The sequence below is a fragment of the Bos indicus x Bos taurus genome, chromosome 14, assembly GCF_003369695.1.
Source record: "Bos indicus x Bos taurus breed Angus x Brahman F1 hybrid chromosome 14, Bos_hybrid_MaternalHap_v2.0, whole genome shotgun sequence".
NCBI lineage: Eukaryota > Metazoa > Chordata > Mammalia > Artiodactyla > Bovidae > Bos > Bos indicus x Bos taurus.
Window position 1 is genome coordinate 56,601,546 of NC_040089.1, and position 288,358 is coordinate 56,889,903.

The 288,358-nt window shown below is 39.3% G+C and overlaps 1 protein-coding gene across 2 annotated transcripts; it reads left to right on the plus strand.

Annotated features, from left to right (window-relative positions):
- Positions 1-66,509: 66,509 nt before the first annotated feature.
- Positions 66,510-238,902, plus strand: RSPO2 (R-spondin 2). Of its 2 annotated transcripts, XM_027561316.1 has the most exons (6): positions 66,510-67,192; positions 67,404-67,659; positions 152,662-152,850; positions 180,591-180,734; positions 182,742-182,930; positions 236,993-238,902. In XM_027561316.1, exons 2-6 carry the CDS (start codon positions 67,566-67,568, stop codon positions 237,106-237,108), a joined length of 732 nt encoding a protein of 243 aa, XP_027417117.1. In that variant the 5' UTR covers positions 66,510-67,192; positions 67,404-67,565; the 3' UTR covers positions 237,109-238,902. The 2 variants fall into 2 exon arrangements, with proteins under 2 accessions (XP_027417117.1, XP_027417116.1); XM_027561315.1 differs by having other exon boundaries at positions 66,510-67,659.
- Positions 238,903-288,358: the final 49,456 nt, after the last annotated feature.

Sequence of the window (288,358 nt, forward strand, 5' to 3'; positions counted from 1 at the left end):
CATTTTAAAAATAAATTTATTCTTTTCATCAGTGACTGAGATGGAATCCAAACAAATATGCTACAGCTTATATATCCCAAGGTATCATCCTCCTTAAAGTGGACATTCTGCACAGATAACACGCTGCAAATACTAAAACTCCCCTTTATGAGTTGCTCTCAGAGCCTAACACACAACTTTTTAGTGATTTTCATGTGGTAATCTTAATTTTTGAGAATACATTTGATTTTTAGAAATGGAAGTCTTTCAAATTCATATCTTATGACTCAGAAGGAAGAACAAACCCTCCAATGGAAGTTTTAGTATATAGATATCTGAATAAAACAGAATTTTGACCCAAGTATTTCTGACTTCCAAGCCCATGTACTTAACTAAACTTACCTCCAGCAGACAAGTATTTATTAAGTTTTATTGTTGAGTTTTTTTATTCTAAGCATTTGCTAGGTGTCAAGATAGAGTAGGGACCATAACGGATATTTTTTTTGTTCTTATGCTGCCAAGACTTTATTTTATACTCAATGTTCTTCTTTCAGTTATACTCTTTTAAGCACTTAAGTAATGGTACTTTAAAAAACTCTATCTTGTTAATTGATAAGTAGTGCTTATATACACCTCCTTATGATAATATCATTTCTTTAAAAGCAGAAGACATTAAGTCCTTTTATTGCTTGACTGCTATGAAGTTAATGTTGGTCGGTTAGTATTTGCTCTAATGAATGTCTGATTGTATACTGAGTTTGACTCAAACTCATTTTATGTAGGGTGACATTATAATTTATCATCTAAGCTGACAAATATGATTGCCCTAACTTTATGTAGTGTGTTAGAGAAAGGGTTTTACAAGGCAGCAGACAGGTGCTTTGGAGATTTTTAAAATGTGCTAAGAGGATAGGAAAATGAATCTGATTTTGGAGGATTTCAAGGTAAATTTCTGTTGTGAAAAATATTTTCATCAAAATGAAAAGTGGAAGTTTGATAAATATTTCTTAGGATGTCTTTTATTCCAACATCTTTATTTTATCAAGTCAGATTTTAAAATCAGCCATAGCTTAAAATATAGATTACTCTTTTTTTAATCCAGTACAATGGTATAATTGCTTTAAGCATTATGGGAACAGAAGCAATTGGTCCTAGACTTACAGAAAATAACTTAGTCATAAATTTTGGAACCTCCAAAAAGAAGATAAGCATTGGGTATTTTCCAGCTCATTTATCTTGGCATTTAGCATGTAGGTTCAAAAGCATCTGAATTTTAATAGCTTAGATACTTAGATCATTTCTTGAGCCCTATTTTGTTTTCTTCAAGTCAGCAAGAGTATATGAAGAAATAATCAATTTTAAATGACATCTGAAAAACATTTGATATCATCTCCTGCAATTCCCATAGTTTTATTTTTTAACTCAGGGTAACGTGAACCATAGTAATTCTTCGACTAAGAAAAATTAGTAATTAAGATATTTAATATTTTACTCTGAAAAATGTCCATAGCTGTTTAAAGTATAAATAGAGATTAAGTAATGTGTATTTTGGAAAGATGAAAACCCATCCCATTTACTCATGTGAAGTGTTTGGTGAGTTTCCTAGATAAAGTTGGTCCTAACAATTAACTGACTTTTAAATTAGCATAGCAAAATGATGCCATAGGTGATGAGACAGGTTAGAGTTAAGTAAATCATATGAACTCTAATTTAAACATAAATCTTATTTTGGATTTACTTCTTATTAATAGTGAGTACTTTGTATGCCATAGATTGGAGTCTCCTAAAGACACATTAGAGTGAATAGTATCAGAATCTTTGGAGATTCTTGTTTAAAATGCATCCAGTTTGAAACCATCATTCTAGTTGATCAAGTTTCAGCAAGCCTGACCAAGAGAAAGAGAGAAAACCCAATTTACCAATATCAGCAATGAGAAAGGGGATATTTCTACAGACCCTGAAGAAATTAAAAGGATAAAAATACTATTATCTTCTCTATGCTCATAAATCCTGTAACAGATTGAATTGACAAAATCTTCAAAAGACACAAATCATCAAAACTCACTCAGAAATAGATAACCTGAATTGTTCTATAACTATTAAAAGAAATTTAATTTATATGTTAAATGCCTTCCCGCAAAGAAAACTGGCTCCACTGACAAATTATACAAAACATTTAAGAAAGAAGTAAATGAATTCTATACAAACTGTTTTAGAAGATAGAAGAGGCAGAAACACTTCCCAACTCTTTTTAAGAAGTCAGCCTGATGGCTCAGAAGGTAAAGAATCTGTGATGCAGGAGACCCAGTTTCTATCCCTGGGTCAGGAAGATCCCCTGGAGCAGGGACTGACAATTCACTCCAGTATTCTTTCCTGGAGAATTCCATCGACAGAGAAGCCTAGCAGGCTACCGTCCATGGGGTCTCAAAGAATCCGACACGACTGAGCAACTTAACGCTTTCACTTTTCATTATTCTGATACCAACTCTAGACAAAGACATTACAAGAAAAGAACACAACAGACTGAAAAACCTCATGAACACAATGACAAAAATCCTCAACACTATATTATCAAATGTAGCAACATATAAAAGAGTAATAAGTTACAACAAAGTGAAGTTTATCCCAGAAATGGAAGACCAGTTCAACATAGAATAATCAATCAATATATTTCACAATATTAACAGGTTAAAGAAAACCACATGATACTTTAAATAGATTTAGAAAAAGTGCTTGAAAAAATTCAACAACCGTTCATGATAAAAGTTCATAATAAACTAGGAATGAAAGGAAATTTCCTTAATCTGACATAAGGCATAAAAAAAAAAAAAAAACTACAGCTTGCATCACCACTGAACATCTATATGTAGAAACAAAGCACCTTGATCTATACCCCATATCTTATACCAAATTTACCTTTAACTGTACCATAGATATAAATATAAGTGGTAAAACTATAAAAATTTTGGAAGAAAACGTAAGGGAAAATCTTTGAGATCTTAAGTTAGGGAAAGAGTTCTTAGATACATCAAAACCATAATCTATAAAAGAAAAATATTGACTAACTGAAATTCATAAAAACATTTTTATTCTCAAAATGGCACTGTTAATAAAGTGAAAATGCATATCATAGACTTGGAGAAAATATTTGAAAAGGACTTGGATCCAGATATAAAATGAAAACTCAAAAATAAGAAAACAACCTAATTTTGAAATGGACAAAAGATTTGAAGAGACAGTTCACCAAAGAAGGTGTACTAATGGCAAATATGCACAACATCATTGGCCTTAGGGATATGCAAATTGAAACTGCAATGTGCTACCACGACTCACAGACCAAAATGGTTGAAATCAAAGACTGACCATTCCGCATGCACAGGAAGCTGTGTAGCAACTGGAACTCTTATCCTTTGCTGTGAGAATACAATGTGGCATCTTGGAAAACAGTTTTACTGTTATTTGTAAATTTAAGCATACAATTAAAATGCAATTCTGCATTTCCACTCACAGGCATTTACTAAGTGGAAATCAGCACAGAATTAGGCAAAATGAGGAGACAGAGGAATATCTTCCTAACAAAGGAACAAGACAAAACCCTAGAAAAACTTAGTGAAATGGAGATAGGCAATCTAACTGATAAAGAGTTCAAGATAATATCATAAAGATGCTTAATGAACTTGGAAGAAGAATCCATGAACACAGTGATAAGTTTAAACAAAGAGAAGATATAAAGGAATCCCCCCCCCCCCAAAAAAAGATTGTTGAAATTATATCAAACATCTCTTGACCACAGTGCTATGAGACTGGAAATCAACTATGAGGGAAAAAACTGCCAAAACACAAATATATGGAGACTAAACAATATGTGCTAAACAATCAATGGGTCACTGAAGAAAATAAAGAGAAAAAAAAATTATCTGGAGACAAATGAAAACACAATGGTCCAAAATATATGGCACTTAGCAAAAGCAGTTCTAAGAGAGAGGTTTATGCTGATACAAGCTTACCTCAGAAAATAAGAAAAATCTCAAATACCACATTAGCAAACTAAAGAATAAAAATCATATTATCATCTCAATAGATGCAAAAAAGTTTTTGACAAAACTCAACATTCATTTATGATAAAATCTCTTAATAAGAGCAGAAACATACCTCACATATTAAAGACCTTATATGAGAGACTGACAACCAATATAATATTGAGTGGTGAAAAGCTGAAAGCATTTCATCTGAGATCAGGGACAAGACAAGGATGCCCACTGTCACTCATTTTTATTCAATACAGTATTGGAAGCCCTAACCATAGCAATCAAACAAGAAAATGAAATAAAAGGAATCCAAGTTAGAAAGAAAGAGTAAAACTCACTGTTTGCAGATGAAATGATGCTCTATATAAAAAATCTTAAAGATGACACCAAAAACCCATCAGACTAGTATATAAATTTAGTAAAGTTGTAAGATACAAATTAATATACTGAAATCTGTTGCATTTCTATACACTAACAATGAGCTATCAGTAAAAGAAATTAAGAATACAATCATATTTACAGTTGCATCAAAAAGAATAAAATACCTATGAATAAACCTAACAAAGGCGGTAAAAGACTTATACTAAAAAAACTGTAAGCCACTAATTAAAGAAATTGCAGGTAAAGAGATGTACTGTGTTAATGGATTGCAAGAATTAATATTGTTAAAATGACCATACTACTCAAAGCAATCTACAAATTCAATGCAATCCTTATCGAAATACCCATAATATTTTTCACAGCTACAGAACAAATATTTCTAATTCTTTTATGGAAAAGCAAAACACTGACCCCAAATAGTCAAAACAATCTTTAGAAAGGAGAACAAGGCTGGAGATATCACACACCTTGATTTCAAACCATACTACAAAGCTATGTAATTAAAATAGTATGATACTGGCACAAAAACAGGCATGCATAGATCAATGGAACAGAGTGGATTGCTCGGAAATAAACCCACACTTACATGGTCAATTAATCTATGACAAATAAGACAAGAATATACAATGGGGAAAACTGGACTACTCTGCCAGAACATATACAAAAATAAACTCAGAATGGATTAAAGACAAATGTTAAGATTTGAAACTATAAAACTCCTAGAAAAAATGTAGTCAGTACAATAGTTGACATGAGTTTTAGCAGTATTTTGGGGGCTATGTCTCCTCAAATGATAGAAACAAAAGCAAAAATAAACAAATTGGACTACGTCAAACTACAAAGTTGTACACATTGAAAGTAATTGTCAACAAAATGAAATGCACTTAGTGAGAGAAGATATTGGCAAACATTATATCCAATAAGGGGTTAATATCCAGAATATACAAAAATTCATAAAACTTAAAATCCACCAAACAACTGAATTAAAAATTGGGCAGAGGATCTGAATAGACATTTTCCCAAAGACATACTGATGGCCAACAGACCCATGAAAAGATGTTCAACATCACTAACCATCAGGGAAATGCAAATCAAAGCCGCAGTGAGATACCATCTCACACATGACAGAATGGCTTTCACTGAAAGGACAAGAAATAGCAGGTGTTAGCAGGATATGACAGAGAAGGCAATGGCACCCCACTCCAGTACTTTTGCCTAGAAAATCCCATGGACGGAGGAGCCTGGTAGGCTGCAGTCCATGGGGTCGCTAGAGTCGGACACGACTTGAGCGACTTCACTTTCACTTTTCACTTTCATGCATTGGAGAAGGAAATGGCAACCCACTCCAGTGTTCTTGCCTGCAGAATCCCAGGGACGGGAAGCCTGGTGGGCTGCAGTATATGGGTCGCACAGAGTCCAACACGACTGAAGCGACTTAGCAGCAGTAGCAGCAGGATATGAGGAAAAGGGAAACTTGTACACTGTTCATGGGAATGTAAACTAGTGCAACTACTATGGAAAACAACATGGAGGTTCCTCAAAGAATTAGAACTGCCATATGATCCAACAGTTTCACTTCTGGGTATCTACTTAAAGAAAAAAATAGCACCAATTCAATAAGATATATGGAGTCCAAAGTTCATGCAGCATTATTTACAATAGTCAAGATGTGGATGCAATCTAAATGTCTCAGTTCAGTTCAGTCGCTCAGTCATGTCTGACTCCTTGCAACCCCATGGACTGTGGCATGCCAGGCTTCCCCGTCCATCACCAACTCCTGGAGCTTACTCAAACTCATGTCCATTGAGTCGGTGATGCCATCCAGCCATCTCATCCTCTGTCGTCTCCTTCTCCTCCCGCCTTCAATGTTTCCCAGCATTAGGGTCTTTTCAAATGAGTCAGTTCTTTGTATCAGGTGACCAAAGTATTGGAGTGTCAGCTTCAGCGTCAGTCCTATTCAGGACTGATTTCCTTTAGGGTTGACTAGTTGGATCTCCTTGCAGCCAAAGGACTCTCAAGAGTCTTCTCCAACACCACAGTTCAAAAGCATCTAATTGTCTATTGATATACAAATGGATAAAGAATATGTGGTGTATATATACTACATATGTATATGTACATACACACAGGGGAATGTTACTCAGCCATTTTTAAAAATGAAATTTTTTCCACTTGCAACAACATGGGTGGATCTAGAGGGTATGATATTAAGTGAAATAAATCAGATAAAGACAAATATCACATGATCTCACTTATATGTGGAATGTAGAAAACAAAACAAAAACAGACTCATAGATATACAGAAAAAACTCGTGGTTGCCAGAAGGAAGGGAGGTTGGGGGTCAAAAATAGGTGAAGAGGAGTAAGGGGTACAAACCTGCAGTTATATAGTGAGTCAGAAGGATATTAAGGAGTATGACCAATAATATTGTAATAACTTTGGATGAGGACAGATGGTTACTAGGCTTATCGTGGTGATCATTTCATAATTATGCAAATGTCAATGCATTATGTAGTACACCTGAAACTAGCAATATTTTATATCAATAATATTTCAATTAATAAAAACTTTTGAAGTTTTAAATTAGGTGTTAAAAATTATTCTCTTAATTTACTGAGTGCTACAATACAAGATGCTGTTTGACATAAGTCCAAGTAGTCATCTGTTTTCTTTTTCTATTATAAAACTGAGTATCTTAAAATCAGAAAATTTTAAGAAGTCACGATTTGCATATAAAAAAGGACTTAAGTTTCAGAGTTGGACCATATTCAGCTGAAAATCTGTGATGGTGACTTATGTATAAAAAAGAAAAAAATAGACTATTTCCAATGTGATTTCATTTATATGATGCTCTCAGAAAGGTAAAACTATAGAGATAGAATACGTATCAATGGTAGCCAGGCACTGAGGGTAGGGGGAAAGACTAATTCCCAAAGTGCAAACCAGGAGATCTGGGGGAGGCTGATGGAACTGTTATATATTTTGTTTGTGGTAATGGTTGTACAACTATGTACATTTGTCAAAACTCATAGAACTGTATACCAAAAAGTTTTACCATTTGTAAACTGATATAAAAACCCATCTACAGCTCTGATTTTTTTCACTTTATCATCTCTCAGTCATTTCTCTACATACTAGTTTTTTAAATTCCTCCTCCTCAGTTAATTAAAACAGGAGTTTTGCAAGGCGCATCTCTACACTTAATCAGTTTAAAAATTACTTTGCAGTTATATAAACAAAAAGATAAGCAAATGTCATGTCGGGGCCCAAGATTTAACTACATGTGGTTATTCATATGAAAAGTATAAAGTTTTAGCTATTATTTAAATGACATGATTAACTATAAAGTAATACTTATCTATTGTCATACTGTACTTTTTCCATGATGGTTCTAAAAGCACTGTGTGGTGTTTTCACTGGTTAGAGCAATAGATGCAGCAGAGAATTCAGAGAGGGATCCAACTGGTAACTTCTACTCTGAGGAAACAAGGAAGTGAATAATCTTAGGGACTGATGGGAGAAAAGAAAATGTCTTGATATTCCCCAAAGTCCTACTGAGCAGGGTTGATGGTCACACTCACTTTTTCTTCCCGTGCAACACCCATTCACTTATGGTGATGTACATAGAGAGCAGTACGATAAGAAATTTCTTTGGAGCATATGCAATACTGTCAGTCCAACCAGTGATGACCTCTGTTAATTCGGTATCATTGCACATTGGAAGGATGAAGTTGATAGATTTTATTTCTCATTGCATTCTGTTGAAAGGCAGTGAAAAGAAGGAGGAGAAGGAAGACAGGGAGCGGAGTGAGAGAAAAAAAAGTAGAATAAGGAAAAGCATCAATCCCAAAGGGCTGGTGAAATCTACAGGGAGGTAGCAGAGTGTTATGGCAGAACATAAATGTTGGGGTCAGACATATTTAGGTTCAAACCTCAGCCTGTCACTTACAGCTTACTTAGGAAAGTTACTTAATCTCTATGAGCCTCAGTTTCCCCGATTTTAAAGCGGAAATTTAACAAAATATTAAAAATTATTGTGAGAATTAACAAGATCTTGTAAGGGGGCTGCATTTAACGTTTGGTCCAATGAGGATACGTAAGTAATAATTGTTACTATTAATGTTATAATTTACCTTTGTAAATCAGCATGGAATAACTAAATTGACTGTATGCAAGTTGCTATTATTCCTTCTATTCTAACATTCACTTTGGGCACAGTGATATAATTTCTCTGATTTTAGTTTTCCCATCTATAAGATGAGTCTAAGAATAATAGTAATGATTTCATAGTATCATTGTGAGGACCAAATAAGTTATACTTTTAATGCTCTTAGAACAGTGGTTTGCACATAGTAACTACACAATAAGGGTTAGCTATCACAATAAACTGTGGAAAATTCTTCAAGAGATGGGAATACCAGACCACCTGATCTGCCTCTTGAGAAATCTGTATGCAGGTCAGGAAGCAACAGTTAGAACTGGACATGGAACAACAGACTGGTTCCAAATAGGAAAAGGAGTGCGTCAAGGCTGTATATTGTCACCCTGCTTATTTAACTTATATGCAGAGTACATCATGAGAAACGCTGGGCTGGAAGAAGCACAAGCTGGAATCAAGATTGCCAGGAGAAATATCAATAACCTCAGATATGCAGATGACATCACCCTAATGGCAGAAAGTGAAGAGGAACTAAAAAGCCTCTTGATGAAGGTGAAAGTGGAGAGTGAAAAAGTTGGCCTAAAGCTCAACATTCAGAAAATGAAGATCACGGCATCCGGTCCCACCACTTCATGGGAAATAGATGGAGAAACAGTGGAAACAGTGTCAGACTTTATTTTTCTGGGCCCTAAAATCACTGCAGATGGTGACTGCAGCCATGAAATTAAAAGACGCTTACTCCTTGGAAGGAAAGTTATGACCAACCTAGATAGCATATTCAAAAGCAGAGACATTACTTTGCCAACAAAGGTCCATCTAGTCAAGGCTATGGTTTTTCCTGTGGTCATGTATGGATGTGAGAGTTGGACTGTGAAGAAGGCTGAGTGCCGAAGAATTGATGCTTTTGAACTGTGGTGTGGGAGAAGCCTCTTGAGAGTCCCTTGGACTGCAAGGAGATCCAACCAGTCCATTCTAAGGGAGATCAGCCCTGGGATTTCTTTGGAAGGAATGATGCTAAAGCTGAAGCTCCAGTACTTTGGCCACCTCATGTGAAGAATTGACTCATTGGAAAAGACTCTGATGCTGGGAGGGATTGGGGGCAGGAGGAGAAGGGGACGACAGAGGATGAGATGGCTGGATGGCATCACTGACTCGATGGACATGAGTCTGAGTGGGCTCCGGATGTTGGTGATGGACAGGGAGGCCTGACGTGCTGCGATTCATGGAGTCGCAAAGAGTCGGACACAACTGAGCGACTGATCTGATCTGATCACTACTACTATGATTACTATTGTTATTGCTGTTATTATTCTCAACCAAGAATTAACATGTACTAATTGAGCACTGTTATGAGTCCAACTGTGTTGATAAAAGATTTGTGAGATATGCTGAGTATTAAACCATGAAGTATTGAGTCTAAGTTCTTACCACTAAGAACTAATTAGTATTTGATTAATTAATTAGTATTTGATTAATTAATGAAGGTATGCATTAGTAACCCAGAGAATAGTCAGTGAATTGGTGAGGAAGAATGAGGAAAAACAATATTCATATTCTGAGAGAACTGAATACATGAGAAGGAAAAAAGGAGACTCTATTAGGCTGGGATAAAGGCATTAAAGCATAAGCAGAGCAAAGTATAGATGGAGAAGCAAATGTCAACTGGCATGGATACAGGAAACTGCAATATAGTAAAGTAATGCAATGAATTGCTATACAGCAGGGAAAATTAACTAATTATACCTATATACCAGTGTGGACAAATATTACAAACAGAATATGGAGTAAAACAAGCAGTCACAAAATAAAAGCTATTATTATCTATTTATATAAAATTCTAAGATAGGCAAAACTAAATCACATTGTTACAGGATAACAAACATAAATGATAAACTTATAACAGTGATTATTTCAAAAGTTAAAATAGTGATTACATCTGGGGAAAGGAAGAGAAGGTCTCATGAAAAATTAATGTTCTATCATTTCATAATGAAGGTATGTATGAGAACGTGGGTATTTTGTTTACAATTTTTTAAAAAATATACGTGTATGCTTTATATATTCTTTTTTATGGATGACGTATTTCATAATAAAAAGTAAAATAGATTAAAAGTAAGAGTGAGTGGAATCCAGGAAGTTAGCATGCTCAACTAGAGGATATTGTATGCTGTGGACATTGTATGCAGGAATTAAAACAAATAAGGTGATATTCAATCCATTTCTAAGTGCTAAATGGAGTCCAACTGGTTGCTTTCCTCCCCCTGTAAGCTTAAAAATCTCACCTTCCTCAATATATAAAAACAAATAATGGAAGTCATCAAGCAGAGTCAAGGGGTCATGATGGAGGGTATTGAAACCTCAGAGAGGAATGTTACCTCTGACACCTAGCTAGCTGGGCTAGGGTATCAGACGCAAGGCAAGAGTTAGGCATTGATAGCCAGCAGTTGTCTGTCAATATTCAGGGCTTCCTCATTACAATTGAGGCCCTTATTCCAGTTGACAAATGACACCCCACTGTAAGAGACGATGAAATTCATTCTGCTATCGAGGGTATGGTTAAAGCAGAATCTGGTCAGTCCTCAGTGGGAAAATGGAAGAGATCAAGCAGGGATAAACCAAAGGAATGTACTTCTACCAGGAAGATCAGAAAGAGATATAGGCTGATACATGTGCAAGTTTAGACACTTGGAGTTTATCTCTTGTGTCCAAAATCTGCCCCAGACATTCCATTACTCATTGCTCTTTTTCTTTTAATTCTGCTGTCGAGGAAATAAGATGCACGCTGAGCAGGTGGGAACTAAATTCAGTAAGTTTCACATTCTATTTGAATGCTTCTAGAATTTAGCCAGCAATGAAAAGGTTTAGTCTGAGCTCCTTATTATTATTATTTTTTAATATCCAGCCAGCTAAGAGATAGATAGCTGGATATTTGAAAGTATTATTTGGGTTGTTTTTTATTATTTGTTATTATTATCTGTGTTATTTGGGTTCAATTAAAATTGCTCTGTCTCTATCCCTCACTCTCAGAAAGTCTTCTGGGAACAAGGTAAATGTCCAGGGGTAAACAGAACACTAGAGTACAGAAGAAGCTTGCCTTTTTATGACCTTTATTTTATTGTTGTTATTGTATGTAAAGTAGTAGACAATTTACATAATCCCTCAACAACCTTGCAAAATTGCTCTTTTTCTCAATAAGAAAACGGAGATGCTGAGAGGTTAAATAATTTGACCAGAAACGTATAGTGCAGCTCGGGTGCCAACTTGGTTCTGTCTGAAAACAACTCAAAGGCAGTAGTCAGGTAATCTCTAGTCTCTTAAAAAGCAGGCTGCTGCTGCTGCTAAGTCACTTCAGTCGTGTCCGACTCTGTGCGACCCCATAGACGGCAGCCCACCAGGCTCCTATGTCCCTGGGATTCTCCAGGCAAGAGTACTGGAGTGTGTTGCCATTTCATTCTCCAATGCACGCATACATGCTAAATCGCTTCCGTTGTGTCCGACTCCTTGTGACCTCATAAACGGCAGCCCATCAGGCTCCTCTGTCCACAGGATTCTCTAGGCAAGAATACTGGAGTGGGTTGCCATTTCCTCCTCCAAAAAGCAAGAATACTGGAGCGGGTTGCCATTTCCTTCTCCAAAAAGCAAAAAGAAGGAGAAGACTTGAAAAGGAATCTTATCAGAGCTGGTCACAGACGTGGGAAGATCGTTCCCTGAAAGACTGGTGTATCTAGGGGAAGTCTTTCTGAGCTAATCAAAGACTGGAAGGTAAGGGGACCATGTGAACTGGAAAAGGTGTAAGTCATCTAAAGTGGGCAGTGGCTCCTCATGCACCATTGTTGTAATGTGGGATTTAGGCCTAATTTTCTTACTTTTCAAGAGGCCAGAAATCCACACATTAGGTTAAAAAAAAAAAATCTCCTGAGTTTTTACAAAAGACACTATAATGACCAAACAAAGTCTGCCATCAGTCTGAATTTGCCCTGTAGGCAACTAGTTGGCAACCGTGAACTTATTCCAATGCTGCCAACTTGGGCTTGCAGATGGTTTTCTTCTTAGCCTTCAGAGAATTAACTAGCTGTCCCTTCTTCAGGGAAGGCCAGATTTGTTCTTCCAGTTGGACTTTCTCTAGTTCTCTATGGATCCCTATCCTGTCTCTCCCTCCACAGACCTATTTTTTTTGTTTAATTAACATGTTTAATGTTTTTCTTTCCTGCTAGGCTGTAAGTTCATGAAGGAAGGAGACATTTCTGTGTTGGTCATTGTCACTGGGCTCCCCAGAATCAGATTGGCTGATGGAGAGTTATGTGAAGAACATTTACTGAAGAGCGTGCTCAGGAGCACCAGGTGGGTGAGGGAACAGGACTGGTCTGGGAGATATTAGGGTGAATGACTTAGTAGAGCTCCTACCTGGGAGACAGCCATCTATAGTATATAATTTGTGTGTTATTACTTTAAAATAAAGATATGAAAAAATGGGTTTTATTTGAAATTATATTAAATTCTATATTATTTACTTTTCTGTTATGTAAATGCTATTTTTTTTCCAACCAAAGCAATGAAACTAGTTAACAGTGGCAATTAGTAGTAATTAATAGTAGGACTAATGAATTATATGTGTGAGGAAGATTTAATAATATTTTGATAATATTTCTTTCCTCTGATGTAATGATTTATTTTAACTCTTTTTCTTAATGGGGTACTAAATAATTGCAGGCTATACTTGTATGTATTTTTAAGATTCATATTATTTAAACAGATACTGCCCATATCTGTTTAATCAAAAAAGTAACAATGAGATGTTTCTTATTGTCTTATGATAGCAGTAGAATATTTGTACTCTTTCAGTTTGCTTTTTCTTTTTGTTGAAGATTTATTTATTTCTTTATATTTGGCTGTGCCGAGTCTTCGTTCCTGCACGTGGGCTTTCTCTAGTTGCGGCAAGTGGGGGCCACTCTGTGCAGCGTGCGGGTTTCTCATTGTGGCAGCTTCTCTTGTTGTGGAGCGAGGGCTCAGAATGTGGGCTCAGTGGTTGTGGTGCAGGGGCTTCGTTGCCACATGGCATGTGGAGTCTTATTGGCAGGCAGATTCTTTACCACTGGACCGTGAAGGAAGCCCCTCAGTTTCCTTTTTCAGTGACACCTCTCTGAATGCCGGAAGCCTTTGCCTTAGGACATATTTTTTCCTTTTATGTAGTGGTGGAAGTAAACGTAGTTGAATGTAAAATTCATTTTGACTTGCAGGTCTGCTCTTTTTTCTTCCAATTTTATTGAGATATAATTGATATACAGCACTGTATAAATTTAAGGTGTACAGCATAGTGGTTCAGCTTACATATGTTGTCAAATGATTACCATGTTTAGTGAGCATCCGTTTTATCATGCAAATACAAAATTAAGGAAATAGAAATTTTTTTTCTTGTGGTGAGAACTCATGAGGATTTACTGTCTTAAAAACTTTCACTTATACAGAAGTGGTAATTATGTTTATCATGTTGTACATTATGTCTTTTGTAAGTAAGTTATAAGTGCTTACTTACAACTGGAAGTTTGACCTTTTGACTGCCTTCATTGAATCTCCCCTTTCACAATCTCAATAAGTACAAATCTGACCTCTTTTTCTATGAGTTTATTTGTTGGTTTGTCTGTTTCTGAAGTATAATTAATCTACAACACTGTGTTAGAGCCTGTTACACACCACAGTGATTTGATATTTCTATATATTTCAAAATGATCCCCATGATAAGTCTAGTTACCAAAGATAGTACATAGGTATAAGCCCTCTTATTTCTGATGTCAATCCAATCTGATATTGATCCAGATATCATCCCAACAATTTGGGCATTGAATATTTGGGATTTTACTTGGTAATAACAGCATGTTTTTAGATGTATAAGAATTAATTTCAAGGTCTTCCAAAAGTCCATTCATTTTATATCTACACACCAGCTGTTATCAATCAGATCCTGTGCATGTAGAAGTTAATCAGGTATGTTGCTGCTGCTGCTAAGTCGCTCAGTCGTGTCCGACTCTGTGCAACCCCATAGACGGCAGCCCACCAGGCTCCCCCGTCCCTGGGATTCTCCAGGCAAGAACACTAGAGTGGGTTGCCATTTCCTTCTCCAATGCAGGAAAGTGAAAAGTGAAAGTGAAGTCGCTCAGTCATGTCCGACTTTTAGCGACCCCATGGACTTCAGCCTACCAGGCTCCTCCATCCATGGGATTTTCCAGGCAAGAGTACTGGAGTGGGGTGCCATTGCCTTCTCTGTCAAGTAGGTTATCCGTATCTAAATCATTCATCATTTTTAAACATTCTTAAGCACATAGGACATCACCATATTAAATACTCTTTCTCAGCGTCGAAGGCAGAGGTAATCTGAACTTGTGAAATTGAAAAGTTGGATTTCAAATAGGGTAATTTAGTAAAGGAATGAGAAAGTCCTGTTTAACTTGGCTGCCATTTTCTGAGTTTTAAATCAGTCTTATTTCTCAAAAAAAAGAGTCATTTTTTTTCACTGTATGAATTTTGCTGAAATCTACACATAACATCAAACAATTCACGTGCAGTCAATCCACCCTTTTCCAGGTTCCTTATGGCCTCTTTAAAGATCATTGAAGTTTCAGAGAAACAGCATATACACTTCTGTTTTACTGTAATCTTTTTTCCATTCTCCTTCTGGATGCATTTTCATATTAGAGAAGGACATTATTCTTGTCTCACACTTTAAAAATATGATTTTACAGTAAGCTAATGTTTTAACATCTTTTCTGTGCCAGTAACACTGGCCAGACCAATCCTGTGGTCACACATCTAAGGACACAATCTCCTTCCATTTCTATAAAGCCAATAATCTTATGAAGTGCTTCTGTACATTTTATGGAAACTGAAAAGTGACCAATATTTTTATTATAAAAACCTCAATATTATGGGCAAGCAATTAAGTCTTTTTCCCCAAAAATAACTGTTGTGCACAGGTGTGTAGAACATAGCAGGTAAGACCTTTTTATTTTCTTTAGTAAGAAGTTTCTAGATAAGAATTTTACAAAATTTAACTTTGAATAGTACATCTGTTGAATATAGAGATAGATGAGCAAAATCTACTTCTGTTTGAACAAGATAGTAACCATATTTTGTATTTTCTGTAGTTTGATTAAAATCTTTATAGAAATCAACAAGATGATTTAAAACTCCATTTGTTTTTCAAATCAAAATACCTACGAACCAAGGGGAGCCTTTTTTCTTGCCATGATTAAATTTATCACTTATACTATAGAAAGTATGGTCATTGGTAATATCTGACTTAATTCTAAGGGATCAATACATCTGTTATCAAAATTCTCCATTTTTGGGGGGGGCACAAATAATTTTTATTGGACCACAGTATTTTAGTTGGGACCTCTGAATCAGAAGATACAGGTTTACCCAGCATCATGGAGCAATGAAGGGACTGATAATGTGCTGTATATGGTATACCTAGATTAATTTGTGGCCAGTATTTTCAACTGGTATCTTTTGGATAAGATGGGATAAAAAAACGTTGATTGCTTTAAAGTACTTGTGTGTTTCATTCCTAACTTGAGAGATTTAATCTTCTTAGGTGATTTTACCTCTCTTTCTCCACCATGCCCGACCAGTTCTTTTTTATATATCACACCCATATGGTACCAACAGTAGTTCCTCTTTTAGTTTGGTCATGTGTTCAGAATTTAATCAAGTGCTTCTAACAGTATGAAAGACCAAGCCTTGAGCTGTATATTTTACGGGGGTACTCTGACTCAACACTTCATCTTCAACTCTTTACTGGAGTTAATCCTAATTTTTAGAAAATTGTTTAATTTTCCTACATGCTACAGGCATAGGAAGCTGTACTAAAAGGAAGAGGCTTTGATAGGAAACTGCAGTGAGTCCTGATGTCACTTAGTTCAGCACAATGGAAATAGAAGCCACCTCCCTTCTGTTGTTCCATTTCCCCTTTTGGATGAGCAAGAGAGAATCATCTTTAGGGCATTATGTATTCATCGAGGGGCAGTGACCTTAATCCATAAAGCCCTATAGAGTTTATGCTTTGATTACCTTAAAGCCCGCCTCCCCTTATACAGTGTCCCAGACAATCAAAATTGCCCCACAACGTGCCTGCTAATGTTCCCAATTTCAGTAGACCCAAGACTGAGCCATCTGGTAAATAAGGCTTGGCACAGAGATTCCCCTTAAAGTGATCTGACCATGCCACATAGTTTGCCTAGAAATCTCTTCCTGAATTGCCATGAGGCTAGGCCAGTTTTAGAACTCTCTTTGGATCATTGGAGAATAGAGTAACTAAAATAAACTATAATTGTAGATTTACTACAACAATGCTTCTTTTTTCTAAATAATGGTATTTAGAGATTTCTTGTGATTAAAAGGGGATGAATGAAGGTTAAATTCAATATGGGGAAAAATATTTTTTGGAGGACCTACAGTTTGGCAGGAAATTGGTATGTTTTCTCATTTGACTCTCACAACTCTATGACATAGATGTTATTATTCTTATTTTACAAATGAGGAAACTGGCTTAGAAATGTTAAGTAACATTTCCAAAAGTGATGGACTTGTCATTCAAATTCAAGTGCATGGGCTCCAGATTCCGGGTCTTTACACTCTGTTACCCAAACAATAACTCTTTCTGAACTCCTTATTTCTCACTCTGGCTCTAATTAATTTTTTCTTTATCCTCTTTACTTTTATTATATTGTCCACCAGCCTGTATATATTTTCCTCATTTCTCCTTTTGGTAGTCTCTTAATATCTTCTTTTAATGACTATATTTTTAGTTTCATTTCTCATCTCCTACAGCTTTAGCCATTGTTATCTTTCCTGGACCAATGTATTAATTTACTAACCGATCTCATATTTATTCTCTCTCCTCTGGATCTATTCTTCATACGTGATTATCTTAAAAGAAATAACTAAATTATGCTACTGCTTTGTTCAAAATCCTGAGATGGGCTCACATCACAGTTTAGACTAAAATCCTCTCTACTGATGGCCGAGACAGCTCTGTGGAATCTGGCCTCCACCTTTCTCTCTCATTGTGTCTCCTGCTACTGCTCCCCAGGCTCCCCTAACTCCAGCCACACTGGTTTACCCACAGGAGCTTGCATCCAAGTTCATTCCTGCTTTTGTCCCTGGTGCTCCTTTGCCTTCCTCTGACTTTTCTTGGCTCATTCTCTTCATTTAGGTCTCTGATCAAACTTATATCCTTGAAAACTTGAGAGAGGTCTTCCTTGACAATTCTAAAATAACTACCAACTAGTCCTACTTTGGGGTTTCCCTGGTGGCCCAGATGGTAAAGAATCTGCCTGCAATGCAGGAGACTCAGGTTCAATCCCTGGGTCTGGAAGATTCTCTGGAGAAGGGAAAGGCAACCCACTTCAATATTCTTGCCTGAAGAGTTCCATGGACAGAGGAGCCTGGTGGGTACAGTCCATAGGGTCACAGAGTTGGACACAACCGAGTGACTAATGCACACAGTCGTACGTTAATGCATTACCCTAGAATTTACCACTCACTACCTGGAATTATATTAGTCATGAACACAAAGTTATTCTCTTTGTCTTTCTCCTGCTGTGAGAATATAGGCTCCATGGTAACAGGAACCTTTTCCGTCTTGTTTATCACTGCATCCCAGAGCCTAGTAGAGTCCCTGCTTATACTCAGGGACTCAAGAAATATTTGTTGAGTGAATAAAGATATACTTATATAAGTGCCTCAGGAATTTTCAGGGTGATCTTAGCAAACTGCTTTTCTGAACTCTAAATTATTTTTTCATTTCCCTTATTTATTTATTTTTAAATCAAGCTCTTACTTTAGCACTTGATCTCATACTGCCTTATGACATATATTATATTATTACTTAAATAATGTCCATACAATATTATTATAGTTTGTTTTTCAATAGTAGCTTAAGGTACTACTCTTAGTATTATCCAGATGCTTTGTTATTTATTGACTGAATTAATGACATGTTATTAAATCCCAAAACAATATTCTAATGCTTTTAAAATATTATTTCTTTTATCCTTATAAAGATTTATAGAAATATATTTCTTTTCTCCTTTATCTCCTTTATTACTAAAAGGAGAAAATTCTTATTCTCTTGCAAATAAAACCATGGTTCAGAAAGGAGAAATGAAATGCTTCATTAAGGTTGTACATCTAAGAAAAGATGAAGTGGGTCTTAAACATAGATACTGACTTGAAAACAAATGATCCTTCCACTAGAGGCTATAGCTTTGCAGTAAATCTCTATGAATGTAATTTCATTCATATGGCATAATGACTCCCAAATCCTACTGAGCTGACTTGTCTATTGTGGGTGAAGAGGAAGAGGAGAATGTGTTGCTCTTGATTACCAACTTTATGCCATGTACTTATGGTGTTGTGTGAAGAAAGACTAGAAAGGCAACTGAGTCTACTCAAAAGAAAGGCGTTTAAAAACATAAAACACATGGGCACAGAGGGTAAAGCACAGTCTTGACCCAGTCTTCCATATTATAATACTGAGCCCCAAGACACACTGTGTTGCTTCCCCTTTTCCCTCCCATGACCATTATTCCTAACCAGGCCTGAGACACGCAAGATAGTGTAGCTCTACTTAAAACTGGGACACTTAAAGTATCAGTTCAGTTCAGTTCAGTCGCTCAGTCATGTCCAACTCTTTGCGACCCCATGAATCACAGCACGCCAGGCCTCCCTGTCCATCACCATCTCCCGGAGTTCACTCAGACTCACATCCATCGAGTCAGTGATGCCATCCAGCCATGTATAGCCTAAGGGAAAAAGTTTCAGTCACTAGCTGACCATATTTCAGTTCTCCATAGCTGTCCAAAGCTATATCCTTGGCATTTTTGCAAGCATGACATGGTGCAAGATGCCTGGCAAAACCCAAAATTCCTGCCTGAAGAGCACACGAGAGGGAAGCAGCACACCTTAGGGGTTTGGTGATTTGAGAAGTTTGACATTTCATGTCGTGATCTTTACATTTACTGCACTTTCTCATTCAAGCTGAATTTCATGAATATTATCATGAATCAGTGGCAAGGTTTCAAACACAAGAACCACCACGGCATCCTATATGACAAAGCAGATTCCAGGGTCCTTGTTGCTAGAGATTCTCATTTAGTTGACCTTGAGTGAACCTGAGAACCCATCTAAACAAGTAGTTCCAGGTGATTCTGATAACACATTATCTGCAGAGATATATCCGTGTAGGAAAACCTTTCTCCCCACTCAGATATTTTAACTCTGCAATTGTATTTTATGTCTCTGAATAATTTATTATTCTCCATATGAACATGAAGGACAAGTGAATATTGTTAAGTATATTAATATTAGAGACTGAAATCCAAAATGATAATCAGCCAAGAGATTGTTCTTATAATGATTTATTCAAGTCTTTTTTTTTTTTTTTGGTCTTGTAGGGCTTTTAATGCACAGTCAATCTTTTAAATTAGACATTGGCCAAGTGTTAGCTCACAATCTATATTACTAAGTACTAAAAGCTGGCCCAGAATTCTGGCAAGAAGGATGAACTGTGAACAGTGAGGCCTGACAACCAAAATGGTATGAAGTGCTTAGATCACCTTGTGGGGAAATCTTGGCACTAATACTAATCCGTATTTCCCAGAAGATTCCTCTAAGTGTCACACAGTGAGGAAACCATTAGCAGACACACTGTGAGAGGATTTTGATTGCTTTGATACGTACGTGCTGCATCTTCTGGGTATTTTTTTACTGCTTTCATTACATTAACTTCTCTAAATAGTTATTGAAAACTTAGACTCTATAAAGTTATATAGTCACATTCCTTGCTCTATTTACCCCATAAGATATGGATAGAAGCAGCCCTGGACGTTATTAATTGCGAGAGACTATGAAAAGCACTACACAAAGGGTATGAACAGTGCTCAGAGTTTGGAGGCTGTGAAGAAGGTGGAGAGATGATATTTGAGCTAGACCATCAAGTGTAAGTAGCCTTTCAGTTGGAAGAGAAGGGAACAAAAGCCTTTCCAAAGAGAAGGGCTGCTTTAGGATAGAATAATAGCAACTAATATTTATGGAGAACTTATTATTTGCTAGACACTGTTATGAGCACTTTGTGTTTTATCTCATTTAATTCTCAAAAAACTATGCAATGGGTGCTGTTAGTATCTTCCATGTGTAAATAAGGAGACCCATCTGTGTGCATAGGTTTGCAATGTTCTTGGGTAGCATGATTGGTTAGGCAGTGGCAAATGGCATGGTGTGACCTGAGCCAACAGAGGACTCAAGGTAGGCCGGGGCCAGGCGATGAAGTGCGTCTGTTAGATTCTTTCATTACACAGAGGATTTGGTTTTACTTTTTTAAATTAGTGTTTCTAATTACAAAGGTGATGTCTACATATGATTTTAAAATGTACAAAGAGCACATAATAAAAAGAATCTTTGGCACCCTTGATCTTCAGTTCCACTGCCTTCCTCCTGGGAAGCAACCATGATCACCAACGACTTGTGTATCTTTGTGGACACAGTGTGTGTAACGTCTCTTGTCTTTGCCCTTTGTTGCACACTCTAGTACACACTATACAGACCTTGCTTTGTATCTTGAGATTGTTCTGTATCAGCACATTTGGCACATTTGGCTCTATCTCATTCTTTTCCACAGCTTCGTGTTTCCCAATTATGTGGTTGAACCATGGTTTATTTAACCAGTCCACTAATGATAGACATTAAATATGTTGCTAGTCAATACACAACGCTGATTTGAATATTTTTGTCTTTGAAAACATTCACGTTTTACTTACAGGAGATGCTCCTCAAGGTGAAATTTCTGTGCCCCAGGAATAACTGTAAACAGGGGAGTGGCATGAACAAGTTGGCCTTTTAGAGCAGTCCATCTGGCCCTTGTGTGGTGGATACAGTGGTGGGAGGAGCAACTAGAAGCAAGGAGGTTGCGAGGCTTGCGTTTCTTCAAGAGTGAGACAGTGAGAGCTGTGGAAAGCCCTGGCAAGGAGTCCTGGGAGTGAAGGACAGATTGGAGGAACAGTTTCTGGATACAGTCATTGAGAGAGTTTGCACCGACCATCTGACTTTTCCTCTCCTTTACTCCTTTCTGTTTTCCACTGAGTTCTTTTCAGCAGGTATCCAGAGCCCGTGATCAGAAAGTATTTGTGCCAACATCACCACCTCTGTCTTTGGGGGTAAAGTATTTTGAATTTAGTAACCACAGATAATTTAAGGAGCCAACAAGCAGTGGGAGGAAACTGTTCTTAAAAATGAATTCCCAAAGGGACCGTCCAGTTACCTTCCTGGGCAGTGCATGCTCCCAACTCTGCCAAAGGATTGCAGATGGAGCTGTGTATCTGTGTATCTTTTCTTGCCATCTTTCCTTTCAGTGCAGTTCAGTTCAGTCGCTCAGTTATGTCTGACTCTTTGTGACCCCATGGATTGCAGCATGCCAGGTTTCTCTGTTCATCTTTCCTTTAAAAAAATTTTTTTTTCCTACACATAAAAGCAAACTTGTTATCTTTTTCATTTGAGGGTAACTACCATACCCTCATTAAGCCCCATGATTTCTTCATTTGTTGTCTAGTCATAATCTTAATTACCCCCGCTTAAATAAGCTTAACCTACTTAAAAGAGAAATAACAAACTAATCCTAGTTTGACAACACATGTACCTTGCATCTGGCATTGGAAGCAACAAGGTTTACCCAGCATCTATCACTGTGCAGCTTCCAAGGGGAAAATGCAAAGAAGCGAAGGCTCGCGGTTATCATCATCTTTTCTCTCTGTCTCTTGCATGGAGTCAGCTTTGGAAATGGACTCACTCACTCCAAGCCTGAGCACCAGAGACCTCCACAGCCCTTGCGCCCTAGGGCTATCCAGCTTTATGTAACAGAGAAATGGAGCAGAACTCCTCCTGGTGTGGTTGCAAATCAATTAGAATTTGAGAAACATGACACTGAAAGCCAGAGAGGACTGGCTGCCAGTCACACAGCATGCCTTTCTGCCAGGGCATTCCTGCGCCCGGTGACTTGGTGTGGCTCACCGTTTTGGCTAGGAAGGAACCCAGCACCCTCACAGGCCCATGCTGCTCATCTGTCAGGCAGGTTTTGATGATGGACATCGTAGGACAGTAGTTGTTGTTCGTGGGGTGGGGGGAAGTGGAATCTGCAGCTTTGTCTTCCAGGCAAAGGGCATTCACAGTGAGCTCGGGGCTTCCTAATGCTTCCGTTTTAATTACTATTGTTCAGTTTCCCTGGAGGAAGAAGAAAGGAAAAGGAAAGTTGTAACTGGGATTTTTCAGGTGGTGGGGCCTATTTATTTGTTATTAGTGGTGAACCTGACTTTATTCAGCACATTTCTCTCCCTATATATATATTTTTGGCTGTTTGTTGCTGTGTGTGGGCTTTCTCTAGCTGCGGTGCGTGGGCTTCTCATTGCAGTGGCCTCTCGTTGCAGAGCAGGGCTCTAGGGCAGGAGGGCTCGGTAGTTGTGGTGCATGGGCTTAGTTGCTCTGAGGCGTGTGGAATCTTCGAGGACCAGAGATCGAACCTGTGTTCCCTATACTGGCAGGTGGATTCTTAACCACTGTACCACCAGGGAAGTCTAGCACATTTCTTTTTATTCCTGAAGACACTGAAGTTCAGAGTAGGTGGAGAAACAGAAACAGTAGAGATGAGAAGGAGGAAACATGGGGTAAGTTTTCAATTCACTTCCTGCTTACGTGCCTGGAACATTTCTCTAAGGCAGAACTTCTCAAATAGAACTTCTCAAACTTCTCACAATTTCAGGATTCCAAAATATTGATCATTTCAGCTCACAAGTGGCAGAACAAGGCCTTAAAAGGGACTTCAGCAGCCTTCTCTATATATCTCAAGTCATTTTCAAATATGGTCCTTTTGTGCACATGTGACATATTTAGAGGCACTAAGAAAAGCTGTCTTGGAACCTAACAGTCCTAAATTCTTGGAGAGAAACACAGATGGCTATTTGACCCCATCAAAGCTCTGGTTTGCTAGGCTGTGTGGGTGTGGATGTGTGTTTACATATATATGCATTATGTACATATGTGTGTCTGTACACATATCTATTTCAATAGAGAGAATTAGAGAGTTAATCAATCAAGTTAATCAAGAATTAGAGAGTTAATCAAGCATATGTTCCAAAAGCATATGCTTTGGAGTCCAGAAGATTTGGTTTAAAATTTCACTTCACCATTTTCTCATTGTGTGTGAACTTGAGCAGGTTACTAAACTCTTTTGAACCTTGGTTTCCTGGGAAGTAAATACCTACCTCTCAGGGTCATGATCTTGAGCAAGTCAAATTCTTTGTTCTTCAGTTTCCTCATGTGTAAAATGGGATAATAATAGTATCTATCTCAAACTTCTGTAAGGATTAATATGTTAACTCATGTCTTAGTATATGAGTTAATATGTATATAAATTGGTTAGAACATTGCCTGGTATGTGATTCACTGTGAAGTTGTGAGTCTTCATTATCACCAACCACCATCATCAAGTAAAATGATGGGTCTCATAGACAGGATAGCTATCATCGTCATTACTGTAGTTAGCTTTGGGGAAGAAAATGGTTTTTGTTCCCACCATAGAAAATAAAAATGTGTGGAGCTCTGACAATGTGGAAAAAACTGCTGAGAATATAGGAGATAAGGCTGTTTTCTGAGTGAGTGTAACGTAGACATCATCTTCGCAGCCTAGAAGATGAGCTCAACGCTGGCCTCTTATCTTGTCAAAGGTCTCTTTATTCATTCCTTCCCAGCTTCCCTCTGTCCTATTCCCATCTTTGTTAAAGCACTTATCCATTAATCCTGCCAAAAAGAAGAATGGGAATATTTGTGTTCTTTGGAATCCCTGCCTGTTCTTGCCAAATCAAAAACCCGGCTGCCAAGGAAGCCTTGCCCGGGGGCTCCCTGGCTTCCCTTTGGCGTTCCCATTCTGCTGATCTCCACATTGGCAGCTGAAGGGAACAATGCTCATGGGAAAGAGTGTGAAGAGTCAGCAAAAGCTGAGCTGAGCTAAAGTATTATTAGAAACAGAAGAATAATCAACAAACTGAGCTTTCAGACAGGAAAATGGAGACAATGGAGAACAAGTCCAGTGGGTACCTCACAGGGCCAGGAGTCGTGGGTCACATATATTGTGGAGGCGTGTGGCATGGCAAAGTGAGCCCCGTGTGTGCACTTCTTGTTGCTCCCTGTCATTCCATCTTAATCCACCCCATCTCTAAGAATCTGAGCAGAGAGCAGCCCCTGGGAGAGGGAGAAAGCAGTAGTCGCCTCCCTGATTTATTCTGCCCACCCCCGCCTTTTCCCTGTGCCTGCTGGATTGTCAGGGAGCTGGAAGAAGGAGGGCATGAGTCAGAACTGGAATAGTCCAACTAGAGTTCAGTCCAAAGCTCCCAGGATGGCAGTCCGGCCCAGGGGTTAGGACAGCCACATGGGAGTCACAGGGACCTGAGTTCAAATCATAGCTCTTCTCTGCAACTGAATGAGCATGCTCAGGTTATTCATTTCTCTAAGCCTTGGGACCCGCATCTGAGAGACAGAATTAAAGGCAGTTGCACATATTACATTGTGACTGAACAAGCTAAAGTATGGAGAGAATTGCCACAGTGGGCATCACAGGTGCTTAAGAAATGCTGCTGCTGCCGCTAAGTCACATCAGTCGTGTCCGACTCTGTGCGACCCCATAGACGGCAGCCCACCAGGCTCCCCCATAAGAAATGCTAGCTATCATTATTATCATTAACATTAAAGTCGCATATTAACTGCTCTTCAATGAGTCTGTCCACTGCCACCCCTGAGACAAAATCTTTTTCCTTTTTTTGCTCACATCTGCTGACAGCTTCCTGTTTCCCTTCTTGACTCCATTTCCTCTTTGAATACTGCCACTGATGTTGCTTTAATCTGGTTTTACTTGCATGTATGCATTCACTCTTTGAGATAGTCCCAGGACTCTGAGCTCTCCTTGAGCCACCCTGATGGGGAGTTAAGGTTGGAGAGGGCTCAAGTCTCAGATCTCATCTCCTGCTCTGATCCCACCGAAATCTTTCCCTGCCACATCCAATCTGACTGAGGAGTCTTACAAACTGCAGATGCATTCATGCGGCACTTGCTAGGAGCAGGAGAAGGGAAACGATCCCTCCCAGTGGAATGATCTTTGGGAGGGAAGGTGGAACGGAGACTGGGTTACACAAAAGGGAAATATCTTGCTGTCAGTAGGTTCTTACTGGCAGTTATTTTGGTTTCTGGGTTTCAAACTGCTGTGCAAAGTCAGCTACTGACAGTTTGGGTCGCTGCTTGTTGATGCAAGAAGATCATAAGCCAATCCAAGGTTCCCCCAAGCCTCCTCCATGGGATTGTTTCAAGGAAAAATAAAGAGAAAAAGTGCCATTGGTATCTTGTCTCTCTGAAGCTTTGATAGTCTCTCCAGTTATCATTCTGAAAAGCACTCTGATCCAGTATTTCACAAGAAAACCTAAAGAAGCATGTAAAAATAATCTTCTCCGGACTCCCAGGGGGGATGGCATTAGATGCTACAGATGGAAATGTTGGCTCAAAGGAACTGAGCTTCAGAACGAACAGGGCCTGTTGGATGGTTGTAGACATGGGGTGTCCCCACATGTCGGAATGGGGGGAAGGTGGTTCATCCCCTTAATTGGCATGCAAAGAGGGCATCAAGATACTTACTTACTTACAAGATACTTACAAGAGTGACTCTTCAGTCCCAGGGTTCTAAGCCTTACAAATCTAACTGATGTCTTTGGTAGAGAATTTGGTCGGCTTTGAAAAGCAGCAGAGGAAGAGTTTTCACTCAGTGTGAGGACTCAGTATTTGAAGGCTTATGAAACGAATACCGGGGTGATACTGGGTGTTTGAGACACTTTCTTTGTTTCTGAATCCATTTTCAAGCAATGCTATCTGAGAACTTATTGAAATGGCTCAGGATATAATTATTTCTGTCTTCTTGGCCTGACCTGAGGGATTTGTTCTTTTCCATCTCCTATGTCTAACGAATTCTTGTCACTAAGTTCAATTTCTGGAATAATCTAGTTGACAATCATCTATAAAGTCTAGTGTGTCCTGGACATATCTAGTTAAAGAATCATACCTGAATTCTTATTTGCTGTGTTGCACAGCAGAGCTGAGATCTGTATGCCCACACTAGAGGGGGTAAAGCAATGCAGTGCAATGAAATAAGGTATTCTATCCTTTTAAAGACAATTTCTTGTCCAACTTAGGCACCTTAACTTTGGTGAGCTAAGGACCATCTACTTTTTTCTTGTCCCTCCCCTAACAAGGAGGACCAATTCATCCATCCAGTCACTCAACAAATATTTATTGAACATCTGCTGTGTGATAGGAACTCTTCCGGATACTGGGGATGGAGTAGAGAATAAAACCAAGTTAATGCTCTCATGGAATTATACTTTACTAGAAGATGAAAGACCAATAACCCAATGACTATGTTATTAATGCTGGTGGAGACAAGTGCTATGATGAAAAACAGATCAGGCTATCTAGCAGAAGACGTGTTTGGCAAGCAAACTACTTGACTAGAGAGAAAGTAAAGCTTTAACACTTTAGATATCATTCATTCTGTACAGTTTACCCACTTGAAAGCCTCAGGACTCTCAAATGATGTCCGTGACACTCAGCAAAAAATACATATCTTTGTGCAGACATAGAGATATATGTACTTGCCATAAAGAGGGAACCATGTATCAAGGTCAGGTTTCACTGCCCCATGGACACCCCATGGACACCTCAGAGATGAACTGGGCATAAATAGGCCTGTGGTGCTGAACTTGACACATTCACTTTATTTCCTCTTCTTTTTTTTGGCTTTAATTCTGCATTTTAAAAATCATTAACTATGCATATTATCTACAGCAGTTCTCTAGAATTATTTCATCTTGCATCACTAAAACTCTATATCCATCAACAGCAGTTCCCTGTTTCCCCCTCCCAACAGTACCTGACAACCAACCACCATTCTACTTTCTGTTCCTATGAGTTTATGTTGGATACTTCATAGAAGTAGAATTATACAACATTTGTCCTTTTGTGACTGGCTTATTTCACTTAGCATAACGTTCTCAAATTTCACCCATGTTGTAGCATGTGGCAGGATTTCCTTTTCTAAGGCTGAATAACATTCAGCAAATTCACATACACATACAAATATATTTTATTTTCACTGTTCATATAATATACATATTTTTACTGTATATATGTCTATATAATATATATACACCACATTTTCTTCATCCATTCATTCGTCAGTGGACATTTAGGTTATTTCTATATTCTCATGGTGGATCCAAATTTGGATTTGTGGATTGTGCTGCAGTGAGCACGAGTAACCAAATATCTCTTTGGCATCTTTTTGCAACTTTTGGGGGGACCAATTTAGCCATTCTTGAGCCTCTATATGATGTGTTGTCCCTGAATAAAATGCATGGATCACTTTCCTTCAGCCCGCATGCATCAAGCACCAGCTATCTCCCAGGCTCTGGAGTCACAGAGGAGAACAGTAATACAAGATGGCACTTCTGTGATGCTGTGCGCCCTTTTAAGAACCTTGGGAGGCAGGTAATATTATTGTCACTCAGAGAGAATACAGAGGCACACAGTTAACTAGCAGAAAGAGAAATGGATTTAGTCTCAGGCAGTTTGGCCCCAGAGACTGTGCTTGTAACCCTCACACTGAAAAATCTCCTCTTTGCCTTTCAAGTGTTCAGAGTATGGCAGGACTGGGCTGACAGACAAGGAAATGACTATATTCAACCATGCAGGAACTGCAGTTGTGTAGATGCTCAAACAATTTGCTTTGCAAATAAGGAGCAAAAAGCACTGAACTCTTTGAAGTTGGGCAGGATTTTCTCGGGGCAGAGAGGTTTAGGTTAAATCCTGACAGGTGAGCAGGAGGAACAAATCAACACAGGCACCGTTAAGGCCCCTTCCAGGTAAAATAAAATCTAGGTGTGTTTTTTCACATCTGTTTTGTGCATACACCTGTATTCAATCCCTGCTGTTCAAGTTGTGTGTTAGACTTAACTGTAAGTATTCTATGTATTATCTTATTAATCCCAAACCCTTGTCACTGAAGGGCAAGTATAATAATCATCTTACAGGTGAGGAAACAAGTTCAGAGAGGTGACGTGTGGTGCCCAAGAATATCCAGCCAAAGTCAAGTTCCGTGTGTTGGACTCAAGCTGGTTCTCCTGACACTGCAAAATAAAAAGGACAGATGAGGTGGAAGTCAAGCTCTTCACCCTGGGAGACCCCTGAGGGTGCAATTGACCAAGCAAAGGTATGGTGTGAGCTGATCCAACTTGGTCCACTGACTGATACACCTGCCTGGAGTACACAGCAGAAAAGGAGAGGCTAAGAACAAGGGCGATATAGCGAGCTCTTTCTTTAAAGAGAAGAAAGGCCGGCCGGCCCCTCCCCCAGCCTGGCACTTGGGCCGGTGGTTGCAGCGGGTGTTTGGTTGCCTCGCAGCCTCTGTTCTCCCGGGTCTAAGGTTGCAGCGCAAGGCTCCGTTCACCCGACACTATTGAAAAGTGGGGCGAGAGAAACAGTGGCTTATCACGAGGAGCGGAGGCCTCTGTCCTGCTGCGTTCTGCCGTGCACTTGGCATTCTGAAAGCACTTGTAGACGGACTGCCAAAATGCCAGCTTTTTTTTTTTTTTTTTTAATCCAAGGTAGGGTCAGATTTTCTCTCCATCCACCCTCCTCCCCTTCTTCCAAGGTGGTAATCGCATCACAGGGAAACCTGAGCTCGCGGTTTTTTTTTTTTTTTTTTTTTTTGCCGCTTGTTTCTATTTGCCTGGAAAATACATTTGCTGGAGAAGAGTACAGGAGGAACTGCCTCCTGATTTATTGCTCTTTCCCTGTGAAGTTTTCTCTTCTGAGAATCCTATTGTGTCAGAACTGGGGTGGGATTGAGTCTTGGTAATGAGATTAATAAAGGGTATATTCTGGTCTTTCAAGCTCTGTGATGTGGCAACTTACTAAGGAGAACAGAGAAGGGATGGTTTGTTAAATTGCTTTGCTGTTCCTGCAGAACTTTAAATACTACCCCGATGGGCAGACCCAGGTTGGAGGCTGTCTCACAGGTCCTCCTTGGAACTCTGTAGCACAGTCTCTTAATTTCCTCATTTCCTCCCACACATCAAGGCAAAATGCCTTTGACAAGGGGATGGGAAGAGGAATGAGTGTGGTTTGCCTTCAGTTCAAAGCATCCTTAGTGATACAGGTTCTCCGTGAATGTGTGTTAAATGAGTGAGTTAGGTTTTAGAAAAGAGTGGGTCATGGTGGAAATGGGGGCAATGGTTGCAGAGAGTGAGGAAGAGAATGGTGGGCCACAGTGGGGAGACAGAGCTGCTGTTCTAACCTCCTGTGCTTTTTCTACCATCAGAATGCTTCACAGTCCTGGCATGAGAAATCCAAATATGCTCAATGTGTTCACATAGAAGAGAACTTATCTCTGTGAAAACAATAGTTGGGGAGTATTTTTAATAGAACTTATATCTGTTTTTACTTTGGGTTCGAAGAGCGACTCACACCCAATGACATTTTCTCTTTTGTGAAACAATCATGTAGTTAAGCACTAGTCACCAATGGCCCCGGGATGGGTTTCTTTTTTGTAGTTACCCCAAAGGGTTTGAAGGGAAAAGGTTTTCTTGTTTCTTTTTAAAAATCATTTATCAAGTCCAGAAACCATATTTTGGTAGACATGGAAGAAAGGATATTTTTGATAAATATACAGGAAGATGAAGCAAAGATTACCTTGATTTTAATTCTTAAAATAATGCAATTGCTTTGTGTGTGATTTTTAAAACCACTTTACTGATACATAATTTACAGTCCATAAACTTCAGTATGTAAACAATTCAGCGGACTTCAGTTTACTGACAGAGTGGCTACTATCACCATACTCGAAGTTTTTAGCATCTTCGTCCCCTAAATAGAAACTCTGTACCCAGAAGCACTCTTCACTCCTTTCAGCCCCCAGCCCTAGGCAAGCGCTGTCCTATCGATCTGTCTCTCTGGTTTTATCACCTTTGGACTTTTCATAAAAGCGGAATTATCTAATATGTGGTCTTTCATGTGACTTCCTCCACTTTGCATAAGGTTTTCAAGGTTCATCTGAACCATGTTGTGGCTGGTGTCAGTACTTCATTCCTTTCTATGGCTGAATAATGTTATGTTGTGTGGCTATACCACATTAATTAATGTGTTTTTACTTTTAAAAATGATTTATTAAAAATTTTTATTTATATTGGAATGTAGTTGATTTACAATATTATATGAGTTTCAAGTGTATAGTAAAGTGATTTAGTTATACATATACAGGTATCTGGGCTTCCCAGGTAGCTCAGTGGTAAAAGAATCTGCCTGCCAATGCAGGAGACACAGGAGACATGGGTTCGATCCCTGGGTCAGAAAGATCCATTGGAGGAGGAAATGGTAACCGAGTCTAGTATTCTTGCCTGGGAAATCTGATAGACAGAGGAGCTTGGCTGGCTACAGTCTATGGGGTAGCAAAAAGTCAGACACGACTAAGCATGCTTGCACATACAGGTATCTCTTCTTTTTCAGATTCTTTCCCCATGTAGGTTATTACAGAGTACTGAGTACAGTTCCCTGTGCTATACGTAGTCCTGTTGATTGTCTGAAAATAATCCAATTTCTTTTAAATGACAAAATACAAAGTTATAAGCAGTTGGGATCATAATTTCTGAATGTGTGAGGTAATTATGTACATTTTAAGTGGAGTTAGACTTAACTCCTGAATTCTAATTTACTTGTGGTAGAGTATTATTTTGCAACCTTTTACTAAGCTGGGGATGAGAATAAGTTGAAACACAGTTGTACCTAAATAGTTCCATGGGGGTGGGGGGGAGAGATTAAAATGCTGCCAATTCACTGTGTGACATCACTTATATATGGAATCTACAAAATACAACAAACTAGTGAATATAACAAAAAGAAACAGATTCACAGGTACAGAGAACAATCTAGTGGTTGCCAGCGGGGAGGCACTATAAGGGCAGGGGATTAAGAGGTACAAACTATTATGCATAAATAAGCTACAAGCATATATTGTACAGCACAGGGAATGTAACCAGTATTTTATAATAACTATAAGAGGAGTATGACCTTTTAAAATTGTGAATCACTATATTCTACACTTGTAACTTCTATAATATTGTATATCAACAATAATATCAAAAAAAACAGAGAGAAGAATCTGAAAAAGACAAAATCAATGGTGAGACCTTGCTCCACATTGCTTGTAATGACTCTTGAGGCTAAAGAAGATGGGTTCTACTTGAATAGGTTGAGGCCTAGAGGAGCAAAAATTGGATTCAGAATCCTAGTGACTTCACTGGATAGCAATGCATGCTTAGATTTCTTGGTGAGACCCTGGGACCCTAAAAGAGCTCCATTGGTCAAGGGCAATGTCTCTCCTGTTCATAGGTCTATTCAGAACTTCTAATAAAGACTTGTTCTCCAAGCCAGGCTTCAGCAATACATGAACTGTGAAATTCCAGATGTTCAAGCTGGTTTTAGAAAAGGCAGAGGAACCAGAAATCAAATTGCCAACATCCTCTGGATCATCAAAAAAGCGACAGTTCCAGAAAAACAGCTATTTTTGCTTTATTGACTATGCCAAAGCCTTTGACTGTGTGGATCACAATAAACTGTGGAAAATTCTGAAAGAGGTGGGCATACCAGACCACCTGACCTGCCTCTTGAGAAACCTGTATGCAGGTCTGGAAGCAATGGTTAGAGCTGGACATGGAACAACAGACTGATTCCAAATAGGAAAAGGAGTATGTTAAGGCTCTATATTGTCACCCTGATTATTTAACTTATATGCAGAGTACATCATGAGAAATGCTGGGCTGGAGGAAGCACAAGCTGAAATCAAGATTGCCAGGAGAAATATCAATAACCTCAGATATGCAGATGACACCACCCTTATGGCAGAAAGTAAAGAACTAAAGAGAAGAAGAACTCTTGATGAAAGTGAAAGAGGAGAGTGAAAAAGTTGGCTTAAAGCTCAACATTCATTTTGATATTTGGCAAAACTAATACAATTATGTAAAGTTTAAAAAAAAAAAAAAAAGCTCAACATTCAAAAAACTAAGATCATGGCATCCGGTCCCATCACTTCATTGCAAATAGACGGGGAAACAGTGGAAACAGTGGCTGACTTTATTTTTCTGGGCTCCAAAATCACTGCAGATGGTGACTTCAGCCATGAAATTAAAAGACACTTACTCCTTGGAAGGAAAGTTATGACCAACCTAGACAGCATATTAAAAAGCAGAGACATTACTTTGCCAACAAAGGTCCTTTTAGTCAAGGCTATGGTTTTTCCAGTGGTCATGTATGGATGTAAGAGTTGGACTATAAATAAAGCTGAGTGCCAGAGAATTGATGCTTTCGAACTGTGGTGTTGGAGAAGACTCTTTGAGAGTCCCTTGGACTGCAAGGAGATCCAACCAGTCCATCCTAAAGGAGATCAGTCCTGGGTGTTCGTTGGAAGGACTGATGCTGAAGCTGAAACTCCAATACTTTGGCCACCTGATATGAAGAGCTGACTCATTTGAAAAAGACCCTGATGCTGGGAAAGATTAAGGGCAGGAGGAGAGGGGGACAACGGAAGATGAGATGGTTGGATGGCATCACCGAGTCGATGGACATGGGTTTGGGTGGACTCCGGGAGTTGGTGATGGACAGGGAGGCCTGGCGTGCTGTGGTTCATGGTGTTGCAAAGAGTCAGACATGACTGAGTGACCGAACTGAACTGAACTGAAATAATTACCAAGTTGGCTGAATGAAATTAAATGGAAATGAAAATCTGAGACTTTATTGGGTTAAGTGCTGATGATTCAGCAGTGGATAAGACAAAGTTCCTACCCCTATGGTGCTTCTGTTCTCACACAACAGTAATCATTCCACAGGAAATATATATTTTTATTGAGAAACTATTTTTCCAGAGTAACTTGTACCAAGTCAGTTTCATTCCTTGTTGATTCCTATAGCATACAGTTAAACATTTCTAATATTTCCACTTTCATTCTTATTTAATTAACTTGTTTTATTATTTTTACAGAGACTTTTTTTTTCCTGTGAGAACTTTGCAGTGAAATTTGATTCCTTGGATAGTTTTTTTGCCCATATAGAGTATACCAATTATGACTTAGTCTATTTGTAATTTTTGGACTTCCTTTTGATTCCTGTTTTTTAGTAAGTCTAACTGTCCCAGGTCAAATTGAAGTCCTCACAATGTGGCTGTTGCCAATCTTACTTTATGTTGATTGGTTCTACCATTTGTTATAAATGAGATAAGAGATCACTAGTTTGTATTTATGTCCCTACTAACTCTTGACATACTGCAGGATGACTCTACTGTCTGGAATTAGTCTCCCACATTGTAAACACATTTCCTCTGATCACTTTGCATATTCTGTTCTCTCTGTCAGCAGAACAGAGTGTCACCATGTCCTGTTTCATCTCTAACTTTATCTCCTCCAGTGACACTTGAGGCATTGTGAGTTTCAGCCAAATGGACTTCCCACTGAATGTTGCTTTAACTTCTTTGTTCTTTCCAACTTGAGAGGTTTTGCTTATGTCAATTTTACCAAACTCTTTAGGTCTGTGAAGGATGTTTCCGAATCTTCCAATCAAAGGTAAAATTTTTTACTTCTTTGATGGCACAGATATTATGTTCTTAGGCTATGTTACATTATATATTAAGATATGTATAGTACATATACACCATGACATATAACGACCTTGTCTTATTTTCCATAGTTATCTTGAAATTCCTTGAAGGCAGTGTTTGTGCCTTATTTATAGCTATGTTATCTAGGATTACTTAGAATACCAAACTGAATCCCTCTTTGAACCCCTATCACAGTAGGCTGGAGGGATAATCAGTCTCATTCTTGTTGCTTCCCCTCCCGTTGTAGGTCCACACTGCTACTATTGAGACAGCTTCATCCAAGCTGGAAGGGTCCTTCCATTTTTTGTAGCTGTGTACCTTCTGTACTGTATGTGGGGGTGGGAAACAGGCATGGAGGTTCCTGGGCCTAGGTTCCTTGGTAACTCATACAGACAAATCTCTGAGGCCTTGTCAGCCCCAGGAGTACTCCCCTGAGATGGTCCTGTGTCCTCATCCTTTTTTTTCTGTAGAATACACATTTAGAGAAATGTGTATTCTACCCATTTAATATAAGCTCTTCAGTAAGTTTTTCCCAAAGGGCTTCCCCGGTGGCTCAGTGGTAAAGAATCCACTTGCCAATTCAGGAGATGCAGGTGCGCTCCCTGGCTGGTAAGATCCCCTGGAGAAGGAAATGCAACCCACTCCAGTATTCTTGCCTGGGAAATCCCATGGACAGAGGAGCCTAGAGGGCTACAGTCCATGGGGTTGCACGAATCAGACATGACCTAGCTAGCAATTAAACAACAACAAGTTTTTTCTAATAGCCAAAAAAAAAAAAAAAAAAAAGCAAAAAGCCATCTTCTTTAAGTGGCTTCTGCCTTCTTAGCAAAATTCTCTGCATCACAGAATTACTAAGGGCCTGGTTACTTGCTTGGAATGGAAGGGGAAGGGAAAAGCATAAAGAATAAAAATGTATTAATATTTTAGGGAAAAATCCTTCCACATTAAAAAGCTGAAAGACTGGCTCAGAGATGTGAACCTGAATAAAAATAAAGGACTAATCTGAATCAGGGTCTTAGTCAGTTGTTCAACAAACTTGACTCAGGAGACCAGTCAAATCTCAGCCATAGGAAACAGGAGAAAATAAGTATTGGCAGGTGAGCTGCTAGGGATTTGGTTATGAGAAAGAGTTAGAAATGTCAACAGGAAGAGAAGAAGCATCAGAAAGGTTTAGCAAAGAGAGAGGAGGGCATTGAGACTCAGGGTTAGGACACTGGCCTTAAGGAGGACCCACGGGAACCAGGCAGAACCCTAGCTCTGGAGAGGTGGGCATTGGGTCAGGCAGTCACAACAGGGTGTTCAATAAGGAAAAACAAAACTAGAACCCAATCACCAGAAAGGGATTCAAAGGTTAATCAGAAACAAGGCTGACTTCATGCTGGGTTGCTGCATCATTGAGCTAGGTGATTATGGTTCCAGAATTTACCCTCTAAAAGGAGAGAGGAAGATAGAGGGTGGGCTAAGTTTCAGCCTGCTGTAGAAATATGAGTTGCCCAAGGGATGGAGAATGAGGGATGGGAAAGGAATGGAGAGTGAGTCAGGCAGGCCATTAAACCAGGGTTTCATGCACAGAGTTTGAAAAAGACACTGGCATAAAAATTAGTCTTCACACACTTCTCTACACATGGATGCTGTCAACACGTCTAAACATGTTGACCAAAATAAAAATGGCCTTCTTTTAAAAGATTACCACTTGCATTTCCTTCTCAAAAATTTCCCATTGCCACAATTCCAAGGTAGAGAATGTCTCATATGTTGAAAAATATAGTGACAATATTGTTCTGATAGTGACTGGTTAGTGAAGACTCCAGTACGAATAGCACATTTTCTGGGAGGATCAGAGAACATGTCATGGTTGATTGCCAGTTTGTGAACCATTAGTCAGGAAACACTTGTGTCAAGGTAACTCCAAGACCTTCAGTTGGGCAACCACTATAATTGACGCAGTGAAGGCAGTTGAATGTTATTCAGTGACTTCATAAGCAAATATGTCCAATCTCTTTCCACTTTAATCTGTACCACATTCTGCAACCACAAAAAGTTTTCTCAAACTATTAGTTAAACACATTCTTTCTCTTGCTTCAAAACTTTCCATAGATCCTTAATACATGTGCATACTAAGTTACTTCAGTCATGTCCAACTCTTTGCCACCCCATGGCCTGTAGCCCACCAGGCTCCTCTGTCCATGGGATTCTCCAGACAAGAAAACTGGAGTGGGTTGCTGTGCCCCACTCCAGGGGATCTTCCTAAACCAGAGATCAAACCCATGTCTCCTGTGGCTCCTGCATTGCAGGTAGATTCTTTACCACTGAGTCACCAGGGGATGCCCAGTCCTTAATCTGTTCCATGTCAATTCCAAAGCCTTCACAAAGATCTCCACAACTTGAATGCACTCCATCTATTCAGTGTTCTCTCATTGTTCCCAGGCATAGTCTTTCCTTAGTCTCTTCTCTGAATATGTCAGGCTAATCAGGCAAATCTGCCCTCCACTTCTGGTCATGCTGCTCCTGCCACTGGAGTAAATTTCTGTTTTCTTTGGGATGACCAGATCCTGACATCTTTCAAGATCAAGGAGTTGTTTCACTTCCTCCATGAAGCCATTTCCAAGAATTTTCTCTGTTCTTTCAATTCTCAATATTGCAGAAACAAATAGTCATCTACTTACATCAACCCTACTTTTCCTTTTCTTTTATAGAATCCCAGTTTTGTTCTGTGGAGAAGGGAGTGGCAGCCCACTCCAGTACTCTTGCCTGGAAAATCCCATGGCCAGATAAGCATGGGGGGGCTACAGTCTATAGCGTCACAGTCAGACATGACTGAATGACAGCATGCAAGCAATTTTGTTCTGGACAGCTCTTTTGTGGCAAGGAGTGATAATATTCTGGCTAGTGAGACAGAAATGAATTTCCAGGAATTGCTTTCCCAATTTAGACATGGTATCGCCTTTTCCTCCTGGTGCTTCTTTCATGTTTTTTCCAGCTTTATTGGGAAAAAATTGACATATAACATTTTGTAAGTAAGATATACATATACATATAAGTGATTCTACTATTGAAAGTGAAAGTGAAGTCACTCAGTCATGTCCGACTGTTTGTGACCCCATGGACTATAGCCTACCAGGCTCCTCCCTCTATGGGATTCTCCAAGCAAGAGTACTGGAGTGGGTTGCCATTTCCTTCTCCAGGGGATCTTCCTAACCCAGGGATTGAACCCAGGTCTCCCACATTCCAGGCAAACGCTTTAACCTCTGAGCCACTAGGGAAGCCCTTAATGTTACTTATATCTTTTACCTCATACAGTTACCTTTTGTGTGTCTTTTTGTGTGGTAAGAACAATTAAGATTTACTCTCTTAGCAATTTTCAAGTATACAGTTATATAACATAGTCAACTATAATCATCATGCTGAATATAATTTCCATAACCAATTCATTTTATATTTGGAAATTTATTCCTTTGACCAGCATCTCTTTTCCTCAACCTTCCAGGCCCTGGAACCACCAATCAACTCTCAGTTACTCTAAGTTCAGCATCTTTAGATTCCATACATGTGATACCGGTATATGTCCTTCTCTGACTTATCTGACTTAGCATAATGCCCTCAAGTTTTATATATGTTGTTGCAAATGGCAAGACTTCCTTCTTTCTCATGGCTGAATAATATTCCATTGTTTGTTTATATACATCACATTTTCTTTATGCATTCACATGAAGGTTGTTTTTATCTCTTGGATATTGTGAATAAGACTGCAATGTGCATGGGAGTGCAGTATCTCTTCCAGATGGTGATTTCATCTCCTTTAACTTATACTTATAGCCAATCTTACTTTTATACTTAGGAATAGGATTGCTGTATCAAATGGTAGTTCTAGTTTTAATTGTTTTCCCTAGTGGCCATACCAATTTACGGTTCTATCAATAATGCACCAGACTCCTCTTTTTTCCACACCCTTGCCAGCACTTGTCATTTCTTGTCTTTTGATACTAACCATTCTGAGGTATGAGGTATGAGGTTTATCATTTATCACAAATATCATCATGATTTGCATTATCCTGATGATTAGTGATGTTGAACACCTTTCTATGGCCATTTTTATGTCTTTCTTGGGAAAATGTCTATTCAGGTTCTTTGCCCACTTTTTAATCAAATTATGTTTTTGTCTTTGAGTTGTATGTGTTTCCCTCTCTGTTTTAAATATTAACCACTTAGCTATTTGGTTTGCAATATTTTCTCTCATTCTCTAGGTTGCCTTTTCATTTTGTTGACTGTTTCTTTTGCTGTGCAGAAATGTTTTAGTTTAGTATAGTCCTACTTGTTTATTTTTGCTTTTGTTGCTTGTGTTTTTGGTGTCATATAAAAAGAATCACTACCAAGACTGATGTCAAAGAGGTTTTCCCTATGTTTTATTCTAGGAGTTTTGTGGCTTCACATCTTCCATTTAGGCCTTTAATCTATTTTGAGTTAATTTATGTGATTGGTGTTAGATAGGGGTCTATTTTCATTATTTTGTATGGTGACTATCCAGTTTTCCTAGCACCATTTATTGAAGAGACTATTCTTCTCTGAAAATATTCTTGGCTCCTTGGTCAAATACTAGTTCCCTGTATATGCATAGGTTTATTTGGGGCTCTTCATTCTGTTTCATTGATCTATATTTGTTTTTATGCCAATACCATACTGTTTTGGTTACTATAGCTTTGTAGCGCAGTATAGTTTGAAATCAGGAAGTACAATGCTCACAGCTTTGCTCTTTTTTCTCAAGATTGTTTAGACTATTGAGTGTCTTGTGGTTACACACAAATTATAGGAAAATGACATTGAATTTTGATAGAGGATACATTGAATCTACAGATGGTTTGGGCTGGCATGGACATTTTAACAATATTAATGCTTTTAATCCATAAGCAAAAAATCTTTGTGTCTTTTTCAACTTCTTTCATCAGTGTTTTATAGTTTTCAGTATATAAATCTTTCACCTCCTTGGTTAAATTTATTCTTAAGTATTTTATTGATTTTGATGCTATTGTAAATGGGGTTTTTAAAAAAGTTTTTTTCAGATAGTTCAATGTCAGTGTATAGAAACATGATTGATTTTTGTATCCAGCAGGTTTACTGAATTTATTTATTAGTTCTAACAGTTTTTCAGCTTTATTGAAATATAATTGACAAATAATAAGATATTTAAAGTGTACCTTGTGGTGATTCGATATGTGTATATATTGTGAAAAGATTCCTCCAATCTAGTTAAACACATCATCACCTCACATATTATTAAGGAGACCATTTAAATTCTACTCTCTTAGCAAATTTCAATTGTATAATACAGTTTTATCAACTAGAGTTGTCATGTTATACAGTATACGTGTGTGTATACTTGGTCATTCAGTTGTATCTTACTCTTTGCTACCCCATGGACTGTCGCCTGCCAGGCTCCTCTGTTCATGGGATTCTCCAGCCAAGAACACTGGAATGAGTAGCCATTCCCTATTCCAGGGGATCTTCCTGACCCAGGAATTGAATCTCTTGCATTGCAGGTGGACTCTTTACTGTCTGAACCTTATAAGGGGAAACCCTTATTCTTCTTATAATTGAAACTTTGTAGTCTTTTGCCAATCCCTCCCTATTTTCCTTATGTCCAAGCCCCTGGGACCATTTTTCTACTCTCTCCAACAGTTTTGTTTTTTTTTTTGGAGAGGGATAAAGTCTTCAGGATTTTCCCTATCATCTGCAAACAGAGGTGATATGATCTTATCATCTCATCTTTCTCGCTGGTTTGGATGTTTTCTATTTATTTTTCTTACCTACTTGCTCTGGCTGAAACTTCCAGTACCATGTTGAATAGCAATGATGAGAGGGGGCACCCTTGTCTTATTTCTGATTTTAGGGAAAAAGCCTTCAGCCTTTCAACTGTTGAGTATGGTGTTAGCTGTGCTTGTCATAAATGACCTTTATTACATTCCTTTTATACCTAAATGTTGAGAATTCTTATCATGAAAGAATGTTGAATTTTGTCAAATGCTTTTTCTGTATCTACTGATAAATTGTATGATTTTTTTTTTCTCTTTCATCTTCTCTCTAGAACTTGAACTATAAGTTGCAAGTGTAGCAGTCATCTCCCGGTTACAAAATAACCAAATTAATAAAAAAAAAAGCTAAAGATGGCACAGCATAAAGAGGGAAGTAGACTGGGATGTTGGTAATATCATGGAACTATTGCAGTAGCAGCTCTACACTGCCTATCTATAGCCATATTTTTTTCTTGCGTGACAATGTAATCCCCCATTTGGATAATTCAGAATAGGTTAGTGGATGATATGTATAACTTACTAGAACACCTATCTAATATCCTCATGTACTTAGAGTCATTGTCATAACATAAATCAATTATTTATTCCCTTTATCTCTTTATCTTTTCTAATTTTCTCTCTTCAATAATTTTATCTCTTCAATAATTAGAAGAGATAATTATCTCTTAATAATAATTAGAAGAGATAATTTATCTCTTCAATAATTAGATAATTATTTCCTTGTGGATGGGTATGGTTTTATATTATTTATCAGTAGTTTATCACTATTCTTAGATACTATTAGTGGCATCTAGTAAATAAGTGCAAATAACATTCAATGTTGACTGTATAAATCAGCCAATAACTATATAATAATATAAACTATGCATCCAGCATAATAGAGATCATGCAAGCTGGGGGAGTTTGCATTTTGAAGTAGTTTTATTGTGATACTAGAAGTCAGATTTTTGCATATGGGTTTTTAATGTGCCTGCTTAAAAATGGTCATTAAGAGTCTTTCACATCTTAGATTATTACATTTAAGTATTTAATTTCATTATATTTCATTATTAAAGGAATGCTTATAATTTCAATAAGCAGTGTTAAAAACAGAATAATTAGATGACAGAGTCAGGCAACCTTATATAACCTAAACTATATCTTAATATAGTACTTATTATGCGATGAATGATATAATACTATGAGAATATTTTTTTGCATTTCCATGCAAATTAGAAATTCTTACATTTCCAATGCTAATAGGATAGAAATATTCTTTCATTAGCTGTGTAAGAAGCCATCCCTGCAATTCAAGAAGTCAAGAAACTGAAAGACCTAGGTGTTGATGAATTATCTATTTAAAGTTAAGTTCACCAAGATGATTAGAAGAAAAGAGTGGGATGGGAGATGGGAGGGAGGTCTAAGAGAGAGGGGATATATGTATCCATATAGCTGACTTACGTTATTGTACAGCAGAAACCAACACAATATTATAAAGCAATTGTGAAAGTTTTGGTCACTCAGTCATGTACGACTCTGTGACCCAAAGGACTGTAGTCCAACAAGCTCCTCTGTCCATGGAATTCTCCAGGCAAGAATATTGGAGTGGGTTGGCATTTCCTTCTCCAGATGATCTTCCCAACCCAGGGATTGAACCTGGCTCTCCCTTATTGCAGGCAGACTCTTTATCAACTGAGACTCCAAAAATAAAATTTTAAAAAAGATGATAGGAATAAGTCATGGAGAGAGAAACAGTGAGCCAGGTACTAAAGTGATGATGAATAAAGAAGACTGATCAAGAAGTAAATGACAGCACAAAGGAAAGTCAGTAAGGGATAGTCTCAAATGATTATGTGTTGGTATCAAGTATTATTAAAATAATTGGCCCTGGAATGGTTCAGGGGACTCTTTCATTTAGAGTCTCTGTTACCACACAGATGAACAGAGTTTGGGAGCAGAATGGGTACACTAGGCAGAAAGCTGATTCTCTGTCCCTGTGAGCTCTTACAGGAAGGAGACCAGACAAGGGTTCATCACATGGCTGAACTTGCTTCCAAGTAGTGAAAACCAGTGGACAATATTAGAGGGACAGAGTGATGTAAAACCTCGAATGGAAGGGTTTTGGATCTGAAAAAAGAGCGTGAGTTGAGGATTGGCTCAGAATCATAGGGAAAGAGCCAAGCTCTGCTCTTGCTCTGACTTTTTTTCCTGTTGATTGTATCCACACTAAATATCAAGGCCTAATATTTACTCCTCAACCTCCTCCTGTGCTTGCATTAGAGATGTCCAGCTCCTATCTATTCGATAATTAGAGTTCTAGAATATGAACTTGTGGAATTGGGAAGTAGATGGGTGGGAACTTGGTCCACACCAGACCCTCTTCAACCTTCTGGTTCACTCTAGAATCTATGCTTTTCAATCTGAGAACCTGAGAAAGTGGTGTGTGATTGACTTCTTTGCATAATTTGATAGAGTAATGAACCTTACTGGGTGTAAAGCATGCAGCAGACACATAACTACTTCAGTATATGCACTAATTAATGCATATGATATCTATAGTCTGTGGGAGTAGGTAGGCAGCTGAGCCAAGGGAGATTGTGAGGAGGCTGAACAGCATTAGCTCATTGGTAATTGATGTTAATAGCAACCAGTGACAATTTGTCTCTTTGTACTATGAAAAGTATATATGTCAGTTCTTCCATCCTCAGTCTTAGTGATGCCAGTTTACTCCTGCTATAAGTTCCAAGAGAATAACCAATATCACCTTATGAATGTAATTATTACCAAATCCTACTTATTACCAGAGAAAGTGATTCATTGGCATTATACCCCATGTCTTTGCCAGGACCATGGCTGAAAGCAGACTGTAGTCTTATTATTAAGAATTGGTCATATATAACTGTATTTGAAATTTTCAATTGTCCTCTGGCTCTTTTCTTCTTTGGCTAAAAGATCAGGTGTCAGCTAAGTGATCTATATTTGTAAACTCTCACCTGACTAGGTAAGAAATGATCTACTCGGTGTCTGCTTTAAAGTAACAATGGTTTAGTAGGAGGAGCAAAGGTCCAGGGTCAGAAAAACTTGATTTACACTCTGGCTTTGCTACTAACTAGTGGGTAATTTTAGTGGCTCAGACGGTAAAGAATCTGACTGCAATTTGGGAGACCTGGGTTCAGTCCCTGGGTTGGGAAGATCCCCTGGAGGAGGGCATGGCAACCTACTCCAATATTCTTGCCTGGAGAATCACCATGGACAGAGGACCCTGGTGGGCTACAGGCCATGGGGTTGCAAAGAGTCGGACATGACTGAGCGACTAAGCACGTTAAGTTTTCCCAAATCTGTTTCCTCATCTGGAAATGTGGTAACATTAATGAGTAATAGTAAGAATTAAATTATTAAATTAGCAAAAATTCTCTAACATAGTACCTGAAACATAAAAGATGCTCAATAAACACCAGTTATTCCAGGGGATGTCAATAACTTGTCTTGACTTGTTGATTTTCATCTGTGTAGAGACCCCCAAAATCCAGCTATAAATTATACAGAAAAAAAATAATCCCCAAACATCAGAAAACCCTTCTATTCTAATGCCATTCCTCAATCCTGGGTATTTGGATGTCTATTTACATTTTAGGGTGAGATGTCTCTAAGGGCAAATGATGTACTTTTAAAAGAGAGATTAAGCTTTATTACTTTATTTTCTAGTGGCTGAAACTCTTGCCAGGCATTTTGCTATATTCTATCTTTTTTTATTATATTCTATCTTTATATGCGAAATGGATATTAGAGTAAAGGGATTGGGGGTGTAAAAATAAGAGAGAAGTCAGAAGGAGAAAAGTGAGAGCAACAAGAAATACCCTTTCTCTCTTAAGTTATATTTGTCCATTTGCATATGCAGGGTATCTAAGAGGGTGGTTGGTAACTGATTTCTTGGTATGCACAATTTGGTAGAGTTATGGAGTTTAATGAGTGTGAAGCAGCCAGCAAACACACCCAACTCCTTCAGCATATGCAGTAATTAGTATATATGAGAGAAGAGTGGATGAAGTGGGATAAGCTTGGTGTGGAAGACTGGGGGAAGACAGAGTGGCACTGTATTTTAAGAACTGATTTAAAAAAACACTGTGATAGTTTATCTCTTTGCAGTCAACAAACTCCTATTATAGGATGTTAATAGCCATATTACTTTAGTTTATATGTTAGACCCCCTAGGTAGTTTGTAAACTCCTTGAAGGCAGGTACTACGTCTTATTTCTCTATACAGCCACCCCCCTAGCATAGGTATTCCATAAATGCTTGATGGGTAAATGAATAAATAAATGAATGATCACAAAGTTAAATAGACTGAAGTTATTGAGGTGAATGTCCTAAGGAGGACACTGTCTTGCTGTCCCGAAAAGCTGAGACTGGAACTTCAGTGAATTATTTTAAGAGGCTAACTCTGTCCATTTACTTGTCTAGAGAAATACTGTCACTCACTATCACAAACTGGAGGCCCACAGACTTAATTTGATAAGTTATGCATGTATGCATATTTAAAATTGAAGTTTGTTAGCTATAGGTAGAAGTTGGGATATATATAACATAGCATAAAAATTTGGATTTGTGTGGTTTTCTTCATTGACTGTACAGAGTCCATCAAGACTTGTATATTGTCACCCTGCTTATTTAACTTATATGCAGAGTATACCATGAGAAATGCTGGGCTGGATGAAGCACTAGCTGGAATCAAGATTGCTGGGAGAATATCAATAATGTTAGATATGCAGATGACACCATCCTTATGGCAGAAAGTGAAGAGGAACTAAAGAACCTCTTAGAAATAAAGAAAGATAGCACTAAGTTGTATCTAACTCTTGTGATCCCATGAACCGTAGCCTGCCAGACTCCTCTGTCCATGGGATTCTCCAGGCAAGAATACTGGCGTGGGTAGCCATTCCTTCTCCAGGGTATCTTCCCAGCCTAGGATGTGAAACCAGGTCTCCTGCATTGCAGGCAGATTCTTTACCAATTGAGCCACAAGGGAAGCCCTTAATGGAAACAATGACAGACTTTATTTTCTTGGGCCCCCAAATCACTGCAAGTGGTGACTGCAACCACAAAATTAAATGATGGTTGCTCCTTGGAAGAAATGCTAAGACAAACCTAGACAGCATATTAAAAAGCAAAGACATTACTTCGCCCATGAAGGTCCTTACAGTCAAAGCTATGGTTTTTCCAGTAGTCATGTATGGATGTGAGAGTTGGACCATGAAGAAAGCTGAACACTGAAGAACTGATGCTTTTGAACTGTGGTGTTGGAAAAGACTCTTGAGAGTCCCTTGTGCTGAAAGGACTGGGACCTTGTCAATCCTAATTGGGAAATCAATCCTGAATATTCATTGGAAGAACTGATGCTGAAGCACCAATACTTTGTCCACCTGATTCGAAGAGCCAACTCATTAGAAAAGACCCTGATGCTGGGAAAGATTGAAGGCAGGAGGAGAAAGGGACAGCAGAAGATGAGATAGTTGGATGGCATCACCAACTCAACGGACATGAGTTTGAGCAAGCTCTGGGAGTTGATGAAGGACAGGGAAGCCTGGCGTGCTCTAGTCCATGGGGTCCCAAAGAGTTGGACATGACTGAGTGACTGAACAACAACAAAAAATTCGATTTGTGTGGTTTTCTTGATTGGCTGTAGACTGATAAACCATTTCTCTTGGAAAAAGGAAAGACTTGGCTTTGACAAGTCAAATGCTTATGTGAAAAAATTTGGCCAGAACTAAGTAGTGACTCTGGATAGGACATGGAACCTGTAATTCACCATAGTCCCTGTCCACTCACTTTATTCATTTATGTTACCTATTTGATCTAGAATAACTGCTTGAGTTTGTGATTTTGGCAACATGTGATTGCCTGGTTAAAAGGCAGGGGGCATCCAAGGAAGAAGGGGTTACCTCATTGTCTTCCAAAAATACCATGAGAAGTGTGATTGGACCTGATGAGGAGATGCCTGGTTAGGGTTGGAAGGAATGAACACCTGCAGAGCAGTTGCATGTGGGGGCAAAGCTGATACAGCTATTTGTACACTGAGAAATGGAGGGGAAAGAAAAGAAAGATTCCAAATTCCATTTCACTAGGCTGCATAAAGATCTTTCATGATCAACAAGACCAGCCTTTCAGCAGGCAGGGGATTGCAGTTAAAGAATTTGTTTCTGAAGGGGGAGGAGCAGAGGTGGGCTGAGATTGTGCTCAGTCTAAAGCACTACATACAGCTCTCTGGTTCTTAGAAGTCAGCCGATTCAATTTACTTACATTTGGCTTCCCCTTTCAAAAACCCATACGTTGGATGACACAATCTGTTATATTAGATTTACCAATATTTTACAGTGATGCAGCAAAGAGCAGGCCAAGTCCCTTAAACACATGAGATTTATGGCCAGTGATTAATCTTGTACAAATAATGAATTGCCACCAAAAAGGGGAAAAGAACAGATTCTTCCCCAAACAGGAAAGGAAATCTAACCCCTTTGTTTGATGGACGAGTATTTCTTAAAAAAAAAAAAAAAAAAAAAACTAACAAAGAGGAAACGTTAGAATCTAAAAAATCTCTTTCTGAACACCCAACCATCAGCATCTTCCAAAACCGACTTGGTGTACAGTTGGCAGACTGAATTTGCCCTCTCACCTTAAGAATATTAGCAAATTGCAATGGGTCCCCTCCAGAAGAAATATAATATTCTCGTGCTAGGACTTTCCAGCAGGAATACAGCTTCTACAGTTGGCAGGCTCTAACTGACACTCACAAATAGGTCCAGTTTGAAAGATGAGGATTCAGATGCAGTGAACAGCATATTTTTCTTATTATTTTTTATGCATATCTAGCTTTTCAGAAAAAAAAAAAAATTTTAAAAAGTCCCTGAAACTGAAACTCAAAAGGCTTATAAAAGCCATTCCTTTAGTTTTTTTCCTCTAATTGTTATTTTCTTTTTTCCTGTGACTTGGAAAGAAACTGGGTGTGTGTGGGGGGATAAAATTTATTATGTTTTATATTTAAAGGAAAAGGAATTTTGATTTTTTTGAAGAGGAGGACTGTGTAAGCAGGTTGGCTAAATCTATACATACTCACATATATACTGTATTCCTGGTAGTACTCTTGCTCTTTATTATCACATTTTTAAATGAAAAGCTCACCTTTTCTGAAGTGGTATTACACAGTTCATTACCCTTTTTTTGAGCTTTATATAAAAATTCAGGGTAGTCTTGCTTCACTGGTTTTTCACGAAAGAAAACATTTCCTTTGCAGCTTGGAATTTTAAAATGCAACTATTGGAGTTGTTTTCCTTTTCCTTCCTCTAAAACCAAGAAACATATTTTTCTTTCTGCACTGAGACGATTACTGAACTATCAGATGACCAGTGGGTCCTGAAACCAAGATATTTATAGTCTGTAAATATTTTTATGGTGGTAGTGGTGAAGAAAGAGGTGGTCTTCTCTATACACACAGACTGCCTTATAATTTTTTTTTCTAACATTTATAAGTAATCTATTTTTCCTGCAATGAGGAAAGAAACCTAGGAAAATATGTGATTATTCTCTTTTATTCCATTCTCAGACATTGTAGATCTGTGAATTTTACAGATTATGGATTGATTTTTGTGGTTCTCTTTCATGTACAATATAGATATTGAGAAATAAAAAAGGTTTATAAACATATACACATTTATATTTCAAACATTGCCTTTTTTTTCTGAATCAGTTTTGTCTCAGAGCATATGTACCTCTGGAAACAAAGTAACTCAGGCATTTGTTTTTTTTAAAAAAAAAAAAAAAAACTTTAGTTTGCACATCAAAGACAATGATGTATAAGTCAGCTCTGCTTTGGTAACAAACTGTCCCTCAATCCCAGTTAATTAGAACAACAGAGGTATCTGAAGATCAGCTATGGCTCTGCTGCCCCTATCCTCTTATTCTAGGATTCAGGATAAGGGAGCAGCTCTTATTTGAAACATAATTTTCTTTCTTTTCTTTTTAAACTTTTTGTTTTGGATTGTTGTATAGCCGATTAATGATATTGTGATAGTTTCAGGCGGACAGCAAAGGGACTCAGCCATACATTCATGTGTATTCATTCTCCCCCAGGAAATGTCTCCCAGGTAGCGCTAGTGGTTTCAGAACCCGCCTGCTAATTTGGGAGGCAAAAGAGACACAGGTCCGTTCCCTGGGTCGGGAAGATCCCCTGGAGTGGGCATGACAACCCACTCCAGTATTCATCCCTGGAGAATTCCATGGACAGGGGAGCCTGGCAGGCTATAGTCCATGGCTGAAGAGTCAGACACGACTGAAGCAACTCAGCATGCATGAAATGTCATTTTCACATCTAAAGAAAAAGAACAAGACAAACCATGGTTCTTAAAGCTTCTGCTTGGATGTGGCATGGGTCATACATCATATTGACAAAATCAAATTCTATGGCCAAGAGGAGTATCAGTGGGCCAGGGAGGAGTGTTTCTCCCACGAGAAGTCACTGCAGACTCCATGGCAATGGGTGAGATAATTATCCTAAAGGAAAGGGAAAGCGAATCATTGAAAACCACAGTCTCATCTAACAGGATAATCCAGAGGAACTTACATATACTCATCATCAGTCAGGCCAGGGTGCTTCTACTTTCCATGCTACTTCCACGATTTAAATGAGGGCTCCCCCTGCCATGAAGAATGCATCCACAGTTCCTTCCTTTTGTCATTTGATGTGCACTCGGGATATTAAGAAATAAATTTTATTATTTGTGAAAGCAGAGGAAACTCAGAAGGGTCAAGATTCTAAAAGAAGGCACAATAATGTAGCTCACAACTGGAGATGCCCATAAGTATTGCTTAATGATTCTAATTTCTTGTGTCTTCTCTTATTCTTTTTCTCTTTATTCTGTGTCTTCCAACCTATCTTCTCCTTTTTCCAAAGTACAGAGGTAGGTTTAGTTGCTAAGTCGTGTCTGACTCTTGTGACCCCATGGACTGTGTAGCCCGCCAGGCTCCTCTGTCTGTGGAATCATTCTCCAGGGGATCTTCCTGATCCAGGGATTGAACGTGGATCTTCTTCACTGCAGGCAAACTCTTTACCAACTGAGCCACCAAGGAAGACCTCCAAAGTACATAAATTTCATTCAGTATGTCTCTTTTTTCCCCTTAATTTCTCTTCTATATTATTGCGTTCCCTTTTTTCATTTCAACTCATTCTTTCAATTATTATTACTTCCTAAATCTATCTAAGATACCGAGATAAAATATAGTTCCTACCTCAAGTTTTATTTATTTTTGGCTGCATGTTACTGCCCACCAGCTTTCTCTAGTTATGGCAGCTGGGGGCTACTCTTTATTACTGTGTGTGAGCTTCTTATTGCAGTGGCTTTGCTTGTTGCTGAACACAAGCTCTAGGTGTGCAGGCTTCAGGAGTTATAGCACTGGGGCTCAGTAATTGCAGCTCACAGGCTCTAGAGCAGCTGGCTAAGAAGTCATGGCTCATGGACTTAGATGTTCTGCGGCATGTTGAATCTTCCTGGACCAGGGAGGGAACTTGTGTCCCCTGCACTGGCAGGAGGATTCTTATCCACTGCACCACCTGGGAAGTCCTCCCTACTTCAATTTATGAAACGAGAAGGTTCTTCTAAGGCTGTCCAAGGCACTTTCTTTCTCTGAAATTCTATGTGATTGTTTCCTCCACAGGTATGCAGATTTATAGAAGAGATCAGAACAGTCACTCAGTCGTGTCTGACTCTTTGCGACCCCATGAATCGCAGCATGCCAGGCCTCCCTGTCCATCACCAACTCCTGGAGTTCACTCAGACTCACGTCCAACGAGTTGGTGATGCCATCCAGCCATCTCATCCTCTGTCGTCCCCCTCTCCTCTTGCCCCCAATCCCTCCCAGCATCAGAGTCTTTTCCAATGAGTCAACTCTTCGCATGAGGTGGCCAAAGTACTGGAGTTTCAGCTTTAGCATCATTCCTTCCAAAGAAATCCCAGGGCTGATCTCCTTCAGAATGGTTGAATCTCCTTGCAGTCCAAGGGACTCTCAAGAGTCTTCTCCAACACCACAGTTCAAAAGCATCAATTCTTTGGCGCTCAGCCTTCTTCACAGTCCAACTCTCACATCCATACATGACCACAGGAAAAACCATAGCCTTGACTAGACGGACCTTTGTTGGCAAAGTAATGTCTCTGCTTTTGAATATGCTATCTAGGTTGGTCATAACTTTCCTTCCAAGGAGTAAGCGTCTTTTAATTTCATGGCTGCAGTCACCATCTGCAGTGATTTTGGAGCCCAGAAAAATAAAGTCTGAACTTTATTTTTAAATTTAAACTCTCATATAGAAGAGATAAAGATATACAAAGTTTGCTACAATACCAAGTAAAATGTTTTGAGTGCTGGGATCGGGTAATTGATAAAATGCTATGAAAATCAGTAGAAAGAGATTATTTTTAGGATGCATTGGCAATAGATAAGTCTCATTACCTGAATTTTTAAACCATATTCTCTTTTAAAAATTTCCATTCCAAGACCAACTCTCCCTCTTTCAGATATTTCATCCTTGGTGACCAGTCCAGGGCTCTGAATACTGTTCTTATATACCAGGACTCTAATTTGCAAGTTATAGAAGCACAACTCTAACTGACTTAAGCATAAAAAAGGAATGTACTACCTGGTATAAGAAATGGAGATGTTTCTGGCCTATAGGCATAGAATCCATATGTTTAAAGGCTATCATCAGGAATCTATTTCTCTTTCTTCACTTCTCTTTTCTTGGTGTTGGCTCTGTCTACAGGCACACTGTCTCCTCAAGGTCCTAAGACAGCCCTCAGACTTCCAGACTACCAGGTTAGCAACCTCAGCAGTTCCAGCTAACCCAGGAGTTCCAGCAAAAGTCCTATGTTCATTGGTCTTTCTTGGAAAACAGTCCCACTCCTGAATCAGTTACAGTCACCAGGTGAAGGGAGTGGTTCAGTTGGTCAGTCTGCGGTCTCACTGCCACTCTTGGAGCCTGAAAGAAGGCGAGTCTTTCTTGTGGTATGTGTGTTTCCTTATTAAGGAAAATAAGACTGCTACTTGAGAGGAAGGGAGTGGAAAAGACAAGCAAAAACCACAGAGATCGGCTACATCAGTTCAGTTCAGTCCCTCAGTCGTGTCCGACTCTTTCCAACCCCATGAATCACAGCACACCAGGCCTCCCTGTCCATCACCAACTCCCGGAGTTCACTCAGACTCACGTCCATCGAGTCGGTGATGCCATCCAGCCATCTCATCCTCTGTCGTCCCCTTCTCCTCCTGCCTCCAAGCCCTCCCAGCATCAGACTCTTTTCCAATGAGTCAACTCTTCGCATGAGGTGGCCAAAGTACTGGAGTTTCAGCTTCAGCATCATTCCTTCCAAAGAAATCCCAGGGCTGATCTCCCTCAGAATGGACTGGTTGGATCTCCTTGCAGTCCAAGGGACTCTCAAGAGTCTTCTCCAACACCACAGTTCAAAAGCATCAATTCTTCAGTGCTCAGCTTTCTTCACAGTCCAACTCTCACATCCATACACGACTACTGGAAAAACCATAGCCTTGACTAGACAGACCTTTGTTGGCAAAGTAATGTCTCTGCTTTTGAATATGCTATCTAGGTTGGTCATAACTTTCCTTCCAAGGAGTAAGTGTCTTTTAATTTCATGGATGCAGTCACCATCTGCAGTGATTTTGGAGCCCAGAAAAATAAAGTCTGCCACTGTTTCCACTGTTCCTCCATCTATTTCCCATGAAGTGATGGGACCAGATGTCATGATCTTCGTTTTCTGAATGTTGAGCTTTAAGCCAACTTTTTCACTCTCCTCTTTCACTTTCATCAAGAGGCTTTTGAGTTCCTCTTCACGTTCTGCCATTAGGGTGGTTCATCTGCATATCTGAGGTTATTGATATTTTTTCCAATCTTGATTCCAGCTTGTGCTTCTTCCAGCCCAGCGTTTCTCATGATGTACTTTGCATAGAAGTTAAATAAGCAGAGTGACAATATACAGCCTTGACGTACTCCTTTTCCTATTTGGAACCAGTCTGTTGTTCCATGTCCAGTTCTAACTGTTGCTTCCTGACCTGCATATAGGTTTCTCAAGAGGCAGGTCAGGTGGTCTGGTATTCCCATCTCTTTCAGAATTTTCCACAGTTTATTGTGATACACACAGTCAAAGGCTTTGGCATAGTCAATAAAGCAGAAATAGATGTTTTTCTAGAACTCTATCTGTTACATAGTGGGGGCTTAATAGCACTTTGATGAAAGTGATGGTATTGTTATTGATTTTCTTCATTAGATTAGTATGTATGCAAACATAATCTTCCAAGTTTTCTCCCCAAAGCTTTGTTGTCCTTAGCCTTGTCTCCCTACCTCATTCACAGTCGGTTCTATTCCCTGCAGATATTATCAAGCTTGTTTTTAGTATTTCTTTAAATACACTAAAGCATAATTGCTTTATAGTTTGCTTGATTGATTGTACCAATATTTATAATCTTTGTTGCTCTGTTGTCCATTGTTTCTTGTCCATAGTGACTTTTTTGTGTGTATACACTTGGTTCTCTTGTATTTTGTTTTTCTATTCGAAAAATTATTCATAGAAATAATGTGAATTCAGGATGAATGTATTTTATTTTATTCCCTGGGCAGGTTATTTACTTATTTATGTAGTTTTTCGGTTGTGCTGGGTCTTCACTGTTGTGTGCGAACTTTCTCTAGTTGCGGCAAGCAGAAGCTACTCTTTGTAGAGGATAGGTGTCTCGTTGCAGTGGCTTCTGATGTTGCAGAGCACAGGCTCTTGGTGCACAAGCTTCAGCAGTTGCAGCACGTGGGCTCAGTAGCTGTGGCTCGTAGGGCTTAGTTGCTCCGTGGCATGTGGGGCCATCCTGGACCAGGGATTGAACTCATGTTCCCTGCATGGCCAGGCAGATTCCTATCCACTACCACCAGGGAGGTCCCCTGGGTAGGTTTAGAATTTGCTTCTGCCAGCAGCCACAGACACTCTCAGTCCAGGGTCATCTTAATGCAAATTAAATTCTGAGGGTCTGTAGACTGCTCAGGTAATGTAAATCTGAGATGCAAGAAGTGGTGGGGGCTGGTTTGCTACTGAGTCACCCTGACTCCAAGGGTGTAGCTAGAGTACCAACTTATTGAGAGGAGGGTCTCCTATTTAATTTCTCAACTAATATGTACCTTGCTTTGAATTTTCTATTTCCCTTCCTACAAGACACACTCTCCATCCTGAGAAAACGAAAACTCACATTTTCATGTTGGGCAAATGTTTTCAGGTTGAAAGTGGCTTTTGTGTTCGCTTACCATCCTGGGTTCTTGTTTGGCTTGTTATTTCTTAATATCTTCTTAGTTCTTTGTACCTATTAGAAACATGTTTATTATACCTGGCATTTTTAGTTGGTTTCAGCAGGAGAGTTGTTCAAATAACCCAGCCTGCCATTCCCAGGAAATGGAAGTCTTCTCTCTGAAAACTCTGGTTAATGCTTCAATATTCCTGGTTTTTTCTTTCTGAAGTCTGCTCTCCTGGTTTTTCTGCTCCTGTTCTTTCCTTATAGATAAGCCTTACTGCAATGGGATAGAAAAACCTGTTTCTTGACATGACATCATGGATCAGCTTTTCATTATTTTTGGTTCATATACTTTCTCTGTCGTGACATTGATGTTACAAGTTGTTTCCAATTTTTCCAAAAAACTATCATCTTGGTCCATTTGGACTCTGGTGTATTTGTGGGATATCTACCTTTCTCCAATCTTATATCATTTCTAACATCTGAAAACATGATAAAAATTAGAGTGTGACACAGGCAAGGGGCACCAAATATACAAAGAATGTTGCATATTTAGAATTGTATAACATACATGTTTAGACATGTATTTCCTTTACTTCCTGTTCTGCTTGGGGATCATTTACTAGCCTTTTTAGTTGTTTTTGTTCTTTTAATCCCCTTGGTTTAGTTGCTAAGTCGTGTCTGACTTGTGCGACCCCATGGACTGTAGCCTGCCAGGTTCCTCTGTCCATGGGATTCTCCAGGCAAGAATACTGGAATGGGTTGCTATTTCCTTCTCCAGGGGATTTTCCTGACCCAGGAATCGAACCCAGGTCTCCTGCATTGCAGGCAGATTCTTTACCAACTGAGTTACAAGGAAAACTTATGTAATCCCCTTAGATTTGAGTTTTTCCCCCACAGTCTTCTTGGCTCTTTCATTGGTTCTCTTCCTCTAGACACCTTAATTTTTTAGTACATTTTTCAAGGTTCTAGCATGGATTTTTTTGCTTCTTACCTAAGTAATCTCTTGTAGTCCTAACACTTCAATTGTATTCTATGTGTAACCAATAATCAAATTTTATGTCTAGCTATGGCCTCTGTTTGGTGCTTCAGTTCCGTATCATCACAATTACTGTCTATCTCTGCCAGGATGTTATCCTTGTTCTAAAATTCTATATTTCCAAAATTTTATTATCTTTCTCCTCCAGTCTCTTTTTCAGGATTATATTTTTTGGTAATAGCATTAATATTTACCCAGTCTTTCAAAATAGAAACTTCAGCATCATCTTTGCCTTCTATCTCTCCCCATACCCACATTTAGTTGATCAAATCCTTCATTTTTGTTTCCACTAACATTGCACTGGTTTACTTTTATACATATGTAGGTATGTTGCAGAAGACTCTTGAGAGTCCCTTGGACTGCAAGGAGATCCAACCAGTGCATTCTAAAGGAGATCAGCCCTGGGTGTTCTTGAAAGGACTGATGCTAAAGCTGAAACTCCAGTACTCTGGCCACCTGATGTGAAGAGTTGACTCATTGGAAAAGACTCTGATGCTGGGAGGGATTGGAGGCAGGAGGAGAAGGGGATGTCAGAGGATGAGATGGCTGGAAAGCAACACCAATTCGATGGACGTGAGTTTGAGTGAACCCCAGGAGTTGGTGATGGACAGGGAGGCCTGGCATGCTGCGATTCATGGGGTTGCAAAGAGTCAGACACGACTGAGTGACTGAACTGAACTGAACTGAGGTATGTAGTCGATACTCATTATCCACAGATTCTGCTTTTGCAAATTTGCCTATTCATTAAAATTTATTTGTAGCCTCAAAATCAATATTCCTGGTGCTTTCATGGTCACTCATGGACATGTACAGAGTGGCAAAAATTTGAGTCACATGACATTTATATTCCCAGCTGAGGTTGAATGAGGTGGCATTCGCCTTCTTTCAGATCTCATACTGTAAACAAGTATCATTTTTGTGATCTATTTAGGGCCAGATTTTTCACATTTTGGATTGTTGTTGGTAATTTCAGTTATAAAGGTCCCCAAGTGTAGTGCTGAAATGTTGTCTAGTGTCCCCCAGCTGTGATGTGCCTTTCAGGAAAAAATGTTAAATCAACTTCATTCAGATGTGAATTTATAGTGCTGTTGCTGTGATTAGGATGTTAGTGAATTAATAATATATATTAAGTAAGGTGTCTTTAAACAGAAACATATATAAAACAAGGTTATGTATTGATGGGTTGATGGAAAGAGACCAGAGGCTTACAGGAATCTTACCCTGTATTTCTCTAAGGAGCAATGGGTCAGTATTTGCTAATTCATTGTTGACTTTGTAGAATACAACTACCATGGAAATGAGAATCAACTGTATGCATGTGTATGTGTGTATATATATATATATATATATAAAATTATATATATAATATATAATATAGTCATAGTAATTAACCTCTGAACTGGTTTCCCTTCAATGTATTTTCAGTGCTACCAAAGTAATTATCTTCCTAAGGTAGAACTGCGTGGCTTAGTGGTAAAGAATCTGCCTGCCAATGCAGGAGACACGACAGACGTGGGCTCAATTTTTTGGAGTGCAGAACCCAGCTTAATATTCTCCACAGGCCAAATCTGAGAAAACTGAGATGGAAAATAAGTGTAATAACACAGTATAACACATTGAGCAAAATAAGAATCTATGGGTCCGTATGCTTTCCATCTACTGATCAGGGAAAAGAGAAAACTTTTCCCTACAGTTTTCCCTACAAAATAACAACTAATAAATGTGGAAGAAATAATGTAGTTAGAAAAATCACCATTTCACAACCATCAGAGTTAATTATCTGATAATTAACTATATCAGAGTTATAATTAATTATCAGTTAATAAACCATTAATATATGACAAAATTAGGGTGAAAGTTTGATGAGAAAGAGGGTATTTTCATAATCTCAAAGTGTTTCCTATAAGTTCAGTTCAGTTTAGTGGCTCAGTCGTGTCCGACTCTTTGCAACCCCATGGACCGCAGCATGCCAGGCCTCCCTGTCCATCACCAACTCCTGGAGTTTACCCAAATTCATGTCCATTGAGTTGGTGATACCATCCAACCATCTCAGCCTCTGTGGTCCCCTTCTCCCATCTTCAATCTTTCCGAGCATCAGGGTCTTTTCAAATGAGTCAGTTCTTCACATCAGGTGGCCAAAGTATTGGAGTTCAGCTTCAGCATCAGTCCTTTCAATGAATATTCAGGACTGATCTCCTTTAGGATGGACTGGTTGGATCTCTTTGCAGTCCAAGGGACTCTCAAGAGTCTTCTTCAACACCACAGTTCAAAAGCATCAATTCTTTGGCGCTCAGCTTCCTCTATAGTCCAACTCTCACATCCATACATGACTACTGGAAAAACTATAGCCTTGACTAGACGGACCTTTGTTGGCAAAGTAATGTCTCTGCTTTTCAATATGCTATCTAGGTTGGTCATAACTTTTCTTCCAAGGAGTAAGCGTCTTTTAATTTCATGGCTGCAGTCACCATCTGTAGTGATTATGGAGCCCAAAAGTCTCTCACCATTTCCATTGTTTCCCTATTTTCTATGAAGTGATGGGACCAGATGCCATGACCTCAGTTTTCTGAATGTTGAGCCTCAAGCCAATTTTTTAATTCTCCTCTTTCACCTTCATCAAGAGGCTCTTTATTTCCTTTTCACTTTCTGCCATAAGGGTGATGTCATCTGCTATTGATAGTTCTCCCAGCAATCTTGATTCCAGTTTGTGCTTCATCCAGCCTGGCATTTCGCATGATGTATTCTGCATATAAGTTAAATAAGCAGGGTGACAATATACAGCCTTGACATACTCCTTTCCCGATTTGGAACCAGTATGTTGTTCCATGTCCAGTTCTAACTGTTGCTTCTTAACCTGCAAACAGATTTCTTAGGAGGCAAAATAGAATGTGTTCTTCAAAAATATCAAGGCCATCATTGAGAAAGAAAAACTGAGAAAGAGTTCCAGGCTAAAGGGGACAATGACACATGACAGGTAAATGTAATGTGTGATCCTGGATTCAAGCCCATGCTGGGGAATCAGCAGCTATAAAGGGCACATTGGATAACTGAGAAAATCTGAATACTGAGTATGAATTAAGTAACAATATATTATCAATGTTAAACTTCTTAATTTTGATAATGTTGAGGTTACATAAGTGGATGCTCTTGTTCTCAGGGAGTATACATTGAGGTATTTAGGACTAACAGACCATGTTTAAAACTTACACATCAGTGGTTCAGAAAAATATACATAGCTGTAGAGGTAAAGTGAAAAGTGAATGATAAAGTCAATGCAGCAAAATTTAAATTATTAGTTGTGTTTGGGAAAGGCTATGTGTAAGGTTTTTGAATTTGCATCAAGATAAATGTACAAAAATAAACACTTTTTATTTATTAAGACAATCCCCATGTATTTAGTTTTTATCATTTAACTCTCTTCCCACTTAAGATATAGTCTCTATAAGGATCTCATCTTTCTTTCTCATGGCTGTATTCTCAGCATCCATAACTGTGTCAATATACAGGACTTCAATTATTATTTGTTGAGTGAATAAAGGAAAAACATACAAAGGCAAGTAATAATAGAATGGATTTCCATGCCTTTCATTTTTCTCTCTTCTGAAGTCTTATGAAATCTTAAGTAAAATAACTTTTTCATAAGGGGAGAAAATCACAGAGAAAGGAAGAATTAAAGACAAGACAACAACTGCCTCCCCTCAACCTTCCATCTTTGCAGAATATTGGAAAACTTTTCTCTGAGAAATCTGACCAACCCTAGTGAAAATATTTAAATAAATTGTATTTTGATTCCTTCCAATAAATTCCTCGTTCAGGTTACTTATGTTCTGTTTTTACCACACAGGAAAGTTCAAGTTGGCAAGCATCACCAAAGTGGTAAGAATTTTTTTTAAAAAAGATTGGCTTGTTAATCTCTCACTTTTAAATATAAACAAATAGCCAAGAATTATAAAATATCAAGAAAAGTCTCTAAGATGAAAGATAAAGACCAAAACAAACCACAACTTGAAAATAATAAGACTATGCACAGTAAAGACAACCTTAAAATGAAAGAGAGCTCCTGAAATTAAAAAAAAATAATAATAAAGTGAGAAGAGCAATGAAACCTAACCAGAAGACAAGAAGGATGAAGTTGAGGGAATATTCCAGAAGGTAGAGAAAAAATGCAAAGACATGAAAAGTAGGAGAGAAAATATGGGAAAATTAGAGGGCCACTCTAGGATTCTCAAAAAAAAAAAAAAAAAGGAGGAAAGAAAAATGTGTGTATGGGCTTGAGAGGAATCATATACCAAGTAATTAAAGAACAGTTATAGAACTAAAAAACATACATTTTCAGGGTTAAAAGGGCCATCAAACTTCTAACAAAATCAATAAAAAAATATCCATGACAAAGTAGTATCAGTGAAATTTCAGCCCTTCAATCTTCTGGGAGTGGGCTACAGAGAGGAACATGAGAAAGAATCAGTGATTAGAAAGGTTTGACCTTCTCAAAGCATTACGGCAAAGTAAAAAGCAATGGAGTCCTGTTTTCAAACTACTAAAGAAAAATGATTTCAACACGAAATTTTATACCTTATCCAAATAGTTGTGAGAGTAAAATGAGGACACTCTGGACATAGAAAAGTCTCGAAAAATGTTTACCCTTATACAAAAATTTTCAGGAAACTCCTGGAGCATATACTCCACCACAGTGAAAATTAACTTGGAAAAAGGAAGACATGGGTCATAGGAAACAAAAAACCCACTAGAGGTGAGAGAAAAGAATTCCCAGGCACTTAGTGAAGGGACATAATGACAATCGTGTATCAGGCACAAAGGGGAACCAGTTGAGCAAAAGTGCTCCAGAGCCTTCAGGAGAAACTTGAAGAAGATGAAGCTGATGGTCCACGTGGGACGAAGGAACATATTAAGAAGTGATTAAGATAAATGTTTGGGTTCAGTTTCTGGTAAGCTACAGAAAACTCTGCAGAGGAGACAAGGTAATGATAGTTTTAGAGAAAACAGAGTTGCCCAGGAAAGCAACAGTAGTCCAGTTTACACATGACTGAGCTCTGGAAAACATAGTCAGACACAGCCACATAGCCATGCGATATTGATCTGGCCGTACTTGAAGGACGAGGCTGAGGCAGGCAGAGGATGGTGTTTAGGGGAGAAGCAGGAAGAAAAGGGAATAAGTTCTCATATTTAACAGTGGAAAAATCAACAGATAATACTTACGTCAGCCATGGTTCAGGCAGGAGAGTAAAGTCACTGGGTGTTACAGATGGAACTATTAGAAGAATCAGACTTTATGTCACTGGGAGAGGACCTGAAGAAGGGAAGTTCTGGAAGGGGGATTGGAGGGTTGGAGGGGCAGAGGAGTCACTAATATGTTTGGGAAGCCAAGTGTACCCCACCACCAGAGTGTGATGGCAAAGGGGGAATTTGTGGGTGGCTTCTGGAAATACACTGCCTCTGCAGCTGGTCATCTAGTAGTAGGACTAGGGGTTCTGGGTAAGCAGGGTCAGAATTCAGAAGAAAAGCAGGACGTAGAGTAGAATGAGTTTCAAGCTCGTACCCACTGCATACCTTCTGTCCATCACTGGATCTTGCTGATAAAAGACCTCTGGGAAGTCGTGACCACTGTTTAATTTCTGTCCCCCAAATCCCATGTAAATTCCTCTTTTGTTGTTGAATCGCGAAATCAATTTTTGTGACCCCGTGGACTGCAGCCTGCCAGGCTCCTCTGTCCATGGGATTTCACAGGCAAGAACACTGGAACTGGTTGTCATTTCCTTCTCCAGGGGATCTTCCTGACCCAGGAATTGAACTAGAGTCTCCTGCATTGACTGGCAGATTCTTTATGACTGAGTTACCCTAGAAGCTCAAATTCCTCTTTAAGCCAGCTGCAATTCAGTATCATTGCATAGCAGAGGATTTGAGAAATACAGTTCCCAACTTAACGCAAGTGATAGCATAAACTACAACAATCCAGCTGTTGACAATCTGGCACCCACTACACATGTCTTTTGACCACATTTAACTTACAAATAAAGATAAACACAAATTTATGTTTCCACAGTATTTGGCACAGCTATCCACACAAAAACATATAGACCTGCTTCCCAAAAGAGGATACTCAAAGTCTCATGTGTCCCTTTATTCATCTTGGGGTGACAGTCATTCTTTTAGCTGAGTCATACTCACAATTCTGTACTCTGTAGCTTAAATACTGAGATATAAGGTTGCTGCTAAGTCGCTTCAGTTGTGTCTGACTGTGTGCGACCCCATAGACAGCAGCCCACCAGGCTTCCCCGTCCCTGGGATTCTCCAGACAAGAACACTGGAGTGGGTTGCCATTTCCTTCTCCAATGCATGAAAGTGAAAAGTGAAAGTGAAGTCGCTCAGACCTCTCTGACTCTAGCAACCCCATGGACTGCAGCCTACCAGGCTGCTCTGTCCATGGGATTTTCTAGGCAAAAGTACTGGAGTGGGGTGCCATTGCCTTCTCCAGATATAAGGTTAGCTGCAATTTATACATTTTATGTTAAATAGTAGAGGAATGAAATTGAAAGTGAAAGTCACTCAGTCGTGTCTGACTCTTTGCAACCCTATGGACTGTCCATGGAATTCTCCAGGCCAGAATACTGGAGTGGGTAGCCTTTCCCTTCTCCAGGGGATCTTCTCAACCCAGGGATTGAACCCAGGTCTCCGACATTGCAGACGGATTCTTTACCAGCTGTAAATAGGAATAGGAGATGACAAAATATTGATATTTGACATTTATATCAAATCAAGAAAGAAGTACTTATTGCTGCAGTATGTTTCTGCAGCTCGTTATGTGATTGTAGTTGGTATTTATAACTTACTTTTTCCTAGGACTGAGGTAGACAGGACAGACTACTAAAGTGTTATATATGAGAAAAACCTTAGTTTTGGCTTATAGAAGTATAATCTGAGTCACCACAATAGTCACAGCCTCTTCTTTTATTTAAAATAATTTTTTTATTTTTTTTGGCTTTGCTGGGTCTTCATTGTTGCGAGGACTTCTCTAGTTGCAGTGCACACGGGCCTCTCATTGCGGTGGCTTCTCTTGTTGCAAAGTTCGGGCTCTAGGGCTTCAGTAGTTGCGGCTCTTTGGCTCTAGAGCACAGGATCAGTAGTTGTGGTCCAGGGTTTAGCTTCTCTGAGGCATGTGGATCTTCCTGGATCAGGGATAGAACCCGTGTCTTCTGCATTGGCAGGTGGATTCTTTACCACTGAGCCATCAGGGAAGCCCCAGCCTCTTATCCAACCAAGACTTGAGCAAGTTGAGAACCATAAAATGAAGAGAACTCCTTGAATGAAGAGAAGGTAAGGTCTCTTGAGGAAGGACTCTCACCATAAATCTTTTTCCCGGTCTTCCCCCACAGGACCTGGAGCCATTTACTCAGATGACTATGTTTTGGGGAAGGAGAAGTAACTAGACTTTGGTTAATTTTTTGACACCCAAAATGTCAAGAGAAGTGGCTTATGAAGACTGGGTAATTAATAGACTTTGGGTTTGGGTTCACCTCTCAATGGGCCTAGTGGATCCCATGATTCATGCCACGGTTATTTCCTCAGTTCTAGAGTGAACAATTGGAATAGACATAGTCGGCAGCTAGAACCCCTATGTTGAATTAGAACCCCTATGGTCTTCAACCTACATATATATATATTATATATATACAACATAAATATAAAATTATCTGGCGTGCTGCGATTCATGGGGTCGCAAAGAGTCAGACACGACTGAGTGACTGAACTGAACTGAATCATGTGTATAAGGTATGTATTATTAAGTTTTCTGTATTGTTCCAAAGTTAAAGCAGCTTATAAGAATGCAAATAATACTGAAAAATACAACACTAAAAATAGGTGCAAAAAACACAGCAAAGGGAAAATAAGAGTAGAAATATAAAATGGACCAAGAAATGAGACTAGTACATAAAGTGTCTGACCACAAATTTGCTCCTGAGAAGTAACAGAGCTCATTATAACCATAAGTTAAAGACAGGCCAAATGCTTAGGAGAGGCAAGTCTATTTGTGACATGGGTAGTGAAAAAAGTTCTAAGAAGCATATTTCCTGCTCTTAGGGATTACTTGTTCTATTGTTCATCTCAATTAGCATAACTAATTGCATGTCCACAAAGAGCAAAAAGAGACATTCTCTTCTATTAATGAAAACTGTCTCATTCTTAAAATAGCTGAGAATCTTTATCTCTTGTTATTAACCAAGTGTAGTAACACTTCCTTCCAGCAACCACATTCATACAAAAAAGAATGGAAATGACACTATTTTAGTTCAAAAGAGTTCAGAGTGCACAAGATTAAATAAAGGGAATAATTTTAAAACTTCAGGTCAAATCTCATGTTTTTTTCTTTATGAGCTGGTCTGAGTTAGACTTCCTTTGAAGAGAGCCTCCTGGATCTCTTCCATGAGGATGGAGAACAAAATGAGAAATGGGCCTTATCACATCAGTCTACAGAAGAGTTCTCAAGTGGCAGGACATAGTATTAATATTTGGAGGAGTCAAATATTTACACATTTTTCAAATGTTAAATAAGTGATTATGATGTGGCTTTTAAAAACAACAAATTAGCCTGGATAAGAACTGGTCAGTGACCTGGTTGAAGATCTTTTGTATTAATTAATTTAATTATCTCATACAAAATATAATAAATGAACATAGGCTATCACATGTAACTAGCAAAATGGACATTCAGCTTATATTTAACAGAAAAAAAAATACTATCAATATTAATACAATGGCAAAAATGCCATAATTTGTTCCAAAGTAAATAATGGATAAATTCTAGAGTGGAAGAGTAAGTATGACACCAACTAATTTCAACAATCAATAAGAAGATTGTGGGAAACTTTAACTCTGAGAATATGAATATCTGATAACAGAAAAGATAAGAAGACTCTAAATCAATTAGATGATGAAAATGAGAGTCAGAGCCAAAATCAACCAAATCTGTGAACATAAATACTTAGCAAAAATTTAGAAAATGTAAACTCTATTCTAATGTAGGCACATCATACAGTCATGAAACCACTAACATCGTACAGTTTTTAACATTGAAAAAAGTGTCTTAGAAAACTCCCAAATAAAAACTAAAAAGAATGGCATGAAGAAGAGCTTTTTACAAGTGTAACACAAAGAAATTATAAAGATAAGACTGACAAATTTTAAATAAAATTATTTTTAAAATTTAAGTAAAGAGACAAATGATAAACCTGGAAAAAGCATTTGCAACCCAAATAGCAGAAGATAATATATTTATATATATCTATAGTATATTGTACAAAATAAAATTAAGTGAGTAAGAGCAGAAAAAAGGTAAATGATATCTTTGAAAAGTTGATAAAAAAGGAAATATAAATTGCCTAAGCATATTAAAGGTGCATAATTTCATTTAAAAGAAATAAAAATTAAAACCATTGATATATCATATTTTGCCTAGGAGTGCTAAAGGTCAAAACACATTGGCTGGTTTATAGGGAGATGGGCACTTTCATACACTGTAATTGGATAGAATCTCTGTGGAAGGCATTCCCTCACACTCGGTTAACCTTCTCTATCACCAGTGAGTGGGATGATGTCAACCTCCTCAGTATGGTTCTCTGTAAACATACACCAGACACATGTCTGTTTATAAAGCGAGTTTAATGAAACCACCATCTAAACTCAGTTTAAAGAAAAAGTCCATTGAGTATGATGGAGAAACTCTGAGCACTGAGCCTCATCAACAACACTTTCACAGTTTAGAAATGAAAGGATGCAGAAATATGGGATTAAAGTTAATGATAGTTTAGGATCTGCTAGGGGTGTATTTTTTAGTAGCAAAAACATTCCTGGGTTCTTGAAATCAGGAAAAATATTCAGTGAATGGCAAAAAAGGAAAAAAAAAATTCTGCTTTATCAACAAACTAGTCCAAAGAGATTAAGTGTGAGATCCTAAGTACCCTAAGAACAAAGTGTGAAAGATTTTTGAAGTTCCTTGGTGTCCTTTAGAGACAGACCAGGAGAGAGCACAAGGAGAAAGGAATTAGGAATCTTCTTGGCTTCCAGGGTCCGTTCTTATCTTAACAGCATTAACCAATATTCAGCAGTGATACTATTAACATTCTTTTTTATGTGTGAAATGGATTTAGGAGTTCACTAAGCTGAAAAGTATCTCTGGTTTTAAAAATGCCAACAGTGCAATCCAAATGATTACAATTTTGGAAAGTAACCTTTGAAGACAGAAGATTGAAAGTGGTCTGTAAATTTAAGGATGACAGTGGCTAATTCTCATCTTTCTACAATGAAAACTCATCAACGATGAGTTTGTCCTCACGCTGTTGGACTCACTTCTTGACAGAAATAGAAAATTGACTGTAAATCAGAACATGGTAGGGGTAAAAGAGTTCGTGTTCTAATGTCCTTAAAGTACCGACAAGGAAAAGATCCAGAGATGTGTCTAAAACAACCCACATGGAGCTAGATCTACTTGGTCTTGTACTTACTTTTGTCTTTAAATATTTTAAAAGACACTGATGATCTCTAATCTTGAATGGATCCCAAGGCTATAAAGGCAGAGGGTTTATTTAGAGAGGAGTTTGTTGTGTCATGGATTGAATTTCTTTGCAAGTGCAATGAATTTGGTGTGTGTATTTGTGAGTCTGTGGAAGAAATGTTATTTATAATGCTTAGGGGGTAGTCACTGTAATATCATGCCAAATATCGGGCCACTCCCTAAACTGAAATGTTTCCAATTACTTCCAAATTCTGTGACAAAAATCAAAGGTTCTGAAAGCTAAGAAACAAATCTGCTCTAGCCATTATGTCCTTAACTCTGTTTGTGCCCTATGGGCCAATCTCAGGGGCTGAATTTTCTTATCTGGGAAATGGGACCAGGGACTTCAACTCAGATGACTTGGATGTTCTCAGATATACATAAAATGAATAACACTAAAATTCTTAGTCACATAAATGCTGCTATATAAATAGTAATGTCTATAAAAAGTTACGGATAGGTATTAATGGGACAATTAATAATTGTGCTATTTTAATAGCCTTATTGTTTTATATGATTGTTTCAAATCTCCAAACTTCTGAACATCTTAAACTGAAGGCATAGAGAAATTTAAATGGTACAAAATGCTAGCATAATAATATGGTACTTGTGGTCATATTTGCAAACATTCCTAAACCCCTGGTTAGCAGTATAAATTCTTATCTTTTGCCTAGGCAGTAAATTCATTCCTACAGTAATGACTTCAGAACCTAAGATTTCACCAGAATGAAATCTAATAGCATCAAGAGTATGTAGCACTTCGTTAAACAGAGTATTCCCTAAACTCAAGGCACCTAAAAGTTCAATTAAGGAGACTGCGAGGGTGGGGGAGGGAGGAGGATTATGAATAAGAAGTGTTTCAGTAAGAACTGAACTTCTCTTCGAAGAAGCAAGGCCCTAATTTCTAGAGTACTGCAAGCAAGGGATCAAAGGTTTTTGGAAGTTTTTCTGGAGGAGACACAAAGTCAAGAAAGACTTCTAAGGATAAGCAAAGGATTGGAACACCCCTTTCCCTCCCTAAACCGAGGACGCGTTTTAGATTCAGCTGTACTAAGACGTCTTCCTATAAAACAAAGCCAAGACGTAAATGTAAGAGTATCAGAGGTGTGGCATCTTTCGGGCTGAGGCTCAGGTTTAAACTCCGCTTTAGAAACAGCAGTCCCGGCTCAGAGCTCGGAAAGGAAGGTCTAGGAGAAGCCATCAGTCAGGTCTTCCCGCAGGAAGGTCGGCGCTGAGGTTGGAACCGGCCCTGGAGCACCAGAGCAGACGCCCTGGGGGTGAGGACAGCTGGGCTGTAGGGCTGGCACAGTCTAGGGGTACGCGTCCATCTCAGCCACTCTTCAGTTTAGCTCCCTACTCCAGGAAAGCGCAGAGGGGTCTCGCCTGGGGGTAGGCTCTCTGGAGGCTGTAAGCGCTCTTTAGGACCTCAGGGAAACCCGAGAGATTCTGGCTTTAGGACCCAGGAACTCCAAGGCAGCCCTGACTTAGTTGCCTTGGACCACAGCACCACCTACTTATAGAAGCATCCCAAGCCTGGGCCCTGCTGCATCTCCATCGGAAAGTGCGCTCGCCATCCCTTCGCCCTCCCAGGAGCGTTCTGTCTCCCACAGCTTGAAAGAGAGAAACCTTAGCTGAAAAGTGGCTGTGGAGAGAGCTCTGGAAACCGCACAATTGGATACGGATCCAGAGAGTGAGAGCGGGCGTGCCCCTCGCCTGAGGATCGCACTCACCGGCCGGGACGCAGCATCCCAGAGGCTGCGGTCCCGCCCGCCCAGCCGCGCTCCTGCTAGGCGCGGTCAGTCCGGAGGAACCTCCGCGCGCTTCGAACCCACCGCGGCCGCCCGTACCCCAGAGCTGCCACGCGCTCCCTGCGGGCCTCGGCAAACTTTTCCCCAGCCCACGTGCTAGCGAGGTGTCTCGCTTAGCGATCCCGGGATGGAGCGCCGCGCCTAGGCACGCCGCGCAGCCTGAGACGTGAGTGCTCACGGTAGGCGACCCGCGCCCGCCACCGTGGCCACAGCGCCTGGGTACCCCACTGCTGGGCCAGAGGACCTAAGAGCGAGCCTTTAACCTGCACCCTCGGGGACCGTGGAGGTCTTTTCTTTTCCCGAAGCGCCCGCGCAACGTCCCTTCCCCGGGGTCGGAGCCTGTAAGTCCGCAGAGGTTGCTAATTCACTGATTGTAATCACCTTGCTCTCCAAGTTGCCTGCAGCTGTGCGCTCCGGGTTAAGCCGCTCCGCGGCTCGCGCCAGGCAGTGAGTTCGCTTTCCCCCTCCCTTCCCTTCTTAAATTGGGACGCGTGAAAAGGCAGCTGCCTCCCTGGGCCTCTCTCCACCCGGCTTTTCCTCCTCGTCTCTCAGGTTCAAGGCGGAGAGATGCCGAACTGACCCGCGCGGCCCCCCTGGCTAGTGGAGGCTCCCCCCTCGGCGTCTTCCCCAGCAGCGCGGTCTGCGCCGGCTCCTCGGATGAGCCCTCCAGTTTCCCTACTTTGAGAGGCGTCTCTCCCCAGCCCGACCGCCCAGATGCAGTTTCGTCTTTTCTCCTTTGCCCTCATCATCCTGAACTGTATGGATTACAGCCACTGCCAAGGCAATCGATGGAGACGCAGTAAGAGAGGTGGGTTCTACTCTGCCGGAGCCGCGTGGGGTCGGGGGCGCCGGCGGCGGCACTCGCCCCCGGGCTCAGGTGGGCAGGGCCGTGCCCTCCACCCGGCCTTTGGGCTCCTCACTTTCCGGGCCCCGGGGCGCTGCCGAGAGCTCGGTCTTTTCTGTCTTCAGGAGGCGCGGCGAGCCGGGTGAGCCCGGCTTCCTGCGGGCGCTCCGGGCTGAGAGGTGCGGTCCGCACCCACGTTAGCTGTCGAGCTTCTACTTCTGAACTCTTCTCTATAGGTCTCTCTCTCTCTCTCTTTTTTAATCTGGCATCCTTTTTTTTCCTTATTATTTTTTGTCTTTTTCTCTTTTTAGTCCTCTCAACTATCTCCCCTGCTCTCATTTTTCTCTACCTTCGCCACCCACGTGCGCCCCAAACCCTGTCCCCAGATGGTTTTCGACCGGCCTACCTACAACTGTGTGTATGTGTATCTGTGCTGTGTCTGTGTCTGCGCGCGCGCGTGGGCCAGAAAGCACGAGCGAGAGGGCTGGGGAGGGGTACCAAGTCGTTGTGGAGGATCTGCATTTCCAGGAAAAGAGCAATACTGTCTTCCTCTGGACCTTAAGACGAGGTGGAAGGACTCACTGAACTTGGTACACTGAACAGCAGCTCGTGCGCAGGTTGTTTTGGGGGGAACGCTCGCTGGCAGAATGATACTTTGGGGACAGGCCCGAGTTTGCCCTCTGCGTTTACTTCCCTCACAAGCAGCTATTTCTGAGGTTCCTGGCCTCGGTGACACTCACGTGTGGCTTTTTAGCCGCCCCTCCCTCTCCATCACATATGTGCGCTGCCGGAAGGCCAGTGGAAACCTCCAGAACGGTTTCAGAGAGCTAGCTTCCCCGAAGATTTAGTGCGCCCGTGTTTGAGTCCTGCTGCGGCTGCAGCTAATCTAACTTCATTTTAGGGGAAGGGCCGCTAAACACAATGAAGTCTCCTGAAGGATTTAAATACAAACCACAACACTCCCACCGCCAACACACACGCTCACCTTGCACTACTGCCTCACAGCAGCTCCCCAGAATTTATCCATCTTGGTCCAGCAATTTGGACTTATGCGCAGTTAGAATTTGTCCTGAGGTTGACAGATTTGGATTTTTCTGGGATGTGAACGTCTCGCTCGACCTGTGATGTGGGTTGTTTCTGACTCGTTTTATGGACTCTCCAGTCCTGCATCCAGATTTTGGAGAGAGCTTTTTGCGCCTTTATTTTTTCAAAGCTTTTTAGGACGTCGTTAAGCTGTTCTCACCTAAACGCGGGGCTGAAGGTTGGCCGGCCTGAGGGCAGAGCCCAGGACAGCTGGTCGTGTGCGATTTCCGCCACCTCCGCTTTGCAATTGACACCATGGAGCTGTGCTTTAAAAGGACACCCCTTTCTCCAACCCCCGGTTCTCTTACTCTTGGTCTTTCATTTCTGACATGTCGAAAATGCTTATCTTCACAAGTTTTTCTGAATAAATACATTAGGGAGGAATTTCTTCCCAGAGGCTGTGAAAGTTTAATATTGTTATGTCTTGCAAAAGTCCCTTTCCATCTCCTTCACCTCCCTTTTCCTTTCTCCACCCCAGTATTTTCTTACCAGGTATCACTTGGTAGAGCTGGCAGGTTTTGATTACACTGTGGTCAAAGTGTTTGGAGAGGTTCCCCCCACCCTCCTCCTTATAAACAGAGGTTACAGTCTATTTGATTGAAAAGACTAACATTCAACATACAGAAAGAGCTAAAACCCCTTGCCAAATTCTTGTTTATTAAATGACTTGCTAATTCAGCGATGTCTTTCTGATCCACACTGCTTGTTGCATTGTGGTTGAATGGGGAGGAATCGAGCTTGTTGCTCTAGTAGAACTTAACACATAGATGCTCTTTGGTGGAGCATGGCTTTACAGCACCCCTGCGGCCAGAAGCGATACTGCATGCTTTTATTTGCAGTGCCATCTCCAAAGTTCTGCCTATGCCTCCTTAAGGGTCTGATGCAAAACCTATTTGTTTCAAAGCTGCTTTAGCAAAATCTCAAGGCAATTACTGCTACATCCCCAAGTGCTGACCTTCAGGAACCCGATTCTAAAGTGTGCAGCTTTTGCCACTGTAGAAACTTGTGCCAGACAAACCTTTCAATTTAATAAATTTCAAATGCTTTCAAACTACATATAAACTAGTAAGGTTGTAAAGGAAAAAAAAATCAAAGTGTGTGTGTTTCACTTAACAGATGTCCCTTCCCAAATCTCAAGCTGCTGGCTAAAATAACTTCGGTCCTTAAAAGTGACCACACTATCTGTGCCAACAAAAGGCATACTGTGTTTTTAATTAAAAGTGGAACTACTTAAAGGGCTGGCTAGTCAGTGTAGGGTGATAGTAGCTTTTCTGCTTTGCAAGAAAGCTTAAGGATTGCATTGTGAGAGTATTGAAATGAATAGAGATCTAACTCAGGTTGTGTGAATTGTCCCTCTTCACAGGCTTAAGCTGGTTTTAATTGATCTCATGTCCGCTGATTGATCATACACCAATTGTTGCGCATACCAAACAATTGGCTTCCCAAAGGAGATTGATTTAAATTAGTTCCTTGGTGAATGCTTGAGTACTAGCCAAATCATGTCAGTAGTGACAGTTGACATGCTAGAGCCTATTGTGGTACCAACATTTCCCCTTTTCCCTTTGTTTTGGATGGTGGCAGCTAAGTATTACTTTCTAGGAAGAAAAGTGATTAGTACCATAAAAAAAAGGTGCTCTGGCTTAGAAGACCAGTTATTTTCTTGACTTTGTGCTGTGATGTCGGCAGCAGTGATATCAGGATTGGTTAGGCTAATGCCTGGGATCTGATTCTTTTCCTTTTTTTCATATTCCATCTGCAAATAATCAAACCTTCACTGTGGAGCATTCTCAGAACTCCTTTGGCATTATGTTTAGTCTGCTCTATGATCTCAGATGCTCTATAATATCATTTTCTTAATGAAATAAAATTCTTGGCAGAGATCAGATAATTTAGTCAGTTAAAATCAGTTGCATCCAGTTTAGAATAGAGAGCAAATGTATCATTTAACTCTATGCTTTATTTCAAAATATGGCCAGAGGATTAGAGACTAGAATATCAGATAAAACTTAAGGGGAGACCATCATAAACAACACTAGCCACCTACGAGTCTTTTGTCTGCTTATTTAGAAAACAAAACCAGACAATAGAAATGCATTTGATAGTGACTGCTGGGGCCTGGCAGCAATATATTCGAAAGTAAGGCACAAACACAATAGTGTGGATGGATTTCTTATAGAGGGGAGACACATGCCAATGTTTTGAAAAGCTGATTGACAACTCGTGTTTTGTCTACGTGGTAACAGTCATAACTCATTGGCCCTCTCACTCTCCAGTCCCTTTTGAAATATAGTCATTATTAGCTACTGTTAACCCGTATAACCTGAATCTGTCTTGGGCCTCTTATGATTTATTTGCATGGTAAACTGGGTTATTCAATTTGTTTTATTTGGGGTGTTGGTTGTAAGTCACATTTCAGGCTGAATTACTGAAAGGTGGATAGATATCATGACTTTATTATGGTATTCCTAGGACTTCTTGAGTTTAGTATGTAGTGATTTCGTTTTATATATCTTTTGTCCCAGTGATTTTTACCGGTCACAGTTTTACCAGGGATTTATGAAGACTGCTTCATGAAACTCTTAAAAGCAGCAAGGCTCCCAGACATGTAATTGTGTTTCTGGTGGTCTGATGGTAGGGGGCGCGATATGACAAGTGTTTCCTGCCATAGGCTTTTCCCTACTGAAGCTTCAGCTTCTCCCTCCATAACTGCGCATTTTCCTATGATTAGACTTGGCTTCTTCCATGAAACAAATGTTTATCACAAATAGTGTGGTATGTTTCTGGCAACTTTGGTTAAAAAATAAAAAGACTCATGCTTTCTCTTAAAACTTGTAGCGCTAAATTAATTTGTATTTTTAAAAATTGAATGAAAAGATGTGGAGATATTTGCAAGTTTCACAAGTACTTTTAATGATAGCTTATTTCTCACAGTATTCTTTGAAAATAAAAATGGCACATGGAACATATTAACCTACTCTTAAAAGCTTCAAAATACATTTTGTATGCTTACTTTTCTAAGTTCCAGAGTGTTTCAGAAACGCTCGGTGTGATGTTTAACTTTGTAGCATAAATACATTCTTTCTTTTCTTCTGTTGTTAATGGGCTTTTCTTTCAACATAATTCTGAGTTTTTCTGGCTAGTATCTTACCAATGCACAGAGGTTAGAAAGTTGCCATGTCCCAACCAACATCTTACTCTGCTCCTGAAATTTGGAAGTGATTAAGAATAGGTGACATTTCGTCAGGCCTCCACTTAATTCTGGCTTTGTTAACTGTTTATAAATTCAGCCTGGGTAGAATCCAATGTTTGCAGAAATCACAAGTTGGAAATGACACTTCTAATTTCTTAATGAACAGCCGCCTCTTGATGTATTCGGAGACTAACTGGCCAGTTTATAGATTGTCCCGGCCACTTTTTATTCCTTTTCTCCCAACTGACTGCCGTTTGAACCTTTTTTTTTTTTTTTTCTGGAAATAAGCACTCTTACACCTCGCAAGTTCAGGAAATAGATGACTGACAAATCATTTGACATAATACTTCAGAACCACCCTGCTAAAAGGAGGTAGTAAGCTCAAAATATTCTTTTTTCAAAATGTTGTGATGTTCGTTCCCCTCCCCCTCCATAATCTGCCACAGTCAAGGGTTGACCATTAGATAAAGAGTGTTGCATGTCATATTGGTAAGTTTTCACATATTTGAGCTGGAATGCATATGGAAGGCACTAATTAATAAAGTACATAAATAATATATAATCATATAGGGAAGGCATATCTATTACATGCTTATATGTGTGTGTATATGTAGGTGTGTGTGGAGTGGGGACAGTATGACCATGGATGGTTGGCTTTTTGCAACTAAAAAGGGCTTTTGCTCATCTTTCCCGTTTTTCATCTTGTTCTTAGGAGCAGGACAGGGGTCCGAGGAAAGCTGTGGTGAGGGGTTAAGGACTAGGAGAGGGAATGGGTAAGGACACAGTGTTCTTACTCTTTCCAAGGCCCACCCCTCCCTTGTCTTTCTCGCCTCTAGGACCTTTCTGTATGAGTAGCCCTCTTTTCAAGCATGCTGCTATCCCTCTTGCCCTGAAATTTCCTTCTTTCTCATATTTCTTTCCAGTCTTTTGCTTCACTTCAGCCCTTCTCTTGTCTTGCCTTATGATCCTCTTTCATTCACTCACTCTGCAATCTGTCACAACCTGGCTTCTACCTCTGTTTTATGGGAAGGATTTTCTTAGTGGTCATCCATGCTCAATACTCACCTCAATGCCAACCCTGCCTATGTCGTTCCGGTCTTCCCGTCACTAGGATGATCACTCCTTTCCAAGGTTGTTTTTTTCTTAGTGACACGGCATTCAGTTTTGCCTCCCATATTCTGTGCATTTTCCTTCTTTGGTCTCCTTATTCACAGCTGGAATATGCGGGTATTTCCTTACTTTTCTTCTTTCCCTTGGAGGATTTTATCCATCCCTGTATGCTCAACTGCTTTTTCCATGTAAAGTCCTTTAGCTCTATCCCCCATTTTTTTGAGCTTCAGGTTATATTACTTTCTGATTTCCCAGCTACTGCCGCATGGATAGATACTTCACACACCCTCATATGTGGATAGATTCCATTCCATGCACACTAAACTTGACAACACATTCTATGTGCTCTCCCAAATATGTTCCTCTGCTTGTGTTCCCTTTTCCTGTTCATGGGTTTCTGTGTGTTGAGGCTGGAAGCCTCACTACAGTCTTTGGCTTGCCTGTTGTCTCTATTATTGGTTTGTTCAGTCTTGGTAGGAGGCATCAGAAATGTTGCTTGTATCTACCCCACACTTTCCATCCCCAAAGGTATTTCCTAGATCAGATTCTCACTCACTCCTCATCTCTCATCATCCACTTCCTCCTCACTCCATCCTTTACAATGCTGCCACACTGAATTCTTCTCAATGTGATCCACAGATCTGAGCATGTTACTTCTTTGCTAATAAACCTCAAACCTCCCAGGTCTCCATATTGACCTAAGAATAAGTCCCAGCTTCTTTCACTTTACATTCAAGGGCGCTCCACCATCTGATCACAGCCTTTTTCTAATCTTCCACCGCCATGAAAGTACTGTACGCTCAAGCTATACTAAATTATTTCGTTTTCAACCATACCATTGTGTGTTCATGCTTTTGTGTTGTTGAGCATGCGGTGGTGCCCAGCTAAATAAAATGTCACTGCCTCTGTGAAGCCTTCCTGGAATTTTCCCTAAAAGCTTGCCTAGCTTTTCATGCTACTCCTATAGGACTCTCATTTTACCTTTATTCTGATTATTTTGCCGTATGTGCCATCTTTTCTATATATGGAGCTCCTCTAGGGCAGAACATTCATCTTCAGTTCAGTTCAATCATTCAGTCATGTCCGACTCTTTGCGACCCCATGAATCGCAGCACGCCCAGGCCTCCCTGTCCATCACCAACTCCCGGAGTTCACTCAAACTCACATCCATCGAGTCGGTGATGCCATCCAGTCATCTCATCCTCTGTCGTCCCCTTCTCCTCCTGCCCCCAATCCCTCCCAGCATCAGAGTCTTTTCCAATGAGTCAACTCTTCACATGAGGTGATTTTGGAGCCCAAAAAAATAAAGTCTGACACTGTTCCCACTGTTTTCCCATCTATTTGCCATGAAGTGATGGGACCAGATGCCATGATCTTAGTTTTCTGAATGTTGAGCTTTAAGCCAACTTTTTCACTCTCCTCTTTCACTTTCATCAAGAGGCTCTTTAGTTCCTCTTCACTTTCTGCCATAAGGGTGGTGTCATACTTCTCAAACCAGGCCAAATAGAGTGCTTCCTCCACAAGTTGTGCCTGAACAAAAAAGTCATTGAGACTTTGTTGTTTGCTCTTAAAATAATGCTAAAGACTTAATGAGAAATGTTTTTCTTTTTTGGGGGGTCAGCTTTCACCTTTTTATTTTGTCTTGGGTATAGCTGATTAACAGTGTTGTGCTAGTTTCCGGTGAACAGTGAAGGGACTCAGCCGTACATATTCACATGTCCATTCTCCCCCAACTCCCCACCATCCAGGCTGCCACATGACATTGAGCAGAGTTCCCTGTGCTTTACAGTAGGTCCTTGTTGGTTATCCATTGAAAGTATAGCAGTGTGTACGTGTCCATCCCAGACTCCCTAACTGTCCCTTCCCCCAAGAAACTGTACCTTCGTTCTCTAAGTCTGTGAATCTTTTTGTTTTATAAGTTAATTTGTGTCATTTCTTCTTAGATTCCACATATCAGGGGTTTCATGCAATGTATCTCCTTCTCTGTCTGACTTTTTCACTCAGTATGACAATCTCTAGGTCCGTCCATGTTGCTGCAAACAGCATTAGAAATGATTTTTCTTTTAAATTCAAAGTTCTTTGCACATGGTTGAAGTTTGAATGAATAATTAGATAATAGATATAATTTCATTATTTACTGTTCTTTAGAGTTTAAAGATAAGCGATGCTGACATATGAAAGCGTCCCCAGTCTAGCCTTATTCTGAAGCCTCTGATGGTCCTCAGCATTTCACAGAATACATGAGTGCCCTTGTGTGTTCTCCTATAACTGTTTATTATGTGGATGATAGAGGATGAGTTGGGGCAGGGGAGGGGAAACTGGGAGTAACCTGTATCTAAAGGTACTTCTAGAAAAACAAACAAAAAATAAAAACAAATAAAAAAATTAGAAATAAATAAAAATACTTCTAAGGAAAGGGCCAAAAGGGATTTTCATTTCCAAACTCTTGGTCTGTATGAATAATTATTTAGACCAAAAAGAAAGTAGTTTTTATCTTCTTAAAAGGCAATCATATTAATAGCATAAATTAGTGCAGGCAGACATTCAATCTTATATTTATGACTTTAATATAGCTATGTAGACATACCTATGAGAGACAGATGTGTGTGTGTGCATGTGTGTGCGTGTGTGTATTACAATAAGTTTTGGTGTAGCTGTGAACAGACTACACAGTTTTTGTCCAGTGCCTACCAGGAGAACACAGACATTTTGCTGCCGTTTGAAGGAGGTGAGACTGGCTTGACTGATGAAGAAGCTGAGGTGCTTACTGAAATGTGTTATTTAAAAAACCAATAGTTAAGTGGAAGAGAGCTAGAACTAGAACCCAGCCCTCCTGAACTCACTGACTTTTCCTGAACAAAGTACACTTTAAACATAAGCATTCATTTTAAAAAAAGAAATCACCTTTGAAGTCATTCAGATATTCTTTGGACCCAGAGTCTCACTGAGCCTCTAAACTTGCCGCAACTCAATAATGCTAACATAACTGGCATTAAGGAACTTAAGGCTGAGGGGTGAAATAACTGAGGTTTAGGACCGTAACAGACCCTGATGCTGGGAAAGATTGAAAGCAGGAGGAGAAGGGGACAACAGAGGATGAGAGGGTTGGATGGCATCACCTATTCAATGGACATGAGTTTGAGCAAGCTCCAGGAGATAGTAAAGGTCAGGGAGGCCTGGTGTGCCGCAGTCCATGGGGTCAGAAAGAGTCGGAAATGACTGAACTGACTGACTGAAGATTATAGTGTGATCTGGTAAAAGCTTGCATGCTTGTGTTGCTAATTTTTTAAGTCCTCATTCTTGAATATTAATTATAGGAACTTTAATTTCCGGTACTCTAGTAGCCAGAACCAGAGAAGGCAATGGCACCTCACTCCAGTACTCTTGCATGGAAAATCCCGTGGGCGGAGGAGCCTGGTAGGCTGCAGTCCATGGGGTCACTAACAGTTGGACACAACTGAGCGACTTCACTTTCACTTTTCACTGTCATGCATTGGAGAAGGAAATGGCAACCCACTCTAGTGTTCTTGCCTGGAGAATCCCAGGGACGGGGGAGCCTGGTGGGCTGCTGTCTATGGGGTTGCTCAGAGTTGGACACGACTGAAGCGACTTAGCAGCAGCAGCAGTAGCCAGAACAATTATGTATGTGTCTCTGAGGGTGTGCTTGTGCATTTGTATGTAAATATGTGTGTTGTAGGTGTGTGTGTATGTGTATATATATAATATATACATATACTTTACATATACACATTTATATCATGAAACCATCATATGATCAGAATAGCCAATCAAGGTTAGAGGAAAGCTAGTAAGTATTATTTTTACTCTTAAGAAACTATAATTTAGGTAGTTCTTCACCTTATCTAGTCATTTTGGGGAAAACCTTTACAATTAAAGCCATTTGATTTTTTCATTACCTGCTGAAAGATACTAAAAGCACTTATAAAACAACTGGCTCTGCACATTTCTTTTGAGCAAAGCTTCTTGGGGTCCAGAGATGGGGCCAGGGATTTTGTGAGTCTCCAAATATTTTCTTTCTTTTTTTTTTTTTTGAGTGTAAAGAGAGATTCTAGAGCTTTCACTGCAGCCTTAAAGTGGCCATGGTTATCTTTCCTTAAAGAAGTTAAGAAGCATTGGTTAAAGAGATAGAAGTAGACTGTATTAATGAGCATGATGCCCGTTGGCTGCTTCAGATTCACATAGACATTTGTTTCCTAAAAGTTTATTTTCAGTGTGTGGGTTTCCAGCCATTTGCCATGTGTGTACTTCATAATATGAGGACACATTGGAAACACTACCTCAAGACTTATTGCAGTAAGTAATTACTTGGCTAATAATCCCTTTCTCAAAGGCAATAGTTGTTATATTGTCTCTATTCCCTAAAAAGTTTATAAAAGTACAAAATAAACAAAATAAGGGGCTCTGTTAAAACTTCTCGTATGGTCTAATTTTTATCTCGTTAACTAAACAGTAATATAAAGTTTTAGAAATCAGTGTTGCAATTTTCCAGCTGACGATGTGCAGTGCTGGCATTGATGGGATTTGTATGTATCACGCTGCCAGTTCACAGACCGGTCAGAACCAGGCAGAGCACTCTTGACTTCTGACCAAGCATGCTTTTACTAGATTTTTGCTGCTGGGTCACCCCACTTAGAATTTTCCTACTCTGATGGCCTTGGTCTCTTAACCTATCTATGGATTCAGCGATCCAACCAGCCACCAGCTTTTAAAATAGACCGATAGAGGGCGCACTTTGCATTCTTTTCCTCTTGCTTTGTTCTAGGTTTTGTGCTTGCCTTGCTCTCTCTGTCCAGTAGGTTCAGGTGGCAAACCTGTTCTACAATTTCCAGTAAGACTGATGCTGTGAAGAACTTGACTTCCTCATGGAGAGGAAGGGAAAAAGAATCATAAAGAGAGCTTTCAGTTTTACTGAAATGTCTGGTTTTGGTCCCTAGACTCCTTATGACAAGACCTTCTCACCAAAAGGCAAACTTAACCAACCTCACAATTTTAATGACTGTGAGGCAGATATTAAGCCTAGATAGAGATTGTGTTAACCTGGAAGTGCATTACAGCTTTTGTAACTACTTTGGAAAACATTAGTTTTTATTTTTTTAAAAAGAAGGTTTACCATAATCTACAAGCCTAAAAGTGTAAGCAGCTGGTAAAATTTGGAGTTGACCAAACGACTTCAAGTTAATACTTCTCAACTGTTTGTCAAATTCTGTAGTCTTTATGTAGAGACCCATTTCATTCAACAGATCTCTCACGTTGTAACCCTTTGAAAATGGTAAAAATTGTCTGACCTTCTCTTGAAAATCCAAAGTTTAATTTTTTTTCAGTTCTCTTTCTCCTTCATGTAATAAAGTCTGATAGAGAACTTAATTCTGTCCCCTTGTTGCTGATCACCTTCCATTTGTATTTTTTCTTTTTGTAATCTGTTTCATTTTGTAATGCCTTTTTCTTGTAGCCAAAAGCTAGCTTTTGAAATTCCTTGGCAGTCCAGTTGTTAGGGCTAGGAGACTAATTTGAAAAACCAAATGTTGTTTGATAGTGGACAGCGGTGGTTCCCAGAATCGTGATTAGTGGGTTGAGGTTAGTTTGGCTGCGGAGCATGGGCAGCTATTCACACCACTCCCGGTGGTCAGTAAGTCATGTAGTGACTGATGTGATTCTTGACCGAATCTGTCAATGATGAAAGATTTCTCTGTCCCCTCTTTAAATAATACTATCCTGAAAATTGATCTAGGGCTGGGCAATTGTCCCTTGAAAATTGATTGTTTAAAGTTATGAATTTTGTGCGATTTAATTGTTCTTATGTAGAAGTGAAAGTAACTAGTTCTTCGTAGCTGCTGTGGGTAATCTCAGTGTGATTTTGACTCAAAAGTGACTCAATGTAAATAACTGTTCTAAAGACTTTGGCAAGCTTGGAGTCGTCATCTTTTTTGTTGTTGTTGTTGAATTCTGAGGGAGTTCTGAAGAAATGGGAGAGCCTGGACCTAGAGAGAGGAGGAAAGAGCAGAAATAGGATCAGTTCTTTCCAGGACTTGGGGCGTGTCATGTAGAGGCTATACCAGAGCCTTCCTGCAAAGTGTGTTTCAATCCATTACCACTCTGTCAAATGTAATTTAAATAAAAGGATGCGATTCATTCTTTTGGGACTCAGGCAAAATGAAGGAGGCTCACAGGGAGGAAGAGTATGGGTTATATTTAAGAAACTATCCATTCATGTAAAAGATCCCTTCTTGATGCCCTGAATCATTGGAAATGGCCCTTCTCCAACAGTAGAGCATATCTTTTAAGGGTGTTGTCAAAACAGAGGCTGTACTGAGCATAGAGAAATGTTGGAGGGCCACTCACACTGTAAGAGCCATGATGAGCACACTTGTAATGCATGTGATGTCTAAGAGGTGTGTAAATAGAAATTTGTGCTGGCAATTATTTGGATTCAAATTATTATAAGACCTAACTCTGTCCTTCCTAAATAGAGGACACTAAACAAAATTCTTTAGATTCTGCATCTCATTCCTCTGAGTTATGATTCTAAGTTTCAATGATAAATATCATCCATGTTGAAGTTTAATCTGAATTCTCAAAAAGCAAAAGATATTTCTCAATTGGTACGTGACCATGATGTCAGTTTCGAGAACATTTCATTGTAAGACAGTCAGATTTCAATGCAGCTATAACCAGCATGGGTTTTACCATACCAATACTTTGCTTTCTTTAATGGGGTGACTAGACTGGAAGATAAAGAAGCATTTGACAAAAAATTTATTAATCATACTACTTTGCACTTATGAAAGCATACTAGGCTTAAAAATTCTTTTGGAACACAGAAATGCATGCATATTATGCAATATTAAGATTATGTTACTTGAATTACATTTGACAGAGTGGTGAGTAATGGATTGATACACACTGTTACAATAAAGGACCTCTCTTCAGTCTTGTTTGGAACAATATTTTCTTAATGATTTGGTTGAATACAGATAACATGTCAACCACAGTTTTGCATAATATGAAGTTGAAGAGGACATTAAATGTTGGTTGGTTACAAAAAGATCCTGATGGCTGGGAATAATAGCAGGAGGAACTTAGGAATAAAATCTTTTTTAAAAAGTTAGTGAATTTGACTCCATCAGGTCTCAGTTGTGGTACTCGAGATCTTCAGCTTTTAGCTGTGGCATGCAGGATCTCAACTTAGGTTCAGCAGGTGGGATCTAGTTCTCTGAGAAGGGGATCAAATCTGGGCCCCCTGCATTGGGAACACAGAGTCTTAGCCACTGGACCACCAAGGGAGTCCCTGAATGAAATCTTAACAAGAAAAATACAGTTTAGATCTTAAGTTGAAGAAATCGACTATGGAAGAAAAGGATGTGGGAGAGAAGGGGTTATCGTTCATTTTTGACTGATCCTGAGGTGACAGTGGCGTATAGTAATGATATAGTTGCAAAAACGAGTTGGTTGCATTAAGAGAAATGTTTACCTACATTAAAGAACGAGGTAGGTGAAGGTCCTCAGCGCACACCAGTGTCCTCTAGATGGCACTACTTTCAGAGTTGGCAGCACACGTTATAATACTGCATTGATTTCCTAGGGCTCCTGTAGCAAAGTACCACAAACTAGGTAACTTAAAAAGCAAAAATTAATTTTCTTACAGTTCTAGAAGCTAGAAGCACGGTATTAAGGTGTCAGCAGGTCTATGCCCACTTTGAGACAACAGAGGAGGACACTTCCTTGCCTCTTCTGGCTTCTAGGAGCCTTAGATATTCCTTAGTTTGCGGCGGCCTAACTCCAATCACTTCCTTCATCTTCACAAGGCTGTCATCCCTCTGTGTTTGGTTTCTCATCTCTTCTTACAACAATACCATTTATGTTGGAGGATACCCCATATTCTCTTAATTACAGCCGCAAAGATAATATTTCAAAATAAACTCACATTCACGGGTACTGAGGTATATGGCTTCAGCATATATTTTAGCGAGTACCACACAACCAATAGGTCCTAAACTGTGTCAGACCTTTTAGGTTCTTTAAATCCTCATTTTCAAAACTCTGAAATAAGTATTATTAATTATACCATAACAAGAGTATTAAAAGATAAAGTATTGGCAATAGAGGTATAATATTAATAACTAGAGTTGAGACCACTGTATGTAGACTGTGTACTACATGTAAAGCGTGATATTAATGACACCTCTGGACTTGTGCACACAGTGGCCCTGGGCGTGGGGATGCTTTAGACATGGTTTATAAGTGTATAGGTTTTGAAATGGGACCCGCAAATTCCTTTTTGCCGCTAAAATTCCATGAAATTGCATAAATCCATCTGAGTGTGTTGATTTACATTTTCAAATAAATACGTGAATCAAATTGACTTCTTGTTCAGCTAAAACTGAGAAAGAACGTGAAAGGTCGCTCAGTTGTGTCTGAGTCTTTGTGACCCCTTGGACTGTAGCCCACCAGGCTCCTCCATCCATGGGATTCTCCAGGCAAGAATACTGGAGTGGGTTGTCATTTCCTTCTCCAGGGGGTCTTCCTGACCGAAGGATTGAACCCAGGTCTCCTGCATTGCACAGAGATGCTTTTCCCTCTGAGCCACCAGGGAAGCCAAAAAAACCCTGAGAATTCTCTTCAACTGCCTTCTTTTTGAAATTTACAGAACTCCAGGAGCTGTTAGCCTCCTTTATGAAGTAATGTTTTCAATTACTCAAATATCAACATGGTCAACATGCTTCTGGTATTAGAGGTATCTTAAATTAGTTCCCTCTGATTTTGAGTAGTATCTAGGAGTACTTGAGTACTAGGAGTACTAGGAGTACTTTGAGTAGGAGCTTCCCAGGTGGTGCTAGTGGTAAAGAACCTGCCTGCCAGTGCAGGAGACACAAGACATGAGGGTTCAGTCCCTGGGTCGGGAAGATCCCCTGGAACAGGAAGTGGCAACCACTCCAGTATTCTTGGCTGAGAAGTCCCGTGGATCGAGGAGCCTGCTAGGTTACAGTCCATGGAGCTGCAAAGAGTGGAACATGACTAAGCAACTGAGCACACACACGGGAGCTGGATCTGTTCATACTTGTGTGCTCTAGATAAAGGGCTAGGAGGAACATACTTAAATGTTCTCACATTTTGAATGTGATAAGTTTTAAACATACACAAAAGCAGAGAGGGTGGCATAATGACTGCCTGTCACCCAGGTTGAACAAACATTGAGATTTCATCACACTGGTTTCATCTATTCTTCATATCCTTAAGTTTTTATTGCTATGTTATAAAGCAAATCTTAGATATTACACCGTTTTACCTTATTTCTGTATGCATTTCTTACAAATACAAACATTTTCTTAGCAAACCATGATGTTATTAACGTACTTGACTAAATTTCTTATTCCTTGGTAACACCTCATAATCAGAATGTCATCAAGCTTCATCAGTTGCCCTGGCAATGTCTTTATACAGCTGATATGCATGAATCGGCATTGACATAACACCCATTCACTGTACTTGGTATGTTCCTCAAGTTCCTTTGATTCTAGAGCAGTACTTTCTTCCCACTTAGTTTTCCATATCACTGACTTACCAAAAAGATCAGGTCTGTTTTCTACAGAACATCTGACATGTCAAATTTTTCCTTTCGCTCCCTTGTGGGGGTAATTTGACATCCTCTATCTGCCATGTTTTTGTAATCTAGAAGTTCTCCTTGAAGGTTTAATTACAGTCAGGCTCAACTCTTTCGACTAGAATGCTTACAGCTGCTGCTGTGGACCTCATATTATAATATGTCAGAAGCACACAACATCCCATGCTTAGTGATGCTAAGGTTAACCAGTAGCTTCATGTGGTAACAGCCCGATTCTTCCATACTGAGGTTCCTATTAACTTTTCATGTAATAGTTTCTCCCATTGATCTTTGTGTGAATTATCAATTACTTTAGGGGTTGTAAAATGGCTTTTTTGTTTGTTTTCTACTTTTATTCCTTCCACAATTATTGCGTGAAATTCAATAGAAAGAACTGTTCCTTTTCAACCATAGTTATTTTGTTAACTATGAAACAGTTCTTAGAGCAGGCAGTACTTAATTCTTCCTCTTTAATTGCAGAGTAATGTTCAGATTAAGGAGTCGATGCCTGTTTGACTGGCCAGTGGGTCAGCTTTGATTTGTGTCGAGCCATGGCCTGTCGGATGGGGGAGGTGAAGTCTTCCAGTAGTTTCTGCTTACTTGAAACATTAGGGCTGGATGACATTAAAAAAAAAAAAAGCACCTCTTTTTTGGCTTCTGCTAACAGAAATGAAATGCAAGCCTTCTGCAAACCTGAATTCTATTAGACATCTCCTGATAATGTTCTCTGTTAACAGCTTTCAGAGAAGGTAGTGAGTGAACATACAGTAGCATCAGCCTAGTGTAATCTGACACTCATTGGGTAGAAAAACAGTACTTTGTGCTACTTAAACATTCGCTGGAAGGCTTAGGGAGGGGAGGAAGGAAAGTATTTGAGGAGATCAACTGGATATTGTAGAATAGAAGTAATGTCACCTGAGAAGGATTAAAGTTTGCTCAAAGGTTGCCCTGAATGGCTGCATGCCGCTTAGAATGGGCGCCCCACGCCCATCGGCGGCTAAGTTTTAGCTGTGCAGTCTTTAACTTGAAGGTATGTGAAGGAAGGATCTAGAGATTGTCTTCAGCACTTAAGTGGCAGTAAAAGTTGTAGGAAAACAATTCCTCCTACTTATTAGCTGCAGCTATTTCTCGATAATTACAGAAGTCTTTCCTTTATCCATTTAAAAACCTACCTCGTTGCTACGAATTAAGTTACCATTGGTATCATTTTTGTATTACCTGTTGAAAAATACTATAGTATCTACATTTCCTAATTTTATTTAGTGAAATTGAAGATTTACTCCCACAAATGTCTATTGGGAAGAGTAGATACGAGCATGCTAAAAAGTTTTTTGAATATAAATATAAACACATTTAGAGCGTGGCTAGCAAGACAACTTGGTAGGTATGTGGTTTTCTTAGAAGTAAAGTGCCTTCACAGTGTTAAGAGAACAGAAAGTGTTATGAGCTGAAGAAACTGGTTATATTGACAGTCAGGGAAACAGAACTGGCAAGGTGCTTCACTTCAATCTGTGTAAAGCAGGAAAAAATGAGCTATATCCACTAATTAGGGCCAGTAGTTCATGTCCCATTTTCTTCACTTGATTTGCAATTTATTTTGGTACGAAATCCCCATCTTGTTGAGATATTTAGGTGTTTTGTCTTGGAAGCAAGTGGTAAAGACTTTATACTATGTTCATGTAAGTCATTCATTTAAAAACCACTAACTGCAGAGTTTATTATGCATATAGTTCCAACATTAATTTTTTGATGGAAATACGGAAAATAGAGAATAAAACAACAAGGAAAACAAAGCTACCAGTCATCTTTCCACTTAGCAGTAATCACTGTTTAACATTTTGATTTTTCTCCTTCAAGATATTTCCTCACCTTGTACATAAATAAAAGGTTTTCAAATTTAATACATCAAGTACACAATTGTAATTATTTTAATGATATGTTTATTTCATAAGTCATTGTTCATCATGACATTTTATTTATTTTTAAATTAATTAACTTTAATTGGAGGGTAATTGCTTTACAATATTATGGTGGTTTTGCCTTGTATTGACATGAATCAGCCACAGGTGTACATGTGTCCCCCATCCTGAACCTCCCTCCTGCCTTCCTCCCCACGCCATCCCTCTGGGTTGTCCCAGAGAACCGGCTTTGGGTGCCCTGCTTCATGCACTGAACTTGCATTGGTCATCTGTTTTACATATGGTAACATACATGTTTCAATGCTATTCCATCATGACATTTTAAAATACATTTCCTTATAATTAGACAGTTAAACAACTTAAGTTTTCTGTGTTAGTAATGCTACTGTGAACATCTTTGTTCGTCTTTTTCCGCATCTTTTTTCCTTGGGAGTCATTCACAGAATAAGATATAACAATTCTTTAACCATGGCATTTATCGAGCACGTACTATGTGCCAGTCACAGATCTTCATGCTGCATGTCATCTTATTTAATCCTCAAATGACCTTGTGAGGTAGGCTCTATTTTTCTCTCCATTTTACAAAGGAAGAGTTGGAGGAACAGGGGAGGAAATAATTTGCCCAAAGGTGCAGCACTCACTAATAGAGCTGGCATCAGTCTAGGGATTTTGACTCAGCCATGCCCTTAACCACAAGATGGAAAGGTGAAGCTTGTGATCTTATTGCCAGTTGTTCTCCAGGATATGATACTGATTCTTATTCTGTAGACGGGAGATGGTGTGCACCCTGCCTTGAGCCTTCTATACTCTATTTTTGAAAAACGTCTTGTTGGCAATACTATAAAGCAATTATCCTTCAATTAAAAAATAATTTTAAAAAATCTTGTTGGATTATTCCTACAACTGAGAATAGAAAGAAACATCTCCCTTACTCTCAAGAAGCTCACTATTTAGAATAGACAAAACATTTTCTTTCATTCCCCCTGGCTTCATATAACATTAATATCCACTTAGTTGCATACACTTGTATTTTCTTCTCAGCAATGCTTATGATTTCTTTACTCCGCTCCAGTATATTTTGAATCCTTCTTCTGTATCTTTTGCCGCTTGTTAGACTGTCAATCTTGGTATGCCACTTGCTATCACCATCTCTCTGCCGAACCACACGTGTGTCCTTCCAGTTCCTCTCCCAGTGATCCATTCGCCACAGGCAGTCGGAGCAATTGCTTGTAAAACAAAAGTCGGAGCATCTGATTCTGCCATAGAAATGCTTCAGTGCATTTCCGTTGTATTTGAAATAAAACCCAAATTCGACTCAGCCGGAAAGTCTATGTGTGAGCTGGTCACTTTTTATTTCTCCAGCTCTCTGTTTGTTATCTCAGTCTGGTCGGACTCTTCCTGTTTCTCAGACACCATCAACTGGTTCCTGACTTGGGACCTTGCATTTGCTAGGTCTGACTAACAAGTTCTTTTCTCATCCTCTTCGTGACAAATTCCTTTCTAGTAACTGTTTCTAAAACAGCGTGGTTATCTATTTTCTGCAGTTAAACCATCAGGGCCAGGATACAGTGAGGCAAGAGGGGTGCCCACACATGGATCCAAAGAGTGTACTGAGACTGAGAGAGAGCGACTTTCAGCGTCTCCTGTCAGAGCCTTGCTCACCTCACTTGAGTCCCAGCCCTCTCTGTTATATCAGCTATTTATTTCTTAAACACAGTAGAATTTTCTTTGCTCCTGTGGCAGTGAACACTCCACATTCATAATTTCTGTTTCTTTTGCCTCTTGGGCGTCCGTAGCTAGACTATATTTTCCAACTTCCTTTGGAGTTGGGTGTGGCCGTGGCCTCAGTTTGTCCTGGAAAGTGCGCAGAAGAGATGTTCTTCCTGCCTCTGGACTTGTTTCCCAAGCCTCCTGCCAGAAGGGTGCTCTTTCTCATCTTGAGTTGGCCAACTTGGTGCAGAGGACCCAGCCCCCTTCTCTGAGCCCGCAGGGGTGGCGGAACCACCAGGCGCATGGAGCTTAGGTCCTTGAGTGACCCCCTGCGAATCTCTCTACTGCACATCTGCACCCGACCCCGTGTCAGCAAGAAACAAACTCCTTTTGTGTTAAAGCCACCAAGACTCTGACACTTGACACAATGTGGATGAATCTGGAGGGTATTATGCTAAGTGAAATAATCAGCCAGAGACAAAGACTGCCTGGTAGCAGTTATATGTGGAATCAAAAGAAAAATTCAGGTTCATAGGAACAGAGTACAAAAGTGGATGCCCGGGGCTGAGGGGTGTGGGAAATAGGGAGAGGTTGGTAAAGGGTTCAAACTTTGGGCTATAAGATGAATAAGACCCAGAGGGCTGGGATAGGGGAGGGGAGGGAGGCTCACAAGGAAGGGGATATATGCCTAGTTATGGATGATTTGAGTTGTACTGCAGAAACCAACACAGCATTGTAAAAATTTTTTTTAAAGAACTAAATATGCAAAAAAAAAATTAAGATGTTCTAAGGGGATAATGTATAATGTGACTATAGTTGGTAACACTGTACTGTTACTGAGATTTCCTAGAACTTAAATAGTCTCACCAGAAAAAAAAAGTAAATGTGAGATGTGTAAATTAAATATGTTAATTAACTTGATTGGGGGAATCCTTTCACACTGTATACATATATCAAAACATCACATTGTATACTTTATATTACAAATTTGTCAATTATACTTTAAGCTGGAAAAAACCAAACCAAGAAAAAGGGAGGGGCTAGCTTCTTGCCTTAACTGATACAAGCTCCCTTACTCACACAGGAGCTTTTGAAGCATGCTCCAAATTATGGTGACCTTATTCACATTGTATCAGTAGTACCCAGTACAGTGCTTAGGCTGTGGGTATCAAAGAAATGTTTTTTGAACAAATAAATGCAGTCTATCAATAGCAGTATACAAGAAATTCAGGACAGAATGCTGAAAGGAGAATACAGATGGGAAACATCTTCTGGGTTCACAGGGGGAGGAATGGATGATGCTCTAGGAAAAGATCTCATGGAATCTTAAACATAAGAGTCACAATTTATAAAGTGGTCCTTATATTTCTTAGTCATAGGGATTTTGGAAACTTAAATGTACAGCACAGTGCGCTCACATAAAAAGTATAAAATTTAACAACAGTTTACTATATCTAATCATTTTTACATAAACAATTTAATATTACATAATTTATGTAATTTTTATATGTTTCATTTAGTATAACTGGAAAATATTGAAAATTTCTTGTCTTTGTTTCTTACTGATTATACCTGATGGCTCAGATGGTAAAGAATCTGCCTGCAATGCAGGAGACCTGGGTTTGATCCCTGGGTCAGGATGATCCCTGGAGAAGGGATTAGCTAGGCACTCCAATATTCATGCCTGGAAAATCCCATGGACAGAGAAGCCTGGTGGGATACAGTCCATGGGGTCGCAAAGAGTTAGGCATGACTGAGGAGCTAACATTTTCACTTTTCGTGCCCAATATATATTTGAACTTTTGGGAATTTAAAATGCAACCGAGAAGGAATGTCTGCTTTTATTATGGATACAGGGAAATTCCTTAATGTTAAAGGTTCAGTAGATTATTTTGCTTGCCGTGTGATAAACATCAGTTTAGGGTTAGGATCTGGTGGCATTCCTTGCAGAAATATCTATAGACTCTGGGGAAGGGCATTGTGTTGCATTGTACTGTTGATAATGGGAAGGATTTTTGGTCAAGATTAAGGGTTTCTTTAAACCCTTTTAAGAAGAGAATGTGTTTTTATTTTCTGGGAAGTCTTGAGATTGTGGATGTGAAGGAGGGCAGGTAAGAGGAGAGTGATGATTGCTGCTAATGAAGTTTCCAGGCAGGCAGTGGGGATGGAAGGAGTTTTGTACCACTTGCTGTGGACACCTTACCACCAAGAAGCCCACCCTGCGAGCCCCTGAGTACAGGATAAACTGATGGCAGTAAATGGCTTAGGATTTATGATCCATTAGAAGATTCTGGTATAAGGCTCTGTACCAGAGTTAAGACCATTGTTTCATTGCTAAGAAGTCATGTCTGACTCTTGTGACCCCATGGACTGTAGCCTGCCAGGCTTCTTTGTCCATGGGATTCTCCAGGCAAGAATACTGAAGTGGGTTACCATTTCCTTCTCCAGGGGATCTTCCCAACCTAGGGATTGAACCTGTCTGCATTGCAGGCAAATCCTTTACTGCTGAGCCACTAGGGAAGCCCCTAATTAAGACTAGGATATATAAAATCTGAGGCTTTTATTCCTACTTTTATTCTAAAGTCACTGGTAAGTCACACTCTCTGGTGGGAATGGCTGTGAAGGGCTCTCTGCCCTACCTGAATTAGCCCTGACAAGTAACTCTTCACTGCTGCTGCTGCTGCTGCTAAGTCGCTTCAGTCATGTCCGACTCTGTGCGACCCCATAGACGGCAGCCCACCAGGTTCCCCCGTCCCTGGGATTCTCCAGGCAAGAATACTGGAGTGGGTTGCCATTTCCTTCCCCAATGCATTAAAGTGAAAAGTGAAAGTGAAGTCGCTCAGTCGTGTCCAACTCTTAGGGACCTCATGGACTGCAGCCTACCAGGCTCCTCCGTCCATGGGATTTTCCAGGCAAGAGTACTGGAGTGGGGTGCCATTGCCTTCTCCTAGCTCTGCCACAAACTGTGTGTGTAAGAGACAGACCTTAAATTTACCTTTTGACCAGACATCTTGCCTATTTAAAATACAAGATTTAGACTAAATAGTCCCCAGAATCTTTTCAACAATAAAATTCATTTTTCTATTTTTCCTTTGGTCCAAATTTTTGCACTTGCAGTTCTTCCATTTCTTAATTACCTTGTAACATCAATCATATTTCATGTCTCTCTACCTCAGTGTTGCTGTTTGTAAAGAGGAGGAAATGGGAGTTACCTAGCTGATGATTTTGTTGTAAGAATTAGAGGGTCCCTGTCGACCCCTTGGAGAAGAGCCTGGCAGTAAGCAGTGACCCCTTGCTGCTGCTGGTTATGTTTCCTCCTTGCTTACTCGATGCGTCTTTGCTCATATTTGCTCCCATCCTAGGTCTCTAACAAATTCTCCATTCATGGTTTTGAAAAACTCCCTGAAATGATGTCTTTTAAAAATTCATTCTAGATACTAAGAAAGAATTAATAAAACACCTTTGGCTAGCTATGACCAAAAAATAAAATAATAAAAATTCATTCTAATGAATTTTTAAGGAATACATTCCTGTTGGAAGTTTGTTCAGAATCATAAGTTTAAATTTCTCAAAGGAAGGAGCTTTTTCTTTTAAACTGACAGATTTTGGTGACGAACAGAAAATGTACATGGCTTAGAGATACCAAATGTGAGCTAAAGTGCAAAGGTCACCTTTCAAAATGTAACGAGTTCAGAGAAACTCCTTAATCTAGAACCCTAAGTCAGCATGTGGTTTATTTGCTGGCTTTCTGTATGATCTCGATACTGCTTGATCCAGTTTATATAAATAGTTTTTTCAATTTGAAAATGAGTCACATTTGAAATACTTCCCCAGCTGAAAAAGCTAAAATTTTCCTTCTTTATATTAACAGAACTTTTACTTTTTAAAAGGTATACATAAGCATGCACATTTTAACATGTACATTTTTTTAATTTTTTAACATTTTTTTTTAATTTTATGTACATTTCTTTAGTTTGATAAAGGTTACCAAAGAACATGGAAATGCCCAGGAAAATACTTACAGAAAAAAAATTTAATCGACTGACTTAACCTTGGGTGTGTATGTAATTTTTAAAAAAGCTTTTTGTTGAGACGTAATTGACATGTGAGGAGTTGTACTTGGGGAGAAGTATGTTGTGAAACCATCAAGGCCATAAAGATACACATCATCTCCCAAAGTTCCCTCCCATCTGTATCATTATTATTATTTTGTGATAAGAGCACTTAGCATAAGATCTATCCTCTTAGTGAACTGTTAAGCATAGGATGCAGGGCTGTTAGATATAACTACTGTGCTGACGATAGGTTTCCGGAGCTTGCTGATGTGCCTGTGATTTGAATTCTTTGGAGACAGTTTAGTAGAAAACCACTGGCTTAAGAGTCAGGAGTCCTGGGTTAGAGTTCCAGTGCAGTGTCAGCTCTCACCACGACTATAGTCCTTGAATCTTTTTGGGCCTTGTGTTCAAAGACTGAATTTGAGTTCGTAAATGTTCTTCCACCTTTTGTCTCTAAAGACTTAACTCCCTATTAAGACTTAACTCCCTGTCTGTCTTCATTTACTGGGATAATATTCAAATTTACTTAGTTCATCTGTTCCACTTGTCCTTTCAAAAGTTCTAATAAGGGACTTCCCAAGCACTGGGGCGGGGGGGTTGGGGGGGAGGTTGTGCAGTGGTTAAGACGTTGCTTTTCCAATGCAAGGGGTACAGGTTTGACCCTGGTCAGGGAGCTAAGATCACACGTGCCTCATGGCCCAAAAAACAAAACATAAAACAGAAGCAATACTGTAACAAATTCAATAAAGACTTTAAACATGATCCACATAAAAAAATCTTGGAAATAAAAACAAAATTTAAAAAGATATCAGACATATTAAAAACAAGTCCTGATGAGATCAGGACTCTTCTGTACCAGTCTTGAAACATTCATGCGTTTTCTCTGTGCTTTGCTATCTAAATTGACAAGGTGTTCAGGCAACAGCTAGTAAGTATTTAAAAATTTTCTTTTAAATCATTTGACATCTCTTAGTACTCATACTTTCTGTCCAGTGAAAGAAGCCACTTCAAAAGAAAACTTGTTTCTTTGCAGGTTTTTTTTTTTTTCCTGCTGATGGAGCCCTTCAACCCAAATCTCAACTGGGCAGAATTTGGAGTCCTGATTTTTGCTCCCACACCCAAAAACTGCTTTTGCAGTGCTCACTCTCAACTTGTTGACTGCCAGTGAGACAAGTCACAGCATCTATTTTAGTATTTAGATGAGCTTAAAAAAATCAACTACCAGTTTTGATTCTCTCCTTTCACATTTCAATGAGTTTTCTTTTTCTTCACCAAGCTTATTCTTGGCGGCATAGTGGTGCAGTGGGGCTGGTGATGCTTGCTCGTTGCTGAAAGCCCCGAGGCCTTCTTCAGCTCTTGCACACATCCCTCCATGTGGTTTTGATTTTATGGTGTAAGAGGGTACTTCACTTCTGATTCATTTGTGGTATGTTGCTGTAGCTGTTACTGTAATTAATCTCCCAGCAAGAAATCTGAAGGTTCAAGTCAGTAAAAAGGAACACTGGACAAAGCAGCAGAGCATCAGTTTGTTTGTTTTTTTTTTAGGTGATTCTTCCATTCTTGGGGATGTAGATAACGTACTCTCCTCCCTGATCTCATAGACTGTATGTGCTGCTGGCCCCCTCTCCAGCCGCAGAGGGTGATGAGATGGGAACTGGTGATCAGCCCAGCCAGGTTTCAGGTCCTGTTTAACACAGACCAGGGAGTGGCAGCATTTTCCCCTGGACCTTGTTTTATTCATGCTTGCAATTTCTTTCTTTGTTTTGTTCATTCCAAATGAGATGTTATTAATTCTGCCTTATAGCTTTTGTTACTTGAAAAATATATTTTTCACTTTTAATTTTGATAAACTGGAAATAATCAGAAACATAGGAATAGTAAAATAAACATCTCCATACCCACAGACAAAAATAAAGTTACCGTTTTGTTATCTCTGCTTCATGATTTCTGTATATACATATTTTTGTTACTAATTTTTAATAGATAAATGGAGCTGTTTAGTTCCATGCTCTGAAAGAAGTGACGAATTACCCAAAAGGATGGATCTTACTCTTGCATAAACTCTTCTTAAATTTAAGCATTTTTCTGATTAACTGATCTATACCTTAAGTCCAAAATCTTAAGAAAGCAAACATTCTAGCACTTAAATATGTATAAGTAAAAGGCAATTTGTTTTCATTGGAAAGTCTTTTTTTCTGGCCTGTGGAAATTGTTTGAAAATGCAATAGATTTAAAACAAATATATCCTGGAAACACAAGTGGTTTGGAGGGTTCTGAAGGTTTCCCAATGCTGACTAACTGTAGTAGAAAAAGAGCAGTGAGTGGTCTAGTGTTTTCTTTTTTATTCTGAGATTATGGAATTATGTACCAGATAGATGTTTAAAAAAACTTGATAATTACCAGCTTGGGGTAAAAAAATGTGAATAGGATGAGTTTTATGGTTCTTTCTAAACGTTAGGATTTTAAAGGTACAGCAGAGAATAAGTCCGTCTAGAAAGCCAAGGTTCCAAGTAAATGAAAATGATTAAGTGTTGGAACTTAGAAAACTCGACGTCCTTCTTTCTGTTTTCCTGACTCTAGTAGATTTTCTGTAATTTCACGGTTTGTTTGTGGCTGTTATTTCTAAGTTTAACTATTGGGTTATCATGAAGCCTAGTGTGGGATATTAATGTGAATAAATGTTGACGAGTCAATCCCAATCCCTTTCCCAGTGGCCCTGGAATTTACTTTCTTAAAGTTCCTTAGGAATTTGCTTTTTAAAAATTTTCTTTCTCATAATTTGACATGAGGCATTTAAAGAGAGGCAGGGTACTTAATGGGTAGCACCCTAGGGTCTAAGCTGTGTGTCTTCTTCAAGTTGTTCAACCTCTTGGGCCTCAGTTTTTCTATCTGTTAAATGGACATTAAGAGTACCTGCCTCCTTAGGGTAATTGTAAAGACTGGATAGCGATACTTAAATAGTGCTTAACATAGTATCCAGCACATAGTAAGGACAAAAAAATGTTCTGGCTATCATTAATTTTAAACATAAATATTTAGCAACTACGCAGAAGCAGTTCCCTTGTATATAGAAATTTTCTTTTTACAATAAAGAAATCTTTAGGGTGTCAGTCCCTTATCTATCCCATTACTTTGGGTGAATGGTATAAACACAATGAATTACAGGCTTCCTCTCTAATTGCAGGCACTTTTTTATTTTACCAAGTTATTCACTGAGTTAGAAGAACCTACCTTTGAAGAATTTTCCTGAAGTGTTTTGAAGAGCATGTTGCAGTAAAATGTTCAGATTTTTCATTGGCATTGGAATATAACGCTTCTGCTGACAAGACATGAGGTCACGAATTCCCCAAATTTCCCCTAAATGTGCTTGGCCTGGCCTCTGTCATGCATGGTATTATAGACTACAATTCAGATACTTATAATATGGGAAAGCTTCAGATGATGTTTTCTGGTACATGATTAAATTTCACATTCATTAGTAATATTTCATGTCCTAGATAATGCCTATAGTTTATATTAAGTAGTACTGGAGAACAGGAAGGTGGTTAAAGCTATTCCCAGTTGCTTGCCCTGCTTCTACGGGTGACCACTGGAAAAGAAATGGCTTTCTGGCTGTGGGTGGAGTCCTGCTGAACACTCAGTCTCTACATCCTACTCTGTGACCCTGACTCATGCAGTTTCCAGTCTCCATCTTTGCTATTTTCCTTTTTTCCTCTCTTTTTTTTTTAACCTTTCTTGATTTTTTTTTTTTTTTGTCCCTTAGTATTTTGTCTGCACACCCAAATGGTTTATCTTATTTCTAGAAAGGTTAATGAGTATTTCCCTTGACAATTGTATTGGGAGAGGGGATTGATAGGATGAATATTAAAGTTTTTGTCCATTTCATGTATAAGTTGGCAGAATTGCATTAACACACTGGGCCAGGCTTGAATTATGGGCTGGAAGAACACAGTGTTTCAGGTCACTGACAAACCATGAAGCTAAAGAGATGTATTTTGCAAATGATGTTTTTGGTCCCTAGGTGCCAATTTTGACCTAAGAGAAAAGTTTGCATGGCTGAATATGACTGTTCCTTCCCTAAAGGTAAAAAAAATGACCAATGATCTTTTTCGCTGCTAGTCTCGGTTCTCTGTGTTTTTCTTCTGTACATCATATTGTATTGCCATCTTACTGGTTTTGACTGCCACTGAATAGACAATTTTCTTTCTAATCTTTTGAGTAGTCTAAAAGAAGTATTTGTTAAATGTTTCATGGTGAATGTGGTGTGAGAAAAATCTATAATGGTTCTTGATTTGGACTTCTCTCAAGGCAGTCAAACCCCAGATAGTTTACTCCAAGATAAATGATAGCACATTTTATCTTTGCATTTGTGAGATCTCATTATGCTGTTCTGCAAATGTATAAACGTTTTCTTTTCATAAGGCCTTAGGCCTAAATTATGGCTTCTCATTAACAAATGGTTTCCATATTCTGTGCAGTGTGTGCAGGGAAGCCTTCTTTAAGCAGCCACTGGCATCATTTACACTGTCTGGAAAAAGCAGGCATTTAGCATTTAACTCTACCTGCGTTGGCTTTTTGCTTCTCCAAGATAAGAAGCATTTCATGTTTTATTGAATATTGACTTATGTGAACCTGAGATGCAGGGATTCTTCACTTTAGTGACTAAAGATGGTGAGGTAGGAGGACAGATTAAAAACATAGCTGTGTTTTATATTACACAGCTTAATTCCAACCATATCTATGTATCCTGGAGTGCCGACTCTATGGCGGTCTGAGTGGAGTAAGCAGTTAGCAAATTGTTCACGTTTCCCCCTGAAACTTCACTTAAGTAGATGTAGTTTGAAAAGGTCTTTTACTGTTTAAGATGTATATATCAGTGTAACATACATGGACAAGATGGCTATCTTCTAATCTCTAGAAAAGACGACTGTGATTCAGCAAGTTTGTGTTGTAGCCGCATGTGAAACTGACATTGCTTGCCACTACCCAGTGCCCCCGCCCACCAAAAAATGTTAGTGCTTGGGAGTTTTGGTATTTTTGTGAATAGTGAATGAAAGTTACTTTATAATATTGAATGTGTCAGGTTATATAATAAAGGGAGAAGGGAATTAATGTTCTGAGTGTTTGGATTTTGAATCCAGGTGTCTAACATGTAGGCTTTGTGATCAAGAGAAATGTTTGTGTTTAAAATTAACTTTTATTAGCTTTTTGAGGAATTAGAGGTGTAGATACTGGTGATACTTCTTGACCTCTAAAATCAGAGTTTTTCCTTTCTTGAGCACATTGTAAATATCCAGAGTGTTTTTTTCTGGACTGCAGAATCAGTGACATTTGTGACAGTATGTAAGCCCATTTTAGAAGTGCGGTACAATCATTGGATGGATCCACTCTTCCACGGGACGTGGAATCACTGAGAAAAGGTATTTTGAGTTCCTGCTGGGTGGCAGGTGTTGTGCTAGAAATGATTTTTTGTCAGTCAGTAAAAACATGGCTTTTATATTAAAAAATTTTAGTGGAAATCTAAGCATTATTTTCCCTCTAAAAGCTCCTATTGGTAACAATTCAAATATAGTTCTATCCCTGTAACATTCCTTAAAATTCCTGGTTGTCAAAGCAATGATCTGCACACTGACTCTCATTTCACTTGTCTCTGGAGCATCCGTGCCCATCAGAGACTCCCTTCCTGTCCTTACCTCTGTTGGGATAACCCTGGCTGGCTGCAGAGCTTTCGGATGCCTGTGCTTCTTGATTGGCTTTCACAGTTATAAATTCAGCCACGATGTCATGGGTATATCTGTAATTTTCTTTTGAATTAAATGTGGGATGAGAGAATGTTGGCATGCTTTAGGGTGTGAGGTGCTGACACTATTTTTTTTTTCCAAGATGCTACTCCCCACCCCCACCAAAGTATCTTGGTAAAAAGTATAACCAGATAAAAATAGCTATTCTCCTATAGTAATTTAGCAAAAAGAGTAGCATAGTGTTTTAGACACAACTTAAATACTTTCTTTCATTCCTTAATAGGAATGAAATATTATTACTTATTTTGCACCATTAGAGACTCAGAGTGGATTAAACATAATCCTTACCTTGCTGAAACGAGAAGAGACATCAGTGGCAGTCTTACCACCCACTGCCTAGATCTCTCTAAGACTTAGACAAGAAGGATTTTAGAGTGCAAAATCTTCAAGTGATGAAGCATTAACATTACCTGTAAACAGAGCAAGGGTTTTCATCAAAACGAACTCCCCGTTGCAAATTGAGTGCACTCACCATTAAGGTTTAAAAGCTCTCCTTATCAAGGCACTTGCTGTCATGCATTCACTCTCATCTTCTTCTGTCCTTCATCCACAGTCTGCCCGAGGCTGTTTTCACTTTTCACAGCCTCTGTATGAGACTCTTCAGTGCCTCTTTCCTTCTCATAACGATAGTTGTCATTTATTTTTACTGCTTTTGTGTACAGAGTTTGTTTCAGCTGTGTACTTAACAAGTTCTCATTATTTCATTTATGGCTTGCAACTGCCACATGAGGTTGGAATGGATTTTGGAAACTCAGAGACTAGGAGTTTAAGGGAGCAAAGAGGTAAGAGAAGTTCTTAAAGCTTACATGTCATGGAACCAGGGTCTGAGGCTGGGCCTGACTCCAAAGTGTTTGACCCCCCACCCCATTTCCAAGTTTGTGCTGCCCCGTGGTCTGCTGCGTTCATACTTCCTTCATCTGTTATCCATCACTGTTGCCCTGGACACGAAGTTTATCTTGCATCCACCACTGTGCTAGTCATCATCTTCAAGAACCCAGAATCTTCTTCTTCCATGCTCCCCATTTTGTCACTGTGGTTCTCCAGGTGTCAGGAGAAAGCTATGTTAATAGGGAAGTTGCTTCTGTTTCTTTACAATGACTCCTTCCATCTTCTTGCCATTCATGAGCTCAACATTTAATGAGCTGTAAGGAAATCTGGGTAAAGCATACTGCCTCTTTTCTGGAGTCTGCCTCCTGTGGAGGACCCACCCTCCTCCCCCTTTCTAGATTTCCTTGGAAAAGGAAGGCCTGTTTCTCATTTCTGTGCTTCATCTTCACCACTGTTTCTGACCATGGTTGTTTAACAGTCTCCTTCCTTGTAGTCTACTACATTCATTGCTTTCTGCACATTGTCACCATGCCTGTAGCTTCGGGATCTTCCTTCACCATCTTTCATTAGCTGTTTCAAACTGGGATCATATGCTGCTAAGCTGCTAAGTTGCTTCAGTTGTGTCCGACTCTGTGTGACCCCATAGATGGCAGCCCACCAGGCTCCCCCGTCCCTGGGATTCTCCAGGCAAGAATACTGGAGTGGGTTGCCATTTCCTTCTCCAATGCAGGAAAGTGAAAAGTGAAACGGAAATCGCTCAGTCGTGTCCGACTCTTCGCGACCCCATGGACTACAGCCCACCAGGCTCCTCCGTCCATGGGATTTTCCAGGCAAGAGTGCTGGAGTGAGGTGCCATTGCCTTCTCCAGGGATCACATGAGGTTCCTCTAAATTCAGCACCAGTAGGTATCATGTTGGTAACCCATGAGAGCTTGTCCTTGATCTCATTTTCTCCTCAATTACCTGTTGAAGTGACTGCATCTCAAAACCCTTCTAACTCCTAGTTCTCAAATTTGTGTCTTCTCTTGCTTACAACTTATATAGCTTAACCTTTCCTTACCATAAAGTAATTGAGCCTGTTCTTTGACCTTTGGTAACCACAGGTCTAAAAACTGCTAATAGTCCAAAATTTCATTTTTCTTGGACTGTCAACGTATTGGTAAACTCAGAATTCTGACTGGATTTATGGTCATTGTGTTAGTCCATTTGGGCTGCCGTAACAGAATACCATAGAGAAGCTGGCTTATAAGCAACTGAAATTTATTTCTCACAGTTCTGGAGGCTGGAGGTCTGAGGTCAGGGTGACAGCATGATTGGGTTTGGCAAGGATCTTCTTCCAGTGTTTCTTGTTGTATCCTCACATGATGGAGAGAAGGCTAGCCAAGTCTATGCTTCTTTTAAGGGCACCAGTCCTATTCCTGAGGGCTGCACTCTTATGATCTTATATCCACCACTCCCCACCCCACCCCCGCCCCCACAAAGCTCTACCTTCAAATACTGTCACACTGGGATTACGGTTTCAACAAGAATTTTGAGAGGACATAAACATTCAATCCCTCCAAAATGCTGTCTTTATTGTCTTAATGCTTTTCCCCTTTGCCTTTTTGTGGTGTAAATCTCATGCAGCCACGGGGTATTTGGGATGCTCTTTGCCCACAGGTGGGATTTCCTACTCCATGGAAATGCTCTTCATTACTCCTTTGGGACTCTTCATCGCAGTCCTTTTAATAGTAACTCTTTCAAATGTTTTTCTGCAATCCTGGTCTTTTTGTCCATGCGTTGGAGGAAGGAGGACCTTTTTCGGGGTCTGAAACTGGGCTCTTGTCTAACACTCAGAAATGAACTGTCCAAGGAGACGCATGTGCTAACAAAGCAGGAGACTTTATTAGGAAGGGGCGCCTGGGCGGAGAGCAGTAGGGTAAGGGAACCCAGGAGAACTGCTCTGCCATGTGCTTGCAGTCTTGGATTTTATGGTGATGGGATTAGTTTCTGGGCTGTCTCTGGCCAATCGTTCTGACTCAGGGTCCTTCCTGGGGGTGCGCACATTGCTCAGCCAAGATGGATTCCAGTGAGAAGGATTCTGGGAGGTTGGTAGGATGCATGGAGTCTCTTTTTGACCTTTCTTGAACTCTTCCAGTTGGTGGCAGTTTATTAGTTCCATGTTCTTTACCAGGACGTCCTGTTGTAAAATAGTTCATGCAAATGGTTCCTATGGTGCCTGGCCAGGGTGGGGGGCTTCAGTCAGTGTTTCCCCTAACATGTGCAGTCTCTTATCAATCAGATAACAACCTCACCACTTAATTTACTGAGGAAAATCAAAGTTGTCCAATGAGAGCTCGCTAATCTTTTCTCTCATTCTCACCATATTGTACCTTTCTGTTACCATACCCTACTCTGCTTAAAACCTTCTTTTAAAAATGTCACACTTTCTTTCATATATATATATTTTCCTCCTATCTCAGATGAGTAGCTTTTGGCACTTCTACTTGTACTTTAGGGCTTCCCTTAAGCTCAGTCGGTAAAGAATCTGCCTGCAATGCAGGAGACGTGAGTTCGATTCCTGGGTCAGGAAGATCCCCTGGAGAAGGAAACGGCAACCCACTCCAGTATTCTTGCATGGAGAATCCATGGACAGAGGAGCCTGGCAGGCTACAGTCCATAGGGTCGCAAGAGCTGGACACGACTGAGTGGCTCTCACTACTTGTACTTTTGGCCCTATGTCCTCTTTTTGGAGCTTTTCTCCGATAGGATCTCTTTCATTTGACCTTCCATCTGTCTCTCACTCCTCCTTGACACTGACTCCTTTTACTTATCAAAAGTCTTTCAATATCCTCCATATTACATGTAAAATAAAAATACCTTTGATTCTACAATCCTTAAAGTGGCCCCCTTTGCCACTTCATTTTGCATTCTTTTCATTGTTCAACCTTTGGGGAAAAAAATCTTTTGCAGTCCCTGTCAGATTCTTCTTTCTTGACACACGTTCAGGGTTTATCTGTTTCTAAAATGTTGCACCTTCCCAGGTGGCTCAGATGGTAAAGAATACTCGTGCAATGTGGGAGACCCAGGTTCAGTCCCTGGGTTGGGAAGATCCCCTGGAGCAGGGAATGGCAACCAACTCCAGTATTCTTGTCTGGAGAATTCTATGGACAGAGGAGCCTGGTGGGCTATAGTTCAGGGGTCACAAAGAATAGGACACGACTGAGTGAAAAAGACCTGAATTTAGTTCATGCTTTGGGGTTCCCCTCCTAAATTGCTCCATAACTTTAAAATCTCTCTGTAGACAAGCCCCGTGTTTTCATTTGCATCCTGGGGAGCGTCATTTTCATGGTCAACTTAACTTCTCCTAAAAGGTGAAGTCTCTGTACCTCCTCCCCTGGTCACAATTAAACCAATGAAATCCACACTGCACTCACCTAGCATGTCACTGACTTTGCTGCTGTTTTTAGTGATACCTCCATTCACTTCCCCAGGTTGACAATTTTGACTACATCTTCAAACATTCTGTCTCCTTCTGTCTCCTTCCACACTCATCTGTTATCTTTGTTAGTTTTAGTTCATAACAAATCAAGTCCAAAATTCAGCTCGCCAGTGCTCTGGCCCAAATCAGTGTTTTAGTCATGATTGTTGCAAAAGTCTCTTAACTGATCTTTGTCTCCATTCATCACCCATGTCCGTCTGTTAAGGTTTAGACATCAAATTGGATTAGTCCTTCTATTACTTCCCTTTGATCATATCATTTTCCTGCTCAGATTTTTAAGGACTTATTAGTGTCTGGACACTAATTTTCTTACCCAGTGTGATATTCCATGTCTGTTTGGTCGAGACTCAACCTACCTTTTCAGCTGTCTTCTGAGACCATTTGTGCTTCCGCTGAATTACAGGATGGATTGTTTCCATGCATTTGCATACATTTTTTTTTTTCTGTTTAAAATACCTTAATTTCCCTTTACCTTCCTTCTGTTTGAAGTCTAGCCCACCAGACCCAGTTCAGATGCATTCAGTGGTCATCCCAGTTGAGGAGTTAGTGGATTAAAGCAAGAAATTTCTGTCACAACACTTACCGCCTATTAGTACGGTAGACGATCTAATGCCTGTTCATACAGCCCTTTAGACTGGATGCTTTTCAAGGATTTCAGTTATGTCTTCTATTCTCCTATTCCTCGGAGTCTTCTAGCAACAGGTGCTCAGTATTAGTTTCTTGATTAATCCCTTGTTTATACTATTTATTATTTGGCCAGCAGTGAGAAAGGGTAAATGTGCTTGGCAGCTCAGTAGTTACTGGGGCTCTTGAGATTGAGGGAGGTGAGAGGAGCTGGGCTGGCCCAGTGTGGGGCTGCATGGATGATCTCAGACCTCTTCATTACCAGCTCATTCTTTTCTTTTGGAAAGGAACCTTATGAGAAATGCTCATTTTATTCATTTGTTTTTAAATATACAAGAAAACACACTTGAAGCACTGAAGCCAGGCTGCCTGGGTTTGAATCCTGGCTTCATCTCTTAGTGACTGAATGATCTTGGGCAAGATATTGGGCTGGCCAAAAAGTTTGTTTGGATTTTTCTGTCACATCTTGCCAAAAACCTCTAACAAACTTTTTGGCTAACCCAATAGGTAACCTTTTCTGTGCTTTACTTTAACTCTGTATAATTGGAATAATAATATATTCATAATGTGCTTAAAAACAGTAATGAGTTAATACATGCAGAGCATATTAAATATGGCAAATAGAATATTCTCAAATGCTGGCAATTAATATTACTACTATTAAGCAATGAGGGAATTGGTACAAGCAATAGATATGTTAGAATTCATTTCTGTGTACTTTCTTTTTGAAAATGAGTGGAATTTTCTCTTTGCTGCCAGTGTTCAGAAAATGCAAGATAATAGACATTGCTGCTGCTAAGTTGCTTCAGTTGTGTCCGACTCTTCGCAACCCCATGGACTTCAGCCTACCAGGCTCCTCTGTCCATGGGATTTTCCAGGCAAGAGTACTGGAGTGGGTTACCTAATAAACATTAGTATGGACCTATTTTTTTCCAGTGTGCTAAGGCATTATACAGTGCTTCCCTGGTGGCTCAGATGGTAAAGAATCTGCCTGCCAATGCAGGAGACAGGGTTTCCATCCCTGGGTCAGGAAGATCCCCTGGAGAAGGAAGTGGCAACCTACTCTAGTATTCTTGCCTGGGAAATCCCATGGACAGAGGAGCCTGACAAGGCTACAGTCTATGAGGTCACAAAAGTGTCAGACATGACTTGGCGACTAAACAGCAACAAGATGATTTTAACATATGAGGATAAGAACCCTTAAGATCTAAAATCTCTTAAGATATAGAGCATAGTGAAGGAGCAGATGAATGGAAATATCAGAGAAAATTAAGGAATCCAGCCTCATATTCGTTTGTCATATATACCAAGGGACTGAGTACAGTGAAAGTTGCTCAGTTGTATTCAACTCTTTGCAACCCCATGGCCTATACAGTCCACGGACTTCTCCAGGCCACAATACTGGAGTGGATAGCCTATCCCTTCTCCAGGGGATCTTCTCAGCCCAGGGATTGAGTCTAGGTCTCCCGCATTGCAGGCGGATTCTCTACCAGCTGAGCCACCAGGGAGACTGTCATATACACCAAGGGACCAAGCAACTGAGTTAATTACTTAAATCATTCTAGAACATGGGTGATTATTTATGTACCACCTAGTAGACACTGAACAAAGCATTGACGCAGTACTTCCTAGATACTGGTAGTGTGAAGATGAGCAACACATTGCTTTTATTTTGTGGATGCTCAGCTTTTTAGGATAAACTGTTAAATAACCACAGTTCAATGTTAAGTGCTGTGGACACAGATATATAGGATGTGCCATAGGCTTCTATGGTGTTGGAGGAGGTGTTGGAGGAGGTGTCGGAGGAGCTGAGTCTTAAAAGTGGTCAGACTTTTATGGGGACAGAGTGCATCTTTTGCTATAGACCTCAGTGATGTCAGGTGGGATTTTTTTGTTTTGTTTGCTTTACCAAGATCTGTGAGGACAGCAAAATGCCAGTTGTGCTTGATTTGATATGAAGGGAATGCTAATTGTACCACATATTCTGGGATTTTGTTGTTGTTGTTACATAAAATATCTTTGGTTTTAGTACAAACTTTTAAAAAATTGCTTTTTAATACTTGGAGGACAGTATGCACATATTCACAGGATGCCCTTGTATCTCTGTCTTTTTAATATATTTAACAAAATCAAGAAAAAGTTTTCCATATTAGGCAATCCATGCAAAGATTTTTGTCTGTGGTTCCTAAACTTGATAATGGTGGGAATCATCTGGGGAACATTTAATGATGGGGGAGCCTGGGCCTCCTTCCAGATAAACTGAAGCAGACTCTCTGAGGAAAAACTCGGACTCTGCATCCAGGAATCACAGCTGCTGAAGAATTGTGGGGGAAGCCAGTGGTCGCTGTGAGCTTGTGCTGTTGACATGGAAACTACTCACTGTGTCTGTGATACTAAGGAATACTCAGAAGTGAAATGAAACACAGGAAGAAGACAGAGTTGGAACTCAGTCGGAAGTATCATGAAGTCTTTGACTTGTACTTACCTGGCGTGTGCATGCATGCTAAGTCACTTCAGCCATGTCTGACTCTTTGCAACCCTATGGACCACTCCTCTGTCCATGGGATTCTCCAGGCAAGAATACTGGAGTGGGTTGCCCTGCCCTTCTCCAGGGATCTTTCCAACCCAGGTATTGAATCCCTCATCTCTTATGTCTCCTGCATTGGCAGGTGGATTCTTTACCTCTAGTGCTACCTGGGAAACCCACTTATCTGGTGCCTTTTCCTAGGAAGCAGCTTCAAGAGGCAGTGACTTGCAGATTCATTCCGAAAAGAGACTGAGATTTCTAATGTTCTCTTGCTAATGCCAGATCCCCAGGTAATCATTTGGTCTTTTGTGTCCACCTTATTATTTTCTCGGAAAAGGATCTAATCTTGTCCCTTCCCATCACCTCCTTTTTTCCCCTCCCTACTGAGCAGTGGTCAAAACTTGGAAGGTGTGTTTACCTGGAGGCACTTTTCAGTAGGTTTCAATTATTTAATGTAAAACACATGCATGATGGTTGGGGGGAAACCAAAGCAAAGGCTTGGAGGAAAGTTAGTAATTTCATTCAAAACATGAAAATAGCTCTTCACGTCTGTGTAGGAGTCTGCTTGGTGATGTGAGGCCATCGCAAAATTGTTACGTGTTCTATGTACACGTGCGCATCTCTCCTAGACTTTCTGTTGAGGACACTTCCTGCACTGATCTTCACATGACTTTAGCCACAGCCTGGTCACCCCGAATCTTCTCTGCTTTGATGCTGCTGTGGCCTAACACCTTCTCCACTGGGTCACTGCAGTCATTCCTCTGAGTTCTACACAAAATGGAAAGATGACTTTACAAACTTTTTTATTATGTACATTACAAACATTTTTATTATGAATTTTTCCTACTGCTACTGCTAAGTCGCTTCAGTCGTGTCCGATTCTGTGCGACCCCATAGATGGTAGCCCACCAGGCTCCCCCGTCCCTGGGATTCTCCAGGCAAGAACACTGAAGTGGGTTGCCATTTCCTTCTCCGATGCATGAAAGTGAAAAGTGAAAGGGAAGTCGCTCAGTCGTGTCCGACTCTTAGCGACCCCGTGGACTACAGCCTACCAGGCTCCTCCATCCATGGGATTTTCCAGGCAAGAGTACTGGAGTGGGGTGCCATTGCCTTCTCCGATGAATTTTTCCTATCAAACCGGAAATGGCACTGTGATTATAAAATAACCTCATGCTATTAAATGATGAGGTATGTTAAGGTAACATACATGTGATCAAATTTTATTTAAAATACTTTATCAGATAAAAAAAAAAGAATATATATATTAATGTTGAGTCTGAGCAATGACTATAGGGGGTGTTCCCTATTTATGAATTTTTCCTATCAAACCATAAATAGGCAATACCCCCTATAGTCATTGCTCAGACTCAACATTAATTAATATATATATATTCTTTTTCTTTTTTATCTGATAAAGTATTTTAAATAAAATTTGACCACATGTATGTTACCTTAACATACCTCATCATTTAATAAAATGAGGTTATTTTATAATCACAGTGCCATTTCCAGAGTTAGCAAAATATAACAATTCGTCAGCATCATTTATTACTTACTGCAATCAAATTTCTCAGATTATTTCAAAAATGGCTTTTTACAGTTTGCTTATTTGAATTGGGAACCTAGTTTGGGAACAGGACACTTTTAGGAGTAGTACTAAGGACATGCATGAAGAACGTTTTACTCCTGATGTAATTAGAACAAGTGGGGGGAAAATCCAGAACCTCATGGGATTTCTTAAGTATTTTGTGGCAGGAACTAATACTTTCTTTAAATTTTCTGTCCTTAAGGAGCACTATGATCTATCCCCTGAGAATGAGCGACCCAAGGCACTTTTTAAACACTGTAAACCACAGTTTCTGGTTTAATGAGAGATTACTTTTCACATTGCATTCCATGTTGGTGCAGAAACAGTGATTTCATATTCTAAAGTTAGTTCTGCAATTACCATTTTGATTGCTCTTAGAAAAATGCACACACAAAATACTGTGACTCAGCGAAGGGTGTTGCCAGTGGGTTGTCATTTTTAGCTCTCCAATTATGATGGAATTGCATAAGGAATGTTCAACTTGGTGCTGCATTTCTCTGCTCCCATGCCTTTCTTTCCACACCAGCACCAAGCACATCCAGCCTCCTTTTCTTCATCTTGTTCATTTATTTTTGTGACTTAACAAGAGTCTGAGAAGCACGGTACACAGGTGAGTAGTAATACAGGTGAATATAGATAATCTATAGCAAGAGCTGCTTCCTAATAAGTAAATGATCTCTTCCCTTGCAATTACAAAGATTCATAAGACTCTACATAAAATAATGAGTTCAAAGAAGTTTAATTTTAAATATACATTGATGTTCATGTGGTACCTTGGTCCATGAGGCACTGGAAAGTTTTTATTGCAAACATGTGAAAGGGGCACTGAGTTGGTAAGACATGGCACCTGCCTTCCAGGCATGACTGTCTTCCAGGAGGGATGGAAGTGGGGCATGGGGAAAACTGGTGGTTTGGAGGGGAGGAAGCTGAATCAGGGAGGTTACCTGAAAGTTCTTGCTGTAAGTGCAGCACAAGTTAATTAGCAGCTGGATGAGAGTCCTAGCATTGGGCCATGAGAACAGATGCTAGAAGGATTTAGAAGTATCCTTACACCTTGGTGGGCTTCCTTGGTGGTTCCGATGGTAAAGAATCTGCCTGCTATGTGAGAGACCCAGGTTTGAACCCTGGATTGGGAAGATCCTCTGGAAAAGGGAATGGCTACCCACTCCAGTATTCTTGCCTGGCGAATCCCATGGATAGAGAAGCCTGGCGGGCTACAGTCTGTGGGGTTGCAAAGAGTGGCATACAGCTGAGAAACCAACACTTTCACTTTTGCCTTGGTAACTTACTGGATCTGAGGAATGGAAGAACAGGGTGACCAAGAATTTGTGTTGTAGTATATTTACTATATATTTTGAGAAGAAACATGAAACTTGATGCAGGAGCTTGATTTTTTTTTTTTTTTCCTTTAATGTTGATGCCCTCACTTTGAAACCAGAGTCAGCCAAGAGGAAATGTTCTGTATATATCTAGGAAGTGTGGCCAGGACACATGATAGATCAACCGATTATCTGATCAACCCTCGTGTAATACAGACTTTATTAAGGTGTCAGTGACACAAATTTAAGAGTGTCTGTCCCCAAGAAGTTCATACTTGATCAGGAATTAAGATGAATGAGTAGGTAGAGGGATAGACTACATGTGAATTATGTAATTGTTAAATGTTTATGATTATAATTAGGCCTAGATATGGTAAAACCAGTTTTGTTCTATAATATCCTGTCTACCTTTCTCTCTTATTTTTGTTTTCCTTTAGAAAACATCTTAACTTTAGAGTTAGAACAGGAGTGTGCAAGATATTCTACTGAAGTTGTTGAAGAGCCAGGATGGGGGTCCGCACTTCTATTTGTACTCTATGCCTGTGGCCTAGTCATAGTTCCTGGCTGGGGCAGCCTCCTGTACAAGCTGGGTGCTGGTGCTGGGTGACAACTTTCCCTCTGTCCCCTCCCGCTCACTGGTCTCTGCCAGTCTAAGCCACCGTCGTGGTGGCTGGGCCAACTGGGTTATGAGTGAGGTGTGGGGCACCAATCATTTTTTCATTCTATCACCTCTCTTTTCTTAGTGCCCCAAATTGGAGACACTAGTTGCTGTCTACAAAAGATTGCCAACAACCTTGGCAGCTTAATGGATCTCTTGGTTTAAGGTCAAGGTCACTTTTTTTCCCTTTTCCATTTACAGAGCAAGAGAAAAAATGCAGAAACAAAAGTCTAACCAAAGGTTCAGTCTTTAGCATTCCTAGCATCAGTAAATCTTTTTACATTTTCACTCATGGTTGATCTTGAATTTTTCTGTATAAAATTATGGTCTTTTATTCTCCAATTTTAGTTATTTCTTCTTCTCATCCAGGTGACACTTAATACTTGTATTCCATTTATTCTGAAAAGGTGCTTGCAAACATTAAAGATTAGGATTGACTGTCTACTCTCTATTTTTCGAAATGCATGGTGTTTTTAATAATCAGTAATTAACATGACAATTTATTTTTTCAACTTGGTAGCATAATAAGGCCCTTCAGTTACACCACGAGAAAGGAAAGCTTATAATGGACCCCATCTGTTGACACTTACAACTTCCTGAGTCACGTTTTCTGCACCATGTAATGGTGATCCATTAGTGATGCAAGGTCTTTCAGATCTTTTAAGTACCCTCTCTACAGCCATCATTTGAAGAAAGATGAATCTGGTGGTAGGTTTAATCCTATAATACCATGATTTATTAAGAGGCTAGTTCAAGTTATACTTGTTCCAGTTTGAAAATATAACTTAGATGCATATCCTGTGAGACACAAGAATAATTTAACAATGGAATAGGTCGTGTCTGAAAGAACTCAATAAATGGGAAACACTAAGTCTCTCTGAGAGCATTAAGAGTCATCTTGAGCCTCAAAAGTACTAACACAGGTGTATAATCATCAGTGGCGAAATGCTTGCCAATTCTTTAGGGACCTCATACAAGGATTTCAATGGAAGATACACTTGGTGAAATATATCCCATTGCCACACTGTTCTCTTTGGAAGAAAGGAAACTGAATAGCTGACAGAAGTGTGGAAAGAGAACCATTTCACAGTAAGCAATGGCTCTCCTTATTACATTTTTAAGAACACAACTGATCTTCCTCAGAGTTCTTTTTGACTTACCTCCACTGGTTGAATTTTCAGCCCCTCCTCTGGATTCCCCAGGAGCTTGTGCAGACGTCTATCATAGCACTTAGTGCAATGTGCTAATTTTATTTTCATTTGTATCCTAAATGAGTGGGTACATTTAAGCCAGCAGGGGAGTGACTAAAGGATTGTGGGTTTCACTCCCTATCAATTTGTCCAGTTATTTCTGGGCATCATTGGTCATCACCATATAGCATCCTATATTAGGGCTTTCTTCCCTTAGAGAGGATTAGTCAATGTCTGTGGTTTATGAAGTCATTTGAAGGAGCCTCACTACGGTCCCTGCTTAGGACAGTACAGGTACCAGGCAGGACCAAAGACTTGCTTCTGAAACATCTCAAGTTGCCAACCTGTGGAGTTCTGGAGCCATGCTGGTTTCCATGCATAGCCAGAGAGACTGGCACTCTTCCAAACCCTAAGTTGCACTTTGATCGTGTAAATGAATACTGTCTCTCCACAGTCTTCTCTGCCAGCCCATCTGGCTAGGATTTCTCTCTCCTACTTCAGGAACTAAAATCCAGTCCAAGGGGCTGGCCAGCATCACAAGCTTAGCTGTCTTGTCTTTTTACCTGTCCTAGGACCCTTCCTTGCAAAACTCTTCCCTTTCATCCCTGATGCCAAACAAAACCAATACAGAGTTGAGAACATGCTTTCTTAGCTTAGCACTGAACTCCAGCTTGGAGAGTTTAGATAACTTTGTTAAATGCACGTTTGTGTTCCTCACTGGACTTTGAATTCTGCAATGGCCAGGACTATCTATCCATGGCACTTCACACAAAGTTAAAGAAGTCAAAGTTAATTGGACGAAGAATTATTGCAGTGTCTTGGTCAGACTTAATAACTTTCACAACTTATTCTAAGCTGGAATAACTCTCATCAGTACTCTTTGCTTCTCATCCACTAAAGAATACTAAATATGTAAATATTCTTGTTGCTCAAATTCTATTCCAAGATTCCCTTTTAGTGGAAAAAATGTTTAGTGTATCTTTTATTTCTCTTGAGTCATCATCGTTCTTGGGAACACAGTGATAAATGTTTTGGATGCTTTGCAGTGTAAGAGTTTTGTGGTCAGTAATGCTTCCTGAGCCCCATAATTTGTAGCAAATTAAAAATGATGATTCTTATGGTCTGTTTTCCCCTCTTTTAGGTGTGGACTCTCTGAGTATAGCATGTTTGAGCTGTTAATATTGTATGTCCATAGAAATTTTCTTTTAAAAATATTACTTTAAATATTACCATGGCATTTAAATTGGTAACAGCCAAAATATGCTAGGCACTACCAGTAAATAACATCTGGTCTGTAATCCTCACATCATTTCTTAGAAGAGGATTGGCTAACTTTATCTGTACACAGCCAAAGAGTAAATATTTTAGGCTTTATGGCTCATAAGTTTCTATAACAACTCCTTAATTGGGGAGAAAATGGGACTCTGATGACGAGATTTACCCAAGACCACCTTGCTAAGAAGAACCAATCCTGTTGATTTTTGTAATTGAAGGATAGTTGCTGTAAAATATTATAAAATTTACTAGTACACAATATAGTGGTTCATAATTTTTCAAAGGTCATATTCCATTATAGTTATTTTAAATATTGACCATATTCCTCATGTTTTTACAATGTATCCTTATAGCTCATTGTGTATCTAATAGTTTGAAACTTTTAATCCTCTTTCCCTAAACTGACCCTTCCCTACTTCCCTCTTGGAACTAGTAACTACTAATTTGTTCTCCATATACGTGAGTCTGCTTTTCTGTTGTTGTTGTTTTCACTAGTCCGTTGTACTTTTTGGATTCCACATATAATGATATACAGTATTTGTCTTTCTCTATTTCACTTAGCATAAACTGACTTCACTCTGTCAGTAGTGAAGAACTTCAATAATGAGAGGTTATTATCTACCCGTTTGGTTAGGAGTGTCTACTACACGCAAGGCACTGTCCAGTATGCTATGGAGACGATACAGGCCCAGTTACAGGAACCTACAAATTAGAGGAGGTGGAAGTTGATGAATAACATTCCTTTTACCTGCCTAAGTTGTGAATGATAACAAGAGAGACTGGGGTTTTCAGTTGACAAATTAAGTATCATTTTGTTAATGGTAAAGCTTACTGGAGAGCATGGCTTTGATGTTCAGCAAAAATGAACTTCCCCATCCCATACCTTGGATTTGAATGAGTCTGTCTGGCTAGATGCAGGCAGCGTACGCAACCACAGGACTCCACAAAGAGGCCTGCTGCTGGAACACTTTGGCAACGCAAGACAATTCCAAAGAGGAAAGATGGACAGGGGTGCATGGTTTCTTGTCCCAAATTCCCCATCCAGAGGACTTCCTCTTCATTTCTTGGTAAAGAATTAGTGAAAAGGTGGAGAACGTGCACAGTATTATATATAAAGATATTCTGCCCCTACCCTGTGAAAAAGGGGACACCAGATGTAGGGAGTAAGCGACTCAACTCTTCCTCCCCCAACAGAGTACAAGCTCCACAAGGGTCTAAACAGTTGAGATACTTTGAAATTTATAGTGAAGAGAAATTACCTCCAGGATAGGAGAGAAGGAAACGTTTGACCAAGAAGGTGGCATTTAGACAGGTATGTGAATAATTTTCACTTTGATATGTGGAAATGACAGGGAAGGATGAGCCAGAGAAAGGGAATATAAGAAGCGGGGGGCATGTGGGATATATGGAGGTCAGTTGCTAGGTCACAGAGCTAGCATCACCTAACACCTTGATTTGTCTGAGACACCTTGAAGTCTAGAATCCCAGGAAACCCCTCAGTTCTATACAAACGGGATGGTTGTTCTCTTGAGTGTCTGGCTAGGCACTTAAGTTTGTCAGATGGTACGATATATAGGAAATGGCAGCAGTATTCTTGCCTAGAGAATCCCACGGACAGGGAAGCCGGGTGGGCTACAGTCCATAGGGTTCCAAAGAGTCAGACATGACTTAAGCGACTTACCATGCACACATGCACAGTATATGGAATGGCTACGTGTTTGGCAGGTTGTACAGTTGCTTCCTTAAGGGACTCGCTAGGCTGAAAATGAAAGGTGAGAGGCCAAAGGCTATCAGTAGATGTTAGGAACCACTGAAGAATTTTGGAAGGATATGGGGGTTACATTGAATCTTAGAGTATGGCAAATATGTAGAAAGGAGTTTGCAAACTATTGGATATAAACTAGATGAGAATATTTTAGAGAGTAAACTGAAACATCAAGAAGGATTCTGTTTTTGAGAAGGATGAAATTCTAAGAGCTGTATGATCCATTTGTATTGTTCATGTTCAGAGCTACTTAGAATTCACTTCCCAAAACTACATCCATCCTGATCTGTCTGTTCTAATGAATAGAGGTTTATGTGATGTCATGGTGGTGTTAGCTAACACAGTGGTGGTAATTACATTGCAATATATAAATGTATAAAATCAATGCATTGGACACCTTAAACTTGCACCATGTTTTATGTCAGTTACATCACAATTGAAAAATCGAATGAATTGTGATTAGGAATGAATTGTATATAATGAATTGTTGTATATAATTGTTGTACATAATGGATTGTTTGTTATTGTTGTTTTTAAATGCAAGCTCTCTACTGTTGTATTCTCCTGGATAAAAATGCATTGAAGGATGCATCTCTAGTAAGTTCCTTGAAATTATTATTCAAGAATAGCTTTATTATCATGACTGTATTGAATGTTCTGCTGGCATGTGGTAGTCCTACCAGATTCACCAGACTGATGATTCATTTGGCAAAGACAGCGGGGTAACACGTGTATGGTTGTTTGTTGTTGGCACAGAACTGGATGAACCAGATGTAGATGTTATCTGCTTAAGCATCTAGAAAGTGTCTCTCATTCAATAACTATTTGTTAATCAGGTACATAACTCCCGCCACTGAAAAATCTAAGATGAAACTGCAATGTTAGAGTATTCTAGTCTTTTTAAGTAATAAGCTTTATTATCTAAGAAATATCAGAGATGGTTTTTATGAGTTACTCAAGAACTCCAGGAAATATAGACATGAAATAGAGATATGGTTTCTTGGAAAACTGGAAGTAGTTTCATAAAACTTCTTTATATTAATTGCTATAGTTTTTTAATAGGTAATTATTATGTTAATTATTTTGAAATGAATTGGTAATTGCTATTTCTGCCTAACTTTGAATCTTTATATTGTTTAACTTATTTTGAAATAATTTCAGTTATAGAAAAGATTAAAAATTGTACAAAGAAATCTTATATACCTTTACCCAGCTTCCTTAAGTGCGATCTTACCACACTTTATAATTGCTATATCATATTATCTATTTTTTCTGAAACTGAGTAAACTAGAGACATGAAGCTCCTTAAAAGACATCCACAAAACCTCGAATAGCCAAAGCAATCTTGAGAAAGAAGAATGGAACTGGAGGAATCAACCTGCCTGACTTCAGGCTCTACTACAAAGCTACAGTCATCAAGAGAGTATGGTACTGGCACAAAGACAGAAATATAGATCAATGGAACAAAATAGAAAGCCCAGAGATAAATCCACGCACCTATGGACACCTTATCTTTGACAAAGGAGGCAAGAATATACAATGGATTAAAGACAATCTCTTTAACAAGTGGTTCTGGGAAAACTGGTCAACCACTTGTAAAAGAATGAAACTAGAACACTTTCTAACACCATTCACAAAAATAAACTCAAAATGGATTAAAGATCTAAACCTAAGACCAGAAACTATAAAACTCCTAGAGGAGAACATAGGCAAAACTCTCCGACATACATCACAGCAGGATCCTCTATGACCCACCTCCCAGAATATTGGAAATAAAAGCAAAAATAAACAATGGGACCTAATTAAGCTTAAAAGCTTCTGCACAACAAAGGAAACTATAAGCAAGGTGAAAAGACAGCCTTCAGAATGGGAGAAAATAATAGCAAATGAAGCAACTGACAAACAACTAATCTCAAAAATATACAAGCAACTCCTACAGCTCAACTCCAGAAAAATAAATGACCCAATCAAAAAATGGGCCAAAGAACTAAATAGACATTTCTCCAAAGAAGACATACAGATGGCTAACAAACACATGAAAAGATGCTCAACATCACTCATTATCAGAGAAATACAAATCAAAACCACTATGAGGTACCATTTCACGCCAGTCAGAATGGCTGCGATCCAAAAGTCTACAAACAATAAATGCTGGAGAGGGTGTGGAGAAAAGGGAACCCTCTTACACTGTTGTTGGGAATGCAAACTAGTACAGCCACTATGGAGAACAGTGTGGAGATTCCTTAAAAAACTGGAAATAGAACTGCCTTATGATCCAGCAATCCCACTGCTGGGCATACACACCGAGGAAACCAGAATTGAAAGAGATGTGTACCCCAATGTTCATCGCAGCACTGTTTATAATAGCCAGGACATGGAAGCAACCTAGATGTCCATCAGCAGTTGAATGGATAAGAAAGGTGTGGTACATATACACAATGGAATATTACTCAGCTATTAAAAAGAATACATTTGAATCAGTTCTAATGAGGTGGATGAAACTGGAGCCTATTATACAGAGTGAAGTAAGCCAGAAAGAAAAACACCAATACAGTATACTAATGCATATATATGGAATTTAGAAAGATGGTAGCAATAACCCTGTACACAAGACAGCAAAAGAGACACTGATGTATAGAACAGTCTTTTTTTTTTTTTTTTTAAACTTTACAAATTGTATTAGTTTTGCCAAATATCAAAATGAATCCGCCACAGGGGGAGAGGGTGGGATGATTTGGGAGAATGGCATTGAAACATGTATAATATCATGTATGAAACGAGTCGCCAGTCCAGGTTCGATGGAGTATACTGGATGCTTGGGGCTGGTGCACTGGGACAACCTAGAGGGATGGTACGAGGAGGGAGGAGGGTTCAGGATGGGGAATATGTGTATACCTGTGGCAGATTCATGTTGATATATGGCAAAACCAATACAACATTGTAAAATTAAAAAATAAAATAAATTGCATTAAAAAAAATGGGGAAGACATCATTTCATTCTTAAAAATGAAAACCCAATTTATAACAACAGTGCACTTATTAAAATAAAATAGCACTGAAATACACTGTTACCTAGTTTATAGGGCTTATTCAAACTTTCCCAATTGTCCCACTATTGTGTTACGTAGTAAAAGAAGAGAAGTCTGTTTCAGATCCAGTCTGCGATCACACATTACTTTATGTTTATTTGCTTTTTAATCTGGACCAACTCTTCAGCCTTTTCACAACATGACCTTGACATTTTTGAAGAGTATTGGTTGGTTATTCTATATAAAACTCCTAATATTGATAGTCTGATGTGGTCTCATGAATACATTGAAGTTCTGTGTTTTTGCCAGGGCTATGACAGAAATGATGTATTTTTTTTTTTCAGTGCATCATATCAAGAAGCACTCGGTACTGATTTGTCCCATTGTTGGTGATACTAGTTTTGATCACTAAGGTGTCTTGTCTGTAAAGTTACAATATCTCTCTCTGAAATAAGTGTCTTGTTGGAAATGCTTTGATGCTATAAAATCTTTTACTCATCAATTATGTACTTGATATCTTTAGTGCCTGAAAAAACGAAGATCATGGCATCCGGGTCCATCACTTCATGGGAAATAGATGGGGAAACAGTGGAAACAGTGTCAGACTTTATTTTTCTGGGCTCCAAAATCACTGCAGATGGTGACTGCAGCCATAAAATTAAAAGATTCTTACTCCTTGGAAGAAAAGTTATGACCAACCTAGGCAGCATATTAAAAAGCAGAGACATTACTTTACCAACAAAGGTAAGAGTTGACTCATTGGAAAAGACTCTGATGCTGGGAGGGATTGTGGGCAGGAGGAGAAGGGGACGACAGAGGATGAGATGGCTGGATGGCATCACTGACTCGATGGACGTGAGTCTGAGTGAACTCCGGGAGTTGGTGATGGACAAGAGGCCTGGCGTACTGTGATTCATGGGGTTGCAAAGAGTTGGACACGACTGAGCAACTGATCTGATCTAAAATGATTATTACTATGGTGATTTCCAAGTAGGGGAAATCTAATTCCTTACATGTTTTATTTTAGTTAGAATTCTACAAAGAAGAGCTTCTCTTCTCCCTCATTCATTCATTCATTCTTAGCAGTGTAGATTCATGGTTTGTTGTTTTCTTCTATGGATTATAATCTATTAATTACAATTTTGTTGCTCAAATTGTCGTAGATTGGGCCACTGGGAGCTCTTTTAATCTATATTTCTGACATGTTTCCAACATTCCTTGAAGACTTCTCTGCTTTCTGGCACAAGGTGTCTCAGGCTGGTTTTGTACTTTTTTTTTGCCTGACCTCACCTTTGAATCAACCATTTCTCCAGGAGGCTACAGCTTCTTTTAGTTGAGAATGTGCTGTGTGCTTAGTCACTCAGTTGCGTCTAACTCTTTGTGACTCCATGCACTGTAGCCTGCCAGGCTCCTCTCTCCATGGGGATTCTCCAGGCAAGAATACTAGAGTGGGTTGCCATGCCCTCCTCCAGGGGATCTTCCCAACCGAGGGATCGAACCCAGGTCTCCTGCATTGCAGGCGGATTCTTTACCAGCTGAGCTACCCGGCAAGTTTAATTGAGAATAGAATTTGGAAAACAGAATCTGGACACTTGGTATGTTCATTGCTATTGGGAATGGCATTAACCCTAGAATTTCTCAGTAAACAAAGCTATAAAACACATGCATGTATTTCTGTGCCTGTGTGTATACCTGTTTATACATATATAATCTATCTCTATGAACATATTAAAAATGACTTTGTGATGCAGTAGCCTCTAGTTCCAACCCAACATTACAGGGTTCATTTTAGTGTGATCTTTTCCCATATTTCGAACTCATTTCTAGCAATGAAAAACCTCTCATCTGCAATATATTTACTCATCTGTTCAATTTGAGAATCCGCATAGAAGGCTTTTAGAGATGCTAACCCGTATGGCTGTGAAACACAACCTGCTCAGAGTCAGTGTTTGTTTACAGTTTTCTTTGTCTTTTGCTTAACGATATGGAGTCAAAATATTATGTTCAAAAGTTACTTAGGTTAGATCTCTCATTTCAGTGTGGTTCTGTTCATCTGAAATTCAGTTAGATTGGGCTTTTTTGATGGGAGGAGTCCCTCTTCCCCCTCCTTACTGTTGGCATTTATTTTTTGAGTATGTCAAATATTAACATGATTATTAAATTCAGAACAGAATAAAAGAGGTGTCTGCCTTTCTCATACCCTACCCCTTCTAACCTACTTATATTCCCCTATCTTTTAAACTCCATTTCACCTGTCTAATTCAGTGACCTGTTCCACTAGCTTCTAGTTTATCTTATGTATATGTTGCACAAGTGAGTGGACATTTAAAAATTTTCTTATCTAGTTCCTTTTCCCTGAAATAAAAGGTAACATGCATTAGTTACCCTGTTGCACTTTGATTTCTTTCTTTCTTCTTCTTCTTTTGTGTTTTTTTTTTACTTAACAGTACATTCTGGAAATCATTCCATTTAAGTTTAGAGTTCTTCCTCCCTCTTTTTATGGATGTGCTCTATCCTGTCCTGTGGCTGTGTCCTCATTTATCCACTTACTCTTCTGTGTGTAGACAATTAAGTTGTTTCCAGTATTTTGCAGGGAAAAACAAGGCTACAGAGAATAACCTTGTGCAAATATATTTTCAGATTGATATAATTTTTATTTCATTGAAGCAATTTAATCCAAGTATTGCCAAAGTTTTCTGTGATGAAGAGAATTTTGGAGTTACGTATTTGTTTTTTTTTCCCTTTGGAAGCATCTTCAGTATATAAAATTGTTAAATTCTCCTACTTTTAAACACAGAAACACACCATATTGGGACTACTCACCATGAAATTTCAGTAATTTAATTCATGTTTAATGTGTGGTCAAAAGAGCCCTTATGCTTCCTGGCTTTTTATTATCTTAGGTAATCTGAGTACCTTCTAACGAGAGGTTCTAAAAGAATTTGGGGAGCTGGTTTTATAGCTGTAATTGAGACACAGCTCTGCATAACTCCTTCCATCCACCACTTCCTCCTCCTCGTACAGGATACAGGCCTTAAAGACCACAAGCAGGGCCATGTGCTTTTCCGAATTAATAGTTGTTCTTTTATTATCAGTAGTCTCCCAAAGAGTGTACTTTCTAAACACTTGGTTATCTAATGTCTCTTATCTGTGACCATAATACAGTGTCTTAAGTAGAACTCTCTACACTGTGGATTTACAAGTAAAGGTGTTTTTAGGGCTGCTCTGTAGCACTTTTTACTGTTACCATTTTCCTGTTCAACTGTCACCCTCTAAGAGGAAGCCAGTCTTAATTTTATTTGTGCATCCTTTCTCTTAAGGGTTCACATTCTGCTGATTTCTTAACGTCTAATCTAAAATCAAAGCATAGCATTTTAGCTCAGATGCCATGTGTTGCGTTTTATGTGATCCTCACGCACTTGAACTCGGGTTTCCTTGACAAAGATGCTGTTGTTTCTGAGTTGATTGACTTTAACCAGAAGCTGGTGCTTCCTAAGCTTTGTGTTTGAATGGGCTCTAGAGGTAATGTGGCGTACTCCTCAGGGATGTTCAAATCCTATGAAGTTTTCCTTAATTCTGAATTTGTCGTATTTGATTAAGATGATGTAATTTTATTTGTTTGCAGTAACCACAAAGAAGAATTGTTCTCACTATTTCTGAAGAGTAAATTAATAAATAGCAATGTGAACACAAAAAGAGTTTAACTCAAAAATTTGATCATTGAGTCATTTCATTATAAGGAAGCAATCAATCTATCTCCTTAATTTCCTCTCTTCCTCTTTCTCTCCTTTCATCCTCATTTAGTTACACTTGTATACAGATACATCTTTATTATTAAAGAAAAAAGAAAATGAAGAAAGAAAACAAAGTAAAAAGCTTGTCTCCAGTGTTGTTACCCTTCTGTACATGCAACTATTATTTCATGTCAATTTCTTATATTTTCTATACATTTGTACCCTCACAATATAAACTCTTAAAGTTGGCAAGCTTGAGGATGAAGATCCCGTGGAGAAGGGGATGGCAACCCACTCCAGTATCCTTGCCTGGAGAATTCCATGGACAGATAAGCCTGGTGGGCTACAGTCTATGGGGCCTTAAAGAGCTGGACATGGCTGAGTCACTAACGCAGACAACAACATATAAACTCTTAAAGTTTGGGAGCTCGAGGATGAAGGGGCAGTGACTCCCCAAAGATAAGGGTGGGGGCTTTTAGAAAATCGTTCCTAAATTTTGTTGCTACTGTCAGAAAGGGGAGAAGGACTTTTCCCTCCTTTGCTGGAAGCTGTTTAGACATTTCACTATTGCTGTCTTTCTGTCTGAAGAAGAGAAAGGAGACTGGGAGATGGGAACACTAAAGACGCAGCCTGCATGTTTGGTTACAGAGTGGATGGGACTAGGATTATGGTCTTGATGGGACCTTTGCAGCGTGCTTGGGAGGGGGCCAGGTAAAGCTTGTACTGAGGGGACACAGTGTGGACAGTGTCAGCTGGAAGGCCCAGTGAAATTTGTAAAGGAACACCTAGGGACATTGCTCTGGGCATGAGGCCCTCCCTGACAAGGTTGCTGTTGATGAAGATGGTCTCATCACTCTTCCATCCTGAGCCCATCAGCAATGAGACAACTAAGGCCAGCTGATGAGAGGGATGAAACCCTATCCTTTAAGTGAAAGACAGGTCTTTTTCCTCTGTAGCTCAATGGGGAGTTCATGAAACCAGTCCCTGTGTACCCCAAGATGCTGGGGAATTAGACTTTTCCTGCCTGTTTGTGTGGAATGGAGGAAAGGCTTTAGTTTAATACCCAATTTAAACTGATTTTTAAAATAAAAAGGGCTCGTGTCGTAACAGCCATCGCGGCGGCCGTGGCGGCATCCCTGCCCTCCTCAAGTGAGCTGGCGCCGCCCGGGCTCGGCAGAGGGGAGCGCAGAAGGTTTAAAAAAATAAAAATAAAAAAAAATAAATAAATAAAAAGGAACACGTCTTAAAAATTCAAGAACTGCCATAATAAATTTATTTTGCTTTCATTTATGGACTCTGTTCAGCATGCCTAGGGAACTGATGGGGCTTCCCTGGTGGCTCAAAGGTTAAAGCGTCTGCCTGCAATGCGTGTGACCTGGGTTCGATCCCTGGGTTGGGAAGATCCCCTGGAGAAGAAAATGGCAACCCACTCCAGTGCTCTTGCCTGGAAAATCCCATGGACGGAGGAGCCTGGTGGGCTGCAGTCCATGGGGTCACTAAGAGTCGGACACGACTGAGTGACTTCACTTTGACTTTTCACTTTCACGCATTGGAGAAGGAAATGGCAACCCACTCCAGTGTTCTTGCCTGGAGAATCCCAGGGACAGGGGAGCCTGGTGGGCTGCCATCTAAGGGGTCGCACAGAGTCGGACACAACTGAGGTGACTTAGCAGCAGCAGCAGACTGTCTTAGGAAGTGGGTTAATATTTTGTTTGGAAAAGAGATACAGCTGATGTGTTTTTCAAATCTGTGATCTATCACTGTTGTAAGATTGTTCAAAATGATTGAGACCAAACCTTAGAGATTTTTCTCTTTATTATTTCAGTTCAGTTCAGTTGCTCAGTTGTGTCTGACTCTTTGCGACTCCATGAATTGCAGCATGCCAGGCTCCCTGTCACCAACTCCCGGAGTTCACCCAAACTCATGTCCATTGAGTCAGTGATGCCATCCAGCCATCTCATCCTCTGTTGTCCCCTTCTCGTCCTGCCCCCAATCCCTCCCAGCATCAGAGTCTTTTCCAATGAGTCAACTCTTCGCATGAGGTGGCCAAAGTACTGGAGTTTCAGCTTTAGCATCATTCCTTCCAAAGAACACCCAGGACTGATCTCCTGCAGAATGGACTGGTTGGATCTCCTTGCAGTCCAAGGGACTCTCAAGAGTCTTCTCCAATACCACAGTTCAAAAGCATCAATTCTTCAGCACTCAGCCTTTTTTATTGTCCAGCTTTCACGTCTATACATGACAACTAGAAACACCATAACTTTGACTATATAGACCTTTGTCGGCAAAGTAATGTCTCTGCTTTCTAATATGCTATCTGCCTTTGTCATTGCTTTTCTTTCAAGGAACAAGTGTCTTTTAATTTCATGGCTGCAGTCACCATCTGCAGTGATTTTGGAGCCCAAGAAAATAGTCTGTCACTGTTTCCATTTTTTCCCATCTATTTCCCATGAAGTGACGGGACCATATATGCCATGATCTTAGTTTTTTGAATGTTGAGTTTTAAACCAGATTTTTGTCTCTCCTCTTTCACCTTCATCAAGAAGCTCTTTAGTTCCTCTTCACTTTCTGCCATAGCAGTGGTGTCAACTGCATATCTGAGGTTGTTGATATTTCTTCTCGCATCTTGATTCCAGCTTGTGCTTCATCCAGCCTGGCATTTCACATAGTGTACCCTGCATATAAGTTAAATAAGCAGGGTGACAATATACAGCCTTGTTGTACTCTTCCAATTTTGAACCAGTCGATTGTTCCATGTCTGGTTCTAACTGTTGCTTCTTGACCTGTATGCAGGTTTTCTCAGGAGGCAGGTAAGGTGGTCTGACATTCTCATCCCTTTAAGAATTTTCCATAGTTTGTTGTGATCTATACAGTCAAAGACTTTAGTGTAGTCAGTGAAGCAGAAGTAGATGTTTTTCTGGAATTCTCTAACTTTTTCTATTATCCAACAGATGTCAGCAATTTGATCTCTGGTTCTGCTGCCTTTTCTAAATCCAGTTTGTACATCTGGAGGTTTTTGGTTCATGTACTTTTGAGGCTAGCTTGAAGGGTTTTTTGGGTTTTACTTTGCTAGCATGTGAAATGAGTGCAATTGTGCGGTCGTTGGAACTCTTTGGCATTGCCCTTCTTTGGGAATGGCATGAAACCTGACCTTTTCCAGTCCTGTGGCTACTGCTTTGTTTTCCAAATTTGCTGACATATAGAGTACAGCACTTTAACAACATCATCTCTTAGGACTTGAAATAGCTCAGCTGGAATTCCATCACCTCCACTAGCTTTGTTTGTAGTGATGCTTCCTAAGATCCACTTGACTTATCACTCCAGCATGTCTGGCTCTAGGTGAGTGATCACATCATTGAGGTTGTCTGGGTCATTAACATCTAGTTCTTCTGTGTATTCTTGCCACCTCTTCTTAATATCTTCTGCTTCTGTTAGGTCCCTACCGTTTCTGTCCTATATTGTGCTGATCTTTGCATGAAATGTTCCCTTGGCATTTCTGATTTTCTTGAAGAAATCTCTAGTCTTTCCCATTCTATTGTTTTCCTCTCTTTCTTTGCATTGTTCACTTAAAAAGGCTTTCTTATCCCTCCTTGCTATTCTCAGGAATCTGCATTCAGATGGATATATCATTTCTTTTCTCCTTTGCCTTTCACTTCTCTTCTTTTCTTAGCTGTTTTTAAGGCATCCTCAGACAACGATTTTCCCTTTTTGCATTTACTCTTCTGGGGGATGGTTTTGATCACTGCCTCCTGTACAATGTTACCAACCTCTGTCCATAATTCAGGCACTCTATCAGATCTAAACCCTTGAATTATTTGTCACTTCCACTGTATAATTATAAGGGATTTAATTTAGGTCATACCTCAATGGCCTAGTGGTTTTCCCTACATTCTTCAATTTAAATCTGAATTTTGCAATAAGGAGTTCATGATCTGAGCCACAGTCAGCTCCCACTCTTGTTTTTGCTGACAATGTAGAGCTTCTCCATCTTCAGCTACAAAGAATATAATCAATCTGATTTCAGTATTGACCATCTGGTGATGTTCAAATGTAGAGTCATCTCTTGTGTTATTGGTAGAGGGTTTTTGCTATGACCAGCACACTCTCTTGGCAGAACTCTATTAGCCTTTGTCCTGCTTCATTTTGTACTCCAAGGCCAAACTTGCCTGTTACTCCAGGTATCTCTTCAGGCTTCCCAGGTGGCATTAGTGGTAAAGAACCTGCCTGCTAATTTAGGAGACATAAGAGACTTGGGTTTGATCCCTGGGTTGGGAAGATCCCCTGGAGGAGTTCATGGCAACCCACTCCAGTATTCTTGCCTGGAGAATCCTCATGGACAGAGGACCCTGGCAGGCTGCAGTCCATAGTGTTACAAAGAGTTGGACACGACTAAAGCAATTGAGCATGCACATGCATACCAGGTATCTCTCGACTTCCTACTTTTGCATTCTAGTCCCCTATAATGAAAAGGAATTATTTTTTGAGTGTTAGTTCTAGAAGGTCTTGTAGGTCTTCATAGAACCGTTCAACTTCAGCTTCTTCAGCGTTAGTGGTTGGCGCATAGACTTGGATTACTGTGATACTGAATGGTTTACCTTGAAAACGAACCGGGATCTTTGTTATTTTTGAGATCGCACCCAAGTACTTCATTTTGGACTCTTTCATTGACTGTGAGGACTACTCCATTTCTTCCAAGGGATTTTTGCCCGCAGTGGTAGATATAATGGTCATCGGTATTAAATTTGACCATTCCTGTCCATTTTAGTTCACTGATTCCTCAAGCTCTCAATGTTCACTCTTGCTATCTCCTGTCTGATCACTTCCAATATCTTGATTCATGGACCTAACATTCCAGGTTCCTATGCAATAATGTTCTTTACAGCATTGGACTTTACTTTCACCACCAGACACATCCACAACTAGGCATTGTTTCCACTTTGGCTCAGCCTCTTCATTCCTTCTGGAACTATTTCTCCACTGTTTTCCAGTAGTATATTAGACACCTACCAACCTAAGGGTTCATCTGTCACTGTTATATCTTTTTGCCTTTTCATACTGTTCATGATGTTCTCAAGGCAAGAATGCTGATGTGGTCCATTGGAGAAGGGAATGGCAAACCATGTTTTGTCAGAACTCTCCACCATGACTCATCTGTCCTGGGTGGCCCCACACGCCGTGGCTCATAGTTTCATTGAGTTAGGCAAGATTGTGGTCCATGTGTTCACAGCTTGGTTAGTTTTCTGTGACTGTGGTTTCATTCTGTCTGCCCTCTGATGGAAGAGGATAAGAGGCTTGTGCAAGATTCCTGATGGAAGGGACTGGCTCTGGGGAAAACTGGGTCTTGTTCTGGTGGGCAAGGGCATGCTCAGTAAGTCTTTAATCCAATTTTCTGCTGATGGGTGGGGCTGTGTTTCCTCCCTGCAGTTTGGCCTGAGGCCAAACCATGGTGGGGGTAATGGTCATCTTCTTCAGAAAAAGGACTTATGCCAGCATGCTGGGCCTCCCAGGACTGTTGTAGTCAGTGTCCCTGACCCCGTGACAGGCTGCTGTCAACCCATGCCTCCGTCAGAGACTCCCAAGCACACACAGGCAAGCCTGGCTCAGTCTCTTGTGGGGTCACAGCTCTGTTCTCCTGGGTCCTGGTGTGCACATGGTTTTGTTTGTGTCCTCCAAGAGTCTCTGTTTCCCCAGTCCTGTGGAGGTTCTGTAGTCAAATCTGCTGACCTTCCGAGTCAGGTTCCCTGGAGATTCTTGGTCCCTTTGGGAAGTCTGTTATGGGGCCTAGAATTTTCACAGCAGTGTGAGAACTTCTTTGGTGTAATTGTTTTCCAGTTTGTGACTTGCCTGCCCAGCAGCTCTATAGTGGGGCTAATGGCGACCTCCTTCAAGAGGACTCCTGTCACACACTGTGCCTCCCAGGACTGCTGTTGCCATAGCCTCTGTCCCCGCACCAGACCACCGCTCACTCATGCCTCTGCAGGAGACTCTCAGATGCTCACGGGCAGGTCTGTTCCAGTCTCTTGTGGGGGTCACTGCTCCTTTCTTTTGGTCTTGGTATACACAAGGTTTTGTTTGTGCCCTCCAAGCGTCTCTGGTATGATTGCACCCCTCCTACCATCTTGTTGTGGCTTCTCCTTTGCCCTTGATCATGGGATATCTTTTTTTGGTGGTTCCAACATTCTCCTGTCAATGGTTGTTCAGCAGTTCCTTGCAATTTTGTTGTTCTCGCAGGAGACGATGACCACATGTCCTTCTACTCCACATCTTATGGGGGGAGTTTATTGTCAATTTTGTTGAATTAATGAAAAAAATAGAACCTGATATAAGACTTGAATAACAAATATAAAGTAACTAGAAAAATAAGGGCAGATGGCGGGGTAAAGGTATTCTGGGGGTGGATGGTGAACAGTGGAAACAGAAACTCAAGAGTTTGGGACTGGAGCTTTGTGGAGGGCTGAGGCATAGCTCAGAGATGCAACTGGACTTGTTCTTTGGGTAGTAGAGACCATAGTGGATTTTTAAACAGGTGGAGTGACAGGATTTTAATTTAATTTTTAAAAGTCCCTCTGAAAGTTTCATGGAGAAGGGATTAGATGGAGGGGGGTGAGAAGTGGAAGCTTGAAAGTTTGTAGGCTGTTGGAATGGCCCAAGTGGTGCAGTTAGAAATATGGTAATAGATATGTTAAAGAGGGATTGGAGTGCAGGATGTACTGGAAAGTAAAGATTGGGCTTCCCAGGTGGTGCTAGTGGTAAAGAACCTGCTTGCCAATGCAGGAGACATAAAAGACGCACATTCAATCCCTGGGTTGGGACGATTCCCCTGGAAGAAGTCATGGCAACCCACTCCGGTATTCTTGCCTGGAGAATCCCATGGACAGAGGAGCTTGGCAGGCTACAGTCCAAAGGGTTACAAAGAGTCAGACCTGACTGAAGTGACTTAGCATGCATGTGTGGTAAGTGAAAATTAGGAATTGGTAACTGACTGTGGTGAAGGGATGGGCGTCTAGGATGGATAAAGGTTTTGGTCTCTGAGATATAAGCAGAAATCTCCTGAATAGGGCTTCTGGGAAAAGCTGTTGTTTTCCTGTTAAAAATAAGAGAGACTCGAATGGCATATACCTTTGTCCCTGCCTAGATGTGGCGCTAGTGATAAAGAACCTGCTTGCCAATGCATGAGACAAAAGAGATGTGGGTTCGATTCCTAGGTGGGGAAGATCCCCTGGAAGAGGGCATGGAAACCCACTCCAGTATTCTTGCCTGGAGAATCCCATGGACAGAGAAGCTTGGCAGGCTACAGTCCATAGGGTTGCAAAGAGTTGGACATGACTGAAGTGACTTAGCATGCACCCATGCATAATGTGCCATGTAACAAATGCCTCCTAACTACCAGAAGGTCTGGGAAGTAATTTTTTTTTACCAAGTATATTGCCTTCCTAAAGAAAACTGGGATCCTGAAACAAGGGTAGGTAGCTAATTAATAATGTCTGACAGGTGGTGAGTGACCTGTTCGTTTTCCTAATGTCAGTATTAAACAAAGAAGCACCAAGTCTATTCTCTTAAAGAACATTTTGAGAAAAACATCCTGTACCAGTGGGGGATTACTATATTAGCAAGAAAAATGTGACTGTCGTATTTTTAACATGCACTCAATCAACAGGGACTTTCACCCTTCCTAAGACAGAAAAACAAAAAAGAAAGGAGGAGATTATGGTCTTTGTCACCCAGCTTGCTTTGAATGAAAAGTAAAAAACAAAAAACCCCGAGAAAACAAAAAAACTTCCAAATGAATGTTAAAAGTAGCATGTAAATATATGATTATTATGTGGCTCAGACCAAAAGGCTGAGGGAAGCCCACCAAAAGGGAGAGGCTACCGTGGAGCTTGGGTCAGCTTTGTAGAAAATGTAATAAAGATATAAAATGGAAAGGTTTGTATGGGTTATATATATATTTTTAATAACAAGAGTCAGTGTTGGGTAGTTCACGGTAACATTTTGAATTGAATTCATTTTGTTAGGCTTGAAAATATTAGAGACTATGAGGTCCATAGACTGGGAATAAAATAATAAATCTTCCATCAAGTTTGCTTTTATATACACCTCTCTTGTATTTATAATTTATACTGTATTGGCTACACTTAACTCTACCACCATATGTCAGTTTTCAAAACTATTTCAAACGTATATGCGATAGCATATGTGCACTTCTTGGGCTGGCATAAAGTTTGTTTTCTTAAAGAATGAATTGTTAATTTGAAAACCAAATTCACTAAAAGATCATAAAGCATGAAATTCAGAGTACTGGCACTTTGAGATTCTTCATGTTTTACAGAAAAGAAACTTCACATTTGGTGATACATGCATTTACTTTTAATGCTTTATCTGGATTTTCTATCACATCTTTACCCCCTTTCCATTTCTATTTAAGACTTTGAGACATCTTGGCAAAGAGGAACAAAGACGCTTAATTCTTACTGAATATGAAACTCCTTAGGCCTGGATAATGTCTGTATTTTTGCTAAGTCTGGAAAGATGTAAGTTTTAGCCAACACTGGAACAGCTTGAGAAACTATTGAAATCATACATGTATTGTTTTGTCTCTTATGTAGGAAAGTACTCCTGTGTGGCCTGGTTTTACTTGATGTGGTCCTAGTTAATCTGGTTGGCTGTTTGAGGTCTCTTGTGTTGACCTAAGGGAATTTTGGGAAATACTGGTTAATATACCACAGTGTGAGAGGGATTTATTACAAATGCCATGTGTCATTAGTACAGGCATTCTTTCCTTGTAAACCCAGTATTTTATATAAGAACACACACAATAACTTGGATTCATTCCCTCTGAGTAAAATAGAAGACACCCCCTCTAAAATGGTTCATCACAGAATGAGATGAACTTTGTGTCCATCTTGAGATTTGCTTTCTGCCAAGATTTCTCTTTTAGTAGGGAAATATAAATGTGAATTAAGGGTATAATTTATCCATAATTAAATAAAAACATTATGGCAAATAATACTTTTCTCTACATCCAATAAATTGTTCAATTGCTGAATGAAGGAAGACACTGTACAACGAGACTTGAGATGCTGAAGTCTTTTTGTTACTTGCTAGCAGTTAGAACAAATCTGGGAATTTGAATATTGTGGCATTAACTGCTGACAACCCACAAAATATTACCATTCAGCTATATATTTATTTCTCTTTGACTTTGTAAGTGCTATGTAATTAAATCTTTAGCTTGTAATTTCTTCTAATTTAATTGCATACATTTAAAAAATTCCTAAGTAGAGATAAATTACTCATTACTAATATCACAAGGAAATACCATGTCTTTTATGTTTTACCAAAGTTAAACACACATATGGTTTAGAGTCAGATAGTTCTACCAAGGTTGTCATGAAAAACTACTGTCCTTGTCCCAGTTCCCTCCTCCTAACTCTCTCTTGACTAATTTCAGTGCCTTTAGAATCTCTGGGTGTTTATGGTCCTAACTGTCCACCACATGCTCCTATTGCTCCTGCTATACACTTTAGTTTGGGGCACTGTCTGGGGCATAATTCCACTACGGGAGATAAGGACTTACCCGCTTTCCTTACTGCCCTTCCCCACTATGAACAAGCTCGCTTCTCCTCCCTATCCTCCCATATGGTTATAGTATAATTTTAGAAGGATGAGTAACCGGTGTCTATATTATTATAACCATGCAAACACAGCTGACTCACATAATATGTGTATATATATATATATATATATATTTATTACATCTTGTTTCCTGCAGAACTTGTTTTTTTCTGGAGATGGTTTTTCCTTTATATATGCATCCCTAATTCAACTCTTCTCTTCAGCTTGCCTGAATCTCTTCCTAGGATGTTAGAATATATTAACTATTTTCTTAATTGTATCCTTTGAAGAAACTTCGGAGTCTCTGATATGGTACAGTCTAAACTGATTGCTATATATTCTGCTTCACAGGTAATTGTTCTGGCGATTCCTTCTGCCTCGCGTTAGTGTGATTCCGTCTTTTCCTTTCTTTCTCCTTTTTTAACTTACTCCCCTGTTTTTGTGGTTTCCCTGGTGGCTCAAACGGTAAAGAATCTGCCTGCAATGCAGGAGACTGGGGTTCTATCTCTGGGTCAGGAAGATCCTCTGAGGGAGGAAATGGCAACCCACTCCAGTATTCTTGCCTGGAAAATTCCATGGACAGAGGAGCCTGGCAGGCTACAGTTCATGGGGTCACAATGAGTCAGACACGACTGAGTGACTAACACTTTCACTTTTTCCCATTTTTGTAGAGCATGTCCTTCAATAACTTACTGAGAAAAGGTACACGCAATATATATTTTGGGGACCTTACATGCCAGAAAATGTTTTTATTCTTCTTCAAAGTTGATTGCTTTGGGTGATTCTGGATACTTTCTGAAGACTTTCTATAGCCATCTCCTCACTCCCATATTTGAACCTCAGGCTAGGCTCTGTGGTAGCACTCACTGATCTAACTCTCTTAATTTCCTCTCTAGTTCTTCTCTAGCACCTGGGTGGATGGTGGCAGTTAGGAGAATGTGCTTCTACCCTTGGAGAAGGGTATCTTTTCTTTATCTGCACCCTCACCTTCAAAAGTTACCATGGTTTAGTTGTTAAGTTATGTCTGACTCTTGCAACCCCATAGACTGTAGCCCTCCAGGCTCCTCTGTCCATGGGATTTTCCAGGCAAGATACTGGGATGAGTTGTCATTTCCTTCTCCGGGGGATCTTCCCAAGCCAGGGATTGAACCTGATCTCCTGCACTGCGGATAGATTATTTATGGACTGAGCCCACCAGAGAAGCCCTTAAAAGTTACCATAGCTGCCTGTTCTTGGCATCTTTTTCTTTTCTTTGTGGTTGTCAAAGAAAACTAGAACTGGACAGTAAAGTGGTAAAAGCAGATTTTATTTAGGAACTTTTGCTATGCGACAACAGAGACCTCAGTTTAGAACTAGGCTCAATTTTAAAGTCTGTGCCAAGCTGGGTATCTTAAAAATTGATGGTCAATGTAACTTACTATTTTTAAAGGGTATGTAGGTTGTACTTTTTGCTGCCAGTGCTCATCTCTGCCAGATACTATGAGGTTGAGCCATACAAGAAGAGAAATTTTTGCACATTAACTCATTTCTCAAGAGGTTACCTGAGAAACAGAAACGGGTGGATGAATTTATGTTCACAATGGTGGGCAAATATAAGAGAGAAGCTCCCCAATGCCACCGGGAAAAACCAACAAACAAAAAAATTAACAAAGAAGGAAAATTGTCAGTATGGGAAGTTAAGTTTCTAGTTTGTTTGCTTCTAATTTTCATGACAGGTTACAGCATCTCTAAGAATTTGAGTTTGGTCGTAAGTTGTCAGGAAATGAATTTTGAAATCAAGTGGAGAGTCCTCTCTTGTCTGTGAACAAATTAGCAGTATACTGGTTCCTTGTAATAGACTGATACTCTCTTCAAAAGATCTATAATGAAATTGGAGAAGATACAAGGAGTCTAAAATGGTCACAATAGAAAATGCCTGCCCATGGAGAGAAAAGAAAACAGAACAAAACAATAGGAATCAATGGACACAATTGCTGTGAGGACACGTGGCCATTTTCCATTTACATCATGGAAGATGTGAATAATATTGATAGTATGGACACTGCCTTATTCTGTTTTGTTGAGCAGTAGGACTAGAAAACACCACCTTACCCATCTAGTTACAAACTTATGGAACTGATTTCTCTAAGAGGAAGTAGGGGTAGAAAATATAAATAACCTCAAAAATGATTTAACTAACTTTGTGGATGACAGCTTCATAATGGGTTATTACAGGGAGTTAGGATGTTTTGGGTACACTCCTAACCTTTGAGGCTGACATCAAAGAACAGCCATTCTTCCCACAGCATGTCCCTTGGTGCCGTCATCAGAATCCTGGACAGGAAGAAGCGTGAGTCTGATCCAATGTGGCAAGACCCAGTAGACTCTGTGCCAGGTTTGTGTGGGTTGTAAATTTAGGGTAAATTCCAATATGAGGGTTGTAAATTTCAATGAATGAAAACTTGAAAATCTTAACTTCTATATTTCCTAATCGTTGTTACTTCTTCTTTATATAATGTACTCTTAAACCTCATCTTTCAGCTGTTTGAGAGATCTCTTATTATGTAGCTTTTATTGGACGAGGATGGTACCTGGTAACCAAGTAGTTTCCTATCCTGAGGGTTAAATAGGGTCAACAAATAACCTTGGAAAATAAATCTTACACCCATGTTTCTTTTGAACATTAACCCATTTTTAATTTGCAGTTTAAGACTGAAAAACTACAATGGAAAGATTTTACTTTAATTATGATTTTTGATTTTTCTGATAGATAAACTTCCCCTTTGAATTGATTATAATCTATGTGTAGGCAAGCACAAAAAGCAGATTTAGGGTTAGGGTTAATTAATCTCTCTGAGATTAATTTTCCTTATTATAACTTTTATTTTGGAGGGAGGTGCTACATTCAAAACTTGGATCTGAATGCATTAAAGTAATGTGTAGGAGTCAAGGGGGGATCTTGTTTTGAAATGGATTTGCATTCAGTAGGTGTAGGGGGAGGCCTGAGATTCTGCTTCCAGAGGGTGCTGCTGCCTGGAGTCTAGGGACCACATTTTGCAGAGCAGGACTTGAAAGGACTACTTGCTAATAGAGCACTGTAGTTTGAAAAACCAATCTTGGTTTCAGCTTTCCCACTAAATGTTTTTGGAAAGTTTAGGGAATAATTAAAACAAATAACTTATATGAGCATGATCCAAATACTACATTTATTTGGATGTTGAACTAATCTAGAAAGTCCTTTTCCACCTCGTCTGAATTCTTCCCATCTCTCTTCCCTTTCCTTCTTGAATATTTCAGTTCAGTATTGAAAGTGGGGGCTAAATGATACAAATGTTTCTTGATTCTATTAAATTAAACACACACAAACACACGCACACACTTCTTAGTTCTGTGTACTTTGCCTAATTACTAGCAATAAAACTCAGTAGAGAGATTTAAGGCTTATGAATGTTCTACTTGGAGGAAATTGTAATTATGGTTATTAAGGCCTTTGGGTTTCTGGGTGTATTTTAAGCAAATTAAAATTTTTATTTTTTATAAAGAGACAGTAACACTTCCCTGAAAAATTATGACCTTTGCTGGGGTATGCACATGCGTTCAGTGCCTATGATGCAAACGGCACATGGGCAACTTTGTTCTTGTAGATGAATCACAGGCATTAAGGACTGTTTTTCTCTCCACTCCACATGTGAAAGTAGGATAATGAAAAGTAGAAACTAAGAAGTGGAGAAAAGTAGTCCATTGTATTTTGCTACCAAAATTATTTTTAAAATGGAATTATTACTTTCAATTCTTTAAAACATTTTAAGGCAGAATAATTGTCACTTAGCTTTTATTTCCAAAGTAATTTTGTTTTCTCTTAAGGTAACATGGGTTTATTGTAAGACTTGATGAAATGCCAAAGAGTGTACAGAAAAATGATGGATTCATTCTCCTTCCTTGCATTAACCACTGTTAATGTTGTTGCATCTGTATTTCTAAGATATTTTTTGTGTGTATTTAGAATAAAGACACTTCCTAAGACACATGCCCAGGGGTGCAGCAAAGTTGCTTTATTTTCTACACTTGAGTTTAGTGTCTGTCTTGAAGCCTTGTTCTTCTTAGTAGTGGAAAATTAATCCTGGTAAATTCGAGTACTCTGTCAATTAAGTGTTTTTCCATTTTCATCCCCAGATGAGCTCTGCCCTTTCCTCCTCCTCACCACTGGCTCCTCAGCAAGGTTTGCATCAGGTTTGTCTGGGGAGAAGAAGCAGTGAGGGGCCTCTGTCATCCCGGCGCCACTCTGCGCTGTTGTGCATGGTCAGCGCTGGTCTTGACTCGTCCACGGCTAGCCCTGCACACTACTGCCAGGACCTCAGTTCATGCCCTCAAGGCCTCTGCCCTCTGGCCCTAACCTGTGGACTCTATCAGCCCCATCTGAGCTCTTCTTGGCATGTGAGGTAATTTCAGATGGTCTCCTAGACTGCTTTGGGCATGAGAGGCCTTCGTAGGCTCTCCATACCTCACTCCCACGTCTCCATCTCGTGGCTCTTAAGTGTCCAGCTTGGAAGCACACAGCTAGATGTGCCTGTATTCCTGGGTTTCACATATATCTTCTGGTCTGACTCTCTAGCTTATCTGGACAAGATATGAATATTAAGGTTAGGGCATACAACCCTTGGTAGAGACACACTCCGCCTAAACTGAGAGTTCTCTTCTTCCTCCCCCACCTGGCGATTCATCGGGTCTTTATCCTGTCTAAGCAGGTAATTGGCTCTGATAATCTTTCATGCTTATTTAGGAAAGAAACTTTTGTTCTCTGTGAATTTTGCCTCTGTTTTTGAAAGTCAAAACTCAGTGTCTCATAACATGGTGAAATGAAAGGAATGGGAAGGTTTTGTTTCTTTTAAGGGTTTTAAAATCTCATTTGGAAACTTAAAATTTGAGTATTTGCACTTCTTTCTTTGAGAAACTCTTCCCTGAGCCAGTGAATTCCACTTGTTTATTTGAATAAAGAAAAACCTAAGGACTAAGAATGAACTTAAAAGAAAAAAAATGAGTTATACTCCAGAATATAATGCCATTATACACATGTATGTGTTTTTAAATGAATCCTGTATCATTTTTATAATTTGCCTTCTCACATTTTTCTATATCAACAGAGCCTTGTTTGCATGGTAACATTGCTATATATAACAAATGATCTTTAAAGTCCGTATTTTAGATCTAATATAAATTATTCAGTATTCTATTGCTGGACATTGTGGCAGTTTACTACTTTTTCACTATAAAAACAAATGCTGTGATGTGAATTTTATACCTTTATGTATTTGTCCATTTCTTTCTGTAGTATTCCTGAAAGTTACATTGCTGGGTCAAAGGAAAACTACAGTATTGCTAAATTATACTCCAGAAGATCTGTACTAATTTATGTTACTACCAGGAGTATATGAGGTCATCATATTCTAAATGCTTACTGATAGTTTTTAATCAGCCAACTCCTAAACTTTAATATATGATGAAGTTGACTTCTTGTTTTAATTTGCATATTTTTTGTCACTAGTGAGGTTGAACATATTTTCATGTACATTTTTCCATTTCTTTGATCAATGTTTAGCAGTTTAAGTTCCCTGCTTCCTCTTCTAAGAAAACCATTCTCCATGTTAATCTACAAGTATTCAATACACAAAAAAAATGTACTCTTTTTGTGTGTTGCTATAATTTTTCCAATTTGTTTCTTTGTTTAATAAGAATTTCTTTGCAATTTCTGACTTTATCACACAGCCTTTCAGGAAATTCTTTTGCTCTGTGAACATAGATTTTAAAATATGTAAGCCATTTTACATTTCACTTTTCACTTTCATGCATTGGAAAAGGAAATGGCAACCCACTCCAGTGTTCTTGCCTGGAGAATCCCAGGGACAGGGGTCACACAGAGTCGGACACGACTAAAGTGACTTAGCAGCAGCAGCAGCAAGCCATTTTACAAAATGATTTTTTTTTTTTATCACATATGTGTGAAATTTAGGTACATTTAAATATTTATAGTAGTTTAATACTTGAATCTAATTGTTTTTCACCGATATTTCTTATCTAATAATACTATTTTTCTTTATGCCAACTGGTCTCTACTAGGCTACAGTGAAAAAGTTGCCATTTCATGATTATTAACTCACAGAGAGGAAGTTACAGTGGTTTGTGAGATGCTGTACATCTCCCAGGCAGTAAGTGAATTGAATGTTATGAAAATGTCGTCAATGAGAGCATGAACTTGAGTGTCTTCTCTCTTTTATGGAAGGTGATCCTTGAGGCCAGTTGGCTGCTCTGTGTGTGAAGCTGGTCACATGCTAGACCATGGAAAGTGATGAGCTGAAGTGGACAGGGCATGTCTGTTTGATGGAGGCAACTGCCATATACCTCAGTTGATGGTTATTAAGCAGGAATGATAGTATGATGCCCATACCATCTGATTATTCAAGAAAAAACAAGAAAGCTGAATTTCCAGAAAAAAAAATTTAGGGGGAAAACAAAGTACTTCTATAGTCTGCCTAGGGCTCGTGGCCATCAGGTGGGACTCTCTGCTTCATATTCTTTCGAGGCAGAACTGCTATATGTAAATAGTGTCCCCTAGAGCTTTGTAGTGTACGACTTCATGTGGTGGCCTTAGAAATGCTTCTATTCCACAATGATAGACTGATTTTCCCAAAAAGTACCTAATGTCACCCCAGCCCACTTGCTTGGGGTGTATGGGCATGTATATATGTGTCTGTGCTTGCACAAGTGCCTGTGTGTATGGGCCTGATTAATTGCTTCTTTATTTTATTTATTTTTTTACTTTACAATATTGTATTGGTTTTGCCATACATCAACATGCATCCGCCACGGGTGTACATGTGTTCCCCATCCTGAACACCCCTCCCACATCCCTCCCCATACCATCCCTCTGGGTCATCCCAGTGCACCAGCCCCAAGCTTCCTGTACAATGGAGTATTACTCAGCCATTAAAAAGAATACACTTGAATCAGTTCTAATGAGGTGGATGAAACTGGAGCCTATTATACAGAGTGAAGTAAGCCAGAAAGAAAAATACCAATACCGTATGCTATGCTATGCTATGCTAAGTCACTTCAGTCGTGTCAGACTCTGTATGACCCCATAGACTGCAGCCCACCAGGCTCCCCTGTCCCTGGGATTCTCCAGGCAAGAACACTGGAGTGGGTTGCCATTTCCTTCTCCAATGCATGAAAGTGAAAAGTGAAAATGAAGTCGCTCAGTTGTGTCCAACTCTTAGTGACCCCATGGATTGCAGCTTAACAGGCTCCTCCGTCCATGGGATTTTATACTAAGGCATATATATGGAATTTAGAAAGATGATAATGACAACCCTGTATGCGAGACAGCAAAAGAGACAGATGTATAGAACAGTCTTTGGGACTCTGTGGGAGAGGGAGAGGGGATGATTTGGGAGAATGGCATTAAAACATGTATAATATCATATAAGAAACGAATCACCAGTCCAGGTTCGATGCAGGATACAGGAAACTTGGGGCTGGTGCACTGATAATTGCTTCTTAATGAGAGCAGACAATCCTTCATCATCTGTCTACTAGCTCCTTATCTTCCTCTTTGGCTCCACTTCTTTTTGAAATATGTTGCTGTCAGAGTACTATGAGTAACAATGAAAAGAATAAAGAGGAAGAAACGTGTCTCTGCAATATTAAGTTGAGCATCCCTGAAAATGAAATGGAGACTTAGTGATTACAAAGTGATTAGAAGAAGTATCTGTTGACAAAAATTCTTGACAAATATGACTCCCCATTTCACCACATCAGGAAGCACATAAGGCAACTTGTTCTGTTTTTGGTGGTGATACTCAGTTTGATCCCTTGGTTAATGTGGATTCGACCAAATCTCCTCACTATAAAGGCAACTTCCCTCTTTGGAATTAGTAAGTAATCTCCTGGGGGATATTTTTTTCCCAATAAACTTTTACCTAATGGTATTAGTTGATGATGGTCCCTGCCTGAATTAAATGATTGTATCAATGATGGAAAAATGGCATGTCTAATTGTATAGCCTGCCAGGCTCCTCTGTCCATGGAATTTTCCAGGCAAGAATACTGGAGTGGGTTGCCTCCCGGGGATCGTCCAGGCCCAGAGATTGAACCTACATTTCCTGTGTCTCCTGCACTGCAGGCAGATTCTTTACCCTCTGAGCCATTGAGGAGGAAGCCCAAATTATATGGCCATAGTCATTCAAATGCAGATTAAAGGATATTCCATAAGAAAACTGGCTTTGATTCTAAAAATCTCGATGTCAAGAAAGACAAAAAATAGCGGGGAAGGTGTTCCAAATTAAAAGGACTAAAGAAACAACCAAATGCAGCCCACAGTTCTTAATTAGTTTCTGGATAGATGGAAAAACAAAACATTGGGGATGGCTGACATCCCCAGTGGATGGATGGATATAGACAAAGGATGGATATAGACAGCGTATTAATAATAATGTTTTGTCCATGCTAAATTTCTGAGGTCTGACAATGATACTGTGAATATGTAAGACAATGTTCTTATTCTCCGAAGGTATATGCAGGATAATTGCATGTGAGGTATTGTGGTGTCTGCAACTTACTTGTAAAATAATTTACCAAATATGATTGTATTATTTCTGTATCTTTCTATCTGTAGATCTCTGTGTATATAGAAAGAGACAATGATGCATAGGTAGGGAGAGAAAGCAAGGGATATTATGATGTTTTTAAATAATTAGGTTAATTTTAAAATAACTTGTTCTTAGTGACTTATAAATACCAAAATAGGTGTTTATATTAATTATTTTAAGAGTGCTTACAATGCTAGTGTCCTAAACCATCTTCTAGAATCTGGAGTTCTTGAAATTCAGTTTTCCCAACTTATTGAAAATGAGACATTTATTCATGTCCCATCTTTAAAGCCCTCCATTTTTTTCAGGAATCAATTTCTTAATATTAAAAGAAAGATATATTTACTAGGATCTTCTTGTCTATCCCATATTCACTATTTTTTATTAATCTGTGATATTTTCTCTTTTCATGTCTTTATTTTTAATAAATATAAAATGGAAGCAGAAAATAAGTTTTCTGTCTCTTTCATCTATTGTTACATTATATTTAAAAGTTGAGCTTAACAATGTCATCTTGTTAATTTTGCTCTTAAAAATATTTCCCATAAACCTTAGGAAACTTTAGCCTTCTTCATATTTCTTTGTGATTTTTCTGTTTTTCTCATGAATATATCCTTTTGTACATGTTGCTTAAATGTTTAAATTCATCAGAGGATTTCCTATGAAACCTTATTGAATTCTATAGAACATCATGTCATTCATTTTTTTTCCTCATTGAGATTATGTAAGTAGAGTATTATTTTGAAAATATCCTCTTAATTCCTTTTCTAACTTAGAAATGTTGGCTGCAAAGCCAATCCTGTATCCTTCTAAACTTAAAAAAGAAATACATTCTTAAAGCCTTAGATTTTACTTCTACTGTTGCAGTTTCTATATATTCTATACTTATAAACCCCTGAACTGTGAACTTCCAGATGTTCAAGCTGGTTTTAGAAAAGGCAGAGGAACCAGAGATCAAATTGCCAACATCCGCTGGATCGTGGAAAAAACAAAAGAGTTCCAGGAAAACATCTATTTCTGCTTTATTGACTATGCCAAAGCCTTTGACTGTGTGGATCACAATAAACTGTGGAAAATTCTGAAAGAGATGGGAATACCAGACCACCTGACCTGCCTCTTGAGAAATTGGTATGCAGGTCAGGAAGCAACAGTTAGAACTGGACATGGAACAACAGACTGGTTCCAAATAGGAAAAGGAGTACATCAAGGCTGTATATTGTCACCCTGTTTATTCAACTTATATGCAGAGTACATCATGCGAAATGCTGGGCTGGAGGAAGCACAAGCTGGAATCAAGATTTCCAGGAGAAATATCAATAACCTCAGATATGCAGATGACACCAGCCTTATGGCAAAAAGTGAAGAGGAACTAAAGAGCCTCTTGATGAAAGTGAAAGTGGAGAGTGAAAAAGTTGACTTAAAGCTCAACATTCAGAAAACTAAGATCATGGCATCTGGTCCCACCACTTCATGGAAAATAGATGGGGAAACAGTATCAGACTTTATTTTTTGGGGCTCCAAAATCACTGCAGATGGTGATTTCAGCCATGAAATTAAAAGACGCTTCCTCCTTGGAAGGAAAGTTATGACCAACCTAGATAGCATATTCAAAAGCAGAGACATTACTTTGCCAACAAAGGTCCGTCTAGTCAAGGCTATGATTTTTCCAGTGGTCATGTATGGATGTGAGAGTTGGACTGTAAAGAAAGCTGAGTGCTGAAGAATTAATGCTTTTGAACTGTGGTGTTGGAGAAGACTCTTGAGAGTCCCTTGGACTGCAAGGAGATCCAACCAGTCCATTCTGAAGGAGATCAGTCCTGGGTGTTCATTGGAGGGACTGATGCTAAAGCTGAAACTCCAGTACTTTGGCCACCTGATGTGAAGAGTTGACTCATTGGAAAAGGCCCTGATGCCGGGAGGGATTGGGGGCAGGAGGAGAAGGGGATGACAGAGGATGAGATGGCTGAATGGCATCACCGACTCAATGGACATGAGTTTGGGTGAACTCCAGGAGTTGGTGATGGGCAGGGAGGCCTGGCGTGCTGCAGTTCATGGGGTTGCAAAGAGTCGGACATGACTGAACGACTAACTGAACTGAATATTATAATTCTCAGCAAATGCTTCCTTGTATTCCAATTAAGTATTGAGTGTCTCCTTTTGCTGTTTCTGCTGTTGTCTGAAAGGTAGATTGTCAATAAGATAGGCCAAGGTTTATCTGGCACACAAGGACAAAGAGTTCAGCCTCCTCCAACCGTGTACAGATATCTGCACATGTCCTGTTTCTCTCCTTCGGATATTCTCCTCCAGCTCACAAACTCCTGGTCTCTCTTCAAGACCCAGGTCATCTTACCACCTGTATCTTAGCTCTCTAGGATGAATCTCTTTCTTCTCTATCCCTAAGCACTTGGCAGTGTGCACAGAAAATACAACTTAAAATCCACAGCACCTTAGTGAATGAACAACAACACCTTTAAAGGCTCTCAGTGAACAAATCTAGGATAAGTTGAGCACAAACATAACATATGATAGTACAATGAACAAAGTCTGTGATTCCCCACAGATATAAACAAACAAGCAGACCAACAAATGAGGGAGAAGGGAAAGCTCATTCCAACGCCAGAATGCCCCCTGATAAATGGAGAAGAATGACGGAGTTAGAGAATCACCTTTGAGAGTCATCCAAAGAATAGTTGATTCAGGCAAGAATCACTGGGCTACACAGGTGGCTCAGTGGCAAAGAATCCACCTGCAATGCACGAGACACGAGTTCAGTCCCTGGGTCAAGAAGATCCCCTGGAGGAGGAAATGGCAACCCACTCCAGTATTTTTGCCTGGAGAATTCCATGGACAGAGGGGCCTGGTGGGCTACAGTGCATGGGGTCACAAAGAGCTGGACACGACTTAGTGAGTGCACAGGCACACACATCAAGCTAGTTCAGTTCAGTCACTCAGTCATGTCTGACTCTTTGGCACCCCATGGACTTCAGCACACCAGGCCTCCCTGTCCATCACCAACACCCGGAGTTTACTCAAACTCATTTCCATTGAATCGATGATGCCATCCAACCATCTCATCCTCTGTCGTCCCCTTCTCCTCCCACCTTCAGTCTTTCCCAGCATCAGGGTCTTTCCCATCATCAGAGCTGATGAGTCAGCTCTTCTCATCAGGTGGCCACATTGGAGTTTCAGCTTCAACATGAGTCCTTCCAGTGAATATTCAGGACTGATTTCCTTTAGCATGGACTGGTTGGATCTCCTGGCAGTCCAAGGGACTCTCAAGAGTCTTCTCCAACACCACAGTTCAAAAGCATCAGTTCTTTGGCGCTCAGCTTTCTTCACAGTCCAACTCTCACATCCATACATGGCTATTGGAAAAACTGGTCTTGACTAAATGGACCTTTGTTGGCAAAGTAATGTCTCTGCTTTTAAATATGCTTCTAGGTTGGTCATAATTTTCCTTCCAAGGAGTAAGCGTCTTTTAATTTCATGCCTCCTCATCAAGGAATACTAAAACCAGTGTGGAAGTTTGAAGAACAGGATGGGTTCTTAGTCTTACTATATCTCCTCAAAAAATATGTCTTCTGGAGCATCAGTTCCCAACCTTTTTGGCACCAGGGACCAGTTTCGTGGAAGACAGTTTGTCCAGCGGGGGGAGGTGGGATGGTTCAGGCAGTAATGCCAGCAGTGTGGAGGGGGATGGTGCAGGTAACATGACTGATGTTTCAGGCAATGTGAGCGATAAAGTGAAAGTGAAGCTGTTAGCCTGCTCAGCTGTGTCCTACTGTTTGTAACCCCATAGACTGTAGCCTGCCAGGCTCCTCTACATGGAATTCTCCAGACAAGAATACTGGAATGGGTTGTCATTTCCTTCTCCAGGGGAACTTCCTGATCCAACCCAGGGATCGAACCCGGGTCTCCTTCCTGTATTACAGGTAGATTCTGTACCACCAGGGAGCTGCAGATGAAGCTTCGATCATTTCCTAACAGGTCTGGAGCCAGTATCAGCCCTGGGGTTTGGGGCCCCTGTTACAGAGGGTAAAATAGTGACCTTATAATATAGAAACCTGGCAGGTATAACTTTAGCCAAGGCATCAAAATTAGTATCACCAGTATTGCAACCAGATTCATCAAGTGCTTCTTGATCTACACAAAAAAGGCCATACCATCAGTTCCTACGTTATTCCCCAAATGTGAGATCAGTCACTCAAATAGATATCCTGTAAATAACTGACCTGCTCTCTTCCAAAATATCAAACTCACAAAAGAGGAACTGTTCCAGAATAAGGGAGACTGATAGGTATGACAGCCTATTGTAATGCATAATCTTGGATGGGATTCTAGTCTAGGAAAAAAGTAGATTAAAAGGAACAGTATTGGGATAACTGAATATGGACTGCAGTTAGAACATAGTATTGGATTATATCAATATGGAAGGTATTATAAGACAATGTCTTGTTTTAGAAATATATACTGAACATGAAATTTCAGTGTAGAGTGTTATTTCAGTGTAGAATGTAACTTGTACTCAAATGGTTCAGAAAACAGTATATGAATATATTTATATATACAGGCATAAATGTGGGACTCTATATACAAATCTATATCTGCAAACGGGCTTCCCAGTTGGCGCTAGTAGTAAGGAATCTGCCTGTCGATGCAGGAGATGCCAGAGACATAGGTTCGATCCCTGAGTCAGGAAGATATCCTGGAGAAGGAAAGGGCAGCCCACCCTAGTATTTTTGCCTGGAAAATTCCATGGACAGAGGAGCCTGGTGGGCTACAGTCTATGGGGTCTCAAGGAGTTGGACACGACTGAGCGAGCACATGTCTGTAAACGTGCACACATCCGGTTTCGCCACTTTTTGAGAGTGACCAACTAGTATTGACACTTTTCCAGCACTGCAGGTGCAGTTTGCTTGGAGGAGGAAAGGAGAATTGTGGCTGGGAGCAGAGGCAACTGGCTCTTGAACCCTGTCGGTGTGTCAGTCCGTACCGCTTCACTGCAGTGCATCTTGAAAGTCTAGTTGGACTCATTTGGATGGTGTACAGAGCCTTTCTAATTACATAGGTACACTTGCTGTGTTACATCAAAGGCTCCTTGTCCAGGGCGGGATTTGTCTTCAAAGACAGTGAGGAGAGTGGCCCATTTGCAGGAAATTGCATGGTTTGGGGGTGATGTGTTTTTGAACTTGTCAATTGGAGATTCCAGTTTTTAAAGTGCTGGCCTTTTGCTGTATGCCAAAACCGTTAAAAGACTTTCCATTTATAATTTTGAGGATTTCTCTTTAACTTCTGCCAGAAGAAACCTGTAACTCAGTTTCCCCTATTATCCTTCTTGGTATATCAGCAGTTTGACTCTGAAGTGTTCTTGGGGATGACATCCTAATTTTGTTGATTTATGGGACTTAGTATAGTCCTAGTTATGTTAGGAAAGAATTAGCTTAGTACTCTTAGTGACTAATCATCAAAAGGATGCTTGATTATTTCCTTGTAGCTAAAAACAGAGCATGGGGCAGTGAGCAAATTACAAGGGCACAGCCTAATTTGAAAGAAACTTCTCACGGTTTTAATCTTGGTACAATGCATTTTATCCCTAGGTGCTGTACATATATCTTTTAATGAGGAAATTAAAAGCCTGGCTTTTGAAATCAGAGGTCAGAGCTGGATTTAAATTTGTCACTAACAAAGTGTATGACTTTGGAAAGGTTTCTTAAACTCTCTAATCTGTTTATTCACTTCTGATAAACAGAAATTATGAGTAATAAGCACTGCTTTCAAAAATGATGAAAGCATATAGCCTGCAATTTGTCGCATAGTGTGTTCCTCTGTATTCATTTTCTTCTCCTCCCATATTGATTTTCCTCATTTTCATTTCTTCTTGTTCTGAATACACATAACTTCTTAGAACAAGAACGATTAAGTAACATGATTTCAAACTAAGGTATTGATTGCTATAAACTTAACAAACTGACAAAGCATGTTAAAATGAACTTTGATAAATGTTAAATGCAGGTGATTGGCTTAAAAATTACTGAGAACTAGGAAATGGCAACCCACTCCGGTGTTCTTGCCTGGAGAACCCCAGGGACGGGAGAGCCTGGTGGGCTGCCGTCTATAGGGTCGCACAGAGTCGGACACGACTGATGTGACTTAGCAGCAGCAGCAAACCCTGTGTAGGTCTGAAGATTTAATAGTGAACCTTTCTAATTTTAATTAAGTCTGTGGGGTATTTCACCCACAGTGACCTGCTGCTGCTGCTGCTAAGTCGCTTCAGTCATGTCCAACCCTGTGCAACCCCATGGACGGCAGCCCACCAGGCTCCCCCATCCCTGGGATTCTGCAGGCAAGAACACTGGAGTGGGTTGCCATTTCCTTCTCCAATGCATGAAAGTGAAAAGTGAAAGTGAAGTCGCTCAGTCGCGTCCGACTCTTCGTGACCCCATGGACTGCAGCCCACCAGGCTCCTCCGTCCATGGGACTCCAGGCAAGAGCACTGGAGTGGGGCGCCATCGCCTTCTCCACACAGTGACCTAGATTGAGTGTAATAAATCTTTCACTTGTTATTTTTGCATAATCGTGTATTCCTGAATAATTGTTAGACAATAATGCTTGTCAGCCCTAAGGGTTTGCTAGTGTGTTTTTCATTAAGACAATTAAAAATTTTTTTTTTATTATCTTCATTTGAAGAGACCTGTCTCTAGGACAGTGTAGCTAACAGTATTCATTCTCTATTTTAAAATACAGTGGTATAACCCACATCTAAAACACATGGATCCTTTAATCTGGTTAGTTATGACACTGGTGGTTCTTGAGGGCTGTGTTTATGACACCAAATAAGCTATCCAGTTGACTTTCCATTTATTGTCTTAAAATTAAAACACTGAAATAAGCAGGAGTCAATTTCTATTCTAAGACCCACGTGGTCCATGAGAGACAGTTGACTAACTTGTACGCAGTGAGAATTCCATCATACCCTGTTTCCCCTTTTAAAAAACCAATTTAATCTTTGGATAGAGGGGGCATTTTTTCCTATAGGCAGTTGGGTAGGTCAGGCACCGTGGCACTTAGCTTATAGTACTTAGGAAGTATGCAGAACTTATTTTGAAATACTGTTAGTATAAGAAGTATTTAAGTACTTTATGGAATAGAAGTCCAGCTCTGTTTATGAGCAGTTTTCTTTTTTCTATTTAAATAATTGGATTATCTCCTTGTGTAAACTTGGACTCGTGTGAAAGTGGTGGTTTCACAATCTTCATAAATGTATATATTTAGATCTGCTCATGTTTGAGTTACCATTAGCACCAACACTCTGTCAACATTTCCACAGGGTCTTTTAAGTATGTTGAGAAAGTCCCAGCCAACCCTTGACGTGAGTAATCTATACTACACAGCAGTTTCTAGGCATGGCTCAGAGGATCCCACACATTCTAACTTTAAACTTACATATCTTCTGGCATTAGAACAGTTTGATGGAGTGATTTTTTTTCCCTCCGTCCCAGATTCAAGCTGGTGGCTCATTTTATACAATGTAAAATATATGTCTTCCTTTGTTTCAGAACATCATATAACTTTGGGCAAATGAGCAATCTCAAAGCATCTTACATTGTTCTCTGACTTCATCACCTAATGAATGTTAATGGCCATAGCTGTTGTAGAAACTGAAGAGCTTATGCCTTTGACCATGTTAATAGTTTAGTTTTGGGATGAGCATGTTAAGATCCTTAATTGTACATTTTCCCCTGTTACCTGTCAGAGTTAACATTTAGCCTGGGAATATGCATTAAGATTTTTGTGTCAGAGTTGGTGGTGGGAGTGAGGGGAAGAGGAATAATTAATTCTTAAAGGGCTTGACTTTGACAGTGAGTGTTCATTCTGAGAAATACTTCACTCTTTGGGGAATTGTATATGCTTACTTGAGGGCTAATGATTTTAATTTTTCGTTAGCATCTATACATAGCTACTTTCATATTTGCTTGGGTCTTTTTACTTGATGTTGGGTGTTAATGACTGTTTTTGGAAAAATGTTTCTGAGTCTCAATTAATTCATTCAAGTTCTTACTTTCTACTTGATGGTTAGTTGATGAGTGCATAGAACTGGCACATCAGAGTGCTCGTTTCAACCTTCCTTGAGCTTCTAGAACTCAGTGCTGCCAAACTCTCAGGATCAGGACCTGATGGGTACTGATTAAAAACAAACAAACAAAAACACTTAGGTACCTTGCATTGCAAAGTAACATGTGCATTCAGAAGCTCTTTTGGGAAATCTGTGGCTCACAGCACCAGATGTATAACCTGCATCTGCTTCAGGGGCTTACATGTAGGGTGAACTATGTTGAAAGGATACTGCTTTGTCTCAAAGTAAAATGTGTTGAACCAAAGTAATTTTTCCTGATTATTGTAGTGACTGCTTTGGTGCAACCTTTCAATTTCCTCCAGTTTTGGCAGGCTGCCTTGAATATTAATGAGGATTTGTTAAATTAGAAGGGGAATGTGTTTATTGTTTTCTGAATAGGTCCGTTGTGCCCTCAAACAAACCCATGTAAGATTCCATCCACATTTATTTTGCAACCATATCTTAGTTCATCATCTTTGTTTGACCTGCCTTTTGAGTATTCTGGGCTTCCCTGGGACATCTCAGTTAATTCAGACTTGAAGCACTCATGACACATGCCTCATACACACTTTCTGCTTCCTTGTAATGTGTTTTAAAAAAAATATCCCATCTGGTTAACCACACAACAGCCATGGCTAATCTTGGTTGTAAATGTATTGCTGAGGTGCCAGTCTATGAGGATTATGACTCGTGTGGTGCGAGCACTCGAGAGGAATTAGCAGCTTACAGTTGTGGTCCTTTTCCTCATTTTTTTGTGATGATATTAGCACTTCATGTGTTAAAATAAACCTGTAACTCTACTTAAATTCCTCCCTCCATATTTTAAAATCTTCTAGTAGAGTTGAGCTTTTGTACAGTAAGATACATACTTTGGTAGGAGCAGAAACATCATCTAATTAAATTCCTTTAATCCTGATGTCATTAAGAATATTACCTGGTATCTCAGTTGGTAAAGAATCTGCCTGCAATGTAGGAGACCTTGATTCAATTCCTGGGTCAGGAAGATCCCCTGAAGAAGGGATAGGCTACCCACTCCAGGATTCTTGGGCTTCTCTGGGTGGCTCAGATGGTAAAGAATCCGCCTGCAATGTGGGAGACCTGGGTTGGGAAGATCCTCTGGAGAAAGGAATGGCTACCCACTCCAGTGTTCTGGCCCAGAGAATTCCATGGACAGAGGAGCCTGGCAGGCTACAGTCCATGAGATCACAAAGAGTCAGACACGACTTTCTTTCAGAAGGTGAAAGTATAAAGTGAAAGTGAAGTTGCTCAGTCATGTCGGACTCTGCAACCCCATGAACTGTAGCCTACCAGCCTTCTCTGTCCATGAGATTTTTCAAGCAAGAATACTGGAATGGGTTGCCATTTCCTTCTTCAGAAGATCTTCCTGACCCAGGGATTGAACCCGGCTCTCCCGCATTATAGGTAGACACTTTATTGTCTGAGTCACCAGGGAAGTCCTTAGGGAAGTCATCACTTTCAGAGATGATTTCAATATTTTGGGAGGCTTAGAAAATTTTAGAAGTATTGTTTTCCTAAGGAATACTTCTGAAGTTAGGGATATATCCAGTTTTTCATTCTTAAAAGACATGTTTTAGGTGGATAAACAATGATATTATTAATTATCAACTAATAACGTTTTCAGACACCCAATGGACATGGGTTTCTCAAAGCTAATACTTCTTGGAGAAGCTAAAAGTTTCATAAGTCTTTTTCCTAAAAATATTGGTATCTATTGAAGCACTCATAACAAAAGGTAAAAAATGATTCTGAGAAGGTGTATTTCAGTTCTACAGGTTATGAAACTTTTGAATTCTTGGCACAAGTTTGCCCTTCTCATTTTTTTTCCCCTAAACTCATGTTATTTTAGCTCCTCTAAAACTTCAGTGGACATTTAGAAACTTACCTGTGTCAGAGCTTTATTAAAATTGTTCATTTTAACATCTGTTTTCTAAGGCATGATTATAATGGTGAATATCTAGCCTGTTAAAATCTGTTGTCTTTGCATCAAAGATCAGATTACATATTTCATTTTTATCAATATTTAAAATTTAATGTAAAAAAATTTAATGTAAAATAAAGTACTCTGAAAGATAGGTATTTCTCATTTGGGTCAAATTTTGCATGGCTTGATCATTCATAATCTTGATGGCTTAGTCAGGTTTGAGCTTGGTATTATACATGATTACAGGATTTTTTATCCCAGTGATGCCAAGTTCTAGTGGAAGGATCTATGCCCAACTTGATTTGTATAGGATCTGACAGGCAAGTTCTCTATTATTGGTGCCAGAGATAGGGTTTTTGTTTCCAAATATGTATCTTGAATTTGGAATTGGGTGGAGATAAATATTAGCAATTTTGTGATAGGATGGATCAATGAAGTTAATAATAAATGTTCATTTTTTTGAAAAGCTGTTGGACTTGTAACATTATTTAACTTGAAAATATGGAATGAGGCTAAGATGCTATGCTAACAGGATATTATTCAGTCTCATTATTTTCAGAATTAGAAATCTGTACTCTTTGTCAGGAATGGATGCCTTCAGCTAGTAAGAATTTAGATTTCTTCTTGTTTGGCAGGGCTTACAACAGAAACAGGGGAACACTTTTAAGAAGTATTAGGAGTATATTAGAAACAGATGGGCATTCAGCACCTACATAAAATGTTCTATGGGATAAAATGTGCATAACTGGGTTTGATTTAACAAAGCATCAAACTTAAAAATATCAGGATTCGTAAAAAACCAAACTTACTTTGCAATTTAAGAGGAATATAAATTACGTGACTAGAATTAAGAGTAAAGAGTTTTACTTAAGCTGTTTTTTTTCTCCTTGTGTACTTATTAGTGATATAAGGAATTGTTACCTGGTTTCTGCCTCGTGATTTTTTGTTTTCTATACCCGTATATTCCTTTTCCCGTCAAGGAGATATGTGTGGATTTGTGTTAATACCACTGTCTAACACCTTTTAGAGGATTTTTAATGTTTTATGTGATATATTTCATCTTTAGAATTTTGGGTGGGTCTAGATTTAGAAAAGTGTTTTGGTTGGAATGATGAGGCCCTGGATCTCAGCAGGCTTCAGGGTTGGAAAAGTTGAAGCTTACGGGGGAGAGCAAATAAACACGGTCTTCAAAGCTGGGAATTAAGATCTGTTTATTCACCTGCACACTTGAATTAAATCTCATAGAAATACGCTGAGCCATTTGACTTATTAAGATCCTGACAAAATAAATTACTCTAGTCATGTTTAAAGGTCTAATTTTTGCTTGGCTTTAGATATATAGAAATTGGGGTGTGTGTGTGTTAGTCGCTCAGTCATGTCTGACTTTTTGCGACCCTGTGGACTATAGCCTGCCAGTCTCCTCTGTCCATGGAATTCTCCAGGCAAGAGTACTGGAGTGGCTTGCCATGTCCTCCTCCAGGGGATCTTACCGACCCAGGGATTGAACCCAGGCCTCCTGCATTGCAGGCAGATGCTTTACCATCTGAGCTACTAGGGAAGCCCAGAGATTTGTATGCTGCTGCTGCTGCTGCTGCTAAGTCGCTTCAGTCATGTCCGACTCTGTGCAACCCCATAGACGGCAGCCCACCAGGCTCCCCCATCCCTGGGATTCTCCAGACAAGAACACTGGAGTGGGTTGCCATTTCCTACTCCAATGCATGAAAGTGAAAAATGAAAGTGAAGTTGCTCAGTCGTGTCTGACTCTTAGCGACCCCATGGACTGCAGCCTACCAGGCTCCTCTGTCCATGGGATTCTTCAGGCAAGAGTACTGGAGTGGGGTGCCATTGCCTTCTCCAAGAGATTGGTATAGTCACCATATAATGGATGAAGAAGTTCTTGTTGAATTTAGCTTCTGATTTACAACATAGAGGAGACCAGGATAGTTGACACTGGACAGTGGTTAATTAAACTGAAAAATTTGTTTGAGGTTTGGGCCGTGAAGCTTCAAACTGCAAAAATTACACATGTTCTTATCCTTCAGCTTTGAGGAGCACTGCTGAAGGTTGGGGCAAGTGAAGAGACAGCACTCACGGCTGGGTGTGGCTCACATCACTTTTGTTTTAAGAGGATTCCTCTTATGTAGGGTTATAAAGATATCTAAGATATGGACTCAGGTAAGTATTCCTTACTTCATTTTCATTGTCAGTTAAAGTTCAAGTAAATAAAGCAATGCATTTACTGATTTTAAGAAAACCTTTTTAAAAATGTGGAGTACACTTTGTTGACTCTGAAATCTTTGTGGTCAAGATGAAAGTTGACTTCTGATACATAAAAACAAAACAAAACAAAAAGCCTTTAATTTATAATGAGTCTCTTAGCTCTGTAATTCTCTTCTCTCCATCCTCCTCACTGTGCAGTGTGATTTATAGTGATAGCTCTGGGTTTAACTTTTGAACTTTAAGTACAGCTTCACTTAACTTTGTGATGACTGTGGTCCAGAGAACCTTCTCCTTAAACTATTTTGCTACATATGTAAATCTTCCAAGTTCTCTTTTTACTTATGAAGCTAAGTCTGGGATAACCTTCTCCTTAAACTATTTTGCTACATATGTAAATCTTCCAAGTTCTCTTTTTACTTATGAAGCTAAGTCTGGGATAACCTTGATATTACGAGTTCATATTTGTAGTTAAGTTGCAGAGCAAAAGGCAGCAGTGAACCACTGCAGAGCGCTCTGCGGTGTGCGGCTGCCTTTTGCTGAGCTCCAGCCAGCAGCTCCTGTCCTTGCCTTAGTCTCCCGGTTGTTCCTACTTAAAGGCTTTTTCCCCGCCCCCCACAAAAGAGTCATAAATTACATCTCCAAATATCATGCCATAAGGGTCTTTCTGCTTAAGGTGGGTTATGTTCTTAGACAGCCCTGAAAATTAAATGAGTTGGGTTCTCCCCAGTCACCACTTCCTCTGCCAAAGCCATTTCATCCATCATAGAGCTGCTGAGTCTTTCTGATTCTGTTCCCTTCACTCACGTTCTACACCCCACCCACCCTACTCTGTCTTTATCTCCTCCTTGCATGGAAGTTAGTCTGTGTCTCAGTTTTTGAAACTTATATACTGATTCCTTACACCCTGCTCTGAACAATAATAACAAAATCTTATAATAAAACCTCTTCAGAGGCATCTGGGAAAATTGTAAATAATCTAGGCTTATTTCCAGGGGCTTCACTGATGGCTCAGATGGTAAAGAATCCATTTGCAATATAGGAGATCTGGGTTTGATCCCTGGAGAAGGGAAGATTCCCTGGAGAAGGGAAAGGCTACCCACTCCAGTATTCTTGCCTGGAGAATTCCATGGATAGAAGAGCCTGGCGGGCTACCATCCATGGGGTGTCAAAGAGTCAGACACGACTGAGCAACTAATACATTCACTTTCACTTTGTATTTCCAGTCAGCTATGTGAAAACATTTTATAAATTGTAATTATTTCATGAGAGTAAGGCATAATAGAAATCTTATGATGAGAATAAAAGCAGAAAAACTGACCCTACAGTAGAATGGAGAGAGAAGTAGAGAAAGATAGGTAGGGCAGAGGGTAGGGTGGTTAGGGTGTCTAAGCTAGAGGTAGAAAGGGCCTCTGATAAGATTAGTGGAAATCACAAGAGTAAGGGTTCAGATTACATCTTCAGAAGATATTATCACGGGAGCTACAAGAGGAAGAAAACTTTTAGTAATGGCCTAGACACAGGAGTTGGGAGGACCAGAGACTGAGAATGAGGTCTTGAATCGAGGCTCTAAAAACTGGTTGTGGTCTTCATAAAAACAGTGTTGGGCATAATTGAATGAATGGTGTTGGTGGGTAGAGGCTACAGATAAAACTGACATTTCCAAGAAACATGAGTGATATTGGTCTGGTTCATTGGTAGGAGAGGATGCTCACGACCTGATGAAATTTGAGCAAGTTATCATACTTCATGTAAAGTCTGATCACAGTTATGAAAAATCCCAGTTACATATTTTAGCTGTCGTATAAGTGTACATATATGAAGGGGTATCTGGAAAGTTTGTTATGATTTTATTAGGAACTCTATATGAGGAGGTGATTTTCCATTTGATTTGATTCTTTTTTGCTCCACAGTTGCAGGTTAAAGAAAATAAGTGGTAAATAAGAAATTAGTTGGGAAGCATAGATAGGCTTGCAAGCAAGAAAAAGTCCATAAAATAGATTCACTATGTAGATAAAAGCAGTTGAACAGTTGATAGGACGAAGTCCTAGAATAGGTGGGAAGAAGCAGACCTCAATGGCCAATGCAAAGGGTTATCTTGGCCTTGGTTTCTGATCCTGAGTACCTTAGCTCTTTTTTGGCTCCTTCTCTGAAATGTTAGGTTAAGACCTTGTTTTGGGGATCTCTCTGGAGGAGAGACTGTAAGAACAATCAGGGAACCTAGAAGAAGTGGGGGGAGAGTGTTTGTGGAACTGAAACCTAGGAAGAACTGCTCCGAGTAGAGGTACATATATTGGATACTGAAACATTTTAAGTAAAGGACGGGTGTGGTATATAGCATACTTCGGAGTATTGCTGCTAGTCTGAATACTGAATGTTTATTTCTTATGCAATAAAGATTATATGTAGGGCAAATAGGATTGTAGTCTCAAAGTGAAGTTTCAATAATTGATGAATTTTCTATTCCTTCTTAAGACTTTCGTGGGCTAACTCAGGAAAATGAAGTCAGTGTGGCCTTATATATCTTGTATTTATGACCTTGCTTGGTGTAAGGATAACTAAAAGTTAACATGACTTTTTCATATTTTAGAAATTGTACTGGGATTTCAGGTTGTATCATTTTTAAATTTTATACCAGGACTAGAAACAGAATGTTTTCTTTTAATTATCCTTTTTGTCACTAACTGTAGTGAACTTCATGAGGTTTATATATTTCAGATGCTATTTTTTTTCTTACGTATTTCTTACCTTTTGTGGTACAGCTCTTTAAAACTATTTTCTAGCTAAGTTCCTCTCCCAGTCTACCATTCAACTTGTCCATAAAATTTTTTTCAGCTTTAGAGTTTTAATTTCTTTCTCATTTGCATATTTTATGATACTGTTTCTTCCTGCACGTGATTTCTAGTCATTCCATCCCTTCCAATGTGCTAAAGATACTCACTTTAAGGTTATTTTCATATTGTTCTTTCTTATTCTTTAGGTATGAAATCTCTTACTCAGACTGATTGTTCCTCATGGGGGTTTGCTTGCACGTGTGATTTGTTCATTTTGATGTTAAGGTAGTTTTCCTTAAGTCCCAGGTGTCAGGGTTGTAGAAAATTTCTGTAGCGTCATTTCATACTTTTTTTTTTTTTTTCTTTGTGGATATTCCTGGATCTAACCTCTTGACTTAGAAACCCCATACTACATTGATGATTTGAACTTGGATCCCACACTCAGATGTCTCGTAGATTTGGTGTAGTTATTTCTCATGGGTTATATTTTTCTCTCCTCCTGTATGCCCCCTAATCCAGGGTTGGAAATGTTTTCTCTGGCCAGTTGGAGTTGGGGCTTCTAATACTTGTTTCGTGGAAAAACAGCCTTCATGACTCCACTCTCAGTGCAGTTCAGTCGCTCTGTCGTGTCCGACTCTTTGCGACCCCATGAATCGCAGCACGCCAGGCCTCCCTGTCTATCACCAACTCCCGGAGTTCACTCAGACTCACGTCCATCGAGTCAGTGATGCCATCCAGTCATCTCATCCTCTGTCGTCCCCTTCTCCTCACAGAGACAAATGTTAACTCTTTACGTGCACACTTCTTTACTCATTTATATTGAAGTGTAGTTACTCGCAGTACTGTGGGCTTCACGTTTACAGTGATGTGGTTTGCCACGCACGTTTCCTTGGTTTGGACTCAGGACCCTGCCATGAGGTCTGCCTCTGTCTGCTTCAACATCTCCAGCCATTTAGTTTGAGCTTTCAGCCTCAAGTCTGCCTCTGGGTTTCTTCTTTGTTGCTAAGTTTAGTTGTGTTTTAACCTTTTTGTTTTTTTTCTAAATGGCAAAGGTTATTTTGTTTAGCATTTCTATATGATTAGAGCAGAAGGAAAAGAGATACTTGTCTTTTTAGCATGTTGTGCTCACCAGAAGTCTGACCATATGCATATTTAAGCATGTATTCTTTTTTCTTTTACAGCTAGTTATGTATCAAATCCCATTTGCAAGGGTTGCTTGTCTTGTTCAAAGGACAATGGGTGCAGCCGATGTCAACAGAAGTTGTTCTTCTTTCTTCGAAGAGAAGGCATGCGCCAGTATGGAGAATGTCTGCATTCCTGCCCATCTGGGTACTATGGACATCGAGCCCCAGATATGAACAGATGTGCAAGTAAGCAGTTGACTTTTGTCCACCCTATTTTACTGCTTATGCAACTTAGGGGGAGTTATAAGTTTAAAATTTTGATTAAGTATGTTTTCAATGTACTACAGAAATAGTTTAAGCTTAAACTTAAAAAAAAAAATGAGTGGGGTGGGATAAGAACACTTTTACTTTATCTTTTGTATAGAAATGTATTGTTCATGGGGCCTCCCTGGTGGCTCAGTGGTAGAGAATCCACCTGGCAAAGCAGGAGACATGAGTTAGATCCCTGGGTTGGGAAGATTCCCTGGAGAAGGAAATGGCAACCCACTCCAGTATTCTTGCCTGGAAAATTCCATGGACAGAGGAACCTGGCGGGCTATACAGTTCATGGGGTCGCAAAAGAGTTGGACACAACTCAGCGACTAAACAACAGCGAATATTGTACCTACACTTTTAAGAGTACGTAAGTACTTTTTCATAACATGTATTTTGGACACAAACATGGTAGGCAGATTTTTGTAAGACATACTTGCTTAGCACTTATAAAAAATAAAGGACTTTAAATACCTTTATACTGGGAATAGCCTCTTGGGTTTTACCACAGTGTCTGAAGTTTCTTTTTCCTCTTATACTTAAGTTTGTAATACCTGAATTAGTCTAATCTTTAATACATTAATTTAAAGCACCATTACTGATAAAAGATATAATGAAAATACTTAGTTTACTTCAAAGTATTCTAAGTTTAGCAACTACAAAAAGGTCATTAGGGAATGTCATTCTATGGAAAGGAATGCAAGTACAATTTTTTAATCCAAAAATCATTTATCATTATAGCATGATTCTCAACTTCTAGTGTAGAAATTGGAGTTAAAAAAATGCAATAACAAAGGAACATCCCCTTTTTTAAAGAGCTCAAATTTTAGAGGATAGAATGGGTAAGGAGAAGGGGCACATGGAGTGAAACGACAGATGGGTAAGAAGTTTAATCATAATTCAATGTACTAAGCACTAGATCAGCAGGCAACTAGTGTGTTACGGGAGTGACTTAATTCCCTCTAACACATTGTGCATGACTATTAAATCAGCTGAGGTCTTTAGGTAGGAAGAGTGTTGGAGTTTTATCATCCAGGGACAATGTTATTTTGGAAGGAGGCACAACTAATAGAGGAAGATTAAATAGAATCTGGGAGGAAGAAACAACACGTTTGAAAAAATAATGTGTTTGGGCAATGAGAAGTCTCATTTATGGTGCTGTTGGCATCTTGAACAAGGCACAAGTCCTGCACTGCTGGTCACTGAGCATTCTTAGTCCTTGCTCCTTAAATAATCTTCATTGCCCCAAATCACGATGGCAATAAAAATTATCCCCAGACATTTCCCAACACCTAGGGGAGCACTACCATCCCTGGAGGAGAACCACTGAGTAGTATGTGCTTTGTGTGAGGTATGGTTGGAATTGAGGATGAAAAGGGAGGCTTAAGTGCAAATAATAAAGGTCTTGAGTGCCATGTTAAGAAGTCTGGATGTTATCTGAGGGTTTTGAGCAGGTTGTAAACTAGAGAAATTGCTTTATTTAATTCTTGCAGAAGTGCAGGAGATGAGTTGGAGAAGCCTACTGTAACAATTGCAGATGTGAAATCTTGTTCTGATGAGAAGTTTGTGGGCAGTGAATTTCAGAGATTTAAAATCAATGAGACTTAGTAACTAACTAATTTCACAGAGTGCAGAGAAAATCAAATTTGGTCATAGGGTTTCTGGCTAAGGTGTTTGGGTGAATAGTTTTGCCATTAGCACAGATAGAAATATACAGTCTTACAGGAAATTTGCATGTATTGATACTTCCATTGTATAGAATTATTTGGATTAAAAACTAGACAGACACAGCTCCCCCAAAGTATCAATACATTGATCAAATTTTTCAAATATGCACTTTATCCTTAAAGTGTATGATTCGAGGTAGCTAATAATGTGCATTCTCATAGTTTTTGAGCCACCCATAGCAAAATGGGGCCAACTTGAACTGGATTCCTGTTCAGATTGCTTTAGACCGTCTATGTGGTGGCGGTGGGGACTTGAGCACATGGATGGTCTGTGTGGGTGCTTATTCTAGACTAACAGTACAGGGAAGATGAGACAAGAGTTCAGATGGCTCGGCATTTATTCCACGTGCTATGCTTAGCATTCCTGTGTATGTACAGGAGGCTGGCCATTAATGTTTTGCTCTATCTGGGACATTGGGGACTGAAAGTGGCTGCTCTTAACAACTATGCAGGGACATGGGGCATAAACCAGGACTGTCTTGGGCAAACTGGAATGGGTAGTCATTCAGCAATATCCCAGGCTATCAACAGGGTCTTCCTTAGACACTCTGAGACAGGGCTTAACACTTACATTTTGGCTAAGGTGATCCCTTTTCTCAGAAACGGAGAGGAGAGCAGTGACTGTAAATCAGCCTTAGAAAGAGAATCTCCATGTGAAAATGGGTTTGCCATGGTTATACTTATTGTAAGTGAATGCAATCAATGTTGCAATTTACTGACCTAGAAATCATTACTTATTTGGTACAAGCGGGAAGTGCTTATTAACAAGGCTCCTGTGAAGCAAAGTGAAAGTGGAAGATTATTTCTTAATTCTCAGTATATGACTGAGGATGACCATGGTTCATTCTTAGTAATATTGGCTCTTTTTCATGGGTACTTGGCATATGTTGCATGTTATTTATATTTTATATAGACGATGATACACTCCACTCTTTTTTATTAGATTATTTTGCCATATATAGGCCATTACAGTTTTGAGAAGAGTGTTCTGTGCTATAAATAGGTTCTTATTAAATAGGTTCTTATTAGTTATCTATTTTATATATAGTAGTGTGTATATGTCCATCCTAATCTCCCAATTTATTCCTCCCCCTACCTATCCCCTGGTAACCATAAACTTGTTCTCCACATCTGTGACTCTACTTCTGGTTTACAACTAACTTCATTTGTACCCTTTTCTAAGTTTCCACATATAAGCCATATCATATGATATTTGTCTTTCTGAGTCTGACTTCAGTCAGTATGACAATCTCTAGGTCCATATACTGCAAGTGGCATTATTTTGTTCTTTTCTATGGCTGACTAATATTCTGGCTTCTTTTCTTGACATTTTGTTTCTGTGCATATTTATGTCTTTCTTTCCTTACACATGTTTCATCCTGTCTTGTAATTTGTTTTTACATGATGTGCTATGAACATTTTTCCTTGTCATTAAATATGAGTGCATGTTTTCTACTGAATAGATAACCATAATACATCTAGCTAATTATCTATTGAAAATTTGCTTTCAGTTTTTACCATCATAAGAATATAAGAATATAAGAATTTCCTTGTATATAAATTATTTTGCTTATACACACATATGTAGTTGTATGCATTTTTCTGATTTATTTTCATAAGATAAACTTTCAAACATAGCACATACTCCCAGCTTTATTGAGATATAATTGAGATACAAGCATAATGCAAATTTCAAAGATTTTTTCGTATATATTGCCAAATGGTCTTCTGGGAATGTTGTGCCTGTTTACATGTTTACTGATAGCAGACATTTTCCCTTGCTTCTCACCAACAATGGGTACTAGTGACAAAAAGTATAAAACATCCTTTTTTTAAATATGCTTTTCTATGATACAAATGCTTAGAAAACTAATATCATGGCATCCGGTCCCATCACTTCATGGCAAATAGATGGGGAAACAGTGGAAACAGTGGCAGACTATTTTTCTGGGCTCCAAAATCACTGCAGCTGGTGATTGCAGCCATGAAATTAAAAGACACATACTCCTTGGAAGGAAAGTTATGACCAACCTAGGTAGCATATTAAAAAAGCAGAGACATTACTTTGCCAACAAAGGTCTGTCTAGTTAAGGCTATGGTTTTTCCAGTGGTCATGTATGGATGTGAGAGTTGGACTGTGAAGAAAGCTGAGGACCAAAGAATTGATGCTTTTGAACTGTGGTGTTGGGGAAGACTCTTGAGAGTCCCTTGGACTGCAGGGAGATCCAACCAGTCCATCCTAAAGGAGATCAGTCCTGGGTGTTCATTGGAGGGACTGATGCTAAAGGGACTGAAACTCCAATACTTTGGCCACCTCATGCGAAGAGTTGACTCATTGGAAAAGACTCTGATGCTGGGAGGGATTGGGGGCAGGAGGAAAAGGGGATGACAGAGGATGAGATGGCTGGATGGCATCACTGACTCGATGGATATGAGTTTGAGTGAACTCCAGGAGTTGGTGATGGACAGGGAGGCTTGGCGTGCTGCAATTCATGGGGTCGCAAAGAGTCGGATACGACTGAGCGACTGAACTGAACTGATGACACAAATGAAGGTAAACATTTATTTTTCACACGAATATTGGCATTGTAGAATATTCGCCAGAATCTTTGGCCTTCTTTTTCCATCTACGTAAACAACTGTTTCCTTAGTAATATAAATAAAAACTTCAAATGAAGTGTAAAAGAGAATGATATATTCACAGACCATAAATGGAGCATTCAATGAATTACCACAAAGTGGACACACATATGGTACCACTACTCGAGAATAAATGTTAACAGCACCCCCAGGAATCCTCAGTGTATCCTTACCAATTACTCCCCTTTCTCCTCCTTCAACAAAACTGGTATCCTGACTTGTAACCAAAACCATGCAGAAGGTTATTCATGACAACACTAATTATACTAGCTACAAATTGGAAACAACTCAAGTGTCTAAACGATAGTGTCTAAAAAAGTATATGGGGAACTCGAGATGAACTGCAACATGAAGCGTCATGAATACATCCCATAATCTGACAGTGAATGAAAGAGGCTATAAAATAATATATACATTTACATGCTTTTCAAAAAATAGGTAAAATTAATCTATGGTGCTAGAGATATGCATTTATTGAATACTTACTGTATGCTGACTTCAATCCTAGATACCTAGAGACAAAATAACGAGTAATAATTAGTTTCTGTCCTTTGAGTTGCTTATGGTGTAGTGCAGTGATTCTCTACCAGGGATGATTTTTGCCCACTAGAGAATATTTTAGTAGTGTTTGGAGACATTTTGGCTTTTACAGTACTCCTGGCATCTAGTGGACACAGGCCATGGGTACCACTCAATGCTGTGCAGTGCACAGGGCAGCCTCCTGCAACAAAGAATTACCTGGCCCAAAATGTCAGTACTTGTGAGGTTGAGAAAGCCTAGTCTAGTGGAAAGACAGGTAGTTAATAAAGTGTATTATGTGGTAGAGGCTGCTAACTATTTAGCTTCCATCCTATGCCAACTATGCTATTAGATGTACTTTTTCTCATTTTATCTTTCAAATAAATGTGGAAAGTAGGCTATGGGGTTTCTATTTTATGGATGAAGTTACCAACTGAGTAAAATACACTTTCTAATGTTTGTGGTGGATTTCAGCAATGAAGGAGATGCCACTTATAAAGACTGTGTGTGTTTTCAGAATTATTAGGATTAAGTATTATAGGAAGAAAAAAAGGGGAAAAAACACATGGAAAGGTATGGAGTTGCACCAAAAAAATCATTCATTTTGAAGTAAGATGCAGGTGGTTGAGTACATTTCTACTGTAAAACCAGAAATGGTGCTAGTTAGGTTGCTGGGGGCTCGGTCAGTGCAGACCTTATGTGCTAAATTTAGGTAATAGAAATATCCTGAAAGCCACAAGCTGTTAATGAAGCATGACAAGTAAGGGAACGATAAGCTTATGATTTGGGGAAATATTTTTCTTTCAGTTGGAAAATGGGCTAGAAGAGAGTCTGCAATGAAGGTAGCAAGATCAAGCATCTGGGTTAAACAAACAAACGAACAAAAAAAATCAGCTGCATCCTTGTTAGACTCTCCCTGGCCAATCTATATAAAATTTAACCTTCCCTATTGCAATATTTCCATTTCTTTATCCCTTCCACTCTTCTTTGCTCCCTCTTTCAGTCATTCTTTCCCTCCCTTCTTTGCTTAGCACTTATGGGTAACTAACACACTGTGTATTTTACTTATCTGTTCTATTCACCTCTCCTGCTAGTATGTAAGTTCCAAGAAGGAAGGGATTTTTAGTCTATATTGTTCAGGCTCATGTTATGTATAATTGTGTCTGACATATTGTGGGTGTTTAGTAAATAGATTGAATGAATAAATGACCTAAGTTAATTATAGTGGAAGTGGAGGAGTGGAGAGAGATATTGAGGAAGAATCAATAGGACTTCTTAATCAATTGGAGGGTGTTGGCCAAAGGTGAAGGGAGAAATTAAGATTACTCTTATGACTCTGACTTGAGAGCTGGAGAGTAAAATTCATTGAGGTACACAATATAGGAAGAGTATATTTGCTCGAGAGAAGGATGGTGGTAGAGAATGGTTGATTTGAGGCACGTTGAGCTTGGAGAAGGAAATGTTCTTGTCTGGAGAATCCCAGGGACAGGGGAGCCTGGTGGGCTGCCGTCTATGGGGTTGCACAGAGTCAGACATGACTGAAGTGACTTAGCAGCAGCAGGAGCTTGAGAGGACATCCTGGGGAGGATGTCCAATAAGCATTTAGATGTCAGGGGCTGGAGCTGTCAAAGGAGACAGAACTGAATTATTGACAAGAAGAAAAGAATATCAACAGAGGGAAAGAGTTCTGAGGATTGAAGCCTGAAGAATGTGGACCTCTTACAGCAAGCAAAGCCAAGCCTGTAGTGGAGGCTCGGACAGAAATACCAGGAAAATGGGAAATTAGAGAATGAAGTCCCAGAAGCAGGTAGGGAGACTTGAAGTATCAAGGGTCAGTGCCAAAACCGTGCTGTTTAAACAGCAGTCGTTGACCCTGGTGGAGGTTGTTTCTGCTGCTGTTGGAGTGCTAGCCTAATTACTGTGGTTTCAGGGAGAACATGGAGCCTTGGGGAGGAGCCACGATTATAGGACACTTTCTCTTTCCCCTCACCCCTAATCTTGTTGAAAAAGACTCTCTGATGATAGGTAGGAGGTTTACAAATTAGGAAATCGTGTGTGTGTGGGAGGGGGAAGGTGGAGGGAGGTTTGAACAGAATATAGCCAGTTGAGATGGAGAAAGGGATGATTAAGGAAAACAAGATCATTTAAGAGACAGAATAACTTAGGATCTAAAACCTAAGTGAGGAAATTAGCCCTGAACAGAACAGTTGTTTAATAAGCAGTCTATAAAGAATCTATCTACCTCATATCAGTCAAGATTTTATTAACGTGCGAGGAAGGGGATCTAAAATGCACCAAAGTGAAAGAAAATGGACTAGTAATTTTTTTATGTATAAGAAAATAATATACATGCTTGTATTGCCAGGGACTGTATGTTTTAACAAAATCATTTGCAAACAAAAAATTACAGAATTGAGATTTCATACTTTTGTATCCAGTAAACTGGCTACTTTTTTTTCACTCTATATTATGATTCCGTCCTTGTCTTGACACTGTGAAAAATGTGTTATGGGCTGGGAGAATGTTATAGTTTGTTTCTAAAATGAAAAGACACAAGTTTAAAAAACAGGTAATTTTGAATGTATAAGCATCCCTTAATTGATTAACCCTAAGGTCAGCATTTCAGTTAGTTCAGTTGGGTCCAACTCTCTGAGACCCCTGGACTGCAGCATGCCAGGCTTCCCTGTCCACCACCAACTCCTGGAGCTTGCTCAAACTCATGTCCACCGAGTCAATGATGCCATCCAACCACCTTATCCTCTGTTGTCCCTTTCTCCTCCTGCCTTAAATTTTCCCCAGCATCAGGGTCTTTTCCAAAGACTCAGTTCTTTGCATCAGGTGGCCAAAGTACTGGAGTTTCAGCTTCAGCATCAGTCCTTCCAATGAATATTCAGGGTTGATTTCCTTTAGGATGGACTGGTTGGATCTCCTTGCAGTCCAAGGGACTCTCAAGAGTCTTCTCCAACACTACAGTTCAAAAGCATCAATTCTTTGGTGCTCAGCTTTCTTTATAGTCCAACTCTCACATCCATACATGACCACAGGAAAAACCATAGCTTTGACGGTTTAGACCTTTGTTGGCAAAGTAATGTCTCTGTTTTTTAATATGCTGTCTAGGTTGGTCATAACTTTTCTTCCAAGAAGCAACCATCTTTTAATTTCATGGCTTCAGTCACCATTTACAGTGATTTTGGAGCCCAAGAAAATAAAATCTGTCACTGTTTCCTTATCTGTTTGCTATGAAGTGATAGGACCAGATGCCATGGTGTTAGCTTTCTGAATGTTGAGTTTTAAGCCAACTTTTTCACTTTCCTCTTTCACTTTCATCAAGAGGCTCTTTCATTCTTCTTCACTTTCTGCCATAAAGGTGGTATCATCTGCATATCTGAGGTTATTGATAGTTCTTCTGGCAATCTTGATTCCAGCTTGTGCTTTGTCCAGCCCAGCATTTCACATGATGTACTCTGCATATAAGTTAAATAGGCAGGGTGACAATATACAGCCTTGACGTACACCTTTCCCAATTTGGAACTAGTCTGTTGTTCCATGTCCAGTTCTAACTGTTGCTTCTTGACCTGAATACAGATTTCTCAGGAGACAGGTAAGGTGGTCTTGTATTCCCATCTCTTTAAGCATTTCCCACAGTTTGTTGTGATCTGCACAGTATAAGGCTTTGGAATAATCAATAAAGCACAAGTAAGTGACTTTTTTGGAATTTTCTTGCTTTTTCGATGATCCAATGGATGTTGGCAATTTGATCTCTGGTTCCTCTGCCTTTTCTAAATCCAACTTAAACATCTGGAATTTTATGGTTCACGTACTGTTGAAGCATGGCTTGGAGAATTTTGAGCATTACTTTGCTAGTGTGTGAGATGAGTGCAATTGTGCGGTAGTTTGAACATTCTTTGGCATTGCCTTTCTTTGGGACTGGAATGAATGCTGACCTTTTCCAGTCCTGTAGCCACTGCTGAGTTTTCCAAATTTGCTGGCATATTGAGTGCAGCACTTTCACAGCATCATCTTTCAGGATTTGAAATAGCTCAACTGGAATTCCATCACCTCCACTAGCTTTGTTCGTAGTGATGCTTTCTAAGGCCCACTTGACTTCACATTCCAGGATGTCTGGTTCTAGGTGAGTGATCACACCATCATGATTATCTGGGTCATGAAGATCTTTTTTGTATAGTTCTGTGTATTCTTGCCACCTCTTCTTAATATCTTCTACTTCTGTTAGGTCCATACCATTTCTGTCCTTTATTGTGCCCATCTTGCATGAAATGTTCCCTTGTATCTCTAATTTTCCTGAAGAGATCTCTAGCCTTTCCCATTCTGTTGTTTTCCTCTATTTCTTTGCATTGATCACTGAGGAAGGCTTTCTTATCTCTCCTTGCTATTCTTTGGAACTCTGCATTCAAATGGGTATCTCTTTCCTTTTCTCCTTTGCTTTTCCTGTCTTTTCTTTTCTCAGCTATTTTTAAGACCTACTCAGACAACCATTTTGCCTTTTTGCATTTCTTTTTCTTGGGGATGGTCTTGATCACTGCTCCTGTACGGTGTCATGAACTTCCGCCCATACTTCTTCAGGTACTCTATCAGATCTAATCCCTTGAATCTGTTTGTCACTTCCACTGTATACTCGTCAGGGATTTGATTGAGGTCATACCTGAATGGTCTAGTGGTTTTCCCTACTTTCTTCAATTTAAGTCTGAATTTGGCAATAAGAAGTTCATGATCTGAGCCACAGGCTACTCAGCATTTAGGTATTTTTTAAAAATTACTACATTGTCAAGTTTCAGTCGTTTTGGAAAATCCTGCCATTCTTGAATCATACAGTGTAATGATGCATTTGAAAAAAAAAAAGTCAAGGTATTAGAAAAATGGTTAGAATGTTTTAAAAAAAATCTGGATAACAACTATAAATAAGGGGATATAGATATTACTTTGAGTACCATAAAGGCTTTATAATTGTTCAATGATCTGTGAAGATGCAGACCTCTAGCAGATATGTTGGTGTAACCTCAGTGTTTGTGGGATTACAGGAGAAATAAAATAAAGTTAAAGTCTTTATTTGGAAAATACTTACAAATTGACTGAATATACAGTTGGGCTGCACATGTGAAACTGATACAGAATTAGACAGTAGTAATATACAGCAGCATTACCTAAAGTGCTGCTGAAACACACAGACAAGTAGGGTTGGTGTGTCATGTAACAGAGGATAGAGAAAGGAAGTCTTCCCAGGTGAAAAGTGAAAGTGAAGTCTCTCAGTTGTGTTCGACTCTTTGCAACCCCGTGGACTGTGTAGCTCCTCCATCCATGGGATTCTCCAAGCAAGAATCCTGGAGTGGGTTGGCATTTCCTTCTCCAGGGGAATCTTCCTGACCCAGGGATTGAACCCAGGTCTCCCACATTGCAGGCAGACGCTTTAACCTCTGAGCCAGCAGGGAAGCCCCTCCCAGGTGGGACAGTGGTAAAGAATCCACCTGCAATGCAGGCAACCCGAGTTCAATCACTAAATGTGGAAAATCTCCTGGAATAGGTAATGGCAATCCTCTCCAGTATTCTTGCTTGGAAACTCCCAGAGAGCCTAGTGGAATATAGTCCATGGGGTTGCAAACTTAGCAACAGAAAAGGGAGAAGTCAGTGGTTAGGTGAGAACAGTCATGAAAAGCTCTGGAAATTGTGACTTAGGTATATTCTCTCCTTCTGTCACCATCTAGCCTGGGTGGCTAGATCAGTAGTGAAGAGCTAGGAGGAATTCAGAGGACATGCATGAGCATGAAGTATGAAAGGGCCAGTAATGAGACTACTTGATGTGAAATCTGGAGATGATAAGTGATATAGCTCCAACTAAAAATAATATTCAAATTTAGGGACTGAAATTCTGATTATATACTTAAATGAAACCAGAAATGTCCTACAACAACTATTGTATTAGAGTTGTTTTACTTTGGGTTTGATCTTCAGCAAACTAGCAAGTGGATTAGGGATACACTGAAGGAGTCTCTCATAGTCTTTATTTTGGAGTAGAGGCTGTGCTAGAGTCAAGGAAGCGTAATAATAAAGGAAGGTCTTGAGTAATTTTCCTAGTACTAATAGTATGTATTTATCTGGTGAGGAAAGAGGCACACTGTAATTTGGGAGTTGGTTTAGGCTGCGTAAAAAAGTGTGCAAATGTAGCAAACACTTGATGCTTACCTTATATACACTATACAAGGGCAATGTGTGTTTTTAGGAAAAAAGTGCAAGGGAATACGATGTGGTAAGAACCTCGATAGTGATGCCCTGGGTGCTCAGGGAACCCATGAACATCAGCTAACATGCACTTGGATGTGGGTAAGTCTCAAGATTTTGTAGAGAGTGTGTCATCTGAAATGATCCCAAAGGAGGAGTAGGGCGAGTAAGAGCAAGAGGAAAAAGGGCATTCACAGCGGGAGTCCGCTGAGAGTCGGAGAAAGTTTGAGAATGGAATCCTGGAAGATGAGGATGGAGGATCCATAAGTTGGGCAGGCAGTCTACTTGTTTGAATTTTCTCTAGTGACAGCAAGGAGTTAAGTGAGGTGATTCTTAAACTGCAATGTACATCAGAATCATCTATAAAAACAGGGGTTGCAGGGTCCTCCCCTAGAGTTTCTGCTTAGGTAGATTGGACGTGGTGCCCTAGAACTTGCCTTTTCAATGAGGTTCCAGGTCATACTGCCATGGCTGGCTTCGGGAATCACTGCTACATGTAATAATTATGTTGTCTCTGTCGCTGATTATGGAAGAGAAGGCTTTGCATTTAGTAAAAGACACATTTTAATATGCATAAACACATAAGGATATTGTGATGAGTATTCTTCCCCACATCCCTCATTAATCATCAGTGTATAAAAATCAATGATCATATATCTGATTGTGGATTCTACTAAGTTGACCGTGGTGGAATACACTGACTTTTGGATCAGGCTTCCAATGCTCCTGACTCTATGCTGGCTCCCTTCTCTGCCTCCTCCACTTTGTCATAATTCCCTCTTCCTAATTCTCTACGATTCCAATAGTGTATGTATTCTGGCACATATGGTATTTGAATTTATAATTGTGTTTTACTATCTAGGAATCTGATTCCCATATGCTTTGATTTTGTGGACAGAGTTTCTGACAAAAGATTCTGATTTAAAGTAGCTTTTCTTTAAAAAAAAAAAAGACTGTCTGAGTCCCTAGCTTTTCTAGGGACTCAGACAGTAAAGAATCTGCCTGCAATGCGGGAGACCCAGGTTTGATCCCTGGGTCAGGAAGATCCCCTGGAAAAGGAAATGGTAACCCACTCCAGTACTCTTGCCTGAAGAATTCCATGTATAGAGGAGACTGACATGGGCTCGCAAAGAGTGGGACATGACTGAGCAACTAACACCTTCACTTTTACTGCACTAGTAGAAGCGTTATAAACTTTTATTTTGACCAGACTTTAAAGGGAAGAGCAGGGGAGTGTTAACTGGCAGAAAAGCAGGATCATGGTGACTACCCATAGGGAGGGGCTTTCTGTGGGCCTTGTCTACAGCTGGCTCAAGAATGGAGATGGATCAGGTATTACAACTTTACTCTTTGACAATGGATGACCCTCATATTGTGAGCTCCAGTGTCCTTATCTATAAAAACCAGGGGAGTCTATGAGAAGTTTACTCTAACATGCTGGGATTCTGAATGCCTTCATAAATCCCTTTTGTTAGTTTATAGAAATTCAACAGATTCTGTGTATTCATTTTGTATCCTGTGACTTTACCAAATTCATTGATGAGCTTTAGTAGTTTTCTGGTAGCGTCTTTAGGAATTTTCTATGTATAGTATCATGTCATCTACTCAATAATGACAGTTTTACTTCTTTTCCAATTTAGATTTCTTTTTTTTCTTCTTTGATTGTTGTGGTTAGGGTTTATAAAACTATGTTGAATAAAAATGGCAAGAATAGATACCTTTGTCTTCTTTCTGATCTTGAGAAGAAATGCTTTTAGCTTGTCACCACTGAATATGTTGTTAGCTGTGAGTTCTTTTCTATTCATTTAAACTGGGTATACTGTGAAGACATTTCCTATCTTTTCATTCTGTAAACAAAGTTCAGATAAAGATAAGCAATAGCTTATTGTGCTGTGCTGAGGAAAGCAGGTAATAACAGCATATTTCTAATAGTTCTTAAAGGAGAGAATGTTTTATTCAATTAATAAACACTTTCACTGATTAATCTGTGTGTGTTCACAACCGTACAAGGCCTCTGGCAAGCATGTAGAAGTTCCTTTAAACTAGTTAAAAACTACACATAGATCTGGAAGAAACCTAATTGATTCTGTTCCCTCTCCCCCTTCTCCCCCCAACCCCAACAAATGTGCATATTGAGGCTTATGAAAGAAGTGTTTCCCTAAAGTCACATGATTTGTCAGTAGCAGAGTGGCCTCAGTGTCTGAGATACAGACTCCAATGGAATATTCTCTCCATTATACTATTCCTTAAAAATAAACCATGTAATATAGATAAAACTATTACGTATAGTTACAAGCCTGAGCATTATATAAAGATATCAAAGTTTATTTGACTAGTTTTTTAAATGAATGGTTAGTTTAAATGTTTTAAATCCCATTAACAATTGCAAGGCATTTGGTTTTTCTAAAAGAAATTAATTTGTGGAAAATCACTTTAAAAGAACACTGTATTATAAGGAACTCCTGGGCTCTGATTGGGCTTTTGCAGTAAGTTTGTAGCTTTGCAAGCTTAGACAAATTATGTAACACACTCTGAAATAATAACCTTCTAGTTCATAGTAACCTTCTAATTTGTAATTCTAATAACAAACTTCTAATTCATAATAATTCTTATATCTATAAAAAACTTGGTAATGGAGTGCTACCTGGTATTGGCCATTCACTTCTCTAATATTGATTTCTCTGTGACCTTATATGTACTTTAAGTCTATTTTCTGCTGTGTTCAGTCTCTCCTTCCAAACCTTATCTTTACTTGGTTTACATGAATATGTATACATTTATTTCTTAAAGACAAAAAATGAAACATAGGCGCTTCAGTGTAGTTTGTAATAAATTGATGCCTAATTTGGAAAAGGAGCTCTTTATTATTTAAGTATTTTTGTTTGTAACAAAATCATGTTATTGCATTAACATTCATGAGGTGGATTCTGCTTCAGTGTCTATTCTAACCTGAAAGAGATTCAGTTACATTTGTTAGTCATTCAGCAGATACGTCTGTCGTCATCTGTTGTGTCAAGCACCTGTATCCTGTGAATACTGAATAGAATAAGACATGCTCTGTCTTCTTCAGGGCTCTCCATTTAATTGGGTGATTATAGTGAAGAGTCGGACACGATTGAGTGACTTCACTTTCACTTTTCACTTTCATGCATTGGAGAAGGAAATGGCAACCCACTCCAGTGTCCTTGCCTGGAGAATCCCAGGGACGGGGGAGCCTGGTGGGTTGCCGTCTATGGGGTCGCACAGAGTCGGACATGACTGAAGCGACTTAGCAGCAGCAGCAGCATAGTGAACATAGTTATTAACAATTATGAGAATTACCATCATGGGTATCTTGGTGCTGGGAGACTTGAGGGGTTTTGAGGAAACTTCATGGCTTGGGTGAAAGGTACACAGGGTGACGAATGAAAGTAGTATTAATAGATGGGTATGTCTAGCAAGAAGGATCTTGTGTTTGAAAACTGAAGGTTTGAACTGATTCCAGAAGTGAAGGAGAGCCATTGAAAAATTTTAAAGCAAGAAAATGACATGACTAACTTGTGTTTTTGAAAGATCACAGATGTCCTCATGTAGCTGCAGTCAAACAATCTTAGTTTAATCATTGAGATCTGAAACACCAGTATGGTTGCACCATCAAGGATTTAAGATGTAGGCCAGACTGGAGACACTATTACCAACTCCAGTTATGGTTATTCAGCTTCACGCTGCAGTTGTTTACTATGCAGACCTAGGGTAGCCATGCTGTGACTACTTGTAGCAAGAAAGACTCTGCTTTAGTGGTATCAGATAACCTGTAGAGAAAACTCAAAGGGTGCTCTTTCTTGCTATTTGATCTGGAAGACAGATTACATCAAATAGATATTCTAAGAGCTTCCTCTCTGCGGCAAACACGGCTATGTGATTTTCAATACTACTTATAAAATATTAAAAATTTTTAAAGTATGGTAGCAAGGTTTGGAGTCTGTCCTGATATTTAACAGGAGAGCTCTTTTTCAAGCTTACATTTAATTTTCTTGTGGGTTTTGCAGCTGTCTTGAATGAGCCTATTATTTCAGGATACACCCAAGTCCGACAATACCATTCTCTGTTAAAGACAGATGCTACCTTGCACTATTTCCCTTTGTCTATGGCACCTCTTTTGCACTTTCATTTTTAAAGTGCTTTCCAGTACATTCTTTCATTTGTTCTCAACAATCCATGATGGTGGTAGTATTATTCCTACTTACAGAGCAAGGTTAGTCCACTGACAAGCCTAAGGTTGGCTGCCACCGCATGGCACAGCAAAGACCATATCTACTTTTATCATCAAACGAGGAAGCAGACATGACAAAGCTACTTTCACAAACAGAGCTGGGTAAATGTATCAGATCACTATCTACAAACACGATGCAGGTTTTAGCCAAAATCTTGTTTCGTAAAAGTATTCTTTTTTTTCCTCTTCAGTCAACCCCTTCACTGACAAGTGAATTCCACACATAATTGAGAAAGTAAAAGCTTATTAAAATAGGGTGGAATTTTGACCTGCAAACTGATTGCAAACGTTGCAAACTGATAAGTAGTCGTCCTTTTAAATTTATCAATATAGTGTGTTGAACATTGAAGTAATGTTGCCCCATGCCAAAATAACTAAACTGTAGCATCCTTATGTTTGTTTGATACTGTATTTGTGTAACACAGCCAGAGTGTATAAGACATCTCTGTGTCTCTCTAAGCTTAAGTGCTTTCATTTGGTGTTTTAAAAATGAAATTCTTTTATTTTTTTCCCCTTTCTAATGTGCCCATGAATTTCCATCATTTTCTAGCTTTCATAGTCAGCATCATATGACCAGCAGCAAAATCAGGCCTGTCACCTTTTTGGTAGGACCCTTCAGGTGAGAATAATTTTCAGATTTTTTTATTGGTTGGAGAAAGTCAGAAAAATGGTATTTTATGACACATAAAAATGATACTGTAAGGTTTGGGGTTCATGAATAAAGTTTTATTGGAAAACAGTCATGTGTAATCATCTAATCTAATCATGTTTAGACAGAGACTGTAGGGCCCACAACACCTGGAATACCTACTGTCTGGCCTTTCACAGGAAAAGGTGAAAGGCTTTTACCTCTTTGGAGTGTGAAGGAATTGAGAGATTCTTCCTATTTTCCTTGGGTGGAGGTTGAGTGGAGTACAAGGCAGATATTAGCTTACATATGCTTTTCCATTTAGTTGGGTGGAGAGATCTGCATTTTCCAACATTTGGAAAAGTTCGACTAAGTCTCAGGTCTGAAATTTATTAAACTGCTTTGGTTCCACCTTAATATAAAAGGGTAACAAGCTACCAAAAAAAGGAAAGCACAAGGAGTAACCTACATGAGAGGTTGGCTACTGGCAGGAATTTAAAATCTGAAAAGAGAGATTCATTTGGTTTATAATTTTTGAAACTTCGTTCACTGTTATCACATTCCTTTTCTAATTTATTTTGAGATAGTGTCCTTTTCTTTCATATTCTTTAAATGGGAAAAAAAGCCCTTTAAACATCTAGCTATGTATTCCCATTTTTTCCCCATTGTTTTAAGAGTTATTTCAAGTATCCATCACTTGAACATATGAGAAATGAAGCCAACACTTTTATAGTTCCTTATTATTTGACCACATGATTTTACACAAGGCTCAATGTTGCTTCAGATTTCTTTGTGTGGGTGGGCAAGATATAATTTTTAAATAGTCAGATGTTGCAGTGAAGGTACCAGCAACATATTTTACAAATTTGAGAGTTTTTCAAAAGAAGTGTTGTAACACTTTAAATCAGGAGAAAACAATTTTTGACAACATATATATACTCTGAAGTTGAAATAAGGCTTCAATTCTGATATTGGGCTTCACTTGTGGCTCAGCTGGTAAAGAATCTGCCTGCAATGCAGGAGACTTGGGTTGGGAAGATCCCCTGGAGGAGGAAATGGCAACCCACTCCACTATTATTACCTGGAGAATTCCATGGACAGAGGAGCCTAGCAGGCTACAGTTCATGGGGTTGCAAAGAGTCGGACACAACTGAATAACTAACAACACACTTTGTTAAAAAGCATATAAAACAGAATTCTGTAGTTATCTGAAAAAACAGTGTATACATTTTTGGACTGAATCCATTCATTCTACCAAATTGCAATTTGAGGATTAAAATTGCTGTCAGGGCAAGATTTTTCCCATCCTTGTCACTGCTCCAAAGGCCATGCCATCTTTAATGCACTTCATAAACTGAACATCTTTATAGTGCTTAGAAAGGGATGCTGAGTATTTGAAGCAATCTGCTGAAGGTTAGGTTTATTTGGCTCTAGAATGTAATGCAGATTTCATGTGGCATCTTTTAACCTTTTGCGTTCTGATCTTTAACTTGATACTCTGATATAGGTAAGTCAGATATTTTCTCCTCGTATTTGACAGTGAAGGGACCAGGGCACAAAGAGGATGTAACTTCCCCCACCAAATTCAAAATTACATTTAGATCTCAACTTCCCTAAATCCTGGCTCTGAATGTTTGAAATAGATGACTTTCCATGTCGATACTCAGCAAATGATCACATTCAGTGTGTTTAGCTGTGTGACCTAAACAAGAGTAAGGATATACTATGTTTATTATAGACAGTGGTCTTTGGATAATGCCTTTCACTTGAGTAGTACATATATATGGAGAAGGCAATGGCACCCGACTCCAGTACTCTTGCTTGGAAAATCCCATGGATGGAGAAGTCTGGTGGGCTGCAGTCCATGGGGTCGCTAAGAGTCAGACACGACTGAGTGACTTTCCTTTCACTTTTCACTTTCATGCATTGGAGAAGGAAATGGCAAGCCACTCCAGTGTTCTTGCCTGGAGAATCCCAGGGACGGCGGAGCCTGGTGGGCTGCCGTCTCTGGGGTCGCACAGAGTCGGACACGACTGAAGCAACTTAGCAGCAGCAGCAGCAGAAGTACATATATATACATATATACTCACAGGTATATAGTTAAAATTTATATGAATGTATAGGATATATAAATATATACACATATACCCATACACACAGTATGCTGATACCTTATTTGAGCTTCCTTCCACATGACATCTTAAACTATCCTTGTTGGCAAGTTTTTACACTTGTAATAGTTCGCATTCTTTTCTTAGATATTATGCTGAGATCTTTGCCTCTGTTAAACCTCTGACTCTTCTCAACTCTGAGATAGGGCCTGATGTTACCTGCTTTTTAAAGGTGAGGATACTGAGGCAAAGAGAGCTTTACTGACTTGTTGACAGTCACACAACGGTAAGGGAGCCAAGATTGTAAGCTCAGCTCTGCTAACCACTGTACTATTTGCAAGAACACTATATTCTCAGCATAGTTCTCATTTTCTGCCTTTGGTTCTTGTTCAAAGTGTCCTCTTCTGCACTTGACACAGTTGAATTTCACTCTGTTTTAACTCTCCTAAATAGTAAATACACTCTTGACTTAAATTCATTCTGGTGGGCTTTACACAGACTTCTATCCTGGATCTTCTCTTAATTTAGTGAAATTAATGCTGGGTTTCTGCATCATCATTCAAATAGCACAGTGGTAAGTATGAAACACCGAGTCCTGAAGCCTCTGAATCTGTCCTTTTTTTCCTTTAGGTTGAACTATAATGAAGTTTCTGATGAGCTATGTGTAACTAGACCTTACCAGAAAAAATGTAATTTTAGATTTTAAGTCATAAGTTTTCATCAGCCCTACTCTAATGGGATTACTGCAATAGTACACATTGCAGAGGAATGACTTGGGTAACATAAAGCTGAAGAACTTTATTTAGGGATATTTATAAACCATTGCATGTTTTGAGAAGGAATGTTAAACAGCAGTATTTGAAGTTGTTAGAGAAGCCTAAAAATATTTAAACAATTTTAAGAAACCTCATATGAAGTCGCACAGTCTAGTACTTTCCATGTGAAACAACTGCTTAAAGTCTAATTTCAAATGTCTTTTGGAGCAACCTGTTCCTTTAATTTCTGTTCAAAGTTGAGTGAAAACTGAGCCGAGAAACCTCTAATTTTCCAGGGGTTGACTTGATGTTCTTTGATCCTTGCAACTGCAACCTGAAGACTGAATGCCCTTACCCCCTGCGCCCTGTTTCTGTGTGGGTGTGTCTGCCAGGTTCTGAATCGAGGTGCCAACACTAAAGGATGATTAGAGAACCATACGCGATCAGATATTCACGACGTACTGAGGAGCCTGAGGCCCACAGCCCTGGTGACCAAGAAATAACAGGTTCCTCAGTGTGTGTCTAAGGTCCTCTCTACCTCACTGATTCCTTCCTTTCTCCAATAACTGATTGTAACCTATAGAATTACAAATTACATTTTCCACAGTTGAGTTGAGCAAAGGTTGATTTTTTTGTTTTTCATTTAAGGTTTTCATTTTTCTGTTTATATTGTTAGCCACACAGTGATATTCAAATAAGAGATGGTTTTTGTCATCTAGATTTTGCTGGGGAGATAATAAAACCCTCTCGGGGTGTCAAGGCCCTGAGTAGTGGGCACCAAAGGAAGAGGAGAGGGATGGAGGGGAGCACCTTCTCCTCCACCCAGTTGGTTGGTTCTGTTGATTCACTGTAACTCCTTTTCCCGTGCCTGTTAGCTCTTAGAGTATGAACCTCTCAGTGGTTATTCCTTACCTCCACACTCTTCCTGCTTTCAAGAAGCTTGTATGCACGCATGCTAAGTTGCTTCAGTCATGTCTGACTTCTCGCGACCCTATGGACCATAGCCTGCCAGGCTCCTCTGTCCATGGGATTTTCCAGGCAAGAATACTGGAATGGGTTGCCATGCCCTCCTCCAGGGGATCTTCCCGACCCAGGGACCGAACCTGCATCTCTTATGTCTCCTGCATTGGCAGGCAAGTTCTTTAATTCTAGCACCACCTGGTTAGCTGAAAATAAGCTCTCCCCAGCTCACCCTGTATAAACTTAAGCATAGTTACATTATTTCCTTGTTGCCTGTCTGGGTGTCTTTTCTATTAGTAGACAGAAGATCCTGAAGTGCAGGAACTTTGCTTTTTTATCTATGCCTCTAGGTTGCAAAGAGTTGGACACAACTGAAGCAATTTAGCACGCATGCACTAGCTACCATCCTGATGTCTGGCCCTGAGGGGCTCTTATCTGTTGAAGTGAGGGAATAAAACAGCCATGCACAGTCTATGGGGACCTCTTACATCTAGTTAGATGAAGACCTAATCTTGAACTTCATTTTTATTCATTTGTTACTCAAATACTTAAAACCACACAAAGTAGAGGTAGTTTACAATTTCACCTCCTTTTTTGAAACTAAACAAAATAAGAGGTGAAATCCCCCACCCACATCCATCTAAACTCAAGTAACCCCCTCCATCTAACCTGCAGTTCATTCTCGCCTCCCTTCAGGGACCATCACACACCATGGGAACCATCTCCAATGTGTTTTATAGATGGAGTTGCCCTCTTTGGATTCTTCTCTCCCCTCTATCTCACACCTGCTCAGCAGAGGTTCCAACTTCCATAGCTCCTATGACCTGCCACACTTCCATATTTACGTTCTCATTATAATTGTTTTCAGATGTTGGACTACTTGTTCCTCCAATACGACTTGTAGTCTTTTACTAGCAGCATGGTTTTTATTTTATATTAAAGGTATTTACAGTGCATGTGCAAGCCATCTCATATTAAACATTCAAATGAGTTTTTAATATAAAGGAATTGGGTTTTTAAATGGCATTCTCTTGGCAAGCACTAAAACTCAACCATGTGTCCGGCACTGTATTAGAAACAAGGAATTCAGAGACTGAAAAAAAAAAAAAATCAACTTTGTAATAGCAGAAGAGAAATGGATCTTTCTTCTCTGCCTCTAATGTACCCAGCACATGCTTCTAATATCTCAGGCTATGTTGCAATGCCCTGAAAGTGCCACATGGCCCCTTCTCTTTAGCTTTTGCACCTTCAGGACAGGGAATGAGTATTATAATTTTATGTTCTCATAAAATGGCACAATGCCTGGCACATACTCCCATTTTTTGAGAATGTATGGAATGAACTATTGAACTGAACTAGAGTATAATTTGGGAACTGTTATAATGGAGCCAGGATGGATACTGTGGGAGGACAGAAGGGATGCCCGGGCTATTTTTCTCTTTCTTGGCTGGAGCGAGCCTCCCTTGCCAAATGACAGCCCTATCAGTTAGCATTTGGACACAGTTTTACTTGGACAGTATTTTACTTAAACCGACACTGGCAGTTCTCATTTGGTGGATTACATTTTTGAGGAGGCACTGTAATTTAGAAACGTGTACGTTGGATAAAGCAGGGTCTTGTATTTCTGAACAGGGACTTAAAGCCCAGATTTTTATAGACAAGACCCATGTTTAGTCAAGTTTGATAAACCTATTTTCTTAGGCAGTATGAAGTTTTATAAAGCTTACCAGTGTATTGAATGATCCCATTGATATTTTGAAACTCCCTTGTTTATAAAATGGACATAAAGATTTTCCTGAAGTTTTAATACAGAGGCTATTTCTGGGGAGTAGACATGGTGTGTCATTCAGGTAAGAATATTTCTGTATTTTCTGTTAAAGCTTCTGTATTGTTTTGAATTTTTATTTGTAATGAGGATGTTTTACTTTTATATAAAAATATACTTTTGTATAAAAGTGAATTAATAGAGTTGATGTGAATATGAGCTGTTTAAAGCTTAAGAATTTTGGGGAGAGGCTTCTGGCTGGAGGGGAAAGGACAGATCTATGAGGTTGCACAAATGGTGGTTTTCTAGAACTCTCTTCAGTTTCAACACAAGTGGCTGAACTGGGCAAGGGGTTGTGGATGGACCTTAAGCCAGGGAGCAAAGGCTTTCAGGGCTGAAGTGTGTTATGCAGTTGTTAGCCTTAAAAATCTTTTGATTCCAAGGTGTTCATGATTAAATCACTTGTGTCAGTTCAGGTTGCTCAATGTGTAGCTGGCCTGCTTTGGTTTTATGTTATGGCAAAGAGTGACTGAGACCAGGAAGGTATGAAGGTCAGAGGAGCTTTGGATCACATTACAACTTCAGTTCAGTTCAGCTCAGTCATGTCTGACTCTTTGCAACCCCATGGACTGCACTGCACCAGGCAGGGGTGATGCATCCAGCCATCTCATCCTCTGCCATCCCCTTCTCCTCCCACCTTCAATCTTTCCAGCAACAGAGTCTTTTCCAATGAGTCAGTTCTTCACATCAGGTGGCCAAAGTATTGGAGTTTTAGCTTTAGCATCAGTCCTTCCAATGAGCACTCAGGACTGATCTCCTTCAGGATGGACTGGTTGGATCTCCTTGCAGTCCAAGGGATTCTCAAGAGTCTTCTCCAACACCACAGTTCAAAAGCATCAATGCTTTGGTGCTCAGCTTTCTTCATGGTCCCACTCTCACATCCATACATGACCACTGGAAAAACCATAGCTTTGACTAGATGGACCTTTGTTGGTAAAGTAATGTCTCTGCTTTTTAATATGCTGCCTAGGTTGGTCATAACTTTTCTTCCAAGGAGTAAGAATCTTTTAATTTTATGGCTGCAGTCACCATCTGCAGTGATTTTGGAGCCCAGAAAAATAAAGTCAGCCACTGTTTCCACTGTTTCCCCATCTATTTGCCATGAAGTGATGGGACCAGATGCCATGATCTTAGTTTTTTGAATGTTGAGTTTTAAGCCAACTTTTTCACTCTCCTCTTTCACTTTCATCAAGAGGCTTTTCAGTTCCTCTTCGCTTTCTGCCATACGGCTGGTGTCATCTACTTATCTGAGGTTATTGATATTTCTCCTGGCAATCTTGATTCCAGCTTGTGCTTCATCCAGTCCAGCATTTTGCATGATGTACTCTGCATGTAAGTTAAATAAGCAGGGTGACAATATACAGCCTTGATGTACTCCTTTCCCGATTTGGAACCATTACAACTTGGCACCAATCAAAAGTGAAAAGTGAAAGTGTTAGTTATTCAGTCATGTCCAGCTCTTTGTTTCCTCATGGACTGCAGCCTGCCAAGCTCCTCTGTCCATGGAATTCTCCAGGCAAGGATACTGGAGTAGATAACCATTTCCATCTCCACAGGATTTCCCCTACCCAGGAATCGAACCCAATCTCCTACATTGCAGGAAGATTCTTCAACATCTTAGCCACCAGGGAAACCTGTAGTTCTAGCAAAGGCTGTTATGGATTCATGCTCAGTCCCTCAGTCATGTCTGACTCTTTGCAACTCATGGACTGTAGCCTGCCAGGCTCCTCTATCCATGGGATTCTCCAGGCAAGCATACTGGAGTCAGTTGCCATTCCCTTCTCCAGGGGATCTTCTGGACCTACGAACTGAGCCTGTATCTCCCTCATTGCAGGTGAATTCTTTCAGTTCAGTTCAGCCGCTCAGTCATGTCCGACTCTTTGCAACCCCATGAATCGTAGCATGCCAGGCCTCCCTGTCCATCACCAATTCCCAGAGTTCACTCAAACTCATGTCCATCGAGTTGGTGATGCCATCCAGCCATCTCATCCTCTGTCATCCCCTTCTCCTCCTGCCCCCAATCCCTCCAAGCATCAGGGTCTTTTCCAATGAGTCGACTCTTCACATGAGGTGGCCAAAGTATTGGAGTTTCAGCCTCAGCATCAGTCCTTCCAATGAACACTCAGGACTGATCTCCTTTAGAATGGACTGGTTGGATCTCCTTGCAGTCCAAGGGACTCTCAAGAGTCTTCTCCAACATCACAGTTCAACATCAATTCTTTGGCACTCAGCTTTCCTCACAGTCCAACTCTCACATCCATACATGACCACTGGAAAAACCATAGCCTTGACTAGACGGACCTTTATTGGCAAAGTGATGTCTCTGCTTTTGAATATGCTATCTAGGTTGGTCATAACTTTCCTTCCAAGGCATAAGCGTCTTTTAATTTCATGGCTGCAATCACCATCTGCAGTGATTTTGGAGCCCCCCCAAAATAAAGTCAGCCACTGTTTCCACTATTTCCCCATCTATTTCCCATGAAGTGATGGGACCAGATGCCATGATCTTTGTTTTCTTAATGTTGAGCTTTAAGCCAACCTTTTCACTCTCCTCTTTTACTTTTTTTTTTACTTTACAATATTGTATTGGTTTTGCCATACATCAACATGAATCCACAATGGAATATTACTCAGCCATTAAAAAGAATATATTTGAATCAGTTCTAATGAGGTGGATGAAACTGGAGCCAATTATACAGAGTGAAGTAAGCCAGAAAGAAAAACACCAATGCAGTATACTAATGGATATATATGGTATTTAGAAAGATGGTAATGATAACCCTGTATGGGAGACAGCAAAAGAGACATAGATGTATAGAACAGTCCTCTTTCACTTTTATCAAGAGGATTTTTAGTTCCTCTTCACTTTCTGCCATAAGGGTGGATTCTTTACCACCAATCAAAGCTATTATTTAAATGCTTCAATGAATAAACAAATATTTAGCTTTTTTCCTAATGATTTGGAAAGCACTGCTGAACATGTGAAAACAAAGGATACTGGCAGGAGATGGTCAAATGATTATTTGGAAGGCTAAGGCAGGTTTACCATTATCATATGCAAGATCCTTTCCTGATGGTTACTGTTACCTGTAGGTCCCTATCATATATAGCTTCCCTTGTGGCTCAGATGGTAAAAGCATCTGTTTGCAATGCGGGAGACCTGAGTTCGATCCCTGGGTGGGGAGGATCCTCTGGAGAAGGAAATGGCAACCCACTCCAGTACTCTTGCCTGGAAAACTCCATGGATGGAGGAGCCTGGTGGGCTACAGTCCATTGGGTCACAAAGAGTCAAACACAACTGAGTGACTTCACTTTCACTTTATAAGGGGTATAATTTCATGCTCCCAAATCTGAAAAAAAAAAAATTGGCACTGAATAATTTTTTATTCAGTCTTGCCTGGTAAAAATCAAAAGAATTTCACTTGGAATGTTAATATAGTGGTATTTTCTGTATATTTAAGTAGGTCACAAGTATGTATTGAAATATCATTTTTGTTTTACTTTTAGTACATAAATATATTACAATTAAAAAATTCATAGCTCAGAAATATAACTTTTAACATTTCAAAATTCCACTATTCCCAGTCCCAAATTAACTTCTCTAGCTACTCCATACAGACACACATAGTCTCGTGTCGTGGTTTTATTGCATCGTATTCTATATACCCTGCACTTGCCTTTTTAATTTAATGATGTGGCTTAGAGCTTATTCTCAGTCATTGCTTATAATTCACCTTGTGCTTTTTCATGGTTGAAGTGTTTTACAATTTGAATGCATCAATATTTTATTGTACTTAAATTTGAGAACAAATAATTAAACCTTCTTTTAGCCAGATTTACACCTGAAAAAGGGACTTTAGAGAGAATGTGGAATTTCTGGAACACCTATCATTCTATGGACTGGTATTAGGAGCATGGGATGAAATGAGGAAAGGGACCTACACATAACAGTAATGATTAGGAAAGGATCTTGTAAAATTATTTCCAAATGCATACTGTTATAACTTTTTGGCCAAAAGGCTTGTTGGTGCAGACCACGTTAGAATCAGATCTTATAGATAACAGCTGATTTATGAAGTGTACAGTCTTCTCTTTTTTAAAATATAATGCGTTGTTCTCTTCACCCTTTAGTTCTCTTTTATACTTTGGAATGTTTATCATTACTTCTTGGAAAATAATACTGCTAACAAGAAAGGCGGCTTGCTTTAAAAAAAAATGTAGCAAGAAAGCCAACAATTTGTGGACAGGATGGTCATGTATTTTGACCATGGTTAAGAAGCTACTGACCAGCAATAGATCACTGTTCTATTAAAATATAGGTTACAGCATTTAAGACTACAAATGAACATTTTATAGGGTGATAAACTGTTCTTCTATGCCCACCATCCTCCCCAAAAAGAGCAATAGTATAATTTGACTATGGACTTTCACCCACACATAGTTGGTTTTCCAATTGTAAATTTGTGTAACATTTTAGAAGTTGAATTAGCTGCTTCAGGGTGGTGATTTAATACATAAAGTCCTGTTTAGACTCAAAATTAAAAGGTGATGAGTTGCCACTGTCTTTTTATAAGTCTAGAAACTGTCATTATTTATATTGTAATTGTTTTAACAGAAACTTTTTTTAGTGTTTATAGTCCACATTCTGGCTTTGCCGTCTTAATTTTTAAAATTTTGGAATTCAATGATTTCATGTTTTGATTACATTTTTTATTCAATTGTATCTTTGGTTGCAGAAACTAGATTTGAAAGCTTTTCTGAATCATTAAATCACCAAAAACAGTTACTCAGAGGCTTGTTAAAAGAGTAAAAGGGTTGCCAGGGAGTTTTCATAGAGCTTTATGTGCTGTTAATTGCCAGCAATTAAATCTGTTACAAGTAATAATGTACTGTAATCTGTTGAAAACCTCACCTTTCAATTAACCAATTCTCCAACCTTTCCTTCCTTCTCCTTGAAGAATAGTTTAGAGTCTATTTATTTTCACCTCTATATGCCAATTACCTCTGGCCCAGATGTTACTGGCATACCAGGGAATCTGATCTTGAGTACAAGTCTAAATTATTGCTTCTCTTTATACCTTGTTGTAATGTGATGGTTTGATGGAAAAATACATGTTTCTAATCCACTGGAGCAGACCACCTATTATAAGCTAGTCAATTTACACGTGTTATTTCAAATCCTCACAACAGCCTTACAAAGTTAGTGACACCCCTGTTTTATACAGAGGAAATAGAGACTCAGAGAGGCATGTATAAATAGCTGTTCAAAGTCAAGAACTGGGAAGGTCAGAACTGGGAGTCAAGGTCAAAACCATACCTGGCAGACGTGAAAGCACTTCTCTTTCATCAACTGTTTCCAAAGAAATGCAGCTAATGTGTTATAGAGAAGAGATTTAGAAGGCAGTCTGTGTAGGGCTCTCAGCACCGACTCAGCCACTACCAACTTCTTGACTTCGTCTCAGGCTTCTTATTTGCAAAATAGGGGTACTACCGCTCACCCTGACAGACTGTTGTGAAGTGGAAATGTATGGCACATTGTGGGTCTTCCACAAAATGACCTACAGTCCCCCTCCTGATTGACACCCACTGATGAAAGTAAATTCATTACAGAATTTTAGTTAACTGTCTTGGACCAGAAGAGACTGATTAGGTTGTTTCCATTGCATTTTTCATAGTACGTCTTTGGAAGAGCAGAACAGACTACAATCCCAGCAGCAGTGTCATTTGTAGTGGGGGTGTTTTCTTTTTAACCTTTATTTTAATCCCATTTAGAGTTGCAAAAATTTCTGCAGGATCTCATGCTGCCTAGGGCCCTGGGCTGCAATTTTTTCTCAGCCTATTGATGTGGTGAGCTGTTGGAAGAGGTAGGAGTGATGTAGAAGGAGATGGCATCAGGAAACTAATGAGCTAAACACATATTTCTCTGACCACTAGAATTCCAATGGTGAGTTTATGAAAGTTTTACTTGCAAAACCAGTAAATTGTTTGACTGAAATTTTCTTTCTCTTTAAAATTGTTTTTAGGATGCAGAATAGAAAACTGTGATTCTTGCTTTAGCAAAGACTTTTGTACCAAGTGCAAAGTAGGCTTTTATTTGCATAGAGGCCGTTGCTTTGAGGAATGTCCAGATGGTTTTGCAGCATTAGATGAAACCATGGAATGTGTGGGTGAGTAGTGTTTCATGTAACTTTCAAATTTCCACTTTTATTTTAACACCTGTTTCTTGGGGGAAAAATGCATGCTGGATGTATCCATCCTAAAAACGAATTGGTTCTCATGTTATTAATTAGAACTGAAAATTATTGAAGTTCTATGCTATTGAGTTCTTTAGTCATTCTGCCATTGGGTAGTATCATAAATTACATTTTGCTACAAAATTTGCGGGTAGAACATTAGGTTAAACTACTGAAATGTTTAGAATAATGTTTTTATGATCTATGTAATATATCCATTTCTTAACTATCTTTTTAGTAACTTAGAGAAGAACATTTTGTTTTGAAGGAACTTTTTAAGCAGGGTCATGTGGTTAGTCTCTCATTTTCATTATGTGTATTAATTTTGTATCTTCTTGCTTAGCCACACATTCATATTAAAAAAATCAATTAGGAAGAGATTTTTTTTGTGCCACATAAACTTTGTTGATGATTAACTGCATGTTGCAAAGTGCATTAAAACAATTTTACTAAATTTAGGTATGTAGAATGCATAATTTAATCTGCACGTATATGCTGTTTGTAAATAACAATTAGGAATACATATTTTTACAAATTTTGGGGGGGTTTTGTGTTTAAAAAACCTTTTGGCACTTTTTAATGCCACTGATTAAAATGTAAAGCTCTGTCAAATGGCTGAATCTAATCAAGTGTAATGGCATCTTCACCACCCCCACCCCCAACATGCCTGAATTTTATTTGCCATGTTTTATATCTGGTATGGTGTACAACAGAGCAATGTATTATGAGTGAGACTTTCCATCTTTTTAAAATGGAGACTTCAGTTGAGAACTTTTTTCCTGCGTAAATACCAAGGTAGTCTATAACTATATTTGAAAGCTTGCAGAGAACACATTTAAATGAGAGATTTTTGAAGAAATGTGTGCTTATGTTTCTATATATGTGTGAATTAATACATGCATATAAGCAACACTCTATTGAAAAATATAGAAAAGTCACCAAAAGAGCACATTCAAAATGTTGGATTTGTTTTTGAGAGGCAAGACCCATACCAATTATAGAAGTCCAGAGGAAATTCTTATGAAACTTTTAAGCATTAACAAATTAACAGTAGTCCTAACAAATTAACAGCAGTCCTATGCATTCCCCTGGATAAAAATCTTAAATAGCTTTGAAAAACCTAAGAGTCACCATGATGCCTTATGAGATCTGGATGAAGAAATATTCATTGTGTGTGGATTCTGTGCCTGCGTCCTCTTCTGCTATTACACTAGGGGCTTTTAATGGTGAATTTGATGAGGTTTAACTCTGTATATTTTTATTCTTTTATCCCAGGGGAGTTGCAGAGTAGCCTACTTTTTCATTATATGAAGTTAAAAAAGGAGGATGCTAAAAGTTTTTACATACCTGGGAAAACATACATTTTCAAATATCTGATATTTGTTTACTTTTTAAACTATGGCATCAATTTAGGGAATAAGAAATACCTACTGTGGTTTCCAGACACCTATTAAAGGAAATGAGATAATCAGAAAATGCAAAAACATTCCCTATCCTTTTCATAAAGTATTAATATTTACTTCTAACTAAAACTAACACACTTGTGAATTTCAGTGGGGGCATGGAGAATTTACCTGTAAAATTTTGTCTCCTCTTCGTGGTATGAAAACAGTATATTTTACTGTAGGTTTTAGCTGTTGAATCTTTTAAAGATAATATACTCAGTGTCTTTAGAGTGGACCAGTTAGCATCCCATCAAAAAATGAACCAGGACAAAAAGAAAGTAATAGTTTTAAAATTACTTATGTGGCAGTTTTTTACTTCTATCTGTAACTCCATAATGCCAACATTTCCCAAAAGGTATATATAGGTCTTGTGGGCTATACAGCTTAATTTTTGGTATCTGAAAGTGAAGGAGTAGAGAAATACTGCTATATAAATTTTGTAACAATGGAGAAATGTATACCAAATTGTTACCTGTGTTTGTTTTTTCTCTCTTAGAAGGATGTGAGGTTGGCCACTGGAGTGAATGGGGAACCTGTAGCAGAAATAATCGCACATGTGGATTTAAGTGGGGTCTGGAAACCAGAACACGGCAAATTGTTAAAAAGCCAGCAAAAGACACGATACCCTGTCCAACCATTGCAGAATCCAGGAGATGTAAGATGGCCATGAGGCATTGTCCAGGAGGTGAGTTCAGATAATCCCTATTGTGGACTATGTGCTTTCTGGATTTTCCTCGTCCCTAATCACCCTTGCTCCCAATAAAGAGTATTTATCCAAGAAGGAAACCTGATAATAACATTGGCAAGAAGGTAAAATTCCACATCGAACTTCCTTAGAGACAAATGCTTAAATTGTGAAGAATATAAAATGACTGTTTAATTTCATGATACCTTGAAAGTAATTTAGAAGACAACTTTACAAATCAACTTTTAAAACGAGATTTCCAAAAGTGTGTGTATGTGTGTGTCAGTGTTTTTCTTTTTCTTTTTTTCACTAATGTACCATAAGAGCCAGTTCTTATGAAATCAGGCCTTTGCAGATGTTGCTCTAAGAGAAGCAGCCAACTTTCAGTTGAGAAGAGTTTAGATTAGAAAAGTTTATGGAATCCGTAAAATCATCTGTATCACTACTAGTTGAAGATGACAACTTAAAATAAACTTGCCCAAACACTGGGAGGAATAAACATTGTCTTAATGTTGCCACAATGAGCCGGTTCTCTGTTTTGGTAATAATTTGTGGAAAACAGCTACTAGTATGTGTATGTTTATTTGTGTCTTTGTAGTAATTGTGCTGATTTGCAGTAATTATTCTGTAATAACAGGATTAGGCCCACTTACAAATTGGGAGAAGTGTACATAGCTCAGGTGCTGGCTGGAGCCGAGTCAGTATGTTGAAATGCAGTTCTTAGCGCTGATGCTGTGCTTCTGAAAGCATAATCTCGTTACTGTTTATTTTATCACTAGCGGATGCCGCATTGCCAAAAATGAAGTTAGGATTTTTCTAGTGCACAAAATAGAAGAGCAAAAAAAGAAAGCTGCATGTAGAAAATTGCCCTATGAAACAATCAAAACTTTCGTTTGCCTTCATTCTTGCTGTTGGGGCATAGCTTTCAGCTTTGTGGCTGTAGCCCAGAGAAGAATATATATCTGCTTAGAATGGATTTATATCCATATTCTGCTGCCTCCTAGAGAATGTCTGTGATCCATGGAGGAAGACAAAACTTTTAAGACTTGAAGACTCCAGTCGGCCTTTTGAGAACTATTAGATCCAGATTCAGAAGCTACTATTAGGAAGGCAGCTTTTCCTCTTGAATTAGTTTTGCTTTTCTTTGCTGAGTCTTTGAAACAAAGTTTTTTTGGGTCTGCTTTGCACTAACAAGGATGGTTTTGTTCGGTTACACTGGGTATTTTTCAGTCAAAATATAAGAAAATATTTTCTTACAAAACTAATAAGCCACTTCTTGGATAGCTGAGAGCATTTAACCTGCAACCTTGTGCCTAAAAACAAACCCGATGTATTCAGGTATTGGGAATAAAGGCTTTCTTTGTTGTATATTGTTTATATAACTACCCCCCACTCCTCTTCCAGCAACATGGTCCCCCAATTGTGGTTTACGTTAATAGCAAAAATTAACCTGAAAATGCTCCTATAACAAACATGCTTATGTGTAACAAGAACCAGCATGCCCCCCTCCCCTCAGAAACTATTTTGACTTAGCCCTGGTCTTGCTGAGAATTTTGTAGATAACAGCTAGATTTTTAACCTATAATGCTTATTGCATTTTTTTTATGCTTCCGAAAGCAGTGTACTGTCTTAAGAGATATAACCTGACACTGTCAGCAATTAAAATCATGTCAAAACAAAAGTTTATGTATCATCTGTTAATATTTTCTTTGACAAGTGAACCAGTCATGAACTCTTATTTAATTTACATTTAGATTTTGCCAAATATTATTTATTAGGACAGACATTTGCAGAGATAAGCTATTGTCTAATCCCTGTATCAACATATCCAGCTTAATAAATTCAATTTTTAAGTAATCTTTACAGTTAGTAGGTTTAAAAGTTATACTGGAATTTGTTTTCTGTTTTATAAAAAAGAAACTAACATAAAATTGATAGAAATGGAAAATGACTCTGCAATAAAATAACTTCTATTTACAAATGTAGAAAATGAAAACTAGAAAATTAATTTTGGAACTTGAGCACCAATTGATAAAAATTGGCATAACTTTCAGTGGAGTATCCCACCTTGCCTCAGGTGAGAGAGGAAAAGGTTCCTTTCTTCTGTAGGTCACGGTGATTAATGGAAGAATGGAGAAGAAAACCACTTTATCCCGTTTTACATCTTGACTTGATTTCAGTGATCTGCTTTGACAAACCATGCAAAAATGTAAGTCGTAATCAGGTTGGGAATACAGGCATTTTTCAGATCTTTTCAACATATGTATGGATTTTCCTCCTGTTGGAGCCAGTCTTAACCTGATTGCACACAAACGCAGCCTTAACCTCCTTCACACTAGAGCACGGGCACATTAAAATCAGCTGCTTTTCATTACTGGAAGGCATAAGTTAGAGGTCAGCAAAATGGAGTAGTCCTAAGTAAATATATAAGATATTACACTAAAAACTATTACAAATGAAACAATAAATGGCTGTAAGATTTAAAAACAACAATGTAATGCTTTAGCCTATTTTTTCTTAACTATCATTGCTTATTTGCTTTAAAACAATGAAAGGATATTTGAAAATATCTTAAGTCATGGACTGATATATGACATGAAGTAAGCATCCATTTCCAAACTTTTCTTGATCAGTTATCTTCTCTCTCATTTCTGATGATGTAATCTGTAGAGTTCCTTGGGCTTTTCTGACACTCATTCTTCAGGATTCTGGTCAGGTGATCAGACGATCTGGGTCTCTGCACCCTGTCAGCTCATTAATTCTATGATCCTTGGCAAGTCACTTGACCTCTCCTGGCTTCTATTTCCTATTTTAAATTGAGGGTATTGGGGTAGGCAATCTTGAAGATCCAGTCCAGTTCTAAAATCCAATGATTCTAAGACTAATTGCCAAAAATGACATGGATATATTTTGTGGTTGTCATGTGAAGGGTGAGGAAGGGAATATTGTTTTATGACCGAGAACTGAACACTTTTCCAGTAGCTACAGCTGTGCATTCACGCAGCCTTTTCCATCTGGCAGTTCACACTCTTCCTCTTTCCTCCTTCCTTTTCTAAGACTCTCAAAGACTGAGCAAGATTCTTGTAAAATCTTCAAATGACTTATAGTTTAGTTAGTGGGAGATACGGAGAAAGAGGGCAGGAGGATGGAGAAGGAAAGAGGAGGGGATCATAGAAAGATAATGGGAAAGGGTGACAATGAGTTAGAGGGAAAAAACTGAACAATGAGGGTAGGAAGCAAGGGATAAAAGAACAGACTACTAAAAATGAAGACTTGGCCCCTAGCAGATGTAACTGTCTTCACTTCTCTCCCTCTCACCCTGAGCTCACTAATAGAATTAATCATGTTGGGACCAAGTTATCCTATTCATATATAACCTGCAGCTTAAATGGAATAAATTTAAAGTCTGCACTATGTTGTACATTAGGCAATATATTAATAGAAAAATATGCAATTATCATATTTAAGTGATAAATGGAAGAACAAAATCATGGCTACTCAGCTACAAAGTTGGGAGACGTTCATGTATGGTGGGGGGAAATGTCATTTGGAGGGGACAGTAGTCTTTCACAGGATTGACCAATGCCACCCCAACCTGAAATAGTCTGTCCTATCTGTAAAGTCCCATGACAACTAATTTTAATGTATTCATCAGGTGTTTATTGAGCAGTGCTGTGTACCAATCATGAGTACACAGTCCTAACAGTGTTTTTCCTAGAGGGTATCATGGCATTAGAGAAGTGGATGAGTGCCTTATTTCATGTGGAGGTGGGAGCCGTGTGAAGAAAAGCAAAGCAGGATAAGGAGCAAGTGAAAGATTGGATTGAGTGTGTATTATGTCGGGTGTTCAGGGAAATTGAGGGAGTAACATTTGATCACAAATCTGAATGAAGGAGATCTTTTGAAGACCTAAGGAAAATTTTCTTCTTCTTCTTTTTTTTTTTTTAGCTCTTGACTCAATGGCTATGTTTTTTGAACATCATTGATTCTCCCATTACCTATTAGAGAAGAGCAAGGAACTGAGATCTAGGATTCTTTTCCTGGGCCACAGAGATGTAGCAAGTTATTAATGGTAAAGCCAAGAGTGGGAAGCTCATGTTTACTTGTACCTTTCCCTTGTTCCTTATCATAAAATGCAAAGATAAACCCATAGTTGTCTGACATCAAAGTAGCTGACTTTATTTCTCCCTCCACCTCAGTGCATCATTTTATTTTTGTTTTACTAAATGTTTCTTAAAAACATGACACTCTGCCATCACTATCACCTCCCAACATCTTCCCGCTTGAGATAGCTAGTGAAACATACCTCAAAGGTCATTTTATAAATGCAAAGTGTCGAGTCACTGGCTTTGTTTCGATTCTGCCGTTCCTACTTACAGCCATTCCTACCTTACAGGAGAAGGCCATCTTCTTCCGTAATTTTGGTATCATTGACCCTCAGTTTGTTGGGGGGAAAAGTGCAAGTGCAAGATTGTTCTTTCCATCCTTAGTCTTTCAAGGTCGCCCTCCCATTGAGGCTGTCCCCACAGAACCACACCGAGCACTCTTCTCTGCCCCTTTGCTCCCTGGCCTGCCCAGGAGCCCTGGGATCTGAACCCAACCCCATTTTTAGTAGCTCGGTGCCTGGAATGGCTTCTCTCTTTCTGACACATCTAAGCAATCAGGTGGTTAAAGTAATTTAGGTAATGCTTGGACAGATGCACGGATGGCCTTCTGTCTTTTGCTCACGGCAGCCTCAGCATACCATACTGCAGCTGTTAGTAACAATATGGAGCAATTCTTTAAGCCCTTGGTCATATTTTCTCAGGACTGTGCTAAAATTTACATATAAAAACTGCTACTACTTAGGATTTCAACTTGAAAATAACTCACTCCTCCTCTTATGTGACATTATTTGACCAGCATCTACTTTGTGTTTTTAAGTGGCTTTTAACTTTGTTGTTCTTTAGTCACTAAGTGGTGTCTGACTCTTTTGCAACCCCATGGACGGTAGCCCACCAGGCTCCTCTGTCCATTGGATTTCCCAGGCAAGAACACTGGAGTGAGTTGCCATTTCCTTGTCTAGGGCATCTTCCCACGTCAGGGATCAAACCCACATCTCCTGAATTACAGGCAGATTCTTTACTGCTGAGCCACTGGGGAAGCCCTGGCTTTTAACTTGATAGGGTTTAAAAGAAAATACTATTTAGCAAGCTAGAACTAGAATCTCATGCAAACATCTACTTTTTAAAGGCAATATTAATAAGACCTCTTTAGTTTTTGTTTTCTGTGTATAAACTGACAGCAACATGTGGATTAGGTATTAGATACTATAACTAAAGATGATTGTAGATTGTGATGGATTAAACCAAGAGCAGGAAATAAGCACATTTTCAGTAGATGGGGTCAAGAAAATATGCTTTAGACATATGTTCTTTATTTCTGTACATTTTGTTTACATTTGAGTTGCAATTTATGTGGTCTGTTTTATACATGCCAACCTCAAAAGTAGTTTGGAGGAGAGAGGATAAGAGAAAAACCTCTTTTCTTTTGAAACTTTCAGAGTTGTCAAGAATGTAGATATTGACATTTTTATATGAAGAAGAGAGCATCTAGAAAAGGAATTCTTTCTGCCTCTTTGTTTGCTATGCTAAATTGTTTCTTTTAAAATCAGTGATTTATGTTAGTTGCCTTAGGAAAATTGTACTGTTTCCCGGGTACTCTGGACATGTGGCAGCAAATGGTAATGTTTATTTTGATTATAAGTTGGTGGTCACTCATAAGCAGCCACATCTTAAATGTAAATGTATGCTTATCATATAAAATTGACATTTAACAAAGATCCACCTGCTTCCCAAACATTTCTCTCAGTAAAGTATCTGTAAGTCCTGCTTCATTTGTCTTAACAATAAGCCTTCAGGCTGTGTCTTGGGGTGCATCCCCTCTTGCTGCTGTCCCCACGCCCACACACTATTTTTACATTTTTTAACTTATTTCTGGAAAAGTGGGTAGGGGATAACCAATGCACCTGGTGGTAGGTGGTGGTGGTGGTTTTTGTTCTTCCTTGTCTGGGCTTTTTTCTTGGCGTGGGGGGCAATGATTTTTTTTTTTTCTTCAGATTTTTCAGTTCTCACATTTCAGAAGGTAAGGGTCTGAGGAATGAGGGAGCAGAAAAGTGGGGCCTGGTGTGCTGTGCACGGGAGCTCATGCAAAGTCCAGAGAGGGCGAGGTGCAGTGCAGCCTTGGACTCAGACACAGAAATTCAGGGGCATGGCCAGTGCCCCTCACATGGAGTGAATGAGGGGATTTAGGACAGCATCTTCTCCCAGCTGCATTTTGAGCCTGCCCTGGGGCCAGGCTTGCTTGCCCGAGGGGTCAGGGAGCGAGTGAGTGAACCCACACCTCTGTGCCATTCTCGGCAGCTTCCCGCCGGGAATCTCTATGAGCCCCATGTAATTAGAGTCTGGAGCAACATGTACTAGTCTCTTTTATGAGTGCTCGTAAAAAGGATTTCTCAACTACGTATGCCACTGAAGGTCTATGTGTCACAAGGCAAGGATAGGAACGTTTTGGAGGAGGCTTTCTTTTATGAATTCTACCCAGCAGTAAGCTACTCTGATCTTAATGTAAAATATATAAAACAATTTTTACAACACTCTAAAATAAAAACAACTTTAATAGGACACACATGGTGTCAGTGGTAGATTTTCTTTTTTTCCCCTTCTTACAGGGGACTTTTTTTTTTTTCCCCTTATGAGATAAGGGAGTCTTGAGTATAAATCCTCTAATGGTTTCTTGGAACAACTTATTTTCCTCAGCAGACACCTCTCTGGGCTCTTTAAATGGTGTTGACAAAAAGAGCACAGGCGGGTCGCTCGGTGAGATTTCCTGTAAATGCTCCAGCTACTGGATTGACCTCCAGTTGGACTCATGGATCTCCTCCAGGATTAGGACGCAGAAAGAAAACATTTTCGTGGAAATGATGACAGAGTTCTACTCAAATCCCAGCGTGGTTCATGTTGTCACCGTACAGAAGTGGTTAAGACGACAAAATTACTTTGTGCAGCAGAGAGGGGCAAAGTTCAGGTGGAAAACTTGATTGCAGTTTAAACTCAAAATGTTAAGGGCAATAGATTCTGCTTTACAGTTGACTTGTTTGTGTAATATTTGGACCTAATATCCTGTGTAGCAGCCTTATTTTCTTGTTTTTAAGGACTTTGGAAATGAGTAAAATTGTTTGAACTGGTGTCGTGCAGAGACGTTAATAACTGGTGTCATACCCTACAGCCTGCTCATTACGCAAAGGATTTAATGATAACTTAATGTAAAAAGTATTGATAACATCCTAAAACAAGACAAATTTTTAAAGATCAGAACTAGGAAAAACTTAGAATAAGAGCTCAGGACTGGCAAGGAGAATGGACCATATGAATGTGTTGGGTGAAATAATTAAATTTGACCTTGGGTTTCCTACCAGGTAGTGGGAAAATGTGGCTATGATTCTATCTTAATTAAAAATAAATGGTTACTTATATCAATTTAATAACAGCTTTTGGAGAGAAAATCACCACACGTACACATATGTATATACATACAGCACATGTATACCTATACATATACACAAACACATGAATATATACACATGCCCACATACTGCTGCTCCTAAGTCACCTCAGTCCTGTCCGACTCTGTGCGACCCCAGAGACGGCAGCCCATCAGGCTCCCCCGTCCCTGGGATTCTCCAGGCAAGAACACTGGAGTGGGTTGCCATTTCCTTCTCCAATGCATGAAAGTGAAAAGTGAAAGTGAAGTTGCTCAGTCATGTCTGACTCTTAGCGACCCCATGGACTGCAGCCCACCAGGCTCCTCCGTCCATGGGATTTTCCAGGCAAGAGTACTGGAGTGGGGTTGCCATTGCCTTCTCCGTTCATGTATATATGAATGTATATGCATATTCACACATTTATGCATGACACACACACATGTATGTATACTTCACCTTCAGACACATTAAGGTGTGCACAGGGGGTGAGACTTACATTGTAGAATTAAGGAAATGAATAATTCTCACAGTAAGGGGAATATTCTAGTTCCATGAGAAGGTAAACACTAAACAGATTTGTCAAGTGGGAAATCATCCCGAGAGCAAGGAGTAGTAAGGCAGACAGTGTCTTCAACAACACACATGTCAAACATATGTATGTTTCTGGAGGTGGAGGGCAGCTTGGACGTGTTTATCCCTCAGTGAAGGGAGAAGGTTTAATGGTGAAATATGAGTCTACAGAGGAACAGGCATCATGGAATCAGGACTTTCTGACTTAGCAGTTACATTTGAATACAGTCACCCAGTAGGATCTTTTAGTGAATATTGAATCCACTGAGAACTTCATGGTATCCAGAGAATCTAGAAAGTGTGCATTTCTACTGAGGGCCAACTCTGCTTTGAGCTTGTTCAATGAGCCAAGTGTATTTTCTGCCTGGTAAGATGTTCTTAACTAAGTTCAGAAGTCGTGTATTTAGATGCTGAGTTACTTCTGGTGATTACCTCAGGCCCCACACTAACATTTTAAATACCTTTTTTGTGATATTTGTTCTCTAAGCCTGGCCTTCAATTATTTTGACCTTTAAACGTGGTTTGACATGAGAGAACCACGTGGATTTTGAGTAAATTCTTACTGAGTTGACTTTATTTTTAAAGATTTTTTAAAATATATTTATTTGACTGTGTTGGGCCCTAATTGTGGCGTGCGGGATCTTCTTCCTTGCATCATGCGATGCATGGACTCTAGTTTGCTTGCTGTTTATCTCTCTATGGAACTATACAATCAATCAAGATTTAGCTGTCCCATGGCATGTGGGATCTGAGTTCCCAACCAGCGATTGAACCCATGTCTCCTGCATTGCAAGGCAGATTCTTAACCACTAGACCACTAGGGAAATTCTGAATTGACTTTATTAAAATATGTTACAAGCTACCTTCTAATGCTTCTTTCAGGTTTACTTCCCTTATATAATTCAGGTATTAAGTGGTGGAGCTGAGTTTCGAATGCTGTGATTTTCCCCTAGCTATGTCTATAGGTTCATCAAATCAATTATTTAAATCTTATGTTTTAAAGAAATGGGCAAATGGGAGTGGGAGGTGATAGAAACAAACGCTTATAGTCTAGTTGCAGATGAAGAAAATGCACATTACAAAGTAATATAAAGAAACATGTAAAGTAACCAAAGAAATAAAATGGAATTTGTAAATATAAGTATTATTATAGGCCCTGAAATAATAGGAAACATGTCCTGTTTTAGCTGTTGTGCAAGGGAATGCTTCCTGAGGAGCAAAACATATAGGAGGGGGGGGGGGGGAATCATGTTTGAATAGGGAGATCGTTTGAGACAGAATATTGTAGGAAAAAGATACAGATGCCAACAAGTACCTCTTGTGTCCAAGGGAGGCTGAGCAGAAGAGCCTGGCTGGAGTTCAGATATTGAGGATGGCAGTCGTAGGCAGCTCACAGCAAAAATACAAGTTGTAAACTGAGTCTGTGAGGCACCTCTTTGGAAAGAACAGGATTTTTAATTTTATCTTGAACAAAGGGGAGTCCTAGGGGACTTCTGAGTGTGGGAGTGTTTGGCACGAATGCTGATTGAACGTGGGGGTGGCTGAGGGTGTGTTGGTACAGTGCGGTGGGCTTCCAGGTGGTGCTAGTGGTAAAGAATCTGCCTGCCAACGCAGGAGACCCAAGAGATGAGGGTTTCATTCCTGGGCGGGGAAGATCCCCTGGAGGAGGGCACGGCAACCCAATCCAGTATTCTTGCCTGGAAAATCCCATGGACAGAGAAGCCTGGTGGGCTACAGTCCATGGGGTACAAAGAGTCAGACACACGGAGCACATACACACAGAAGAAGGTAAACCACATGTCTAGACTTGGGGCGGGGCATCATGCAGAGTCTGAGTTTGGGAGAATTCCCAGAGAATACTTCTGGGTTCTGATGTTTATGCATGTTTCTGTAATGCTTGCTTCTCTAAAGAGCACGGGATTTTGCCTTGACTCGCCGTCCACTGTGACCCTTAAATCTTTTTCTGCCAACTTTCTAAGCCAAGCCATTCCCCAGTTTGTATTAGTGCGGTTTATTTTTTTAAGATCTAGACACATTTTGCATTCGCCTTAACTGAACTATGGGCTTCCCTGGTGGCTCAGATGGTAAAGATTCCACCTGCAAAGCAAGGAGACCGCAGTTTGATCCCTTAGTTGGGAAAATCCCCTGGAGAAAGGAATGGTTACCCACTCCAATAGTCTTGCCTGGAGAATTCCATGGACAGAGGAACCTGGCAGGCTATAGTCCATGGGAACGCAACTTTAACTGAACTAGATTTGCTTCCTAACTGCCACTTCCATTTGCCACTTACCAAGACCCTTGGATGTATTTTTCCCTATTTTCTAATTTATGATGTTAGTCTTTGAATGGATGTCCCTTACCAGCCATCTTGGAGTATTCTGAGAGTTTAAAGTATGCAAATCAAATATTACTCAGGGCAAGGATGAAATTATTCTGCCGGATCCTATTTCAATTGTATAATCTAAGATGGTTTTATCCAGCATGTTTACTAGCAGCTGCCTGGAATGCTGGGTTGAGAAGGAATCTGAGTTAAATGCTGTTTAGGAGAAAAGTGTATAGTTATCAATTTGCACTGTTTGTGGTGTGGGATGGAAAATAATGTTGTATTTGTTCCCACTAATTCTCTAACCCTCCAAGTCCCCAACACAAACTTGGCTATCTTTGATAAATAGTCATCAACCTTCTATCTTATACCTTTAATGGTAGTGAATGAGTGTATATTGGAAAAAAGCAGTATGAAAAACTAGTGGAAAGAGTTGTAAATTTGGTTTATGCTGGTCTTGGTCCCATAGTGGTTGAATGGCATTAGTCAAATTACTTAATTTCCTAAAACTTAGTCATTTATAAACTGGGGATATTATGTCAAGGGATTGTTGTAGGAGTAAATGAGCATATATGCAAGTTGATGAATTCTTATTATTCTCTACATTTTGTTGTAACTTCCTTGTTAATTCTGCTGTATTTTCCATTCTTCCCAGGGTTTACTCTTACCTAGTCATGCTCTCATTCAACATGAATCATCCATCTCCTGTTTGAGCCCCAAACCCCCAGATCTGGCCACTGATGCTTCCTTAGATGTCCCGCCAGCATGTCAGACTAAGTGCAGCCGAAACCTACCCTACTATCCTTGCAAAACCTTGTTTTTCTGGGAATGGCTAACATTTCTAAAGGCATCACTAGCTTCCCACTTACCTAGGACCTCAGCCCTGCCTTTAAATCTCTTCCTCATATTCACACAAATAAAGCTCAGATCTTTGCTCAGCCACCTAAAAAGTTTGAAAACTTGAAAAGTTTAATCTTTCTACGCTTCAGCATGTATTATATTTGGAACATAATAATAGATGCCTGCTGCATAGGATTTCTAAGAGGATTAAACATCATTTGTACCTGCTTTGCATGGGATCAAGGATCAGAAAATATGGGTTGTTATTATTTCATCTTTTTAAAATAACTGCTTATCCAGTTCTGTTTCTCCACTGTTCCTTTTTATTTCTGTCATCTGTACTCAACTTAAAGCCTTTTTATTCTCTTTACCTAGAAGATTGTAATATCCTTTGGTAGTCGGAGAGAATGTAGGTTAATTTGCATTTCAGTTAACAGTGGTTTCAGCATATTCAACATTAAACTCTCTTAACCTCATTTTGGCAACCCACTCCAGTATTCTTTCCAGGATAATCCCATGGACAGAGGAGCCTGGTGGGCTACAGTCCATGGCGTCACAAAGAGTCGGACATGACTGAGCAACTGAGCATCCGAGCACACACAGTGTAATCTAGGTGGTGAAACTGAAACAGTTCCAGAAGTGGCTGGGACAGCCACTGAGAGTCCTGATTAGCACAGGCCTAGGACAGAGCAAGCCTCAAATGTTGAAAAGGATTAAGGTTGGAGTATAACTAGGAAAGGTTAACAGTGGCTGAAAGGGTGATACATTCAGAATATAGATCTGGAGTCATGGGGGGATTTGAGTAAGTAAAATTGAGTACAGGGAGAAGATCAAATGAGCAAAAAACATAAAAAATGGATGTGTATAGCTACCATATAAGTAGACATGGGGCATCTACTTGATATAAAGTATGTGTCAGGAAGCAAAAAAGGAAAAATTGGGGCAAAATGAATAGAAAGTGAACTCAGTAAATTCTTCAAAATTAATGTTACCAAATTAAGCCTCATGGATTGACTGGTGCCAGAAAAAAATTGAGACTAACTGAAGAATTAACACAAGGAAGAGAGTTTCTGCTGATTTATGATAATTCATTTGGAAACCTCAAAGCTCATCCTCAGAAAGAAGGATGGGTACAGGATGCGGATATATAACAGACACGGTAATGTGTGTCGCTTCACTGACCTAAAGACATTTTGCTATGGGAATTCAATTTCTTCAACCCATTATGTATCCGTCATTTAATCTTGAGAGAGTAAGATCCATAGGTTGAGGGGAGGATGGGATCCATAGAAGGGAAGAAGTCTCTAGACATAGATCCAGGAGTAGCCAAACTAGATTCTCTGCAGGATTTCACAGGACGTGGGTTGCTTCATGGCTTGTGAGGAGGAGGCCCGGCAAGGAAGTATCTGGTCTCTCACCCTGGCTAAGAGAGAATAGCTTTACTTTTTCCCTTTTTATGTTTTGGGTTTTTTTTTTTTTTTTTTAATGAGCTTTCCTTTGGCGGTGGGGTAGCAGGTGGGAACTTGTCTCTCTAAAACAAGTTTAAGTTGCATTCATTCACATCCCTTCCTTTACATGGCAGAAGCTAAGGTGCAGAGAGGATGAGTGAACTCCCCAGGGTAATAGAGGATAAGGGCAAAGCTTGGTTCTGGCTTAGACACCAAACCTAGAGCTCTTGCTTCCATACAGCCTCCTTTTTTTTTAAAAAGTAGAGTCGAGTTTCTTTACAATGTTAAGTTTCTGCAGTACAACAGAGTGAATCAGCTGTAAGTACATATATATCCCCTCCCGCTTGAACCTCCCTCCCATCCCACCCCTCTAGGTCATCACAGACCCCCACACAGCCTCTTTTCTGTTCAGCATATAATTATCTCTGGGAATTCCTCAGAGGTGCTGTGACTAGGGTTTTCATGTTCTTGCATACATACATCTCCTGTATTGATTGGCACTTTATTTTTGCAGTGTTTTCTCTCCAAATAGTGGTATAAAACTCAGCTCGGGCTGATTCAATAAAATATGTGCTTTTCATTAAGGTGGACTGTGCAAGATTCTGTGATGGACCAATAAGACAGTCCCAATCCTGCCTTTAGCTAGTTTACAGTTTTTCAATTGGGTATGCAAATTACATAGAGTTAAATATGGTATTAGATGGACAAGCACATGATAGGCTCCAAACACAACTTTATTTCATCTTCAGCTGCCTCTCTAACATTTTTACTCAGTAGGTATTATCTTCCCTTGTTCCTAGGGGAAAATCCTGGTAGGTCTTACATCTTTTCTGCTCACTTTTTGGTGAAAAACTCCTATGATCATTTTGTCATTGATATAGCCTTGATTTAATTATTAGATAATAACCAAAAACTAGAAACTTGAATTCATAATAAGCCTTTGATTATTATCTTGGAGAAAATGTACAACAGACTTTGGCTGATACAAAGAGCCTATTTTTAAAAATATCTACATATATTAAAAAAATCTACTTTCCAAACTATCCCTTTCTTGAAAACTCTAAAGGAAATAAACCTCTGATGAAAATGAAATGGTAAAAAGTAACTAATGCTAATTCCTGTAAGATGTATACCGTGTAGACTCCTGTTCCTTTTGTCTCTTTTCATTTTACATCAAAACCATAGGAGGAAACCACACGCATGTTTAACATGTGTGCAAAGATTTCTTGTAGTATTCTTGTATTTTCATGTTGAGAGTGGTATTGATGACCTTAGTAATTTAAAGTAATTTCTGCTTCAAATGTCAAGTGTCAGTAGCATTTCAGATCTTCCTCTATTTGGTGTAATTGTCAGCTCTAAGCTCACAGACTGACCTAATACAGTCATCAGATATGCTTTGAATTAAGAGTTATTTGGCTAACTTCTGTAGCCCTGTTTGAAGCTGTGCAGTGTGTTGCCGTTACCAGTTTGCTTCTGCTTTATCAGAAACATAAGACCTGTATATCCCAAGAACCACTATGTGAAATTTTCCACCAGGTGGATGACATGTGAGCATATCTGGTTGCAAAACTATAATATCGGTAGTAGCCTAATTCGAACCATGCCTTTTATAATAGCTTACATTTATTAAGAACTTGCTTAAAGGAGTTCAAACAAGGGTGGTGACCTCTTGGACACCCATATTTTAAAACCCTTTTTTTTAAATCGGACAGTCCTTAAGTTGTTCATCTCTTATGCAACTTTTAGTATTTGGTAACCAATGATTCCACAATCAGTGTTATGCAATGAATGCCCAATGAAAGATAGATTGAAAATTCAAAACTTTTGGTCATTTATTCTTGTACACACACTTACGTGTGTGTGTGTGCGTGTGTGTGTGCGTGTGGCGGGGATGAGAGCTAGTGCTTTCTGTGCTGCATTCAGGGAAATGTTCAATGTTGCACTCGGCATTTTGTTTGACAGTTGTCACGTTGTTTTCATTGTCTCTCCATTTTGTTTATTTCCCTGCTTCTTAAGCAGCCTGATGAAATCGCATCAGCTAACTGGGATTGAATTTTGATGAGTGCCAAGTTGCTTTGATGAAATCTAGTGTGCTTATCTTAAACTCGACTTTATTTGGCTTTAATGCTGGTATTTTCCATATTGAGAAGATTAGAGCTTTTGTCTGCTACTGGAGATAGAAGCCCTGTAGGAAACAAAGATAGCTCAAACACAAAAAGGAACGACAGGAGAAGTTCATTTTATACTTTTGCTCCAGAACTACTGTCCACACATTCAGACTTCTTTTAAAAGAAGTGTTAGCATCCATTCCTTTTAATAGTGATAAAATCAGAATTAGCTCTTAGCCAAAACTACCCTCACCCGTGAACTTAGAGAAATAGTTTTCCTGTTGACCAAGAAAAAAGCTTTCGTGTCCCATTATCTGGATTTTCCCAAGGGGGACAAAAATATTTTGTATATTAAATACAAGATGATATTCCCTTTTGTCAACCAAGGAAACAATGGAGCTTTTAAATTGTACCTCCTAGTGATATTTTAGGCTACAAAGCCAGTACTATAAAGGAATTAAAGAATTTTGGAGTCAAAAGACTCCTAAATTTAAATCTTAATTTCTGTCTTATCACATAGAGGAAATTAAACTTGCTGAACTTTTGTGTGATTAAATTAGGTGATACCATTGTTACCAATGTCTCTCTTTGGAGTCTACGGCCATACCACTCTGAATGGTGCCCAACCTCATCTGATCTCAGAAGCTAAGCAGGGTTGGGCCTGGTTAGTACTTGAATGGGAGACCAGTGTATCTCTGGAGATCATTATAATGCCAGAATTTCAAGAGGTTTAGGCCACGATTGTACAATAGGATCTTCAGAATGTTCACAGAGTCTGAAATAGGACATTTAGCTCTTCAGCTAATATATCTTCCCCTTTTACATAGGATGCCAGCAGCTTCTGGTATCCCCAAGGCTTCTAAATCTAATGTGTATTGGTTGTAGAATTGGAAGAGATAGCCTACTTTTATTCCGTAACCATGGACAATGCAGCTACCCTCATCAATTCTTAAAAAGACTGGGGCTGCTCTTTGGACACTTGGAGATACTTATCTCAGTTTTCTGATTTGAGTCGATTCCCTAAAGTGATTTTAGAATTTCGACTTGCAAAATCTGGCACAGAACATGCCCACTCAAAAATGCTTATAGATCGTGGCAGTTTAATGGAAGACAGATAATTGGTGGTAGATAATTCAAGGCAGTTCTATAGCCCTGAAAGAAAGTTACGTATGTTACATTTCTTCAAAATCATCTGTTTCTGTACCTTCGCATAACCTAATTCAAATTATTTCCTTTTTCATGTTTTTTCTCTGGGTCAGTTTTCAGTGGGTATAACCTACCTGATCTATTGAACACTAACTATAAAGAGTTCACTTCTTAGTTTTACTACATTGTATATAGAGTGTTCAATCAAGGACTACTTCAGAGTTACAGAATTACTGGGTTCTGCCAACTGTGAAACCAGGCTGCTTTTCTATTTAAAAACAGAATGTGTGTGTTAGTTGCTCAGTCACGTCTGACTCTTTGAGACCCCATGGACTGTAGCCCACCAGACTCCTCTGTCCATGGAATTCTCCAGGCAAGAATACTGGAGTGGGTTGCCATTTCCTTCTCCAGGGGATCTTCCCAACCCAGGGATCAAACCCAGGTCTCCTGCATTGCAGGTGGATGCTTGACCATTTGAGCTACTACTGCTAAGTCGCTTCAGTCGTGTCTGACTCTGTGGTACCCCATAGACGGCAGCTCACCAGGCTCCTCTGTCCCTGGGATTCTCCAGGCAAGAATACTGGGGTGGGTTGCCATTTCCTAGCCACTAAAAACAGGATAGAATCACCTAAATGTCAACTCCTCACTTGTTAAGTTCACTCTTGGTCTGACTGATTTCCATTCTGATGGAAATAAGCCTTTATCAGAGTGGTATCTTATGGTGGAGTAAATTTCATTGCATTTAATATTTTAAGTAATTTATGAATTATCTGGCAAGGATTATCTTAGTGGATTCTACAGATGTAGCCCCAAAACACGAAATAAAAATGTTCCATATTTATTTATGTACCACGTACAGAAATTACCTCTGTATAAATGATTTCAATGTACTCTTTATTATACTGATTTTTTTTTTTTTTGTACTCACTTATTTAGCTGTTGTAGGCTTTCCTGGTGGCTCAGATGGTAAAGAATCCTCCTGCAGTACAAGAGATCGGAGTTTGATCCCTGGGTCAGGAAGATCCCCTGGAGAAGGGAATCGCTACCCACTCCAGTATTCTTGCCTGGAGAATTCCATGGATAGAGGAGCCTGGCAGGCTACAGTCCATGGGATTGCAAAGAGTCGGACATGACCGAGTAACTAACACATTTAGTTGTTGCAGATGTTACTATTATCACCATAATCTAGACCAAAGATCTGGTGAAGCTTCTGTATACCCAAGTCCTAGACTTCCATGCAGTTTGATTTAGAGAAAGCCACCACAGAAGATAATTTCTAGATGAAGAATATAAGAGAGTGAATTGTAGCAGCTCTGTTCTCAGGCTCTTTAATGGGTTTTCTGACTGTGGTCTACGCCACAGCTCCAGATGAGTTGAAAATAGTTACTCTGGAGTCTGAATACAATTGCTGTCTTCTCAGTGTAAGGGTTTGTTGATCAACAGGCTTGAAAGAAATTAACAAAATATGCATTTTTTTGTAAGATGCATGGTTTCTCATTATAATAGATATTCTACAAACCATGAGCCATGTTAACAATGTGATTCAAGATTTGAAAAGTTTGAAAGCTGCTACAGCTGAAATTATAAAGCAAGAACCAAATGCTGAAAGAAGGGAACAGGCACCGTAGAAAAATGTTGATGGCAATTTGCTTGAGGTTCATAAAGGAGGTATATTATACCTTTTTTTTTTTAATTGGAGGATAATTGCTTTCCAGTGTTGTGTTAGTTTCTGCTGTACAGCAACATGAATCAGCTGTAAGTAAACATATATCCCCTCCCTTTTAAGCCTCCCCCCCCCAACAATGGTGCTCTTTCAATTCACTCCCTCTAACCCTAAAAAAAAAAAAAAATTATCATAAGGGACATATAATTGGTGTTTTTATCAATAGCTAAAACAGTTCAGTGTATTTGATTCTTTTTCACCTGTTAAAATTTTTCAAGTTGCTTTTTCTATATAATGACTTTCCTTTCAAAACTGTGCTTATGTTCTTCAGATCTCCAAGTTCTTTTAAAATATATTTTTTAAATTATGATAAAACAGTACATATTTCAGGTATACAAATCTTCGTTGATATCCTGACTCTCCATTTGAGAGACCCAACTTCAGGAAGGGGCTTGTTGAGGCAGATCATAAATGGCTTTGGGCCAAGAGGCCATGAGCAAAACACCCACAGGCACATACTGGGAACTGAAGCTTTTCTCAGAGAAACAGACCATCTGACTTTTTAATTAGAAAACCATCTAAGTCTACACCTCGGTGTCATCTCTTGGGACTTCTAAACCAGAAACTAGGGTATCTTTACTAGTGTTTTTCTTTTATAAAACATGCCATAAAAATGTAGAACCATAGCCAGGGGAGAGATCAGGGGTAAGGGGGTGTGTCTCAAGGGATTGATAACAGGATTAAAACTTTACAGAAATCCTTTGCATTTCTGGCTAGCATCTGTTATAAAGCACACATACTTAACTTGGCTGGAGCTGTGAAACCTGGTGTTTCACATTTCAGGTTCCTTTTAGGCAAAATTCAACACTTGACCTTCTAAGCAGAAACGACCACCTCTGTGAAGATTTAAGAACTAGCCCTGAGCTCAGGAAAGGGTAGACCAAAGTGAGGGGAAACCCCCCTGGGACAAAGTGGTTTCTTTAGCCAGGTCAGTGGCAAAAGGCAGGATGCCTTTCAAACTGGTTGAAATCGAATATGATGTTATGATAGCAAAATGAAAAGGGTTTGGGGGTTACAAGCTATGAGGTTGAGGAAGCTGTGTTCTGCTGTGTTGACTTCTGAGAGGTCAGTTTGGATCTGTTGGTATCAGAGATTTCCTTAAAGTTATCTCTAGTTCAAAGATGATATTAAGCGTTGTAGTTTGTTTTGTTTTGTTTTGGGGAGAGATGATGTTTAGAGAAAAACACCCCAAATAGGCACTTTATTTTTAAAACAGCTGCAGAAAAATCAAGGATTTTTTTTTTTTTTTTATTACCAAGGTTGTAGCCCACACTGAAGCAACTTAGCAGCAGCAGCAGCAGATGCTGCTCATCTCCTCATCACCTTTCCACACTGGCCTTTGAGATTCTAGATAGTTTGCTTTTTCTTATTATGTTCATAGGACATAATACTTGGCATTTAACTTACTTGGCATCTTTTACTTCATGTTTCTGTACAGATGAGCAGGTGCTTCATGGAGGTCAGTAACGTGAGGAAGATTACAACAAATTTATTTTACTTCTTTATGTTCAGTGTTCCAGGCTGTGCTCTTGCAAATGTTCTCTGTTTTGTGTGACTGAACAGCAAAACAGAGGCTAAAGCACAACAGAGACAGTTTTAATGCTCATAATTAAACTGCTGTTCCATGTAGCTGTCCCAGAATAACTTTTAAATCATTGTGCCCTTTGGTCTAGTAACTTTCTAGGTACCTTCTCTGCCGCCTCATTCTCCCTACTAAACATTTTGTGAGGGATCAGCTGTACTACCAGGCCATCAAATGTATTCAATTTTGGAAGCAAACACTTCATGGTTGTTTAAAAATCCAAAGTATTCACATGGGGGAAAGTGTGGGAGGTTTCAAGTTTCTGAAACATTCTGCAGAAAATGAAGTGATAACAGTTCCTGCCGGTGGCCATATGACTCAATAATAACTGGAAGAAAAAAAAATGTTTGTTTAGGCTTGGCCAGAGTTAATGACAAGAGTTGTAATCTTATTTTTGCTCACAAACATGTTTCCTTTCTCCACAACACCTTTCCCCATCTTCTGTAGACACATCGGTCTTTGCTGAGACCTGGCTTCCCTCTTTGAGAGATGTGTTCAGCATGTATTCTGTGCTGATTCAAAGCTTTGTTTTGATTCCCACCATTCATTAAAAACATAATAACAGCAGAACCTCAAATCTCTTGCCACAGTACAATGTTAGCCTGTGTTATGGCAAAATGCGGGGAGCATTTGTGGCCGGCAGGCAGGGGTAGGTGCTTAGAAGGTTTTCATTTCAAGTCCATGACTTACAGCCTCAGTTCATCAAAATGCTTTACTCACAAAGATTTCAGAATACATTTGGCACCAACATGTGCTAACGTGAGTTTTTGTTGTGTTTAAATTCCTTCTCAGCTTGGTCAGCCAGATCTTTATTTTATTTTGGTGCATAGGCACATCTGTCACGGGTCTCCTCAGAGACTATATGCCTCTTGGGAGGGGCTCCTTTTTCCTGAACCCATGCTTTGTGTTTAGCTTCCAAATACATTTAACATTTCTAGAGCCACAATCAGGTGAGTTCCCCAATTTTTAATCCATTTGGTTGATAGGCTGGGGTGTTATGGTCTGTTTTATTGTATTTATTTATTCTCACTAAGTGGGTGGGATATTACAGCTTTAATAAATGACCTTTTGTGCTGATAGTGTTGTGGGCAAAGAGACTGTATATTTTGAAAAGAAAACCTTTAACTTAAATACATTAAGTAATTCTGCAGGAATTCATAACTGGAAGGTTTAAGATAATGTATTTTAAAGAGGGCTCCAAGAGCATTGCCTCGGAAAATGGTGGGTAGTTGTGAACTGTCACAAGAATGAAATTACTTGGACCTTTCTGGGTTAATCTTAATTTCTTAATATATTCAAGCTCTGAATTCATATACACTTGACAACAGAAGTCAAATATTTGATTCAATAAACATGCCAAGAAATGCAGCAAAGCTAACATTTTTATTTGTAACAATAAAACTGCTGAGTCTATTAAATGTCTTAATCTCTTCTAACTTGACATTTAAACTCTAAAGGACACTAAATTTTTATGTTACGAGAATGTTGCCTGAAAAAGCCCTATTAGGTTGCAATTTCAAGAATCCTATTGTGGACAGGTTCAGGATTTTAAGCAAACATACAAGAAATATCAGTATTTATATACCTCATTCATTCATATTCCCTCTGTATGTATATATGTGACCAAGATGTATATTTTCTTAAGTGGTCTGCTGAAAACATGGAGGGGGAACTCTCCCTGTAATATGGAACAAATCCATTTGGTGAAATAGTCAGTTACTCAAAGGCTTGGTGATAAAACTATCCAGAAAAGTCATAATGTAGAATTGCAGGTTACATATCCAGTGGTAAATATTCCACCTCTGAACCGTCTTGCTTCTCGATGTCCTGGCATCTCCAGTTGGTGTCAACCTCTTTCAGCCTTGATGCCACCACCGCCTGGGCTTCCACTGTGGGGCCACCTGCTATTTCTGTTTCTATGTTTTGCAGCCCTCAAATGATGAGAGGCAGAAAGAGCAAAGGAGTAAAGAGAGCAAAGGCTTTGCAGTTGCACATCCGGAGACTGTCTCACCAGGGCTACCACTCATTAACTACTTTCCCTGGGACCCATGTCTGAAACTCTTGTTCTTTCCCATGAAGTGGGACCTTTCAGGCTTTAGGGGGAGAGAGCACATAGCGTCTGTGTATAGCTCGTGTTTCCCGATGCTTACTGTTTCTTAGTGTGGGTCTGTCAACTCCTCCAGCTGACCCTGCATGACTTGCTAGGATGCTAGAGAGCTTCAGCTTCTAGAAAGCAGTCATACTATTCCAGATTCCTAGCTCCTTCTCTCAGACACATAAACCTAGGTCATTTATTCATGAGGCTCAGGGCACCTTCTGCCACTAAGTATTCAGTACTATTTTGTGGCCCTGATGCAGCACTCCTGCGCCTTTATGTCTTCCGATTCTGCCCACTTAGTCGGGCAATTGTCTTTAATTCAGACCTGGTCACGGTTTCCTCCAATCTTGACTATCTTCCCACAGGTGTAAGGACTTCCCACAAATCCAGGACTCAGCAGGAAGCCATGAGATGGCAAAATTCAAAGATGAATATTAGATTATATCCACTTTGAGCCTTATCTCATGATAGGTATCTTTTGTACTACTACTATGTTTTCTGAAACAAGTTTTAAAATTACTAGCTTATAGATTTGCAGTAGTACATAATTTATGTGTATCTGGACATTTTTATCCATATTAAAGTCTGACTTGTGTAAAATATATATTAAATTATATATATAATTACTTTACACATATTACATATAAGTGTCATAGGAAGATATGATATAATCATAATAAGAAGACACCTTGCAGGTAAAATCCTATTTTTTTTTTTTTTACTATATCTAAATATAAATTTGAGCACTTAAGATTTTCCTGCTTTGGGCGAGAGTTCTTTTTTTTTGGTCAACAAGGCTCCTAAACAAAAAAAGAGTTGTCATGAAAAAAATCAATAGCATCCCTAGTTACAAGTATTAGTCAATCAACCATAAGCCAACATGGTTTATGCTTCCGATGGAAAGGATTGTCACACCCGCTTCTCAGTCCTCAGTGTTTAGTTAAAGTGAAAGTCACTCAGTCGCATCCAACTCTTTGCGACCCCATGGACCATACAGTCCATGGAATTCTCCAGGTCAGAATACTGGAGTGGGTAGCCTTTCCCTTCTCCAGGGGATCTTCCCAACCCAGGGGTCAAATCCAGGTCTCTCACATTGCAGATGGATTTTTTTTTTACCAGCTGAGCCACCAGGGAAGCCCAAGAATACTGGGGTGCATAGCGTATCCCTTCTCCAGTGGATCTTCCTGACCCAGGAATCAACCCAGGGTCTCCTGCATTGCAGGCAGATTCTTTATCAACTGAGCTATCAGGAAAGCCCTGTATAAGTAGGAGTCAGTAAATATCTGAATGAATGTAACTATGTAAAATGTTCCTCCTTTGTACTTTTTTGAAGTTTTTAAATTTTGTATAACATTATCTTAGTATTATAATCAGGAAAAAATACCCTAAAGTTATTTTACAAGAAAATATTTTTGTGATTATTATTATAAATGTACTAATATTTTGAACTATTTTCTTAGTTCGAGTAGTAGAATTACTATATCAAAGAATGTTTTTTTAGCCAAAATTCATATTGCCAAATGTCTTTCCAAAGGACTTATGTGTATTATTGTGCTACTGGCAAAATAGTATTAGCCTTGTGCTACAACTTGCCAGAACTACGTGTTCTATTTTAAAACAATTATGTTTTGAAAAATATTTCATCTGTTTTCAGTTATATTCATTTATTAACGAGGGGGCTCCCTCTTCTACTCCTTTGTTTACCAGCTGCGCTTTGTCTTTTGTGAATTGTCTTTGGAACCTTTGCCCATGGTAGGCAACGAGCATGTGTATTTATTAAGAAGCTTAGGAAAAAAGAGATATAAAGAATTATGTGGTCATTTTATTTTTTAAGATGAAGGTCTAAAACCTTCACAATGGAAAAGAGTTTTGAAATGATCACAGCTGGTTATTTATGACTAGATTGTTCAGTCTAAGTATAAAGTTTTTAACTTTTAGATGGATTGAAATGAGTACAAAGTTGCATAAAAATGTTGAATTTCTAATCTTTTGTGTTGTACAATGATAGTTTTAGCTTCTGCTCTTGTCTTCTAAGCTTTCTAAGCCTTGAGTAGTGCCGATTAAAACAAACAGAATTAAGGGGCTAAATTAAGCGGCTAAAACAAAAAGAATTAAGCTTTTCTTTTGAAAAATTGTTCTAAGAAAATGAATTTTAAAATATTCCTTTGAGGTAAAATTTGGCATATGTGCTCCCCCAGAAATCTGTTCACAGGTTTCAACATTTTTTAGAATTGTTCATGTGATGATACTTACAATTTTTTTTAAACACCAATTTGTATTATTTATATGGGTGATAAATTGGAGATCAGCATTTCTTTTAGGAGCACTGATGTAAAGGAAAGAGATTGGATCATTTCAATAAATGTATATTTCATATGTATTTGAAATATACATGGCAGAGGATGAGATGGTTAGATAGCATCAATTCAATGGACATGATTTTGAGCAAACTCCGGGAGATAGTGGAGGATAGGGAAGCCTGGAGAGCTGCAGTCCATGGGGTTGCAAAGAGTCAGACATGACTTAGAGACTGAACAACAACAATATTTCATATGAACAAATATGCAGTTTCTTTGGCCAGTTTCTTTTCAAAAGTTGACTGTTTTATGTGAGCTTAAGTTTACTTTTACAGCAGACTTAACGTGTATGTGGTTTTGGTTGTAATACTGGAAAAATTATGCCATCTTTTTCATGTTGATAGTAACAATGTTCACTTAAACTCAGCATCAGATCAGAGAGGCGTATGTATATATAAGTGGAAACTCCATGAGGCAGTGTTCTGAGGAGGTTGCATAACGGCTGTTAGTCTTTCTGTGACTGAACGACAGGCTCAGTAGGATAGCTGGAACTTAGCCTCATCTAATGCTTCCCTGGTAGCTCAGATGGTAAAGCGTCTGCCTACAATGCAGGAGACCTGGGTTCGATCCCTGGGTAGGGAAGATCCCCTGGAGAAGGAAATGGCAACCCACTTCAGTATTCTTGCCTGGAGAACCTCATGGATGGAGGAGCCTGGTGGGCTACAGTCCATGGGGTTGCAAAGAGTCGGACACAACTGAGCGACTTCACTTCATTTCACGTCTAATGCTTCAGAATCCTCCAAACCTGATTCAGTCTAAGGTTGAGGAAATCACAAGCCATGTGGACAGAAGACCTCACAATCCTAGTGAATTCCTCAGCCCAGCTGGAAGACTCTATTACCTCTTAGTCTCTAAGCTCTTTCTCATTTTTTACAGAAGTTATTCCTAATCTTGACTCTTCAGATGACAATATCTTCCCTTTAGGACAGACAATTAAACTTCCTTACCTTTCTTTCCATGTGTATATTTTCAAATACTGTACCTACTCAACTTGCATTTTCTCATGAAAAAGACAAACCTTTTTCTTTCCAGGCTACCCCAGTATTCCTGAGTCTTGGCCCTTCTCCTCAAGGTGTTATTTGTCTGTTATGACCTTTTCTTTATTATATCTTCCCTCTCAGTGACTTCATTACCCTAACCCCTGACCCAACATTTCTACATGTATTGATATACTTCAAATTTTAAAACATTTAAAATGACTTCTAATTCTTCTTTCAATAAGCTCTGCCACCTACTATGTCCTATTTTAGAGACTGGAATCACCTCCTGACTCATTTTGGCCCGGAAATCATCTGACTCCTCTGTTATCCTTATTTTCCATATTCATTTGGTCACTGATTCTACTTGATTTGAGCTTCCTTTGTGGCTCAGTTGGTAAAGAATCTGCCTGCAATGCAGGGGACCTGAGTTCAATTCCTGGGTTGGGAAGATCCCCTGGAGAAGGGAACGGCTGGGTACCCACTCCAGTATTCTGGCCTGGAGAATATCATGGACGGTAGTCCACGGGGTCACAAAGAGTTGGACACGACTGAGTGATTTTCACTTTCTACTTGATTCTACCACCTCAACAACTTATTGAGCACTCCTTGTCTTTGCTCAGTCCCACTCTTCCTTCGTCTTTCCTACCTTGACTACTTTAGTAGTTTCTTGACTGGTCTTTCCCCCCTCTAACTTTAGAAGAGTACCTATTTAGTATGTGAAATTAGAATCTAATTTCATCCAGGTATTACCTTGAAACAAATATACAGATTTAAAAAATGTTGCTGACATTTTTAGATTAACTATTATTTAGTGATAGTCTTTTTTAAAAAATACATGTTGCATTTATTTTATTAGTATCACCTCACTTTAAATTTTAGCCAACATCTTGTTTCATATTCATTGTTAGTTCCTAGTTTTATGTAACTGGACTTTTGTAAGGTTTATGTTGCTTTTCTATTTTTGGTATAATATTTGTTTCTGTAACTTGACACCAAAAATGATTCAATTCGTTTTGGGAGCACCAGGCATCCAAACATAAGTAATATGGAGTGATAACATTCATGTGTTTTGACAGCATTTAAAGGGAAAATAAAGGAGGCTGTGTCAAAAGTGTACTGCAGATCTCAAATTACCAAGGGCATTACAGGACTTTGGCTATCTTGGAGCTATAAGTGTTGCAAAGCTATGATTTGGAGGGTATGTGAAGAATAAAGACCTACTTTATATTAACATTTCTTTTTACTATAAAGGAAGTAGCATTAATTTAAAGAGAGTTAGTTTACATAAAGTAACTCTTGTCTATTGTTAGCTTCAATTTTCAGTGTAAGATTAATAAGAATTATTAAGTAGTTTAAACCTTAAGTTTGCATCTCGTAATTAGCTTAATTTTGTGTCACAGGTTTTAATGGGAGCCGTCTCAGCTTTTTTATCCCCTGGCAAAGTGCTATCATGTTTCTAGCCTGGGTAGAGGAATGCTAGATTTTATGTATGTCCTGAAACAAGTTAGCACAGTTTGGTTAAAACAGCTGCCTGAATGATGAGCAGCAAATTGGATTATAAAATCCTACTTGGTGGTTTAGCATGTCAGTTAGTTAAGTTAGGATTTGAACCATATTGTAGTCACACGGTGGTCAGGACCAGTCTGGTAACAGCTCAACCTCAGCGCATGGCTCCGCTATTGACGTAGGGGATGGTGTTTGGGCCCCTGACAGGAAGCAGTTTCTCCAAGTGCAAGATCAGAGTTGTGTGTTTTCAATAAGGCTTTGTTGAGTGCCTGCCATGAGTTAGATGACTTATTTAGAGATGAAGCAACATTCTTCAAAATCATTACAAAACCAAGACTACATAATTTTTGGTGTTTTTCTTCATCGTGGTTCAGACTGCTTCTGTCATTCACAAGAAATCCTGGTGGCAACACGGTGTCATGAAGGACATTTATTAGGTCAGATGTCTGAGGGACTCACCATGTTCATCAGCTGAGCAGTTGAAAGACTCATGGTCCTTCAGAACTGGAGACAGTGGGACAGTACAGCAATTAGAGTGACAGAGATTGGGCTAGCAGAGCCTGGGAAGTTGAAACCCTCTTCTTTTATCTTTGTTATTCTTTCAAATCTGGTTTCCTATTCTCCACTCCTACTGTATTTCGAACTCTTGAAACTTTCACTTAACCAGGCATGATGACATATTGTTGAAGCTTTGGAATTTAGGTCCTGGTTCCTTTACTTGTAGCTGCTTAACTTCAAGTCCTTCGTTTACTCATTTGTAAAATGATAACACCCACTTCCAAAGTTGTAATGAAAACTAAGTGGATCAATACATGTGAAATGCCTGGCGTAGTATAATACCTCACATGGATGTTAACTAATCAGGATATTGGTAATATCAGTCCAATTAAAGAAGACAGATAAAAACAATTTTAATGGCACTCATCTAGAGAGAGGATCCAGTATAAGGAGAGCACAGCAGAATCAACCAGATGACTTAAAATAGGTAGCAAAATAGACACGTAGATTTTTTTCTATGAATACTCTAGCTGAAAAGAGATCGCATAATCTCCACTGGCAAAATTTTCCTCACTGGTAGATACTCTGCCTTACAGCTTCTTAAAAAAAATCAGAGTTAATAGTATAGACAGAATGGCTTCACATTTCCCTTCATAGTGGGAAAACTATTTGGGTGGGTAGAAAAAAGTAGAAGAAAAAGCAGCTCTTTAAAATACTAAATTTATCTAAATTTCCTACAACCCACCTTAGCTAGTTGTGAGATGGGAGAGACAAAGCAAGAGAAGAGAGTTTTAAGGCATCCTTTAGAGATTTTGAAAACTTAATTGAACGTTTCTACCTTGGCAAAACTGAACCCATTTATCTGTATAATCTCTTCAAGCTTGGAGTTATTGAAAAACTTGTCTTTTCTCTCTATTCTTAGCCGAAAGCAGTTTGCATGTTATTTGCTTCCTTGGGTGCAGTTCTGCAAGTCCGCGTATTTAAAGTTTGTGAGGGAGCCAAGCCGCAGGACCTGGCTGCCTTTCAGCTGCTAGACAGGGGGCGCATAGCTTGCCATCGGCCCCAGCTGCGGGAACTGTGCATGTATCTCTGGTCGTCCATCCTGAAGTGAGTTTATCTCCTCTACACTTCTGTTTTCCTTTGGGTGTTTGCCTTTTGTTGCGTGATCCTCACTTTGTTGAACCCAAGTACTTCTGTAGGGTTACTTATCCTCTCAAAACAAGGAAAAATTACTTTTGCAAAGCTGTTTAAGTCAGAGGATGTAATGTAAATCCCATCCAAAGCAGCAGTTCCCATCCATCCAGAGGTGGGAGGAAGAGCAACTTCTAATACAAGTCAGAAAGCTAACAGTCCATCCGAGCTGGAAGAGAAGGGCTCTGACGGGCTTATGGTAGTGTTGGGCATGTGATCAAACCTCCCCTGTGGTTTGGCTGTGAGTCAGCTTGTCTCACGTGGCTGGTTTAAGGGATGCTAAGGAGATTTCTTCCTATCTGTCTCATGAATAGTCTTTTTGTTATTATCATCATCATCACCATCACCACCACCACTACTAACATACATTCAGCGCTTACTATTTGCATGGCAAAGAGTTTGTTCTGGTTCCGCCCCGCCCCCCCCCGCCCCCCCCCCCCCATAATATCTTATGAAAAAACCCAAATAAACTTGCTGGGCAGCCCAGTACTTGCCATGAACTGGGCTAAAACTTTATTTCCTTGTTTAATCATAACCCCAACTTTATCTGGTAGGAACAACTATTTCTTACATTTTAAAAATGAGAAACTGAGGCTTAGAAGACACCAGCTATGAGGCTATGGATGAATGAACGTGGCAGAGTGAAGATTTACGTTGGGTTTCTCAGTCTCTAAGGAGCATGTTCTTAACCTCCTAGGCAATGTTGCTTTCCTGAACTCAGATGACTGTTGAAAAGTATCCACTTTACGAACTTACCACTTTTAAATGCTGTATACATAAAACTTTGGAATGGCATTTCTCCCAGTTCCCTTACTTTTATATAATGTAAGTACCTCCAGTAAAAGGAATCAAAAGGTGAGGCTAGAAACAGCGTTGGAGAAGTCTTTACATAATTTGGCAAGACTAAACTTTTAGTTTTTTGTTACAATAAATAAGAGATTTCCAAAGAAGAATGGGTGGTGTTTACATAAGCCTAATTATTTCTGCAAACGTTCTCAGTTAAGCAGTGCCTCTGTTAACTATCTGGAGAAGGAAATGGCAACCCATTCCAGTATTCTTGCCTGGAAAATCCCTTGGATGGAGGAGCCTGGGTGGCTACTGTCCATGGGGTCGCAAAGAGCTGGACACGACTGAGAGACTTCACTTTAAGTGACTGTTAACTATATACTTGAGAAAAAGGGCAGTAAAGAATGATAAGGTTTAAAGAACATAAAGATTACACAGAACCTGGTGGCCAAGTATTTTTCTTTCTGAAAAACAGTACTTTTATAACCACAGGAGAAGGCTTAGAATTCACATAATCAAGAGCTCCTTGGTACTTAAGGTTTTTAAGAATACTTAAGTATTCCTTTGGGTCTCCAATATGCTTTTTTCCAGGTTAAATGGATACAGACACATTTTAAGGCAGATTGATGGAGTAGATGCGTTCTCCATGTCCTGGCCAGCACTGTGATATTTTTAGGGTCCACATTTAATAATTCTGAATAGTGAGAGGTGGTTTTTAGAATTTGACATCTGCCATTGGTGTAAACATAAGACAGTTGGACTTGAGAGCCGCCCTTAGTTATGTAAACTTGAGGTTTTAGCATTTGAACATATTTAGGATTAATGATCAATGGCCTCTGGTTTAGAATGGTATCTAGATGGATTTGCCTTTGTGACCCTCCTGACTTCTCCCTAAAACCCTGATAAGGATGAAATGGATGACACTGTAAACTAAAACCAACCACAGCTTGTCATCAGAATCCAGAGGGAAGTTTCAGTAAGAACCGAAAGGACTATATTTAAAAACACAAGCAGAGGGTCATTTACATTATGCTGCTGATGACTGTGTCTCCCTGAAAGCTAGAAATACTTCCTGCACTTGCAACCCACTGGCTCCTGGGTCAGAAATGAAAGTTTTGTGTCAGTTAGAAAACCGGAGGGATGTCCTTTTGTTCTGTGGCCTCAGCTTGATAACAACAAAATGATAATTGGAACTAATAGTGATATACCTAATAGTGAATACTTACAATAGTCCATTAAATACATTAGCTTGTTTAATTACTATAATAATTGTGTGAGTTAGATTCTGTTGTTGTTCTTGATTTCCAGATGAGGAAATAGAGGCACAGAGATGATCAGCATTAACTGTGTGGTTTGAACAAGTTGACTAATGGGGCCACAATTTGAATCTGCACTGTCTGGTTTCAGGGCCTCTGCTCCTAGTGACAAGGATAAACTGCCTATGAAGCCAGATTCCTCTTCCCTACATCTTTCTCTCTAAAGTCTATAGGTATTGCTCTTCTTACAAATACCAGTTCCCAGAAAATAAGCATTTACATAAGCATGCACATTGTGTCCTGGAAAATGTGGTTCCTTTAACTTCGGTAAGTCAGAGGGTGCCGGGAACCTGATGGGAGTGATTGTTAAAGATCATAATTTAATGTGTTTCTCTTTATTGTGACTGAAATCTAGACAGTCATTTAGAGAAGGTTCCATTTTAGTTCAGCATAGTCATAGCAGAGAACAAATGCCTAAGCATTGGATTAGGTTGTGTGTGTGTGCTCAGTCATGTCTGATGACTCTTTGTGGACCTATGGACTGTAGCCTGCAAGTCTCCTCTGTCCATGGAATTTTCCAGGCAAGAGTACTGGAATGGGTTGCCATTTCCTTTTACAGGGGATCTTCCCAACCTAGGAATCAAACCTGTGTCTTCTGCATCTCCTGCATTGGCAGGCAGATTCTTCACCACTAGCACCACCTGGGAAGCACAGATTAGGTTGTTGTTGTTCAGTCGCTCAGTCGTGTCCAACTCTTTGTGACCCCCTGGACAGCAGCGCACCAGGCTTCCCTGTCCTTCACCATCTCCTTGAGCTTGCTCAAACTCATGTCCATTGAGTCAGTGATGCCATCCAGCCATCTCATCCTCTGTCGTCCCCTTCTCCTCCTGCCCTCAATCTTTACCAGCATCAGGGTCTTTTCCAATGAGTCAGCTCTTTGCAACAGGTGACCAAAGGATTGGAGCTTCAGCTTCAGCATCAGTCCTTCCAATGAATATTCAAAACTGATCTCTTTTAGGATTGACTGGTTTGATTTCCTTGCTATCCAAGGGACTCTCAGGAGTCTTCTCCAGCAGCACAGTTTGAAGGCATCAATTGTTTGGTGCACAGCCTTTTTAGGTTGATTAGGTTGGGAGCTGGCTAAATCAAGTGCTGTTTAAGAGTTGAGATGAATATGGAATTTAATCAACACCAAGATGGGCAAAGAGAGGCTCTAAAGGCAGTCCGACCAATTCATCCCTTAAATCTGAGTAGACTATACTTTTTTGGAGGAAAATGTGAATTTATGGAATAATTACTGTAAAATAAGAGGGAAATCATTCTAAAACTTAGCAAAGTTCAGATTCCTGATATTGTATTATAAGACAGAGGAAAAAATTAGGGGGAAAGTTTGTCCTCAAAAAGATAAAGGGAAAACATAATATTCATAAAATAGGTTAGAAAGTAATAGCAAATAGACTGAGATAAACAGAGGTCAGGCAAGATAAAAAGTTGAAGCAAACTAAACACAAAATGGTCATATTAACATGTTCATTAGAGAGTGTCAGGTACTGAATCGATCATTTTGGGAAATAGAATAATTGTATAGGGGAGAAACTTGGGAAGTGAATAGAATTTTAGCAGATAAGGACAAATTGCTAAAAATGGTGATGGAAAAGATGATAGATATTAACAGTAAAAAATCTGAGTTGAAAAGTGGCCTGGTTTTATAGAGACAAATAACTTAGTCTGTTAAAGAGAGATCTACCTATAGTCATAGCCTGGCAAAAACATGACTGATTCATGTTGAGGTTTGACAGAAAACAACAAAATTCTGTAAAGCCATTATCCTTCAATAAAAAATAATTTTAAAAAAAGGATAAAAAGAAAATTCTAAAGAAAGTACTTTACATCCAAAGGACAAAAATCAAAGTCAAGCTGTCCTCAAGCTTCCAGTTTTGGTGTTTTGTTTTTTTAAGTAGTAGAAATAGCATTTAAATTTTGAAAGATGAAGAATCTAACCCTATAATCTTGTAACCCAGCTAAGTTATCTTTGCTGACATATCGTGTTACCTTAGTGACAATCATGAATTGTCACTAAGGGGATATTTCTGTAACTTGCAAAAGTTTTACTCCAAATTTATGAGTCAAACTCTGTCATAATGGATTCACATGCACTTGCCAGCCAAAAGGTTTCAATGATGTGACTCCAAGCAAGGAGGAGTGCCTTTCAATCCTACCTCAGTTAGTCTTCTCAATAGGATAGTGCATTGCTGCATGACAAACATTCCAAAATTTAGTAGCTAACAATGAAGAAGTTGATTATAATTTTGCATGGATCCAAGCATAGACAGGTTGCAGCGAGGAGGCTCTCATTTGGGGGGTGCTTATTCTGTTGTATCAAGTCACTCCTGAAGGTGCATCCATCTGAAGGCTTCTTACTCTCATGTTTGAGTCCTAGGCTGGTGTGGTCAGAACAGTTGGTATTAACTGATGTCTCTCTATCCACATAGTCTCTCCACATGATTAGCTTGGGTTTCCTTACAGGATGGCAGACCTAGCATGGAGCTGTAATGATTCTAGTGAAAGAAGTTCCAGAGTACCGTGTCTGTCATGCAAGTCCAGATTCAAAGGGAGTGGAGGATCAGACTCCTGTGGGTGAGAGGATGGCATATGGGTACAAGAAGGGAAGAAAATGCCGGCAGCTATCTTGGGGTCACACCACTATCCTGTTTCTCACTGCTCACTTTATGTCCCAATGTAGAAGGCTTTCAGCACTGCACCTGATAGACATGAGTTTGAGTAAGCTACAGGAGTTGGTGATGCACAGGGAAGCCTGGTGTGCCACAGTCCATGGGGCCACAAAGAGTTGGACACGACTGAGCAACTGAACTGAACTGAACTCAGCACTATATAGCATCATTGCTTGGGTAACACAAACACATTAAAGAGTTTGTTGAATTTTATTAAACAAGTCGTTAGGTTATTTTTTTTAATTCAGAAAACCTTGGCTGGATTGTTACATAGATATTTTCAAGGATTTTAGAGATATTCTGGGAAAGTATTTGGGATATTTTCATAAACTGGAAATAAATTACTTTATCCATTTCAAAAATGGAAGACTGGCCTCCACTATCCAAAAATTTGCCATCCAGCCTGTTTTTCAGAAATGAATTTGATTCAGATAGTGAGGATTATTGTAGTGACAGGACAGCGATATACTTAAATGTACGACAATTACAAAGTATAATGCCAGTGTATTCATTTCTTGAAAAAACATTGCAAAACACTGTAAGAAACCAAGTGGTTGATTAGCATTTATGAATGGTAACACTTTTGTTTACAGAATGTGTGTATGTATATATAGATACATACACTTTTGGTTAACGGTTATTTCTGAGGGTTGTTTTTCTATTTTGGGGGCATATTTTATGGTGATTTTGTATTTTTTTAGAGAAATAGTATACCTACTGAAAAGTGCACGTAACCTCTATGTACAATTTAAAGAACAATGATAAAGTTATCCTTGAGCTCTAGAATTCTGTTTATAAAGTTGAGAGTTATCAGCGATTTCACTAAGATGGCAGAGTAGGAGATCCCCAGCCTCCATCCCTCCACAAAAATCAATCAAGTAGAGAGCTAGCCACAAACAAAAACAGCACTGGGAGAGCTCTGGAATCAGAGAAACTTCAGCAACTCAGTTGACTAAAACAACTTGAGAACAACCCCACAAAAAGGGAAGGAAGAACGTTTCTTTTCTGCCTTCATCATCCTGGCCCCCAAGGCCACATTCTTGGCACCAAAGGAGACTCCCCAGCTGCAAAGAGTTCCCCCCACAGGGAGAGGAAGAGTGAGCTGAGTGACCAGCTCCCCTGCCCTTCAGGGATACTACTCAAAGGACCCACTTCAGTCACCTCCACCAGAGACCAGCAGAGCTGGGGCATGACCTGTAAAGACGGCTGCCAGTGTTCCAGTGTCAGATCCACAAAGGAAGAAAGCACAGCTCCCAGTGGCCTGTCCTGCAGATGAGAACAGCAGCTTTTGCTACCGAAGAAACCAGGGGCCCGCACAGTCACCACTGATTTCACTGGGCTCTCACCCCCAGGTATTCGTGTTTGCTGACACCAGCCGCCTGAGTCCCTCCTCACTCCCCTGGCCCCTCCCACCCCAGCAAAAGCCGGGGACCCTCTGTGGCTGTGTGCCTGGCTGACGCCAGCCTGGAGCCCCCCAGCTGACCTCTCTGCTCTGTGTGCTCTCTGGGCCAGCCCCTCCTGCTGTGCACTTGCACACTGCTTGTCTCACGCCCATCATCAGCCTCCATGGCCATGTGTGCATGTGACGAGGTCTTACAGCCATCACGTGCACGCTGATAGCCAAGACCTCCAGGGCTGCTTGTGGTCCTGGATCTGGCCTGGTCACTGGCCTGAACCACTTGAGTGGGCTCATCTGCAGCTAGCCCCTCCAGCCGCACAGCTGCATACCTCTGGCCCAGCCTCCATCACTGGCCTCTACTGCTGTGTGCACGCCCACGGAGAGACCACGCAGTCAGGGAGGATGAGCTGATAGCACGGCTCCTACAGCTGCTTGTGGATCTGGATCTAGCCCTGTCTGCGATCACTGGGCTGCACCACTGCGCACCTGCAGCTAGTCACTCCAGCTGTACGTCACATGCTGCCAGCCTGACTCCTGACACCAGGCTCCACTGCTGTGCCCTGGAGACCAGAGTCAGCAGCTGGGACGGTCACACTGACAGCCAGAGCCCTCACAGCTGCTGGTGCACCTGCAGCTGCGACCGCAGCCCCTCCGCCTGCCCTGGCTCCACCACTGTGTGTGTTTGCAGCTGGCCCCGCCACAGCCAAGTGTGTGTTCACAACAGGCTCCAGCCACTACTGCTGCCTGCCTTGGTCCCTAGCCTCTGAACTGGGGCTCACCTCTGAGAACCCCAACTGCCCTTGTGGCCACTGAAGATATTCTTCCTGAAGCATCACCAAAGACCATGTGGTTGAGAGGGTGCTTCCTTGCCCCACCCCTGTTCAACATATTACTGGAATTCCTAGCCAGAGCAATCCATTAGACAAGGAAAAGAAATAAAAGGCATTCAAATTGGGAACGAAGAAGTAAAATTAGCTGTTTGCTGATTGTATGATCTTGCTCCTAGAAAAAATTTAAAACTCCACCGAAAATTTTTTTATACCTTATAAATGAATTTAGTAAACTTTCAGGCTACAAAATCAACATACAAACATACCCTTCTGTACACTAAGAATTAACTACTGGGAAAAGAAATAAAATAAGTCCATTTACAATAGCATCAAAAACAGTAAAAGGGAATACCATTGAAATAAATTTAACCATGGGAGTGAACGATCTACACACCAAAAATTATAGTAGTGAAAGGAAGTGAAGAAGACACAAATGGAAAGATATCCTATATTCAGGAATCAGAAGAGTTAATATTGCTAAAATGTTGATACTACCCAAAGCCATCTGTAGATTCAGAGTAATCTCTTATCAAAATTCCAACACTGTTTTTCACAGAAATAGAAAGCACAATCCTAATTTTCATATGGAACCATAGAAGACCCCAAAGAGCCAGAGCAATCTTGAGAAAAGACAAAGCTGGAGGCCTCACACTTCCTGGTACAAAGCAATCTGAACAGTTTAGTACTGGCATGAGAGCAGACACAGAGAAGTAAACCCAAACATATCAGGTCAGCTAATATTTGACAGAGAAGGCAAGAATGCTCAATGGGGAGAGGAGAGTCTCTTCAGCAAATGGCTGGAGGAAATCTAAATATCCATATGCAAAAGAATGAATTTGGGCCCCCATTTTACATCACCAGAAATGAACTCAAAATGGATTAAAGATCAAAATGTAGGACGTGAAGACATAAAATTCCTAGAAGAAAACAGGTGAAAGTCTCTTTTCAGAAGGACTGTATTACTTTACACTTAAGCCAGCATATATGTAAAAACTTCATTATTTTTTAAATCTACTTCATACTTATTGCGCTTACTTTTGAATGTATACATGTTATGCGTGCATACCAGTTGTAGTTGATGGTATATAAAATTCCCATGGAGTAACACTTAGGGAAAAAGCACTTTACCTGCATAACATTATACATTCAGATAACCCTTAATTGGAAGTGGTCTGACTCCTACCTATAAAATAGAACTTTGCTGGCATTAGGGAGTACTTATTACTCAATGGAAAAGCCACAGTCTTTCATCAGTGTACTCAACATGTGTAATTCGCAATTTGTGGAGTTACGTGAAATGAATTTGGAAAAGGATTTAAGCTCAAATATTACTTTTCTTTTTCCTTTATTTATTTACTTTTTATTATCACAGTTTGGCACAGAGAATACATTAATTCAATTTTTTCCTGCTGGAAAGACCATTAATTTTTTGGCTTTCTCTTTTAAAAAGATCTAAGAATGATGGTATGAGGAAGGGATCAGGAACCAAAGAAAGTTATTAAACATGTCCATGGTCTCTGGATTTCCCTGCACTCCAGATACAGAGTGAATTACACAGGAATTAAATAGTTTCCTTTGCTTAAGTCTAATATTACCAGATAAGGTGCTAATGCGGTTTTGCCTGGAGAGACTCCCTTCTCTGCTTTTTTTTTTTATCCCTTTGATCATGTGAATGTGGCCAGACACATCATAGCCATAGAAAGCATCTCCAATCTGCTGTTTGCTTCTCTTCCTCAGGTGTCAGTAACCTCGGATTTCCCCATTCTGAAGAATCTCTTGGTCGCTCCTTCCATCTCTTTCTTGGAACAGCGCTTTCTAGTGGAGCCTTTATGCTCTCTGCTTCACTCCTTCATTTCTGAATTAATTCAGCCAGCCTGGTTTCTGCATTCAGCATCTCTGAACTCCTGCTTTAAAGGTCATTGATGGTGTCCCAGGGACCAAATCAAATGGCCATTTTCTCTTCTTTAGTTTTTAAATAAGAATTGTGTAACTTTAGCAGGGGAGCCTGGTGGGCTGCCATCTATGGGGTCGCACAGAGTCGGACACGACTGAAGCAACTTAGCAGCAGCAGCAGCGTGTACATGATAATTTGATTTACATATACAAAATGATTAGTACAGTTTAGCTAATTAACATATCTTCTCACATACCTATTGTTTCGTGTGTTGGATGAGAGCACATGAAATCTACTCTTAGCAAATTTTCCCCAGTGGTTCAGCAGTAAAGAATCCACCTGCAATGCAGGAGATATGGGAGACATGGGTTTGATCCCTGGATTGGGAAGATCCCCTCGGATGAGGAAACAGCAACCCACTCCAGTGTTCTTGCCAGGAAAATCCCATGGACAGAGGAGCCTGGCAGGCTACAGTCCATAGGGTTGCAAAGAATAAGACATGACTATGCACACACACACATACACACACTATAGTAACTATAGTCATCATACTGCCTTTTTACTTTAATGCTTAGAACAAAATGCATAGGACCCAAATGTTGCCATTTTGTTTCTATAACATCTTCCTTGCACACTTTCCTAGCAGATCATGTGTTCAGAACCTCCTTATGATCTAGTTTCATTGGTGTTTCTATAATGGAAATCCTTAGGATAGGACCTATGACAAAGCAATCTTTATATAAGCTTATAAGCTCTAACAAGTAGTAGTTTAGTAAGGCTTCAAAAATCATATCCTATCATGATGAAAATGTCTCCTTGTCTTTGAGTTACATCAGTGATTGATTTCTAAATGAGGAAATATTTCTAAAATGGTCCCCTAGACCAATTTGCATTTGAGTTGAATGGTAGCCATAATGATCAATCATTTTCCTCTCCCTCCTTTTCTTTACTTCCTCCCTCTCTTCTTCCCTGTCACCACACAACTTTCTCTTGTCCATATTTTTGGTTATTTCCATATTTTATTTATGAGCACAGGAACTGGAAGAGAGATCTGAAGTTGTGCTCTGTCCTAAGTTAATAGGAATAATTTTCCTGTATTTTATGGATGAAAACTGGCCCCTTAAAGAAACTTTGCTGTTCAGTGCAGAATATTCTTCGTCAGAGCCAGAAAAATAGCATTGATTATTGATGACTCCAAGTCATAAACTTTTACCATTGGAATTTTGCAAGCCTTCTTCAGTTTACCATTTTTAAATTCCCCAGAATTTTTTAGTCTTATTTTAAAAGAAACTTATAATTTGCTGGTCATAATACAAAAATATATAATTGTATGCTGTAAGACAAACACACATATTTACATGAAAGTAAGCTGGCCTCTTAACTAATATGCCTAGTCTATGGAGGAGGATATATTTTGGATACACATGCACTTAGGAATACACACACACCCCTCAGAGAAATTGTCCCTGGTAATTTTGGTTGCATACCTCATTGCTACTGAGACTTTCGGTGAACCAGAATTTAAGATATTTCAATGGCATTATTTGGTAGAATTTTAAATTCTTCTGCAAGAAGACTTGGAAACACATTGTTGTTGTTCAGCTGCTCAGTCGTGTCCCATATTTGCAATCCCATGGATTCCAGCACGCCAGGCTTCCCTGTCCTTCACTGTCTCCCAGAACTTACTCAGACTCATGTCCATTGAGTTGGTGATGCCATCCAACCATCTCATCCTCTGTCATCCCCTTCTGCCCCTGCCTTCTATCTTTCCCAGCATCAGGGTCTTTTCCAGTGAGTCAGCTCTTCTCATCAGTTGACCAAGTGGAAACACATTAGGGTAATTTAATATTACTTCTAAAAAGGATCAAAGTATAAGTAACAATCTTACATTTATCACCCACACATTTATTTCTGTTTTGTATTAGAATCAAACTGACTGGAAGTGATTTCCAGAAGTTTTCTTAATTCATCCCTTGTCTTCCAACTGAGTTCTAATTAAGCTACTGTCAGAAAAATGGTTACCTAATTTTTGAAAAATGGTAACCTAATTTTTGAAAAGTGGTAAAGCAGAAAGCTTTTCACATCTGTTCTCAGTAACTTTTTCTCTAACTTCTCCAATAGACAAAGAAATTATTTTGGTTTTATTCCCTGATAGCTCAGTTGGTAAAGAATCTGCCTGCAATGCAGGAGACCCTGGTTTGATTCCTGGGTCAGGAAGATACCCTGGAGAGGGGATAGGCTACTCACTCCAGTATTCTTGGGCTTCCCTTGTGACTCAGTTGGTAAAGAATCTGCCTGCAATGAGGGAGACCTGGGTTTGATCCCTGAGTTGGGAAGATCCCCTGGGAGAAGGGAAAGGCTACACACTCCAGTATTCTGGCCTGGAGAATTCTATGGACTGTATAGAAGGGGTCACAAAGGGTCGGACATGACTGAGCGACTTTCACTTCACATGGTTGTAATGATAGCTTTGTAGCTATAATTGTATTAATATCTATTTTTGATTAGCAACAAAGTAGAAAGGTTGAGAACAGTTCTATTTTAAAAGATAATTGTTAACATATCCTATGACTATTGACATCTTTTTTGATTCTCTGTATATTTCCCAAAAGTCCTTTTTAAAATAACCATTTTCATATTGAAGCTTTAGGTCAAGTTTCAGCACAGGACCTTGAAATGTAGTTTTTATCAAATTTCAGGTGATGTCTTTACTGAAATTATAGTAGTTTGGAATGCAAGTCTCCTCTTGGATATATCTTGTTCGGTGATGATTTATTTTAAATCATTTACATTAATTTTTTTCATGTTATATGTAAACTTTTCATTTCTCATGTTTTTCTTTAACACATAAGTCAAAACTGACTACAACATAGTGATACAATCATGAACATGAGCAGTGCTTGGGAAATACTACAGATATTTATGTGTATATGTGTGTGTACATATGTGAAGTAGTTTATTTTGATTTTAGCTTATATATTTAACAGTCTAAGTATACTTTCTGGAGAGTGAAATGCCATTTTCAGTTGTGGGGAAGTAAACTCATTTTATTAAACAGTAGGATACTTGTGGAAAATATAATTAGCTATGTTCTGCTCTTTTGATATCTGGTAATCAAATTAGAGATACCAAGGGAACATTTCATGCAAAGATGGGCACAACAAAGGACAGAAATGGTATGTACCTAACAGAAGTAGTAGATATTAAGAAGAGGTGGCAAGAATACACAGAAGAACTGCACAAAAAAGATCTTCACGACCCAGGTAATCACAATCGTGTGATCACTCACCTAGAGCCAGACATCTTGGAATGTGAAGTCAAGTGGGCCTTAAAAAGTATCACTATGAACAAAGCTAGTGGAGCTGATGGAATTCCAGTTGAGCTATTTCAAATCCTGAAAGAAGATGCTGTCAAAGTGCTGCACTCAAGATGCCAGCAAATTTGGAAAACTCAGCAGTGGCCACAGGACTGGAAAAGGTCAGTTTTCATTCCAATCCCAAAGAAAGGCAATGCCAAAGAATGCTCAAACTACCACACAATTGCAGTCATCTCACATGCTAGTAAAATAATGCTCAAAATTCTCCAAGCCAGGCTTCAGCAATACATGAACCATGAACTTCCAGATGTTCAAGCTGGTTTTAGAAAAGGCAAAGGAACCAGAGATCAAATTGCCAACATCTGCTGGATCATTGAAAAAGCAAGAGAGTTCCAGAAAAACATCTATTTCTGCTTTATTGACTATGCCAAAGCCTTTGACTGTGTGGATCACAATAAATGGTGGAAAATTCTGAAAGAGATGGGAATGCCAGACCACCTGACCTGCCTCTTGAGAAACCTATATGCAGGTCAGGAAGCAACAGTTAGAACTGGACATGGACCAACAGACTGGTTCCAAATAGGCAAAAAGTATGTCAAGGCTGTATATTGTCACCCTGCTTATTTAACTTATATGCAGAGTACATCATGAGAAACGCTGAGCTGGAAGAAGCACAAGCGAATCAAGATTGCCGGGAGAAATATCAATAACCTCAGATATGCAGATGACACCACCCTTATGGCAGAAAGTGGAGAGGAACTAAAAAGCCTCTTGATGAAAGTGAAAGAGGAGAGTGGAAAAAGTTGGCTTAAAGCTCAACATTCAGAAAACGAAGATCATGGCATCTGGTCCCATCACTTCATGGGAAATAGATGGGGAAACAGTGGAAACAGTGTCAGACTTTATTTTTCTGGGCTCCAAAATCACTGCAGATGGTGATTGTAGCCATGAAACTAAAAGACACTTACTCCTTGGAAGGAAAGTTATGACCAACCTAGAATAGACATTACTTTGCCAACAAAGGTCCGTCTAGTCAAGGCTATGGTTTTTCCTGTGGTCCTGTATGGATGTGAGAGCTGGACTGTGAAGAAAGCTGAGTGCCAAAGAATTGATGGTTTTGAGCTGTGGTGTTGGAGAAGCCTCTTGAGAGTCCCTTGGACTGCAAGGAGATCCAGCCAGTCCATCCTAAAGGAGATCAGCCCTGGGCGTTCATTGGAGGGACTGATGCTAAAGCTGAGACTCCAATACTTTAGCCACCTCATTCGAAGAGTTGACTCATTGGAAAAAACTCTGATGCTGGGATGGATTGGGGGCAGGAGGAGAAGGGGACGGCAGAGGATGAGATGGCTGGATGGCATCACTGACTTGATGGACATGAGTTTGAGTGAACTCTGGGAGCTGGTTATGGACAGGGAGGCCTGGAATGCTGCAATTCATGGGGTCGCAAAGAGTCGGACATGACTGAGCAACTGAACTGAACTGAATCACAAAGATACCAGGGTTCAAGATAACCCAGGAAAAGGTACAGACTTTTTACAACCTTAGAAATGTGATGTCTCTAATCATTAATTGTGTGGAACATGCTATTTAGATTTAATTAATCATCATTAATTGTGTGAAATGTTATTTAGAGTACCTTGAAAAGTATTTTTCTTCTAATTGAAATCCATTGCTGCTACTCTGGTGGTTGACATAGATTCACAGTGACCAAAACATTTGTCTGATCTTTACTTGTAGAGACTATATATTTTGGCAAGTGTTTTTTTTACTTTCCTTATCTTGTAAGAATAACAAAGAAAATATGCCCTTGATCATCTTGGTCTTGTAACAAACCAGTGATAGTCCCCGCCCTCATCTTAGGAATTTAATGGTTCAACTGTTTAATCGAATGACCTAATCGTAGGATTTGTGGGAGTTTATGATTAAAGGGAGGAGTGTAATACTGACTCCATCTTATTTGCTTCCCCCTAAGGGGATCACAGTTATTATACCACAAAGGTGATGAGAGAAAGTATAGCATAAGGGATAATAAGAGGGTAAGCTTTGGGACCAGACTGAGTTCAAATCCAAACTCTCCTACTTACTGGCTGTGTCACCTGAGGTCACCTTACCTCTCTGACCCTCTGGATCTCCTTCTGCAAAGTCAGACCAAAGAGAATATCTATTTCATAGGAATATTTTTAGTATGAAATGAGATAACGTATATAAAACACTTTGTCCTGGCACACAGCTAACAGAGCATCGTGGTGATGATTTAATAACATGAAGGAAACTCATAGTATCTTTCTGAAAGAAGGAAAAAGATTTGTAATATGTCTCCTCCTTTCTGTGATACAGCCAGTAACATTTTAAGACCCCTAGTCTTTGCGTCACCAGGTATGAGGGGTACTCTTGTTTAAAGTGCCAAATCTGTACCCAAGTAAGGCAGAAGCTCCAAAGTTGATCATAGGTTTAATTTTTTTCAACTAGAATTTTTTTCTTTTTTTGGTCCAACTCTAGAATTTTGGCAAACCAAATAGATTGTCTTTCAAAACAGAATATATTGAGTGAATTGATAGATTCTATAGAGTGAAGCAAGTTTGTGGGATATAATCACAGGAGAAATGAACCTGCTGTAACCCGAGTGACCTACAGCATGAATAACTCAGCTTGAATGAAAAGATATGGTGTGTGCATGCCTTCCAACATGGGTAGCTTGATCTCTGCTGCTTTCTTTGGGCATCACCACAAGCAGAACCTTGGGAGGGGAGTCCAGGCACAAAGAGGTTTGCCTCATTTCATAACTTGGAAGTGACGTCTCAGCTGAGTTGGAAGGAGGATGCCATTTATTTTACAGGGATGTTTAGCGCTCCTTGGGCCTTTCCTGGTGGCTCAGTGGTAAAGAATTCACCTGCAGAATAGGGGTTTGATTTCTGGGTCAGGAAGATCCCCTGGAGGAGGAAAGGGCAACCCATTCTAGGATTCTTGCCTGGAGAATCCCATGAACAGAGGACCCTGGTGGGCTACAGTCCATGGGGTCGCAGAGTCGGACATGACTGATGCAACTGAGCACCCACACACTAGCTCTCCTTTCTCTCTGCTGTTCCAAAGCTCTTTCTCTCTACTGCCCACACCCTTTTCAGCATAGCTTTATGTTCTAGACTTGTATATAATCTTGATTTTGCACTGAATCATGTCTGAAGCTTAGCCAAAAATTCTGGATTTTCCCTCCTGAATGTTTCATTCAGAAGTGAGTGTATGGTTAGGGAACCTACACTAAAAAAAAAAAAAAAAAGGAAAACACCTCCCTGGAGGATTCTACTGTCTCTGGCTCATGATCTAGCTTTTGGAACTCTCAGCTGAAAAAGAAACATCCCTGTGTCGTCTTCCCTTGAGTTTTACCACGGGCGCAATGTTGATACTGAGTTCAAAATGCTAAATGTGTTGCTTGACCCCAGGAAACTTTGAAGGCCTTTAACCCCAGAGAATAATTAATATGAGAAATGGAGGTTGTAGGCCAGGTCCACTGGGGAGCTAATACAGCCCACAAGCACCCTGATGTGTGGGGGGACTGGGTGGGGAGGTTGATGCCTTTCTTCAGTCTAGTATTTACTGATTAATTTGTTTGTTCAGCAGCCATTTAAATGATTATGAGATCAAAGACATTTTGCTGGGCACAAGGGATCCAAAGAGTATAATGGAGAGAGTACAGGTTTTAGAATCTGCCAGATGTTGGTTTGACTCACTGCCGAGCTGTGTGATTCTGAGCTATTTACTTAACTTCTCTAAACCTATTTCCTCATCAGTTCAGTTAAGTCGCTCAGTCATGTCTGACTCTTTGCAACCCCATGAATTGCAGCACGCCAGGCCTCCCTGTCCATCACCAACTCCTGGAGTTCACTCAAAATCACGTCCATCAAGTCGGTGATGCCATCCAGCCATCTCATCCTCTGTCATCCCCTTTTCCTCATACCCCTAATCCCTCCTAGCATCAGAGTCTTTTCCAATGAGTCAACTCTTCGCATGAGGTGGCCAAAGTACTGGAGTCTCATATCTGAGTGTCATCTGCATATCTGCATATCTGTTATTGACATTCCTCATCTGCAAAGTGAAAATAATGCCTACCTTGCAGGCTGTCATAAGGATTAGAAAATACACGTGAGGCACCTCATCTGGTGCTAGAAGTGATTTATCATGTACTGCCAGGTAGAGTATCTGAAACTTGACATTTTCTTTACCCCTACAGCAATGTCAAGGTGGATATGATTGATATTATCAGTTTAGAAAAGAGAAAACTAAGCCTTAGAAAAAGTTGATCAGTTGATCCAAGATCACTAGCTTTGGAGAGGCAGAGCTCTGGTTTGAATCTATGACTACCTGACCCCCAAACCCATGTCCTTAACCATGTGTCCTAGACGCCTGGCCCATCCAGTGTCATGGGACTCCCCTGCCACTCCAGGCTGGACCTGGCAATGACCTATCTGTGGACTGGCCAGGCATCCATGACTGTGTGTTTTAGCTCAGCGGGGAGCAAGGCACACTGAATTCTTCCCTTGGGAGTATGCAATTCAGGCAAAAGAGATTGAGGCTGTTGTAAGGGGGAGGTGAGCTAAAAGGTCATGGGATTTTTTTCAGGGCCAGAGGTCTCTTCATAGTTCATGTGTAAGCTGTAGTTGAGGGCAAAAGCCCTGTGGAGCCCAGGAAAAGCAAGAGAGTTCACTTGATGATGGACGACAGAGACCCTATGGTTTTGGCTCCTGACCATATTCGGTGTTAAAGTCTTTGCTCTAACTTACCATATCAGTTGAGATCTCTTTGAGTGAATATCTGTAACTTGATTTTTAGAAAGTCTCTAACCAGTACTCTGTGACACATATTGGCATTAAATTGTGGCTATTTGTACTTATTCACAAACTAGTAGCCATGAAATACAAGCACACATAAAATTGCAACAAAAGGTGGCAAATATTTTAGGGAGGGACGTTGAAAGTTCTACAAGGGCACAGGGGAGGGGGCACATTTATGGAGGCTGGAGCGCCCATCCCCTCATGTCACCCCATGTTGACTGTCCTCATGTCGGGCCTGACACCTAGGTGTGCCATAGGCTAGACGCTCTGATGTGGCTACCATACAGAAACCATTACTTACGTTCTTTTTACTTGTAGGTATGTCTTCAAGTTCCAAATTGTGTTGAATCCAAATTAAATAAATGCTTGCCATATGATGATAGTCCTAAATATCATTTCTTGGACTTCTTTTTTCATTTACCTAATGGCTATCGATTGAAGATCAAGACAAAGGGATTAAATCATCTTATTCAAATAGAATTATCTTAAAAGGTACCTTCCCTTACAGTATGAAGTCAGCTTTGGAGCAACTTGAAATTCTTCTCTGCTTATCCCATCACTCCTAATCAAGTGAAATCAGTATCATTTTCTCTGCAGAAGTTGATGTTTTTCTGACTTAATTTAAGAGTGGCAAATGAGCATGATGGTTTTCTGCAAATTTTACTTATTTTGAGTAAACTTAGGGTGCGTGGTTGTACATCCTAGCAGAATGGTTTGGTTCTTACATTTTTCGATGATGTTCAATGACATGAGAATGTGCATGAAGTGCTTAAAGTGCGTAGTCTAGAGCAGAAATGTTCACCAATCCACTTACCCCCTCAAGAAATTTCATAGGTTGCATCTTGATAAAAGGTATGGAAAAGAATAAGCAATAAATCTATGCAGTGTATATTTACAGAAAGTCTAGGTTACAGATAAGCTATCATGTATGCTGTACTTAACAGTTCATAAAGGGTTTTCAGTTATGATGAGGTCATGGACTTTCCTCCTAGAAGTCTGTCAGAGCAATATTAGTTGTTGTCTAACGCTTTTCTGTCTTTTGAAAAGTAACTATTGCTGTGTTCTTATCCAGGGACTTTTAAAGCTGTAGAATTGAGAGAGAAATACTGAAAGCTGGTTCCAAATCCAGTTCTGCTGCTGATTAGCTGTAGGAACTTGGATAGGTCACTTGAGTTTTTGTGTGCCTGGCCTGCTTCATTTCTAAAGCATTTAGCAGAGCTGGACTAGAGCAGAGGGTAGTGATGTCAGGCATACTTGCTGTCTCTCCACTGTTTTGAACACAGCCCACTGACTGAGGTTGGGAAGCCAACGCCAGCAGAAGCCTTGGTTAGGAATCATCACCTAGTGATCAGCTCTTGTACTTGACATTAAATCTCCATGCATTTCCTGGACCAGAAGTTAATGAAGATCATTTTTAGATTTACAGTTCCATTCTCGTAGATAAAGAGATGTGAGAGGAAAAGACCTGGTGTTTGCAGGTAGTTTATGGTAACTTTCCTCATAAGAAAATGGAAACCTGAGTTTATGAATAATATTTTTTCCTCCTAAATACATGCTTGCATAATTTCAGCAGATTTCATCTTGTTTTCTTTCTTCTTCGCCTCCTTACCTTCAAACATCTTTTTAATAGAAATGTAATTACTATATTTTTCCTCACCCTGCATTTGGATCTTGCTATGTATTCTTTAGTCCACTACAGAGCTTACCATTGCCAGCCAAAAAAAAAAAAGGAAAAAAAAGACCTTCAGTTGCGGTTAAAAGAAAGTATTTAAGAAGTGAGAGCCTAAAAACTCCCCTGTATATATATTTTAAACCAGAGATACTCTTACAGTAAAAGTGAATTATTGCCCCCTTGTGGTAGAGTTATATATTTGTTTTTTCACACAAATGAAATTCTGGACAGGATATTTCAGGCTTCACTACCCCGAAACTCTTTGTCCTTACAGTGAATCTAAAGTAGTTATGAAAACAACTTGAGATATTTTTGAAGCCACCTCTCTGTTTATTCTTACTCATCTTAAACTCTGTGGAACTTGGTCTAAATTGATTTTCCTTTTCTGTTTGAGGTACCAGATATCAAAGAACTTAAATCAACTGGAGTGATCAATATTATATGGAACAAACTCAGATATTATTCAAGTTACTTTTCTGTAATCTTGATTGCTTCACATGAGTTGATAAGGACTCAGGCATAGAAGTTGTGTCCTATACCTGAAGCACAATAATTTTATCCAGAGCTACTCACTGAGGAAATTTTGAAACACCACGTGCAGGACATCGTAGTGGTAATACACTTAATTCATAAAGGTTTAGGTCATCCTCAGGATTACTTTTTCTCTTCTACGCTCATCAGTTTGAACAATGAAATAAGACTTTTAAACTAAATGGGACTTCCCTTTCAGCGAAATAGGCAGCAGACCTCATGCCTACTAAATTGTCTCTGAGAAGAGTAGAGAGGCCTCAAAGAGAAAGGAAGCCATTTTGTAATTGTCTTTTTGCAACAAAGAACAGTAAAATTCTACACATACACAGAATTGGTTTATTGAATTAGTGCTTACAAGTTAGTATAAATCTGCATAGGTAGTACGTATTCTGAATTCTGAATCATTTTCATGTTATATGTTCAGAGAAACCCATTTTCTTGGTTATTCTTTACTTTGGATGGTTGTCACTCTCCACCAATGGCCTTATAATATGAACAAGATAACTAGTAAGTTATCTCCAGATTGTGTGTATATTTTTAAAAGCACATGCTCTTTTTTTTTTTTTTTTTTACGTAAAGATGAAAAGACTGACTGACTACTTGGAAGTTTCAAATTATGACTTGAAATTCAAGATGTCTAGTGAAGTTTCCTTAGTAGGTGGCTGGTTATTTTTCAACACCATGACGTTTATTGGATTGTCCCTAAAATTTTCTCAAAGAAAATTTGATCACAGTCATCAAACAACTATTGAACAATTTGCCAGTCCTGTAAAAAGACAACAGTCTCTCTGTGAAATGTTTATTTTTTTTTCTTTAGTGAATTCACTGAATTTTATTTATTTTTTAAAATTTTATTTTATTTAACTATATTTTTGAAAAACCAGATAAAAATACAATTAATGAACTTTGTACTACTGTTATCAAGGAACCAAATAGACTCATCTCCTTTACTCATTCTAGCTCACTCTCTCTGGCTTTCCAGATGATGTAAATACATAACCATCACTATGTTGTTCTGAACCATTGTGAACAGTGGTAAGATTTTTATCTTGGGCTGTGTAGAATATAGAGGGGTAGGTCCCGGTCATGTTCATCATATTTGCCTCTTTGGACTCCTTTCTAGATAAAAGAAGCTTTGTGAGCTTAATGTCTAAAATATTTAGGTAGTAGTTCTTAAGATTTCACAGCTTAGATACTTTTGTGACTGATGCCCCTACTGAGGAACATGCTTACCACCACAGTATGAATGCTTTTGAATGACAGCTTTTCCTTGTACTCATTATGATAAGTTTTAGGGACAAGTTATAGTAGTACTCCTAGGAATAAATTTGTCATGGCCTTAAAATACAAAAAACTTCAATTCATAGCTGAAAACAAACTATTATTTCTGTAATCATAAAAAAAGAAGTCATGAAAAATTATAGTAGGACATTTAGGTAATTTGCAATTTTTCTAGAATAATAGTAAACATCTCTTACGTGTAAATATCTTAAGTGTCCAACTTTAGGTCACTTTCCTAAGATAGATTTCTAGATCTAAGTCAAAAGTTAAGAATATTTTTAATGTTTTTGACACATTGCCAGATGGCTTTTCAAAAAGGCTGTATCAATTTTATATTCTCATAATGCATCCTGATGCCTATCTTATCACAGTCTCACTAGCTTTTACATATTTTAAGAATTTTTCCGGTGACAACTCATCCTAGTTGGAGGTTTTAATTATGAGATTTGATTCTTGAAATATACTTAATAGCTATTTTACTTCCTTTATGAATTATATTTGTCTTTTGTCTGTTTATTTTTAGCTTTCAAAGTATTTCAGGAAGCAGCTGGCACTTTTCCAGAGAATTATCAATCACTCTTAAATAAATAAATCTCAGTTTCTTTAGTTTGCTATTGGGCAAACTAAAGTTGCTCATACAAAAAAGGAGAAATAACCCAGTTTCTGTTTGTTGTCTATATCTCAGTCCTTGTGGCTTTAGATGTTGAAGCAACCTTATGTTATGCATCCAGCACCCCATCTGAAGTCTAAGATTCATTGAGTCAGTAGTTATAGACTTCTAGTCCTCAGTTTCAGCTGCTTTGAAGGATCACTGGAGGTGACTCCCAAGTCCCCATAGTGAATTTCATAAATACAGTGAAGCCCAGGTTCCAGTCAACATCACAGACTTATCATTAAAATTTAGTAAAAATTGGTACTGGTTTCAGGTGATTAGCCTCTTCATCATAGTTGTGGCTATAACAAGGGTAATTATGGTCAATTTCATTTGCATGATGTGGCTTACTTTGCCCTGTTGTGTGTGTACATGTGTGTCTACAGAGAGAAGCTTTTATCTTTTTCCATAGTCACAGCTACTGAATTTATTTTTCAATTTTTTTGTATTGTATTTACCATAAGGAAATCTTTCTCAAAGCACTTAGTAATCAAGATGCAAACCCTAGACAGCCTTTGTATGTTATGATGTATGTACAAGAACCATTGTTCCAATGATGAAAAGACTCTTAGCTAAATCTAGTAAGAGGAAAAATCATTTGAAGACCTTCCTTGAATTAGGGAGCTTATGAAAGAATGAAATTCATGTTTGATTGGCAGTGGAGCTGGTATTTTCACAGCTTCATGTAATTTGTGATTCTGACTGATACCTTGGTTCAAAATAATCTATCCTATTTCTGATTCTAATAGCAGCAATCTACAGCTAGATGTTACGAGTATTTCCATAAGGGACTGTTCACTTTTTTCTGTAGAAGAGTTGATAGGTTATCCTGTTGGACCATTTCCACATGTGTGCAAGTCAGTGTCATTATGTTGGTTAGTGTAGCTTTGATAGCATCATTCTAACTTTGTTCATTTTGATGATAATCATGTCTCGCTCGTGGTATTTTACACATCTTTTCATCCTAGGAACACCTTTTTACATAATGCCTCATAAGCTTCGAGGGGAAAGATGATTGTAGTATCTTCATTTTATAAATGTAGAAACTGAAAGTCACAGCCATAATGTGTTACTAGACAACTCAGTTACAAGACTGCCTACCTACTGGGTTTCTTTCCTCTAAGAGGGGCCTTTCTCTATGAAATGCAATGTTTTCCTTAAAAATTGTAATATCTGGGCCAGTCATCTTCTTGCATTTATATAACAGGGCTGTTAATATTTGCTCTGTAGATCAAATTCTGCCTGATCTTGAAGAGATTCTTCTAATAGTGACTTAAGGCCACTCTCAAGTACCCAGGATATGTAGAATTTTTCACTGGAGTTGAACATACCTGAAGACTGACAATCTCCTCATAAAACTCAAACCTTTTCTGCTCATCTTGGGCAGAACATTTTCTCTTGTGAACTAAGAAAGTTAGGTTCATGAGTTGAGTTACTCTTTGGGTGACTGGCATCATATTTGCCCTTAAATGCTCAGGGTGAAAGTGCTTGGTAATGTGAAATAATCTGAAGGTACAGAAGTCATTCTCTGAGTCTAATTTCATAGTCACAGATGTTGACTGTGAACTTAAGTGGAAATGAATTAAGAAGCTCACGTGTCCAATATAACTTACCTTCAAATATATATATTTTATTAGGTTTAATCTTCCCAATTCTTTATATCTGAAAGTCTTAGTAGAGTTCAGAAAATGTGTGCAAGACCCCTTTCATACTTTATGGTAGGTTATGTTTTAATAGTTTATTACTCAGAGTTGGCTTAAAGTCAAAACAACCTACTATGGACCATAAAATGTTTTCAGTTCATTTAGTACTGTCCATGGTCAAATCTGGAGAAGGCAATGGCACCCCACTCCAGTACTCTTGCCTGGAAAATCCCATGGGCGGAGGAGCCTGGTAGGCTGCAGTCCATGGGGTCACTAAGAGTCAGACATGACTGAGCAACTTCACTTTCACTTTTCACTTTCATGCACTGGAGAAGGAAATGGCAACCCACTCCAGTGTTCTTGCCTGGAGAATCCCAGGGACAGGGGAGCCGGGTAGGCTGCTGTCTATGGAGGTCGCACAGAGTCGGACACGACTGAAGCTACTTAACAGCAGCAGCATGGTCAAATCTTGGCTAACCAGCTTTAAGCCTTTGGCGTTTGCAATATATCCTACATGAGAAATGATGCTACTGCTAAGTCACTTCATTCGTGTCCGACTCTGTGCAACCCCATAGACGGTAGCCACCAGGCTCTCCCGTCCCTGGGATTCTCCAGGCAAGAACACTGGAGTGTGTTGCCATTTCCTTCTCCAGTGCGTGAAAGTGAAGTCGCTCAGTCATGTCTGACTTTAGCAACCCCATGGACTGCAGCCCACCAGGCTCCTCCATCCATGGGATTTTCCAGGCAAGAGTACTGGAGTGGGGTGCCATTGCCTTCTCTGACATGAGAAATAGGGCTGACCAAAAACAAAACCAAGCAATGAACCAATAGCACAGAGATGTCATTTAAGAGAGAGATCTAAGGCAAATTTTAGGGTTGTAATAAAATCTCCCAAAACATCTCTAGTTGGAACCAGTACCATATAACTTATTACCAGTGGGATAATCATACAATCATAAAAACTAAGTGTTCAGAAGCATTTCTGAATTTTCTGCCACAATATGAACTGCCTTATGCAGATACTGAATAACTTTCCTACCACACAGCGTTCCATCAGCCAGCAAACACAAAAACCACTTGGCACTTACAGTTACATCACAATAATACATTAGGTAAGTGACATGAAACTAACCTTCTCTTTTCAGTCATTAAGCGTGGATTCGCTGTTAGTGAAAGTAGGGAACATTTATCATTCAACTACATAATTTATATGAAGAATTGAAATGGTGATTGTGAAGTTTTCTTTAATGTATATTCAGCATATATCTTAACAAATTTTAAAATCTAGGAATGTTTGCATAAATATTTTTTCATTTAATTTTGTTTTGATTCTAAAAGAAATTCCAGCCTTTAAATAAATGAAACAGAAATGGACTGAATTTTTAAATGGTAGTCAGCAGTGAATTTTTTTTAACAAAATATTTTAGAGAGAGAACATAGAACTAAGAAAACCTTCATAAAACTTTATAAGTGGAGCGTCTTTTAAAATATGCTATTTTATGTTAAGTATTTCTCTGCCCTCATTAGGTGTGTCTCTTCATTAGATACAGTGTTACTAAATAGTTGTAACTTTACAGTTTCTTTGATTAATGAAGCCTTCCACTAAAGTTTCATTGGGTAGGATTAACTACATTTAAAGATGACAAAATGCCATTATAACATTAATGCCAGAATTTAATGAGAACCAGAAGTTAACTTCAAGGACATTTATAATTTAATACGAGGGTACCCTTATACTCTTACTATTTTACCATAGCATCCTATCTTTGTTCTCGTGATAAAAAGTTTAACTCAGCAAAGTTGTACTTATTGAATACCAACTATGTGCCTACCAGGTGCCAGCATCTCATGAGTGAGACTATTTTTCATTCTCAAACAAAACAGACCATTTCTGATCAGAAAGAGGAGAAATGAGAACCACCTTCCTCACTTAAAAGTCCCATGACCTCCTTTAATCTTGGAGGACTCTAGTTTCCTACAGCACGTATCTATCATCCTAACCTCTGGTCTGTTTATTTTCCATGTCATGTCATCAGCCACCTTCTCCACTGTCTGGATTGAAAAGCTGACCAGCTATGTCTATGTAATAAAAGGATCTCAGGAATATTGGATTTCTTAGATGTAGGAAGGATGGAGATCATGGATTAGAATGGAATGTTCTATTTGTGGTACCGAATAGCTATACCTCACAGGAAGAGAAGCTTATGTTTTGTGCAACTACATGATAAAATCGGAAGTAGGGACAGGTAGAAGAGGAAAAAGAGCTGACAGGAGGATTCTTTTCACTCTGTGAGGAAGAACCTTCCTGTACTGAAGGTGTACAGTACCAAACTACAAGTGCAGATGAACTTTCAAGCTCTTTCCTGTTCTAAAAGTCCCATGATTCCTATGTGCTTAGAACCCAAAGAGGGCAAAGGACCTAAAGCAAACATCTATGTTCCTTATTCTTTTTTCTCACAGTTCTATGTAGACATACTTGCAAAGAAATGTTGAGACCTTATAAAGACTGGAAATGGTAACCACAAAGTGGAAGAAGTCAAATACAGTAGAGACCAAGGGAAAACTGCATCCTCAAACTCCTGATGGAGGAAAACTTCAACTATTTAGCTGTGGTCTGGGCTTCCTAGTGGCTAAGGTGAAGAGGAGAAACAGGAATAACGGGGTGTGATTGTTTTTTGGTAGTAAGACACACCCCTGCTAGTTCCTCAGAAACAAGCATTTTTCTTGCTCTCAGTAAGAATACCTTGGTTAGGAGGATTTATATAAAAAGCCATAAACCACATAATAAATGATGTCCTCATGAATTTTTATAGAAAATAAAGAGGTATTCCACATATGTCATTTCAAATATTGGCCTTTGGAGAACACTGAGGGAATAATGTTAAAAGCTAGACATTTTTTTCTCCCTTGGGGCAGGGAGAGGGGCGTTTGAAACTTCTGGTATATTTACTGTAGATAAATGCTTATTTTCTTTTGACCCACTGACATGTGGAGCAGTAGAAATATGTAAAGATGTCTAGTACAGGGCAGCATTGTTAAAAGGAGGAGGGGATAAATGGAATTTTTGTGGCAGAATGATATTTGCAAGACTGATCAGGCCGCTGGGAGGTTTTTAAATATGCCAGTTCCCTGTAACAGGAAGATCAGTCTCTGAGACAGCATATCCAATTTAGTAAATTATTATTATTCCGTCAAAATTAATGTGAACAATTTTCTCTTTGAGGCTGCTTTTTCCATAGGTGATGTTTTCCAGATGGGCTTTGTGTAAAACTCTTAATGTTTTGTGTTTTCTTTCCGAGAGCAAGAGCCTTTTCTGACATGTCTTCATTTCTTTCTCTTCCGGTTATTGTAGGGAAGAGAACTCCAAAAGCAAAGGAGAAAAAAAACAAGAAAAAGAAGAGGAAGCTGATAGAAAGAGCCCAGGAGCAACACAGCGTCTTCCTAGCTACAGACAGAGCTAACCAGTAAAATAAAAGACACGGAGGGTGGAGGTTTTGTTTTGTTTTGGGTGGAGGGCAGGGGGTGGTGTTTTTTGCAAAAGTGCACACAGCTACTCTCCACACTCCCGGACATGGTGGCATTTGTGCTGCTCTGACCAGTAGCTGTTCCCAGTAACCTTGTGAAAGGAGGAGCCACAAGCGTGGGCTCTGTGTTATTTATGCTTTGATTTGCATCGGGAGACTGTGAAGGTGGGCGATTGCAACCTGCAGCCAAGGCAGCAGGAGTGAGTGCAGAGCATGTGACTGGGTTCCCTGTGTGCCCCGAGGCGGAGGGGCTGCCCGCCCGGAGGCGCAAGGCTGCGACCCCCCACCCCCCAACTGGAGAACTGACTTGTGCATATTTATGGAAGGACGACCCTTGGCAGGCAAAGTGCTGTTTCACTTGTGACCTGTGTTTCCCACGCTGTGTATTTTCAAGGATCAGTGTATGTGGATATCTGCCTAGTGTTACCACACGTTGTTCTCGGCATCTGTTACCTTCCAACTGTTGTGTCCAGAGACTGCTCTTAGCGGCAGAAATTCCTGCTCAGTTTCACAGCAGCTCGGATGTGTACATACCCTGCTGGGGCTGCATATAAACCTCTTATTTACTGTATATTTATGCTTTTTTCTGTGTAACAAGTCATACCCAATTAATGTTATGTCTCCCGTTTCTAGTGGTTCCTAACCATCGTCCCGTAAATGACTGTTCTAGTTTTGCGAATTGATGAATGTTTTGCTGCCCCTTGAAACTTCTCTTTGTGGGCTTATTTCTCATTGTAAAGATAGGATAAGCTAGTTTGTACATAGGATCAAATGACCCTTGTCAGAGAATTTGAATATCAATAGACCTTCCCCACTCCTCACCATAGCTAAAGCATGAGGCATCTGGAGGTCAGAAGCCAAAAACTGCCTTTGAGTCTAAGATGTGATGACTTTATGAAACACAACTCCATGAGCAAGTACATGCAGTACTTATACTACTACTTATGCAGTTTCACAGGCCAGCTAGAGAATTTTTCAAATTTTTACTTTCAGACTTCAATATGTATAGTTTTTATTTAAAGCAGTTCCTGACTTGCAATGACAGAGCACCTACCAATATTCTTGGGTCCGTGTAGAAGTGACCACCTCATGAGACCATGCATGGAATTGGAGGAGAAAACACGATGAATTCCTATAATTACTGGTCAGATCTTAACAGGGCCCCTTTAAGCCAGAATTTCTGATTCAAGACTGAGAGAGGAACCCTGTGGAGACTTCCCAGGTGACTTTCAGAGTAGTGGTTTCCAAAAACACCATTGTCCACTAGGGGGTATCAGTTCTTAGAGGGTTTTGATAATGATGCTTCGTCCAGAAGCATTATTACCTTCTTGGATGATCCAGAAGAAAATTAGAACCAAAAGGAATGGTGGAAGATTTTTTTGAGGGAAAAAACAAAGCAAGGTAAAAGCCTTTTTTTCTCACCTTGCATTGGCTAAACTACCTCTTTGCATTTTTGTTTAACTTTTGAGTCAAAAGCATCTTACCAATAAGTATAAATGTCATGTACATCATTATGAAAATAATATTGCTATGAGATAAGCCATATATGAATGTTGTATACAACTTTAGGGTTTGCATTTAATCCTAAAGTGTTCACCTCCTTTCACATCTATTTAGACTATATTCCTATTTACTAAGTGGGGAGGGGGCTTCTTTATATAGTGCTTCATTGTTAATAAATCAATACTTGTTCTGTTTCTGGGATGTTCTTTTTGTGCATTAAAAAAATTCAAAATTATTTTTGTGGAGATATTCTTTTCTTTAGAGATACATTTAGGGGGAAAAGCAATATTTTAGCAACTGTAGCCCCAAATAGTGGTCTTTAAAAAGAAGCAACTTTTTAAAACCTGTGTTTGTAAGTATATCAAGGAGATTAGTTTAGCTATAAATTGCATTGCAGCAATGGAGTTGGACATGACTGAAGAGACTTGGCATGCATGCAGAGTGATTAAGAGTGGGCATTTTAAAGCCACACTGCCTGAGGTCTCATTTGGACTCTGAAGTAACCTGGAGCAAACTGTCCTCCTGGGTCTCAGTTTTGTCGTCTGTAAAAAGGAGGTAATGGTATTACCTACTGTGTAAGGTTGTGTCTTAAGGTAAACTGTGTAAGGTATGGTCAGTACAGCATGGTGCAGACTGAGCAATACACAAGTTACCTGCTACTCTTATTACCTGTGTCCTTGGCTATTTATTCCCCAAATTATCTTCCTTATCAACAAAATAGAATATATTTATGAAAATATCCATTCCCTTCAAACTATTTTTGATGTCTGGATATTCTTTGCTCAAACTTTTATAGGAATTGATTAAAGCTACTTGATTTTTAAACCTCTAGTTATAAGCAAACTGCGTGCATGCACTCATGAGAGAGAGAGAGAGAGACTGACTACAGGGTAGTGCACAGCTTCAGGGTAATTATACAAAGAACATCTGGTGGTTTTCCACAAGTGGCTGTACCATTCCTATACTTCATACAGTGTATATAAATAGAACATGTGAAACTGCTTTTCTTAGTATTTTCAGGTATCTTAGCATCTGTAGAAGTAAAATACGGAACTACAACTTTCTCAGTTAAGAAGCTTGAGTGGTATTTTGATAGGGATTGCACTGCATTGTAGGTTGCCTTCAGTAGTATGGCCATTTTTCTTTCAATCCAAGAAAACTACCTTTCCATCGGCTTATGTTGTCTTCAATTTCTTTCATCAGTGTCTTATAATTTTCTGATTATGGGTCTTTGCCTCCTTGGGTAGGTTTATTCCTTTATATTTTATTCTTTTTGATGTGATGGTAAATGAGATTGTTCACTTAACTTCTGTTTTGTTTTGTGTTTTTTAATTTACTTTAAATTGGAGGTTAACTTCTCTTTCTGGTAGTTCATTGTTAGTGTATAAAATGCAGTATATTTCTGTACATTAATTTTGGATCCTGCAACTTTATTGAATTCTTTGGGCTCTAATAGTTTTTTGGTGGCATCTTTGGGATTTTTCTATGTATACTCTTATGTCATCTGCAAAGAGTAACAGTTTACTTCTTCCTTTCCAATCCCTATCAAAATAGCAATGGTATTTTTTACAAAAACTAGGACGATTTTTAAGATTTTCATGGCACACAAGAGACTGTAAATAGGCAAAAAAATCCTGAGAAAGAAGAACAGAGCTGGAGGAATCCCATTCTGACTTCAGACTATATACGACAAAGCTACTAATTAAATCCAGTACGGTACTGGCACAAAAACAGACACATGGATCATTATAAATATATATGCACCCAACATAGCACCACAATATGTAAGGAAAATGCTAACAAGTATGAAAGGGGAAATTAACAATAACGCAATAACAGTGGGAGACTTTAATACCCCACTCATACCTATGGATAGATCAACTAAACAGAAAATTAACAAGGAAACACAAATTTTAAATGACATAATGGACCAGCTAGACCTAATTGATATCTATAGGACATTTCACCCCAAAACAATGAATTTCACCTTTTCTCAAGTGCACACGGAACCTTCTCCAGGGTAGATCACATCCTGGGCCATAAATCTAGCCTTGGTAAATTCAAAAAAATTGAAATCATTCCAATCATCTTTTCTGACCACAATGCAGTAAGATTAGATCTCAATTACAGGAAAAAAAACTACTAAAAATTCCAACATATGGAGGCTAAACAACACGCTTCTGAATAACCAACAAATCATAGAAGAAATCAAAAAAGAAATCAGAATATGCATAGAAACAAATGAAAATGAAAACACAACAACCCAAAACCTACGGGACACTATAAAAGCAGTGCTAAGGGGAAGGTTCATAGCAATACAGGCTTACCTCAAGAAACAAGAAAAAAGTCAAATAAATAACCTAACTCTACACCTAAAGCAACTAGAAAAGGAAGAAATGAAGAACCCCAGGGAAAGTAGAAGGAAAAAAATCTTAAAAATTAGGGCAGAAATAAATGCAAAAGAAACAAAAGAGACCATAGCAAAAATCAACAAAGCTAAAAGCTGGTTCTTTGAGAAAAATAAAATTGACAAAGCATTAGCCAGACTCATTAAAAAAAAGGAGGGGGGGAGAAGAATCAAATCAACAAAATTAGAAATGAAAATGGAGAAATCACAACAGACAACACAGAAATACAAAGGATCATAAGAGACTACTATCAGCAACTATATGCCCAAAAAATGGACAACTTGGAAGAAATGGACAAATTCTTAGAAAAGTATAACTTTCCAAAACTGAACCAGGAAGAAACAGAAGATCTTAACAGACCCATCACAAGCACGGACATTGAAATTGTAATCAGAAATCTTTCAGCAAACAAAAGCCCAGGACCAGACGGCTTCACAGCTGAATTCTACCAAAAATTTAGAGAAGAGCTAACACTTATCTTACTCAAACTCTTCCAGAAAATTGCAAAAGAAGGTAAACTTCCACACTCATTCTATGAGGCCACCATCACCCTAATACCAAAACCAGACAAAGATACCACCAAAAAAGAAAACTACAGGCCAATATCACTGATGAACATAGATGCAAAAATCCTTAACAAAATTCTAGTAAACAGAATCCAACAACATATTAAAAAGGTTATACATCATGACCAAGTGGGCTTTATCCCAGGAATGCAAGGATTCTTTAATATCCACAAGTCAATCAGTGTAATATACCACATTAACAAATTGAAAAATAAAAACCATATGATTATCTCAATAGATGCAGAAAAAGCCTTTGACAAAATTTAACTTCCATTTATGATAAAAACTCTCCAGAAAGCATGAATAGAAGGAACATACCTCAACATAATAAAAGCTATATATGACAAACCCACAGCAAACATTACCCTCAATGGTGAAAAATTGAAAGCATTTAGAAAGATGATAACAATAACCCTGTGATCGAGACAGCAAAAGAGACACTGATGTATAGAACAGTCTTATGGACTCTGTGGGAGAGGGAGAGGGTGGGAAGATTCAATGCCATTGGGAGAATGGCATTGAAACATGTAAAATATCATGTATGAAACGAGATGCCAGTCCAGGTTTGATGCACGATACTGGATGCTTGGGGCTAGTGCACTGGGACGAGCCAGAGGGATGGTATGGGGAGGGAGGAGGGAGGAGGGTTCAGGATGGGGAACACATGCATACCTGTGGTGGATTCATTTAGATATTTGGCAAAACTAATACAATTATGTAAAGTTTAAAAATAAAATAAAATAATAAAAAAAAAGAAAAGAAAATGAAAGCATTTCTCCAAAAGTCAGGAACAAGACAAGGGTGCCCACTCTCACCACAACTATTCAACATAGTTTTGGAAGTTTTGGCCACAGCAATCAGAGCAGAAAAAGAAATAAAAGGAATCCAGATTGGAAAAGAAGAAGTAAAACTCTCACTGTTTGCAGATGACATGATCCTCTACATAGAAAACCCTAAAGACTCTACAAGAAAATTACTAGAGCTAATCAATGAATATAGTAAAGTTGCTGGATATAAAATTAACACACAGAAAACCCGTGCATTCCTATACCCTAACAATGAGAAAACAGAGAAATTAAGGAAACAATTCCATTCACCATTGCAATGAAAAGAATAAAATACTTAAGAATATATCGACCTAAAGAAACAAAAGACATATATAGAAAACTATAAAACACTGATGAAAGAAATCAAAGAGGACACAAATAGATGGAGAAATATGCCATGTTCATGGATTGGAAGAATCAATACAGTGAAAATGAGTATACTACCCAAAGCAATCTATAGATTCAATGCAATCCCTATCAAGCTACCAATGGTATTTTTCATAGAACTAGAACAAATAATTTCACAATTTGTATGGAAATACAAAAAATCTCGAATAGCCAAAGCAATCTTGAGAAAGAAGAATGGAACAGGAGGAATCAACCTACCTGACTTCAGGCTGTACTACAAAGCTACAGTCATCATGACAGTATGGTACTGGCACTAAGACAGAAATATAGATCAATGGAACAAAATAGAAAGTCCAGCGATAAATCTATGCACCTATGGACACCTGATCTTTGACAAAGGAGGCAAGAATATACGATGGAGAAAAGACCATCTCTTTAACAAGTGGTGCTGGGAAAACTGGTCAACCACTTGTAAAAGAATGAAACTAGAACACTTTCTAACACCATACACCAAAATAAACTCAAAATGGATTAAAGATCTAAACATAAGACCAGAAACTATAAAACTCCTAGAGGAAAACATAGGCAAAACACTCTCAGACATAAATCATAGCAGGATCCTCTATGACCCACCTCCCAGAGTAAAGGAAATAAAAGCAAAAATACACAAATGGGACCTAATTAAACTTAAAAGCTTTTGCACAATGAAGGAAACTATAAGCAAAGTGAAAAGACAGCTTTCAGAATGGGAGAAAACAATAGCAAACAAAGCAACTGACAAAAATTAATCTCAAAAATATACAGTTAATTTTACAATATAAATATACAATATAAAAATATACAATTCCTAAAGCTTGATTCCAGAAAAATAAATGACCCAATCAAAATATGGGCCAAAGAATTAAATAGACATTTCTCCAAAGAAGACATACAGATGGCTAACAAACACATGAGAAGATGCTCAACATCACTCATTATCAGAGAAATGCAAATAAAAACCACAATAAGGTACCATAGGTCAGAATGGCTGCTATCCAAAAATCTATGAACAATAAATGCTGGAGAGCGTGTGGAGAAAAGGGAACCCTCTTACACTGTTGGTGGGAATGCAAACTAGTACAGCCACTATGGAGAACATTGTGGAGATTCCTTAAAAAACTGGGAATAGAACTGCCATATGACCCAGCAATCCCACTGCTGGGCGTACACACCGAGGAAACTGGAATTGAAAGAGAGACGTGTACCCCAATGTTCATCACAGCACTGTTTATAATAGCCAGGACATGGAAGCAACCTAGATGCCCATCAGCAGATGAATAGATAAGAAAGCTGTGGTACATATACACAATGAACTATTACTCAGCCATTAAAAAGAATACATTTGAATCAGTTCTAATGCGATGGATGAAACTGGAGCCTATTATACAGAGTGAAGTAAGCCAGAAAGAAAAACACCAATACAGTATACTAATGCATATATATGGAATTTAGAAAGATGGTAACGATAACCCTATGTGTGAGACAGCAAAACAGACACAGATGTATAGAACAGTCTTTTGGATTCTGTGGGAGAAGGTGAGGGTGGGATGATCTGAGAGAATAGCATTGAAACATGTATATTATCATACATGAAACAGATCACCAGTCCAGGTTCGATGCATGAGACAGGGTGCTCAGGCCTGGTGCACTGGGATGACCCAGAGGGATGGGATGGGGAGGGAGGTGGGAGGGGGGTTCAGGATGGAGAACACATGTAAACCCATGGCTAATTCATATCAATGTATGGCAAAAACCACTACAATATTGTAAAGTAATTAGCCTCCAACTAAAATAAATTAAAAAAATAAAAATTAAAAAAAAAGAAAAAAATGGAATAGAATAGAGAGCCTAGAAATAAACCCACAGACTTCTGGCCAATTTGGGACAAGGCAGGCAAGAATATACATGGTGGAAAGACAGTATCTTCAAGTGGTGCTGGGAAAGATGGACAGCTACATGTAGCAGAATGGAATTAGAACATGCTCTAATACCATATACAAAAAATAAGCACAGAATGAATTAAAGACCTAAATTTAAGACCAGAAACCATAAAACCTTTAGAGAAAAACACAGGCAAAACACTATTTGACATAAATCGTAGCAATATGTTTTTGTATCTGATTCCTAAAGCTTCAGGATAATTTCCTAAAGGAAATAAAAGCAAAAATAAACAAATGGGACCTTCAGTTCAGTTCAGTTCAGTCGCTCAGTTATGTTGAACTCTTTGCGACCCCATGAACCACAGCATGCCAGGCCTCCCTATCCATCACCAACTCCTGGAGTTCACTCAAACTCATGTCCATCGAGTCGGTGATGCCATCCAGCCATCTCATCCTCTGTCATCCCCTTCTCCTCCTGCCCCCAATCCCTCCCAGCATCAGGGTCTTTTCCAATGAGTTAACTTTTCGCATGAGGTGGCCAAAGTACTGGAGTTTGAGCTTTAGCATCATTCCTTCCAAAGAACACCCAGGGCTGATCTCCTTTAGAATGGACTGGTTGGATCTCCTTGCAGTCCAAGGCCTAATTAAACTTAAAAACTTTTGTACAGCAAAGGAAATTATTGATAAAATGAAAAGACAACCTACCAAAAGGGAGAAACTATTTGCAAATTAAGTGACCAATAAAGGGTTTATAGCCAAAATATATAAATAGCTCATACAACACATCATAAAAAAATCTCAAGATGTAAAATGGGCAGAAGACCTGAATAGATATTTTTTTTAAAAGAAGAAATGCAGATAGCTAACAAGCACATGATGATTAACGTCACTAATCATCAAGGAAAAGCAAATCAAAAGCATAATAAGTTATCACTTCACACCTGTCAAAATGGCTGGCATCTAAAAGAACACAATGATGGTGAGGATGTGGAGAAAAGGGAACCCTCATGCATTATTGGTGGGAATGTAAATTGGTGTAGCTACTGTGAAAAAGAGTATAGATGTTCCTCAACAAACTAAAAATAGAACTACCATATGACCCACCAGCTCCACTCCTGGGTATATATTTGAAAACTATCATTTGAAAAGATACATCCACCCCAATGTTCATCAGTTCAGTTCAGTTGCTCAGTCGTGTCTGACTCTGTGACCCCATGGAGTGCAGCATGCTAGGCCTCCCTGTCTATCACCACCTCCCAGAGTTTACTCAGACTCATGTCCATTGAGTCGGTGATGCCAGCCAAACATCTCATCCTCTGTCATCCCCTTCTCCTCCTGCCTTCAGTCTTTCCCAGCATCAGGGTCTTTTCAAATGAGTTGGTTCTTTGCATCAGGTGGCCAAAGTATTGGAGTTTCAACTTCAGCATCAGTCATATTCAGCATCAGTGAACATTCAGGACTGATTTCCTTTAGGATGGACTGGCTGGATCTCCCTGCAGTCCATGGGATTCTCAAGAATCTTCTCCAACACCACAGTTCAAAAGCATCAATTCTTTGGTGCTCAGCTTTCTTTATAGTCCAACTCTCATGTCCGTATATGACTACTGGAAAAAAACATAGCTTTGACTAGACGGACCTTTGTTGGCAAAGTAATGTCTCTGCTTTTTAATATTTTGTCAAGGTTGGTCATAACTTTTTTTTTTCCAAGGAATAAGCATCTTTTAATTTCACGGATGCAGTCACCATCTGCAGTGATTTTGGAGCCCCCCAAAAATAGTCTGACACTGTGTTTCCAATGTTTCCCCATCTATTTGCCATGAAGTGATGGGACTGGATGCCATGATCTTAGTTTTCTGAACGTTGAGTTTTAAGCCAACATTTTCACTCTCCTCTTTCACTTTCATCAAGAGGCTCTTTAGTTCTTCTTCACTTTCTGCCATAAGGGTGGTGTCATTGCATATCTGAGGTTATTGATGTTTCTCTCAGCAATCTTGATTCCAGCTTGTGCTTCATCCAGTCCAGCATTTTCATGATGTACTCTGCATGTAAGTTAAATAAGCAGGGTGAGAATATACAGCCTTGACGTACTCCTTTCCATGTTTGGAACCAGTCTGTTGTTCCATGTCTGGTTCTAACTGTTGCTTCCTGACCTGCATACAGATTTCTCAAGAGGCCGGTCAGGTGGTCTGGTATTCCTATCTCTTGAAGAAGTTTCCAGTTTGTTGTGATCTACACAGTCAAAGGCTTTGGCATAGTCAATAAAGCAGAAGTTTTTCTGGACCTCTCTTGCTTTTTCAATGATCCAGCAGATGTTGGCAATTTGATCTTTGGTTCCTCTGCCTTTGCTAAATCCAGCTTGAACATCTGAAAGTTCACAGTTCACATACTGTTGAAGCCTGGCTTGGACAAGTTAGAGCATTACTTTGCTAGCGTGTGAGAAGAGTGCAATTGTGCAGTAGTTTGAGCATTCTTTGGCATTGCTATTCTTTGGGATTGGAATGAAAACTCACCTTTTGCAGCCCTGAGGCCACTGCTGAGTTTCCCTAATTTGCTAAATCTAAAAAATACAACTAGTGAACATAAAGAAGCGACTCACAGATATAGAGAACAAATCATTGGGTACAGTTGGGAGAGTGAAGAGGGGAGAGGCATAATAGGGTAGGAGATTAAGAGGTAAAAACTATTATGTGTAAAATAATCTATAAGAATAGATTGCACAACATAGGACATATAGCCAATATTTGATAATATAAATGAGTATAAATTTTAAAATGTGAATTACTATATTGTATACCTGTAACTAAAGTGGTTTGCCAACCACTTCAGTATTCTTGCCTTGAGAACCCCATGAACAGTAAGCAACCTAGATGTCCATCGGCAGATGAATGGATAATAAAGCTATGGTACATATACACAATGGAGTATTACTCAGCCATTAAAAAGAATACATTTGAATCAGTTCTAATGAGATGGATGAAACTGGAGCCTATTATACAGAGTGAAGTAGTATACTAACACACATATATGGAATTTAGAAAGATGGTAACAGTAACCCTGTGTACGAGACAGCGAAAGAGACACTGATGTATAGAACAGTCTTATGGACTCTGTTGGAGAGGGAGAGGGTGGGAAGATTTGGGAGAATGGCATTGAAACATGTATAATATCATGTATGAAACGAGTTGCCAGTCCAGGTTTGATGCACGATACTGGATGCTTGGGGCTAGTGCACTGGGACAAGCCAGAGGGATGGTATGGGGAGGGAGGAGGGAGGAGGGTTCAGGATGGGGAACACAGGTATACCTGTGGCGGATTCATTTAGATATTTGGCAAAACTAATACAATTTTGTAAAGTTTAAAAAAATAAATAAATAAAATTTAAAATGAAAAACTGAAAAAAAAAAGAACAACAACAAAAAATGTTAAACCTAGATATCAGGCTTTTAAAACTTCAGTTATTCAAATTGCAGTTATAATTTACTTTCAGATCTATCAATAAGAATTAGAATATTTAGTACAGCTTGAGTTTGAGGTTCTTTGCTTAGTAATTATATAACACTGTCTTTTTACAGGCCATTTAAAAAGTTCATCTTCATTTCCCAGCCCTCTTATCCTATTAACTGAAAGCAGCCAAGACTAAAGCAGTTCTTTAACTGAATAAACTCTCTTAATCTGTAGTTTGAAAAGAAAAAAAAAAAAGGCAAAATGATAGGATACTGAAAGAGAAACTCCCCAGGTCAGTAGGTGCCCAATATGCTACTGGAGATCAGTGGAGAAATAACTCCAGAAAGAATGAAGGGATGGAGCCAAAGCAAAAACAATACCCAGCTGTGGATGTGACTGGTGATAGAAGCAAGGTCCGATGCTGTAAAGAGCAATATTGCATAGGAACCTGGAATGTCAGGTCCATGAATCAAGGCAAATTGGAAGTGGTCAAACAAGAGATGGCAAGAGTGAATGTTGACATTCTAGGAATCAGCAAACTGAAATGGACTAGAATGTAATTTAACTCAGATGACCATTATATCTACTACTGTGGGCAGGAATCCCTCAGAAGAAATGGAGTAGCCATCATGGTCAACAAAAGAGTCCGAAATGCAGTACTTGGATGCAATCTCAAAAATGACAGAATGATCTCTGTTGGTTTCCAAGGCAAACCATTCAATATCACAGTGATCCAAGTCTATGCCCCAACCAGTAATGCTGAAGAAGCTGAAGTTGAACGGTTCTATGAAGACCTACAAGACCTTTTAGAACTAACACCCCAAAAAGATGTCCTTTTCATTATAGGAGACTGGAATGCAAAAGTAGGAAGTCAAGAAACACCTGGAGTAACAGGAAAATTTGGCCTTGGAATACAGAATGAAGCAGGGCAAAGACTAATAGAGTTTTGCCAAGAAAATGCACTGGTCATAACAAACACCCTCTTCTAACAACACAAGAGAAGACTCTACACATGGACATCACCAGATGGTCAACACCGAAATCAGACTGATTGTATTCTTTGCAGCCTAAGATGGAGAAGCTCTATACAGTCAGCAAAACCAAGACCAGGAGCTGACTATGGCTCAGACCATGAACTCCTTATTGCCAAATTCAGACTTAAATTGAAGAAAGTAGGGAAAACCACTAGACCATTCAGGTATGACCTAAATCAAATCGCTTATGATTATACAGTGGGAGTGAGAAATAGATTTGAGGGCCTAGATCTGATAGATAGAGTGCCTGATGAACTGTGGAATGAGGTTAGTGACATTGTACAGGAGACAGGGATCAAGACCATCCCCATGGAAAAGAAATGCAAAAAAGCAAAACGGCTGTCCGGGGAGGCCTTACAAATAGCTGTGAAAAGAAGAGAAGTGAAAAGCAAAGGAGAAAAGGAAAGATATAAACATCTGAATGCAGAGTTCCAAAGAATAGCAAGAAGAGATAAGAAAGCCTTCTTCAGTGATCAATGCAAAGAAATAGAGGAAAACAACACAATGGGAAAGACTAGAGATCTCTTCAAGAAAATCAGAGATACCAAAGGAATATTTCATGCAAAGATGGGCTCTATAAAGGACAGAAATGGTATGGACCTAACAGAAGCAGAAGATATTAAGAAGAGATGGCAAGAATACACAGAAGAACTGTACAAAAAAGATCTTCATGACCCAGATAATCACGACGGTGTGATCACTGACCTAGAGCCAGACATCCTGGAATGTGAAGTCAAGTGGGCCTTAGAAAGCATCACTACAAACAAAGCTAGTGGAGGTGATGGAATTCCAGTTGAGCTATTCCAAATCTTGAAAGGTGATGCTGTGAAAGTGCTGCACTCAATATGCCAGCAAATTTGGAAAACTCAGCAGTGGCCACAGGACTGGAAAAGGTCAGTTTTCATTCCAATCCCAAAGAAAGGCAATGCCAAAGAATGCTCAAACTACTGCACAATTGCACTCATCTCACACGCTAGTAAAGTAATGCTCAAAATTCTCCAAGCCAGGCTTCAGCAATATGTGAACTGTGAACTTCCTGATGTTCAAGCTGGTTTTAGAAAAGGCAGAGGAACCAGAGATCAAATTGCCAACATCTGTTTAATCATGGAAAAAGCAAGAGAGTTCCAGAAAAGCATCTATTTCTGCTTTATTGACTATTCCAAAGGCTTTGACTGTGTGGATCACAATAAACTGTGGAAAATTCTGAAAGAGATGGGAATACCAGACCACCTGATCTGCTGCTTGAGAAATTTGTATGCAGGTTAGGAAGCAACAGTTAGAACTGGACATGGAACAACAGACTGGTTCCAAATAGGAAAAGGAGTACGTCAAGGCTGTATATTGTCACCCTGCTTATTTAACTTATATGCAGAGTACATCATGAGAAACACTGGACTGGAAGAAACACAAGCTGGAATCAAGATTGCCGGGAGAAATATCAATAACCTCAGATATGCAGATGACACCACCCTTATGGCAGAAATTGAAGAGGAACTCAAAAGCCTCTTGATGAAAGTGAAAGAGGAGAATGAAAAAGTTGGCTTAAAGCTCAACATTCGGAAAACGAAGATCATGGCATCCGGTCCCATCACTTCATGGGAAATAGATGGGGAAACAGTGGAAACAGTGTCAGACTTCATTTTTCTGGGCTCCAAAATCACTGCAGATGGTGACTGCAGCCATGAAATTAAAAGATGCTTACTCCTTGAAAGGAAAGTTATGACCAATCTAGATAGCATATTCAAAAGCAGAGACATTACTTTGCCAACAAAGGTTCGTCTAGTTAAGGCTATGGTTTTTCCTGTGGTCCTGTATGGATGTGAGAGTTGGACTGTGAAGAAGGCTGAGCACCAAAGAATTTATACTTTTGAACTATGGTGTTGGAGAAGACTCTCGAGAGTCCCTTGGACTGCAAGGAGATCCAACCAGTCCATTCTGAAGGAGATCAGCCCTGGGATGTCTTTGGAAGGAATGATGCTGAAGCTGAAACTCCAGTACTTTGATCACCTCATATGAAGAGTTGGAAAAGACTCTGATGCTGGGACGGATTGGGGGCAAGAGGAGAAGGGGACGACAGAGGATGAGATGGCTGGATGGCATCACTGACTCAATGGACGCGAGTCTCAGTGAACTCCGGGAGTTGGTGATGGACAGGGAGGCCTGGCGTGCTGGGATTCATGGGGTTGCAAAGAGTCGGACACGACTGAGCGACTGTTCTGATCTGATCTGATACCTGTAACTTGCATAATTTTACATCAACTATACTTCAATTAAAAAAAAACAAATGTGAGTCGGGGGTGGGTGAAATGGTTGAAGGAAGTCAAAAGCAACAGATTTCCATTTATAAAATAAGTCATGGGATGTAATGTATAGCATGGTGATTGTAGTTAATAAATTTGTATCTCAAAAAAATATGGCATATTTGAAAGTTGCTAAGAGAGTAAATCTTAAATGACCTCATCACAAGAGAAAAAAGTTTGACAGATTAGCACTTAGGGAAGCCAATTTTGTGAATATATCTTTGTTCTTTCTCATGATGCTCATATCATCCATTTTTTCATGTCTTGGTGGAAACATTTGGAGAACAGTTAACACTCAGCCTGAAGAGTGTGATTTATATATAAAAATGATCATGATTCTTTCATCGGACTACATTTTTGTTGTTGATTTAGAGGGGAGCTATGAGTAGGAGAGCAAATGTGAATGGTACTTCTGTTCATTTTAGAGAAATCTGTGCATGATGGATACTGCTTGATAATACCATGTTAGAAAAAGCAGGCTTAGTAACCTTGAACATGTTGACCACCCATATTATCCTCCTTATTTCAAAAGGATAACCATTCTACTTCTACTCTTGACCCATCTCCTCTTCAGTTAGACCTTCAGTATCCACTCCTTTCATAGCTGCAGGCCTTCCTCTCCCTCCAACTTAAGGTATTCTTTCTTTCAAGGTCTTCATCATTCAGGATCCCAAAAAAGTAGCCTACATTCCTTGACATGTTCAACCTCTTCCTATTTTCATTTGTGTCTTAACTCATAATCTTGTTTCTTTCCGCCACTGTATTATAATTGTTCTGACAGATGTAGCGATACAGTCCCTTTGCTAGCCACAAAGGAAAATATTTGCTTTATTTGCCTCAATCTTTTAATGTGTTCTATCTGCTATTTTCACCAATTTTGACTCAACTGGGCCCTTTCCTTGAGGACTTTTGTTTCTCATTTGGCTTCTGTGACATTCCTAACCTGGGTTTCTACTTCTCTGGTTACTCCTTTTCAGTCTTCAGTTCTTTCCTGATTTAAATGAAAAAATATTGACTTTTCAGGGGTTAGCCCACTGCTTAATCCTTTTGGTTTAATCTTTCCACCTCCTCATTCCACCTGGGAAATCAAACCTTATGGCTTTAACTGCCACCTGCAGTTGTTGGCTTGTATCTGTTATCTCTGTCTCCAGGGCTTTGTTAACTATTTCCAAGCCTCCACTAAATATCTTTACCAGGGGACCCCATACTTATCTGAAGCTCAATATTTCTAGAACTGAATTTATTACTTTATCATTTAGGTTTCAGTTAGGGGAAAAAAAAAACAGTCTAGGTATTTCAAATAGGAAATTTAATATTGGGAATTGCTTATACCAGTGATGAAGGAGATGAGAAACTAAAATTGGGATGATAAGATAACCAGATTAGCAACAGCAGAAAGCCACTATCAAGAGGGGTAACAGGATGAGGTGGAGTTTCCAAAATCCAGAAGGCAAGGCCACCCAGCTAGAGCTAGAGTTGTAGCTCAGGCTAGAGCTATGGCCACTAGGGAAGCTGGAACCAGACAGAGCTTGTCTAATCGGAAGTGAAATCTCGGAAAAGATTCCAGTCACCAAGAGAAATGCTGCCTGAAGCAAAGTGAGAGACTAAGAAATACCCTAGCTTCTCCCTACAGTCACTTCCAGTCTTCCAACAGCACCTGTCTTAACTTGCTTGGACACCAGGGACCCTGGATAATGTAGTTCTTTGTGATGGTATGGCATAATCACTGGTTTACCCACCTCCCCAATCAATTCCTCTTCCTGCTTTCCCCATTTAATAATTAATGTTTTTACATACCTAGTTGGTTAAGCTAAGACTCTTGTATTCACCATTTACTATCATTGTTCTATACATCAAATCTGCTACTAGATTCTAATGAGTCCACATCAGAAACATCTCTTGAATTTCTCCCTACCTCTTCACTTAAGCCTGTTTGATCCTCTTTGTCTCTCTTCTAAACTTTCCCATTTTTATCCTAAATATTCTTGCCCCAACTTCACTCAAATTTTCATTTATTTTTGTATTAATACATTTATTCTGCTAGCCTCTCAAATGCTATCCTATCCTTGTATAATAAAATATTTAAAATTTTCACATGGAATATAGTGTCTTTTTAATTTTCTTATGTATTTTGTGGGGATTAAGAATGGACTTGGATGATAGTTACTGTAAAATTTTCAAGGGTTCTTTTATGGTAAACTTGGATAAGCTTGTCATGTTTGTTGATACCCCTGAATCATGAAGGCAGAGACATAAGGGCAAATCTGGCTTTGAAAGTAGATGCTTAATGTAGTTCTGATTAAGCAGTAAAACAGTATGAAAAGTGTGTCAAAGATAATAGATTCTCATATTAATCTATGGTGAATCATTAAAGCAAACTGCCATGGATCACCTCCCCCAACATTGGAATGCATTGCTAATCTAAACACTGCTGAACTAAACACAAGTCTCAGAATCCCTCCCAGCAAACCTCTTCCAAGGAAACACTACCAATAGATTGGAGTTGACAGAGGAGTCATAACCTTTCAGAGGTATATTATTTTTGATTTCCAGGTCAACTTAAAGCCTTAGATGGTGGCACCTGTTGTCTCTCAGAAATACCCTCTGGAGTATTCCATGTCCTGTTTTTCAAACCTTCCCATGAAAGTACCCTTAAAGACAGAGAAAAGTGAATTTACAATTCCAGGATTCTAACATGGAGCCGACTTATTTAAAATTTGAAGTGTTTCAGCATCCTGATTTAAATATACAAATTATTTATGCAACATAAAAATTTTAATATAAAACATCATACAAATTTTGCATTCTACTCAGTAAAATGTTTATATATAAAACCACTCCCCCAGCCTTTAGCATCCCCCAACAAACCTGGAGTGAAATCATGTTCCAAGATGTTTTATGCTTATTGGGTCCTGTGGCTTCATATACTCCTTGGCACATAGTCACTTATACTTGAAGAAATGCATATCCCCCTTTAAGTAACTCAGCAGTGGCCCCTTTTTGGTGTTCTGAAGTTCTCTAGTGTCTTAACCAGCTCGCTCCTCCATGGGTTTTATAACCTTAGCTTCCATGGCAGCATGCTGTCTGGGTGCACATCCAACTCTAATTCTTTCCTATCGGTTCCCTTTCTCCCTCCTACTTTATTTATCAATATAACATTTGACCACAACCCTTCCTCCCTATGTCTGTTTTGGAGAAGAGAGGTTATCAGATTTTTTTCTGTAAAGGGCCAGAGATTTAATATTTTAGATTTTACAAGCCACATGTCTCAGTCACAACTATTCAATCCTGTGCTCTTGTAGCACAAATCAAGCCTTAAGACAATATATAAACAAATGGCTATGGCTATAGTGCAATAAAATTTTATGTACAAATACATATGAATTTCAGTTTTCACATGTCCTGATATATTACTCTTCCTCCGATTTTTTTCCACCCATTTAAAAAATGTAAAATTGTTAGCTCACCAGTTATATAAAAATAAGTGGGAGACTGGATTTAGCTGTAGGCTGGGTTTGTTGACCCTTGTTGGTCCAGGACTATCCTGAATCCTTGATACAGAAGATAACTTGTTGGCTCGTGGACACCCTTTGCAAACTCTTTGAGAGGCTGCCTCTAACTCTGCCTCAGCTCTTCACACTCTGCCTCTGGAGGCATCTAATAAGTGCATTGAATGCATATGCCATTTTAAAACCACCCCGTGTATGGCAATAATTACAGAATTGATATTTCCACTCTTGATATCTCACTCCAATTCCAGTTTTATTTCTTACTGGCCATAGACTCTTAGTATATTTCTGGCCCAAACCTGAAGTGAAATAGTAAAAACTCAAAAAGCAAAATTATTTGTTCTAAGTTCTCTCCTTCATAACTTCATTGTGGCAACTATCTTGTAGCATAGCGGAGCCCTTGTGTTCTGTTTAGAGAATCATATCTATACTTTATCTTCTGTCCCTTCAACATCAAGACCTCCCCATCTTTTTTCTGTAACAGGTGTCAGTGGTGTACTCTTTGTTCTTATAAAAGTGGACTCATTTTAGACACAGCAAAAGACACTTTTCAAAATGATTATTTGATTACACATGTAATCAAATAGTCATTTATACTTATAGGGTCTATATTTATACTTCTAGGGTCTATAATTCCTTAACTGTATTCCCCCATTATCTTAGTGCCTTAGTTTGGCTTCATTTACTGTATTAGCCTGTGAAAACAGAATATGCCATGTCTTTTTAAAACTGAAACTTTATAGACTGGTTGTAGTGCCCCTATTTTCCGGCTTATTCATTTTGGCTGCTCAGTGGTTTTTTTTTTTTTTTTTAATTTTATTTTATTTTTAAACTTTACATAATTGTATTAATTTTGCCAAATATCAAAATGAATCCACTACAGGTATACATGTCTTCCCCATCCTGAACCCTCCTTCTTCCTCCCTGCCCCTACCATCCCTCTGGGTCATCCCAGTGCACTAGCCCCAAGCATCCAGTATCGTGCATCGAACTTGGATTGGCAACTCGTTTCTTACATGATATTTAACATGTTTCAATGCCATTCTCCCAAATCTTTCCACCCTCTCCCTCTCCCACAGAGTCCATAAGACTGTTCTATACATCAGTGTCTCTTTTGCTGTCTCGTAGACCGGGTTATTGTTACCATCTTTCTAAATTCCATATATATGCGTTAGTATACTGTATTGGTGTTTTTCCTTCTGGCTTACTTCACTCTGTATAATAGGCTCCAGTTTCATCCACCTCATTAGAACTGATTCAAATGTATTCACCGTCTTATACTGTTGGTGGGAATGCAAACTAGTACAGCCACTATGGAGAACAGTGTGGAGATTCCTTTAAAAACTGGAAATAGAATTGCCTTATGATCCAGCAATCCCACTGCTGGGCATACACACTGAGGAAACCAGAAGGGAAAGAGACACGTGTACCCCACTGTTCATCACAGCACTGTTTATAGTAGCCAGGACATGGAAGCAGCCTAGATGCTCAGTGGTTTTTAGACTGTGTCATCCTGTGCTCTTCTACTATGGACAACAGAACAGATTATGTGATAATGGCAGAAGTGTCAAGGAAGATCTCTCTCAAGAGGTGGACTCTGGCATGAAGCCTGGACCCTGGGTGTATGCCCATCTGGGAAAGAAGTAGCCCAGACACTGGAAACAACCAGTGTCTTGAGGTGCAAAGGTCTTGAGGTGTGAAAGGGTCAGCATGATCAAAGTATAGACCAAAGGGAGAAGTTGCTAGAGGGTAGTCAGGAGGAACATGGGATAAAAGAACAGAATATGTCCCCTAGGTTTCTTGCCCTATGCAACAGGATATATAGAGAAGTAAGGAAAACTGGAGCATAAATAAATCCATTTTTCACATAGTTTGAAATGCTTGCTAAATAGCTAAATGGAGATACCACATAGGCAGCTGGATATAAATATGGAGTTTAGGGAAAAGGTCAGGGCTAGAGATATAATTGTGAGCTGTATCAGTGTACAGATGGCACTTGGCACCAAGGAACTTTGTGGGCTGATGCAGAGAATGAATGGACAAAGAGGAGCAAAGAAACATAGACTTACTCAACCTTCAGACACCAACCAAAAAAGGAAGTACCAGTAAAGAGACAGTAGAAAGTGTCCAGGGAGGAAAACCAGGATCTGTCACTAAGAGAGACCACAAGAGCTGGGATTCAAGGCTTACATCGTTCCTTTCACCTTCATTTTAGGAAAAGTCACCGGAAGAAGTGAAGGACAATTAGGAAAATTTTGTAATAATCAAGGAGTTTGATCTTTTCCATTTTTTCCCCCTCATTTTACACTCCAGAAGTGAAACTTACCAATAATTTTATTTCTCCTTGAAAACAGTATTGATATAGAATGAACTCAAGTAAATTCTTAAAAACTATAGAAATTCTTTACATAAATGTGATAATGATACTTAATTTCAGGTTACCATATTTTATGATACCAATTTCATCTACATTTATGATGAAATAATTATTTCAATGACCCAACTAAGAATTTTCTAATTTCTTTAAAATTTAATGAAATATATCAAGTGAATAGCAGGAAACAGACTTCTGAGAATTATAGGTCCTTAGGCTTGTAATTTTCAACAGTGAGGATTTTTTAAACTTGTAATTATTGAGCCACTTTTGTAACAGCTTTCTGACCATACATGTCTGAACAGAGTTAGGTATTGCACACACATACATAATCATGGTACTTGACTGGAAAACAAGACAAGTGTTATAGTACATTTTTCAGTGTTCATTGTATAAAATAAGATGGCTAAAGTTTTAAGTACTTCTATTACATTTGTAAATTAAAGTAAATATGTTTCTAATTTTTTTGTTGTTTTTCTTTTTCTTTTCTAATCTTTTTTTTCCCATCACACATGCTTCTCCTAAGTTTAGTCTCTCCTACATATTACTACTATCTGGAAAAACTAAACGTGATAGAGAACCTAGTGCTTACTTATATCCAGTTCTCTCCTTTCTGATCTTCAAGGAATATTCTATTTCTCAATCCTCTTAGTTAGGTGGGGTCTTGTGATTGACTTTAATCAATAAAATTTGGCTGGAAACTATATGTGTCATTTCGGGGCTGGGGCCCTTAAAAGCAGATATATGCTCTTCATGATTTCTTTTCTTCTTTGGCTGTGACTAAAAAGGCAGAATCACAAGATGAAATAAGCCTGGATTTCTGAGTCAGTGCACAGAAAACAGTTGCCTTGGGTAGTTGGTCAACCTAATTCTGCTTTTGCACAAGCAAGGAATAAACCTTTATTGTATTAATCCATTGAGATTCTGAAGTCATCAGTTACCTTGCGTGGTCTGGCATTACTCTGTATAATGCAGTGTTTCAGGGTTCAGTTCATTTCAGTCACTCAGTTGTGTCCAACTCTGCGACCCCATGAACTGCAGCATACCGGGCCTCCTTGTCCATCACCAACTCCTGGGATTTACTCAAACTCATGTCCATTGAGTCGGTGATGCCATCTGACCATCTCATCTTCTGTCATTCCCTTCTCCTCCCACCTTCAATCTTTCCCAGCAACAGGGTCTTTTCCAATGAGTTAGTTCTTTGCATCAGGTGGCCAAAGTATTTGAGTTTCAGCTTCAGCATCAGTCCTTCCAATGAATATTCAGGACTGATTTCCTTTAGGATTGAATGGTTGGATCTTTTCACAGTCCAAGGCACTCTCAAGGGTCTTCTCCAACACCACAGTTCAAAAGCATCAATTCTTTGGTTTCAGAGTAATGTTTCACTTTTTATTAGGATCAAGAAACTCTTACTTATTAGTTGAAACCTAAACAGTAGATCAGAGAAGGCAATGGCACCCCACTCCAGTACTCTTGCCTGGAAAATCCCATGGACGGAGGAGCCTGGTGGGCTGCAGTCCATGGGGTCACTAGGAGTCGGACACGACTGAGCGACTTTATTTTCACTTTCACTTTCATGCATTGGTGAAGGAAATGGCAACCCACTCCAGTGTTCTTGCCTGGAGAATCCCAGGGATGGGGGAGCCTGGTGGGCTGCCGTCTATGGGGTCGCACAGAGTCGGACACAACTGAAGTGACTTAGCAGCAGCAAACAGTAGATACACAAAAGCACAAAAATCAAAAGGATATTTAACCAAAATAATCAGCTTGTACACATTTAGAATTAGAACAATAACATCTACTTTTAGTGAATTGTCTCATTTTGATGTAAGAGATTGACATTCTGATAATCATGGTGCAATAATTTGTTGTCATACTTTCTCAAAGGCTCATAAAATATTCTTAGATATTCAAGGCAACATATGATTGCCATAGTTTGTCTCCACACACCTACCCTATGCAACAAGTGTAAGCAGCCTATAAAACACCAATAGTGGGGGTTGATCAAGAGTTTCAGTCCTCCTCCTTCCACAGACACACTGAATGTACAGCTACAGAGTAAAACCTCTAAAAGAGACCCATAAACTAGAGGAATGACTCCTCCACATCGGGCAAATGAGAAAATACCCACTGTGAAATGGATAGGAAAGGCTAAGACATATGTTTACCATAAACCCTACTCCCAGGACAGCACCATACAATTGAGAGGGTGCTTCAAACTCCCAGCTTCTTCCTGAAGATGGAAGAATTTTTGACCCTATAATTTAGTACCTCAGCTTTTAAGACTCCCACCAGAGGGTCAAGCACCCAAAACACCTAGCTCTGAAAGCCAATGAAGCTTGTGTCCATGAGACCCACAAGACTATAGCGAACAAAGAAGAGGTTGTTAACTGGTACAAATGCTCACTATGGCTATCTACCCAAAGCTCAGTGCAGAGGGAGCAGAAGAAGCAAACTGCTCATCTCCCAGTTTTTACCTGAGAGAGGTCCATCTGCATAGTTTGAAAGCTGCTACCTGAGGCCTCCTTGGTGGCTCAGATGGTAAAGAATCTGCCTGCAGTGCAGGAGACCTGGTTAAATCCTGGGGTCGGGAAGACCCCCAGAGAAAGGGATGGCAACCTATCCCATAATCTTGCCTGGGGAATCCCATGGACAGGGGAGACTGGTGGGCTGCAGTCCATGGGGTTGCAAAGAGTCAGACTCAACTGAGGGACTAACACACACACCTGAGGGTTACGTTCCTAACTTATCACACATCCAGGGGCTGTCTGTGATCACCCCTGAAGACCACAGACACCAGTGGACACCTCCCTGTCTTCCTGCAGCTGCCTACAAATCACTAGTATCTCCCCGAAGGAGCTTCTAGACATACCTGCACCCCTGCTGTTGTGCTCCCACTTGAGGAACGGATCCCTGGACTGGCTGGCTCTGACAGCCAATAGAGCTTCCACCCATGAAACCCATGAAAACTGTTATTAAATGGCTATCCCCCAAGGTTCAATGCAAAGGGAAAAGGCAAAAATGCCCATTTCCTAGTCTCCCAGAAAGGAATTAATCTGCTTACTTTAAAAGCTTCTGCCTAAGGGCCAGGCATTTAACTTAACATGCACTTAGGGGCTGACAACTATTGTTCCTGGAAGCCAGGGAAGCTGATGGACACTTCCTCCATTTTCTCCCCATAGGCCACTCCAGGTCACAAGTATCTCCATGAGGGGAGCCATACTCACATCGGACACCCCAGCATTCATGGCTGCTGCCTGAGGGACAGGCCTCTGATCTCCTGGTTCTGAGAGCCAATGGGGATGGCACTCATGATCCCTCACTAATGCAGCAAAGAAGTGATTCTTAATGGGTATAGAAGCACATCTCCTTCCCCTCCCCATGATGGCTAAAACCCCAAGCCCAGACTGAGGGAACAGGTGAAAATGACTATTCCCCAAGTTCTCCCAGGAAAGGGCTTACCTACATAATTCCCCATATATATATATATATATATATATATATATATATATATATATATATATATATATGTGTGTGTGTGTGTGTGTGTGTGTGTATGTGTATATGTATATATATATACACACACACACACACACACACACATATATATATATGGCTGATTTATTTTGTTGTACAGTACAAACTAAAACAACATTATAAAGCAACTATACTCCAATAAAAATTAATTTTAAAAAGTTCATGTCAAGCCAAACATCACTATGAACAGAGCTAGTGAAAGTGATGGAATTCCAGCTGAGCTATTTCAAATCCCAAAAGATGATGCTTGAAAGTGCTGCACTCAATATGCCAGCAAATTTGGAAAACTCAGCAGTGGCCCCAGGACTGGAAAGGGTCAGTTTTCATTCCAATACCAAAGAAGGCCAATGCCAAAGAATGTAAAAAGCACCACACAATTGCACTCAATTCACATGCTAGCAAAATAATGCTCAAAATTCTCCAAGTTAGGCTTCAACAGTATGCGAACTGAGAACTCCCAGATATTCAAGCTGGATTTAGAAAAGGTAAAGGTACCAGAGATGAAATTGCCAACATCTGTTGGATCATACAGAAAGCATGAGAATCCCAGAAAAAATATCTACTTCTGCTTCATTGACTACACTAAAGCCTTTGACTGTGTGGACCACAACAAACCTTGGAAAATTCTTCAAGAGATGGGAGCACAAGGCCACCTTACCTGCCTCCTGAAAAACCTGTATGCAGGTCAAAAAGCAACAGTTAAAACCGGATATGGAACAACTGACAGGTTCAAAATTGGGAAAGGAGTACATCAAAGCTGTATATTGTCACCCTGCTTATTTAACTTATATTCATTCAGGGTATACCATGAGAAATGCTGGGCTGGATGAAACACAAGCTGGAATCAAGATCACAGGGAGACATATCAATAACCTCAGATATGCAGATGACACTACTCTAAAGTGAAGAGGAACTAAAGAGCCTCTAGATGAAGATGAAAGTGGAGAGAGAAAAAGCTGGCTTAAAACTCAACATTCAGAAAACTAAGATCATGGCATCTGGTCCCATCACTTCATGGCAAATAGATAAGGAAACAATGGAAACAGTGACAGACTTTATTTTCTTGGGCTCCAAAATCACTGCATATGGTAAGTGCAGCCATGAAATTAAAAGACAATTGCTCCACAGAAGAAAAGCTATGATGTAGAAGAAAACCTATAGAGTATGTTAAAATCCAGAGACATTAGTTTTCCAACAAAGGTCTGAAAAGTCAAAGCTATGGTTTTTTCCAGTAGTCATGTATGGATATGAGTGTTGGACCATAACGAAGGCTGAGTCTAAGGAGTGATGCTTTTGAACTGTGGTGTTGGAGGAGACTCTTGAGAGTCCCTTGGACTGCAAGGAGATCCAACCAGTCAATCCTAAAGAAAATCAGTACTAAATATTCATTGGAAGGATTGATGCTGAAACTGAAGATCCAGTACTTTGGCCACTTGATACAAAGAGCTAACTTATTGGAAAAGACCCTGATGCTGGGAAAGATTGAAGGCAGGAGGAGAACGGGACGAGAGAGGACGCGTTGGTTAGATGACATCACCAACTCAATGGACACGAGTTTAAGCAAGGTTCAGGAGACAGTGAAGGACAGGGAAGCCTGGAGCACTGCAGTACATGGTTCGCAAAAAGTCAGACACAACTGAGTGACTGAATTACAAAAAGACAAGTACACAAAAATTTTCTCATCAAATAATAAATGACCCTGGCATACCAGGAACTTAACTTATTGAAACTATTCTTTAAAATTTAGTGAGTTTTATATTGCACCTGAAATGCAAAAAGGCAAAATGGTTACCTGTGGAGGCCTTGCAAATAGCTGACAAAATAAGAGAAGCGAAAGGCAAAGAAGAAAAGGAAAGATACATACAATCCAAATGCAGAGTTTCAAAGAATAGCAAGGAGAGATAAGAAAGACTTCAGTTATCAGTGCAAAGAAATAGAGGAAAACAATAGAATGGGAAAGACTAGATATCTCTTAAGAAAATCAGAGATACCAAGGGAATACTTCATGCAAAGATGAGCACAATAAAGGACAGAAATGGTATGAACCTAACAGAAGCAAAGGAGATTAAGAATTGACAAAAATACACAGAAGTACTATACAAAAAAGGTCTTAAAGACCCGGATAACCACAATGGTGTGATCACTCACCTAGAGCCAGACATCCTGGAGCATGAAGTCAAGTGGGCTTAAGAAAGCATGACTACGAAGAAGGCTAGTGGAGGTGATGGAATTCCAGCTGAGCTATTTCAAACCCTAAAAGATGATGCTGTGAAAGTGCTGCACTCAAGATCCCAGCAAATTTGGAAAACTCAGAAGTGGCCACAGGACTGGAAAAGGTCAGTTTTCATTCCAATCCCAAAGAAAGGCAATGCCAAAGAATGTTCAAACTACCATACAATTGTACTCATTTCACGTACTAGCAAGGTAATGCTCAATATCCTACAAGCTAGGCTTCAGTAGTAATGTGAACCAAGAGCTTCCAGATGTACAGGATGGATTTAGAAAATGCAAAGGAACCAGAGATCAAATTGCCAACATCTGTTGAATCATAGAAAAAGCAAAAGAATTCCAGAAAAACATCTACTTCTGTTTCATTGACTACACTAAAGCCTCTGTGTAGATCACAACAATTTGTGGGAAATTCTTAACAAGATGAAAATACCAGACCATCTTACCTGTCTCCTGAGAAACCTGTATGCAGGTCAAGAAGCAATGGTTAGAACCAGACTTGGAACAACAAAGTGGTTCAAAATTGGGAAGGGAGTACATCAGGCTGTGTATTGTCACCCTGCTTATTTAACTTCTTTGCAAAGTTCATTGTGTTAAATGCCAGGCTGGATGAAGCACAAGCTGGAATCAAGATTTCTGGGAGAAATATCAATAACTTCAGATATGCAGATGACACCACCCTTATGGCAGAAAATGAAGAAATAAAAAGGCTCTTGATGAAAGTGAATGACAAGAGTGAAAAAGCTGGTTTAGAACTCAACATTCAAAAAACTAAGATCATGGCATCTGGTCCCATCATTTCATGGCAAACAGATGGGAAAAAATGGAAACAGTGACAGACTATTTTCTTGGACTCCAAAATCACTGCAGATGGTGACTGCAGCCATGAAATTAAAAGATGCTGCTCCATGGAAGAAAAGCTATGACAAACCCAGCAAGGACATCACTTTGCCAACAAAGGTCCATATAGTCAAAGCTATACTTTTTTCCAGTAGTCATGTATGGATGTGAGAGTTGGATCATAAAGAAGGCTGAGCACTGTGGGGCTAGAGAAGATTCTTGAAAAAGTTGGCTTAAAACTCAACATTCAGAAGATGAAGATCATGGCATCTGGTCCCATCACTCATGGCAAATAGATGGGGAAACACTGGAAACAGTGAGAGACTTTATTTTAGGGGCTTTAAAATCACTGGAGATGGTGACTGCAGCCATGAAATTAAAAGACGCTTGCTCCTTGGAAGAAAAGTTATGACAAACCTAGAGAGCATATTAAAAAGCAGAGACATTACTTTACCAACAAAGGTCCATCTAGTCAAAGCTATGGCTTATCCAGTAGTCATGTATGGATGTGAAAGTTGAACTATAAAGAAAGCTGAGTGCCAAAGAATTGATGCTTTTGAACTGTGGCACTGGAGAAGACTCTTGAGACTCCCTTGGACAGCAAGGAGATCAAACCAGTCAATCCTAAAATAAATCAACCCTGAATATTCATTGGAAGGACTGATGCTGAAGCTGAAGATCCAATACTGTAGCCACCTGATGGGAAGAGCTGACTCATTGGAAAAGACCCTGATTCTGGGAAAGATTGAAAGCAAGAGGAGAAGGGGGCTACATAGGATGAGATGGTTTGATGGCCTCATCGACTCAATGGACATGAGTTTGAGCAAACTCTGGGAGATAGTGAAGGGCAGGGAAGTTTGGCATACTGCAGTCCATGGGGTCACAAAGATTTGGACATGACTGAGCAACTGAACAACAGCAACACTCCTAAAGTTTTAAATAAAAACTATGCGATTTCTGCCTGTGTCTATTTTTATCTATGTGTGTCTGTATATATATATATAAAAAAAAATACTGATTCGACAATTAAATATAAATTCTAAAAATATACTGATTCGACAATTAAATATAAATTCTAAAAATATAATAAAGCTAAGCAAAATATTTTTGAATTTCATATCATCTAGGATTATTTTTGGTAAATAAAAGCTAGTTTAACTCTATTGGTGAAATTAATATAGACATGTCTTTAAAGGTATCAGTATTATGCATTTTATGCATGTGTATTGCACCTGTGTCAAGTAAAATCAAATAGGCTCATTTTTATCTGTTACAAAATTTGTCAGCAAAATGAAAAAAAGATCTTTAAAATAATGACTTATTTAATGTCTCATACAACTTTCATGAATAATCTATGTATGATAGTTAAGAACAAATAAATTATGTGGATGCAAATTATATCAATTTTTAAGGAAATTTTTTAACTGTAATTTTTTTTAAAACCGTATTTCTACTCAAATAGCTTCTTACATCTCTTGGTAATGTGCAGCCTCATAGTCTTGCTAAGCTAAATTAGGGAGAGTCATAATGTCTTAGTACTCACTTTGTTGTGCTTACCTTGACAATATATTTTGATGAACGTTATGTAAAATATTAGTATATCATTTTGATATATAATCTTTTGTCTCAAAAACATATACAACTGGAAATTTGACTTCTAACAGGCAGAACAATTCTCAGAGCTTTCTGAGAGTCTGTCTCCTAGGTTATAAGCCTCAATTTGGCTCAGAAAAAAAATCCCTTTATTTTAACTGTTAAAAAAACAAACAAGTAATGATATAAAGATGCTCACTGAGGAGATGAGAGCAATTAACAAACAAAACAAGAATTTTGACAAAGAGAAAATATAGAAACATACGAAAGTCACAGAGCTGAAAAATACAACAACTGAACCTAAAAATATAGAACCTTCTATGGAACAAGTGATTGGTTCAAGATTGATAAAGGAGTAGGACAGGGCTGTCTGCTGTCACCCTGTTTGTTTAACCTGTATGCTGAGCACATCATGAGAAATGCTGGGCTGGATGTGTTATATGCTGGAATCAAGATAGGCGGGAGAAACATCAACCTCAGATATGCGGATGATATCACTCTAAGGGCAAAAAGCATAGAGGAACTAAAGAACCTCTTGATGAGGGTGAAGGAGGTGAGTGAAAGAACCGGCTTAAAACTAAATATTAAAAAAACTAAGATCATGGCATTTAGCCTACTACTTCATGGCAAATAGAGGGGGAAAAGGTGGAAGCAGTGACAGATTTCCTCTTCTTGGGCTCTAAAATCACTGTGGATGGTGACTGCAGCCATGAAATCATAAGACATTTGCTTCTTAGCAGGAAAGCTATGACAAATCTAGACAGTGTGCTGAAAAGCAGAGATATTACTCTGCCAACAAAGGTCTGTATAGTCAAGGCTATGGTTTTCCCAGTGGTCATGTACAGTTGTGAGAGCTGGACTGTAAAGGTGGCGCACCAAAGAAGTAATGCCTTCGAGTTATGGTGCTGGAGAAGACACCTGGACAGCAAGGAGATCAAAGCAGTCAGCCTTAAGGGAAATCAACTGTGAATCGTTGAAAGGACAGATGCTGAAGTTGAAACTTCAGTATTTTGGTAACCTGATGCAAATAGCTGACTCATTGGAAAAGTTCCTGATGCTGGGAAAGATTGAAGGCAGAAGGAGAAGAGGGCATTAGAGGATGAGATGGCTGGATGGCTTTGCCAATGCAATGGACAAGAACTTGGGCAAACTTTGGCAGATGGTGAGGGACAGAGAGGCCTGGTGTGCTGCAGGTGTGCAACCTATGGGGTTGCAAAGAGTCAGACACAACTACACAACTAAACAACAACAAAAATTCAATAGAGGGGTTCAATAGCAGACTAGGTAAAACAGAATAAAGGATCAGTGAACTCAAAGACAGGGCAGTCATCCAATTAGAGGAGCCAAAAAAAAAAAAAGAGAGAGAGAGAGAATAATGAAGACAGCTTAAGGGACTTATGGAACACTATCAAGTGGACCAATGTATATACATTATAGAGAGTGTCAGAAGGAGAAGTAAGAGAGAGCAAAAAAACTTATGCAAAAAATTAATGACTGAAAAATTGCATAACCTGGGGAAAGAAACAGATATCCAGATCAAGAAAGCCCACAGAGAACCAAATAAGATAAATTTACATAGACACACACCAAGAAACATAATGAAATTGTCAAAAGTTACAGAGAAGAAGAGAATTTTAAAAGCAGTAAGAGAAAAGCAACATGTTATGCATAAGGGAACCCCCATAAGACTATGAAAGTTTTCAGCAGAAACTTTGTAGGCCAGAAGGGAGTGGAATGACATAATCAAAATGCTAAAAGAAAAAAAAAAAAAAAAAAAGCTGTTAACCTATAATTCTCTACCTGGCAAAGTTGTCCTTCAGAATAAAAGGAAAAATAAAGAATTTCCCAGCCAAAGAAAAGCTGAAGGAGTTCATCACAATTACACTGGCCTTACAGGAAATGTTAAAAGGAATTCTTCAAGCTGGGACAAAAGGATGTTGTTTAGTAACAAGAAAATATATGATAGTAAAAACTCACTGGTAAATATATAGTTAAATTCAAAATATTATCATATAATGTGTGTGGGTAAATCACTTATGACTCTTGAATAAAGATTAAAAATAACTATAAAGAGAGGTCCAGGCCAAGATGGCAGAGTGGGAAAACCATGAGTTCACCTCCTGTCATGGGCACACCAAAATTTTAACTATTGATGAGAAAGACCAGAATCTAGCAAAAAAAAATCTTCTATAACTAAAGATATAAACAACTTGTGGTATAGTCAAGTATGATACCCCAGGATGAGTGGCCCACAAATGGGAGGATAATTAAACTTGCAGAGGTTCCTCAAGGAGCAATGGGCCTGAACCCCACACTGAGCTTCCAAACTTCAGGATCCTACACTGCAAAGCTGATTCTCCAAAATGTCTGACTTTGAAAGCCAGTGGAGCTTACTTTGGGGAGACCCAGAGGGCTGTGGGAAATAGAGCCTCCACTCTTAAAGAGCACACACAAAATTTCACACATTCCGAGACCCAGGGAAGAAGCAATAATTTGAAAGAAGCAAGGGTCAGATCCATTTGCTGCTCTTGTGAAGTCTCCTGAAGAGAAAGGAAAAACTGCAGTTCATGTTGTGGACACAGACCCTGGTGGCAGGCATTATAGAGAGCTCACTCTATCAAACGGGCACTGGTGCTGGCAAGCCTCATTTTGGAAATCTCCCTCCAGCTTATTAGCACCTGGTCCCAGCCCCACCCACCAGCCTGTTGGCACCAGCACTGGGACACCTCAGGCTAAGCAACTAGCTGGGCAACAACACAGCCCCACCTACCAGCAGGCAGGCTGCCTTAAGACCTCCTAAGCCCATAACCACGCTGGGATACAACCCTGATCACTAAAGCACCCAGGACCTGGCCCCACATACCAGTGGTTAGGCAGTGGCCCGAGGACACCCAGGATCCTACAGCCACAGACACTGGGACTCAGGTCTGACCGCCAGTGATCCAGCTCCAGTCTCAGAACCAGTCTCACCTACCAGAGTGTGAATACCAACTTCAGGAAATCCTAGGCCCCAGCCCCACCACCAGGAGGCTGACACCAACTCCAGGACACGCAGGGCCCTGTAGCCAGAGAACTTGAGACCTGGCTGCATCTACCAGTGAGCTAGCATGAGCCCTGCAACCTCTTGGGCCTTGGCCCTACCCACCAAAGCCTCACCCTGGGATCAGCCACACCCACCAGCAGGCAAACAGTAGTTCTGATATACCTTGCACCCCTCAGTCAGGAACCCTGGGTCTGATCCCAGCAACCACCCACTGAGACAAGCTCTTGGACACCCCAGAACCCCCAGAAAGCTGTCAGGAACCAGTCCACCTACCAGCAGGCCTACACTAGCTCCTGGCCCTAAGGGCTGTGCAGACAGAAACCCCAGGACTCAGCTTTAACAGTCAGTTTGAACTACACCCAGAAACCCCTGGCCATTGGACCTACCCACCAATAGTTTTAAGCCAGCTCAGAGACACCTAAGCCCTGCACCAGAGACCCCAGGATTTGGCTCCACTTGCAAGTGGGCCAGCACTAGCTCCAGGACCCAGCTTTTCTCACCAGTGGGTGGACACCAGCCCCATGATCACCTGAGCCTCTGCAGCCTGCCTTACTGGGACACAGTCAACACAGCAGCAGAATGGCATCAGACCTGGGACCCCTCAGATCCCAACCTTGCCTACTAGCAGGCCTACAAGAGCTCTCAGACAACTTGAGTCTCTCAACCAGCAACTCTAGGATCCAGCCCCACACACCAATGGGCTGACACCAGCTCTGAGACCTCCAGAACTCTACAGCCAGAGGCCCTGGGACTTAGATCTATCTACCAACAAACAACAGCTCTGAGACACCTTGATCTCCTTCAAAGAGACGAGCCACACTAAAACTTAGCCACACTCACTGGTAGACCAGCATCAGCTTTGGGATATCTCAGAACTCAAAGCCAACCATGTCTGCAACTAACCCCACCAACTAGCAGGCTGACACTAGATCTGTGAATCCAGACCCTGAAAACAACCACCCCAGGAGTCAGCTCTACCACCAGTGAACCAACAGTAGCCCTGGGTATCCCTGGGTTTCTGTAGCCAGCTGCCTCATGACCTAGCCCTGCCAACTAGATATGGCAGCCTCTGTACAAGGAAGGGTCTGACAACCAATTGGACTGGGGGCAAGCCATGTCTACCAGATAACCCATAGCAGCCAGTCTACCACAATAGAAGTACCCACACACCCCACAGGGGGCTACCCCTGGAGAACATATCTCTGGTGATCAGAGTAGAATGTGCTACTGGGATACATAGGACAGTTCTACATAAGGCCATTACTCCAAGTCAGAAAACATAACCAACCTACCAGATACATAGGAAAAAACCAGCAAATTAGGCAAAATGAGATGACAGAGGAACATTTTCCAAAGTCCATGACCAGAGAGTAAATTCTATGAAACATTTAGAGAAGAGTTAACACCTGTCCTCACAAACTATTACCAAAAACTTCAGAGGAAGGAACACTTCCAAACTCATTCTACAAGGTCAGCATCACCCTGATATCAACTCCAAAGATATCACAAAAAAGAAAATTACAAGCCAATAAAAAAGAACAAAGATGCAAAAATCATCAGCAAAATATTAGCAAACCAAATTTAACGATACATTAAAAAGATCATGAATCATGAGCAAGTGGGATTTACCCAGGGATGCAAAGTTGGTTCAATATCTGCTAATCAATGAATGTGATACACTAGATTAACAAATGAAGAATAGAAATCCTATGATCATCTCAACAGGTGCAGAGAAAGCTTTTGGACAAAATTCAGCATCCATTTATGATAAAAATTCTCAATAAAGTTGGTATAATAGAATTTTTCTCAACATAAAAATGGCTGTATATGATAGGCCCATAGCCAATGTTATGCTAAACAGTAAAAAGTTGCAAGCTTTAGGATCATGAAAAAGACAAGAATGCCCATTTTCACCACTTTTATTCAACATAGGGGCAGAAATCCCAGTTAGATCAATGAGCAAAAAAAGAAAAAGAAAAAAAAGGATAATAAGATGTCCAAATTGTTTGCAGATGACATGATACTATATACAGAAAATCCCAAAGACACTACCAAAAAATTACTAGAGCTCAATGTATTTGATAAAGTTGCTACCTAGAAAATTAATATACAGAAATGTTTCATTTCTATACACTAACAATGAACTGTCAGAAATAGAAACCAAAAAAAAAAAATTCCATTTACCATTGCACCAAAACAGAATAAAATACCTAGGAATAAATCTATCTAAGGAGGTAAAAGGAAATTATAAAACAGTGCTTACACTGTTTTTGTGTTTCCTGTCTAGAGAATATCCTTTAGTATTTGTTGGAGAGCTGGTTTGGTGGTGAAGAATTCTCTCAGCTTTTGCTTGTCTGAAAAGCTTTTGATTTCTCCTTCATACTTGAATGAGATCCTGGCTGGGTACAATAATCTGGGCTGTAGGTTATTTTCTTTCATCATTTTAAGTATGTCTTGCCATTCCCTCCTGGCTTGAAGAGTTTCTATTGAAAGATCAGCTGTTATCCTTATGGGAATTCCCTCGTGTGTTATTTGTTGTTTTTCCCTTGCTGCTTTTAATATTTGTTCTTTGTGTTTGATCTTTGTTAATTTGATTAATATGTGTCTTGGGGTGTTTCTCCTTGGGTTTATCCTGTTTGGGACTCTCTGGGTTTCTTGGACTTGGGTGATTATTTCCTTCCCCATTTTAGGGAAGTTTTCCACTATTATCTCCTCAAGTATTTTCTCATGGTCTTTCTTTTTGTCTTCTTCTTCCAGAACCCCTATGATTCAAATGTTGTAGCGTTTAGTAAAATATCATGTAAGAAACGAGTTGCCAGTCCAGGTTCGATGCACGATACTGGATGCTTGGGGCTAGTGCACTGGGATGACCCAGAGGGATGGTATGGGGAGGGAGGAGGGAGGAGGGTTCAGGATGGGGAACACATGTATACCTGTGGCGGATTCATTTTTATATTTGGCAAAACTAATACAATTATGTAAAGTTTAAAAATAAAATAAAATTAAAAAAAATAAAAAAACAAAAACAAAAACAAAAACAAAAAAACAGTGCTGAAGGAAACTGAGGAGGATCCAAACAGATGGAAAGATATACTTTGTTCATGGACTGGAAGCATTAATATTATTAAAATGATGATATTACTCAAGACAATACACAGATAAGATTTAATGCAATCCTATTAAATGGTATTTTTCACAGAACTAAGAATAATTCTAAAATTTTATAGAAATATAAAAGACACTGAGTAGCCAAAGCAATCTTGTGAAAGAAGAACAGAGCTGTATTTATCATTTTCTCTGACTTCAGACTAAACTACAAAGCTACATTAAGTAAAACAAAATAGCACATATACAAAAATAAGCACATAGCTCTCTGCAACGGAATAGAGAACCCAGAAATAAACGCATGTATGTATGGTCAATTAGTTTATGAGAAAGAAGTCAAGAATATATGACGCAAAAGCGTTGTCATTTCAATAAATGTGTCAGAACTTGTCACATGAAAAAGAATGAAACCAGATCCCTAAATTATACCATACATCAAAATAAACCTAAAATAAATTGAAGACTTTAAGATTTGAACTGTAAAATCCCTAGAAGAGAACATATGGGGTAAACTCCTTAACATTGGTTTTGGCGGTGGTGTTTTGTTTTTTTTTTTTTCTGATTTAACTGAAAGCAAAGGCAACAAAGGAGAAATAAACAAATGGGATTACATCAAACCAAAGTTTCTGCTCAGTAAAGGAAACCATTAATCAAATGAAAATACAACCTGTGGAATAGGAGAAAATATTTGCAAAACACACACCTAATAAGGCGTTAATATCCAAAATACATAAGAAACACATAAAAACCAATAGCAAAAAAATAACCAAATTAAAAAATGAATAATGGACCCAAATAAACACTTTTCCAAAGAAGACACAGAGATGACCAGGAGATATATGAAAAAATACTCAAGATCACTAATCATTAGGAAAATGCAAATCAAAAGCAAAATGTGATATAATCTTACATCTGTTAAAATGGCAGTCATAAAAAACCAGTAACGGATAACAAATACTAGTGAAGACACAAAAGAGAACCCCTGTTCACTGCTGTACTGAAAACCTGTGTGACATCGCTTCAGAAAATTAAATAAAGAACTATGTGATCCATCAATGCCACTTCTGGATATTCAACTAAAGGAAAATTACTACTCAAAGAGATATCTCCACATCCATGTGTCTCCATGTTCACTGCAGTATTACTTAAAATAGCTAAGACATGGGAACAACCTAAGTGTTTATCTAGAGATGAATGGATAAAGAAAATGTGATATATGTATACACACAATGAAATAATTTTCAGTTATAAAAAAGATGGAATTCTGTCATTTGTGACTATATTGATGGAAATTGAAAGCATTCTGCTAAGTGAGGTAAATAAGACAGAGAAACACAAATACTGTACGATCTCACTTAATTGTGGAATTTGGTAAAATCTGAACTCATAGAAACAGATAACAGATTAGTGGTTGCCAGAGGCAGGGGGTTGACAGTAGGGGAAATGGATGAAGGTAGTCAAAAGGTATAAACTTCTAGTTATAAAATAAAAAATTAAGGGGATATAGTCTATAGCATAATTACTATAGTTAACAACACTGTACTATAAAGTTATAAGTTGCTCAGTTCAGTTCAGTCAGTTCAGTCGCTCAGTCGTGTCCGACTCTTTGCGACTCCATGAATCGCAGCACGCCAGGCCTCCCTGTCCATCACCAACTCCCTGAGTTCACTCAGACTCACATCCATCGAGTCAGTGATGCCATCCAGCCATCTCATCCTCTGTCGTCCCCTTCTCCTCCTGCCCCCAATCCCTCCCTGCATCAGAGTCTTTTCCAATGAGTCAACTCTTGGCATGAGGTGGCCAAAGTACTGGAGTTTCAGCTTTAGCATCATTCCTTCCAAAGAAATCCCAGGGCTGATCTCCTTCAGAATGGACTGATTGGATCTCCTTGCAGTCCAAGGGACTCTCAAGAATCTTCTCCAACACCAGATTTCAAAAGCATCAATTCTTCGGCACTCAGCCTTCTTCACAGTCCAACTCTCACATCCATACATAACCACAGGAAAAACCATAGCCTTGACTAGATGGACCTTTGTTGGCAAAGTAATGTGTCTGCTTTTCAATATGCTATCTAGGTTGTCATAACTTTTCTTTCAAGGAGTAAGCATCTTTTAATTTCATGGCTGCAGTCACCATCTGCAGTGATTTTGGAGCACAAGTTGCTAGGAGAGTAGAATTGTAACTGTGAGGTGATGAATATTAACTACACTTATTGAGATAATCCTTTCACAATGTAGATATATCTAATCATTATGTTATATATCTTAAACTACTGCAATGTCACATGTCAATTATAATGCAGTAAAACTGGAAAAAATATTGAATAATGAAAATGATAATCCCGAGTGAATTAAAAAGACAACACTTCACACTCACTCTTTACTAATATTAACTTACTCCAGAATCTGATCTCTTCACTGTCTCCATTAAAATGATTCTTGTTACCAAAACAAAACTAAACTAAAAGGCCAACAATAAGATAGCATCTCACACCTATTAGGATGGCTCTTATCAAAAAATCAAGATGATAAGCTGAGAAAGGAATGCTTATATGATGTTGGTGATAAAGTGAACTGGTATAGCCATTATGGAAAACAGCATGGAGACTTCTCAAGAAAATAAAAATAGAACTATCATATAATCCAGCAATCACACTTCTGGTTATACATTCGAAGGAAATGACATCATTATCTTGAAGAAATAATTAAACTCCCATGGTGTTTAGAGGTAAAGAATGGGCTTATAGGTAGAGAACATGCTTAGAGGTAAAGAACCCACCTGCCAATGCAGGAGAAATAAGTAGACCCGGGATCAAACCCAGAGTTGGGAAGATCCCCTGGAGGAGGACATAGCAACCCATTCCAGTATTCTTGCCTGGAGAATGGACAGAAGAGCCTGGCAGGCTAGAGTCCACAGGGTCAAAAAAAGAGTTAGACATGACTGAAGCAACTTAGCATGCACACACATTGACTGCAGCATTATTCATAATAGCCAAGGTATGAAAGTAACCTAAGGGGCCCTCAACAGATGAATGGATAATGAAAAAATGCATATATATGTGTGTGTGTATATATATATAATGAAATATTATTCAGCCTTAAAAAGGAAGAAAATTGTAGGGCTTCCCTGGTGGCTCAGTGGTATAGAATTCGCCTGCTAATGCAGGAGATACAGGTCCGATCTCTGGTCTGGGAAGATTCCACTTGCTGCAAAGCAACTAAACCCATGCACCACAACTGTTGAGCCTGTGCTCTAGAGCCCAGGAACCACAACTATTGAAGCCCACGTGCCCTAGAGCCCATGCTCAGCAATAAGGGAAGCCACTATATCGAGAAGCCATTGCAACTAGAGAGTAGCCCCCACTTGCTGCAACTAGAGAAAAGCCAGTGCAGCAATGAAGACCCAGCACAGCCAAAAAAACAAATTTTTTTAAAATATATTTTATTTTTAAACTTTACAATATTGTATTGGTTTTGCCATATATCAAAATGAATCCGCCACAGGTATACATGTGTTCCCTATCCTGAACCCTCTTTCCTCCTCCCTCCCCATACCATCCCTCTGGGTCGTCCCAGTGCACCAGCCCCAAGCATCCAGTATCGTGCATCGAACCTGCACTGGCGACTCGATTTTTTAAAAAAGAAGAAGAAAATTCTGTAATTTGTAACAACATGGATGCATCTGAAGAGCATTATGCTAAGCAAAATAAGCCAGACAGATGAAGATAAATACTGCATGGCATCATATGTGGAATCAAAAAAATAAAATAAACTCCTAGAAACTGAGAGTAGAAAAGTGGTTGCCAGGGGTGGGGGAAAAGAAATGGTTGGTAAAAAGGTACAAATTTTTAGTTACATGATGCATAATATCCAAATATATTCCTTGACTTACATAGTTAGGTCCCCAAAAACCCATCATGAGTTGAAAATATTGTCAAAATACATTTAATACATTTAACCTACCAAACATAGTTTAACCTGAGAAAGAGTGAAAGTGTTAGTTGCTGAGTAGTGTCTAACTCTTTGCAACCCCACCAGGCTTCTTTGTCCATGGAATTTGCCAGGTAAGGTTACTGGAGTGAGTAGACATTCCCTTCTCCAGGGGATCTTCCAGACCCTGGGACTGAACCTGGGTCTGTCTCATTGAAGGCAAATTCTTTACTGTCTGACCTTCAAGGAAGCCTAGTCTAACCTAAATGTGCTCAGAACACTTGTGGTAGCTTATAGTTGGGCAAAATTATCTAACACAAATCCTATTTTATAATAAAGTATTAAATACTTTATTAATATAAAGTTGATGTAATTTACTGAATGCTATACTGAAAGTGAAAAACAGAATGGTTGTTTGGGTGCAGAGTAGTTCTTTACCCTCAAGACTGCATGGTTTACTGAAAGCTGTGGCTAGCTACTGTGGCCCAGCATCATGAGAGAGAGAAAAACAGAGAGAGAATTGTACTGAATATCAGTAGCTAGGGAAAAAATCAAAATTCAAAACATGGTTTCTACTGAATGCATATAACTTTTATACCACTGTAAAGCTGAAAAATCACAAGGACCATCTGTATTTAATGGTGATTTTCAGTTGATAACACTGTATTGTATAGTTGGATTTTGCTGAGTGTAGAACTTAAATGTTCTCTCACACAAAAAAATGATAAATATGTGAGGTGATGTATGGGGGGAATTCTTTCATAATATATACCATAATATATATCAAATAATGCACAATTATACTTCAATAAAGCCAAAGAGGAAAATGACTGAAACTAATAACCTGCAATTATTCTACGTTAAGAGGCTGATCTTTGACTGCCTTATCGTATCATGTATCACATCACTGACCACTCATCCCACAAAATATCCCCATCCAAATCCCACCTATTACACACTGAATTATGCACCATCAAAATCCATACTTTGAAGCTCTAACCCTCAGTGTGACTGTATTTGGAGATAAGGCCGTCAAGAAAGTGATAAAGTTATAAGAGGGCACACAGTTGGGATCTAAATCCAGTAAGACTGGTGTTCTTACAAGAGGAGAAACACCAAAAGGCATGTATGCACAGAGGAAAAGCCGTATGAGTTCACAATGAGAAGATAGCTACCTGTGGACCAAGGTGAGAGGGCTAAAGAGAAATCAAACCTTCCAATACCTGATCTTAGACGTTTGGTCTTTGAACTAAGAGAAATAAATTTCTGTTATTTAACCACCAAGTCTATGGTATTTTGTTACAGTAACTTTAGAAGACTTTTCACCAGCCTTCACAAGATTCTTATCACCTCCTCCATGTAACCTTACTTTCCTGACTTACAATACCTTCCTTCTCTGAATTTCTACTGTAAAAATTATTTGAGATTTAATATAACTTTTTTCAAATGAATAATCTCATCAATCGATTGTAAATCCTTGAGATGAGAGTCCATGCTATATATTCCATCCTTCTATTTCTCAAAATTGCATACATAGTAGGCTTTCACTAAAGGATTTGGTTAATGGTACATCTTTGATTTTTTGATTATTAAAATCTGACTTCTCAGAACCACAAGAAAGATTTTATGAGATTCACAGGTTATAATTTTTATATTAATTGTAAGATTTTTCAATTATATTAAATTTCTATACTATAAATTATTTTCTATCATATTTATAAGACAACCGGGTTTCCGTGATTTTGCTCAATGTTTAAAGGAGGTAGAAAAAAGGAAACAGGGTGATTTATCTGTATTAATTGACTTCATAATTTATCATATTATTTCTCCATTCACTGCAGTTTGCAACATGATATTTGGTCAGTTAAAGCTTTAATTAGGGATGTAAAACATCTGTTTTAAATATAACATCTTTATTTTGTGATGAACTAAGTGATTTGGGATGAATAGCTATGGGTTTCTATTACAACAAAGAAAAAACATGGACTCACCCATTTTCAATCATAAACCATACTCAGAATTATACTGAAATAGTCTGAACTCTTTCATATACATATACATTAAAATAAAAGGGACAAGGCCCTGTGTATGCTTCTCTGTTCCCGTTTGTGTGTCTTTGTGTGTCTCTCACCGCCTTTCTACTCTCTCTCTCTGACTCTACCCCTGCTTGTTTTGTCAATCTGTATTTGTCCCTGAAAACACTAATTATTTTCTCCTAGATGTGTAGGACTCCTGAAAAGCTCTTGGATCTTAGTTTGTTCTGAAATTACACTATTAAGAGCTTACTGAGCAAAACTCAACATTGATCAAATGGAAAAAGGAAGCACCACAAAGCTATAGCTCCAAGCAAAACCACTTTATGAGTGTGTGGCTGGACTGCCCATTAATGACACCAGTGCCCAGGTGGCCAAATTTATGTCCACCCTCTTGATCTGATCACACAGAGCAGGGGATGAATTGGTAATGAACCAGGCAGAAAACAGATGGTGATGCCACGTGTGTTTGCTGCTGAAAAGCCTACAAAGGGGAAACATTAAATATGTGTCTTTAAATTTAAATTAGTGCATTTCAAAAACACAGGCAATTGAGCTTTTGAAAATAGGCTGGCTGAATGTGTTTCATCTTATAGTTTTGAACTCTGATGTGTTTTGCGGAATAGCAACAGGCAAAATGGATGGTATGTCAGTTACCCTTTCTTTAGCTTTTCAATATCAGTGGTGCTCCACTATAATTAGGTGCTTGTGTGCAGTTCTTTGTCATTAAATTTGCTACACCCTAATTAGGAAATTTAGAAAATTCAAAAGACCACCATCTAAAAATTGGCACCAATTATTAAATATATTTTCTCAGATTATATGATTTTTTTTAACTTCACAGTACTGATTAAGTGCTGACATGATTTGTTTTTAAAACTTTTTTTTTTTGATGTACAAACAGTATTTTATAAAAATAAATTAAAATGAATAACATTCTACTGACCGTATGTATACTTCAGCTGTGTTGGAGATATTTGGATCTGGCTCTACCCAGAAATGATTATTTCTTTGATTTACACTCGGAGACAAATAAAACTGGTGCTCAAATGCCAATCCAAACACATTCCAGAATAATTTGGGGGAAAAGCTACCACAAACTCACCCTATGATTCTGTGAGGGCCTTGGATGATTTAATATAAAACTACATAAAAATGAGTATAGTTGAAGGTTGGGTAAAGTTTATAGTGAGTCCAGAAACTGGTCTGGACTCCCTAGACAATGGAGTTACAGGAAATTGGGGCCCAGATAAAAGAAGGATAGGAGTGGTTTTTTCCCCACTACCTCACATCCCACATCTGCTCTGCATAAATCTCTGGGCTATTATTACCTGAGCAATTCCTTCTGTGTTCTTCCAGGTAAAACTCAAACTGTCCCAGTTCAAGGCAGATTCAATTCATATCTTAGACATGCTCAAGTTTACCTAAAGTGACAGAATTTCTTAGTGGTGCCAATTCTATACTACTGTATAGGCTTATTCCTTAAATATAACCTCTCCCTTCCTCTGGTAGCAATGATGATAATGATTTTGAGAAAACTTATTATAACTTAAAAAAATCTTTTATACGAAGATATTAAATATTTACCAAGTGTCCTCATCCAGGAAATATGGTAAATTTTTCACAAGCCTAGGAGATAAGAGGATGAATATAAGATCTAATGCAACCTTCGAAGACGGTCCTGATTCTACTCTATCAGCTTCCCACCCTCCCTTTCTGCCCCTCATATTCCCTTTCTCTCTTTCTTCCTCTCTCTGTTTCTTTCTTTCCCACTCCGCCAGCCCCTCTGTTTTCCCATAATCTGTCTCAATTTGAGAAAAACAATTCAGGAAAAGTTATGGTCCATGATTTTTGTTGGAAATTATATGTTATTCAAAGCAGAAAAAACTCAAAAAGAACAATAAGAATCTTTGCCTGTCATTGTTTCAAATGTGCAAAATTACAAAAATTAAGGTTCCAAACTGTCTGAAAGTCTGAGCAGCTAAAAAGCACAGGTTCACAAAGTCTATAGTAGAAATAGGTGGCTTTGATGGATTGACTTATCATGGAGGTACTTCTGCTCTGTGATCCAAAAAAACAAACAAACTGTCCCCCCATTGTTAACCACTCCCCCACCATTGTTAGACTGAACAATTCAAACTTGTAATTTGATTATAAATTCCCTGAAGATAGGACTTTGGGGTTTAAAGCATTGCTTTCCCAGAGCATTTGACATGGGACTTATGATAAGTAATGTTTCTGCAGAGCTTTGTTATTTTTTAAAGTTGGCCTCTACAAGACTGTGAGGTACAACAAGCAAATAGTGGTATTCCCATTTGACACAGCAGGAAACAGACTGAGTGAGTAATTTATTTACATCTATGGTTCTTTTTATACCAGGCTATCAACTAATATTTGTTCAGTAATGAATCTGAAATTGGCAGCCAAATGTTCTGTGAAACTGTAGAGGTGTTTCCTCTAGGACTAAACAGCTATTATAACTAAATTTAAGGCCGATTTCCATCATCTTATTCAAAATTTTGACACCAAAACTTGGTTCTGTTTAATTTAAATGTAAAAAGCACTTATACAGCTTTATTGAACACCAAAGGTCAAGCAATATGACCCACATTAGGATAAATAAGTCTTGCCTTTGCACATTCCTCACTCATTCTCAAAACATATATAGTGTCGTCTTATCTGCCAGTGCCTGTGCTGTGCATTAGGAAGAGTGGTATGTGAAAAATACGTGGTGCATGCCCTCAAGCAGCATGAAGTTTAGCAATGAAAACAGACCTGCAAAGTGATACTTGAACACTTCGAATATGAAGTGTTAAAAGTGAGCTGTGAATAAATTACTCTGTTAAAACAAAGGTTCTGCCACCATTTGCAAAGAGACCAGTTCAATAGACCCAGTCTTACATATTTACTTAGGGATCTGTCATTATAAAGTTCTTTCCCAAGTCCAGGGAATGTCTGTTGCTTTCCTACAGTGTTAAGGTGACTTGCAAAGTTGGACAGTTGGTGTTTGCCCACAATGCTGATTCTCAGGCAATGTTTTCTGAAAGAATGGAATAAGGGAACCCTTTCCAAGTTCAACATCATTGCATTTAAGGATTCATTGGGGTTTACATTCATTCCTGAAAAATTCATATAGAACTTAAGAGTTTTTGTAGTTTAAATACAATCTTTGATACACAGGCATATAATTTTAGATTAACATCTTTAACAAAGAAGGAGGCAACCTCAAATGTGGAAAACTAATTTTTAAAAACAAGTAACAATCATTTTAATATAGAAATTAAAAATAAAACAAAAATTATCTATAATCCCTTCTTCTAAAAGAGCATTCCTTTTAGTATTTTAGTATGTTTATTTCTACTTCTTAATGTGCTGACTCATTTGAAAAGACCCTGATGCTGGGAAAGATTGAGGGCAGGAGGAGAGGGGGACGGCAGAGGATGAGACGGTTGGATGGCATCACCAACTCAATGGACATGGGTTTGGTGAACTCCGTGAGTTGGTGATGGACAGGGAGGCCTGGAGTGCTGTGGTTCATGGGATCACGAAGAGTCAGACATGACTGAGCAACTGGACTGAACTGAATGCATTTATCCATTGAAAAATAAAATTGGAATCATAAAAATTTAAGCATGGCTTTACAACTTTTATAATTTATATTTATTTATAATTATTCTGTAACTGTCCTTAATCATTAATATAATATATATTATTTTAAGATAAACTATTTATTCCTATATTTTACTGTTATAGATGTAATGCATTTTAGGAGAAAATTCTGGAATTAAAATGTTGGTCAGTTGAGAGTTTGTATATTTTAAGATTTTTATTATTATTGCATATCACATTATAGAAAGTGTATCATAATTTTTATTCCCACCAATAGTGCATGAAAATTCCCTATTTTGAGATCTAATTGAAAGGAAAAAAAGTAACGAATACAAGTATGTTTTATATGCAGAGCACAGAGAAGAGAATGATGATAGCTAATAGCCACTGTTTAAGAGCAGCTATGTTATTAAATCCGCAAGTTTTAATAATGAGATTTTAAAACCCTAATAATAAGATGCTTTCTCCACTCAGGTAGAAAGCTATGCTATCATATTTAATTCTAAACTTCCTCTTGAGAAAAACTGTCTTTTATCCTTAATTTTTCATGCCTTGGTACCCAAAGCATTTTAGGACCCTAACTGAGATACTTAAAATACACTGATTGCATCATTTAGGTATAGACTTCAACTTGAAAAAAGAAGTTTCTGTTCAAAACTTAAAATAAATAATGTATTATCAGGTTGTACTGAAGTGAAGTGAAGTCGCTCAGTCGTGTCTGACTCTTTATGGCCCCATGGACTGTAGCCTACCAGGCTCCTCCACCCATGGGATTTTCCAGGCAAGAGTACTGGAGTGGGTTGCCTTTCCTTCTCCAGGGGATCTTCCTGACCCAGGGATTGAACCCCAGTCTCCCGCATTGTAGGCAGACTCTTTACTGTCTGAGTAATCAAAACTTTCTGCTCTCCATGAAACAATAGATCCATGAAACATGGGTTAGCTGGCCAACCTCTTCCCTCCAATAGCTCAAATCCAGTAAGAAGACAGACATGTAAGCAGGATTAGCTACATAACATGTGGAGATCTGTACAAAACAAAAAATGTTGAACGTCTTCTTCAAAACATATGAATTTCAAGATAGCCATGTGCAGCATTAAATTCACATGCTGCAGTGGAAATGGAGTTCTCATTCTACACAGTTCTAGTAGCCCCACCAGTTAGTATATGGTAATCAACATAAACCTGATTGTTTTCAGGAAAAAAAAATTGCAGACACTGAATCAAACCTGCAGAAAAAGGCATATTTGGACCTGCTGGATTACCAGCTAGATATTACATAATATGTATTGCTTAAAGACTGAATCCAACATTTGGAGGACAGAAGAAAATCATTTTCATTTATGCAGAATAGTGAGGTGGACATATGAGATGAACACCGAATATGTTTGTGTTTTTGTTCTCTCATCTATGGGAACCAAGGAAATTTATATTTTACTCCTTTTTTTCCCTAACCCAGTCAATACAATATAATTCTAAGAAAGCAAATGAAAAATATTTTAGCACAGGACATCGATCGTTTTTTTTACAGTAAGAGTGAAGAGACCAACAGACCTTTTGGCTTTTAGTGCTTGGATTAACTTCAATGTCTAAAAGTTGCTAAGTAACACTTTTAATAATAAGAGATTGCAAGGCCAGGCAGGGAATTAATGATCCATGACCCTATTTAAGAGAAATATTAGTGCTTCGTAAAGCGAGATGGCTGAATACAGTAATGGGAATTTTGCGTAATACGCTTAACCACTTTTATGTGCTACTTTTTCATTGCTGCTCAGGGTCAATTTGGCATGACACTTTTTATTAGACAATTTACTGAGATTATTTCATCATTATTTCAAGTTAAGTAAGAATTTCATGGGGAAAGAATGATATATAGAGAATAACCATTGTATAGTCCTTACCATTTGGAAACAAAGTTATTTCGATCTGATAAACATAAATGTTTAGAACACACTAAGCACACAATTAAACTTTTCAATACATATCTCCTGGGTTCACTCCAGTAAAACCAAACCAGTGCGCGCACACACGCGCACACACACACACACCCACACACCCACACACACCACACACCCACACACACCACACACACCACACCACACATACCACACCACACCACACACACCACACACACACCACACACACACACACACACCATACCACACACACACACCATACCACACACACCACACACACCACACCACACCCACACACACCACACACACCCCTCACACACACACCACACATACACACCACACCACACATACCACACACACACATACACCACACCACACCACACACACACACCACACCACACACACACACCCCACACCACACACACCACACCACACACCACCCCACACCACACCACACACATACACACACACCACACACACACACCACACATACCACACACACATACCACACCACACACATACACCACACCACACACACACACACCACACACACACACCACACCACACACACACACCATACCACACACACCATACCACACACACCACACACACACATCCCACACCACACACACACCACACCACACACACCACACCACACACCACCCCACACCACACCACACACATACACACACACCACACACACACACCACACATACCACACACACATACGACACCACACACATATACCACACACACACACCACACACACACACACATACCACACACACACACCACACCACATACACACACCACACCATACCACACCACACACACACACACACAAAAGCCCTGTCATCTCAGAGTGAAAGGAAACTTCAAAGGAGTAAAACATCTTCTATGGATTAGCGGTCAACTGAGTTTTAAAGATGAACACCCACCGCCACCCCCCACCACCAAATTGGCTTGATTCATTCTGCTGAAAAGCACAAAGGGTTTCAGAGAGAACAAATTACCTTTTAAAACACATGTTTAATATTTTTTTATAAAAGACACTGAATTTTCATCTGAGAAACTTCTTTTAGTAGTAATTAACCTGGCACTGGCAGTTAGGGCTTCCCTGGAGGGTCAGTGGTAAAGAATCCGCTTGCCAATGCAGGAGACGTGGGTTCAGTTACTGAGTCAGGAAGATCCCTTGGAGAAGGAAATGGCAACCCATTCCAGTATTTTTGCCTGGGAAATCCCATGGACAGAGGAGCCTGCCAGGCTCCCACTGGACAAGAGCTATACAGCCCATGGGGTTGCAAAAGAGTTGGACACGACTTAGCGACTAAATAACAACAACTGGCAGTAAGACCCTCAAGTTCACACTCAAGTACTTCTTGGAGAAAGGAGACCTTGGGAGAGTGGGGAATGTTTTAGGGAACCCTGAAAGAAAATCCTGGAGGAGTTCATTTTGGCTAGCATATGCAAGTGTGGGATCTTAGAGCTAGGTTGTTAAAAATTCCTTGCAGAACTGAAAATTGCCAAAATCTGAGGTTTCATCATTTTTATGATAAATCCAGAAAGCTGTGATGTAAGAGTAACTTTTCCCTCTACGTGATTGAGGATGATAGCACTAAGGAAGAAGTGCTATATGTTTAGAAATGTTCAACTGTTTGGGCTTCCAGTCAGATCTTTCTCAGTGGTGACCTGGCATCCACTTTTCTGAGATTTATATACTCTGTACATATGATACCTTCATTGTAAAGAAATGCTATGAGAGGTGTGGTGTGAAATAACCCAGCCATTTCCCAATAAACTGGTCATTCTCACTTGCAGGTGAGTGAGTCAACAACTTTAACTTGAGACTAACTAAACTCTCCTTCCCAATGAATTTTAAATGAATCTAGACTTCATCAAAAGGCAAGCTGTAACATGTCGGTTATGACTACGGGTAAACTATTCCCTAGTATGAACCTCAGGTTTTTCATCTGTGAAATGGTTCAATAATCTGTTAGAAGTATTGATAAATCCAATGAGTTAGTGTCCAAAGTATTTCCTATATAACAAATGATAAATACAAGCCATACGCATATTATTCATTATAATGTCAGAGAACTTTGAAGCAACATCCATCATGTTGCATGATTCAACAGGCTTTGTAAAGAAATTCTGGATACCAGGTATGGACTCCCTCATCTCTGTACAACCCAGTGTTCTTTACATTGTATACAGACAGACAGGTTCATACCCAAGCTGATGGGTCCTAGGACTGCTGTACTCAAGGACAGTTCCAGCCTAAGCTCTCCAGTGGGATGAGACCTTCCATTCTCAATTTTCTCTGTGACTTTCAACCATCAATGACCATTCTCTCTCCTTTATTTTCACCCTGTCTCTCTGCACAAGGATAATAAATGCCTTTTGACTGACTCTGGTCTCTCTAGTCCTTGAAAAATTGCCACAGCACCCTAAGTTTCACTCTACTTACTATATTCCCCCTCACTGCACAGATGGAACAATCACCAGGTAAAAACAATAATCCCATGTATTGCTTACAGATTTCAGATTTGAAAACAAGTTAATTACAAAGAGGAAAACTGGGTGGTTGGGGATAAAGGTGGTAGGAAAATCTCATTATGTTTTGTTTTGTTTTGTTTTTTATGGTAGCAAGCAAATAGGATTTATTAGAGAGAAGGAAAGTACAGAGTTCTCAGCACAGACACTGACACCGGGTAGAGAGTTCCCCCAAAGGCAGGACTTACAGAATGACAGAGTTGAGAGTGAGTGTCTGTGCTTGAGTTGGCACTGAGGAATCCCAGATGAGCTCCCAAAAGATGAAACAGGAATCTGAGTTCTTATTCACGCAGCCAAAGAACGGAATCCACAAACATGCAAACATTCAAGGTAGCAAGTGAATAGGATTTATTAGAGAGGAGGAAAGTACAAAGCTCTCAGCATAGACACTGAGAGGGCAGAAAGAATCCCCCTCATTTATGTTTTTAAAAATACATATTCCAAAAGATTCAATTGCATCCTATTCTGCTATGAAGACACATGGAAGAAACTGGCAAAAATTATTCATACAAGAAGAAACCCAAATGACCACTAAGCCCATGAAAAGATGCTCAGCTCCACTGGTAGAAAGGAAAATGTCAGTTGAAACCATATTGAATTACCATTTCACACTCTTTCATTTGAAAACGTTTTTTTCCACACTGTACATTTCATAATCCTGACTCATTTATTTTGAAATTGAAAGTTTGTATCTATTAACTTCCCTCATCTATTTCTCTCATCACCCACCCTCCTCCACTCTGGCAACTACCTGTTTGTTCTCTGTCTGTATCTATGACTCTGTTTCCATTTTGTTGTAAATGTTCATTTGTTTTGATCTTTAGATTCTACACATAAGTGAAAGCATATGGTATTTGTCTTCTCTGTCTGATTTATCTCACATAGCTTTATACCCTTTAGGTCCATTCATGTTGTTTTCAATGGCAAGATTTCACTCACTTTTTTTTTAACCACTGAAGTCACCTCATTTAAAATCTGTTTGGAGACACAAAAGACACAAAATAGCCAAAGTAAATGTGAGAAAGAAAAACAGAACTGGAGGAATCAGGCTCCCTGATTTAACACTATACTACAAAGCTCTAGTCATCAAAAATAATATGGTATTGGCACAAAAACAGAAATATAAATCAATGGGACAGGATAGAACATCCCAAAAGAAACCTACACACTTACAGTCAATTATTCTATGACAAAAGGGGCAAGACCATACAATGGAGAAAAAACAGTCTCTTTATTTTTTTTTTAATTTTATTTTATTTTTAAACTTTACAAAATTGTATTAGTTTTGCCAAATATCAAAATGAATCCGCCACAGGTATACGTGTGTTCCCCATCTTTTTAATAAATAGTTCTGGGAAGATTGGACAGCTACATGTAAAAGATATGAAACCAACATTCAGTACCATACACAAAAATAAATGAAAATGGATTAAAGCCCTAAATGTAAGGCTGGATACTGTAATACTCTTAGAGGAAAACATAGGCAAAACACTCTGACATAAATCATAGCAGTATCTTTTCAGTCTGTCTACCAGAGTAATAGAAATAAAAAGAAAAATAAACAAATGGGATCTAATTAAACTTAAAAGTTTTTAACAGCAAAGAAAACCACAAACAAAACAAAAAGACAACCCACAGAATGGGGGAAAATATTTGCAAATGATGTGACTGACAAAGTATTAGTCTCCAAAATTTATAAAAATTTTGTGGCTTAATATCCAAAAAGCAAACAATGCAATTAAAAATGGGCAGAAGACTTAGACATCTCGCCAAAGAAGACAGAGAGATGGTTAAGAAACACATGAAAAGATGCTCAAAATTGCTAATTATTAGAGGAATGCAAATCAAAACTACAATGAGATATCACCTCACACCAGTCAGAATGGCCACCATCAAAAAATCTACAAACAATAAATGCTGGGAAGCGTGTGGAGAAAAGGAAACCTTCCTACACTGTGGGTGGGAATGGAAAGGGAGAATCCCAGGGACAGAGGAGCCTGGGGGCTGCTGTCTATGGGGTCGCACAGAGTCAGACACGACTGAAGCGACTTGGCAGCAGCAGCAGCCCTATGGAGAACAGTATGGAACTTCCTCAGAAAACAAAAATAGAGCTACCATATGATACAGCAATTCTACTCCTGGGCATATACCAGAGGAAAACATGGTTTGAAACAGTACATGCATCCTAGTGTTCATTATAGCACTGTTTACAACAGTCAAGACATGGAAGCAACCTAAAGGTCCATTGACAGACAAAAGGATAAAGACGAGTTGGTACATGTATACAATGGAATATTACTCAGCCACGAAAAAGAATGAAATAATGTCATTTGCAGCACGGATGGACCTGGAGATTATAATACTAAGTAAAGTAAGTCAGAGAAAGACAAATATTATATGATTTTTCTTATAAGAGGAATCTAAAAATGAACTTACGTACAAGATAGAAACAGACTCACTGACTTTTTTTGCTTTTGTATATTCTATTGTGTATTTGTGTGTGTATCATAACATATCTTCTTTATTCATGTATCGATGGGCCCTTGGGTTGTTCCTTACAACAACATTTTCAGGGCAA

Coding starts and splice junctions, on each gene's coding strand:
- RSPO2 (XM_027561315.1), top strand. CDS start 67,566: ATGCAGTTTCGTCTTTTCTCCTTTGCCCTCATCATCCTGAACTGTATG. Junction 67,660..152,661: donor ATGGAGACGCAGTAAGAGAG/GTGGGTTCTACT, acceptor TTTCTTTTACAG/CTAGTTATGTATCAAATCCC. Junction 180,735..182,741: donor TGAAACCATGGAATGTGTGG/GTGAGTAGTGTT, acceptor TTTCTCTCTTAG/AAGGATGTGAGGTTGGCCAC.